Genomic DNA, 248,253 nt, shown 5'->3' with positions numbered 1-248,253 from the left:
ACAATTTTGAGCAACTGAAATCTAAGAGTTTTTATCCAAAATTCTACATTAGTCTGCATAAGATTACATGCCATGTTAAGCTAAATCACATTTTATAACCTAGTGTTATACATAAATAATATCATTAATAGAATACTACTCTATTAGGGTGTGGACTGAATTTCTGAAAGATCTCCTAAGAAAAACTGTGAACATCCCTAAGGTAGGATTATTGTATCTTGCAGCTAATATATTCTGGCTGCAATTTGATTAGTTTTCTGTATATTCTGATTGGTATCTAGTGGTCACCTGGATTTTTACATCTAAGATATAATAGCAGTATCATAAATTATAATTGGTCCTCAAAGGTGTGAGAATTTAAATTGACTCTGTATATATTGCTTTATATAATACTGTTATCAAGAATAAAATATTTAGACCAACAGAAAAATATAGACCTGCTTTGTAGACTCGGGAATATAGGTAGTAGTTTTGTTTGCTCAATTTACTTCTCCATAGTGAAATATTGTTTATCTGAATTATTTTTTTCTAGATCTGCATAATGCAGACTGAACCATAATCACACAGAGTTTAGCCTAGCATGCTGGACTAAAGTGTGTCTTGCTATATTTGTTGTTCAGAGTATTGTGTGAAGGCAACAGAGAAGAAGGAAAGAAAGTTGAGCAGTAAGATCCTATGGATGCACAGTGATGCAAACAGTCTTCACCAAGAAGGTTTTCTTGCCTGAGTCATTGACTCCAAATTCTAATATAGGACCATGTGATATCCAATTTACTATACTTCATTAGCTGAGGAAATGAAGGGGGACGTACAATAAAGGTTAATAATTTTTCATATTTATTGTTACATTCTCTGTATAGTAAGTTGGGAACCACAATCTGTGATCTCCCAATTACAACTGTTTTGCCAACAGCCATTTAGCCAGTTACTAGGAGCTACCACAATATATGAGTATGAAGCCCACAGGTTACCCATCTCTGCCATAAAGGCACCCTTCGTGTTTCCTTCACTTCAGCATTGAAAGGCAAAAATTAGAATTGCTCTTGCCCAAATCAGCAAAGGATAAACTAATGTCCCCTTCTAACATCTGACTCCATTTACAAAATTTGACAGGACTCATAGTTGATCTGATTTTAGTACCAGCTTTAGAAGAATGACACATCACCAGGTTCACATATCACACTATCTCACAGTAGCTGGGTTTGCATTTTGTTCAGCCAGAATCGATCAAGTCACATTATATTGGTGGAATCACTTCCAGGTAATATGTTTGGATCAGAGAATATGTGCTAATCTTCTGCCAGCCATTTTTCTTCAGAATCTGAATGTGGAAGCAAATGTCATGTCTTTCTGCACTACCTGTGTTAAGTGAAGAAGAATGGTCACAACCAATGTTCCCTCTAATTTTTTTTCAGTGTGAGCAGAAAAGTATAGTGTGTGAGCTGCACAGTTTCATGCCTGAGCACCTAAGAGAGCCACAGTTTGAACTGCTGTCGCGTCTGCTGGACATTTGCGCAACCTTCCAAGCGTCAAGCGCCAATTGCGAGCGAGGTTTCAGCCCGATGAATGCCAGACATGAAAAGTGCCACTCAAACACTATACTTTTCTGCTCACCCTGAAAAAAAAAAGGCTCTCTGCTCAGCTTTTAGATTGTTAGACTGGCTAGAGAGAGACATGGCACCAACAGCCTGGGTCCTGGCATTTTGCAGGCAACCTGTCCTCTCACATTCCTTTGGAATGCAACCCATCACATGTGAATTAGATTTTGCCAATTATCCTAAGATAACGCTATTATTCTAAAATATGACTAACTCAATATTAAAAACTGTAAATATGTAATGCTGATAAATAATAGCAGTAATTGTTATTTAGTATGATTAAAATCAGTATTGATATATCAATATAATATCTATCGAAATTGACAATATACACTAAAATAACAATACAAATATATAATGTGGAATATAAATGTAATAAATATAATATATAAATGCAACATAAAAAACTCTCCCCCTTTAAAGTAGTAAGATCAATTAAATAGTCTAGCAAGTTTGGACAATATGCTATATGTTATGTTACTTAAGAATATATATACCTCAGAATCAGATACAACATCCACATCATTTCCAACTGAGTCAATAAAATCATATGCCATGCCAAAACTATTTTAAATAAAGATATGAAATTAATCAAGTCTTGCATTTATTTTTCAAAATGAATGTACAATTTTTTTATTATTTAAGTTTTATACCCTATCTTTTCTAACTAACGTTAACTTTAAAAAGATGTTACATCAGACTACAATACAAGTAATTAAATGAAGACTAAAATAAGTGTTTTGGCATATTGAGCTTTTTATATTTCTTTCTTATATTTCTTCCTTAGTTGAGAACTTGCTCCTCAGCTTACTTACGCATTAACTGTTTGTTGCTTTTATGGTTTATTCATTCACTGCTCCATCTTCAGTTTTTTTCACAGAGGGCAGGGCTTCCTTCCTCCCTTCCCTCCCTCCCTCCACTCCTTTGGCCATCAATTTTGATCCAATTCTCTCTCTCTCTCACACACACACACACACACACACACACACACACACACACAAACGTTCTTTGGGGGGGTTGAATTACTCCGCCTCACTGCGCAAAGTTGGCTCAGCATGTGTTCGGCCCCCACTTACGCCGAATCAAATCCGCGGCCGGCGGGACCAGGGGGTTGCATTTCAAAGCCGCCAGTCCTCTTGCTTCTTCTCTTTCACCAGCAAAGCTCCCGCTGGCGTCCCCGCCCATGGCAGCGGCGCCTCTCTCTCCACGCGGAGCACCTGAGCTGGCCCCCGCGTTATCCCTCCCCCTTCCTCCTCTGCCGTGCTTTTGAGGCCGCGGGAGCTAGTAGGAAAGCGGCGGAGGTGGAGGCGGCGGCAGGGATAACCCAGAGCCCAGCTGACTCTGCTCGGAGCACCTCAGCTCAGCTGGGCTCTGGGTTATCCCTGCCGCCGCCTCCACCTCCGCCGCTTTCCTACTAGCTCCCGCGGCCTCAAAAGCACGGCAGAGGAGGAAGGGGGAGGGATAACGCGGGGGCCAGCTCAGGTGCTCCGCGTGGAGGGAGAGGCACCACTGCGGGAGCTTTGCTGGTGAAGGAGAAGAAGCAAGAGGACTGGCGGCTCATCAAAACAAGTCTGGGGAGGTCCTTTGCAGGCGGCCAGTTCTAGGCGCCTGCAAAGAACTTCCCCACGTTTGCTTTACAGAAAACTCTGCGCGGCAGATAGAATCTGCTGCGCGGGCTTTTCTTGCGAGGTGCGCGGCCGCGCAGGCGCGCACCTTAGAGGGAACAGTGGTCACAACTAGTCATTAACCACTGGGTAGATGACAGTCAATATTGCTCTTTCTAAATAATGGCAGTTAGTAATTGGCTATGGGCATTTCTTCCCATTGAAGGCAAGCAATGGAATATAAGGATGCAACATCTATTGCAGAATTCACTCTCAAATCTGCTATGAAGAAATCAAAACAGAAGCATTGTGAGCGCACGGGCGAACCAGTAGTAAAAAAAAATGGAAACCCACCACTGAGTCAGAACCATGGCAAGTAGAACATCAACCTGCATTTGTTGTCTAATGAAACATTATGCAGAAATCATTTCATTGATGAATACCCACAGTAAATACAGACACGTTATGAAATTCCATTATACCTTTATGTAACATCTGAATGCAGTCCTTGCATTTAAAGACAGGAAGTTAGCCAAGGCATCAAAGAACTTTTATCATTCTGCACTTCTCAATGTCTGCCACCTGAGATAATTGTCTACTCTGCCTTATGGAATCAGCTATTGAAATGGTTTTACTAAACTAAATATGTATGAATGGTAGATAGATGATGATTCATCTTGGCACTTGCCCCATTTACCTTCCTCTCAGAAAAAGGAAGGCTAGAATCTTGAATCCATTTGTTCTGGGAGTAAATTTCATTTGCACCTGAGTAAATATGTATTAGCCTCCAAGCTACCAATGGTTCTAGCACACTGACTATGACGGATATATTCCAATATTTTTCACTGGCAGTAGAAATAACTTTTTAAAAATCAAGAAATCAAATATGTTATACCTGACTGACTCAAACCAAGCTGAAACAGCTGGAGGTGCTTGAAAAAAATCATTTATCAGAAGAGGCCCATTATCATTAGTCACACTAATGACCATTGCACCATTAACTTAAGCAAACCTCATGAGCAACATATGCTCTAGTTTCTTTTCACTGGTGATTATTGCAGCCAAATGCACTTGGTAAATTAGAGAAGGAAGAGGGTGTTGTCTGTTCCTGGGAAAACCAGATAAACAGGATACAAAATATGTTTTGCATCTTTTCGGTTGTGTCTTTTCCATGTACGGCAAATGTGAAATTTAAAAAAAAAATCTGTTAGCCAGAATGTACACGTGGAAACCACATTCTGTGACTCTATAATCTCAGTAAAGAAGTTTGTTTGGTTTTGCTTTCATGCTTTGGCAGAATGTAGCCATTGTGATTTATAACCATGATTTATGGATTGGAGTACAAATCCCATCCAAGTGCCTTAATTAATGAACCATGTATAGCTCATTCATGCATGCAGCCAGTGGAATATTTATTCAAATAGTGGGAGCTAATGGAAAATGTGGTCTTAGGGCAATATCTGAGGTATCTTTTAGACTATTTACTCCCAATTGTTCCACCATGTCTCTTTTCTGTGGCAACAGACCTTTACAATCCCTATCCTTGCCCCCAAGTCAGGGGTGGCCTTCAAAAGAGGATATATAATGTATTAATACAGATGGATTCGGAAACAGAATTAGTTAAAGATTGTATGATAAAATGGGCTCAAAATATTGAAGAACCAATAATGTTGGAGACATGGGAAAGAATCTGGGTAAGAAATGTGAAATTTACACAAGCTCAAAATCTGAGAGAAAATTTTTACAAGATGTTCTATAGATGGCATTTAGATCCTAAAAAGTTGGCTTCTATGTATCCGAATGTACAGCCTAAATGTTGGAGGTGTGGTTCTCTCGGTGCTACATATTATCATATATGGTGGACCTGCCAAAAGGTTAAGGCATTCTGGATAAAAATATGGTGGGTTATGCAAAATATCTTTAAAAGAAGGATAAAGTTTACTCCTCAGTTATTTTTACTAGGTATATGTACTGATTTTACAGTGGTAGAGACTAACTTGATTCTGCACCTAATAACGGCAGCAAGACTGTTGGTGGCGCAATACTGGAAGAAGGAAGACTTGCCTACAATCCAAGAATGGACATTGAAAGTCACAAACTTAGCCGAGATGGCTAAAATATCGGCATATCTTAAAGATCACTCAAATGAGAGATATAAACGAGACTGGAAAAAATGGATTGACTATATACAAAATAAATACGGGACCAAGAAATTCCAGTTAGCCTATGCTTAAGATCAGAAATGATTTAAATTGTTTAAAGTTAGTTCAGCAAGAAGAAGCTAAGGTCAATGTAGAATGTCATTAATTTCTTTATTTCTTTTTTCTCAATAGATTTTAGACTGTGTTTGTTAAAAATCCATACCGTGTACGGGTTCTGGGAAGTCGGGGGGGGAGGAGGAGGGGTTGGGGGGTGGAGGGAGGGAAAAAAATTGTACTTCAATGTTTTAATGATTGACGAATGATGAAATATTTGTGTTTTAAAAGAAATAAAACCTTTGGAAAAACTTTAGCAAGGGGTTCTTTGCCCTGTTTCTGGGTGGGTGTGGCCTAGTCAGACTCCTGCACCATAGCGGGGGGGAGGGGGGCTTTTTTGCCCTCTCCGGGCTCCGGAGGCTTTTCTTGAGCCTCCAGGAGGGCAAAAGTGATCTCCCCAGGTTCTGGAGGCCGTCGGAAATGGGCCCGTTTCTGACCTTTCTGAATTTCCGGTGGCCCGCTTTTCATCCTCCCCAAGCCTCCATGTGCACCCTTCACTTCCTTCATACAAAATGAGCCACATGGCTCATCAGATGGGATGGGTAGATGGAACCAGCCAAGAGTGGGATTTGGGGATTCTCTGAACTGCACAGAATCTTAGCTACCAAACCTCTACGAACCCCCAGCAGCCCATCCCTGCCCCAAGTGGCAAAATTCCTTCAGAAATTTGAATTTCCTTAATGCTATTGGGATTTAGGAAAAACCTTTCAACCAACCCATGCGGGAGAAACTATGATAATGTTCCTCTTGCAGTGTAGTTTTTGTGCCTCTGATGATACTATATTTTCAGATAATTTAATAATGGTATTTTATATGTATCATATTGTAATTATTGTAATTAGAGTTATGATTTTAAATTAGGTTTACAGTTAGAATATATACACTTCAGGGATTATAGTGATTGCAGCACCTTATAAGCTAAGAAAATAAATAGTGGCTTTGACTCACCAAGTTTATCATCCTTTCCAGTAAGATTCCTTCCCCTGATCAAAGCCCTCTTCTTTAAAACCTTCTCCCCTTTTACCATCCAAAATGTTGTTTCAGATAAATCCTCCCTCACAAAAGTGGTCCCAGCACCTTGAACTAACTCCTCCTTAGTCTTGATCAATAGTTTGCTTTTTCCACCAGGAAAAATGTAGAGAAAGCATCATATAATCTTGGGAATCTGGGTCCCCGCTTGCTTTCTCCAAGAGGAAAAACAGCAGAAAGAAGGCCAGCTAATGCAACGACACAATGTTCACACTACACAGCTTTCTTCCAGTGCCGCTTATGTAACTTTCTGTATTTTCCAAGCCAAAACAATTGATTATTTATTTACTGGTTGGTTGGTTGTTTATGGATTTCATAAATTAGTTTCTATGGCCTCCCAACTCATTGTTCCTCACAATACTTTTTATATTATCTCCTGCTTCTTTTCTTTTGATTGATGGTAGGTTTGCATGAAACAGTGGTATGTTGTCAACCTCATAGGGAGCCCAGAAAACTTCTAAAATCCATATTAATTCATATTTAATAGTTATATACAAACATCCTGGACAAAGTAATAAGAAAAATAATTTCTAGCCTTTCTTCCTCCCTCTGAGATTTCATTGCCAACAATAAAGTCTTTCACATTCGTAAAAAATCAAGGCACAGCACCACACAATGGTGCTGGAAAATAAATTGACCATAATTAAAAGAAAATTAACTTTAATATATCTACTGAAATGAACATTAAATACAGGAAACAAATACTGCATTGATTTCTTTCTGAATTCTAACAAGTCATGTCAGTTCTGTAAGATTATAACAGACTCAGGCAAAATATTCTCAATGTCCTCTTATATTGGAATATGTGGAACATGAAGCAGAATGTTAGTAGAATCTAAACCAGATCATATAGCAATCATGTTAAGTCACTTGTGTGTTTCCCCCCCTGATCTTAAACATGATTACGGTATTTTTTGGAGTATAAGACACACCTTTTTCTCTCAAAAAAAGGGGTGAAAATCTGGGTGTGTCTTATACACTAAATACAGTATTTTTGGCATCCCAAAACCCCACCCCCTTCACCAAAATGGCTGTGCATAGCCTTTAGAAGACTTCCAGAGTGCTGCTGAGGGCTGGGCAGGGCAGAAATGAGCAAAAACTGGCTGTTTTTTGCTCAGTTTTGCTCCCCTAGCCCCGAGAAGCACTCTATAAGCCTCCTAAAGGCTATGCATGCCCTTAAAATGGGCCCATTTTCGTGAAAAACAGGCTGTTTTTTGCTCCCCATCTCCCAGGAGCACTCCACAATCCCGCTAAAGGCTATTCATGCCCTTTTTTTTGGACAAAAATGAGCCATTTTTGGTAATTCTACAGAGTGCAAAAACCTTTTTTTAAAATTTGTTTCTTCAAAATCTTGGTGCTTCTTACACTCGTATGTCTTATACTGGTGTGTCTTATACTCCGAAAAATATGGTATATGTTCATCATTTTTTTATATGCCTTTGAGTCAATCTTGACTCCTGGAGATTGCCTGGACTAGTCCCTGTCATTGCTTTGGCAAGATTTTAGAAGCGACTTTCCATTGCCTCTTTTCTAGGACTGAGAGAGAGTGACTGATCCAGGGTTACCAAGCTGACTTTAGGCCTAAAATGGAATTAGAACACACCACCTCCCAGTTTGTAGCCTGATACCCCACTCTGACTCTACGTTCATCCAAATTTATTTTAAATCAGCATAACACAGCCATAATCCAGCTATCATTTGAACTGAGATACCAAGTTAACCATTGTTTTACTCTCCAGAATAAAATCTGTTACTTCTTTCCACATTTACAAAATTCCCCACATGGAGGGAAGATGGTGCAATCATAAACACATCTAGTCAGAAGAAAATTGAACTGACTTGGCTCATTCATTTCATTCATCTATTTAAAGATTAAAAATAAGCCACAGTGAGCTAAAATAGTATTAAAAACATGATCCATCATGTTTTATCACAGTATAATGAGGGCTGTTTTTTGCCTTAGTATCTCTCTGGCTTTTCATGTAGCTACAGTATGTAGTTACCCCAACAAAATAAAAGGAGAGAGGGAAGCACATGCTTCATGAGCCATTGTTATCTTATATTTTATTTTCTACAAAGTTGTCTTATGATAGATAAGCTATATAGAAGATAAAAGATGGGGCATAACACAGAAAAAACAATTAGTGGAAAGAAGTCATTTCATGCAACAAACAAATAATTGGTTACAGTATAGCCCATCTATCATCCAAAAATTTGAAGTTGTTATATTCCATAATCACAACTTCTATTTTACAAACTTTATGAAAATAAAGACACATAAACATTGTCTTTGATTCTTAGTCTAGCTATTAAGTTATCATTACATATATCATAGTGTTGTGACTCGGCAGAAACCTCTTGTGAGTTGTTTCGGGATGCACGCAGGAGTAGGGCTGACCGACTCACAGAGAGGATAACGAGCAGCAGTGGCTCGTTAGGATCTCCTGCGGATAAAAGACGGATGGTGCCACGCCCTCCATTCCATTCCATTTCTGTTCTAGTCAAGCTCTCCGTTTGTGTGCAACCATCAGAAAAAGCACTTGGATAAGTGACTTGATTTATATAATCCTGTTTTGTATTAGTTTAGGAGTGAGGACTTTTGCCAGAGCATTATCTGTGTTTATTTTGGGCTCGCAGCCAGCAAGAGCCGGGACTGATAAAAATATTCCTTTGAAGTTCTGTTTGGCTTTCGTTTTTGAATGGACAAGGTGGGGGGGAGTCAGAACATCATAGTGTATAGAAAAATCATATAATTATAATTTTGCTCAATTTCAAACATTCAGCTATGCTCCTAAGAGGAAATTTAAAGGTTCCTGTCTGCTAATAAAAGCACCATATGTATTGTTAAATAGTGAGAAATTAAATCACATTATAGCTTATTATACTCTCAGCTGCACTATGAATTGTGAGTAGTCTTCCATGAATTTGTCTAAATGCTTTTAAAGCCATTCAAGTTGGTGACCACTGCTGCAATTCTAACTATATATTCTCCCATAAAATGATTTGTTCAGCTTTGTTTAAGCATGTTGGATTAACCAAAATATTCTACTATGTAAAACCATTTATGTTATTGCCTTAGTATGTTGTTAAATCCCAGCCAATTGCAATTGTTTCAAAAATCATAAACAAAAAAAAATAGGTTATTGTAACCCAACCTTATGCTAATGCATCCAAAGTCCAGGAATGGCATTGCACAAAGAATTGTTTCCCAGTATCTGTTCAGAAACTCGGGCCATTTAACTTTGTGTTGTATACGCATATACATATGCATATAGTCTTTGACTTACAACTATTCATTTAGTGATCATTCAATGTTACAATGGTACTGAAAAAGTGACTTACAACCTTATAACTATCACAGTATCCCCACAATTATGTGATCATAATTTGGGCAATTGGCAACCAGATGTATTTACAACAGCTGCAGCATCCCGAAGTCATGTGGTCCCCATTCGTAACCTTTCCAGTTGGCTTTCAACAAGCAAAGTCAATGGAGGAAACCAGATTCACTTAATAACTGCAGTGATATGCTTAATAACTATGATAAAAGGGTTGCAAATTTGGGCATGACTCACTTAACAACCAACTGCCTTGTTTAGCAATAAAATTCTTGTCCAAATTGTGGTGGTAAGTCAAGGACTATCTATACTGGATTTCAGCTACAAATTTCCCTATTGTCTATTTTCTAGTCAGGCGGAAGCTGCAGGGATCCTGTATTTCTCTCCCATCATTCTGGAAAATGTCATGCTATGTGCATCGCATATACCAACTTTTCTTAGTCCGTGCTGGAAATGAAGGTTCAGTGGTCTTGACTCTTTAGCGCCTCATGCTATATAAAGGGACAGTGGGGTAGAGCGAGCGAGAGATGTAATGATTTACTGTGTATACTATCACTCTGCCTGCTTTTTGTCTATGAGCTTGCTACTCTTTTGTTTTTCTTCCCAGGTATGCATGCACAGAAAATATGGTCTCTGACTCTTCCCCGTGTGGAATTTAGCTAATTTATGATAGCCTTTGCCTATCTTTATAATAGATATTTTGCAAATAAATTTATGTTATATAACCTGCTTCACTAATCATTACACATGCCAAATTTCCACTCTCGGTGTTGTTTTCTCTCATCCAGAACTCATCCATTTGCAACACCTTATGCCCAGATAGATAATCTCTTTCAGGACATCTAGAGATTGACCAGCTTTTTTTGCCATCTAGAAATAAAACTAGCTTTTAATAAGGGCAGGATTTTTTTCCAGTGAAAAACACTTCTAAATCTAACATTCTCTCTATCTGATAGTTTAGGAGAAAGGTTTATACCCAATCCACTTATAATTCACCAGCAATATACAATAAACTGTAGTTGAAGGTGCTATAAAACTTCTTTATGAGCACTCAGAGGGCAAAAAAAAAAGTTTTATTTTAAATTGTATACAAGAAGTGGCACTTTATAAGCTCATAATCTGATTGTATGTTGCCCTGCAGCTTGTTAGCCTCAACTGATATGTACAGGAGGTAAATGAGACAATATGAAATGGAATGGTGGCTATTTCTCCCACACTATCTGTATGGCATCTGTATAGAGACCCTACAGCTGAAAAGGCTGATCTGAACAGACATCTTTTCTCCATGAATCACTAGACAATAATCCTGCTACTAAATTCAAATATTTAATGTGTAAATCATATAACTCCATTTTATTAAAATGAAATGGTTTACAGGAAAGAGAAAAGCCTATGTTTTTAAAAATTGATTACATGTCTCTCTGATGAAGGGGAAACACCAGTCATCTTTTGAGTAAATCACACAGCAAATCACACAGAGTATGATTATATGCAGGTTCAGGGCCTGCTGAACATCCAGCAAAGGGGCGCTGTTAAAAGAACAGGTTAGAACAGGGGTGTCTAACTAATGTTGTCACATCATCACATTGTTGTCACGTGATGTATCGTGACTTTCCTCCCCTTTGCTAAACTGGGGTGGGGGTGGGGTGGGCATGGCCAGCGCATGACTCATCTTGCCCATGGACCATGAGTTTGACACCCCTGGGTTAGAGAGAAGTTTGATGGTAGGTACTTGAGGTCAATAAAAGAAGAACCTGCAGAAAAAAAGATTACCTTTATCAGGCCTATACAAACTTTCTGCACTTCCGGGCCTTGACTCAACTATTGCCCAAGCAAAGAAGAGAGTTGGATCCTCAAGTGATCCTCAGGAGGGAAGGCAAAGACTACACAAGTAAGGAGTTACCTATACAACCATGGCTGAGGTTGGAAGTTTTATTGAGGCTGTTGGTGACCAAGTTACAACTTGCTACTATACTGCCAGAAGAACTTATTCTTTGATGGTTTTTTTAAAATAGATATGCAATCATATTGTTTTCAACTCTCAACAACTGCATAGATTTTCTCATGATAATCTATTCCTAACCTGGTCTTTTAGGTGTTCCAACAGTGCACTCATCTCAATTGTTGGTAACTGAGTTATGCCATCTTGCTGCTAGCCATTCTCTAAGCTTTTTTTCCAACTTTCTTTTCCAGAATCACACTTTTTCCAAGGAGCTATGGTAGGTGTTTGTGTAATACAGTCTATCAAAAAAAAAAGAGGATAATTTCAACCCATCCATTTGTGAAAACCCTGATTTGATTTGTTTGGTAATCATTTTTTTTTTACTTACTTGGAGGTTCAAGGTATTCTCAGGAGTCTTCTCCAATACCAAAATTCAAAAGTATCAATATTCTACCTATCCTGCTTCTTCGAAGTCCTACTTTTGCTTCCATTGTGTGGACAGCAAGTATCATGCTTTCAGGATTCTGTTCTTTGTAGGTATCGCAATATCTTTTCCAAGGCGTTCATTCCTAATTTGTAAAGCACTAGTCTGTGGTGTAATTATTGATGTCTGTTCCTTTGCTATTGGGTGTCCTTGGTTAGGCATTTTATTTTGAATGTTATTGTGAATTCTTAGTTTTGAATTCTTGGGCTCCATATAATGGCTGTTGTTGCTGTTTTTGTTTTCAAAACTTGTCCTCAAGTGATTGGGGAGGATAAATTCAGGAGTCCATGTTTCTTGCTACTTGCTAATAAGCTACACACATCTTTGTCTACAAGGGTCTTTGAGATCAACATAAAAGCATATTGCAGCTATAAGTAGAAGGCCCTTTGCATGACTACATCCTATATGTCAGTCATGCCTTTTCTGGATCACTGTCACTCATGCTTGGATTACTTCCCTTTTAGATGACTATACATGGGACTGCTTTTGAAGATCATCTGGAAACTCCATGAGAACTATAAAGTAGGCAATTTACTTGTATACTTCTACTATGAGAAATGTACTACTAATTCATATGTTTCTGGACATAAATCAAAGTTTGTGTTCTTTCAAAGATCTTCATGGTTCAGGACTTTGGTGTCTACGGGACTGATTTCTCCCAGTTGCCTCTCTTTGGCCTTTAAGAACACTGACAGAGATATCTGTTCCCTTTCTCTGGAACAACATTCTTCCAGATGGGCCTTGATTCTTGGCTTTTCATAAAATAATTAAGATCTGGTTGTTTCAGAAGTTTGGGATCTGAGATATTGTATTTGTTATTTTTATTATTATATTTATTTAAAACAATGTTGTGGCTGTTCCTCAGCATCTTGGTAATTTAAGTTCTTCTTTCCTATATATTGTTTTTTAATCCTCTTACTATGCAGAATCTGTAAGCTGTTCAAAATGGGATATGATTGCAACAGCATCTCAGCAAAGCAGATAAATGGGTAAAAATGCATTAAAATTTGAAATATTGAAGATATAGATGGAATTCTATTTATTCTCAGAAAATAGCTTCTTACATTGAACAAAAGTAATATAATCTCAAAGAGTATGCAATTTTTCTAAACATTTGCTATGAATAAAAACACTTTGAAAAAGTTCAGATCAAACTTACACACAATGTGTTTTGATTTTGTGTTTACCACATACCATGAAGTAGAGCCAAGTGCATTCATTGTACTTCTTAAACCCTGCTCATTGAACAAGTCCGAATTTGTCCTGCTTGTTCTGATGTTGAATTCACAAAGTTTTCGGCTCTTTGCATGTATCAAATCCACTTGATTCTGAGGATAAATGAAACCATCAAAATGCTATCCGAAAATACTTTTGATTCATGAGTTTGTACTATATCTACCAAAGCGATGGCAATTCTCAACAACAGACTAAGCTGCTTCTCTTCAATGCTGTTCCTGATTCTTTGTGAAGCTGATTTTAAAAATTTGAATCTGAACCACAATAATTTGGCAAGGTGGCCAAGGTACTCAATCCAGACAGTTCCCAGAACTCCTGATTACTTGTTCCCCTGCTCCTTGCCCTTCCCATCCATGCACAGAAAGGAAGATTCATTGATCGGTGCCTGCATGGAATATCTTTTAGATATCTGTTTTCTCCTCATTAGTTCCTGTACTTTTCTTTGACTTCCCCAGATGTTTGCACAGATGAATAGATGGATAAATGGACAGGATTCCTTCCCATGTTCTATCCTTTTTGACATTAATACTTACCCTTCCTTCCTTCCTTCCTTCCTTCCTTCCTTCCTTCCTTCCTTCCTGTTATCTTATCATTTCTACTCTAAACATACAGTGATCAAAGAAAAGAGAACAGGTGGTTCTTTCATTTTAATATTCTACCATAGGTACATAGAAATGAGTAGCAAAAAATAATTCAGCTTTACAGAGGCAATATAGCATTTATTGAAACTTCATAGCTTCATTGTGATATGCCTACATTGTAAGTAATGATTAAACCATTTAATCATAATTTCATTATTAAAGGGTTTAATAACATTTTTTTTTAAAAAGGGGGGAAATGGGAAAACTTTGCAGTACTGAAGACAGATAGCGTTAGAAAAGGAAGAGGAGTTGATTCACCAACTTGAATAGAAAGTGAAAGGATCCTTACTTGGATATATATAACATTGATTAGAGGAGTGTGTTTCTAAAGGTGGTGAAATAAGAGAAGTTAATTGACATACAAGATCATGTGAATCAATTGCAAGATAGTGAAACACTGGAATCTGCTAACCAGTAGAAAAGCAGTAGTGACCCAACATTGCAGGACAAAATGGCTGGCCAGGGCAGTAATCAGTTGCTGGAAGAAGGGGAGAAGCCACAGGTGGTTTATATATCAAAGTTGGACTGTTACTCAGATCGTAAACAACTGTTAAGAATAACATAATAGACAGCAAGAAGAAAACAGCAGTTTTGAAGCAGCGCTTTTAAAAATATGTAGGACCAGTGCATTTGCAGTAGGTTGGGACTGGATAGAGATGATATCATCCATTTCTGCAGTGAAGAAGCAATCAGTCTATACTGGTGATTGGGCAGATTTGCTGTTAATTATAGCATTATATGAACTATTGAGCAAGAAACGGATATTACATGGAATCAAGCTGGGGTAATGATTGATTTGTCTTCTTTTTAGTTTCCAAAGAAAAGTCTCAAAATGCAAACTTCCGCATTAGGAAAGAGGTAATGGAATTAAATGTAATGATTACATTAATTAAAATATTTTGGAGTGCTTGAAAATAGTATTGAGGAAACTGTAAATCATACCAATGCACTAGGTAAAGGTTCCCCTTGCACATATATGCTAGTTGTTCCCGACTCTAGGGGGCAATGCTCATCTTCGTTTCAAAGCCAAAGAGCCAGTGCTGTCCGAAGATGTCTCCATTATCATGTGGCCAGCATGACTAAAAGCCGAAGATGCACAGAATGCTGTTATCTTCCCACCAAAGGCGGTTTCTATTTTTCTACTTGATTTTTACATGCTTTCGAACTGCTCGGTTGGCAAAAGCTCGGACAAGTAACAGGAGCTCATTAGGTTATGCAGCGCTAGGGATTCAAACCACTGAACTGCTGACCTTTCTGATCGGCATGCTCAGCATCTTAGCCACTGAGCCACCACATCCCCATGTACTGTAGGCCTAGTCAAATTAATGCTTTGCTTCTATTGTCTGCATCAATCTCAGAGTGTTTACACTTTCACACTATTGTCATCCAAATATGGGCTGGTATTTTATACACAGCACAGTCAATTACTGTTTAATTGATATTAACTTATAGCTGAGCACATATAGAACCATCACTGAGTTATCTCCTTCCCCAGAGATTAAAACATGAAATAATTTTATGAATTATTTTATGGTTTAAAAAAATCAGCATGAAACACTTCCTCCCAAACAGGGGTAACAAATTGCAAGCAAATATATTTTCTCCATTGATACTAATACTTTGCACCTCATTTTCTGTGCTTTATATGTAGAGTAGTAGTAGAAACATTCACTTTGATTGGCTGCAACAGTGGGAGCCAGGTGGAAGGAGCTTTAAACAGATAATGTATTTGTGATAAATGAATGAATTAATGAATGAATGTATTTATTTATAAAAACCCAGTGAGAACTTAAAACAAGCTTTTGATCATGGCACCAAATCAGACTTGCTGGGGGACTGTGCTTTCCATAGTGATAGTTTTTTCACATTTTCCCCATATTGGTAAATCTCCCCAATAGACAGAAACACAATTGGGAAGCCGTTGTTGTGGCGAGGTATGGCCATCTGTGCAGCGAAAGAACTCATGCCCACAGCTGCCGCCTGGCAACATTGTCTTCTGCAAAAAGGAGAAAAGAAAGTTATATTATAAGCATGAAAAATCTTCTGGGTTTCAGGAAGTTTGTGACAGATGAACAAGTATTGGGCAATAATAGCTGTGAGTGAATCCTTCAGGACAGTTAAAATATTCTCCACGCATGATAGGCCTCAACATCGCAGCTAAAAACGAAGCATGTGGAAAAAATGTGAAACTGAAATTTGGAGACTTGGCAGATCTTACTTCTGAGAGTTTTATTTCTGTTTTGAAAACCTCTGAAACTGAACCTTTGTGAATGCTTTCTCTGGCAACAGCAACAGAAGCCATTTACAAACACTTAAAGTTAGATTTGCTTTTCACTTCCCAGACGCTAAACAGCACCGCAGAGTCATTAAGAAGGCTCATGAATCAGACCATCACCACAGAATCTTAAATTAGAATGGAGAAACTTTGTGGCTCATTATTCAGATTATGGGGAAACCTTTATTAAATCCACTTTCATTCCCTCTGTTTTCAGAGAGTGTTCTTTGGACACTTCAAAGAAAACATTCATTTTAAAAGGTGGACATGCATTATTAAGCAGTTATGTAAGACTGAATAGATACCGTTTGTTTATCTACTGACTGATGTAACATTCGGTGAAGCAAGGCAGTGTTTAATAGAGATGGAAGTGATATGCTATTATTTATGTGATATTATATGGCCTTAATTGCAAGATATGATCTGGATGTAAAGCAGGATAATAATCTGATTTTAATTAGAAATGAAAACTAGGTTAAATGCAGTGATGCTGACAGTATGTATTTAAGCGAACAGTGTGATGTAATAGAAAAGACTGTGAAGACATTTTGAATAAGTCTTAACTTTCTGCAGGTGTTCAGATTTCATTGCAGAGAATATCGTGGGAGAAAGCTCATTTGAACATCCTGTTGTCATCTGCTATTGCCTCTCTGTCCTTCTTTTCTGACCACTATTCTTGTATTCCCAGAATGAAGAGGATAATTACAAAGTAACTTTTCTGGAGAGACTTTTGCTTTCCAATCCAAGGAAAATGTCCCATTTCCAACATCCTGAGTCTTTGTCAGTAGATAGAAATTCTCTAGTCTAGTGGCTCAACGTATCTTCCTAATAACCTTAGTGAAATCTCAAAGGGATGGTCTTATTTCATTTGGTGTGCAATTGTATAAATGAATTAGTATTTTGCAGTAAAATGAATTAGTATTTTGCAGTAAACAAAAACTAAATTCCATTTATTCAGATGTTTCAATATGAGATTAGTTTATCAGACATGTTAGAGAACATTATTGTGCCAAACTACAAGCTTCTTATAAAAAATAAATAGGGAGAAAAAGATTTGGATCGAAATGTAGTTATCCTTATAGCAAACAAGGATTGACTGATTTTGTCTGTGCCACTGTTATCTACTTTTTAGTTTTATAGTTCACAAGTTAAGTTTGTCTTCATTGTTGTACCAGTTTGTGTTTTTGGATAAAAATTGTTAGCAAAAGTATTCAAAAATAGTTCCATGTGTGTATCTACCAATGTATGCATATCAGTGGTGAGTTCCTAACTGGTTTACTACCGGTTCGCTGAATGTGCGCATGTGCAATTGAACACAAATTATTCAGAAAAAAGGAAAAAAGCTGAGGAACAGCAATTTAAGCTTCTGCCCGGGATCAGCTGGGCTTTGGAAGCTGGAATAAAGGTAAGTAGAACCGAGGTGGGGGAAGACAGATGGGCGGGCCCACAGAAAACCGGTTCAATGTATGTTTGAAGGCAGCACTACCAGTCAGGAGAACCGGTCTGAACCGGTAGGAACCTGCCACTGGTACTAAACTATATGGTACTAAATTCCCAGGGGGTTTGCAAACAGTTTTTTCCATAGTAATTGTGGGGCTTTGTGCAAAGACCAGATCAGAACAGAAACACCGGTCATATGAATTTCTAACAGAACAAATTTCTTTCTTCATACAATTTGACTGGTCCACAGTCTTAATATCAACATTAAAATTAAGTATCATTGATATCAATGGCCTGGTTATATGTTATTCTAAGATGCATTATAATTAGTTTGATTAAGGATAATGTATTAACTACCTATAATGTGGTAACATTGTAACAGGCCTGTATGTCTTATACATTAAGTTTTGACTTAAAATATCCTTTGTTGACATCAAAGTTAGATCCAATCCATATTACAATATGATTACTAAGATATAGTACTGCTGCACTTTAATTTTCTGTGTAGCACCTACTAGGACAGTATATGTTTAAATTTCTAGACAAGAAAATTTCTTCCTTCAACTATGAGATGCAAATTGCTCTTTCCTCTAATGAAATTTAGGATTTGCAAAAGCAACCAGAGTGTGATTATATGGTAGCATATTGCACCATTTTGTAAAGTTTGATGCCTGCATCTTGCAGAAACTATTAGTGTGTGTGTATGTGTATCTGTGTGTGTGTATGTATGTATATATGTATATGTATATGTGTTGTGACTCAGCAGACGTCTTCTGTGAGTCTTTTCAGGATGCAAGATTAATTATGCAGCTGGGGCTCGTTAGGGGATATTCTGGGGATAAAAGGACTAGGTGCCATGCCCTAGTTGCAGGAGTCAACGTTCCTTGGTTCGTTCAACATTGATGGATCATCAATCGTGGTTTATGTAAGATACACTTGGAAAAGTGCTTTATTTTCTGTAACCCTGATTCAAGAAGATACACTTGGAGAAGTGCTTTGATTTCTGTAACCCTGATTCTTAGATACTTTGGAAGAAGTGCTTTGCTTTTGTTTTGTTCAACTTGTGCTGCCATAAGAAAGATTTGTTTTTCATTCCGTTATCTCGTTAGAGACTTTATTTATGTTATTTTTGGCTCGCAGCCAGTCTGAGCCGAGAACTGATAAAGAAAGTTCCTTTTAAGTTTGTTTGCCTGTCGTCTGTTTAACGAGCGGAGAAGGGGGGACAGAACGTATATGTATATGTATATGTATATGTATATGTATATGTATATGTATATGTATATGTATATGTATATGTATATGTATATGTATATGTATATGTATATGTATATGTATATGTATATGTATATGTATATGTATATGTATATGTATATGATATATATGATGTATATGTGTGTGTATATATGTATATATGTATGTATGTATATATGTATGTATATATGTATGTATGTATATATGTATGTATATATGTATGTATGTATGTATGTATATATGTATATATGTATGTATATATGTATGTATATATGTATATATGTATTTATATATGTATGTATATATGTATATATGTTATATGTATGTATGTATACACACACATACACATACATATACATACATACATACATATCTACATATACACATATACGCATACACATACACACACACACATATATTCCATTTGTTTTTCTGGCTTTTTTTTTTCAGTTGGGTCTCCCTGTTATATATTCTAAAAATCACTGAATGTTTATAACAGCATTTGGTTCCTTTCATTAATTTGTTGATATATTGCTGTTTTTTCTGCACTAATGCTTTATTTTGTAGCTTTTTCATATTTCTGACCTTGAAGGCTAAGATTTCAGAAAATCTCTTATTCTACCTCCCTGTATAATAAATTGGCAAAATAGAAACTTCTAAATGTCTTAACATTGTTTCCATTCCCATTCTTACACGCACAGTTTATGATTAAAAAAATTCCTTTATTCAACTTTGTGGAACTGTAGCATGTCCATAAACTCTGTAATATTTGTTTATTTTTGCTCTTATTTTGCTTTATAGGGATTGTGTAAGACAACAGAGATCCTGGCAACTAACAGTATTTATGTCTCAAATTCCTTGGATCTGAATATTGGGTGTAACCCAGGTGTGGGTTCCTGCCAGTTGTAACCTCTTCTATAGAAGAGGTTCCACAAATCTACAGTGCCGTTTAGAACTGGTTCCAGCTCCCTCTCCCCACCCGTCTGCACATTATCAAGATGAAGAGCGAGAAGAGGAATTCTGGGAGTTGAAGTCCACAAGTCTTAAAGCTGTCAAGTTTGAACATCCTTGGTTTTTTTTTCTAAAGAGTTAGAGGTGCAAGGTCTTGTAACTTGACAGCTTTAAGACTTGTACACTTCAATGCCAGAGTTCCTGAGCCAACATGACTGGAAGAGGAATTCTGGGAGTTAAAGACCACAAGTCTTAAAGCTGTCAAGTTTGAATACCCTTAGGGTTTTTTTTCTATAGGGTTAGGGTGCAAGGGTCTTGTAACTTGACAGATTTAAGACTTACACACTTCAATGCTAGAGTTCCTGAGCCAACCTTTTGGTTGCTAACCAAGAGCGTTGTTAAGTGAGTTTCACTACATTTTACAAGTTAGCCACACCCACCCAGCCACATAGCCGGCAAGCCATTCCCACAAAGCAGGCCACACTTACAGAAGAGGTTCTAAAAAATATTGCAACCCACCACTTGTGTAACCTGATACCAACACCATCTCTTGTAATTAACTATGTCTATGGGTCATCCAAGTCATGGTTGTCTCACATGGTTGAACTTTGTCTTTCCTTGAAGACATTTCACTTCTCATCCAAGAAGCTTCCTTTTTTCATAACCATGCTTTGGCACAGATCTTTCTTGAGGCACATAGATTATCTGATCTAATTATTAGACTTCTTATTTCTTCCTCATCCTATTTTTTATTTAAATCTTACTTGATTAAGTGTTCTAAAGCAGTGGTCTCCAACCTTTGCAGCTTGGCGGCCTAGCTAGGGGAGGGGGAGGGGTACCAGTCCATGTAGTCCACCCCACTCCTTTCGCTGGCGTTAGTCCGTTGCACCAAGGGGGCATGTAAGAGGGAGGAGAAAAAACAAGAGGAGATACGGCCACAGCTAAGCACGCAGCAACCTCGACGTCTAAGTGAGCGAGTCCACAGCATGCGCGCCCGCACGTCTGAGACAGGGCATAAAAAGGCAGGGAGGAGACGACTGGACCCAGCTCTGTTTGGGGCGCCAGCTTGCACGCAAGCAAGTCCCCCAGCGCAGGGTGGGGAAAGGCTTTGTTGAAAGATCCGAAGCGCAGAGAATCAGGAAGTGCCACCCAGGTGCAGTTGCATAATAAATCTCACCAATTCTGCCCAAACTTTTTAAAAAAATGTTGTCAAGACTCCTGTTTAGCTGGAGGGGGTTTCGTTCATGATTCCACAGTCATTCTGCAGAGTACAGAGACTGCAGTCCGTGTCCAGCAAACGACACTGCACGGCAGTGGGAAACTGCTGCGCAATCTTTACTTGCCATGTGCGCGGCTTAGAAGTATTTCTAAGGCTTTGCATTATTTAAACTGTGTTGGGATGGAAGTGTCCTACAGAAAGCAGCAAATAGCAATACAAAAACAGGAAGCAGCTTATCATCATTTCACTTTAGTCACCATTGCTTTTTGGCACCTTTTATTAGAGGAAATAATATTTGAACAAATACTTCCAGTAAGCATGTAGCAAATAGAGGCGACTGTAAGATATGTTAGAGTGACCAGACGTCCGCATTTGGTGGGACAGGCATGCCTTTTCATGATTTTTCCCACGTCCCGGGCCATTCCTAAAAAAACACACTTCATTTTGGTGCTCACAGCTCCCTCGCTCCCCTGCCCATCAGCTGCTAGCAGCTAGTTCACTGGCTCGTTCTGTTCTATCCTACACAAAAATCTAAGCCAGCCTAGCCTGCCGCTCACTGATTGGCCTGGACTCCGCTTAGCTTAGCACGCCTGCGCAAGTCTCCATTTCATTTCATCTTTTGTTTTGGTTGCAGCTGCTTAGGCTTAGCTTAACTGGTGAGTAATGGATGGTATCGGTGGGAATCGGCAGGTGCTGGGGGGAGGAGACAGCCCTCCTCTCCTCCTTCTCCCCCTTTGCGTTTCACCTCACGTCACAGGCCCCTGTGCTGCACCGCCACAGGCGGCAGAAGCTCCGGAACCAAGTGGAAGTTCTCTGCGCGAGTGAAACAGCCGCCTCCGCTTGCGCAGAGAACTTCCACTCATCATGGAGCTTCTGCTGGCGTGGCGGGGCCTTTGCTGCGGTTCCCATCGACCACGCCACGAGTCCGCGAGGTGTGGTTGCTTCCCGCCGCCCTCCCCTGCGCAGTTAACTAACTTCCACTCGACACGGAGCTTCTGCCGGCGTGGCGGCCCCTATAATCTCAAAATAGCAATATTCTCTAATACTAGAGATCTTTGAGTTTTAAAAATCTGCCATGAAAGATTGTCTCCTCTAATTAAAAAAAAAGTTTTGACTCTGATGTTGAGAAGTGGTAGAAACTTACCTGTGTAAGTAAACTTAGAGGCTGTGGCAGAGGTTTATTCTAATAAAAGTAATTATTTTACTGAAGTTACAGCTTTGTATATATGCTATAGAACAATTAAGAAAATAGTGTGCAAATCATCTGACTTTCTGTTTCCTAAGATCTTAATCAATGTTTAGTCAGAGATGTTCCAAAAGTTGATTTTAAAGATGTTAGAACAATGTGACCACTGTCTGTGATTCCTTTGTTCCATCCAACTATATACCAATTATCCCATATCCAATAAAATTCTGATTCTTCTTTTCCCTGTATTTCTTTCGTTAATTTATCCATTTCGGCACAGTCCATAATTTTTCTTATTATTTCTTCTTCATTTAGGTTTAGTTTATTTTTCCACTTCTGGGCAAAAGCTATCCTTGCTGCTGTAAGTATACGTAATATTAGATATTGTATTTCTTTTTTGTATTTTGTCGGTATAATTCCTAATAGAAAGAGTTCAGGTTTCCAATCTAACTTAACCTTTGTTATTTCTTCCAACCAATTTTTGATCCTTTTCCAGAATTTTTTTGCCTCTTCACAAGTCCACCATAAATGATAATATGTGCCATGATGTATTGAATCACATTTCCAGCAATTTAGCGAGGTATTTGTTGAAATTTTGGCCAACCTTGACGGTGCCAGATGCCATCTATAATAAAGCATTTTGTACAGGTTTTCCTTGTATGGGATTGATAGTGTCATTCTTAAATTTATTCCCCAAAATTTTTCCCATTTGTCTAGTTCAATGTTATAGGCAAAGTTCTGTGCCCATTTTATCATTGGTTCTTTTACAATTTCCTCTTCCATTTGATACCTCAAGAGGAATTTGTATATTTTCCCTATCATCTTTCTGTCCAGACTTTGAATAATTTTATCCAATTCGTGTGATTCTGTTTCAATACCATATATTTTAGTGTCTTTATTGTATTTAGTTTTAATTTGGAGGTAGGTTAGCCAATCACCTTTTATATTCTGATCTGCCAATTCTTCAATTGTTTTTAAATTTCCCTGTCTGTCAATTAGATCTCTGTATCTTAGAATTTTGTTCCAATCTGTAAAATTTGTCGTTCTTTCTGTTGGTGATAGCCAATTTGGGGTTTTCACATAGTGGATTTTTTTGATTTTGACCCATTGTTGCAATAAAGTTCTCCTAATTAAATGATTTTGAAAGTATTTGTGCATTTTATGTTTGTCATTCCATAAGAAATTATGCCAGCCTGCCTGCAGGTCATGGCCTTCTAAGATCAGAATTCTTTTATTCTTTAACTCAATCCAATCCTTCATCATTGTCATTGTTACTGCAGTTGCGTGTATAGGCTCCCTGTGTGCTTCCATCCATCGCTGCGAAGATCTGCTGACTCTGCCTGCCTGCTGGTAAGTGAGCCGGGTTTTTTTCTTTTATTTTTCTAATGTATTTTAAAATAATATTTTATTTATTGTGAATATGATTTTTTAAAATAGTGTTATTCTGTGTTGATTCTTTTTTTAAATTGTCTTAGACTATTTAAAAAAAGATTCTATCCAAAATGAATTGAAACAAGCCATTTTTAAAATTTCTATGCACAATACTTTGAAATGGACTCAGGAGTCATGATTGACACTGAGTGAATTTGCTCTTTTAATAATCAGGAAGATACAATGGCATTGAAAAAAGTGACTGATGACCATTTTTCACACTTAGCGACCATCAGAAATACGAATCTGTTGCCAAAGATCAACATTTGATCGCGTGACCATGAGGATGCCACAACGGTTTCTAAGTGTGAAAATGGTCGCTAAGTGTGAAAATGGTCATCAGTCACTTTTTTCAATGCCAATGTATTTTCCTGATTGTTACCTGATTGTTACCAGGAACTAATGCTGCGACTGAACACATTTTTTCTACGGTAAATAAAGTGTGGACATCAGAAAAATCACAATTGCTTCCTGGGGGCGGAGCCTGTCGCCGAAGGAGCTCAACGGAGCCCCTCTCAGAGTTCTGGTCTGTATATCTAATTAAGATCAATAGATATCACCCCTTTCTGGCAGAAAGGGGCAGGCAGAAGCTCAGGTGCTAGGATTTATTCGTAGTTCACAGCCCCCTTCCTTTTTTGGGGGGGCTGCGAACGGAGACGAGATCCAGCGTAACTGAGCTCTTATCTCCAGCCAGTTCCTCGCAGCTGCCTTTTTGCAGCCCTAGACAGGCGATCCCCCCCCTCAGGACAATGATAAATTGCTTAAAGCAACTTAAGGCTAACACGAGCGGGTCTTATTCCTGTGATGTTCCTTTTTTTATAACTATCTAAACACCAGCCTTGTTTTTCCTTTGAAACTTCTTTGTTCAACCGTGCTACAAAATGGCGTTTTTACTGTGTTGGTGATTGATGACGTAATTAACCGGCTTTATCTCCCCGGAGACTGCTACTCATTAACAAGCAAATCTACAAATAATTTATTGAGAACTGACTAGGTGAAGACACTGTTTATCTGTTTATTCTCAGCTTTTATCTATAATGCCTCCCAGGTCTAAGCAGGCAAAAAAATCCCCCCCGCATGTGCTTAAAGAACTTGTTAGTAAATCGCTGCCTTTGCCTCCTACACCCCCTACTGGAGATTCCTTGACACAGGAGCTTTTTTTTCAAATACTCAATGATTTTAAACAAGAAATCAAAGAATTTGTGCTGGATTTATGCGACAAAATACAGACTAAAATTGCCCAAATAAAGGTGGATATGTTTGAAGTTATGTCTACTTTGACAGATTATATCGAAGAAATGGAGACTAAACTGGAAACTTTGGAGGAGGCTAATTCTAATTTGACTTCCAACATCCAAGCATTACAACAAGAGATTAGAGATACTCAAACACAACTTATAATGATAAATTATAACAGAAAGGCGTTTGCAATAAGAGTCAGAGGACTGCCCGAAAAGAAAGGAGAGAACTTGAAACAGACGTTTGTAGAAGCTTTCAGCCAAGTGGTGGGAGGTCCGGGACTCAATTTTGATTGGAATATTCGAAAAATCTATCGCCAGAATTCGTGTGTAGCAGAACAACGACAGCTTCCAAGAGACATAATCATATACTTTTTCACAAGAGAATCCAGAAATGCGATCATCCAAAAGTTTTACAACAACAGGCTCCGAATCGATGGCCATGATTTGTTTGTCTTTAAAGAAATCCCGCTCCAGATGCTGCAAGCAAGGAGAGGCTATACTTTTTTAACCCAAGAACTTAGAAATCGTCAAATACAGTATAAATGGGAAGCTCCAGTTGGAATCACAGTTACACTCGAAAATCAAAGATTTCGTATTAATTCTGTTTCGGAAGCTCGGGACTTTTATTATAAAACTCTGAAGGCGGGGCTTCTCGACTCACTCGGAAATGCGGAAGGACAAGGTGAAGGAAAGACAAGCAGCAATTCACTTGGTTACAAGATGGAGGGAGTTGTTCTCCCCCTACTGGAGAGGCAGAAGAGCGGAAACTGAGGATTTAGCCATATTTTCAAAGCAGCGGGACACGTGGTTATAAGGCAGAGGGTTGCCTTCTCTTTCCGGAAGGGCAGAAGAGTAAAGAATATAGATCCAGCGATGTCTTTAAAATACTTTCTAAGCTCTTGGACTGATTAAAATTTTAGGATTTCTGTTTGGTATGAAATGGCAAAGCTGTGTACTGATGAGGAATGGAAAGAAGCATTGCTTATTTTGGACAGATATTGTACGGGACTTTTATAGGACTTATTTGAATTTCAATCCAAACTGCGCATGAATTGTTTTCTGTGAGGAAAGCGGGGACTAAGATTTATTTGAATTGCGGTTTGGGATGAATGGAGTCGGGAGGAGTGGGGCAGAAGGGAAGGTGGAGCGGGATATCGATGAAGGGATCTTGGGATTGAATGAAGTGGTATGGATTTTGGGCACACATTTTACGGATTTACATGCTTGAAGTATAATATAAAAAGCTCAGGATTTTAAAGTGAAGAGCGAGATCCTAATGTTATGGAATTTGGGCTTGGGAGGAATGGAGATGAGAAACGAAGGGTAGGAAGATGAGTAGCGAAAGTATGATTAGACTGCTCTGTATTTGAAGATAAATTGATTTTTGTATAAACTAATATTTGAATATAAGGTTAAGAAAGGCTATCTGGAGAGTCTACAGGAAGATGGGGGTAAATATCAAAGAAGTAAGGGACGAGGACAAAATATAAATGGAATGATTTATACTGTTTAAATTTTAAGAATGATGGGAGGCTGAGCATAATGCAAAAGATTTTTATATTTTTTTTATTTATCTTTTTCTTTTTTTTCTTTTTCGGAGTGTTCTTTTTATTTTATTTTCATTATTTTTGTTAATAAGATATTTTAGAAGGTGAATGGTACTGAACTGTGCCGGGTGTGGGACCTGGGAAGTCGGAGGGGATTAGGGAGGGGGGTTCATTGGGGGTGGGTGGGTGGGTGGAGATATAGTTTCAATATATAGAATAAGAAGAATACACTTGTATACTGTTGATCCTTATCTTTTCTTTTTATTTTTCTCTTTTTTTTCTTTTTATTTTTTTTTCCTTCTTTTTTCTTTTTAGCGTAATTTTTAGTAACTGAATAGATTAAGGAATAGAGAAATGCACCAAGTGAGAAGTAGAGGAAAGGAAGAGGGAGAAGTAAGGAGGGAGGAAGAGGGGAATGTAAGGAGGATGAGAGGGGAAGGAGGGTGAGGAAGGCGAGAAAGGAAGATAGGAGGGGAAAGGGAAGTAAGAGGGGTGATCGTTGGAGGGAGAAAGGAAAGTTGGAGGGGGAGAAGAAGGGGTGTATGAAAGCGATAGGTTGGGTTTATGATGAGTTGTGTTTAGGTTGGGGTTTTTCTTTTTTTATTATTATATTATTATTACTGCAAATATTCAGTATATAAGTGAATGTACAAAATTGAAAATGAAAATGAATAAAACATTTAAACACAGAAAAATCACAATTAAGTGTTGAGACTTTGAAAGCCATTTTATGTGTGAAATATAATTTAACAAATTTGTGTGAAAAATTTCATGACCTTTTAAACAATGACAGCAATCTACTAAAAAAAAATCACTCAAGTGAAAAATATGCCAGAGTAAAATTATACTGTACATAATTTTTGTCAATAAATATAAATGTAAATAAACGTATTATATTTGTACTGTACGTAATATTTGTCAATATATTTAATAAATATAAATGTAAATAAACATATTATATTTGTAAATTGTAGTTATGTTGAAATAAAAAAATATTACAATACTATTTTTGCGTTGTATGAAAATTTTTGTTGCTCCGTATAAAAATTTTAATCACCCCACCCCCCCCGCGGTCAAAGGTGTCCCTCTTTACCAATCTGAAAATCTGGTCACCTTAAGATATGTGTATGCACAATAGGCAAGGAAAACACAATTTTTGTCTAAGAAATTCTATTTTGCTTCCTACCAATTATAGATTTTGTAATCAGAAAGAAAAGCTAACACAATTTAGAAGCATATTTTCCAGCAAAATATCTACATTCTATGGATCCAGTTGGTCTAGCGGTTAAGGCACCAGGCTAGAATCCAGAGGTGACCATGAGTTCTAGTCTCACCTTATGCTGACATCCAGCTGGGTGACTTTGGGCCAGTCACTCTCTCTTAGTCCAACTCACTTCATAGGGCTGTTGTTGTAGGGAAAATTTAAAGAGGAAAGTGTATTAGGTATGTTTGATCCCTTGAGTTATTTATACATATAAATGGGAAAATGGGACATGGTGGCTCATTGGCTAAGACACTGAGTTTGTCGATCAGAGGCCGGCGGTTTGGTGGTTTGAATCCCTAGAGCCATGTAACGGAGTGAGTTTCCGTTACTTGTCCCAGCTTCTGCAACCTAGTAGTTCAAAAGCATGTAAAAATACAAGTAGAAAAATAGGAACCATCTTTGGTGGGAAGGTACAGTGCTCCGTGCACCTTTGGTGTTTAGTCATGCTGGTCACATGACCACAGAGATGTCTTTGGACAGCACTGGCCCTTTGGCTTTGAATGCACCGCCCCATAGATTCAGGAATGACCAGCACATATATGCAAGGGGACCCTTTACCTTTACTGTTAAAATAGAAATAATAAAAAATACATGATATCTAATGAATATGAGAAAAGAAAAGCAAGGAGAATTTTGCTCCCCTATACAATTCTCTATGCCATACACCCCAAAATTCCATTTGAAATCATGGAGGAAATGTATATTGATTTCTTATCTTTCCTATATTGATTGCTTTCCTCCTTTCCTCCTCTTCTCCCTGCAGCCCCTCAAATCTTGAGTGGTCCTTCCAACTTTTTGGAGAAGAGTTGGAAAGTACAGACAGGGCAAGAGAAAAACTGTTGGATGACTTTGCCCTCCATTTATACAATTGGTAATACTGTATCTTCTGATGCTTTGGGAAAATATACCTCACAAAAAACATCACAAAAAACACATTATATTTTTTTAGAGGAAGGAAACTATTTAAGCATATTTGCAATCAAGTCATAGGAAACAATAATGAAAAGTGAAGGTTAGAGAAAACCTGAGTTAAATGTACTAAATTCAACAATCCTTACTGAATAAGCCCAGTAGAATCCTCTTTTATTAGTCAAATTAATACAAACATAGAATTACAAATTGAGGACAATATATAGCAGATTTAGCAAATTGGCTGAGAAGAGAACAACAGTTATTCACTGTAAATGTCTGTGACTATATAAATGTGTCTTGGCAAATATGCATAAATACAATACAATAATAATACAATACAATAGCAGAGTTGGAAGAGACCTTGGAGGTCTTCTAGTCCAACCCCTAGGCAGGAAACCCTATACCGTTTCAGACAGATGGCTATCCAACATCTTCTTAAAGAATTCCAGTGTTGGGGCATTCACAACTTCTGGAGGCAAGCTGTTCCACTGATTAATTGTTCTAACTGTCAGGAAATTTCTCCTCGGTTCTAAGTTGCTTCTCTCCTTGATTAGTTTCCACCCATTGCTTCTTGTTCAACACTCAGGTGCCTTGGAGAATAGTTTGACCCCCTCTTCTTTGTGGCGACCCCTGAGATATTGAAACACTGCTATCATGTCTCCCCTAGTCCTTCTTTCTATTAAACTAGACATACCCAAACTGCAACCATTCTTCATATGTTTTAGTCTCCAGTCCCCTAATCACCTTTGTTGCTCTTCTCTGCACTCTTTCTAGAGTCTCCACATCTTTTCTACATCATAGTGACCAAAACTGAATGCAGTATTCCAAGTGTGGCCTTACCAAGGCATTATAAAGTGGTATTAACACTTCACGTGATCTTGATTCTATCCCTCTGTTTATGCAGCCTAGAACTGTATTGGCTTTTTTGGCAGCTGCTGCACACTGCTGGCTCATATTTAAATGGTTGTGCACTAGGACTCCGAGATCCCTCTCACAGTTACTACTGTTGAGTAAGGTACCACCTATATTGTACCTGTGCATTTCGTTTTTGTTGCCTAAATGTAGAACCTTACTCTTTTCACCTTTGAATTTCATTTTATTAGATAGTGCCCAATGTTCAAGTTTGTCAAGATCCTTCTGTATCTTTAGCCTATCTTCTGGAATGTTGGTTTTTCCTGCCAGCTTGGTGTCATCTGCAAATTTGATGAATTCCCCATTTATTCCCTCATCCAAATCATTGATGAAGATGTTGAAGAGTACTGGGCCCAAAACAAAGCCTTGGGGTACTCCACTGCATACTTCCCTCCATGAAGATGCAGTTCCATTGAGTACATACATTCCATTAAGTACACACATTGAGTACACACATACACACATACATGCAGCATGCTTATGAACACACAGACTGATTCTCCTCATATTTTGGTTAACAATGCCTATAAGCCCCAGTGATATGAGGAGACAAGAAATATATTTCAAAGTATTCGGAAAATATTATGTTTACGTTCCTGATATAACATCCCTGTACTTCTACTTGGTCTCTGAAATAACATCCAAATTTTATTCTGGGTGCTCTTTCTAACACTTAAAGCAACATATTGTGTAGACATGCTTGGTTGCTACATAAATCCTGCACCCTCCTGTAACATGGAATTAGAAGACAAAGAGAGTGTGATATGACATCTGCTTTTAACTATAGGTTTCTAGGCAATATGGGCACAGATACGAGTCAATAGTGTCTTCAAACATCTCTAGTATGAGGAATTGAACCAGAAAACCTAATTGTCACTAAAGCGTTAAAAGTAGAAGAACATTAGCACTTAAATAGATGTGTGAGAAGACTAGTATTGTGATGTAAATTATCACTGACATTAATGGAGAAAGTAGACTGAAGTAAAACTATATTGATTAAAAGTGAAAATAAGTCTTTATTGCCACAAGGATGGTGATAATTTTCTGCCTGTACTATAAAGTTAACCACTGAATCCTTTCAGCAGTTTTGGAAAGATAAAGGAAAATAGTAGCATTAAATTACCAGTGCTTAGAATTGTTACCTTTATTTTTTTTTAACTGATTCAATTGTTCTGCATTTTATAGCTGGACACAGAGGACAAAAATGAATTGTTTGTCATCATTGAGATTAACATAGCCTCATGCAATTGCATTCTTCCCATATACTTACACTATTGGGGTAGAATAACAAGTAGTTTCTTTGTGAAAGGTTGTTGGTCAATTATAGTGCCCAATTTTTACGGGCAAAAGAATCCAAATCTTGGCACCCAAGCAGGTCTGAAAAACACTGAAAAACATGGGCCACGATCACACAACACCAATGTAATATACAGTTGAAGTTACTGGGCTTGGATTGGGGTGACATTGGCAATGATGATAATTGGGGAGGAAAAGACCAGAATTATAGAATAGTTCTTTCCTTTTTTAACCTTTCTGTACCTCATGGTATAGAACAGGAGATGGTTATAATTCTCCAGTCAACTGAAAAAGGTTAGTTTATCCCCCACACACACATATCTTAAAACAAACCTATTTTCTCAGATTTCCTTGTGCAGAAGCACAAAAGACAAAGTACCATAATAATAATAATCATGGACACTTAGTCCTAAGACAACAAGAATTAATATTAGTACAAGGATATATTTAATATTTAGAGCACTTTTTGACATCAACTCAAAAATAACTTCCAATGAAATAAGCATGCATAGAGTTGGGGTTTTACAGTCTGATTGATATACCAGGTAAGTGTAATTCTACCTGTGCCCAATTCAAGGTAAATGAACAACAGATTGAAAGAATGTTATTTATCCAGCAAAGCATTAAACAATTATACAGTATATACTGTTAGTTTATCCTGTTATTTGTAGCTGTCTGCTGTTCTGTTGTTCACAAGTCTTTTTTTTTTCTAGTCAAGATTTTTCTCATCTTTCAGCCATATCTACTGCACTGTTTAATCCATTGTCAGATAATATTATTTTGATCTTCTCAGAGACAATTTTAACTATCATTTACCTGGCAGAAAACGCCACCACAAAGTGGTGAACTCTGTCTCAATTCAGAACATGTGTATGGTATTTTTTTTTTCATACAGAAGATAGAACTGTATAATATTCTCATTTCCTGGAGTAGCAGACAGAACACCGTTGTTATTGATGGCCTCCTCAATTATTTAAGTAGTAACCTATTTTTCTCAAATTTCTCTGGTTTTTTTCTAAATGGAGGGGGGGGGAAGTCACCCTTCTTGTTAGTTCCAAATCACTGTATACTATGAGTGATTTTTCCCATGAGGCACAAAAAGGGGGAGGGGAAGAACAGAAATAACTATTCCATAATTCTGGTCTTTTTCCCCAATTATAATCATTGCCAATGTTACCTGCAAAAGGATGTCGCTTCATGTGCAAGAGATGAATTGTAGAGCCTACCAATTACATTCATAACCCAAGGATTCGTTGGAATGAATCATGTAAAATGACTGTGAAAATATCCTGCTTTCACTCACACATTTGCTAATAGAATGTGTGGGTCATTAAGTGCACTTCAGGTATCTCAGGGTGAAAAGGGTTGGGGGAGGCTAGTGATGGAATAAGCCACCTGCTTAAAACCACCCAAGGGCTCCCCTGAACCACTGGAATACTTCATGCTCCCCATAATTGCTCCCGCCAATCCTGCTTCACTGGGTCACTTACCTTGTGTGAAGATCTAGTGAGCTATCTGCTCTCCAGCCTCTCTGCCGCGCAAGATCATAGCTGCCAGAAACTTCCAGTCAGTGCACAAAATGTTTGTACCCCAATGAGAGGCTATGGTACAGCGAAATCCCGCTGCCTCAAAGCATTCCATAGGCATGCAATTATTGGTGTATGGAACATCCCATGGTCCCATACACCAATAATTAAATTGAAATAAAGTCAACATCACTAATACAGATCTTGTATTTGCATTAAAATATACTTACAACAATTTGTATTGTATTTTTATATGACTGATAACAGCATGCCATGGAATATATTATTTTAAATATTTTAGACTTTCTGCTTTAATACAACATTTACCAATGTGTATAGCAAGCTCTGGTGTCTTGACTTCAAATGTTCTTTAAGACTTTAGTACCTAAACTACAATTGAACTTCAGCTGTAGATTTGTGTCCTGTGTAATAACTGTTTAGCCACCTGTCTAATAAATCACAACTATACTGGGCCTATGTTTGCTTTGTGTTTCTGTTGACATCTTTAGAAGAAAAACTGGTACATCTGTATAATCTTTTTGTGTAATAAAAATAAGTTTCACAATGTTCGGCTTAGCTTTTTCACTCTGAATCACAAAATGTAGTTCTTGAGTAAGAACAAGGATAAATAACCTGTTTTTGTGGCATACCCGCTACAGTAGGCAAATATTACAGGATCTGGGAAATAATTTTATTTTTCCCACACTAAAAGATTCATGATAGTCAGTCCAAATCTTGTAGAAGTCAAAATTTGAGCACAAACTTCCCATCAGACATGCTAACTATTCTTTATATCTTTTTCTTCCACTTCTACATGTGATGTAACTTTACTACTAACCACCTGGATTTAGAGATGCCATTCATACATCCATATATTTATTAAAAATAATTCATTCTTCAATATTAAAGATTAAATTTGTCCTAAGACATGCATGTGTGAAATTCAGATTTGGCCTTCAACCATGCCAGGAGGCTTGAATAGCACCAAAAGCAAGGGAAGGAAACTAAAGGTAATGCTAGATCATGTTCAAATCTCTAATCCCTTAAAAGAAACTAAGAGTAGTATTTAGAACAATGTGGAAACCAGCTTTTAAAACAACTATTGTTCCAATATATACAGACTACTACATCATATACAGGTAAAACTCAAAAAATTAGAATATTGTGCAAAAGTTCATTTATTTCAGTAATTCAACTTAAAAGGTGAAACTAATTTATGAGATAAGACTCATTACATGCAAAGCAAGATAGTTCAAGCCGTGATTTGTCATAATTGTGATTATTATGGCATACAGCTCATGAAAACCCCAAATCCACCATCTCAAAAAATTTGAATATTACATGCAATCAATAAAACAAGGATTGTACATAGAACAATATCGGACCTCTGAAAAGTATAAGCATGCATATGAACTCAGTACTTGGTTTGGGCCCCTTTTGCAGCAATTACTGTCTCAATGAGGCGTGGCATGGAAGCTATCTGCCTGTGGCACTGCTGAGGTGTTATGGAAGACCAGGATGCTTCAATAGCGGCTTTCTGTATTGTGCAAAGGGAAGGAAAAAGAATTAAGGGTATTTGTATTCCAAATACAGTTTTTTTTCCTAAATAGAATTTTGGCAAATATCTATCATAATATTCATGTGTTTTTATGGTTACCATCTGAAATACAACTATACCTTAGAACTCTATATTTTAAGATCAGTATGCTGAGTGTTATTCACATAGAAAGCCAGAAAAAGAGTAATATGCATTTGGGGTTTTTTCAACTTCTTTTTTTTTAAGTCTATTACATTTGAGGAAACAATTATGCAAAGTAAATCCAATTCACATCTATTCTGAGAAGATAGGTATGTGAGCAAATGACAAAATGAACTTGCATCCTAAGCTTTCATGACTTAAAATTCAATTCAGATGTTTATGAAACAGGCTCAATTTATATGAATTGATCAAATTTTCAGTTACAAATAGGAGAGGAGATACATTTTTTTATATTAAAACAAGGAGCTAATTTTTAACCTCTTGCCAGACTTACATTCCAGCTTTCATTTCTTATTCCAAGTTATGCAGAGTACCCAGAATAGTTTATGTCACACATAAACTACTGGTTTCTAGCCCTTTCTGTCCATGTAAACAATCATAGTACTGTTTTATCCAATTATTAAACTTGGGGTATAAATTGATTTGTAGCTCTGCAAGTTTCTGTCAAGACTGAGGATGGTGGAGGAGCTAGAGACCTGAAGTAATGGAATGATGCTGAATGAGAGAAGGGTATGATGTAACCAAACTTTTGGTCTTTCTTATTGCAAGTCCAATGCCTGTAACAAAGGAGTGGCTGAGAAAAAAAAGAATAGTTGGTATCTGCTGCATCTATTTTGAAGCTTCTATTCCCACTTCTTATTGCTTTTAATGGCTTTGAAATGACTTAATGTGACTCACTCTTGACATGAACTTATCACTAGTGGCTAAAATCCTATTTAAGTCTTCAGTCTTCTAGATATGTGGTGGGTTTCAAAAAATTTTAGAACCTCTTCTGTGGTTGTGGCCTGCTTTGTGGGAGTGGCTTGCCAGCCATGTGACTGAGTGGGAGTGGCTTGGCAGTAGTGTGACCAACTTGTAAAATGTTGTGAAACTCACTTAAGAACGCTCTTGCTTAGCAACCAAAATGTTGGCTCAGAAACTCTGGCTTTGAAGTGTGCAAGTCTTGAAGCTGTCAAGTTACAAGACACTTGCACCCCTAACCCTTTACAAAAGAAAAAGAAAACCCAGGGATGTTCAAACTTGACAGCTTTAAGACTTGTGGACTTCAACTCCCAGAATTCCTCATCTAGTCATGTTGGCTCAGGAACTCTGGCATTGAAGTGTGCAAGTCTTAAAGCTGTCAAGTTACAAGACCCATGCACTCTTAACCCTTTAGAAAAAAACCCCAGGGATGTTCAAACTTGACAGCTTTAAGACTTTAAGGTTTAGATAGGACTCTTAGAGGCGGGCGAGGCAGTTGGTGAGCCAGTAAATCAGTGAGCAGCGGGTGGGACAAGCGTGGTGCGGACGGGCGGGGGGAGCTGGAACTGGTTCTAAATGGCACGGTAGATTTGTGGAACCTCTTCTATAGAAGAGGTTAGGACTGGCAGGAACCCACCCCTGATATGTACCCTTTCCCTTCCCATTATGCTAATTCAAAACTGACAAGTGTCTAAGACCATATATTTTAAGAATGTTTATAGTATTATTTTTATGTAGTTAATCTCACACTTAATTATTTAATTCTCAGGCTACCTCCAAATAGTTGCACTCATATTTTGACAGTGTTGTTACCTGTAATTATATATCAAATTTTGAGTTGTTGCATTTATTTTCAATCAGCCTATATGCTGTTAGCCTTTTGGGACACAACCTTGTGAAAAAAGCAGCATTCAAATAAATGGTTGATGATGTGCATTAGCAAGTCTGACTTGAAGGTCAGCCATAACCAGCAGATTTACTTTGCCATGACATGGGCTGCTATCCTTACAGCCCATTGTTGATCTGCCTTGTTTGCTTCCCATGTGTTCTACGTTATCCACACCAGAGATACATGTATTTTGAGGTGGATAAAAAGGCTACGCTTGGCCTTTGAGTAGTAGGCTGCATCTTCCAAAGTGAGCAGGGCAGGGTAAAGAAGTAAATAAAGGAAGAACAAAAATACATTTGATGTGATGAATGTGTTTACAATTAAAATGCACTTAAATATAGTTAAGATGCTTAGGTTTTGGGTGTGGAACATTTCTAACTGACCTATCCAGCCACAATCTATCACTTGATAATGGTCTACTGATCTGATCCCAGATGAACATCTTAATTCAGAATCTGCTACCTAGTTAAGTCCTGCTTATTTGTACAAAGGATATTTCATATGGCTGTTCAAATCTTTGCTTCAAAGCTTCCAGTGAAATTGCTCCACAAAACAATATCTCCCTGTCTAACGCCAAAGCAAAGGGACCATATTGCTTCCCACTGCTTTGGTATCCAGATTCTCTGAAACCTCTTCTTACAGAACTTGCATTAAGAGCAGCTTTCTCTTTCAACAATTCTGAATTACATGTTTATAGACTGTGCAGATCTGGCAGAAATTTTAGGGGTCTCTTTAACATGCATTGAAGATAATCCAGCTAGGGTGTTTCTGTTTACTTATATGCTGTCTCACGGAATCTAAGAAGCTTCCCAGTTTTTGCATTATACACCAAATATCTTACAGCTGGACAACTATGTTGTGTGCTGAAGGTGAGAAGAGTTGCCCAGTTTTGAAGACCTTTAGTCTACCCTGGAAGTTTTTTCCATAACAGAAACCCAAAGTAGTTCAAAACAAGGTGAATTGCTTCCGCAGAGTATATTGTATTACCTTTTCAAGTTGATAAAAGGAATGATATTGCCTCCATGGCACAAATCTCTTAAGTGAAGCAAATCTAAATTGCTTTTCAGAGGCCTAGTAATAAAGAGATAAGTTAATAATAGCTCAAAGTAATGCTGCATCATTTAGAACTGCTATAGTTGTAGAATGATCTATGCTGACAGAGAAAGAATGCAAAGTTTCCTTCAAAGGTTGACATTTAGATGCTGAACAAAATCAGGACTTTACACATTGCATTATAAAAAAGTATGTGTAGTACCCCAATGACTTTGAAATACAACAGTTTTGTCATGGGAAAAATGTTCAGAGGGCATAAATTGTTTTGTTTTGTTTTGTTTGAAAATCTGATACATGATTCATGATATACTGTACAGGCTTAAGAGATACTGAAAGAAGAATTGCGATTATGCATCTTTTCATTTTGCTGCATGTTTATTCACACTGTCTTGATGATAAAGCTCCAAAAGACAATAAATCATTGATTATAACTTGCTTTTATTATGGCACAGCCAGATATCCACAAAGGGAATTAAATCTAAGTAAGATGTTTAGCCTTTTTTCTACATCCTACAAGATTCCACATGTGTAAGTTACATTTCCTTTGCAACAAAACTATAATTAAACACTAAATTTCAGTGAGAAATACTTTTCTAAGATATGTACAGAACAGTATAATGGTCATTTCTGCCCTCTCATTTATTTTGAATGTGGTAATTAAGGAATTAAGAATTGATTAAGAAAACACTTGAGGTTTTTTCCCCTGTTTTCTAAATCGGTGCAGTGTATCTGTTAGGATTCAAGGTTGGAGTAAGGTATAATTCCAGCACTAAAGAAAATAGAGACAAGATGAAAAGGTTAATTGTATCACTAATACATTACAGAGTAATATTAAATGGGGTCAGCCCATGACAGACAATTATATCTGTAGCTAGGATAGGTTTTTGACCTATGAGTTGACTTGCCCTAGTGTGACTATAGGCCATTGACATTTCCTTTGGGGCAGAACAGTGATTTCATTCATTCCCGTCTCCCATGCACTGTGAAGGTAGTCTGCTACATACCAGAAGTAATGTTTTCTGATCTGTGTTGGTTCAAGAGGTATTCTAGTTCACCTGGACTGCTTCTTTGCATTGCAGGTAAATGCTTCCAATCCTTTGGTTCTGGTGCATCTTCAGGGAGTCCCTGTCCTTTGTTGTCTTTGCTTCTGCCTTCCAGGGGCATTTTATAAAAGTACTGAACTTCTTATAGCAAATAAGAGGTTTTTGTGTCACGCTAATCCCTTTTCAACAAAAAAAGCACCAACTGCAGCATACCTGTACTCTTCTCTGCTCTCTACTTATTTCTCATGAGCAGGTCTTTGTTGGATGTGGTGATTATTCTGTGTTTCGATGTCAAGTAAATATTGGAAGCAGTGTTCAGTTCAGTAGTGGGATTCACAAATTTTTATTACTGGTTCTGTGGGCGTGACTTGGTGGGCGTGGCATGGCTTGGTGGGCATGGCTTGGTGGGCATGGCTTGGTGGGCATGGCAGGGGAAGGATACTGTATAATCTCCATTCCCTCCCCACTCCAAAGGAAGGTTACTGCAAAATCCCCATTTCCACCTGATCAGTTGGACTCGGGAGGCAGAGAATAGATGAGGGTGGAACCAATCAGAGGTGGTATTTACCAGTTCACCGAACTATTCAAAATTTCCACTACCGGTTCTCCAGAACTGCTCGGAACCTGCTGAATACCACCTCTGGTTCAGTTGATATTTTTGAACTTAAAAGATGCAGCAATTGACTATTATTTAACCTGCTTCAAGACACGTCTTTCAATTTGAGACACCATTTATGTTTTTAAAATTGTTATCAAAGTAACAATACAGAACTGGAGTTACTTTATAAGTCCATGTAAAATACAAACTCCTCAAACATTAGATGCCTGATATAACAGAAGAACAGGAGGCCACTGAATTTTTAGAACTAGAGTTTTCCAGAGTTGCAGACAGGAGGTCTTCCAGCACAATGTAGCAATGTCAGGATTATAGCTATGACTTTCTGTATCAAATAATGGACTGCACAATTGAAACATGGCTTTTCTTGTGAAAAACTGAACATGTGCGGTCATATAAGACACAAAGAAGTATTCCAATATCTCAGGGGTTGCCACAAAGAATAGGGAGTCAAGCTATTCTCCAAAGCACCTGAGAGCAGGGCAAGACGCAATGGATAGAAACTAATCAAGGAGAAAAGCAACCTAGAACTAAGGAGAAATTTAATGACAGTTAGAACAATTAATCAGTGGCACAACAACCCTCCAGAAGTTGTCAATGCTCAAACACCAGAAGTTTTTAATAAGAAACTGGACAACCATTTGTCTGAAATGGTATAGGATATCATACATGAGACAGGAGGATGGACTAGAAGACCTCCAAGGTCCCTTCCAATTCTGTTGTTCTGTTCTGTTCTGTTCCATTCTGTTCTGTTCTATTGAAATTCCTCAGGAGGGGGGAAGCTGACACAAGTATATAATTATCAAGTAATCTAAACCTAAAGTGTTGTGTAAAGGGTCCCTTGGAAACTATAGTATAAATATGGGCAAGATGCAGCATTTTAAGTACTCCAGAGACATTGAGTGCAAACGTAGCAACTGCATCTTGTCTTGAGATTATACAGTAGCTATAGAAAACACATCTACTGCAGAGCTATCCTTATGATAGGGAAAATTGGTTATTAACTAGGTTCTTTTGTATGCTAGTTGAACAATGTAGTTTACTGATTGTACATTCACTTATTGATTTTAGTCATATTGATTTTGCAGTTCTTAAACTACAGAGTCCATTCTTTTGATTTAATTTGTTTTGAGACAGCAGAAAAAGAAAACTCTACAGGTTGGAACAGAACTCCTATAGGCAAACAATATGTAGTCCTAAGAATGGTTTCTAACTTAACATCTTTGTCTATACTGTGGTTATTTTCAGTATTTTAGACTATAGGAGCTATGAAAATAAAAATTCAACAAATATGTCATACTATTCAAAATAGCAGTTTGACTTAAAAAAAAACCTGGCCTAAATAATTAACAAGATGTAAGAAATTGGTAGCTGAGACATTATTAAATAAGACCATTTTCCCCAATTTGGTGCTAAGTTATACTGACTAAGGTTCTTACTTAGAATGGCCAATATAGTCCCCTCAGGGAGAAGGGCGGCCTATAAATCCTAATAAATACTAAATACTAATATACTGGAATTCTGAACATTGAAATGTTAATGCATTTGGAAGGTACCAAGTTGGGGAGGCAGACTGAACTTAAAGAAAGCAAGATTTATATTATAAGGAATCAGGAAATAAACAAGGAATCAGGTGGAAAAAAGACGTATATAGAGAAACAGCCTACAAATATATTAATAGTAAAGGGATAGACACTATTTTGGCAAAGAAGTCAATGAGCCAAAGATCACTCTGAATGTGTAAAATAGGACTACAACCCACGTCAAAGCAAATAATCTGTATTTTTCTCCCAATAAACAAAGTAATGCTTCAAAAAGATGTTAATATATCCAGCATAAATGCAAGTTAAATAATTTTTGATTAGTTGTGGAATAGATTGTCAGCAAAGTTTTGTTTCTGGCCAGTAATTATTTCCACAATGTTTGACCGCTAAGGGTAATGTAAAAGGAGCTTTGCGATGTAGAAAAGAAGGTTAGTCCTCTTTTCTAACCTAAAACCCAAGGGCCAAATTGTTAGGAGCCCCTTGGTCTCCAGTTGTTGTTGGTAAATTACAATTCTCCAGGATGTGGTTGGTAAGCATGCAGACCTGGAATATATTACTGAGGCTTGGGTGAATAGCAATAGGAACATTGTCCTATTGTAAATATGCCCATAAAGGCTTCATTTCCCTGCAACAAGCATGATGCCAAGAAACGAAGTGTGCTGTGATTGTTAATAAGAGTAGAAATTAGAGAGTAGAGATGACTGGATGAGAATGCCTATGCATCAAATTGGGCTACTGTGACCAGCTACAGCTTCTGTTGATATACTAATTGCTCCAGGATCTTTATCTCAGGTTGAGTGTTGGAAATTCCCCAATTGAGTTATTGGAGTGGAAGCAACCAAAGGGTTGAGAGGACCAGAAGAAAAAAAGGTATGCTATATAAGAATGTTCAGATGAGGATTTTAGGTTAGAAATTATTTTTTTAAGTCCACATTGGAATTGATCCTATAAGAAACGTAATTGTAAATAATGTTATTAGTTTTAAACAAATAAGTTTAATGAAGATAAATCTATTTTCCCATGTGGTATTAGGTTTATGAGATCGTATGTTTACAAGAAAAATGACAGGGATTTTTCATTTTATGGTTACATTTCTCTAATCCAAATTGTCATTATTTGTGATACACCACCACAGATGCGTTTTTTTTAAAATTGAAATAACAATGTTGAAACCAGTTGTAGTTGGTTGGCTGCATGTACTGCCTTTAATTAACTCATAACCAGGTTTTTGAGGAAAATAGGATAAACTACTAGAACATATATTATTTGCTGTAACATTTACTCAGAAAAAAAATCTTACAAAGGCTTAATGTCATTTGTTTACTAAACAATCACATATCAAAATAAATGTTAGATGTTTTCCTTCCAAATGCCGGTATTTAATAGAAAACTTCAATTTTCCAGAACAGAATAAGAGATATGTAATATCATAATGAAAACTATGATTTGAAATTGGCCCTCTAGCTGCTTGCTGTTCTTGATAATTTGAGATTATTTTTTATCCCAAGGAAGAGAGAAATCAAGGTAAGTACAAATATAGGCTAATCAAAAGTAATCCAGAATGTCTCAACTCCTTTTATTGCTGTGCTATGAAATCTGGTTTTAACTTAAACTAGGCAAGCATGCAAGCATGCTGGAGAATAGAAATTGAGTGGACCTTTGGAGAACTGAAATGATAAAAAGGAAATAGAACAAATCCAGTCCAGTTGGCATAACACATATTACTTAATCTATGGGTGGAAAGCAGGGGTGGGTTCTGCCTGGTTTTACTGCCAGTTTGCTCATGCATGCGATTTGCACGTGTGCTGGATGTGCGTTGCACACGTAGGCGCAATTCAATTGAAATTGTTGTGCGCATGCGCAGAACTAAAAACAAGTTGGTGGCGACAAGAGAACCAGCTTGGGGGTGTGGTAGGTCTGGGTCGCTGCCGGTTCCAGCAATCCAGACCGCCGTACCACTACTGGTTTGGCTGAACCGGGCTGAACCGGTAGGAACCCACCACTGGTGGAAAGGTATACTATGGAATTAATGACTGATAATTCATCCATCCAATTCTCATGTTTGCAAAGTTATGGCATCTACTACCATTTATGAGAAACACAACTTGTTCTAAAACCCAAGGAGACAACCTTTGTTTGATCCATCTGTAATTTCAGTGTTTATACTAAATGTCAACAATGGTTAAAATCAACAAAAACAACAAAACACACACCAAGGTTCTTGTTGTGGAGAAATTAGGAGGCATGAGTATTAGGTTTTTTGCCACCTTGACCTATATATAAGAAAAGTGAGCTAAAAGTCTAATTATCTCCTCCTCCTCATCATCATCGCCATGCAAAATTAAACTCATTTTTGCAATGAAAATGTAATGACACCATGTTTTAAATTTCCTGCAACTTCATTAAAAAGCTGATATTGTTGCAACTGTATGGCCCTAAATGGACAAATGTGATAGATTGAAATAATTTTTCAATAAAGCATAATTTTCCCAATTTCTTGAGAGACCCTTCTCAAATTTTCCCAGACTGAAGAAGAACAGATTTTGTAGTAATCATGACTACCTTTTGTACCTAAACTCCCATGTCTGCAACAATGTTTTAGCAATTTTTCTTAAAGAGTTTGGCAATTTATTCTGTTTACTCATTACAAAACAATTGTTACTAATGCCTTTTCTGATAAACCATTGAATTCAGTAAAGTACTGGTGTAGCAAACAATGAATTGCTCATTAAGTTCCAGAAGATTATTGTCTCTGTCTGTCTGTCTGTCTGTCTGCCTGCCTGCCTGCCTGCCTGCCTGCCTGCCTATCTATCTACCTGTCTATCATCTAATATTATATATTATATCATACACATACATTCACATATACACAAAAAAACTGTGTATGTGTGTATGCATGTATGTATGTACCAGTATGTATGTATACACCCAAACATACACACATTTAAATTTACATATATATTGCACTTCAGTCTCAGTACCCCTCATTAATGATCCTTATGATCTTGATGGTAATTTGGCAATATCAGGAAGATTATGTAGACTTCCCATGGTTAAATCAAACAGCTATAGAAAAAGAAACAATATGATTCTTTCTCCCACATGTCTTTTTGGTTTACAGAAATATAATGCTGAAAATATAATTATTTCCCAGTGACATATTATTGCGTATTACCACTTTACACTGTCTGTTCTAAATTAATTTATGCAAATCTGATTTCAAATTTTATTTATTCAATCTTCAATATTATATAGAGAAGAAAGTTTGAATTATTTTATGTATATATTGTTAATTTACTTTCTAATGATAATTTGTAGGTGCTTTTGAAAAATTATTTAGCATTTCTGTATCTGTATATGAATTTCTAAACTTTCAGATTTTAGAGTTGAACAATTTATAGATAATCGGTTCATGTAACAGGGAAAATCTGCACTTTTCAATGAGAAATAATTAATAATAGTTCTCAAAGATTATTGAGAGATGACATTGAAGTTTTATGTATTCTTGAAGCAAAATATTCTCATCCCAACAAATGTTCAGGTGATGAATTAAAATGTTTCTATCCCATTGGGAAAATTCCTGATGCTTAAAAGGACAATGGCTCAGTCTTCAAGACTAACTCTGTTAGGTGAAATTGTTCTCCTTTGTATGCTTAATACAAGTATCTGACTTGGTTGCACTTTGATTCATTTACCTTTGTCAAATTAAATGAGTCATTTAGCTAAGTCATTCTCCCCAGGGATCTTTCCAAAACTAAATCTGTGAACCTATGATTGCATTAATCCTCCTGAGAGTGAAGGAATGCAGGCACTATCATGAAAAAAAAACCATGCTTGCTTCTAATTAGTCAAATGAAGAAGCTAAAAAGAATCCATACTGAATCCCAGCCAATGAGAGCAACAGTAGAATAATCATTATTAATTAGGTTAAAAATGGGGCAAATAAATATTGCAGTAGTTAATTCAATGAAATGAAACAAAAAAAAATGAAGATGTAATGTAGGATCAAATATCTCCTACACCGGGCATCCTTAATTTGGTGGTCTTTATTTAATTTCTAACATGAAGAATGTTACTAGTAGGAGTGGTAATACATTCTGTATATTAATATAGGTCCATTTTACATGCCAAGAAAAAGAAGATATTCCAGACCTATCTGTTTCATTATGATTGAATTAACAAAGGGACCTGCAGAGTTGAAGAGAAAGCAGAGATGGTAGTAATGAAGAGGGATAAAGCATCAACCTTGATCAAACTTTACAGCTTTTGAAATACTTTCCAAAAGGTAAAGAGGCAAGCTGTTATTTTCTAAACTTTTGATAATGAGAAACATTTATGAGAAATAAGCTTATTTGAATAACTTCATAGTCCAGTTTTCTAGCAACTCATTTTCTTGATTGAACTTATGTTATAAATTTCACAGTAAGGAGCACCTGGAAACAACTACTAACTTCAAGATCATTTAAGTAAGAGCCAGTATCATGACTCTTCATAGAACTCATGCAAATTCATGAAGATCTGCACTTTAGATCTATGCATTTATCTTAGAATGTACTCAAGTTGACTTTTTGACTATTGCTACTTGTATGTTGTGAGAGATGCTTTTTAATTTGAAGATGCTTTCATGAAGATGTAAGATAAAAATAGTATGAAACAAAAAGATGAATAGTGCTGTCCAAAATGATTGGATATATATTAGGGTTAAATATGATACAATCTGTCATAACACTTTTGTTCAGTCACTGGACTATATTAACAAATAACAAGAATAACAACAATTTTCTTTTTGTATTGACTTACAACTTGTGTAATGGGATGCATACATAACCTTGAAGAATAATACAAAGAAATACTCCAAGGGCTTAACAGTCAGAGAAAGAAACTTAGGAAGGACCTGCTCTAATTGATCAGACAATCAAAAATGGTGGTGGAACTTCAGACAGGCAAAGATTCTGGTAACATAGACTTATAATAAAGTAGAATTAGCTCATCTAGTCTTCTTTCCTGTCTGGTTTACCTGAGATAGCTAATAATCTCATTGTTTCCTATACAACATCTCTTCCACTCATTCCCCCAAGATTATACACATATATTACCCAATATATAAAAGATATTACCCAATCTGTGACCTGTTTGATCATTGTTTCAGACATATTTCTTTAGCTAAATGGAGAAACAGAACGAACACAGGCAGGCACAAAGGCAGTGGGAGAGGAAGCAACTTCCAACATCCTTTCATTACCCCATGGACTTTCCCTATAGGAAGCTGGGAGAGAGCATTGGAAATGGCTATCCCATGACAATGCCATACAATGATGAAGCAACCAGAACTTTGCCCAATATCAAAATCCCATGGGAATCATGGATCCTGGGCACATTCTATATATCAGCTCATTTCAGATAAATTAATTCAAAAATTGTTGCCCTATGATGCACTGTTTTGCCCAATTGAAGATTACAAATAATGAAATAGAGTCAAGAGATTTAGTGGCGCAGAGACATTTCATGAGTTTACAGGAAGTCAGAGAAGCAGTTACTACTTGATATGTTGATCGTGAGTAGCCAGAAGCCCTGTGATAAACAATGCATATCTATAATGAATAATAAAACTGACTATTGATATCAGAAGCCTCGTCAACTGTACAGGCACAGGTTGGGAAGACTGTGATGGTAACCGCCACTTCTTCTTGTAGGCATTACATCTTTTTTGAGGCAAAAGTGAGGTTTGAGTCCCATTTGTTTTCATTTTCTATCCAATGGTATCATCTTAACCTGGATATTGTACAATATTGTATTTTATCATTAAACAGTATAGGTCCTTTCCCTACCAGTTTTGTACAGTAGTTAAGGTACTGGCTTCGCAAGATATAAATTCTAGTTCTGCCTTAGGCATGAAAGTTAGTTGGTGATATGGACCAGTCAACCAGTCTCTCAGCCAATTCCCTGCAGGATTGTTATGGGGAAAATAGGAGGGCAAAAGAGTATTAGACATGTTTGCTGCCTTGAATTTCTTTAAAGTAATACATGTAGAATAAAAATGTATTAAAAACAATTTTAGCAAATTAATTGTTGCTATTAAGCTAAATAAATGTCCCAAAAGGAGCATCAAAGTCCCAAGTATTCCATTGGCACTAAGATCATTTTTAAAGTATATGTATACGTATAATCTTTATTGTCATTGTACTTACAAAGAGATCTACTGTCTTCTTGAGTTTGGAAGTATGAACACTGTGTATACTATACATTTGGAAGGAAACATTTACCTGTTGAGAAAGAAAAGCCACTGCATATTGCTTATGACAATAAGTTGATCCTGTTCACACACAACATCCAAAATGTTTATTGTGATTTATTGAAAACACAGGTGTGTAGAGCCGAGGTGGCGCAGTGGTTAGAGTGCAGTACTGCAGGCTACTTCAGCTGACTGCTAGTTCGGCTGTTCGGCTGTTCAAATCTCACCAGCTCAGGGTTGACTCAGCCTTCCATCCTTCCGAGGTGGGTAAAATGAGGACCCGGATTGTTGGGAGCAATATGCTGACTCTGTAAACCGCTTAGAGAGGGCTGAAAGCGCTATGAAGCGGTATATAAGTCTAACTGCTATTGCTATTGCTAACTACAAAGTCCGACTGAAGTATCCATGTGATATGATAAAAATATTTCCTCCTCTTCTACAATGTGCTTCAATTGGTTATTTAAGTAGAGTAGTACACATTTTGTAGAAATCACACTCTTTCTATTGTTTTGGCTTGACAGCTGTATTTTAGATCAATATGGGGTCAAAATGTTCAAGCAACATTCAAAATTGAACGTTTGTTTTGTTTTCCTTTCTTTGCAGCTTTGAGACAGCAAGATGAAATCTACACTTTGCTCATTGCCTCGATATTTCTTTCCAAAGTTATGCTAAGGAACACCTGTGATTTCACATTTAATGCAGTTGTGACTTTCAATTTCTTTGTGGAAATTTCGTTATTTCCCTAAAACCAGACAAATAGTAGGACTGTAAGAAAATAAGGACATATTTCTTGTTATTCTCTTACCAGGTGAGTATATTTTGTTCTAAGGAAGTGTCTATACGGAGTGCATAGCAAAGGCTTGTATACCACCCTAGCCTGCATAGGATACTCTTTGGTTTGCCGTAAGCAAATACGGTAGGAAATAAATGGGACGCGCGCTAATTTCTTTAAATCTTTTTCTTTAAATGTTCACGGTAGTTCAATCCGGTGGAGAATAACTCTCAGAAAGCTTGTCTCCTGGAAAGCGCTGCTCCTTTAGTGGATCGCTTTAGTTTAGTTCCCAGTAGAACAATCACTTGTTTTCACTGGCTCATAGCTGCGGTTGGCTTAGTAGTTAAACGCGAGTTGAGTTCAATATATTAGTTTGGGGCTCAGCTTTCCGCCGGAGACTCGCAGCAATCTCTCACGGTCTTTCGGGGTACCCTTTTGCCTTCTTCGGATCCTTCGTCCTTTAACTCTCAGGCACCCACTTCGCAATTGGGCGGACGCGCTGCTTCCAAGACGCCCCCCCTCCCACCGCCGTTCACTTTCCTCCAGTGTTGGGCGAGCCGTCGGAAGAAGCCCCTCCCTCTAGCCACGCCTCGGGTGGACTGTCTCGTCGCTCCTTCCGCGCCTCCTCTCAACAATAGCCCCCCTTTCGCGCAGCCTATCCGCCTCCCGGGGCACCGGGACGCGTCTCTACTTTTGTCGCTGAAAGCGAAGGCGCCCTAAACCCACCGCCCCTTTACTTTTCGCTTTTCCCACGGGAACACCTGCCGGCTCTTCGCAGTCCGGTTCCCGGCCGAAGGTCCCTGCAGAAGCATTCACGTTTCCTTTCTTCGGCCATTGACAATTCCGAAATCCCGCCCTCCCGCTCGCCGGTTTCACCATTCACAAGTCTCATTCATAGGTTCGCCTGACACCACACCGAGACACACGCGCGCACTCCCCACCCACCCGCTCCCCCCTCTAGCCACACGCCCACCCTCAGCCTCCCCCTCTAACTGAGGGGCACTAGCAAGCGCTGGATGTCTCGCTCCGCTGCCAAGCTGTTCTGATCTCCTTCCCCGGGGCCGAGGCGAAGGAGAGTCCCCCTCCCCGCTTCTAAACAAAGGGATTTAACCGACGCACGAGGCGAGAGCAGCGGGGAAGGGAGAGGTGGGGGGCGTCTATTCGGATGTGGTGAGAGCTGTGCCTGGCTAGGACTCGGAGGGAACTGCAGAAACGGGGGAAACGGCGCCCCCGGCTCCGGCGAGCTTTTACCATGGGATGCTGCACTGGGCGCTGCACGTTGATCTTCCTTTGCACGCTGCAGCTGGTGAGTAGCAATGCTGCCCTTCGCCGAGGCGTCGCTGGCTTGGGATCTTTTCCCTTCCCGTCAGCTGGGAGCGTTGCGGAAAGAAACCTCTCGGTTCTGTTCTCTCCCCCCCCCCCCCGGTTGTGGAGTTAATTCAAGCCGGTCCTTCTTTGGGGGTGGACTTGCCCAGGCGTAATGCAGCGGAAGGGCTAATCCACCTGACGCTCCCTGGGCGTTGCAAACTCTTCACCGGGGTCTCCTCTGCCACTGGCGAGGCAGCGGGCAAGTCCGGTGTGCTCCACCCTCCCTTCTACCTTTTGATAGCATCTTCTTTTGGCAACCTATTTACCGGCAACAGCAGGAACCGGTTCCAAGCTTCAGCTAAACTGCTGCTCAACTGCAGAGATACTCCAGCCAGCTCAAGAGGAGCAAAGGCTCAAGTGTTCTGCTGGTCTCAGGATTGCTTGCCTTGGAAGGGGAGGGAGATGTTTGTTGAGCGGCTGCCATTGTCAAATAGATATGCCCAATTGCTTCCCTCTTCCACCCCCCCCCCCTTTGGGTTGGATGTGTCAACCTTCTCTGTGTGTGTGTTATTAAGTGGAGGAAAAGCTTATTTATGGAAATGCATCTCCCACAAAAAGCACTGCAAATAGCCCAGGAAAGCAAGTTGATCCTTTTCAGATTGAAGACATGTTCAAATGCTCATGGTGATCCATTGGAAAATATGTATTCATATAATGCAAGGTATATTTTTGTTCTTTGATGATGCTGACCTCCAGTTGGAAGACAGAGTCCTGGGTAATTTCCTCCCCCCCCCATCTCTTGAGTATCACTGAATATGTCTATAGCTGCCAGTTCTCTGGATTTTGATTTTTATCCTAATTTAATTTGAAGGCAGCTAAAGTATTGATGTGAAGAAGATGTTTCTTTCCCCTTTCAGAATCACTTATTTAAATATTGTACATTTCTATAGGAATTTCACTCATTTTATTGTTTCAATCTTACAGCTGAGTTTTAGAGGTATTTTTTGATCAATATGAAGTCAAGATGTTCAAACAGTAATCCAGGATCAGATAATGAGTGAAAGGACTCTCCTTTTCTTTTTTTAAAAAAGTCCCTTTGAGACTTCAAAGTGAAACCTCAACTCTGCTGGTGCTTGAGATATTGAGTTGTGTATTGTACTGTCAGGAACAAAAGTGTGATTACAACATATCTGTTGTAGTGATAGTTTATTTTCCAATTATTTAAGTGTTTTGAGGAGTCTTTGTTTTATTCACATTTAGAAAAGCAATAAAACCAAAGAAAATGAATGACATAGTCCCTGTTACTTCATTAATAATAGTGGAGGGATAGTTTTGTTCTGAGGAAACTAACTACATAGCTTTAGTTATAAAGTTGTTTAATTTCCTCTGAATAAATGGGGAAAGGGCTTATATAGCAAATTTGCTCATATAAATTAGTGGATTTTCATTGCTTATTTCAAGTGATATAAAAATTAGTAAAAAAAAAACAATTCCTGTCATATCAAAAAGCTCTAGTTTTAAGTTGCTTGCTTGCTTTTAATGTTTTTAGAATACTGCTGACATTTCTACTGATTCATAGTTTATGAACATTTTACGGATTGCTTATTAGTTGTACACCAAAGAATACAATCTTGAAATATTAAGGTTAGGCTGTATGCATTTGGAATTAATTTGGAAAATAAAGAAGCAGGATATTGCAGGAAGCTTTCCTATGGGGATCTTCTTCTAAACTAATATTTTCTCATCTACATCTCTGGAGAGTACCTTGGTTGGAAAAGACCTTAGGGGAATTTTGGCAACATGCAAGGAACTGGAAGTGGACTTTGCACTGATTGCCCATGTCCTCTCTTGACTGATCTTTACACATCAGTATACAATTAAGTGGGACGCGGTGGCTCATTGGGTAAGACAGTGAGTTTGTTGATCAGAAAGGTCAGCAATTTGGTGGTTCGAATCCCTAAGCACCACGTAATGGAGTGAACTCCTGTTACTTGTCCCAGCTTCTGCCAACCTAGCAGTTTGAAAGCACGTAAAAATGCAAGTAGAAAAATAGGGACCATCTTCGGTGGGAAGGTAACAGCATTCTGTGCATCTTCAGTGTTTAGCCACTTGACCACAGAGACATTTGTGGACAGCACTGGCTCTTTTGCTTTGGAACTGAGATGAGCACCGCCCCCCCTTAGAATCAGCAACAACTAGCACATATGTGTGAGGGGAACTTTACCTGTACCTTATACAATTAAGCAGGTGCTGAAATTTCTTCAAGAGTAATAGAGATCACCACAATCACATTAAACAATGAGTATTGTTCCTTAGCCACAGTTTATTGAAAAAGTCAGAAACAATTCCTAATCTTGAAGGAAGTTATCATTCTCTTTTTGCCCCTTCCCATGTTAACATTTTTTTCTTCACACACGTGTGGAGAACCAGGCAACCTATAAATACATATCTGATCCTCAGGCTAACTTCTTGTAGTCCTGAGTCTCATTTCTAAACTTTGTTAAAAGGCATCACATTGCTAATAAGACCTATTTATCTATTCCCTGTGTCCTGCAACTTGTAAGACAGAAAAGAAGAGAAAACTAAAGTGAGAAGCTAATTTGATTGTTTCTGTTTCCACACTACTCATATACCCCAAATTCCTGAGTAATTTAATCTAAGGCACAAAAAGGGTACCCATCTCTGGGTAAAAATAACCAGGAAGAAATCAGGAAAACCCTATGCCTTACACCACTATTTACAAATCTCACTAAACCACAACATGTTGTGTTCCATTTAATAAGTTAACTTGGTCCTGCTATTTTAGCAGAGAGTTTATGGGGTTAGTGAATAAACTATAATTTGTTAGAGCAGCAGAAGGCCAGTCAAAAACAAACAAACCACATTATTGTGTTGTGATGTAATATAAGGTTACTGCAAGTGTCAGCTCAGATAAAGGGCAAGTAATAATTATTTCAATCATGGCATAAATACAAAGAGTTCATTAATACTTGCAATATTATCTTCTGAATGTTTGTTTGGAAATAAATATTTTATTTAGTGCAGCCTAGGTTGTAATTCTTTGCATAGTACAATGGCATCTCAGTGTGCAATAATATACTATATAAGTTACTGAATGTACTGAGCCTTATTTCCAAGAGAAGCTTTCTCAGACAGCTATTAATTTCCATGCAGAAAAAGAGCAATGCAATACACTATTCTAATTACAGTTAAGAATATTTCATGGGAGAGTATCAAAACTCTGAGAATATGATAGGAAAACTGCACAGAAAAAAAATTAACTTTTCCTATGTTTAGCAGCTAACTGAGAAAAAAAAGTGGAGAAACGGTGTTCCTTTCCTTTTTGTGGTAGTGTCAATGGGAATAAAAATAACTGCATCAACTCTAGGGCTGATAATGTTTTTCCTTTTCACTTTGGAATTACTTTAATTAATTGATTGCTAATTAATTGGATCCCAGTACTTTCAAAATACCATTGAGATGAAAAAATCCTATGAAGCAGATGGAACCTATTAATGCATTTTTAGAAGTTCTGTTCCCCCACATGGCAAATATGACCCATCTCAAAGTGGTACATCTTACAGAACAGCCTGTGTGGGATGGCTCCTTATCCAACGTTTTTTCTTTGTAATCATCTGAGTTACTACTAATGAGCCAATCATCATGAGAACATGAGTTGCTGACAGGCAATGTTGATTGATTGATTGATTGATTCACTTTTTATGCCGCCCTATTCCCGAGAGACTCAGGGCGGCTAACAATCAAAAAGGGAGGGGGATACAGAATAAAAATAAAAAGACAAACACATTTAAAAAACCACAACAGTCATAACCTCGGATAGGGCTGGAAAATTCAACAACCCTAGGCCTGCCGGAACAGCCAGGTCTTAAGTGCTTTGCGGAAAGCCGGAAGGGTGGTGAGGGTCCGGATATCAATGGGGAGATCGTTCCAGAGGGCCGGAGCAGCCACAGAGAAGGCCCTCCCCTGGGGAGTTGCCAGTCGACACTGGCCGGCAGATGGAATTTGGAGGAGGCCTACCGTATTTTCACCCATATAACCCGCGGGTTATATGCGGTTTTTACATGCACAGCGCCCCCCTGCGGGTTATATGCGTGGGCGGGGTATACGGAAAATATTTTACACGATCGGAGGCTTGCACAGGCTTCTTTCTCCGTTTCTTCCCCCACCCGGATCTCAGCTGTTTCCTTCTCCTCCGTTCCTTTCCTCTTCCCCAGCTTGCGCAGGCTTGTTTCTCCGTTTCTTCCCCCACCCCGATCTCAGCTGTTTCCTTCTCCTCCGTTCCTTTCCTCTTCCCCAGCTTGCGCAGGCTTGTTTCTCCGTTTCTTCCCCCCCATCTCAGCTGTTTCCCTTCTCTCTTACTCGTCGTGGGTTATATGCGTGGGCGGGGTATACGGAAAATATTTTACACGATCCGGAAAACCCGCGGGTTATTTGCGTGGGCGGGTTATTTGCGTGGGCGGGTTATATGGGTGAAAATACGGTAGTCTGTGGGATCTAATAGGTCTTTGGGAGGTAATTGGCAGGAGGCAGTCTCTCAAGTACCCAGGTCCGATACCATGTAGGGCTTTAAAAGTAATGACTAGCACCTTGAAGCGTGTTCGGAGACCAATGGGCAGCCAGTGCAGCTCGCAGAGGATAGGTGTGACATGGGTGTACCGAGGTGCACCCACAATTGCTCGCGCGGCTGCATTCTGGACAAGCTGAAGTCTCCGAATACTCTTCAAGGGCAGCCCCATGTAGAGCACGTTACAGTAGTCCAGTCTTGAGGTGACGAGGGCATGAGTGACTATTCAAAGGGCCTCCCGGTCCAGATAGGATTGCAATTGGTGCACCAGGCGAACCTGGGCAAAGGCCCCCCTGGTCACAGCCGACAAATGGTGTTCTAAAGTCAGCTGCAGGTCCAGGACGACTCCCAAATTGCGAACCCTTTCTGAGGGGCGTATAATTTCAACCCCCAGGCTGAGAGATGGAATAGCTGGACCATCCCTCAGAGGGAGCATCAATAGCCACTCGGTCTTGTCGGGATTGAGCACAAGCTTGTTCGTTCCCATCCAGACCCTGACAGCCTCCAGGCACTGGCACATCACTTCAACCGCTTCACTGAGTTGGCACGGGGCGGACAGATACAATTGTGTATCGTCTGCGTATTGGTAGTATTTGATCCCGTGTCGTCGTATGATCTCACCCAGTGTCTTCATGTAGATGTTAAATAGGAGGGGGGACAGGACATCTATGTTGGGTAGCATAGATGGCATAATAGTTTGAGATGCTCCACCACTATATTCCTATTAATCACAAGAGGTTATATTCCTATGAGGTGTCAGAAACTGCAGTGAAATCAGTTGTGTTTGGTGTTGCGTGCATGGGTGGCAGAAGTAGTTATTTGGCTACTACTCTAAATGGAAGCTTCAAGTAGAGGTCCCTAAGTATGTTTTCTTTTTCTTTTGTTTTTAACAGATCATTCTTATAATAAAGCTAGTACACTTATGTGTTGAAAGGAGGCTGGAAGAATATATGGTTGGTTTGCAAAGGGTCCCTAACCTAAGAAAGAAATGGGGTATCCTCAGAGACCTTTATATGATTCCTACTAGCTGGTAATGTTGGAGGGGGTGGAGGGAATGATCCAAGGCTGACTTTCCAAAACAGCTATGTGACTTACGCAAACATTCTCTGCCAACTGTATCCTATCTGCATAATTGACTGCTGAATCCTGATAAAATACTGACGGGATATAGTAGGAAAACATCTGCATAGGCAATGCTTCCAAACCATTAATTCTTGGGCAGTTCTTTCTGTCACTCAAATGAAGAAGCCAGATCTGTCTGGGAGCTATTAACTCTTCTGTTCTCCTTTGTTCAAACCAAGAGGATAGGTTCTTATGACCTCCGCCTTTGAAATGTTCATTATAATTCAGGAGTTACTCTAAATGTAACTGCCAAAATAGTAAACAATTGAATATGGCAAGTTTGGTACTGTTCTCTCTGTTAGGTACTGATGTAAATCAGTTCAGTGTTACTTCTGTTTGCTTTGAGAATTTTGTCTGTCATCTGAAAGAGATTTTATAATCAGTTTGAATGTTTTTATTTTATGAATAAGTAATTAAGAATATTAAAAAGCATTCTAAAAGGTTTGATTGTAAAATTAGAAAGCAGAAGTAGCAAGGTAGTTTGTAATGAAACACTAGTTTATAAACAATGCCACATTTCATCAGCCTTTCGTCTAAGGTGATAAAACCGTGACCCGTCAAAAGCGCGGACGACAAAAGCGCGATCGACAAAATCGCGCCTTTGACGTCATCACAGCGCGACGAAAAAGATCGAAAAATTCAAATAAAAATTAATAAAAATTAAATTAAAGCAAGCCGATTCACATAAAGGTAAGGGTTAGGTTTAGGGTTAGGGTTAGGGTTAGGTTAAGGGTTAGGGTTAGCTTTAGAGCGTTAGCGTTAGCGTTAGGGTTAGGTTAAGGGTTAGCGTTAGGTTTTTCGTTACTTTAACGGTTAGGTTTAGGGTTAGGTTTAGGGTTAGGTTAAGAGTTAGGTTTAGGGTTAGGTTTAGGGTTAGGTTTGGGGGGGTTAGGGGAAGGTTTTAGCTTTATTTTTACATTTTTTCGAACTTTTTCGTCGCGCTGTGATGACGTCACAGCGCGCTTTTGTCGAGCGCGATTTTGTCCTACGCGCTTTTGTGGTGGAACCGATAAAACTGCTACTGCTTGCCTTTCTCAGTGACAGAAATGGTGATATGAAGCCCTGATTTTTAATCCATAGATTATTTTTCTTTTACATTACTTCAGGTTCTAATTGATTCACACATGCAAAATATTAAAAACAACCATCAAACAATACTTTGATTGAACTTTATACTACTTTTCCATTATTTTATATAAAGTGTGACTTCTGTTTATGAGATGTATCGATGCTGCATATCAGTATAGTGTTTTGTGTCTTTCTTTTGCTTAGATTATGAAAACACCACTGGAAGAAAGCAATAATTTGCTGCTTCTAGCATTTTTATTCTGATAAAAATATTATCTACTGACTTTGAATTGTTTCCTGAAATGCTCAGTATCTCTAGTATGATATTGGCAGGCTGTCAGGAATTTGTTAGTAGAACCATGAAAACACAGTATTGTTACAACTAGATTTCTTCTAACAGGGTATGGATAAAACTTGATACAAAAGAGAAATTGCAATATGTTGCTAATATTCAAAACAAAATGAGATGCTAAATAATATCCATAGTAAAACTAGTTCATACCTCTGAATGAATAAATTCCATTTCCTTTAATTTATATTGTGACTTTCACCTAGTTTTTAAAATTGTTTTAAATAGCAATCATAGGCTAAACATAACAATACAGATAGTCGTCATTAGTGCAACTGCAACTCTTTGCAATTACAATGGTAATGAAAAAGTAGCTGCAACCAGTCATCACATTTATGACCTTTGCACATCTTTAAAGCAAATGAAAGCTGAAGTAAGATCATAAGCACATTTGTGGTTTCACTTAGCAACCTCTTCACTTAACAGTCAAGTTGCCAGTCCCAACTGTGGTCACTACACGAGAACTACCTATAGTATTCAAACCATATGGGCACTGCAATGAAATGCCTGCTGCTGAATAGTATACTGGAAATCCTGGGATATGTGTTACCATCTTCATTCAATATGAATTTCAATTTTCATATTCATACTGACCGAAAATTTTAAGATTTTTCCATGGATTCTAACTCAATTAGCATTTATAACTGATTTTTTGGCAGAGGAAACTGCAATCTGGACATTTCTTCTCCTGATGAAGAAATTGGGCAACTGTAGCAATCTAGTAATATTCCTAAGAGATGAATTCAAAAAGTTGACCTGCAAATGGAAAATATGTCATCTTCAACAGATAAGCATTTATTGTAGAGCAGGAGTGTCAAACTCACGTCACGACGGCATCTTATGACATATTGGGATTCCCCCCCCCTTCACAAAATTGGGCATGGGAATGGCCAGCATGTGACACATCCGGCCTGCAGACTGGGAGTTTGACAGCCCTCTCGTAGGGGTTCATTGTTGAATTTCATTTGTTATCTCAGCATATATTTTGACTGGAAGCATCCAGAAAGAGGGCCTTCTTTGCTCTCACCTCCATCCTTTGAAACATTCTCCCTTCAGAAGTGAGATAGGCCCCTATTTCCCTGAAGACCTGGTTTTGCCAATTCACTTGGGGTTCATAGAAGAGTACAGGGGTTGGTTAGTACATTAAAAGTCCTCTTCCTGCCTTTTTAATTGTATTTTATTCTTGTTTTTAACTTACTCCTAACAAAATGTAATATTTATATGATTTTTGTGTTTTAACTGTATATCTCCTAGTGTTGCTCTGTGAGCGAGTTGGGCAATCTCCAAATTTGATAATGAATAAATAAAGGCTGGAATGCAAATAGCTTAATTTTCCACTTTAAACAGGATTATGCCCTAATAAATGTCTTTTCCTTTAAATAGTTGTGTGTAAAATTAAATTAACTTGAAAACAAATTAATCACGTTAAATGGTTCTATGATCAAACCTGGCATAAAATTGTGAATTTGAGACAAACAGTTAAAGTCTGCCTTTCCCAATGATCTTCCACTGAGCTTAGAACATGTTTGGCTTTTATTACAGTGAGTTGAAATTCCTTAACACAATACCACTAGAGGCAAAAGTTTTTAGTATGAACTTGTTCCCCCCTCTGCTGTTTATAGTCAAATGTTTGTGGTTCTCTTAAGAATCTGTACCATATAGCATTGCCAAATCTTTCTGAAAAGCACCATAAAAATCTCTGCTATCCAGTATGAACTACAATCTCTGCATAATTTTTAAATTCATGAATATATTTAATTGCCAGCAGCAGAGATACAAATCTAGCAAAAGAGTATGCTTTAGGAAACATTTTGAAGAAACCGAGAGAGATGACTAAATTTACTCAGTCTCTATTAATTTTTGGATTTGATTGTAGAAAGAAAATTCAATCTCTTATTTTGTAGATAAATAAGAAATTATAGGCTCTTTTTGTTTTTGCTTACATTTGGTTTTATTACGTTCCTTAAAAGTACTCTTTTGTGGTGTTGACTAAACTAAATGATATTATTTCAAAAATACCTTTCAAACCTTTTAAGATGTTGCAACAGTTCATTGATTTTATATTTCAGCATTAGAGAGAGGCTTATTGTAAAATATAAAATCATTCTTCTGAGAATGCTGTTACCATTGATCATACATATCATCCCATATTACAAGTAGTCCTCAACTTACGACCACAATTGAGTCCAAAATTTCTGATGCTAAGTGAGAAAGTTGTCAAGTAAATTTTGCTCCATTTTATGATCTTTCTTGCCATAGTTGTTAAGTGAATCACTACAGTCGTAAGTTAGTAATACAGTTTTTAAGTGAATCTTAAAAGACGGTCACAAAAAGGACACTGCAACTATCAACCTCACTCAAGCGACCACACTCAAATCACCCTACCTCAGATACATTATACAAAGATCTCACTCTTTGGAGAAGGCTGTGATGAAAGTTTGAAGGAAAACTTGAAGGAAAAGAAAAGAGGACAATCCGCATCAATTGGATAGATTTTGTTACGGTTGCCATGAGTGCTCCATTAGATTAGGGATAGATACTCATGGAAAAATATATCAATATGGTTGCTAGGAGTTGAAAACTTAATGGCACATAAATCAATCAATCAATCAATCAATCAATCACAAAGTCTCACAGTTAAATTTAACTCCTGCTGATTTTATGAACAGTCAGGTTACTTGATCAAATGACAGAAGTAGTTTTCTAATCTATTTTACAGTAATGATATTTCCTTATAATCTTCATTCTAACAACCAGACCCAACTCTGCTTAACTTGTAAGGATCAAGATTGATTAGGTGCTGCCACCTAACTGAATTTATTTATTATCTATTAAAATATATTTATAAGACCATTCTTATTATATGTAAAATGGTTTGCCAATGATGCATTTTATTATATTTTGCAAAGTTTATTATGGGTTAGACTAACATGAGCTTTACAACTCAGTGGTGTGAATCAATATATATGAGGCAATGCATTATGCACTGATATTAAAGTTGCATTTTATATATGCCCACTAAAAATAAATTACTGAACTGAATTATATTTATTTCAAATGGATATGCACAATACTGAACTGTAATCTTCTCAAACTAGAGAATAATATTGAGTAGGAAATTAAACTGAATCTTAATTGGGTTTGCTGCATTTTTCCCCCTCTTGTCCCTCTTTTGCTTTGATTTTGATCAGACAAGTAGGTTAAGTATTCCCAAACTAACTGGTTTATTCAGATAAATCTAGCATAAAGATATATCACAGGGGAATGTTATAGCAGGACTTTTCAAATACTTTGTTGAAGCTAAGAATTCAGACTGAAGCAGACCGTTTTCTCAACAATTGGACAACTTTGGATAATATGCACATTATTTCTTGAGTATGGTGGGAATATATTTAGGTATTTAAAGCACAAATCAAGAGTTCCTGTCTAATCCCTGTCTAACAACTCAATGCTTTCTGATACATTTCAGCTCTTCACTTGAAAAAAAGGAGGGACATATTAAGTGCTTGAGCTTTCCAGGGTGAGGCTTTAACTGCTGCAACCATGCTGTTGGTTGGGTTGTATTAAGTGCAGATACTGTTAGCTATTAGGTGAAGTCACTGAACCACTAGGAGGCCAGGCGGAAAACAGTGCTTTGTCTAATCTAAAAATGTTGCAGTTAAGCATTGCACACAAAGAGAGAATCAACCTTGGGGGAAGACTTCTTTCACACATATTGAGCCTGCCACCATTTACTATCTAGTTTTTCACTGCTATGAGGGTTTCATTTTGTAGTGTTTCACAGATATTGATGCTATGCTGAGTATGTCAGGTCATCTATTATTAAACCATCAGCAATTTTGCCTGACTAAAAATGTGTTTTTATTATTCATACTTCTTTTAACCCTCTTGTCAGCTCACAAGTCTCCAGGTGCTTTATTGATATGCTTGTCCAGCACAATAATGTTAAATACTCAAGATTTTTTTTTACTATGCATACAAGTTTATTGGTTTTATGACTGGATCCCACATTCTAATCTCATCCAATTATATAATTCCAAATGCTTTTTGGATGAAATTGTACTCTGCATGTCTAATAGAAAAACAAGTTGAGAAGGGGTTTTTTTTGGTCATCCCAAACAGGTAATGTATCTTGTCACCTCACACAAAGTCAATGTATTTATTAAATGGCAAATTCATATGTCATAACCCTAAAAGCCGCTTCATACAGCAGTTGTAATGTGAAAAATGCTATCTTGCTAACTCTTAAAATAGCCATAGTTGCAGCCAGAATATATAGCACTGAAAGGGACAATCTACTTGTGAATGTATTTGTTAGATCTGAGACCAAAATAACAGCTATGGAAATATATTTCTGATGATTACTTCCTACTACTGATGATTACTTCCTACTGCTAAGGAATGGTGTTTATGTTCTCCTTTTTTACAAAGATGTTCAAATGGACTTTGCTAAAATTATATGTACATAAAGCTTTTTTCTAACATTTCAGAAAAAGCCACATTAAAGTTTACTTGAAAAACTCTTGATATGACTTATCAAAAGTCATTGCTGAACCATTGTCTTTTTTCATTCTTAATGGTGTTTAAGGCTCAATGGCTAATACAAAGAAGCAATAGAAAAAATGGAATGGTTATAAATGAAAATTATATTAACTGGACTTGTTTTTTACATTATAAAATTCAAGGGAATAATGCCAGGTGGGTTTGTCATAAAAGTCCAAATTGTTTTTATTTTGTATTTATTACAAAATTACATTGTATTTATTATTAAATAAGCTATTTGTACCATTTGTTAGACATAGAGATATTTCTGGAACAGCATGTTGTGGTCCGCTGGCAGCCTGTGGAGCTGGCAGCAGAGTCGGACAGTGAGGAGGTTGGGGAGGAACATGGGCCAATCTCTCTCCCAGTCTCAGTTCTCAAAAGAGTAAGTGACCAGTGTCTTTTGGTGTAAGTTTGATCGCCTTCATTTATTGTAATGTGAAGAGATATAAACCTTTTCTGGTTTTTCAGAATATAACATAAACGGACTGGTCAGATCAAGAGATATATTCAAAGAGACATTTATATTTTTAAAAGTAACATGCTTAAGAGAAGACTCTACCCCAGGGTGTCAAACCTGTGTTGTCATGGCATCATCACATGACATATCGGGACATTTTCCCCCTTCGCTAAACCAGACTGGGCCATCATGCAACGCATCTGGCCTGCGGGCCACAAGTTTGACACCCCTGCTCTGCCCTAATGTTAGAAGATTTGTAGAGTCTAGAGCAGTGATGTCAACCTTTTTGGCTCCGAGTGCCTAAAAGATCATGTGGAAATGCACCACATTGCGGGCGTGCTTTGGAAAACTTCTGGATTCTAGCACTCACGCGCACCCGACAATTAGCTGGCAGGTGTGCATGCACAGGCTGGTTTTCAGCACTGCCATGTGTGTGAAGGGATCACGCTCTGGAAAAGCCAAACTTCTGGGTTTTGGCATGCAGGCGCACTCAACAATCAGCTGGCTGGCATGCATGCACATGCCGGTTTTTGGCACTGCTGCATGCGCAAAGGACAGCTGATCATCATGTGTGCATGCATGCCAGAAACCTGGGAGACAAACAGGCAAGTTCACAAGTGCCGGGTAACATGGCTTCTCCTGCCACTTTGGGCATGTATGCCATAGGTTCGCCATCACAGGTCTAGAGTCATTGTCCACTCTTAAAAGAAATCAAACTCTTAGCATTTATAGTTTAAACATTCATACTTGTACTATTCCCCCCTTATTTAACAGAATGCACTCAGTGATGAAACTTTTACACCTATGTCAGCAAACCAAAGAGATGTCTTTTATTTAATATTCATTTTTTAATATTGATCCTCATTTCTACCATAGAGCATTGTAATTTGAAAAGTTAGTTTCTCTTCTGGCCTCATCTCCAGAAGGTACTGTATGAATTCTGGGGAGCAGTTCTCTCTCCATTCACAAATTTGAGTTGGGAAGAGATTGATGGAATCAATCAATTAAACCATGTGGATTTCAATTAATAGTAATACCACCATACATTGTGCCTCAACTGTACAGCTTTCACATTTGGAATTCAGACCTATGTGAAAAGATGCAGAAGAACTGTGAGGGGAGTGGCAGCAGTGCAGTTAAAAAAATACACTCCACCAACAGTATCACACAACAGAGTAAAGTTTTGCACTTGGGGAACCCTTAAGAGAAGGAGATTTTTGTTTTAAAAAATGCCATCTTTTCTATCATTTCAGATTGCAAGAGATATGACTAGGTATTACAGCAATTGCCTGCTGAACATTTATCACATGGAGCCCTGCTGAAAGGGCATGGAAGGTGCTCTTGAAATACCATGGCAATATCATACTGCATTCAGCTTTGGGCTGTCCAGTATTCCAGAGGTTGCTAGTGAACACCTGGCTTGGTTAATTATTTTATATTTATTTCCATTAATGTGTTAATTTAATTATGGAACTAATTATGGAACTTGAGAGACCGCCTCCTGCCAATTGCCTCCCATAGACCCATCAGATCCCACAGATTAGGCCTCCTCCGAATTCCATCTGCCGGCCAATGCCGGCTGTCGACCACCCGGAGGAGGGCCTTCTCTGTGGCTGCTCCGGCCCTTTGGAACGAGCTCCCCATGGAGATTCGGACTCTCACCACCCTTCAGGCCTTCCGGACAGCCGTTAAGACCTGGCTGTCCCAGCAAGCCTGGGGTTGAGTCCCCCCCCCTACTCGAACTGTTGTGCTCGTTGTGTTTTTTAAATTGTTGTATCACTGTCTTGTTTGTCTTACTTTTCTGTATTTGTTCCCCTTCCCTTGGTTTTTTGTTCACCTGCCCTGAGTCCCTTCGGGGAATAGGGCGGCCTACAAATCGAATAAATACCAAATACCAAATACCTAATGCAATTGAAACAATTGTTCAATATGTGTGAGAAAATGGACTGTATTCTGTTGTGGCCTGGCAGGAGCTGTTGACCACCAGGTGGCGGCGGAGCATTGGATCAGAGGGAGCGTTCAGGGAAACACTTGGGAGTTGCTGCAGGATGCACCCCGTCGGAGGGTTACTCGACGGAAGGAACAACTGAGTACTTACAGGAGATGATTGCAAGCAGCTGTTGCTCATCCTCTCCTGAGTATAAAGAGACTGCTGGTGCCATTCCCTGGTTGCAGAAATCAACGTTCCGTTCCTGTTCTAGTGATTGTTCTTGTTAGCGTTCACAAACCGAGAGAAGCCAACTTGGATAAGTAGGTTTGGTGGAAGAAGCCTCTTTGCAGTGTGTGTTTGTTTATAGGACTTTTATCTCTTTGTTTATTTGGGCTTGCAGCCAACAAGAGCTTGGACTGATTAAAAGAAACCTTTTTAGTTACATGGCTTTTGGCTTTCATTCTTGGACGGAGAAGGGGGGTCAGAACAGATTGACATCTGCCAAGACAAACCTCCATTCTGTTTACAATGGAGCAGCTCCGTGCTGAGAATGCCCAGCTGATTCAGCAGATTGCAGTATTGGCTGGTCAAGTTTCTCAGCTGCAGAGACCTGCAAACCTCACCCCCCCCCCCAAAGCCACAGAGGAAGTGCCCAGTGGCTATGCCGGATAAGTTTGATGGAAATCAAGCCATGTTTGCAGCGTTTCTGGGACAATGCCAGCTGTTCCTGAGTTTGAGAGCGGAGGACTTTCCCATTGATTGGACGAAGGTGGGATTTATTATTAGTTTGCTCTCAGGCACAGCTGCCCGTTGGGCTACACCCTTGTTAACCCAGCCTAGCCCTTTGTTGGATGACTTCCAGGGTTTTTGTCAGTATTTTAGGCTGATGTTTGAGGATCCCATTGAGGGGAAAACAGCAACCAGACGTCTTAAGTCACTGCAGCAGGGGAGTGGTTCATTACAAGATTATGTGAATGAATTCTGGCTGCGTAGCCAGGATTCAGCATGGAATGAACCAGCTCTTATGGACACTTTTCAAGACTGCCTGTCTGATGACTTACAGAATGAATTGGCGAGGGTGGACAGGCCACCGACATTCAATGCCTTGGTTCACTTGTGCCTCTGGATAGATGCCCGGCTGCAGAGGCGGAGGCCTCGCCGTGCATCCCAGGAGGCCACTAGCATGCCGGTTCATCAAGAGACTGCAGTTGAATGGGAGGAGCCCATGGAGTTGGGTGCTGCCAGACCCCGAGCGTCAAGCACGAAGATGGACAGATGACATGCTGAGGGGTTGTGTTTTTACTGTGGGGATCTTGGACATCTGGCTGGGAGTTGTCCCAAGAAGAGTAGGAGGGTTGCGTGGCCTGCGGCCTTCCCTCAGCAACGAACTATCGTGTTTTAGTTACGTGGCTTTTGGCTTTCATTCTTGGACGGAGAAGGGGGGGTAAGAACAGTATTCTATATACAGTAGCATGACCTCATACACATTCACAGTCCCATTTCTACCAGTCTCTTTCACTTAATCAATAAAGAGAAGTAGAAGATAACAGGAATTGGGGGGAGAGGGAGAGAGAAGCAGTTTGTTTTAATTTATGAGACTAGGGAAAATTAAAGGGAAGGGAAATGATACAAAATAATAAGGGGAGTGAAATAAGCAAGATTAGGTAAACACAAAGACATGCAGGAAGATTAAGTCAGAAATAAATAGGGTGGTATTAAAATGGATTTGGGAAAATGTACTGTAGATTCATATGCAAGAAGAAAATTAACTAGCAAGGTCTAAAACAAAAAGAATAATCTCTCTTCTCTCTCTTCAAGCAGAATAAGCTGCAGAGCAATCAAATCCTAATAGACATAGTTAAAAAAAAATAAGACACTGATAAGCAAAAGAATATTCCACCGTAAATTTAATGAGATGGTAAAACTTTAATTTTCAACAGTCCATCATACTACTCAAGCTCTCCTTTTAGTATGTCAGAAAGAAAGAAAAAATAGGTCTAGTGATCATATCTAAGAGAACATAATCCATAAACAGAGCAAAAAGAAATCTTTGTGATACTTTTTAAAGCTTATGTATATGCCCAAAGGAGAACCAGTCTGATCTAGTGGTTAAGGCATCAAGCTAGAAACCTGGTGACCATGAGTGGTCAGTGGTGAAATTCATTTTTTTAGTACTGGTTCTGTGGGCCTGGCTTGGTGGGTGTGGTGTGGTTTGTTGGGCATGGCAGGGGAAGAATACTGCAAAATCCCCATTCCCACCCCATTCTTAGGCCAGCCAGAGAACTGGCCTTTTATGGTTCTCCGAACTACTCAAAATTTCCGCTACCGAGTCTCCAGAACCTGTCAGAACCTGATGGATTTCACTCCTGGTCCTAGTCCTGTTAAGGCACAAGGCCTTTTAGCTAGCCACTTTCTTTCATCCGAGGAAGGAAGAAATGATAAACTGCTTCTGAAAAACCTTACCAAGAAAACTGTAGGGCTTGCCCATCCAGGCAGTCTCCAAGAATCAGATGATTGAATGGAAGAAAAAAATATATTCCCAAAGACATTTGTTGATATTTTAAAGGTTTTCACTTTCTAGCTGATATTTGGCTATAAAGGAAAGTCGGATATTTGAAAACTTTCAACCTTTAGTCTTTTTTAAGATTAAGAACTGAAATGGCAGGGATTATTTTTAACAAAGTAACGTATTAGGGATATAATTTACTGTGTCCCCAGATTTTCCTATTGCTCATTTTTGACAGGGCTGTTACTGTTTTCCCCTGGTGTCATCTCATGTTATTGAAGTGGATGAAAGATCCACATTAAAAAAAAATCTAAGCAGCTACCCTGAGATTCTGTTAGGGGATTATGTTATATAAAGGGAGTTGTAAGAAGTCCAGTTTCAAATGTCTAAATGTCCATTTAGTATTTTTATCCTGCAGCGTATAAGCTTATAGTTGTCTAAATTAATTTTTTAAACACTTTGCACAGATGTATCAGCTGTTGTATGCTTTAAAAAATAGAAAGGAAACAGAAAGTAAGAATACTCTAAGCAAATCTGTCACTAAGATGCAATGAAAACAGCCCTTATGGACTTATTGTAAAAACCTCCTATTCTTTCAAAGTTAGAACTGCCTCCAAGTTCCCTTATATGACATCATCATCATCTCTTTCCTTCTAATTTTTCCTCAAAGCCCTTACTTTCCAAGAATGTATAGGAATAGCCCTTAATTTTCACAATTAACAGTTACTAAAATGACTATGGGCAATTGTTCTGACCCCCCCTTGACGGCTCGTTAACAAACGCAGACAATTAAACTTAAAAGGACTTTTCTTTATCAGTTTTCAGTTCAAACTGGCTTTGAGCCCAGAAATAACATAAACATTACTCTCCGATAAGAATTCAAAACAAAAGCTCTTACAAACGCAGCCCTTCTTCCACCGTCTCCACGGATCAGATTTACATGAAAACACCAAAGCATTTATCCAAATGTAACAGGTATAATCACGAGTAATAAGCAAGCAATATTGTACCAGACACGGAACACACGAAGGAACGAAGGAACGTATGTTGACTCCAGCAACTGGGGCGTGGCAGCATCTGTCCTTTTATCTCCAAACTTGCTTCTAACCACTCCCAGCTGCCTAATGGATCTTGATCCTGAAAAAGCTCTCAGCAGAACTGCTGAATCCCCACACTGAATTTTGTATCCTGAAAAATCTCTCAGCATAACTGCTGAGTCACAACAGGCAATTGAAGCAATTGCACTTTTTTCAATCCATATTTATTTATTTATTTATTTATTTATTTATTTATTTATTTATTTATTTATTACATTATTTGCCATATATCTTGATGTGGAACTACTCTTGGTGGCTTAGAACAGTAAAATGAAAAAATGATAAAAATGTAAACATAACAATATCTTGTTTCCCCGAAAATAAGACATGGACTTATTTTCTTTTGACCCTTGAAATAAGCACTTGGCCTTATTTTCGGTGAGGTTCTTCCATTAGCTAACTTATAGAGGTGCAAGAGGCGGCGAACATGGTCACTTCCTGGCTGCTGCTGTGCTACAATATTTTTGGGTAGGGCTCATTATCTGGGGAAGTCTTATTTTCTGGAAAACAGGGCAGTAAAGCAATATAAGAATAAAAATAAACAATGATTGATGGCTGTTGAGAGGTCAAGGAGAGCCAGGTGGATGACTACTATCCCGCTCTCACTAGAGGTCATCCACAGGTCAAACAAGGCAGTCTTTGTCCCATAGCCAGACTCGAAACATGACTGAAAATGGTAAAAAAAAATCTGTCCTCATCTTCCTGTGTTATATCACTTTTATCAAGTTTTAGATTATAAAATTTCAAAGCAGGGTTTGTTTTCATATATACTGTAAAATGTAATGATATTTAATTGAGCAGTAATTAAGTTGTAATTACCAATAGGAAAAATATTTTGTTTATTTTGTCTGTATTTTACTGGGACACTTCAGGAATTTACCTCTGTGCTCTGAAGATGATGGGAAAAGATAAAATTGCATATGTTTAACAGATGTCCTTATCATTAGTATATTACTGACTTTCTAGGTTTTTCTTTTAGTAAAAAATGTTGCATTGAAAAGTAAATCTAATTTGCCCTTTGTATTTTATCTGCAAATGGTCCTATCTTTACCTCAGAACCCAGAATTTAAACAAATCTCATTCATATTTGCAGTAACAAAGTGAATAGCCCTGACATAATGTCATCCGATAAAATCAAGTATACAGGATTTATTTTGCATATGGTTACTTTATATATGATAGAAATGCAAATTTCATGGAATCTGTCTCTACAAAAAAAAGTAAGTACTTAGCAAGATGAATAGGAGCTGGGTGTTAAAATCAGCAAGATAGCAGTTAGAATATTCCAATGCAGGCTCTACCTGTTTTAAACGTGGATGTGACCCACATATAAAACAGATGAGGTGGCCATCACGATGCTGCATCAGCCACCTTGCTAATTTTGACACAGTCCCTTATGGATGCTGTTATATTACTGAAAAAAGTTCCATTAGCTAACTTATAGAGTTCAGACAGTTCCAGAATTTTTTGTGATTTAACATGTAAGTGACATTCTTTGTCCTTTAAATTGCCTGCATGGTTTTTAACTGCACCCCAAATTGTTATACGTACGATCTTAATTAAATAAAGGAGGAAAATAAATGCAAGGCATGCATTTTTTTTTGCTGAAATACCTCAATTATAGATTTTAATGAATATATCATGCTTTATATTTGCTGATCTTTTGCAAAGAAATATACATGTCTGGATGGACAAATGAAAAGGGATGGAACAATATTCTGAGGTCAGGAAAATATGAAGATGCTTATAAGCTTTGCTGCCAAGAAAAAAATAAATTCAAGGAAACACCATTAACAACAATAAAACCCTCTTATTCAAGTTGTGTAAAGTGCAAGGAGATTTAGTTTACTGAGTTTACTTTAGGGTTTTAGAAATGCCACCTCTTGCAGTGATCCTTTTGGTCACTAACTGATAATAATTGGATAAGCTAGCCATATACTAAGTTCTTTCATTGAAAATTTGCAGATAGCCATTCTATCAAGTAATTTCTTTGTTTTTATTATCTTTTTAAATGTGCATCTTCTCTCTTTGTCTTGATGTCTAGTTTGTTTCAATTTAAAAAAATAAAATCTGGTAATATATTGTTTCACAGTGGAAAAAAGACTTCTGGTTTATTCAACAAAGAATAGTTTAAAGCAAAATGAGCATTTCAGTATAAACTTTTCAGCTGACTATAAGTCAGCTGTTTTGATTTGGTAATATAAAATCCTGATATTAATTAATTGGGATTCAAATTTTATCCAAGAGAGCACTGAATTACACAAATTACAGGTTGTATGCTCTATATCAGAGGTGTCAAACTCAAGGCCCGGAGCCCCCAGATCCAGCCTATGGAGTACTTAGATCTGGTGCATGGGGCCACCTTGGAAACAGTGAAAGACCGGCCCACAGTGCTTCTGGCAGAAAAAACAGGCTTCCAAGTTCTGTTTCTGGCTAGCACTGCCTCCTGCAACTCTCTTCCAGGGAAAACGGAGTTACCATACAGCCGTCCCAAGCTCTGTCTTCACTGACAGTGGGTTTCAGGAGTTCGGGAGCCTGTTTTTGCTGGCAGAGTGCTCGGGCCACTATAGGTGCCACTGACAGGAACTGGTCACACAAACTTTGGCCATACCCACCCTGATCCCCAGAGGTCAAACATAACCTGATGCAGCTGTCAATGAAATTGAGTTTGACACCCCTGCTCTATGATTACTAAACATAAGAAAAGCATATTATTGTAATCATTGCAAGTATGCCCGGTTGGTATGTGTATTTTACATTTCAGCATCACAGGCTTCTTTTTTCATTTCATAAAGTTTAGGCTTCATTATTTATAATGTACAATATTTTTTGGTCCAAAAGACACACTTTTTTTCTCCCAAAAGTGGATGGAACTTTCTCTACACCTTATGGACTAAATATGGGTGACAGGCATTAGCGGCAAATGGCTGAAGTGATCCCCGCTGCCTGGAATAGCTGGATCAGCAGTATTCCAGGAGGCCAATCCAACCTTCGAGCAGCTGCTTGGAGGAGAAGGTTTCAGCGTTCCCCGATGGAGGCAGCAGATACAGAGCAGGCAGGCTGATTGCTGCAAGGATGCTAGCCAGATGAATACCGGATGGACGCTGGGAGTCAGAGGCATTTTTTTTTCTTCCTCCTCTATACCTAGGTGCATCTTATGATCAGGAGCATCATAGATTTGATGATCTGAAATGTCCCTTGTATATGAAAATAACTCTACCAGGCATTAAAGTATTATCAGGATTTTTATTTTTTATTTTTGCACTACAAAGTTAGTGAAGAATGAATAGAAAACATAGGTGATGTATTACATTGTTAACTCTCACATTTAATGAGACTAAAGCCTACAATCAGTAGAAAACTGCAAATGATTGATAAGAGAGAACATTGGCAACTGAAGGGCCTCAAATAACAAATTTATATTAAAAAATTGTAAATATTATTTTTCTGCAACATCATATTGGTATAATTTTGCATTTATACAATTGCTTTATAAATATTTAATCTGTTTAATATTCTCTGTTTATTAGGAAAGTAAATACACCTATTGTCTGTTTGTAAATGAAGGAAGTACATGTCTAATGCCTGTTTTGGCACAAATCTTCCACTCGTTTTTGTTATCTCGTAGCAACACTTTTATTTTGTAACATTTATTTTTGTTTTATGTTTATTTTATGTTTGAGTGGACTGGAAATACAGCCAGGTGCCTCTTCCACTGCAGAAGTGGTAGGGGGCCCTGGTCTACCTCCCGTCCTAGAATGACTGATATAGATAGCCTGCCGGGGAGAGCGAAGGCTGCGGGAGGGGAAATGGGGTCTACGGGTGCGGGGGTGGGCTGGAGCATTATGGGCATGACAGGGAGGGGCAGGTATGGCGGGAACTTTAGGGCTAGCCATTACCGGGAAAGGAGGGTTCGCTACATCACAGCGATCCTTCCTTCCGGCCCTACTAGTTCCACTCCAGGACCAGATGGCGAGAGTTGTCAGGGCCCTGGTCTCAGGCTGTTGTTGCTAAATGCCAGGTCTGTGGTTCACAAAGCTCCCCTCGTCTGGGACCTAATATTAGACGAGGGGGCAGACCTGGCATGTATTGCTGAAACCTGGCTGGGCCCGGAGGGAGGAGTCCCCCTCGTAGAGATGTGCCCAGAGGGTTTTCAGGTGCTTCATTAGCCACGACCCCAGAGAAGGGGTGGGGGAGTGGCTGTCATCATCCGAGGGTCATTAGTTCCTCATAGGATCCCTGCTCCGGAGCTTGTCGGGTGTGAGTCCTTGTTGGTGAAGTTGGACCTTGAGGGTCAAGTGAGCTTGTTGCTAACGTACCTTCCTCCCAACAGTGTTGCAACAGCCCTCCCCTCGCTCCTCGAGTCAGTAGCCGAGCTGGCAGTAGAGTTCCCCAGGCTTATGGTGCTGGGGGATTTCAACCTGCCTTCGCTCGGTGGACACTCTGATGGGGCGCAGGAGTTCATGGCTTCCATGATAGCCATGGACTTGACCCAAGTAATCCAGGGTCCGACTCACTCAGCGGGGCACACACTTGACCTCATATTCCTCTTGGAGCAGTGGAGACGTGATCTATATTTGAGGGGCATTAAGATCTTGCCCTTGTCATGGTTTGATCACTTCCTACTGAGGCTTGACTTTCGGAGACCAATCCCCCACTGTAGGGAGGAGGAACCGATTAGGTGGTTCCACCCCAGGCGCCTGATGGACCCTATGGGATTTCAGATGGTGCTTGGAGAAATACCTGACACTCTCGTCCACAATCCGGTGGAGTCCTTAGTCGCTGCTTGGAATACAGCGGCGGTGGGGGCCCTAAACTGGATTGCACCTTTACGGCCTCTCCGAGGTAGTGGATCCAGGAGAGCTCTTTGGAGATGAAGCGCCAAAAGAGATGCCTAGAGCGCCGCTGGAGGTCCAGTAACTCCGAGTCAGACCGAGCACTGATGAGAGCCTTTATCAGAACCTATCTCATGGCAATACGGGTGGTGAAATGTGCGCATTTTGCCGCTCTTATTGCATCCGCTGAATTGCGCCCAGCCGCCTTGTTTAGAATAGCCCACTCCTTCTTGAAAGGGAGGGATGCGGATGACCCTTTACAGGGTAGAGCTGAGGAATTTGTTCAGTTTCTAATGGATAAAGTCGCTCGGATTTGGACAGATCTGGACTCCAATTGCATGGTACCAGCCGAGGTACCGGGGGAAGGTCTTGAGCAAATTTTATGCAGTAAGTTTCAACTTGTTGCTCCTGAGGAAGTGGACAAGGCCATGGGAGTGGTGAGTGCCTCCACCTGTATACTGGACCCATGTCCCTCCTGGCTGGTCTCGACCAGCAGGGAGGTGACATGTGGCTGGATCCAGACGATAGTTAACACCTCTCTCCAGGAGGGGTCCTTCCCGCACCTCCTAAAGGATGTGGTGGTGAGACCCCTCCTTAAGAAACCTTCTCTGGATGCAGCCATTTTGAGTAACTATTGTCCAGTCTCCAACTTCTCCTTTGTAGGGAAGGTTGTTGAGAAAGTGGTGGCCTTTCACCTCCGACGGTCCTTGGATGAAACCAATTATCTGGATTCCTTTCAGTCCGGTTTCAGGCCTGGTTACAGCATGGAAACTGCTTTGGTCACGCTGATCGATGATCTCTGGTGAGCCAGGGATAGGGGTCACTCCTCTATCCTAGTGCTTCTTGACAAGACCGAGTGGCTATTGATGCTCCCTCCCAAGGATGCTCCAGCTATTCCATCTCTCAGCCTGGGGGGTGAAAACTTACACCCCTCAGAGAGGGCTCGCAATTTGGGGGTCCTTCTGGATCCACAGCTGACTCTAGAACATCATCTGTCGGCTGTGACCAGGGGGACCTTTGCCCAGGTTTGCCTGGTGCATCAATTGCGACCCTTTCTGGACCGGAAGGCCCTTCGGATAGTCACTCATGCCCTCGTCACCTCAAGACTGGATTACTGTAACGCGGTCTACATGGGGCTGTCCTTGAAGAGTGTTCGAAGACCTCAGCTAGTCCAGAATGCAGCCACGCAAGCGATTGTGGGTGCACCTAGGTACACCCACGTTACACCTATCCTCCGTGAGCTGCACTGGCTTCCCATCGGTCTCCGGACACACTTCAAGGTGCTAGTGGTTACTTTTAAAGCCCTACATGGTATCGGACCTGGTTACCTGAGAGACTGCCTCCTGCCAGTCACCTCCCAAAGACCTATTAGATCCCACAAACTAGGCCTCCTCCGGATTCCATCTGCCGGCCAATGTCAGCTGGCGACCCCCTGGGGGGAGGGCCTTCTCTGTAGCTGCTTCGGCCCTATGGAACGATCTCCCCGTTGAGATCCAGGCCCTTACTACCCTTCCGGCCTTCCGCAAAGCAACTAATACCTGGCTGTTCCGGCATGCCTGGGGCTGTTGAATTATCCAGCCCCATCCTATGTTATGACTGTTGCTGAATTTTTAATTGTTGTTTTTATTTTTGTACCCCCCTTCCCTTCTTATTGTTAGCCGCCCTGAGTCTTCCGGGAGTAGGGCGGCATACAAGCTAAATAAAACTCAAACTCAAACTCAAATTTTTGTCTTGGAATATGATGTGATGAAAATTTCATTGATAATAGCTTCTTCTATAAGTAAACTTCTTACTAAATTTCAGGCACATATAATGAGGGAGGTGTTATTCAATTAAAAAAAATGGTGTTAAGGAATGATGGTGGCTTATTTAGAATGAATGGAATTATTGTCAGTTGTGTTAGAAGTGAAAGACATGAATTTACTGGTTAATTGCTGCTAGACTAGATCAAGTTAATATTACTCAGATAATTGCCTGGATAAGGAAGATGAAGTTGTACAATAAACACATTTTGTTTGCAGCCAAGATCTGCCAGATTTCATGACTTGAACTACCAAATTGCCCAGATTAAACTCTCTTGGTGTTGCTGGTACCTAAGTGGTTTCAATGTTATTTATCTCATAGGATGTTCTCCATTCATTCCATTTCCTGATTACTTTGATTAACAGACGTTTCTTAGAGCTTATTATTGGTTTTCTTATTTTCTTTAAACACAGTACTACCTCAATTTTTCCTTCCCAGTTCAATTTTATTTATCAGTCCCTGCTGTAAATAATATGGGTTGGCATCTTTTTCCAACTATTTTTTAAAAAATTGATTGAATGTGGTCTTATAGCGAACAAGAGTGTATTTTATCCTGATATTCTCATTCCTTCTATTCTTATTTATTCTTTTAGTTTTCAAGGAAGCCAGTTCTGGATTCCCCTATTGTGAGGTATCTGAGAATCAAAACTAATGATAGAATCTCTTTAAAACCTTTCATTAGGAACAGTTACAACCTATAACTTTCTTTTAATGAATGTTTGCAGTCTCCATCCATTCCTTACTACTGTGATAGCTAAGCAATTAGTTGATTATTGGGTTGTGTCACACTTGGATTATTGCAGCAGTCTGTTATATTTTCCAAGTCTTTACTTTTTGATTCAAAAATAGAATGCTGCTGTTTGTATGAATGTTTGTTTTCCTTGTTTATCTTTCCCTTTTTATCACCAGTCATTATATTGGATGAGTTTTTGTGAAAGATACATATGTAAATTGCTGGTGCTTTGGATATAGACACACATAACTATTTAAAAGACCTACTGGTGGGCCAAGAACCTGCAAATTTGATCCAAATAATTAATAAGTTTTGACTATACAGTACATTTTATTTTATCTATACCCAGAATTTTATTGCCTAAATAATTTCATTTATTTTACCCAGCCCATACAACTTTATATCCTGCCCCTCTTCAAAACTAAACATAAATATGAAATATACATATTATTTTCTAAGAACATATTTTTCAATATACCATATCTATGTTTGCTATTCTTATACTGCTTCTCATCTGTTTCCTCTCCAGAAATATTTTAAGGATTGTTCCACTATAGCTCAATTTAAGTAGAGGTAGTTCTTGGTTAATAACAACAATTGGGATCGGAATAGTTGTTGTTAAACAACATGGTTGCAAAATGCAGTTTCACATGACTACATCACTTAGTGGTATCCATTTGCCATCACCAAACGAGGACCTCGTGTCATTGTTATTTCTGATTTCCTAGTAGCTTTCCTACCAACTTTACTTGTAGGAAGCTGACAAGAAACATCATAAATCACAATCACATGACCATGGTGACATTCTGGAATTCCAAGATCTAGTCACTTATGTTCAGTGTTATAAGTCAAGCAATATCTGTTGCTTTTACAACCAGGGTTCAAAGTTATGATAATCACCTCAACCCCATCCCATGGTCACATGACTGCATTTTGGGCACACAGCAACCAACCTGCATTAATGGCTGTTTGCAGTGTCCCATGGCCATATGACCACAACTTATATAACTTTCTTGCCAGAAACCAGTGTTAGCTTCCATTTTCCACACAAAGATGCCTGATAGCGAACTATGTGTTTGCTTAATGATTGTGGTGTTTGCTTAATGATCATGGTTCTTGCTTTACAACCACCTGCTTTCCTTAATAACCACCACAAAAAGGCTGTAAAAATTGGGCTTGATGATGTGGTAATCCATTTAACTACCATCATGATTTACAACCATAATTGTGGGCTCAATTATGGTCTTAAGTCAAGGACTACTTGGAAAATGTGATGGCTTATACAATGCCTCAAGGTTTACAAGAAATTTGCTAGTGCTTTGCCAAGTATTTTTTTAAAAAAATAATGTATTGGCCTCTTGAATACAGTGTGTTAAATATAAAGAAAATTGCCAATTGTGATCTCAGAAGACATGTCATAGTGAATAATAACTACTCACTGTTTGTTAGTCTTTTAACACTGTGTGTGATGCTTAGAGATTAGCAGTGCTTATAATAAATGGAAGAAAGAAAGAGAGGCTTCTGATTTCATCACTGTAGGGGACAATTTCATAGCTAAGAGGACAAGAGCCAAACAATGAAAATAAAACCATCAGTAGAATGATAAAATATAAATTATGTGGCATTGCCCATTCTATAGCTTCCATTGTACTATTTGTTTCTTCCTAATTTGTTTCATTTCTTTTTTTAAAAAAATCTATTATTTTGATATGTTTGTTGTTCGGTATACAATATTGTTGGGTGTTATAAAATGTTATTTCCCTCTCCCCCTTCATGCGAATAAATTTACCTCATAAGATTTGTGTCATACATGACAATAAATAATTTTTAAATAATAGAAAAGGAGAGTCTTTAGAAAATATTTAGAAAAGCATCTTGGCAACACAGGAAAAGAACTGGAAAGGGAATAACTGGTCCTTTCACTTACAGTCATTGCAGTATCCCTGCAGTAACATGATCAGAATTGGAAACAAACATGGGTTTATTATGCTTGCTGTGTCCTGAGGTTATGTGATCATCATTGGTGACTTTCCCAGCTAGCTACCAGCAAGCAAAGTCAGTGGGGGAAGCCTGTTTCACTTAAGGACTGCATGATTTATAAGGTGACCAGATTTTCCAACCAACCCCCCCCCTCCCTTCCATCGCTACTCTTTTTGTTTCCGTGTATTATCACTGCTGTGGAATGACTGTTGAAATCCCAGCTTTTTGACAATCATGGCCGGCCTCTCGGCTCCTGTTGCTGTTACCGCTGCTATCCATGGTTACTTTAGGAGTCCCCCTTTCAGACGCCTGACTGTCTTCGCCTTCCGACCGTCCCCGCCCCTGCCTTCGTCCTCAGGACCAACATTCTGGAGTGAGCTGGGATACTTGAATCCACCTCCGGCCTCGCTGAGAGTCCCATATACTATCCCGCATACTATTCTGCACCTCAACCTTTGCAGAAAGAGAAAGCAGGGGACGAACAGGACATGGGCAGGGAGCCTGCTCAGCACCTCCCCCCAACCAACATTAACCCTCCAGCCACTTCAAACTTTTGGACCTTGCCCTTTTTGCTGGACTCCGCAGAGGAGAAGATTAAGAACAGTAAGACTTCCTCTCTCGCGCAGTGCGCAAATTTTTTTAGGAATGCGGTGTGAATGGTATGTCTGATTGATGACTGTACCCACTTTTTTAACTTTATTACTGTTGTATTTTTTGTGTTTTAATTGACTTATGTGGGGAATGCATGGATGAGTGGCTGTATTTGTGTGAGAGGATGACTGATTCAAAGGGCCTGTCGGGAAACGCGGGGGCTATAGGGGTGGGTGGAGGGACTACTGACACAGGAGCAGGCCGGAGCATTACGGTCTTAACAGGGAGGGGCAGATATGGCAGGGACTTTAGGGCTGGCCATTACCAGGGAAGGAGGGCTCGCTACGTTACAGAGATCCCTCCTTCCGGCCCTATGAGTCCCACTCCAAGGCCAGATGGCGTGAGTAATCAGGACCCTGGTCTCAGGCTGCTGTCGCTAAATGCCAGGTCTGTAGTTCACAAGGCTCCCCTCATCCGGGACCTAATCTTAGAAGAGAGGGCAGACCTGGCATGTATTACTGAAACCTGGCTGGGCCCGGAGGGAGGAGTCCCCCTCGTAGAGATGTGCCCAGAGGGTTTTCAGGTGCTTCATCAGCCGCGATCCCAGAGAAGGGGTGGGGGTGTGGCTATTGTTATCCGAGAGTCTCTAGTACCTCGTAGGATCCCTGCTCCGGAGCTTGTCGGGTGTGAGTCCTTGCTGGTGAAGTTGGACCTCAAGGGTCAAGTGGGCTTGCTGTTAACGTACCTGCCTCCCAACAGTGTTGCAGCAGCCCTCCCCTCGCTCCTCGAGTCAGTAGCTGAGCTGGCAATTGAGTTTCCCAGGCTTATGGTTCTGGGGGATTTCAATTTGCCTTCGCTCGGTGAACACTCTGATGGAGCGCAGGAGTTCATGGCTTCCATGACAGCCATGGGCTTGACCCAAGTAATTGGAGGCCCAACTCACTCGGCGGGTCACATGCTCGACCTCGTATTCCTCTCGGAGCAGTGGAGTTGTGATCTTGGTTTGAGGGGTAGCGAGATCTTACCCCTGTCATGGTTGGACCACTACCTACTGAGGCTTGACTTTCGGAGACCAAACCCCCACTGTAGGGAGAAGGAACTGATTAGGTGGTTCCACCCCAGGCGACTTATGGACCCTTTGGGCTTTCAGACAGAGCTTGGTGTTGTTCCTGATACCCTCGCCCGCAGTCCGGCGGAGACTCTGGTTGCTGCTTGGAATTCAGCAGCGGCAGGGGCTCTTAACCGGATTGCGCCTTTACGGCCGATCCGAGGCAGTGGATCCAAGAGGGCTCCTTGGTTTACTGAGGAACTCCGGGAGATGAAGCACCGAAAGAGACGCCTAGAGCAACGATGGCGATCCAGTAAGTCTGAGTCAGACCGAGCGCTTTTAACATCCAGCATCAGAGCCTACCTTCGGGCAATTAGGATGACCAAAAGAACACACATTGCCTCTCTGATTGCTTCCGCTGAGTCGTGCCCAGCCGCCTTGTTCAGGATAACCCGTTCCCTCCTAAATAGGAGGGATACGAGCGATCCTTTGCAGGGCAGAGCTGAGGATTACGTCCAATTCCTCGTGCATAAAGTTGCTCGGCTTCGGACGGACCTGGACTCCAATTGCGCAGAGCCAGCCGAGGCACCAGGGGAGAATCTGGAAGGACATCACTGGATTGATTTTCAAGCTGTTACCTCTGAGGACGTGGACAAGGCCATGGGAGCTGTAAGTGCCTCCACATGTGTACTGGACCCGTGCCCCTCCTGGCTGGTCGCTAACAGCAGGGAGGTGATATGGGGCTGGATCCAGGCGGTTGTTACCGCCACCCTTCGGGAGGGGTTATTTTCCCCCGCTCTAAAGGCGGCGGTGGTGAGACCCCTTCTGAAGAAGCCATCTTTGGATCCAGCCATCTTAAACAACTATTGTGCAGCTCCAACCTCCCCTTTGTGGGGAAGGTTGTTGAGAAAGTGGTAGCCTTTCAGCTCCAGCGGTTCTTGGAGGAAACCGATTATCTAGATCCCTTCCAGTCGGGATTTAGGCCTGGCTACAGCACGAAACCGCTTTGGTCGCTTTGATTGATGATCTCTGGAGAGCCAGGGATGGAGGTTATGCCTCCGTCCTAGTGCTCCTTGACCTCTCAGCGGCCTTCGATACCATCGACCATGGTATCCTTCTGCAACGACTGCGGGAGGTGGGGGTGGGAGGCACTGTCCTACGGTGGTTCTCCTCTTACCTCTCGGACAGGTCGCAGTCGGTGTTGGTCGGAGGGCAGAGATCGACCCCTAGGCCCCTGAATTATGGGGTGCCGCAGGGTTCGGTCCTGTCCCCCCTCCTGTTTAATATCTACATGAAGCTGCTGGGTGAGATCATTCGACGGCACGGGATAAAATACCACCAGTATGCGGATGATACGCAACTGTATCTGTCCGCCTCGTGCCAACTCAGTGAAGCGGTTGATGTGATGTGCCAGTGCCTCGAGGCTGTTAGGGACTGGATGGGGGTTAACAAGCTTGTACTCAATCCAGATAAGACCGAGTGGCTGGTGTGTTTCCCTCCTACTAATTGGCCAAGTGTTCCATCTCTCAGGCTGGGGGGTCAAACAGTATGCCCCTCAGACAGGGTTCATAATTTGGGAGTCCTGGACCCACAGCTGACTTTTGAACACCACTTGTCGGCTGTGACCAGGGGGGCATTTGCCCAGGTTCGCCTGGTGCACCAGTTGCGTCCCTACCTGAACTGGGAGGCCCTCACTACAGTCACTCGTGCCCTTGTGACCTCTAGACTGGACTACTGCAACGTGCTCTACATGGGGCAGCCCTTGAAGAGCATTCGGAGACTTCAGCTTGTCCAGAATGCAGCCGCACGAGCGATCGTGGGTGTACCTCGGTTCACCCACGTAACACCTATCCTCCGCGAGCTGTACTGGCTGCCTATTGGTTTCCGGATGCGCTTCAAGGCACTAGTCATCACTTATAAAACCCTTCATGGTATTGGACCTGGGTACTTGAGAGACCGCCTGCTGCCAATTACCTCCACTAGACCGATTAGATCCCACAGATTAGGCGGCCTCCGAATTCCATCCGCCGGCCAGTGTCGACTGGCGACTACCCGGAAGAGAGCCTTCTCTGTGGCTGCTCCGACCCTCTGGAACGAACTCCCCGTGGAGATTCGAACCCTCACCACCCTCCAGGCCTTCCGCAAAGCCCTTAAAACCTGGCTGTTCCGACAGGCCTGGGGCTAAAGAGTTGTTGCCCCCGTCTCAAATGGTATGACTGTTGTGTGTTTTAAATTATGCATTGTTATGCTTTGTTTTTTAATTTTTTGTCTGTATCCCCCTTCCCTGGTTTGAGTTGTGAGCCGCCCTGAGTCCCCTTCGGGGGAAAAGGACAGCATATAAATATAATAAACTGAACTGAACTGAACTGAATTTTCAGATTGGTAAAGAGGGACACCTTTGACCAGGGAGGGGGGGCGCTTGATTAAAAATTTTATACGGAGCAAAAAAAAATTCATATAATGCAAAAATAGTATTGTAATATTTTTTTTATTTCAACATAACTACAATTTGCATATATAAATTGTAACTGTTGCCAAACATCAAAATTTTGATCATATGACCATGAGGATGCTGCAATGGTCGCTAAGTGTGCAAATGGTCTCTAAGTGTGAAAAATGGTCATCAGTCACTTTTTTCAATGCCATTGTAACTTTGATCACTAAACCCATTATACCACCTTTCTTGCCACAGTTCTTAAGTGAATAACTGCAGCTGATAAGTTAGTAACATAAGTGAATCTGGTTTCCCCATTTGACTTTGTTAAAAGGCAATTAAAATGACCCCAGGACACTGAAACCATCATAAATACGAATCTGTTGCCAAACATCAAAATTTTGATCTCGTGACCATGAGGATGCTGCAACAGTCGCTAAGTGTGAAAATGGTCGCTAAGTGTGAAAAATGGTCATCAGTCACTTTTTTCAATGCATTGTAACTTTGGTCACTATACCACCTTTCTTGCCACAGTTCTTAAGTGAATAACTGCAGCTTGTATTTTGTATTTTGGATGGAATCTTTTTTTAAACAGTCTAAGACAATTTAAAAAAAGAATCCACACAGAATAAATTGAAGTAAAACATTTCAAACTATTCCACCCATAATAAATTGAAGTAAATTTATTTTTAAAAATTCTATGCACAATATATTTCAAAGTATTGTGCATAGAATTTTTAAAAATGCTTTCACTTCAATTTATTTTTGATAGAATCTTTTTTAAAATAGTCTAAGACAACTTAAAAAAAGAATCCACACAGAATAAAGCTATTAAAAAAAAACCTAGGCACAATAAATAAAATATTATTTTAAAATACATTAAAAAATAAAAGAAGAAAACCCAGCTCTTACCAGCAGGCACAAGTGAGCACTCCAAGTCAATCCAGAATGATATAGATGTTAATACAAAGAACTGAGCAAATTAAAATGGTGAAATTAGTCAGGGAAATATTTTTCAAAGAAACTTTGCCACCATTTTTTCCACACGAGCCGACCTCCAACCTCCATGCCCCTCCCTTCCGGAAAATCCAGGAAGTAACACACGCGGCTTCTCTAGCCAAGTATTTCCTGCAGCTCTATAGTACTTGGTCATTTTTTCTTATAAAATGAGATAAAAGGGGCGTGGGGGGAGTCCGTTTTGTTGCTTTAACGTTTTAATATCTTCAATGAAAGTACTGAGACAGAGAGAGGGATTAGACAGGGTGTCTTTTGTCTTGCCCCGGTTAGGATTTCTTAAGCAAATCCACTGGGCTTTCAACATGAAGCCAAAAAATCGGGACTTTTTAAAAACGCCCCGGGACACAGGACAAATTGTTATAAATAGTGACTGTCCCGCTGAAATCGGGACGTTTGGTCACCATAATGATTTACTTAACTGCAGTTATTCACTCATGGCAAAAAGTGTAAAATTAGATATGATTCCTCTAGCAACCATCTTGTTTAGCAATGTTAATTCGTGTCTCAAATGTACTTCTAAGTCAAGGACTACATTTATAGGCAATTAGTGACTTGAAAAACAAAGTAAAAACTCAGAAATCAGACATATATTTAGAATTCTAGGATTCCTGTTTTATATAGTTTATTGGCATCTTTGTGTTCTAGAACTATTTTTGGAGCACACCAGGCCTTTTCCCATTCACGAAAATACCATTCTCTAAAATATGTTTATTTCCAGATATTGGAAAGGCTCACATTTAAGTGTTTGATTTATAAATTGCAATCTTAACCTCCACCCCACCCTTAAAAATTAAAAATACAAATATTACTTAGCTTTATTAATGAATATCCTGCAGGGCTTGGAGAGTGTGTCAGGAAACCTCTCTACTTGTAAATTGATTCTTGATGACTGGCTCCTACATTGTTATTTTTTGCAAATAAGTAAGCCTTTTTTGGCAGAGAAACTTTCAAAATGTCCCTTAATCCAAAGGATTGGTTGCCTGGTTTTCTATTTTAAAAGCAGGGAAGGTAATAAAGTAGTAACAGCTTAAATTTTACAAGAGCAGGTTTTAGTGCTGTAATATGGTGGCAAATAATATTTAACAGTGTATCTTATTTTATCAGTTACACTCTGATTCTCTTCTCTCACGAAGCACAAGAATTATTCCAAATTATCTTCACTATGGTCCTAGGAAGTTGGTTCTATTCTCCAATAGTATGCTTGGAAGAGTTTATATTAAGATAAAACGGCTGTTTGAGAAGCATTTAAACTACCTGCAGGTCTTGTAAACATTTAGCAGCCCCAAGGACAGAAGAGGGAGTGGTTGCCTTGGGTAAGCAGTGAGGTGACAGCGATAAGAAGTCTGAGAGACCGCCTTCTGCCAATTACCTCCCTTCGTCCCATCAGATCGCATAGAGTAGGCCTCCTCCGAATTCCATCCGCCAGTCAGTGCCGACTGGCGACTACGCGGAGGAGAGCCTTCTCAGTTGCAGCTCTGACGCTTTGAACGATCTCCCCGTGGAGATTTGTACCCTCACCACCGTCCAGACCTTCCGCACAGCCCTCAAGATCTGGCTATCCCATCAGGCCTGGGGATAAGACCCGAACCTCGCCCCACCCGAATGCTGAATGAATGTTGTGTTTTATCGGTTTATTTTTTTATTCACATTTTTTTTCTTTCTTGTGTTTTGTCTTACACTCCCTTCCCATTAATTGTAAGCCGCCCTGAGTCCCCTCAGGGAAAAGGGCGGCCTATAAATGTCAAATAAATGACTAAAAAAAAAAAAAAGTCTGACAGGCAGACCAATGGAAAAATGCATTGGCTATTATATGCAAATTTTGAAAAAAGCAAAATGCCAGGCCAGTTTTGTGTAGATAAAGAAGATGACTTTGACAGAGATAGGGCAGCTCCATTACCAAACCAGTGAGAGAGAGAAAGATTTGAAAGAGTCTGTCATTATAGACAATCTGAATTAAAAGTAGCCTTAACTTTCCTATGGAGGAATTCATGAGGCTGACAAGTTGTTCTGCTGGTATTTCACACAGCAACATACAGGGCGGGGCATAACCTTTTCCTAGGGGGTCACAGCAACACTTGTAATAACAACACAAATAATTCATACACCATTCGAAAGCCCATCAAAAACTGAGTTTATTGACACGATTTAATAGTCAGTATGACCACCATTAGCCCTTCGAACAGCATTCAAACGAGGTGGATAAGAACACAACAAATCTTCAAACAGTTCCGTTCGATTTTCCAGATTTTTCAACACAGTTTCCAAATTCATTCTCAAAGTTTCAACCGAATATCGATTTTGACCTTGCTCCTGAATCATCAGAGCTTCCACTTCATCCTTAATTATGGCCCCAATGTTCTCTGCCGGATTGAGATCTGGCGAATTTCCCGGCCAGACGTCATTGCCCCAAAATTCGACATTGTTTTCCTTTAACAATTGCTGAGTCGCATTTGCACGCATGCAAGGAGCTTTGTCATGAAGAAAGACAGCCTCACCAACCACCAAGACATTGTCTGGATCACTGAGAAATGGAATGACATTCTCCAATAAAATTTTCTCACGGAAATAACTGCCATCCCAGGATTCCCCTTTATCCTTCAAAACCCAATGCAGTTTCTTGGCTGTGAAAATGACGAAAATCCCGATGCAAGTCGGATTGCGAACGATTTGTCGATATCGTTCATGTTTGGCGATGTCGTCGACGTCTTTAGCCCAAATTCGATCGTTCTGGAAATTCGGTTTTCGAATGGCATAAACGAAGAATTCGTCAGATGGCGCCAAATGAAGAAAATCTTCCTCGGTCCATTCAGACAACCAATCGCACAACCAAAGCCGATCTTGAACGTGTGTTTGAGTTTTCAATGGTTTGCAAATGACGTGGAATGGCTTCAAACCTTCTCGTTCTCGATATCGGCCGATTGTCCTTTGATCAACTCGTTTTCCACGAATTTGAAGGATTTCTTGGGCCACTTTTCGGTTTCCTTTTCGTTGTTTGCGACTGCCAGTTGCAATGATGGCTTTGCTTTCTTGGGACAGTTGCAGAGGACGCCCTTCTCCAAATTTTGTGAAACATTCTTGGGCTGTTTTGTTCCAATTATCAGTAACCCAATCCGGATGACGTTTCAATTTGTTTGCAATCCATTTTCGATTGATAAACGTCGCTCCAGCATCGCGAGCCTCTCGAAAGGCAATGCATTTTATTCTGTCAATGATCCTTTGTTCTTCCGAATCGAATTTTCCAGCCATTCTTAAAGCAAATTTAACATTTAATAGCTCATTCAATTCAGTTTTTTATGGGCTTTAAAATGAGGTGTCGCGGAAGTTGTAAACTGCTGTCGATCTTGCTGTGACCCCCTAGGAAAAGGTTATGCCCCGCCCTGTAGATATTATTTTAAGACACATCTGAAGATAAATGGACCTTAATGTTGAATAACTGGAACAAGGCTTTCCAAAAGTGATTAGGCCAAAATGTAAAAATCTTAATTTTCCAAAGTGAGTTTGCAGGATGGTCCAGAAATGGTATTATCACAGCCAATTGGCCTCAAGACTGGGTTGAAGCTGAAGCCACGCCTCTGGGCTCCTCTCCTCTGACTCTAGTTTCAGTCCAGTCTGGCCAAAGAGAGGTTGTAAATTCTTGACTCCTGATCTGATTCAATTTTCCTGGACCATCCTCGACTCAACTTGCTTCCTTCTCACAAGGAGGCCCTTCCTTCACGTCCCAGTAAGTCCCTGCTATTAGGTGCGGTTTTTCAGCTACTTGGAGGTTAAAAGCTAAGGCTTGGAGGCTCCGGTGGCTGGGTCACTGTTCCGGTGGTCATTTTGGCCGGCGACCACGTGGGGCCTCGAGAGGGCAGATTAGCGCTGGTGGGGGCTAAAGGGCTCGGGTTTCCAGCCCGATAGCCCAGAAGCCTAAAAGAGAGCGTGCCTCACTGCAGCAGCAATAAAAGAGGGTGCAGAAGAGCACATGGGCCGAGCAAAGGCCGTGGAAGCCCCAGGAGCGGCAGAGGCATCTGGGAAGCAGCGCGGCAGCAACAGACTCCCTGAGAAGCCACAGCAACCCCGAAACATGCCCCAGCGGTGTTTCAAAATTTGGGGCGTACGACGAAAGGAGTGAGGACCTTGCCATTCTAGCTGTGGAGGTGGGGGTGAGGAGCGAATCGCAGGAAGCATGAGGAGTGGTCGTAAGTAGTTGCATGATGGTGGGTAAATCCTCCATGTCTCCTGCGGAAGGGAGTTCCACCAGGCAGTGTCCCACTGCTTCTTCCAGGAGGCTTAAAGCCTCGGCTGACACTCACCCTTCCCATGCCAGCCAAAGAAATGACGTTGGTGGCACAGGGCCTTGGTAAGAACTTTCTCCAGGGCAGAGAGGTTGAGGGCTCTGCAGGGCAGAATCAGTCCCTCCCCCTCCAGTTCCAGGTCACCCCTAGGGGCACTTACAGGCAGGATTCTCCCCCTAGGTCACCAGATTCCTTGAGGGAGTGCAGTGGGGGGGTTGCCCATTCCCCTCCCCTTTCCATGGAGGATTTTGGCCAGGCAGATAACCAGTCTGGGTTTCTATCCCTAGAGACTCAGCTGGTAGGTAGAGATCCGTCCAGGCTAACCCTGCCACCTATCCCCAGCCATAGCCAAGTGCCTGGGGCATCCAGCTGGGACTCCTTGGATATGGAGGACCTGCCTGTGGGTCTTCAGAACCTCATTGAGAGAGCCATTGCATTTGGTGTGGCTGCAAGCATGCAGTGCCAGGGGCCTCGCTCTGCCTCTCAGGGCGAGGTCACGGTCCCCAGCTCTTCATCAGCCCAGCCACAGGGCTCTTCCCAACCAGTCTGCCCCCCTGGGTCCCCCTCCTTGGCAAGTGAGGGGTCTGTCCTGGGGATAAGACGCAGTGTGACCCAGATCACTCTGAGGATGAGGAGAAACTGGAGCCTGAACCTCCAGCCTTCACGGGATTGTTCCCTCCTAACTTGTTCCGGTCCCTCCTATGCAAGGTGCATGCCACTGCTCAGCTGGGGCGGGCGAGGGGGCAAAGGAAGGTGAAGCCCCAGGGCACGGTCTATTCCAAGCCCAAAGCAGTTAAGGAGGAGATTCCTGCTCCCAACCTATTCCTGGAAGTCATTAATAGACAGTAGGAGACCCCTGGGGCCTTCCCCACCCCAGGCAGCAATGACAGACGGTTCTATAACATCGAACCAGATTTCTCCCAAGCATTGCAAATGCCCTCGGTAGATCTGCCAGTGGTGGCCTTGGCTGCCCCAGCATCGCTGGTACCCAAGGATGTGGCAGACAACCTGAAGGCAGAGGACAGGAAGGAGGAGATGATCCTCAGGAAGACCTTCCAGTCGTTGGCTTGGGCTATTAAGGCTGCGGCTTCCGCCTCATTTTTCAACCATACGGCCACTCTTTGGATGGAGCAGATTCAGGTGTGCATTCCACCGGAGGACGTACGTCTACACCAGGACATCAACAAGTTAGTGGCGGTTGCTCAGTTCTCAGCTGACACTACCTTAAACACCATGAAGTTTGCTTCCAAGGCTATGGCATCATCCATTGCATCGCATCCTGTGGCTCTGTGGCTCTGTGGCTGGCAGACAGACAACAAAGTGAAGTGGCAACTAGCGACAGGGGGTTCCCTCTTCGGGACTTCCCTTGACACCATCCTGGTTGAGGATAAGGACAAGAAGAAAGCGCTTCCAACATCGACTAAGAAGGTGGAGCAGATGCCTTATTATCACAGGTCAGCACAGCGACCACAGGAACAGGACACCCACTAGAGCAGGTACCTGGGGGGCACAGCAGATAAGCCATCCGAGAGGGGATTCAACATGGACAGACCCCGCTTCCAGCCTCAGGGCAAATGGCCCTTTTAAGGAGGGGGTGGTCGTCCCTTCCACCAGGGCAAGTAGGTTGCCTGCGACCCCACCCATGGGCAGCCACCTAGTTCTGTTTGCAGATGCCTGGGCAGAGATATCCACTGATGCTTGGGTCCTTAGTACGGTGACCCATGGTATCCGCCTGGAATTCTGCCTGGAATTGTTTCTGGGTGCTCCCCCTGGCCAAGAATGTTGACAAGTGCCAGCAGATGCAGCAGGCCATCCAGCATCTGCTTGACATTGCAGCCATAGAGAGAGTCCCTGAGGACCAGGCAGGCAAGGGTTTTATTCAAACCTGTTCTTAGTGCCAAAATCATTGGGGGGATGGAGAGCCATTTTAGATCTAAAGCTCCTAAACCAATTCTTAGTGTATAGATATTTTAAGATGACTTCCCTCAAGTCCATTCTGGCAGGGATCCGGGAGGGGGACTACATGGCATCCATTGATGTCACAGAGGCCTACCTGCACATCCCCATCCTCCCCGAGCATAGGTGTTTTCTCTGTTTCTCCTTCTTAGGGCTTCACTACCAGTACAGGGCTCCACTGTTTGGGTTGGCTTCATCCCCAAGACCTTTACCAAGGTGTTAGTGGTAGCGGCCACCCATTTGAGGGAGATTCCCATCAGGCTTTTCTGCTACCTGGATGACATCCTTGTCCAGGGGGCGTCTCCTGCTCAGATTAGGTCAGACCTTCAGCAGGTCATTGACACCCTCCAGGGCTTAGGGTTCTCGATTAATTTCGAGAAGAGTACTCTCTCTCCATCCACCTGAATCTTATACCTTGGGGCAGTGATTGATTTCTGGTTGGGTCGAGTGTTTCTTTCCCCGGATCACTAGTCCAGCTTGTTGAAGTTAATTAACCAGATCTGGAAGGATCATTGTGTTCTCGTAGCCCTTCTTTCCAGCTTGCTGGGAAAGTTCATCTCATGTATCGAAGTGGTCCCGTGGGTGCGATTACATGCCAGGACGCTCCAATGGAGGCTGCTGCCATATCAGAGGGCCAATTCCAGCAATTTGATGCTCAAGGTACCAGCGACGCTGCAGGTGCTGATGTCTCTCAAGTGGTGGATGTCTCCAGCTTTACTCAAGGGCTGTGAATTCAGGGAACAAGAGCGCCTCATACTGACAACGGATGCCAGCCTGTTCGGTTGGGAGGCGACCCTAGCCTCCCAGCTGGCACAGGGCTGGTGGTCAAAAAACAACCTTCAACACAACATAAATTGGCTGGAGTTTTGGGCAGTCCATCTTGCCCTACGACGGTTCCAAACATCAGTCGAAGGTCATCACATTCTCATCTTAACAGACAATGTTGCACATCAATCGACAGGGGGGCACATGATCCAGAGCTTTGCACATTGAGGCAATGTCGCTGGGATACTGGGTGGAGAAACACCTGTGCTTCATCCGAGCAGAACACATCACCGGCATCGACAACCATCAGGCGGACCGGCTGAGCCAGGAGACTGTAGACAATGGAGAGTGGAGTCTGTCTAAGGAGCTCTACCAGAGGATCTGCCAGAGGTTCAGGAGTCCAGTGGGGGACCTGTTCGCCACTCTGTCTAATGCTCAGCTGCCGCAGTTCTTCTCTCGGTTCCCTGCTTGGGGAATGGAGGGGGTCAACGCCCTTTGCTCCAAGTGGCCGGTCGGGCTGCTGTACGCTTCCCCCCTACCTCTTCTTCCCGGTGACATCCAGAAGATAGTCAGAGAGCAGGCCAAAGTATCCTAGTGGTCCCCTACTGGCCCAGGAGGGCTTGGTTCATGGACCTGCTGAGTCAGTCAGCAGGGAGATTGTGGAGGATTCCCTGGGGGGAGGTGAGATTGCTACAGGGGAAGTTGGTCCATCCAGATCCACAGTGGCGGCAACTGGCTGTGTGGAGATTGAGCGGGAGCGCCTGAGAGGTGCCCTCCTGTCCCCAAGGGTGATCAGAACTATTGAGGCCTCCCGCAGACAGTCAACCAACAGGATTTACAATTTCACTTGGGAGACATTTGTCTCCTTGTGCCAGGCCGCCCACGTGACCCCCTCCAGGGCCATGGTCCCTCAAGTCCTGGATTTCCTCCAGAAGGGTCTGGACAAGGGCCTGTCCCTAGCCATGGTTAGGAGAGAGATGGCGGCACTGGCCATGGTGCTACCTGGGCAGGGGCCCACTGTGCTACTTCGTTTGCCCTTAGTTAAGAGGTTCCTCAAGGGGGCGGCCCACCTTCATCCATCCACAGGTTTCCTATGTGGCACCTTTCCACAGTGTTATGGGCCCTTAAGGTTGAGCCTTTTGAACCACTCTGGACGGTTAGCCGGAAGCTCCTCACTGGTAAGGTTGTGTTCCTGGTGGCTATCACCTCGGCTAAGCGAGTCTCGGAGATGGAGGCTCTCTCCTCCAGGGAGGATCTATGCATGTTTCACAATAACAGGGTAGTGCTACGCCTGGACCCAGCTTTCCTGCCAAAGGTAAACACGGTCTTCCACCAGGCGCAGGAGGTGGTTCTTCCAAACCCAGATCTGACCAGGGAGCGGGAGCACAGTTGGCATCGTTTAGATGTAAGAAGGACCTTACAGATTTACCTAAGGCGGACAGTGGAGTTTAGTAGGTCTGAGGCTCTGTTTGTATCCTTCCAACCCTCATCACTAGGGAAGAGGATCTCCCCGTCCACCATTAGCCGGTGGATCCGTCTGGCCATTGACCTCGCCTACGAGGCACAGAACTTGTCAGTTCCGGCCGGCATCACGGCTCCTCCACTAGGAGTGCGGCCACCTCAGTGGCCTGGGTCTCCGAGGCCCCTGTAGAAGACATCTGCAGGGTAGCAACATGGGCATCCCCATCGCCCTTCATCTGGCACTATAGGCTGGATGCCTTCGCATATTCCGACGTGATGTTCGGCTGCAGGGACGTGCAACAGGTCATGTCGGATCAATGAGAACCCACTCTTGGGACGAAACTTGGGTATGTCTCATCTCTGGACCATCCTGCAAATTCACTCTGGAAAATGACAGTTGGTCTTACCTGAACTGTTATTTTAAGAGGTGTTTGCAGGATGAGCCAGTTTCCACCCTAGGTTAGATAGACAGTATTGGGGGGTGGAGGTGTCTCCTTTGTGACTTGTTTTCAGGATCTCGGGAGCGCATATTGCATTGAAACTGGAGTCAGAGGAGAGGAGCCCAGAGGCATGGCTTCAGCTTCAACCCAGTCTCGAGGCTAATTGGTTGTGATAATACCATCTCTAGCCCATCCTGCAAACACCTCTTAAAATAACAGTTCAGGTAAGACCAACTGTCATTTTCAACATTAAATATGAACAGATTCATAGAGGAGTTAGAAGTAGGACAAATCATGAAAACATTTCATGATATTATGACACTAGCTTTTGCACATGTAATATTGCACACACAAACATGAATGTATTGAGTTTGTGTCACAATGGCACAATGCTGTTTTCATCATTTTGACAAAAGCCTCCAATCCTGCAAACACTTCCGGATCTGGATGTTCAAGTATCCTAGTGAAAGAGGTGATTCACTGCAAAATAATCTTATTAATAAAATTAGCTATTTCTCTTGAAGTCACTAAATCAGAAGGTTGTCTACCAAAGCCAGCTTGATATATTGGTTCTTGACATTGCATGTCTGTGTTCCCCTTAGTTGCTTAATGGTTGCCTCTTAAGATCTCAAAAGGGAGGTCTCCTTCATTTCTCCAACTACCACATCTGAGACAAATGAGACATTTCTAGCAATATGATTTTGATTCTACAAGTAAGATAGTTCATATCTGATTGATGACAAGAAAGCTTAGTAGAATGATTGTCTATGGCCGTGATGGTGAACCTATGGCACATGTTCCAGGAGTGGCATGCAGAGCCCTCTCTGTGGGCACATGCACTGTAACCCCAGCTGAGCCAGCTGGTCATCAAGTTTCCAAGGCACACATGCACTGGCCAGCTGGTTGTTGGGTTTCTGAGGCACGCATGTGCGCTGGCCAATTAGTTGTCAGGTTTCTGGTGTTTTGAAGCATGCAGGCCTTCTGGTTTGTGCACTCAATGCCTAAAAGTTTTGCCATCACTAGTCTATGGAGCTTCTCCATCACTGGTCTATGGAGATTTAATAGAGTGAGCTTCAGTGGTGGGTTACGTCCGGTACGCCCAGGTACGGGCATACCGGTGCCTGCTGGGAGCACCAGGTACCATTCCTGTATGGTGCTCCAGAGGGCCCACCCACCCGCTCACTCTCCTTACCTCTATTTGAGCCGACTGGGGCATTTGCGCACACGCACAGAGCATATGGCCCTGCGTAACGCTCTGAGCAGCTGGAGCATTGCACATGGTGGATACAGATGCATATGCTGCGTGCATGCAAGTGGTGGGTGCCTGGCCCTGTTGCAGCATACCGGTTGCAACGGGATCCAGAACCCACCACTGGTGAGCTTGTTTAAAATGTTTTGAATTGTTACAATAAAAAGATAAATCATGTTTTTTTTAAGAGCAATAGCAGTAGACTTATATACCGCTTCATAGGCCTTTCAGGCCTCTCTAAGTGGTTTACAGAGAGTCAGCATATTGCCCCCAACAATCTGGGTCCTCATTTTACCCACCTCGGAAGGATGGAAGGCTGAGTCAACCCTGAGCCGGTGAGATTTGAACCGCTGACCTGCTGATCTAGCAGTAGCCTGCAGTGCTGCATTTAACCACTGCGCCACCTTGGCTCTTATTGTTGCATCTCCATTTGCTTTTAATTGTTCAGGTTTAATTCCAGAAATATCCAAAGAGTCAGAGGAGAAAAGGGAAATAGGAGTATCAAAGATTTGATATTTCTATCTTTTCTTTTGCAAGGGTAGATCAGCTTTTATAGCTTTCCTTCTGTAAACACAAGCTGTCAGAGCAACTCCAGTAAGATTTCTGTTCAGGGGAACTGAGTTAATCTTGCAATTTATTAGACAAGCCTGCATTAAATTGAGAATGTCCTATATATACCATTATACTGCATTTACTTTTGTACAATATACACTTTTTAATTAGCTATAGCTCTTCTGGTACATTATCAAAAAATTGACCTTAATCACAGGATAAATGTTGTCCCTTTTAGCAGTCCTATTTGTCAAGTGTCCAAAGATAAGTGTTTGGCAGAAAACTCAATTAGTCTCAAAGAAATGTGTAGTGATGATGAAGTTTCATATTTGGCAAAGGATCCATTGTACTTGTCTAATAATGAACCAGAGAATAAAATAATATGGTCAGAAGAGCAGAAATGACAAGAGATACAATTATGGTGGCCACAGTTAGTTCTGTGCTTGATATAATCATTGAATCCTTTGAGTAAAATCATAACCAATCAGCAGGCTCCTAAAGAGTTAGTTGTCTTACTCTTGGTCAAGAATATGAAATATGGTAGCATGCTTTTTAAGATAAATAGAAAAGTTGATCTCAGATTCTTTATTTAAAATAAGATTCTTATCAAGTTATGAACATATGGTAAGACAACAAAACATTATTTTTGAAAAAAGTCCTGAGTAATTTCTATATATACTTTCCATTATTTTCTTTATAACATTTTATGTAATTTCTTTCACAATCAAAAGATTAGAAGATTATATGACCCTTTTTCATATAAAGGACTATGATCATCTATTTGAAGATGGAAATGAGAGGGAAAATAATATCCCTTGGAACAAATATAAATTCCAGATTATTATTTTTTAATTCAAATGAAATGAATATACAGTATATAATTCTCACAATACAAATATGAGACAAATAACCAAGAACTATTTTGCACACTTGCTCTATGAGAAAATAGTCTGTTTCTGTTGTTCAGTATTTTTAGCTAAATAAATCAATTCACAGTAGTGAATAATTTATGTCTGTAGAATAAACTTTTTGGTTCATTTCTAAAGTCATATGAAAATGGGGTTTGCATTGTGTAAAACTGATTCTTAGTGCTGAGAAAGAGTTCAGAAATGCAGTTTGTTATGCCAATCAACAAACCCAGCTGTCCCAAAACAAAAGTTAGTAGCAAAAACAGATGTTCATACTCTTCAATTTATTTAGTTTTAAAATATGGTAATTGCTTTTTTTCTCCTTAGTTTTTTCTCATATTTTACAGACTGAACCGGTAAAGAAATCTCAAATTAAGTTTTGATGTCTATATGAAACAACCTTTCCGTGTTTTTTTTTTTTGACAATCCTACAAACAAGATGTATTGCTGTCATTTTCCAAAATTTTCAACTTCCAGTCTATCCTGCAATGCTGGGATATCCTGATGTACTATGAATCCCAACCTTGTTCAGGATCAGAGCTCAAATAAAATCAGCCAAGTATTGTCATAGGAGACTTTTGTAATGGATGTACTAAAGTTTAGGAGAAAAAAATCATTAGAAAAGAGATCAGGGAGCTTGAGCGAAGCTTAACTGGAATTTTCCAGCTCTTTAACTCGAGTCCATATTTAACTAACCATACATGTGTCAGTACAGTCAAGTTCATTGTGTTTCTAAAGACAAATGTCACACAATATTTATTAATGGAAGCATGCACCTCTGATGTTTTTTGTTGTGAGGATAAATAAAAAAGGTACCATATTCTTGTTTCAGGCAACAGCAACATAAGTTGCCTGTCTTCCAACTAGTAAGAAACAGAGCAGAATAAAAAGGGAAAAACAATATAGTTTTCAAAAGAAAATCCTTTAAAAAAATAATTTTTATTAAACATATTTAAACATTAAAAAATAAAGCACAAACTTCCACTCATTACAGAATTTCTGTGTCGGTATCATTAATATCATTCATATTTACATAAGCTCTATTTCTATAGTTCATTAATCTATATTATATCATCATTTAGATTGTAATAATATTTACAAATATATACAGTATTATCATATTATTGTAGATATTACATAATTCTTATACAGTAGTTTTACATCTACCCAATAGCCATTTATACCATCTACTCCACACTTTATAATACTCTGATTCTTCTCTGTCTTTCAGTTCCATGGTCAACCTATCCATCTCTGCAAACTCAAGTACCCTTCTTATTATCATTGCATCTGAAGGGATATTATTCTGATTCAAATTTTGAGCAAAGATGATTCTAGTTGCAATTAGTATATGTAATATTTTATACTGAAATTCTTTTACACATATTTCCACCTAATATGCCCAATAAGAATAGCTCCCATTTCAGTTTGATCTTTTGTTCTGTAATTTGTTCAAAACATTCCTTTATTTTAAGCCAATACTTCCTGGCTTTGGCGCAGGACCACCACATATGGTAGACAGGTTCCCTGTTTATAGCTGCATCTCCAGGAGTCAGACAAGCAGTTTGAAAACATTCAAAAGAAAATCCTTATAAACATGGGAGCAGAGTGGACAGGTCACAATATTTTAAGGGGTGTTATTTAAGGAATTGTAATAAGAGATTTCAAAATTAAGAGTGCAGAGTTTTAACAGCAACAGGGAGAAAATTGAACAGCAAGTATATTCACTGAGTAACTTCGGAGGATAGACTTGGTTTTCTAACAATCTTTCTAAAGATCTTTAGTAATGATACCAAATTCCTGCTAAAATCTGTCCCTGCATCTAATAGAAGTGATACAGCTTGTCTATGAATTCAGGGATAGACATAGACATTCATGGATATAAATCTTATTATGAACAACAACATGAGTGGGATCATTGCATGGAGTCAAACGATTTAGTTATTAGAAGATGTGGAATCTAAATTGCGACCTAGAGCACCTTAGAGCAGGAATTTCTAGAATCTTGGCAAACAACTACTTTTTAGCCTAGAGCATGGGAGAAGCAGATTATAGTTTATATTAAGCATGAAAAGGATGGGAAGAAAAGACGCCAGAAATAAACCCCAAGTTTTAACTACTGGTATCAGAATAATCAGCTGGAAATGATTTCGGTACTGCTGCTACAGTAAAGATTTATTCCTAGGTGAAATGTAAGAATGATTCAGGGAACATTCTTAAACTAGTCAAGGAATGGCAAGCAGATGGTTTTGAAACTCACATATATGTTAGCAGAATATACTTACCTACTGTAAACTTAACCCTTAACTTTACCCATTTTTTTTTTGGAGTTTACATAACAATCATAAGCTAACCACATAAGCTGGGTTCACACTAGCCAGAGTCTGGCTATTAGGTTTTTTTTGTAAAATGTTGATACAAAGCTTGGAATTGAAAGAGTACTACTGCTTCTAACAGTTTGGCACATGTTGAAGTTCTGTATGCTTAGGTTGCTTTGATACAAGCAACTTTCATAACTGAAACAAGATAAACAGAAGTGTGTGTGTGTGTGTGTGTGTGTGTGTGTGTTTAAAAACATCTGCTTAGAAATGTTTAGTTGAAAGCAACTGAGTTGTGAAGCCCTTTTAAAAACTCACAATACCATAACCAAAAGTTATGATCTCTCTGGAAGCTGCTTTAATGCACTCATTTTTAATACAAACTTGAAAAAATCGTTGGAAACAGAGTTTTTTTTTAAAGTAATACTAACAACTTTGTTAATGAATTCTAATGTTATTTGAACATATTTATTCCAGTTTAGCAAATGTTATTTTTCCCATTTTCAAATTAAATCTGATAATCATTCTCTTGAAATTTTAATAGGACAAAATGTTATCAGTACATTATGAATAAACTATTAACCCAAAATATCACTTTGTATTAGGAATAATTTGATAATAATTAAGATAACAATTTTTCATGTTGTTTCCTTTGCTAGCACACTTACTACTTGTTATGTTTTCACACAAATATTGATTGATCTTATTATAGTCACAATAGTTTGTTCTTCAGTGAGGAAAATGCTTAGGAATTGTACCCATGAGCCTGAATTTATCGTAACAGTTAAATGGCATTTAATACATTGTATCTAAGAAGCAGTGCCAGCAGACAAACCTATTATTATACTAATGGAGTTCTTGAATTGCACTGCATTAAGCTCAGCACTATCTTCTAAAGAAAAAAAAAAGATAATTTCTAAATCCTTCAACAGTTAAATATCCCCTGAATTTCTGATTTGTTGACTAAATAGGGACACAGATTCAGACAATTTTTCTTTCATTTTCAACTCAGCATAAATGCTTTAAAATGGTCATATACAAAACCAGTTACATGCAGTACTGGTTTTGTAAGGAAATCCTGTTAAAATCTGGACAGAACACCTGTCTTTTGCCAATGTTTGTGTACATGTGAATTTTCAAAGATCTTGGGAATCAGTAATATATATATATTTAAAAATAAGCTGTAAACAATTCTGAAAAATATTTCTAATATTATGTTTATCAAATTTTGGACTTTGAAATAATCAATTTGGTTTTCAAAACTTCTGGGTGAAATCTATTTTTCAAAAATAGGGCCTTAAAAAACACAGAGATAATGGTAAGTTTTCTTTTGCATGACTCTTGGGTGCAGCATCATTTGTCATTGGTTCATTTCACATGTAATAAGTTTGTAGTAATAACTTTCCAGAGCATCACGCTGAATGGTATTAGCTGATTTAGAGAAACCATATGCCGATAATTGTGCACAGAAGGATTCTGTGTATAAACTTTAATTAGAATCCTCATATGCTGTTAAGAATGGGTTCAGGTATCATACTGAACCATGGCTTCTTCCATAAACACAGTTGGTAAGCTTCAAACAATACTTTATGCTATAAAAATGGGGGGAGGAAACAAGAATGTCCAGTTGCCTTTTGGAATAGCATCTTTGGGACAACTTTGTCTTGGATAATTGAGAACCTCCATAGACAGTTGTGCCATAAACTACAATGATTGGTTCACATATTGCATGAAACTGTAATGTATTCTTTTGGCTTTGACTTTGTATTTGTATTGTGGCTTATAAACTCTGTTTTCTCCAAGACATAATTAAATAAACCATGACAATGTGCAGTATATGACCCCAATCTAGTTGTGGGTTTCAATTTTTTTAGAACCTATTCTGTAGGTGTGGCCTGCTTTGTGGGAGTTGCTTATTGGCCATGTGACTGAGTGGGAGTGGCTTGCTGGCCATGTGACCGGGAGGAAGTGGCTTGCCAGCTATGTGACTGAGTGGAAGTGGCTTGGCAGTTGTGACTGGGTGGGCGTGGGCAACTTGTAAAATGTGGTGAAACTCACTTAACAACGCTCTTGCTTAGCAACCAAAATGTTGGCTCAGAAACTCTGGCATTTGAAGCACGCAAGTCTTGAAGCTGTCAAGTTACAAGACCCTTGCACCCCTAAGCCTTTAGGAAAAAAAAAACCAGGGGTGTTCAAACTTGACAGCTTTAAGACTTGTGGACTTCAGCTCCCAGAATTCCTCCTCCAGTCATGTTGGCTCAGGAACTCTGGCACTGAAGTGTGGAAGTCTTAAAGCCTGTCAAGTTACAAGATCCTTGTACCCCTAATCATTTAGAAAACCCCCCCAGGGGTGTCCAAACTTGACAGCTTTAAGACTTGTGGACTTCAACTCCCAGAATTCCTCCTCTCGCTCTTCATCTTGATAATGTGTAGATGGGCGGGGGGGGGGGCTGGAACCGGTTCTAAACGGCACTGTAGATTTGTGGAACCTCTTCTATAGAAGAGGTTAGAACTGGCAGGAAGCCACCCCTGCCCACTCATAATAGACATGAGTGTTCTACTCTCCACTTAACAGTCTATAAAACCAAGAAGCTGTTGTAGAACAGAGAAAAGAGAGGATGCATAGGTTTCTGTTTAAGCAAATGTTGCTGCTGCTTCCACCACCACTGTAAAAATAGTTTAGCAAATAAGATAGTAGATGTTTCTGATATGTTATTTCTAATTTGCTGTTAAATATAACACAACTAGATAAAGACAAAAGAATTCAGATAATGTTAACCTGTATACAAATCCAGAAGTCTCAGTGATAAAAATGCCCATGCCCATCCCCTCATCTGCATTTCGGGTAAGCACTTTCCATTTTGGGTAATTTATGTGGAAGGTGAAACAAATAAGTCTTAATTTAGCTTATTCTATATAGCAGACTTTACATGCAATGAACCAATTTTCTGCCTAGTCATTCCTTCTGAAATAGAGTACAAATCCATTGTATCCGAAGTAGTTTGGACAAGACACATAAATAGATAATTGAATTTACATTATCTGAGTAAATTTACATGATATCCACAATGCACAGAAAGTGTAAATGGAAGGTATGTTTCCACTATTGCTTTTAATGCTGAAATTTTATTTACTATATATCTTCTGCTAATTCTGGATTGATCATCTATCTAATTGGGTCAGCTTTCTTATAGCTTTTCTCTAACAGAAATGAAAATAGTTAGAACCAGGATCTATTCACACTCCTATTTAACTCTTTAACTGTTGAACTGAATGTGGGACTACAATTTTCTCCCTTCACTGCATTTCCATTTCCATTTTCTTTTGTTTACATATCAACCTTTGACTGCTGAGTGACTTCACACTGGCAGGAAGAAATTCATTTTGTTGTTCCAGAAAAATAATGCAGCTTAATTGGGGAGAATGTTGGAAACAGATAGTGTAGAATTCAACTGCCGAGGTGGCGCAGTGGTTAGAGTGCAGTACTGGAGGCCACTTTAGCTGACTGCTATCTGCAGTTCGGCGGTTCAAATCTCACCGGCTCAAGGTTGACTCAGCCTTCCATCCTTCCGAGGTGGGTGAAATGAGGACTCTGACTGTGGGGGCAATATGCTGACTCTGTAAACCCACTTAGAGAGGGCTGAAAGCCCTATGAAGCGGTATATAAGTCTAACTGCTATTGCTATTTAATTGTTCTATAGTTTTTATCCCTTATTTCTAGGGCTCAAAGGGAAATGGGTTTTTGAAATTAGAAAGCAGGAAGAATGTGTAATTTATTTGCTAGGTTTCAGTATCCGCCTGTGAACCCAAAGAATATGGTTACCCCTTCCAAACTCAGTTGAATTATTATCTTCTTAATTTAGGTACTGAGGGTTATTACAAAATGTTACATCTAAAAATGACTTCACACCTGATGTAACAATGATAATGACTGTGATGCATTTAGGATGATATCCCCCTCCCCAAATCTATAAAATAGGACTTAGCTAAGTTACTGCAGGTAAAAATGGAAGCAGGGATTTTCATTACATATTTGTTCAGAAGCGTGTAGATATAGTCCTTGTTTTGCATTAGGTTTTAGAAACTTTGGAATATATATAAAGTACATGTAATGGAAAATGTTTTCTGCCATCAAAAAATGGTGGAACAGGATGTACAAATAAATTGTGATTTCTTTAATGGCTTACATTAAAAAAAATGATTGTGTGATAGCCTATGCTTGGGATGTAGCTTGTCAAAGCTACATCCCAAATGTATAGCCTATGCTTGGGATGAAGCTTGTCAAAGAAAGTGAGCACATGTTCTTCAGCAATTATTGGGAAAATTTCTAACAAGTGCTGGTAGATAAAGTCAAGTAATTCATCCTTAAACAAATGTGCTTCCCAAACCTTGAGATAAGCCCTATCAAAGACAGCTGAGCAGCACTGCTCACCAAATCTTGGCTAATGTTGTAATGAATGAAGCAGTCCCCAGGCTAGAGAGTTTGTAAAGAAAGATCATGTACCTTTCAAGCAGTGGTAGGTTCCTATTGGTTCGGCCCAGTTTGGCTGAACTGGTAGTGGTTTGGCGGCCTGGAACTGGCAATGACCCAGTTCTGCCATTCCCCGGAACCAGTTCTCGGGGCTACCATCTTGTTTTTCAGTTCTGTGCATGTGCAGAACAATTTTAATTGTACTGTGCATGCACATGCATCAAGCACAGAATCATGCACACCCATGAGCGAACCGGCAGTAATGCCTGCCAGAACCCACCCCTGCTTTCAAGGTTATCCAAAAAATTCATTGATGTGGAAAAACGGAAGGAAAAACCATTTAAACCTTTGGAGTATAGAGTTAAAGAAAGACTTTAACTTTATATACTTCAACAAACAACATTTTATTGGGCAACTTGTTTGCATTTAGGAAACTGTTCTGTTCCCCCCTCCTTCACTTGTTAACAGACAACAGGCAATGAAAGGGAAGGGAATTCTCTTTATCAGTTCTCAGTTTCAAAATGGCTGCGAGTCAAGCTAAACTAATTAACGTCTCTGCCAAAAGATAAACAGTCTCAAATCGAAAGTTCTCTTACGGTAAATACAAGAAGAGTCTCACGGAGCAAAGCCCTTCTTCCCAGAGTTTCTCCGAATCAGGTTTACAGAAGTCCAGACCCTTTTTGAAGCGTACAGCAAAGAAAGCACAATCCCGGATCAAGGAATGTATGTTGACTCCAGCAACTGGGGCGTGGCAGCATCCGTCCTTTTATCTCCAAACTTGCTTCTAACCACTCCCAGCTGCCTAATGAATCTTGATCCCAAAAGAACTCTCAGCAAAACTGCTTAGTCACAACAGGAAACTAATTTTTTGAGTTGTGTCTGTGAGCTCTCTCATGAATAAACCTACTCCCAAAAGTTGAAGTGTTTGGAGTGCAGAGGTTTACAAGTCACGTTTGCTTAAAGTGACCAGACATCCTGATTTCAGTGGGACAGTCACGATTTCTAACAATTTGTCCCATGTCCCGGGGCGTTTTAAAAAAGTCCCGATTTTCTGGCTTCATGTTGAAAGCCCAGTGGATTTGCTTAAGAAATCCTAACCGGGGCAAGACAAAAGACACCCTGTCTAATCCCTCTCTCTGTCTCAGTACTTTCATTGAAGATATTAAAACGTTAAAGCAACAAAACGGACTCCCCCCACGCCCCTTTTATCTCATTTTATAAGAAAAAATGACCAAGTACTATAGAGCTGCAGGAAATACTTGGCTAGAGAAGCCGCGTGTGTTACTTCCTGGATTTTCCGGAAGGGAGGGGCATGGAGGTTGGAGGTCGGCTCGTGTGGAAAAAATGGTGGCAAAGTTTCTTTGAAAAATATTTCCCTGACTAATTTCACCATTTTAATTTGCTCAGTTCTTTGTATTAACATCTATATCATTCTGGATTGACTTGGAGTGCTCACTTGTGCCTGCTGGTAAGAGCTGGGTTTTCTTCTTTTATTTTTTAATGTATTTTAAAATAATATTTTATTTATTGTGCCTAGGTTTTTTTTTAATAGCTTTATTCTGTGTGGATTCTTTTTTTAAGTTGTCTTAGACTATTTTAAAAAAGATTCTATCAAAAATAAATTGAAGTGAAAGCATTTTTAAAAATTCTATGCACAATACTTTGAAATATATTGTGCATAGAATTTTTAAAAATAAATTTACTTCAATTTATTATGGGTGGAATAGTTTGAAATGTTTTACTTCAATTTATTCTGTGTGGATTCTTTTTTTAAATTGTCTTAGACTGTTTAAAAAAAGATTCCATCCAAAATACAAAATACAAGCTGCAGTTATTCACTTAAGAACTGTGGCAAGAAAGGTGGTATAGTGACCAAAGTTACAATGCATTGAAAAAAGTGACTGATGACCATTTTTCACACTTAGCGACCATTTTCACACTTAGCGACTGTTGCAGCATCCTCATGGTCACGAGATCAAAATTTTGATGTTTGGCAACAGATTCGTATTTATGATGGTTTCAGTGTCCTGGGGTCATTTTAATTGCCTTTTAACAAAGTCAAATGGGGAAACCAGATTCACTTATGTTACTAACTTATCAGCTGCAGTTATTCACTTAAGAACTGTGGCAAGAAAGGTGGTATAATGGGTTTAGTGATCAAAGTTACAATGGCATTGAAAAAAGTGACTGATCACCATTTTTCACACTTAGCGACCATTTTCACACTTAGCAACCATTGCAGCATCCTCATGGTCACGTGATCAAAATTTTGATTTTTGGCAAGAGTTACAATTTATATTTGTAAATTGTAGTTATGTTGAAATAAAAAAAATTACAATACTATTTTTGCGTTATATGAAAATTTTTGTTGCTCCATATAAAATTTTTAATCAACCCCCCCCTCCCGCCCCGGTCAAAGGTGTCCCTCTTTACCAATCTGAAAATCTGGTCACCTTACGTTTGGTGCAAAGATAAAAAGGCTGTCCTGAAGGGGCCTGTCAAGCAGAGAAAAGAGCATCAGCATAGTAATTTCATTTCCGTCTTAAAATTGAAGAGGAGATATTGTTTCATGAATCAGCTTTGAGAGGGTGTTTTATTCAAATTTAATTGAAGCAAAGGGTCCCTCCAAAGATTTTCAAATGCCTATTTTATGGAACTGGTTGCCGTTAAGACCTTCATTTTATTTTATCAAGTATGGCATTTTATATTTCCACTTTTTATTTTTCACATCTCAGACCCACAAGCATTTTACAATCAAATGGATTATATGGCATGCTTAGAAAGTTTGTTGCTTATGCAGGTACAACAATATGGTGCTCTTATACATTCTGTTCCCACTAAGTGATTAGTACATTTATTAATGAGAAGAATAAATGAATTAGTATACGAAAAGTCATTTGGCAAGATAAAATTTGCCGTATTGAGGATAAGAACATTTTTTTTTTAATGGCAGAAAATAAAATATGGCAAGTTATTTCCAGAATGTAGGCAACAGAATTTAGACAGAACTTGCACCTGTAAGGATCTTATATGCACATAATAACCTTATTTTGAGAAATTGTCCTTTCTTTTTTTATTGTCTATGTCTTTTCCGTTTTTTTAGTCACACTTTTCCTTGGTTCCCAATAATTTCAATAAAGGTGGCTGCTTTTTTGGGTTGGCAGAAATTGATGTAAATGATGGATAGAATATTTATTTGAATGCAGAAGTTTCCAAGTTGAATCCCAGCATCTTCAGGCAATACTGGGAAATCTACATGTCATTGATAATCAATATTAACAGATGGTTCCCTGGTTTAAATTAGGTTAAAGCAGCCTTTCATATTATTAAGACTGAAGCTATGTTGTCAGAGTGATGTGTTCTCTTCCATTTCTTTGGCATTATCCTAAACATTTGGTAGTTTCTTACTAGTATGAAGTTGAAGGAAAAAGATAGTGGTATCATATTTAACAAAACTGAAGCAACTCAGAGCAATTGTTAGTCTAGCTTTTCACTTTCTAACAAAATCTCAGTTGCAATTGGCTGTCTTCAATGTATTAATATTTTACTTAACAGCCAAATGATTTTTTTATTCATAAAAATGTTGAAATTTTGGTTTTAATTATGTTATCTGTTCTCCTACAAGCTCTACTTGTTATTAAAATTTATATAAATCTAATTATTATACTTATTTAATTATATATCTCTATTTTTAGCCCTAATTCTTCTTATTTAAGCTCTATCACCTAGATAAATTTTTGTTTCACTTTCTTGCTATGAATCTGTAAAGGTAATCTTTGGTGAATACAGTAGGAAATGAGGCATATTATTCATCATATTTTTCAAGGCACTAGTCTTTCCTAGATAATTTTATCTGCCATTCTTGATTGAATGGGTTACCATATTCAGTAACTCAGGGAGTCAATTTGTCATGCTAATATTTTTGCAAAATGCATGGAAATTGAGCTAATAACCTTGATGTTTCAGTAATCTGTTTATTATTAAGCTGCATACAAAGATAGTATGCAGAGTATTAATTCTAAAGAGATGATTAAAAAGAAACACCACTAGTATGGTAAATATATTATGTATGCAAGGCCCACTTATAATTTAAATGAGAGTTCCTAGAAATGTATTTCCTCTCAAATGTGGATTGATTTAATATAACTGATAACATTAGTTATTGTACAACTGTTTTTAACTGTAACGTAAGGAAGCAAAATAGACCCAGTATCCTCTTCTATTCCTCCAGATAGGACAGCATTCTAATGGAGTGAATACCATTGTTTTCGGGTTACTTAGGTGACATCTCCCATTTTAAAATAAAGGATTTATTGTTTAACCTCAGAAGATTATTCTAGTACTCTACAAAATACTGCACTATGTCATTTGTTCTTTCTAGTTAGATTTGAAGAAACTTGGGGCTAATGGAAATTTTATCCCAATACAAAAAGTACCATATTTTTGGATGAGAGCAAACAAACTGGTGCTCAACCCAGACAAGACCGAGTGGCTGTTGTGTTTTCCTCCCAATAATTTGACCACCGTACCATCAATCAGGCTGGGGGGACAAAACTTATACCCCTCAGATAGGGTCCGCAACTTGGGAGTCCTCCTGGATCCACAGCTGAGTTTTGATCACCATCTATCAGCTGTGACCAGGGGGGCATTTGCCCAGGTTCGCCTGGTGCGCCAGTTGCGGCCCTACCTGAATCGGGAGGCTCTCACGACAGTCACTCGAGCCCTTGTGATCTCTAAGCTGGAATACTGCAATGTGCTCTACATGGGGCTGCCCTTGAAGAGCACCCGGAGACTTCAGCTAGTACAGAACGCGGCCGCGCGAGTGATTGTGGGCGAACCTCGGTTCGCCCACATAACACCTATCCTCCGCGAGCTGCGCTGGCTGCCTGTAGATCTCCGGGTGCAATTCAAGGTCTTACTTACCACCCATAAAGCGCTCTATGGTAGTGGATCTGACTATCTGAGAGACCGCCTCCTGCCAATAACCTCCCTGCATCCCATCAGATCGCATAGAGCGGGCCTCCTCCGTATTCCATCCGCCAGTCAGTGCCGACTGGCGACCACCCGGAGGAGAGCCTTCTCAGTTGCTGCTCCGACGCTATGGAACAATCTCCCCGTGGAGATTCGTACCCTGACCACAGTCCAGGCCTTCCGCACAGCCCTCAAGATCTGGCTAGCCCGTCAGGCCTGGGGATAAATTTTCTTGCCCCTCCCGAATGCTGAGTGAATGTTGTGTTTTAGTACCTTTTAGTTATCTCACTTTTTTTTTCCCCCCCTGTATTTTGTCTTTCACTCCCCTTCCCTTACTATTGTAAGCCGCCCTGAGTCCCCTCAGGGAAAAGGGTGGCCTATAAATGCTAAATAAAATCTAAAAAAAAAAAATCTAAATATTTTTGGGAGTATAAGACACACATTTTTCCCTCAAAAAAGAGGCTGAAAATCTGGGTGTGTCTTATACACTGAATACAGCATTTTTGGCCTCCTGAAGCCCCACCCCCTTCACCAAAATGGCCATGCATAGCCTTTAGGAGGCTTATAGAGTGCTCCTGGGGGCTGGGGAGGGCAGAAATGAGTGAAAAATGGGCCATTTTTTGCTCAATTTTAACCCCCAACTCCCAGGAGCACTCCATAAGCCTCCTAAAGGCTATTCATACCCTTTTTAAAAAAAAAAGTGGGCCTGTTTTTGTAAGGTCTGCAGAGTGCAAAAACTTTTTTAAAAAATTTGCCTCTTCAAAATCTTGATGCATCTTATACTCCGGTGCATCTTATACTCCGAAAAATACAATAGCTTTTGAAGAATTAATACCATCAGACTTACAAAAGGGGAGGAGAGTATAAAATTCCACCTTTTTGCCTGCTGCAGTCTGATAATTATCAAATGTCCCAATAGTATTTGCAGATAAATAATAATGTACTTATTGCATGCATATATATTCTAAAAGCATGTTTTAGTTTTCTCTAGTAATTTTTCATAATTTAATTGATAAATCTTTATGATTAGCTAACAAATAAGGACAAACTGATAATCAACGAACCACCACCCATCTTCATCACTAAGAAAGTATAATTTTTTTCCGATTACTTTTGTTTTCTAAACAAGTTTAGAAGTGTTTAAACAGCAAGAAAAAATATATTATTCTTTACAGACTGTTATTTAGAGAAATTCTTCTGAAATCCAATGTCAATCGGATGTGCTAAGGCTAAACCTCCCAAGAATTTTCAATACTGAAGGAGAAAGTGGTAAATTGTAATCCCAACACATCTGGAGAGAATCTGGTTGGGAAAGCTACTATAATGTAATCCAAAGTCAACATTGCTAACATTGCTAATCTTTTTGACACGCTGGTCAAGTAAAGATTATTGTTATTCATCTATTAATGATTAGAGAATCTATAAGATATATCTAGGGTATTGTATGTGAAGACCCATATCCCTTAAGAAATCCATAATGTTGTGAAAACTGGAAGGACCCAGAAGAGGGTCAGCAGCAGCAAGAGGGATCAACATATTTGCAACTGTAGTAAATAAATTATTGAAACACCTAAAAGGCCATGCTGAGCAAAGATCATCTTGAGAAAAATATGTAGCTCTAAGTATCAACATTGACTTGACAGCACTCAATGAAAGTAATAGTTCTACCAGGAAATGGTGAAAAACAAGACATTCAAGATTGAAGACAGAGAATGGTAAAATTATGATGAAGGAATATCTATCCTTTAAATGATTTAAGGCCAAGGACAGATAAACTGCATTCTGTAATACTGAGAAAACATGCTCATGATCTGGCTGAAATTTTATCTCTTTGAGAAATTCTGAAGAACTGATAAAATAACAGATGTCTGAAGAAGAAGAAATGTTTTCACTATCTTCAAAATGGGAAAATTTAAAATACAGACAACTACTAACCATTGAAGTTGACACCCATTCTTATGGATCTCTAGACAGATCATGATAAGATTGGACCAGGGGTGAAATCCAGCAGGTTCTGACAGGTTCTGGAGAACTAGTAGCAGAAATTTTGAGTAGGTCAGAGAACTGGCAAATGCCACATCTGGCTGGCCCTAGAGTGGGATGGGAATGGAGACTTTGCAGTATCCTTCCGCTGGAGTGGGGTGGGAATGTAGATTTTGCAATATCCTTCCCCTGCCACATCCACCAAGCCATGCCCACAGAACCACTAGTAGTAAAAAAAAAATGAATTTCACCATTGGATTGGACTGTAGGCACTTTGGTTCACGCTTACCATGAGTATTATGTCTAATGCTAGGCAGCACATAATCAGGGGATTAGAACCTAAATTCTAGTATTATACATTGGAAGAACTGAGGATGTTTAGCCTTGAGATATAGTAGCTGTAAGTGGATGTGGTGGCAGTCTTAAAATGTCTAAAATGATGTCCACAAGAATTTTTTCATTTCAGAATGCAAGACATGGACTAAAGGATTTAAGTTTTATAAAAAAAACCAAATTCAAATATTAAAGTAAAAAATAATATTCTAACATGAAGAACAATGGAACCATTTATACAGAAAGGTGGCAAGGCTGATCCACCATTAGTAGGGGCTTGTACTTCACTGAAAAATGTTCTTCCCTCAAAACATTTTTTTCCATCTCCTGAATTAAATTGTGAGAGAAGTTGGAGGCCTCTTTGATTGACCAGAGTCTACTTTACTTAATATGTATGCTAATTAAGATAAGGTTTCTCCAGAAGGGATTAATCTGGCATAATGTCATGTCTCCTTCCCTTAGCTATCCTTGAAAATAATTGGAAAGGTCTTTATTTGGAGCAACAATTTTCTTTTGACTCTGGACACATAGAAACAACAAAGAACATTAATGTTAGGTTTAGTTTTGATTTACTAAACAAATAGAATAAATTGGTTTTAAAAACATTGCATGCATTTCATCATTACTCATACTCCACACACATATTAGTCTCATTCTTTCATTGCTATATAAATATGCCTGGTGTGTGGGCAATATTACACCTCCTTGTTGCTTTCAGTCATTAACCCTGCTTCAACATACAAGTTCTATGCAACAGTGCTCAAAATTAATGAGAGATGAGTCCTGGCTTCTGATTGGGACCCAACATTATAAAATAAACTCTATCTCAATCAAGAGATAGGTGACAGACAGACAGACAGGACTGTCCCCTGCCCCTAATGCTTGCCTATGATCAAAATAAAGGTTGATCTAATTTGATTACAGATCAGTGGTATAGTTTAAGCAATGGCTACACAGCATCTCCCTGGAATACTTTAATTTGAAATCCTGATTTGAACAAGGAACTAGAAATCAATTTTATAAAAAAGCCAACTTATTCTTTTTGTTTAGTAGAAGATTGAAGCTAAACCTAACATTAATTTCCGTTGTTTACCTTCCACTTTCTTTGAGTATCTCTTCTTGCATGAAAGCAATTGAGAAGTATGTAAAATCAGTAGATGAATGATGTGGGATATTCTTCTACTGATTATAGAATTTTATGGTTTAATGTAGAAAATATGCTAATATCATGACACTTTTCTATCTTTCAATTATTCCATTATTTCATTCTATACATCATATAAAATTTAACATGTTAAATAATCCACAGGATACTTCAGGAAGGTGAGGCAGATCTAATTCTGAATCAAACAACTCTCCACTGATTAGGTTATATAATGTCCAAACACCATAATTTACAATATTGCAGTCTTGAATTTTCTATTTCAAATAGAATAGGTTTCTTCAAAAGTGAATGCATTTCTTTTTTGATAGACAATTCTATTCTGTGATTAGAGAAGATGCCTGATTAGTCTTTCTTCTATCCCAACAAAATCCTGCCATGTTCACATAACTAATAAATAACTAATACTCTCTATAGCCTTCTGTCCTCAGAGGGAGAACAGCTGCAAGACGGTATGCTTTGTTTGCTTTCACTGCATGTGGTTTCCCAAAGAGAGGAAGCAGCCATTATTAAAGCATTGCATGACTCTCTTAAAAGTGGTGCTGCTAAAAGTGAATCATACAGGATGACAGTGATTCCTGATTTGCCTTTTTCCTGGAACTTAAGCAAGCATAAGTCTGTTTTGCTAATTTTCCTGATAGTTTCCCTGATGGTTTTTCCTTTTTTTAAAAAAAATCAGTGAGAATGATCCTTCCTACACCCCCACCCTGCAAAGAGCAATGTTATGTATCACCATTATTACCAAGGAAATATGCAATATAATATATTGATTTCATATTCACAGGGTAAGAAAATTGAAGTATTAGTTCCAAAGGAATGAAAATTTAGCCAGTCATATGAATAAAGATGGCAGATGTCTTTGTTGTGGAGAATAGCGATGGAAAGTAGAGTTTTCCTACAAGTGCAGTAATGTGAATTTTCATTCATTTAAATTTAAAATTAAAGAATGGTAAGAATGGTAAGAGCAGCAATTTTGATCTTACCATTATAAGATCAATTTGTAGTATGTTATCTTGCCATTTTTGGCAATATTATTCATTTCATAAAGACATAGCTGGCTTACAAATTTTCTAGATTGCTAATTAATGTGCCATTTAAAAATAATTTAGGCAATATAAATATATTTGAATGATCCTCAGACAATAATTACTTCATTCCTGGTGTAAGAATTTTCATGATACACAAGAGACTTGTGGCCTAGATTTACATTTCTTTATATTAATGACTATATCACTGAGATTAGCCCACAGTTAAATGTCAGTAATATTGATATATTGGACCATGATGCAAATAAATTATTCATATAAGAATAAATGTATCAATTAGGTGGTAGCTTTATGTGCACAAGAGAATGGAATAATATGCCTGCATTACAGGATATGATAATATTAGCAAGATTAAAAGAACCTCATGAAACCTTATTACCAACTACCATAATTATCAGATAAATCCCCAAAATGAAATTGTTATACTTCATTCAGTGATAGGATTTAGTCAAGTTTCTACTACCATAATATTCACTTCTAATTTATAATAGTTATGTACAAATATTCTCCTTTAGTTAGAGTAAATACCTGCTTAATTAATACAGTTAGTTAAGATGAAGTATCTGGTAGCTTGAATTGTGTGGAATTAGAATTACCTTGTTTTAACTTGTGGCATAAATTTATTTAGCAATCTTAAAATAATTATTTCCTTTCTAATTTTTATTTCCTTAAAGGATTATTAACTTTAGAATAAAGACACTAGAATATGAATAGAGAAAAAAATCCCACTTCTTATTAGCACTTATGATGTTACCTAATTTGGATAATGAAACGTCTTCAAGAAAAAAACCAAGCTCAGAGAGCACCAAGGACCCTTCAAAAGGATCCATCAACAAGAACTTTGTATGATATCCTCTCCAAGTAGTTCATTTTCCAAGCCTGACAGACAGAAAAAAACAGGCAAAAGATATTTATCCATGTCCTTAAATTCACATTCTTAGAATATATTTGTAGAGAAATTTAATATACTAAAGATATAATTTGGTCCTGTAGGAAATCTGGCAGCTAGTGTTATACACTCATGCTTAACTTATGACTTATGTCCCATGAGAAAATATTAGCTTATCTGCTGTCTGATTTTAATGAACTGTCATTGTCATTAGATCCAGATTAGAAATTCCAGTTAGTTAAGCTATAGACCAATGATAGCTAACCTTTCTGTACAGGTGTGCCAAAATTGTGCATGTGCATGCTATCACACACGTGCGCATGCCCACACCCACAATTCAATGCACCCAGCATATGCACATGTATCCCCTGCCCCATGCATGCGCATGCAACACCCACCTATGGCACAAGCCAGCTGATTTTTGGCTTCCGGAGGGCTGGGGGCAGGGGTGGGTTCCTGCCAGGAGATTTGTGGGTTCCACAAATCTACAGTGCCGTTTAGAACCAGTTCCAGCTCCCTCCCCTCGCCCGTCCGTACATCAAGATGAAGAGCAAGAGGAGGAACTCTGGGAGTTGAAGTCCACAAGTCTTAAAGCTGTCAAGTTTGAACACCCCTGGGGTTTTTTTTCTAAAGGGTTAGGGGTGCAAGGGTCATGTAACTTGACAGCTTTAAGACTTGCGTGCTTCAAATGCCAGAGTTTCTGAGCCAACATTTTGGTTGCTAAGCAAGAGTGTTGTTAAGTGAGTTTCACCACATTTTACAAGTTGGTCATGCTCACCAAGTCACATGGCTGGCAAGCCACTCTCACCCGGTCACAAGGCCAGCAAGCCATTCCCACAAAGCAGGCTACACCTACAGAAGAGATTCTAAAATTTTTTGAAACCAACCACTGGCTGGGAGGTGCCATTTTCGCCTTCCCCAGGCTTAAGGAAAGCCTCTGGAGCCTGGGGAAGGTAAAAAACAGGCTTAACAGATCTACTGGAAGTTCGTTCCCAAACTTCTGGTTGCTAGGTGGGCCTCTTTTTCACCCTCCCCAGGCTTCCGGAAAGCTTCCGGAGCCTGGGGAGGGAGAAAAATAGACCCAATGGGTAAGGTGACCAGATTTTCAGATTGGTAAAGAGGGACACCATTGACCGGGGGGGGGGGGGGGGGCTTGATTAAAAATTTTATATTTTGTCAAAAGGTCACAAAAGATGATTACATGACACCAGGACACTGAAACCATCATAAATATGAATCTGTTGCCAAACATCAAAATTTTGATCACGTGACCATGAGGATGCTGCAATGGTCGCTAAGTGTGAAAAATGGTCGCTAAGTATGAAAAATGGTCATCAGTTACTTTTTTCAATGCCATTGTAACTTTGGTCACTAAATGAACTGTTTGAAAGCTAAGGCTAGCTTGCATTATAATGCCTTATGCTAGCTTACATTTTCAAGAGAAGAAGCTAAACTCCTAAACACACAAGGAATTTGTCTTTGGTGAATATGCTCTCAGTGTACATAAAGAAAAATAAAATAGAATACATTCATCAAGAATCATAGTGATAGTCACTAAAGCCTGGAGGATTGTTCCTTCTGTGCTTCTTTAAAATAGTATATGTTAGAATAGAATAACAGAGTTGGAAGGCACCTTGGAGATCTTCTAGTCTAACCCCCTCCTTAGGAAGGAAACCCTACACCATTTCAGACAAATGATTATCCAACATCTTTTAAAAATCTTCCAGTGTTGGAACATTCACAACTTCTCTCCTTGATTAGTTTCCACCCATTGCTTCTTTTTCTACCCTCACGTGCCTTGGAGAATAGTTTGACTCCCTCTTCTTTGTGGCAACCCCTGAGATACTGGAACACTACTATCATGTCTCTCCTAGTCCTGTTCATTAAACTAGACATACCTAGTTCCAGAAACAGTTCCTCATATGTTTTGGCCTCCAGTCCCCTAATCATCTTTGTTGCTCTTCTGACTTGTGACTGTTTTTCTCCTTTATGACCACTGCACCATCCTCATGACCACATGATCAAAATTTGCTTGGCACCTGGCATGTGTTCATGATGGTTGCAGTATCCAGGATTATGCGATCACCATTTGTCACTTTCCCAGCTGGTTTCCAACAAGCAAAGTGACCGGGAAAAGCCAAACTTGCTTAATGACTGCATGGTTCACTTAACAACTGCAGTGACTCACTTAACAACTGTGGAAAGAATGGTCATGAAATGAGGAACCATCTTGCTTTGCAATGGAAATTTTAGGGTCAATTGTGGTTGTAAATCGAGGTCTAGCTGTACAGTATATGGAAATAATCCCAGTCCCTTAAAATTGAAGTGTGCTTGCCTTGCATTCTAAGCAACAAAATATCCAACCATTTTTTTCTTAAATATTTTAAGCAAATGTTGTACAAAATCTCCCAATGCAATAAGTTTAACACTATATCCTGAAGTGTTGGAATATAAAAACTGTCTCATTCACATAGTATGTGAAAATAGCAATGAATTTAAATGTATGACTTTAAAACTAAGTTTGGAGCTATTGTTTATTAGCCAGTATTGCACTCTATTTTATACAAATGCTTCCGTATCAGAAAACACCCATGTTCTTCTATTCCAGACACCTGTAATGACCCCAAAGGACAGCTATTTGTCTATGACCTTCTATAACAAATTCATGGCTTTATACAGAGATACAGTAATATCAACACCCAACTCTGCTCGCTGGGTAGTTTCAGATAACTGCTATTTGAGGAGAGGTTTTAGAAGTTACTTGCAATCTTGTGGCGAGTTTGCTGTTTAATCTGCTAGTTTTGCAAAAGGAGAAACTACACAGCCATAAAAATAATTCCTGTTGCTCAATGCAGCTATGCTGAGCTGCTTTCCTGGCATGATTTGGAAGATATTTGGTCACAGTAGATTAAATATGGATAAGAGAGCCAGTTTGCCTAGTAGTGGTTCAGGTACCAGACAAGAAATCAGGAGTTTCTAGTCCCATTTTAGGCATGAAAACCTGCTTGGATGAAATGAAGCCAGTCACTCTTTTTTTCCCTTCTTTCCTTCCTTCCCCCTTTCCTTCTTCCTTTTCCTTCCTTCCTTCTTTCCTTCCCTCTTTCTTTCTTTTCCTTCCTTCCTCCTTTCCTTCTTCCTTTTCCTTCCTTTCTTCTTTCCTTCCCTCTTTCTTTCCTTTCCTTCCTTCCCTAACTTTCTTCCCCCCTCCCTTTCTCTGTTGTGGGGAGTCGGAAGGAGCATTAGATCTGCTCACTGCCTTAAAAGTGGGATTTTTTGAAAATGGCTTTAAAATGGCTTTCGTTGCTTGAAATGGGGTGCTCTGTTTGGGAGGGGGATGCAAGAGGTCCAAATAAGAGGCGGGCTCAGCCTCTGCTGGGATGGAGCAAGCAGAAGGAAAGGCAAGAGCGGGGGGGATGGGACTTCACTGGCAGTTGCAAAGCAGCCTTCCCCTGATTGCCTTCCCCCAATGCCCCCCAACCCTTTCAAAAGCCACCCCATTGCCAGCCTCTCCCAACCGGATCCCCACCTGCCTCCTCGCTGCGCTGCTGCCTTTCTCCCTGCAGAAAAATGGCCTTCGTCAGCACACGCACGGGCAGGAGAGGAGGGAGGGAAACCACTGCCCTCTAAAGGCCACATTGGGAACGACACTTCAGAGAAATAAAAACATTTTTTTTACGGCGTCCTTTTTAAAATTGATTTCCTTTCTTTTGGAAAATCAGGATTTTTTGAACACGCTGCAGGACACGGGACAAATTATTAAAAATCGTGACTGTCCCGCCAAAATCGGGACGTCTGGTCACCTTACCAATGGGCCAACTGGAAGTTTGTAAACCTAAGCAGGAATTTGTACCATAAGTTTTATAACCTATTAATTTTTTAAAAGGAAGAACCTTTGTAAAACTAAGCATTTTTACTATATTTTTCTTTTTTAAAAATTGAACAGAAAAAAATCATTCCATATTGTGTTCTTCACTGAGAAAAACTGTTTGGGACTGACATTTTTAGTCAAGTGCCACATACCATTGATTATAATTATACATGTCCTAAAGTTATGATAATTTTTGCTAGAAGTAAGGGAAGTAAGTATCAAAGCCCATCCTCCCTGCTTGTTTCAAAGAAATAGTTTTGAATATGACATTTGGACAAGAAAGGCATTTTAGCTTCTCTGCTCCCCCTATATTAAAAAAATCAAATTCTACTGTGTTTACCTATTTTACTTGACTCAATGAAGGTATCAATTTAAAACCTTACATTTTTAAAATATGGGTAAACTCTCCAGTTGTTAATTAATGAAGTGTAAAAAAAAGCTTTCAAGCTATTCCCACCAATTAAAACTAATTTCAAATTTCAAACTGAATTCTTCAGATGGCATGCATTTAAATAAAAAGCTTTTGACATATAAGGAAGTTTCCTGATGGTACATTTTTAACTGCTGGTTCATTATTCTTTTTTTAACTCAAATTAACATCTCCAAGGTAATTCATAGGGTGTTTTTTTTAAAAAAAAGGTTTTCACTTTGTGCAGTTGTCATCATAGTTAATTATCTCCTAGCATGCCTGAATATTTAAAGAGATTGCAGAAATGATTTGTAATTATTCACTGAAATACAGATATTTAAAAATATTAAAAAGGTATTCAGTTATTCGAGAAGGGTATTTTAATCCAATTTATATTTAATATTTCTCTAGATAGCAGTTATTGGAGAGATAGCAGGTGTACCTTACCTGCAGTTTTTCCATTGATCTCTGTAACAAAGGAATACTAGACTAGCTGACAAAAGCATCCAATATAAGCTATCTGCGTAACTTCATATATGCAACTGCTTATTAAGCATCTTTATACTCTTCCAAAACAATTATGATTCCAGTTATTCTGTAAACATAAGCTTTTGTGGCTATTTTGTGAAGAAGTGCAAACTAATGTATTCACTTATGAACCTCAAGGCATAGGGCTGATTCAAAATGTGCTGCCTTAGGAAAAGAACATTATAATTTTTCTTTCATTAGTAAAGCCTGACAATTCACTATTTCCTCAATGCTAGGAATAGAAGATCCTCCTCATCCACAGAAAACTTACTGGAAGTTGTTTGCAGGCCATTTGGCACTCAACATTACCTCATAACCATGTGTCACTATCTCCCAACAGATGGAAAAAGGCTTTCCCGTTTTTTTTAGTGCAGCTTATAATGTCTTTCAAAATATTTTGATATTAATTTGAGAGTATTTTTTTATCTTTCTCTGATTCAGCAGCTTCATTGGATGTCACTGATTTGTCATACTCCTATATAGAAAAGTTCTCATGACAATTTTCCTTTGGGACACTTTATTATTTCAAGCATAGGAAGCTTCAGGCTGCTGAAGAGATGGCGGACTCTCTGATGATAATGATAATGAAGTTTCTTTCCAGACAAAAATCTGTACACTAGATAGCAGTGCTTTAGGTAGACAAATAATACATAATTATTACAGGATTTTATTCTGGGTCTTTCTGGGGGCAAGGATGTTATCCTGTTTCCTTCATATATGTGATAAGAAGGTGGTGCAGCAAATGTATGTATAGGTTACAACCAACACCTTTGAACTGGGCCTGGAACTCTATCTGCAGCCAAAGCAGCTCTTGCCAAATGGAAAGCATTTTGCCCATCCAGCTGGCACACATTACTGGGTCATCTTCAAGCTTTTTGTAGTCTAGCTGAGAATGACAACTTATTTATATACTGTTATTCTCTAGTGCAATATCTGATTTGCCGTCATTGCGCTTACATTTTGATGCTGAGTTTGAATCAAATAAATTAAGATTAAATTAGATTAAATTAATTAAATTTCTATTTAGGGATTTTTTAAATTTGCAAACTGCAAGCTAAAATAAATTTCATTTACTGTAACAATGTCATTTGGTAAGCAATTCATTGCATTGTAATATTTGTCCCAATGTAATATTGTATAAATAAGGTGACCAGACGTCCCGATTTCAGCAGGACAGTCACGATTTATAACAATTTGTCCCGTGTCCCGGGGCGTTTTTAAAAAGTCCCGATTTTCTGGCTTCATGTTGAAAGCCCAGTGGATTTGCTTAAGAAATCCTAACCGGGACAAGACAAAAGACACTCTGTCTAACTAACCTCTCTCTCTGTCTCAGTACTTTTATTGAAGATATTAAAACATTAAAGCAACAAAACGGACCCCCCCGCCCCTTTTACCTCATTTTATAAGAAAAAATGACCAAGTACCATAGAGCTGCAGGAAATACTTGGTTAGAGAAGCCGCAAGTGTTACTTCCTAGATTTTCCAGAGGCGAGGGGCACGGAGGTTGGAGGTCGGCTCGTGTGGAAAAAAATGGTGGCAAAGTTTCTTTGAAAAATATTTCCCTGACTAATTTCACCATTTTAATTTGCTCAGTTCTTTGTATTAACATCTATATCATTCTGGATTGACTTGGAGTGCTCACTTGTGCCTGCTGGTAAGAGCTGGGTTTTCTTCTTTTATTTTTTAATGTATTTTAAAATAATATTTTATTTATTGTGCCTAGGATTTTTTTAATAGCTTTATTCTGTGTGGATTCTTTTTTTAAATTGTCTTAGACTATTTTAAAAAAGATTCTATCCAAAATAAATTGAAGTGAAAGCGTTTTTAAAAATTCTATGCACAATACTTTGAAATGTTTTACTTCAATTTATTCTGTGTGGATTCTTTTTTTTTAATTGTCTTAGACTATTTAAAAAAAGATTCTATCCAAAATACAAAATACCAGCTGCAGTTATTCACTTAAGAACTGTGGCAAGAAAGGTGGTATAGTGACCAAAGTTACAATGGCATTGAAAAAAGTGACTGATGACCATTTTTCACACTTAGTGACCATTTTCACACTTAACGACTGTTGCAGCATCCTCATGGTCATGCGATCAAAATTTTGATGTTTGGCAACAGATTCGTATTTATGATGGTTTCAGTGTCCTGGGGTCATTTTAATTGCCTTTTGACAAAGGCAATTTGGGAAACCAGATTCACTTATGTTACTAACTTATCAGCTGCAGTTATTCACTTAAGAACTGTGGCAAGAAAGGTGGTATAGTGACCAAAGTTACAATGGCATTGAAAAAAGTGACTGATGACCATTTTTCACAGCGACCATTTTCACACTTAGCGGCCGTTGCAGCATCCTCATGGTCACGTGATCAAAATGTTGATGTTTGGCAAGAGTTACAATTTATATTTGTAAATTGTAGTTATGTTGAAATAAATAAAAAATACAATACTATTTTTGCGTTATATGAAAATTTTTGTTGCTCCGTATAAAATTTTTAATCAAGCCCCCCCCCCCGCCCTGGTCAAAGGTGTCCCCCTTTACCAATCTGAAAATCTGGTCACCTTATGTATAAACCTTAGTAAAATGGTTATTTACAGCCCCAAACCTTCATTCCCTAAAATATTGTCCACAAAGCCCACTATTTGGTTAGAATGCTCAAACTGTCTCTGATCAGAGATCTGTGTTTCATAAAATATTGGTAGGCCCTTCTGCCAGTAAGAAAGTGTGTCTTTGGGAGAGTATAAATGTTGCAGGAGGCAGGAATGCCAAAATCTTGTGAATTAATACAAGAGTTGTTACAACTATTTTTTAAAAAGCAAATGTAAATTAATTTTATTGAATTTTATATTGAATGTTATACAGATGCCATTGGAAATAACATATGATGCCCTCAGAGACTATAGTGCCGTAATGGTGAACCTATGGCACGCATTCCACCTGAGCCATTTGTCAGGGCACACAAGGCATTACTCCTTCAGCTGGCCAGCGCACATGTGTGCGCTGGCCAGCTGACTTCGGCCTTCTTTTGGAGCCATTTTTCGTCCTCCGGAAACCAAAAACTGGCCCTATGGGGAACCTGGAAGTTCACGAATGGACTTCTGGTTTGGCTGTAGGGCCATTTTTGCCCTTCAGGAGTTTTCAGGAGCTTCCCTGAAGGCTCCGGAGGGCGAAAAACGGCCCTACAGACAAACTGGAAGTCACAATTCCCAAACTTCTGGATTCCCTGTAGGTCCATTTTTCACCCTCCGAAGCCTTCAAGGACCTTCAAGAGGCTTCCCTGAAGGCTCCAAAAGGCAAAAACTGGCCCTACGAGTAAACCGAAAGTGACTTCCTGTTTGTCCGTAGGTCCATTTTTCACCCTCCAGAGCCTTTAGGAGGCTTCCCTGAAGATTCTAGAGGGCAAAAACCAACCCTATGAGCAAACCAGGTGACTTCTGGTTTGTCTGTAGGTCCGTTTTTCGCCCTCCAGAACCTTCAGGGAAGCCTGAAGGAGAAGCCTATGGACAAACCAGAAATTATCATCCCCAAACTTCCAGGTTCTCCGTAGGTCCATTTTTCACCCTTCGGAGGCTAGCCGGCATGCATGCATGCTGGGGGATCACACGCATAGTATTATGGGTGTGCCATGCCCACGCACAACCCTCCTGCACTCTCCTCGCTTTTGGCATGGGAGCCAAAAAAAGTTTGCCATCACTGCTATAGTGCTATCCATGGCTTATGTAGTTTATGGTTCTCAAAGCAATGTTCTAAATATTATTTTTCTGACTATGTTTTCTGTTTGCTTGTGCTTTCTTCTCAATGTATCTAACTATTTTAACAAATAATCAAAAAGTATTTTAAATTTGAAATGACTGCTTTAATAACAATGTGCTATCCATTGCAATAATAATTGTAAATATTAAGACTGATTTTCATAATTCCATATACTTCTCAGAATATCAATGTATTGTATTCTGTCAACAAATATTTTTTTCAATTAACTCATTATTAACTCATATTGGAGGGAGAGCATATATATTGTATAAACAAATTTTGTTTCTAAATGCACAACCAAGTGAAAATTACATAACTTCATCAATATTGTTTGCTAGTTTAGATTTTCTAATATTGCATTAAGATTGTATTAAGATCATACTTTGCTTACAGTTTAGTAGTTTTTTTACATGTAATTATACTTAAAATTATACTGTATAAAGAATACACAATATAGTTCACTGCTCTGCACAAAGCGTAGTTCTTGCACATAAATTGAAAAAAATCATTTTGTTAACCACATGAAACTTTTGCAATTATTTAGTCTTGAGATTAAAGTAGCACAATTTATATGTTGACATTCTTAGAATTACAGAACAGGCAGAAGCCATTTATGCCATCAAGTGCTATTCTCTGCTTTGGAATGACCTCCATTTATATTTTAAATCAATATTAAAGAGCATGAAATTGTCACTCGAGCTAGTGAAGATTGGTATGCTTTATAAATCACACATCAGCGATGATCCCAATTCGCATTTGGTGAAAAACCAATATGAGAGCTTGTGCATGAACTTATTGTCATTTGATAGAGCGAAAACAGTTTTGTTCAGGCATTTATTTATTTAGTCAATTGTCAATATGTGCAAATCATTGCCATTCAGTACAGGTGTGAAGAAGCATGTCATATGTGAGATTCTGTTTACTGTAAGAAATATGAAAATTAGACATACTGTCAGTGGTTTAAGCCATACTGTAGTTCTTCTGTTGTGTACTAAAGTCAAGTAATAATACATGCACAGTAGTATGCATTTTGTGACTGATTATTGATTTTAGTGGCTCTCTTGCTGTGGCCTCACATTTGGCTTCACATGATTTAAAGGACTGCTGATTTGCACTATAGGATTATGTGACACAAATTTGCAGATGCAAAGAGGAGAGGAGCAAGAGTGGATATCTGCTGGCATGATTTTAGATATGACCCATATTTATTTTGCTGCTACTATTAGTAACAATCTGATTTATTTATGCAATAAAAATAAAGGATCAAGAAATGGATATCGGTCCTTTTCAAAAGAATCAGTCTTTGTCAATAATGCCTTATAATGTCAACAATGTCAATAATTCCTTCCTATGAAGGAAAACGTGCTTTAATTCTGCTATATTCATTTATTCATTTGGCTTGTTTTAATTACAGCTAGCTGCACTGGAGAGACAAATCTTTGACTTTCTGGGATTCCAGTGGGCTCCCATCCTTGGCAATTTCCTGCATATAATAGCTGTTATTTTGGGTTTGTTTGGAACCATCCAATACAGACCTCGGTATATAGTTCTGGTAAGTTATCTTTCTCTTTCTAAGTACATTCACAATTTTTCCCCAATTGTTTTCTACATATTAAGTATAACTTGTAAACATTTGCTTAATGTTCAGCTTTTTATTATGTTTGTGGTTTTTTTCATATCATGGCTGTTCTGATTGTTTTGTGATTAGTACTAAGATGTTCTATGAGCAATTGGAGATGTGTGTTTTTGAGTATGAGTATGAAAACGTATATGGGCTTCAATATAGGGGCAAGTGATTCTTGAAGTTTTCTTTTAAAAGCTTCCCAGCAACTTTATAAAAAACTAGCTCATAACCTGGCATTGCCCCGGTATTCATTTATAGGGGGAAAATGTCCGGACCAAATGTAATTTCTAATGTTGGATTTTCCCCCTTATGAGAGGGAGCTCCCTTGTGGAGTACTGTGAAGCCATTACCATGGCAACTAAACTGTACTGTATAGTAGAAGCCATTTTACGGTAATATAGTAGAAGCTATTTTAAGGCACAACAGGCTGTATCTTAACAGAACACACATCCGGAGAGGTGTTAGGGGTGTCTTACCCCCACAGTGTTTTTTTTCCAGAGAGTAAATCATCTAGGAAGCAAGTTTGGTTGAAATTGCTTGAGGCATTCCAGAGTTATAAGATATGGTGGTGTATTGCTGAAAAACAAAACCTTGAAGTATAATCTTTGCTTTGCCATATTTTATTTCTTTCATATTATTTAATACATTTTACATCCAATTTGCCCATGCAGTTCACACTCATGTAACCCCCATGTGTTTATGGGAACCATCAGAGACTTGTTTGAATTGATGCAGACTAGTAACTGACCCTGAAAACAATTGTAGATAGTGATTTTAAGAATAAATAACTGTAAGATGCCAAAGGGATTTACTTCAGCTATCTGAAATAACATAATTACAGGCATAGTCTTTGTATAAGAACTATAAACACACTGGGGATCTCTGCAACTTAACATTACAGGAATAAGGAATACTAAAACCATGTAAAAACCTCTTTCTTCACATTTTGCTGAGCCTTAGCTATCTGGAAAGGTTGAATATTTATGGCTTCTCCCTCTGGAAATGTCAGCATTTGGGAACTCTGTAATTTTATAAGTGATGGATTTTGAGGTGTAAAGACAATCTCTTCTATTTTATTTTGTTAGGAAATTCGGTTAAAGGGTTTTATAAAAACTGCTATTAAAGTTTACATTGGTATTGATGTAAGCCTTTCATCTTTTTTCTCATCTTTCATTTGATCTCAAATTATTATGGCATCTTGAGAATAATAGTATTTTTTATATTTATATTTTATATTGAAGTCCACAAGTCTTAAAGTTGACAAGTTTGAAGACCTCTGGTCTAGCACTTCCTGACATAATCTGTTCTATTGATAAACAAGTCTTATCTTTACAATTTTTTTCCTGCTGTCATACCAATTGCTCTTTGTCCTTCTTATGGAATAGAACCCTGGTTTAGCTCATAATTTGCCAAAGTGTAAGGAGACTTTGTTTAATGCTTTGCTGAAGTCAAAGTACATTATATCCACCTCATTTATTCTCTTTAACTAAAATAGTGAATTTATTAAATAAAAAGATGAAACTGCCATGGCGTGATTTATTTTTTATAAACCCCTGCTTGGTTCCTGACAAGACACACTTTTCTAAATGCTCAAAGATCAAATGCTTAATAATCTGTTCTGAAGTTTTGCTTAGAATGAATTTGAAGCTAATTAGTGCATAATTACCTATGTTTGCTTTTCTCCTGCTTTCTGATGATTGGACATTTGCACTTTAATCTTTTTTCATTACATAAAACAAACATACCTTAACTTAATTTAAGTTAATACTCATCAGTCAGATTATCATTCATTATTGGGTTTATAAATGGTCCAACACTTTTCTATATTCTTTCATCTCATCCCCACTCATCAATTGATCAATCTTTTTATGTACACTGAGAGCATATGCACGAAAGACAAATTCCTTGTGTGTCCAATCACACTTGGCCAATAAAGAATTTTATTCTATAGTATTTAACAAATTATTTTTTTCACTTAATGACACTCATTCAAAATGTTACACAAATTTCCTCAAAATTCATCCTACAGTTCTTCTATTATTTCTGTTTGCTGGAATAACATGCAACTATTACTATTCTAATTATTTCTTTTATATTCACCCAAAATCATGCCAGACCATACTTTTCAATATATAGTTATCCTTTTCATTCACAATGAAACCTGCAGTTTTAATCTCCTACATGTATTGGGGGTGGGAGAGGGTGCTACTCCATTTCACAAGATCAAATCAATTTCATTCAGATTTGTATAGAATTGTTATTGCAAGATGCATAAATGATTTCCAAGCTAGACAGGTCTATTATTTAAACATGGAACGATACTATCTAATGTTCAAATAAAATAAAAAAGTATGCCCAAAATTTGGGCAAAGAAAAGAAAAAGACCTTGGATTTAAAATCTGGGCCAGCCAGTGGTGGGTGTGTGGGTGTGGGTGTATGGGGGTGAGTGTGGGTGTTTGTATTGATTCCAATGTTCTATTGTAAACAAATCTTTTTCATGTGTATCCTTTTTTCCCTGGTTTGGTGCAGAATACAGGATGAGTCACTGGACCCATGAAGACATTAATTGCTATACTAGGATGAAATTTAACAATCTGTTATAATCTTCTGACAGTTTACATAATATATCTATTGTGTGTTTATGTGTGTGCATGTATTTGCACATAAATTCATGTGTATGTATGTGTGTGTATACACACACTGATGTATTGTATAGCAATTAAAATTGCTGGGTGTTATCTTTAAGGCCCTACATGTCTTGGGACCAGGTTATCTGAAGGACCATCTCTTCCTGGTAACATCCACCAACTCATTAGATGGAGAGGTAGCGAATGTTGTGGGTCCTAAAGACATACATCTGGTGGGACCCAGAAAAAGGGCCTTCTCCATGGTGGCTTCTCCCTTTGGAACATAATTCCCACAGAGATTAGACTGGCTCTCACTTTCTCACTCTTTTGCCAGACCATAAAGACCTGGTTTTGCAAGCAGAAAATCCATAGTAGGATAGAGCCCTTCAAGTGGCTTATTTGATTGTTTGTTGTTGCCAGGAGGGTGGGGGTCACTGTTTTTATTCCTTTTACATTGGATTTTTAATTTTTTTGTAAATTGCTTAAGGTCACTGAGAGTATGTGTGTGGTCATATAAATATTTTAAATAAATAAAATAGACATGTATACATAAGGTGACCAGACGTCTCGCTTTTGGCGAGACAGTCATGCTTTTGAACAATTTGTTCCGCGTCCCGCAGCATTTTTAAAAAGTCCTAATTTTTAGATGGGCTTTACAATACTTGCAATGAGGGTTTTTACCCAGGGGCGCATCCGGCTTTTCCAAACACCCTGGAGGCAACCGGCTGTTTCACCCGCAGCGGCCGGGCTGTGGCTGCTCCATCCCTGGAGGGGGACACAGATGGGGGGTGGGCTAAGTGCTCTTGGCCCTGGTGCGATGCCCCTCCCAGCTCGGCCCCGTGCTTTAAACGTATGTGCCTGGAGCGGAGGTCCCAGCGGAAGGTAGGGCATTGCAGCCCACCACGGCAATTGTAACAAGCCTGCTGGCTTCCCCGAGCAGCATGGCCACCCTGCTCCTCGCTGCCCTGCTTGAAACAGCTTTGATCAGGGTGGCTCTGCCTCACCTTCTGACAAAGAGGCAGCCAGCGCCTGTGAGCTTTGCTTCGGAAGGAAGCGGGTCCAGCAGAGCCGGTGGGCTGTGCCCGGGGAAGGAGCCGAGCCCGGGGTTGCAGCCTGAGGGGCTTTTACAAGATGAGGACAATAAAAGGTGCCATTCTCTTCCCTTCCTCCCTTTCCCCTTCCTCCCTTTTGCCTCCCTCCCCTCTTTCCTTCCCTCCCATCTTTCCTTTCTTTCTTCCTTTCTTTTTCTCCCTCCCTTCCTCCTTCCTTCCTTCCTTCCTTCCTTCTCCAAGAGTATTCGGCGACTTCAGCTAGTCCAGAATGCGGCCGCGTGAGCAATTGTGGGTGCACCTCGCTTTACCCACATAACACCTATCCTCCACGAGCTGCACTGGCTACCTGTCGATCTCCGGGTACGCTTCAAGGTGCTACTCGTCACCCATAAAGCCCTTCATGGTAGTGGATCTGGGTACTTGAGAGACCGCCTACTGCCAATCACCTCCATTCGACCAATTAGATCTCACCGATTTGGCCTCCTCCGAGTTCCATCCGCCGGTCAATGTCGACTGGCAACCACGCGGAGGAGAGCCTTCTCAGTGGCAGCTCCGACCCTATGGAACGATCTCCCCGTGGAGATTCATACCCTCACCACCCTCCAGACCTTCCGCACAGCCCTTAAAAACTGGCTATCCCGTCAGGCCTGGGGCTAAAGATTGCAACCCGCCCGAATGGTATGAATGTTGTGTTTTAATGATGTATTGTTCTATATGTTAAAAGTTTGTTTCCCCCCCCCTTTTTTAAATTGTAAGCCGCCCTGAGTCCCCCCAGGGAAAAGGGCGGCATATAAATAAACTTAAATACAAATACAAATACAAATCCTCTCCTCCCTCCAGCCCAGAGGAGAAGCAGCTGCTTCTGGAACTTCTTGAGAAGTTTCCTTGCCTGCTTTTCTCCTTCTCAAATGCCTTCTGATGACTGGCCAAGCGCTCCTCCTTGGAGTCTCTTTCTTCTGCTTGGGAATGGAATGGGGGGGGGGGTATTATTGATTAAAACTTTTGCCACCCAGTGCTGTGGCTGAGGTGAAGCCGCCAAGCTCCCGCTGACACCCCTGCCCGTGGCAGTGGCACCTCCCCCTCCGCTCGGAGCACCTGAGCTGGGCACCACATTACCCCTGCCCCCTCCTCCTCAGCCATGCTTTTGAGGAGCCATGAGGCTGTGGGAGCCAGTAGGAAGGCGGCGGAGGGGGCAGGAGCAGGAAACAAAGGCCCTATGGCTTCTCAAAAGCACGGCAGAGGAGGAGGAGGAGGCGGCAGGGGTAATGCAGTGCCAGCTCAGGTGCTCTGAGCGGAGGGGGAGGGAGATGGCCCCACCGCTGCCACTGGTGGGGGCGCCAGCGGGAGCTTTGGCAGTTTCACCTCAGCCGCAGCACCAGGTGGCAAAATTTTTAATTAAGAACACCCCCCCCCCAACAATGGTGTCCTGCTTAACCAATTTTAAAATCTGGTCACTTTATGTATACATATTACCCTAAAATCAGTTGAAAGATATTTTATATTTAGACACACCTGGAAACTGAATGGCCTTTCATCTTTGTGAGTTCATAATGCGGTTCTATATAGGGAAACCTTGTTTTCACAGTTCTTTAAAAATGTAGAGGGGAGGGATGGCCTGTATTAGTTGTAAGCCATTTCAGAGGTGATTGGCCACCACTCAGAATATTTGTCTACCAATTCCCTATAAATGGCTTTCCCTCAAATTTGGGATTTTCAGCAAACCCCTAAGGCAGGGGTGTCCGAACCTGGGAACTTTAAGACTTGTGGACTTCAACTCCCAGAATTCTCCAGCCAGTATGATTGAATGTTGAAGTCCACAAGTCTTAAAGTTCCCAAGTTTGGATACCCCTTCATTGGCAAGCAGGCTGAATTCAGAGAAGATTGTCTTGTATGTAAGGCTTTAAAGGTGATAATCAGCACCTTGAATTGTATCGGTAAACTCGCAGGTAACCAATTAGCTGATGTATTTTTAGGTCAGGAACAAGACTTTATTATTTAATCAAACAGAATTTCTAAATGTAGTGGTACATAAAGTTTATGTAATATTGATTTGTTTTCTTTTTATGGTATTTTTTACCTGTATTAACACCCATTAACTGTGTGTTAATGTGGAGATACAATTTTTCTTGCTCCTAAGAGAGAATGAATGGATTTAATGTTTGCATTTATAATTATAAACAACTAACAAGCTTCTTTTTTTAACATTGAAATGTGTATAATAGTAAAAACCTGTAGAGATAGATGATGGTTCATGGGGATAGAAAATAAATCTTTAAAAGTTACAAAACACAGGACCCAGAAAATGTAAAACTAGATTATTTGGAGTTAAGCCAATCTACATATGAAGAAACAATAAAGAAGTGGACTTCATCTGACCTTAAAAAATACTGTAGAATGTTTGATAAGGTAGGCTATCTCTTTGAGAAATGATTTTGATAAATTTGGAACCAATCACTTTCATTTTCTGTCCTGTTGCATTGGTCCCTTGTCCGCCACAAATTTAACTGAACTAGATAAGAATAATTTTGAACATGTTGCTATATTTCTGCAGCTATGGCTGGCATTCTTAATGCATAACTGACGTTAACAATACGTTGTACAACTGAAATGATGGTGCAGATGAAAATGTTTTTTTAATCAATGTTCAGTCACTACAGCCCTTTCTTCCATATGGAACTACAGTCCTTTCTTCTATGGAACAGCAACTTTAAGCATCAAGCATGATTTTTTAAACGTATTTTCCAGAAATGACTTTTTTCTTTCCAACAAATTTGACAATAACACACAAGGACTGATATTTATGTACATCAATCAATCAGAATAGAGCTGGAAAAAACCTTGGTGGTCTTGTAGTCCAAGCTCATGTTCAATGTTGTTATGAATTATTTACTTGTGGCATGAAAGCAGTTAATAAAAGGAAAGATTTTGAATGAAGTACTACTGGAAGGGAAGGAATTTCGTCTTCATCATTTTCTCTTTAAAATTTATAGTCAATTGAGATTAAGGTTTGGTTTATTTATTTATTTATTGGAATTTTTGAAACAAAAACGAGAACAAGATTAAAAGAATAAAAATACAATTGCTGGTACGATAGGCATGTTAGTGCACTTACTGTATGCAAAACCCCTCTAACTAGTTCATGCTACTTGTTAAGACATGGTTTATATCATTGTGATTTTTGAATAAATCACAGTTCAGTTCATGTAATATTCTAAACCCATTAAGATAAAATTAAACAAAACATATTACGGCTTGTCACAATATGCAAAATCTTTCCTAATTTAATTTTTAAAACTCAAAAAAGACTTCTTTCGTCAAATGATGCATAAATACTATGTGTGCAGATACGAATCTAATCTGAATAGGGACGTGCAGTCACTAGAGGCAGGGGAGGCGGGGCCTCACCAGTCTCCTCAGGAAAAGGAAAGCATTTTAAAGAATTTTTTAAAAATAATTGCTACCAGATTCCAAGTCACAGTGGCTTGGTGTCTGCTTAGTGTTAACTATAGGAAGAGGCAAGAGAACTCGGGGCCTCCTTTGCATAAGGAATTTTTTACCTTTTAAAAGTTAAGAAAGAGTTAAAAAGCAAAAAATGTTGTATGCAAAGGAGGCACTTATTCTCCCGCCTCCTGATCTGGGAGCAGCGAATCATGCCTGTGCAAGGGCATTTGAGCAACTGCGCAATCTAGCAGTTTCCATCGAGGGTGATTCTGGAGAGGTTGCTCTGGGCCGCCAGCCACTGTTTCTTCAGCAGCAATTTCTTCTCTGCCCGACATTTTCTACTGGGTGGCTTGGCGCCTTTGCTGCAGACCCGGGTCTTGGCGGCTCCCGCGATGCAAAGCGCCCCGCCGGGCACTTTGCATCGCGGGAGCCACCAAGCACCGACATTCCCACTGCCCCGGTCTGCAGCCAGCCCAGCACCGAGTGGGGAGGAGGAGGAGGAGGAGGAGAGCGGTGAGTCCTTGTGCCGGCTGGCCAGCCAGGCAGGGAGCAGGTCAGGCGGGGGGTGGGTGGGCTGGCTGGCTGGCTGGCTGGGGAGGGGGGATCATGGCAACTCAGGTGGCCCCCGCCACTGCCGACAGCAGCTTGGGTGTCCCAGCACTGTCCGAGCTGAAGAAAGCAGAGAATTGTTCGTCGGAGGAGGCGGGGGGGCAAGACGGTGGAGCGCAACAGCGGCGAGAAGCAGCTTGGATGGAGCCGGGACACCCAAGCTGCTGTTGATAGCGGCGGGGGCCACCTGAGCAGCCATGATCCCCCCTCCCCAGCCAGCCAGCCCACCCACCCCCCACCTGACCTGCTCTCCGCCTGGCCAGCTGGCTGGCACAAGGACTCACCGCTCTCTTCCTCCTCGTCGTCTTCCCCGCTTGGTGCTGGGCTGGCTGCAGGCGGGGGCAGCCAGGATTGTTCGTCGGGGGAGGTGTGGGACAAGGTGGTGGAGCATGACAGCAGTGAGAAGCAGCTTGGACAGAGCCGGGACACCCAAGCTGCTGGCGGTGGGGGCCACCTGAGCGGCAATGATCCCGACTCTGCTGCTCCTCGGCGGCGCCCAGGGCCAGCTTCGAGGTTAGCGCTCCATTCCGACGAGGCTATGGGGAATCCCGAAGGGTTGAACCCCGGGCCTCTGCCCAACTGCCGTGGCCAGAGTGGCGACAGTCGAGCCCTTTGCCCTGGTCACCTAATCTGTGACTATGTGTCCGTGTCTTGAGGACCACAGTCCGGGAATTCCTCTCCTCGATCCCCCCTCCCGGGCCCTTAAGTCGGAGACCCGCATGCCTGGTTCATCCGGATGTGCAAGGTGAGGGCACGGGGAAACTGAGCTAAAGAGGAGGGAAGTCAACACGTCCGGGTCAGCGGGGCATGATGCTCCGGTGGCGGAGGAGAAACACCTTCAATTTCTTCGCGTGGTTTTTTCCCCCAGCTCAGTTGGGGAAGGTGGAAAAGCTCCCCAGAGTCCTTGCTACCCCTCACCTCGATTCGCTTTTCCCCGCCCCAATTTTTCCCACCCATGAACTGGAGTGATCCCGCTCTCCTAAATACATTTGTCGGGTTGCAATTGTGGATTTCCACACACCTTTCTCCATAGAAAGTCAGACACTGACTTTCAGTGGCCCAAGTCTTTTGGAATGTCCTTTTGGAATGTCAGCAGGGATGGAGGAGGTGGGGGGCGAGGCGGCAGAGCGCAGCAGTGGTGAGAAGCAACATCCCTGCCGCTGTGTCCGACAAGCATCTTGCGTTTATGTCCGCCATAAATGCAAGATGCCTGTCGGACACAGCACCGGGGATGTTGCTTCTCTCAGCTGCTGCGTCTTGCCTCACCAACGGTAACCCTCACCACACGTCACTGAATCTGAATGTGCAGTTTGATTTGATTTTGCAGTACAATTTGTAGAAGTGAATTTGTATGAACATGCATGGAATCCTACTGAACCCTCAATCATTTTGAAAGCATTAGATTCAGTTTAACACACTGAATTCATGGAGAAAATCTATCTATGCAATAACTAAAAGTCAGCACTGACTTGATGTCACATAATCAACACATTGAATCAATTATTTCATTCAGCATAGTATTTGGATTGAAGCACCTTTGAATCAAAGTTTCACATTTAAGGGCAAATCTTAATGAGATTAAAGAAATCATAATTCCATACTATGAATTTTATAAATGTAGACATGAAAAAAAAGTTCTATAGAAGAGGTTCCACAAATCTACAGTGCCATTTAGAACCAGTTCCAGCTCCCTCCCCAGCCTGCCCGCACATCATCAAGATGAAGAGCGAGAGGAGGAATTGAGTTGAAGTCCACAAGTCTTAAAGCTGTCAAGTTTGAACACCCCTGGGGTTTTTCCCCCTAAAGGGTTAGGAGTGCAAGGGTCTTGTAACTTGACAGCTTTAAGACTTGCATGCTTCAAATACCAAAGTTTCTGATCCAACATTTTGGTTGCTAAGCAAGAGCGTTGTTAAGTGAGTTTCACCACATTTTACAAGTTGGCCACACCCACTCAGTCACATGGCTGGCAAGCCACTCCCACCCAGTCACATGGCTGGCAAGCCACTCCCACCTGATCACATGGCTGGTAAGCCACTCCCACAAAGCAGGCCACACCTACAGAAGAGGTTCTAGAAGAATTTGAAGCCCACCACTGGACGAAAAGGAAGAAAAGTAACATTGTGTGCATCATAACATTATTCTATAAAAATGTGAATTTTTTATCCTAAATTACTATAATGAATACATGCAATGTCATTTCACTGGTCTCATCAATTTACCTAGATAGCGATGATTTTCCGACAATGTATTTTGTTCCTATTACTTTCTTTCTTTTATATGTTGATTCTTACATACATGTCTTGTATATGTTCTAGCTAGATAGAGGGAAAAATTGAAGGTTTTTATGCCATCATTTGATAATCTGGAGAAATTTAATTTACAACTTTATTAATCACAGGCTTATTTATTTATTTGAATTATCAGATTTGTTGGCTTTTGGTCATTTCTTAGAGACTTTGCAAAATAAGGCTGTGATATAATTGCTTCCACACCTTGCAGAAATATATCATGAAAATTAAATGCACAGTTAGGTCAATGTGTCAGAATTTATTGGTATCAATAGATTAATATAGCATCATAAATAATTAATCTAATTTTCTTGTGTGTAGTCAGTGAAAGAAAGAATATTGGATTTTCAGTTGGCTGCAGTTCTACAGATTTCGGAATAGAGGATTCTTTCTGGAAACTCCCTGCTGGATGGTTCCCAGAAGTGTACTTATATGTTTAATTTACAGCATCCATGTGTATAATATTTTTTATCATAATCTTTTATCTTTCTTTACTTAGTACTCCATTTGGACTGCTCTCTGGGTCACATGGAATGTTTTTATTATCTGCTTTTACTTGGAAGTCGGTGGTCTAACTAAGGTAGGTTCCATATTTTGACTGAATGGAATGTAACAATGATTCTTAATTAAAAGAATTACAGACTGGCTATTTTTAAAATATATTGTATTTCATAGATTTTTCTTTTTTTACAAAACAATGAATATGGATCAATTGTGGATCTTTTGAATTTCTGTTTCTACAAATGCTGTAGCATTATTATATGTTTTGGGGAATCAAGTGACACAACAAGATACATCATTACATAAATCTTTATATGGTAGCTAGATAAACCCTATGAGCCATGGTGGCGCAGTGGTTAGAGTGGCTGGAGTACAGTACTGCAGGCTACCTCTGCTGACTACTGACTGCTGATTGCCAGCAGTTTTTCAGTTCAAGTCCTGGTTCAAGGTTGACTCAGCCTTCCATCCTTCCGACGTCCGTAAAATGAGGACCCAGATTGTTGAGGAAAATATGCTGACTCTGTAAACTGCTTAGAGAGGGCTGTAAAAGCACTGTGAAGTGGTATGTAAGTCTAACTGCTATTGCTACTTGTTCCATGTCTGCACACCTTCAAATAATTATTTTTTTGATTAGTTTCTTCTAACTTGTCACGATTCAAACATTTTTTTAGCAATAACATGGAATTCTTCCAAGCATACTGTATATACTCAAGTATAAGCCTAGTTTTTCAGCCCACTTTTTGGGCTGAAAAAAGCCGCCTCGGCTTATACTCGAGTCAGTGAAAAATTTGCCCGAAATGGAGGAGAAAAAGGGGCGGGGCCATGCCGCTGGGTGACGCTCGTGAATGGCCCAGCGCCCCTGTGAGTTTCCCCTCCCTCTGTGTCAGTTTGCCGCGCAGTGTGCACTGCACCATCCCCCCTCCTCACGTTCTAATGTAATACAGGGCTATCTTACGATTCCCCTTCCTCCCCCTCCTGCCGCTCTGCAACGATGTCCCACCTCCTCCTTGTTATGGCAAGCAGCCACATAGCGATGTCCCACCTCCTCTGGTACAGTGATCCAATGATAGGAATCACTGTACCGTGTGTCATAGGAGGCGGGACATCATCATCACAGCGGGACATCAGCATCATGAGGTGAGTGAAGTATTTCATTGAATACACCGGTATTGTGTGATAATAATTTGTTATGCAGAGCAAATTTTTTACAATGGCTACTGTATATTTAATGGGCACAGGCAGGCTGTATATGTTATTCAATGGGCAATGGCATTATTGGTATCTATTTTTATTTTTGAAATTTATCGGTAGCTGCTGCATTTCCCACCCTAGGCTTATACTCGAGTCAATAACTTTTCCAGTTTTTTGTGGTAAAATTAGGTGTCTCGGCTTATATTCGGGTCGGCCTATACTCGAGTATATATGGTATATTTGCTTGTATTTTCATATTATTTTGTTTGGTTTTCTGCTTTGCAAAAACTTTAATCACTCATTTTGGAACTGATTGAGGCTATATTGTTGTTATTGTTTTATACTCTACTTTCCTAAAGTCATTTGAGTTTGTTAATTGTTCTGTCATTTTATCTATTCTGCAGCCAAAAGTAGCTCACAGTATGAACCACCAGCTTGTAGAGCAGAAGATTCTTGACAACCATCTTTTTCATAAATTCCTAGTATTTAAGAACAGCATAGCCTTAATACAAATATTGAAGCAAAGTTCTCTTCTGTAGCCTTTCCCACCTATTTTTTCTTAAACTGGTTTAGAGTCAAGCGAATGGGAACATGGGATCGGGGCAGGCAAGCTGGTAAATGAAGATACATTGTTTATGAGACCAATAGAAGAGAATATACGGTTGAACTGTGGAGTCCTTGGTGCTATCTCTGCTTGGTTGTTTGTGCAGACATTTTGTTACCAGACTAGGTAACATCTTCAGTGCTAGAAGGGAATAGGGCAGCGATGGCGAACCTTTTTTGGCTCGCGTGCCATAAGTTGGGGGGGAGTGCACGGGGGTCGTGCGTGGGCGGGCGTGATCCCCCCAGTGTGCATGCACACACTACAGACGTTTCCCCCCATTTTTTGCACGCTTTTTTCACCGCCCCAGGCTCCAGAGGCTTTATAGGAACCTGGGAAGGGTGAAACAATCCTCCCCTGCCCCCTCCTGGACACCCTCCGGAGGCTTCAGGGACCTTCAGAAAAGTCAAAACGTCCCTCCAAGCAAACTGGAAATGACTTCCAGTTAGCTCAGATGGTCATTTTGAGCACTCCGAAGGCTTCAGGGACCTTCAGGAGGATTTCCTGAAGCCTTCGGAGCAGTCAAAACGACCCTCCGAGCAAACCGGAAGTCCGTTCCTGAACTTACGGTTTGCCCATAGGGCCAGTTTTTTTGCACTCTGGAGGCTTCACAGAAGTTCATGAAGCCTCCTGAGGGCCTCCAGGAGGGGCAGGGAGGCTCTTTTCGCCCTCCCCAGGCTCCTATAAATCTACTGGAGCCTAGGAAGGGCGAAAATGGCTTTAAAAGGGTGAATTCAGCTGGCCAGCGTGCATGTTGCACTGGCCAGCTGACAGGGCAGCACCTCGCATGCCCTGACAAATGGCTCCGCGTGCCACCTGTGGCACGTGTGCCATAGGTTCACCATCACTGGAATAGGTATGATCTCTGTTTATGTATAGAAGCTTGCTCTGACAGAGTTGACAGGAGTATTATTTTTTCCTTAATAGTTCATTGATTGTCTTGTTGTTAATCCTTGTTGAGCTGGCTGATGATTGCTGGCAAGGAAGTTTCTTTTTAGCATTTTGGTTTCCCTTTTAAATTGTGTGTAAATGCCATTGTTTATTTCTATGTGCTAGTTGTTAAAGGTGGAGGGCAAGGGAACCTAGTTCCATAAATAGAGCTATTCTGTCTATCTGAAAAAGTACTGACCAGATACCCAACTACCATAAAGTTGTTAATTAAATTTAGAAATAAGCAATGATGCTGATATTGGCTTAAACAAAATTTGGAAAGGGAAATTAAGTATTAATGTTGATGTATTACATTAGATAATATTTAAAAAATAAATGCACAAATACATACATACCTTTTAAAAATATCCTCTTGCTTCAGTTTAAAATTATGACACATTTATGAGAGCGCATATGAAAATTTATAAAATAAGTGGGTTTCTGATCTAATTTTCATAATGTATTATTTTGTATCATGTTTACTTTTTTTCTAATCTTAAGTAGTACGAAAGGACTCCAAGAATAAAGTGAAGATCTCTGTCTATAATCTGTTGGGAAATTTGTGTGTATTTTTCAGTTTACCTTATTCTCAGCACACTGATATAGTCAATCCCTGTATCCAGATCAGGGCAAGTATTCATGTCAGTTAGCAAAAGATATAGCTTGAGGTTTCTACAATAAATGTCAATAAAAGTTAACTAGCAACAGGGAACAACAGGAGAAAGGAAAAGAGAGATATGGATGAGCAAGCAAGAAATAAAAGTTAAAGAAGCAGAAGACTTCATATCAAACACATCTGCATCTATATATTGAAAGGGCAGAACATTTCAGGACCACTGAAAATAGTATTGAGAATGTTTGGCATGGACAGTCTTAAATGGCTGTTCAGCTTTAATCATTTTTCTAGTCATAGCTTCAGTAGACGTCCTCTGTTCTGCAACATAAAGGGAAAAAATGGTGGACAGGAATGGAAGTCAACAGAAGTGATAGTAATACATGCATTTCACTGACAGAAAATGTGGAAGCTGTGTAGCTACAGATTGTGGAATATAAAGGCATAATTTACATATGTTAAGTCCAAATGGAAGTGAAATTAGGTCAAGAGTAAATGCTGCTGAGCATGGTATTTCTATGATGTGCTTTGTTAACACATAGTAATTTTATTGATTATGATGCTGTAGCTAAATGCAGTGCAAGCATAAAATAAAAATGATACAGGAATACAATATGATCAGTATTATAAAATATATGAAATATATTTAAATAAAATGTATGTATTTAAATTATGGGACGTGGTGGCTCAGTGGCTAAGAACTTGTCGATCAGAAAGGTCAGCAATTTGGCGGTTCGAATCCCTAGCGCTGCATAACCGAATGAGTTCCTGTTACTTGTCCCAACTAGCAGTTCAAAAGCATGTAAAAATGCAAGTAGAAAAATAGGAACCACCTTTGGTGGGAAGGTAACAGCGTTCTGTGTACCTTTGGCATTTAGTCATGCCGGCCACATGACCATGGAGATGTCTTCAAACAGCGCTGGCTCTTCTGCTTTGAAACAGAGATGACCACCACCCCCTAGAGATAGAAACCACTAGCACATATGTGTGAGAGGAACCTTTACCTTTATTTAAATTAAAATATAAAAAATAAAGGGCTCTGAATTAAACTGTCAGTGATACAGTAACCACTATATTTATTTACTAAAAACAACTTCAGAAGGGTTTACAAAAAAGAATTGTAGTGAGAGGGGTGTGAGGTATTTTTCAGTTCTTGTTTTAACTTCAAATAGTCTGATTCTAAGCATGCTTGACTATATTCCAAGAGAAGAATGAAAAAAGGCCATTTATAGAAAGTGCTCTTGCTATGATGAGAGTAAATTCAATCAAGGACTAATGTTTTGTTCTTATTACTTTGCTCATCCCTAAGTACCTTTTAAATTTTTATAAATATATTTTGTCATAATAGGATTCAGTAATTGCAACTTCAAATATTCTCAATTGATTCCATGGTATCAAAATTAAAGTCATTTCTTAGGGACCACATAGATAATGCTTATGTGAATACATTTAAATGCTTTGAAATACTGCAACTTTTGGCTCTTTTTAACTCACCTGTATCAATTAATAATTTGTTTTATTTCATTCCTAATGATTTTTTCTCCTTTGTAACTTCAATTTCAATAAAAATCCAGTATAGGATGTTCTAAAAAGTGTCAGTATGATGGCATGGTGAAAAATCAGTAGAATTAGTGATCTTTGAAACAGTTAAAGATATTTTTTTCATTGGCTATCATGTTAATTTGATCTTTATAAAGAGGACAAAAAGAAATTTTAGTCTAGTGTGAAAGGAATTCTCTGGATTTCAGAAATCAATGATTCTGCTAATTGCCTAGGTGTTGAATGCTAGGCATGAATAATGTAAGACAGTTTTGTGTAAATGTGCAAAAGTCAAGTCAAACTATCCTTGTAGTGTGTCACATTGTCAATTGCAAGCAATTTCCGATGTTTTCAAAAACCACCACCAGCAATTTACAGGAAAGATGATGAGAGATGTTACCATACAGTATCTGACATTTTCTTGATTTAAACTATCATTATGAAAAGCTACTAACTCAGATATGGAGTTTTAGTGAAAATATAAAATTTAGTGGAATACTTTTTAAAACTGGGCTTCATCTGTATGTTGGGATTGTTAAAAGTTCAGCATAAACATTGATGTATGCGTGCATAAAGATTTCCATTTTCAAGTAGTATTATACACAATTGTGTTTGATATTTGCACAATATGGTGATGTATGCTGTCATTTTATACCACATTAATATATTATTTAAATATCACCACCCAGAAAGACATGCCAAACGTTTGATGGTAAATGTTTCTGGCAGCTTGTAAGAAAATAATACATTGATAATTTATTTTATTATCCTTCTAGAGCTAATGTTCACAGTTTATTTAGAAATTTAGAGGGAAATGTTCAATTAAACACCTTATATTAAGTTCTTTTTATGTCTAGTTAAACTTAAGGTGCCAGTAACAATTACTATAAATAAATGGAACCACATAGGGACAATTTTCCCTTTGAATTGCTTTATGAGAAATTATCTGCAAACAGAAAAATAGATTTTCCATAGAAGAATCTGTCTTTAATTTGGTACAGGGTTTCCAGTGGTACATCCATCACTGTTATAATTGATTTAATCCACATTGCTCTTCCACATCTTCTTCTCTTTCTTTCTATGTCCCAACATTATAGAAGAAGTTAGATCTTAATACTGTGTCAACAAATATGATCATTTAAGTCTGCTCATTTATTATGAGACCTTGAGGTTGATTTGTTCAACATTTCATTTATTTACTTTTGTCTAACAATGGAATACTCAGGAGTTTTCTCCAATATCAGCATTCAAAAGCCACCAGAACTCTTTCTGTCCTGCTTCTTCAAAGTCCAAGGAACATTCATTCGGTCAAAAGCAAGGAACAGAGATGTATATAAACTTCCGCAAAGAAACTATCATTGCTGTCATGTAAAATGAGATGTACTTAGATACTTATTTTGTGTCTTAAAAGGACTATATTTAAATGACATTTTGAGGCTCATTTCCTATTGACTTGGCAATGGCTTTGCTATTTTGATAACTGAGAACTCTACTTTCTTGAAGGAGATTATGTTATAGCAGCAATAACTTTTGTTCTAGAAACATATTCTCTTCAGTGCAGCAGCATATAGTAGATATGAAAAAAACTCCCATTTCATTTTGGAGCTCAGTGGAGTCCTTACAGGTCACCTCTTCTCTTAGAAAGAGTTCAGTTCAAGTTTTAGAGAAGCATTTTTCAAGCATCTTGTCTCTTAATCATAGTCCTTGGCCATGAAGTTGGTCTTCTTAAAATTGAAACTTCTGCCTGGATTTACATCTTGTCCTACTGGTTTAAGCTTTCCTTTTTGATGATGTAGGTCATCAAAGTAAGTCAAAGTAGTTCACTTACATCTATAATAGTTGACCTACATATATATCTGAGTTAAAATCAGAATTAAAATAAAGATCTAAATATATCAGTATTTGGACTTATCTGTAGTCACTGGCCAACATTCTAAACCATTACTCAACAGTGTTTAAAAGAAATGGTTGTCCAAGAATGCTGAAAAGAAACTCATCAACATGATTGTTCGTATCTTTATGCAATTATGATTTATGAGTAATTATATAAATATGGCAAAAGTCTAACAAAACATTTGTATACTTTTTTTTATAATTGGATATATCAAACTTTTTTATAGTTCTCTCCTTCCATGCGTCTCTGCCATTAGCACATTTTGAAAAATGGCAAGACATGGATCATTTTGGCTGTAAAGAACATTTATCATCGGGAGCTGATAAAGAATGGTATTTTATAGACTTTCTGCCAGAAAATGGGAAGGCGCTTTTGTTAATAAAGTTAATCCTCAACAGAATTAGAAACTAGGCTTTCCCGTGACCCGTCAAAAGCGCGAACGTCATAAGCGCGCCGACAACACCGCGGCGCTAAAACCGCGATTTCAAAAGCGCGCCGACAACAGCACACCGACAACAGCGTGCTGACTGAAGCGCGATTTCATTTAAGGTAAGATTTACAGTTAGGTTTAGGGTTAGGTTTAGGGTTAGGTTTAGGGTTAGGTTTAGGGTTAGGTTGAGGGTTAGGTTGAGGGTTAGGTTGAGGGTTAGGTTGAGGGTTACCTTACAGCGCGTTTCTGTCGGCGCGCTTTTGTCGGCGCGCTTTAGGGCTAATTAGTCGCTAATTCGTCGCGCGGTTTTGTCACCGCGCTTTAGACATCGCGCTTTAGTCAGGCGCGCTTTTGTTGTGCGCGCATTTGTGGTGGAACTGGCTTTCCTAGCCATAGATGCCATCTTCAATTTACAATCTGTTTGGTGGAGTATGAGAACAAGTCATGATCACACTTGTTATTATATTGCACAGAACCTCCTATATGGCACACTCCATAGCCAGAATTATAAACATAGCTAATATTTGAAGCATGTGTTCTATCTATAGAATTGAGTTAAATGAACTTTTAATGACTTTAAGTAGCACACACCCCATTTTTTTCAAGGCAGACACCCTAACATTTAGACAGATGGCACAGTTAAGAAAACCAGATTGGTTTAGTTTAGTTTTTACTTCCAAAACGTTGTTCACATAGGAAACTGCATTATTGTTTATCAGATCACTGTTTCATCAAGCTCAGTGATGTCAATAGCTAGCAAGGATTTTCCAAGATTTCAGTCAGAACACTTTGCCACTAACCTGGGAGTTTGGCATACAAAGCATGTTCTGTGCTACTTAGGATCTTTTCCAAAAGCAGCCATCTCTTGGTATCTTAAAGACTATAAATTATGCTGGCATATTTTTTCCTCTCCATTACTTAGTTGAATTCTTGAATAAAAATAAAATATCAATTGTCTCCCTTTTATATCTAAATAAGTAGCAAGAAACATAGGTCCTTTGATACAGCTGCTAGATTTACACACATACATACACAGGAGGGGGGAGGGAGAGAAGTACTTTCATGCAGTCCTATGATTGTTTTCCCTGTTATAGTCCTCAGAATGTTAAGGTCTTCCCCTCATAAGCTAACAGTACATTTAACAGACCAACCACCCAGAGCCACATATTTGTATGGTGGTGGTGAAGTAGGACACAAGAAGAAAGGTCAGCCAGCTGCTTAGGTTATGAAGTCCAATTAAATGATGAAAAGATAGCCCAGTGTCTTGTTCCTGCAGCACCAGCATTCATACTATAAAATTGTCTTCACAGAGATAAAGCTTGGGCCGAATTAATTAAACTGAGCTAATGAAAGTTAATTGGCTTCGATTGTACAGAATGATATTGATCTCTGTTGATGCTATAGAAAGCTATAGTATAGGCATTATGTTGATCAGTGCAAACTTGTACAAAACTCTTTGCAGATTGCTTGAATATATTGTGACATTATACTCATTATTTTTTATGTTGAATAGGACTTGTATTTTGACTGCATATTGTCAGATTGCATGCTCTCAAAACCTTCATTCAAGATTTGGAGAAAAGAAAATGAATAAAGTGGCATATATTGTTTATCATTGTGATCATGATTATCTTTTTTGTAATCTGTTTCCCAAGCAAACTGAGATACAAAAACAAAGTTGATGACAACTCTGACTGATTGCATATGTATTAAAACATTGTAAATATTAACAAATGTTAGCTACTGTGAAAATACATGGAAACAATGAGAAAATATGTAAATAATATTCTAATTAATTTTCAAGGGAATTAGTTGTTAATATGTTTGGTTTTTTAGCTGTATATATAGAATGCCCAAACACACAAAATAATAGAGGGTCTCTTAAACTAAAATCAAATGCAAGCATGAAATATAAAATGAAATTAAACCATCAACCATCAGTGGAATAGAAACAAAAAGCATTCAAGTAAGTTAAAATTTAAAAATTTTGGAAAAAGAAATGAAATAGCCTTTAAAATGCCCAAAGTAATCTCAAAATAAGTTCAAGGTAAGCTTTACAATGAAATCTCCAAAATATGCTGGCTTTTAATAATTAAAACACTAAACCTATTCAACAGAAGAAAGTCTCAAAAGACTTTCAAAAGTCTCGCTCCCCCACCCGTCCACACTAAGCCCAGTCTGCCGCTCACTGATTGGCTGGAGTCCAGCCAATCAGTGAGCAGGCTGGAGGCGAAGCGAAGCTTTTTTCGCGCTTGACCTGATTTGAAAATTCCCTTCGGCCTTGCAAAAGCTGCGGGGTCGCGTACACTATCTTTCGCAAGGGAAGCCCCCCGCTCCCCCCCCTCCAGCCTCGCCTGGCTGGCTAAGCCTGCCAGGTGGCCTGCTTAGTGACCCTAGCCTTGTCTGAGGGTCCAGTGTCTTACCTGTTCCTGCTGCCTGCCTGCTCCCTGTTGCTTCCATCCACCACGATGAGGATCCATCCATCGCATCGGAGTGCTGCTGATTCGGCCTGTTGGTAAGTGACCCGTATTTTTTTCCTTTTATTTTTTTTAATGTATTTTAAAATAAGTTTGTAAGTTTAAGTTTGTAAGTTTAATTTTATTTATAGGCCGCCCGATCCCGAAGGACTCCGGGCGGCTTACAGAAGGGAAGAGAAAAAAATAAATAAAAGAAAGTAAAAATAAAATAAGACAAGTTAAAACGACACAGATACATTCATTTCAGTCGGGGCTGGACCTCAACAATGAGGTCAACAGCCCCAGGCCTGCCGGAAAAGCCAGGTCTTGACAGCTTTTCTGAAGGCCATGAGAGTGGGTGAGGTCCGGATTTCTGGGGTAGTTTGTTCCAAAGGGTCGGGGCAGCCACAGAGAAGGCTCTCCTCTGGTGAGCCACCAGCTGACATTGTCTGGCTGACGGCATCCGAAGGAGGCCAACCCTGTGGGATCTTACTGGCCGCTGGGAGGAATGTGGCAGTAGGCGGTCTCTCAGGTATACTGGTCCTAAGCCATGTAGGGCTTTAAAGGTAATAACCAATACCTTGAATTGCGTCTGGAAGCCAATGGGTAGCCAGTGCAGCTCGCGGAGGATAGGTGTAACGTGGGTGTACCTAGGTACACCCAATATCGCTCACACCGCTGCATTCTGGACTAGTTGCAGTCTCCGAATGCTTTTCAAGGGTATCCCCATGTAGAGTGCGTTGCAGTAATCCAGGCTTGAGGTGACTAGGGCATGAGTGACAGTTTGGAGTGCCGCCCGATCCAAGTAGGGCCGCAATTGGTGCACCAGGCTCTCCTGGGCAAAGGCTCTCCTGGTCACAGCCGACAGATGATGTTCCAGTGTCAGCTGTGAATCCAGGAGGACCCCCAAATTGCGTGCCCTCTCTGATGGGTGTAAGTTTTCGCCGCCCAAGATCAAGGATGGACTATCTGGGCTGTCCTTTGGGGAGAACATCCATAGCCACTCAGTCTTGTCGGGATTGAGCACGAGTTTGTTTACCCCCATCCAGATCCTAACAGCCTCCAGGCACCCGCACATCATGTCCACCGCTACACTGAGCTGGCACGGGGCAGAGAGATATAATTGTGTATCATCAGCGTACTGATGATACTTAACCCTGTGCTGTCGAATGATCTCACCCAGCGGCTTCATGTAGATGTTAAATAGGAGGGGGGACAAGATCAAACCCTGTGGCACCCCACATTTAAGAGGTCAACCTTTGTTGCCCGACCAACACCGACTGTGACCTGTCAGAGAGGTAAGAGGAGAACCACCGTAGAACGGTGCCTCCCACCCCCACCTCCTCTAACCATCGCAGAAGGATACCATGGTCAATGGTATTGAAAGCCGCTGAGAGGTCAAGAAGCACCAGGATAGAGGAATGTCCTCTATCCCTGGCCCTCCAGAGATCATCGGTCAGTGCGACCAAAGCAGTTTCTATGCTGTATCCAGGCCTGAAGCCAGACTGAAAGGAGTCTAGATAATCTGCTTCATTCAAGGTCCGTCGGAGTTGAAGCGCTACCATCTTCTCAACAACCTTTCCCAAAAAAGGAAGGTTGGAGACAGGATGATAGTTCTTAAGAATAGCTGGGTCCAGAGAAGGCTTCTTAAGGAGGGGTCTCACCACCGCTTCCTTAAGTGGCTGCGGGAAAGTCCCCTCCTGTAAAGAAGCGTTCGTAATCCTCTGGAGCCAGCCTTGTGTTACCTCCCTGCTGGTCGAAACCAGCCAGGAGGGGCACGGGTCCAATAAACAGGTGGAGGAACTCATCGCTCCCATGGCCTTGTCCACTTCCTCAGGGGTGACAAACTCGAACTCGTCCCAGCAAATCTGACTAAGACCCTCCCTCGGCATCTCAGCTGGTGCTGCCCAAGTAGAGTCCAGGTCCACCCGAATCTGAGTGATTTTATCCGACAGATACTGAACAAACTCCTCAGCTCTTCCCTGCAAGGGTTCCCTCGCTTCCTCACCTTTTAGGAGGGAGCGGGTCACCCTAAACAGGGTGGCTGGGCAAGATTCCACGGATGCAATAAGAGCGGAAAAATATGTGCATTTTGCTGCCCGTATCGCCACTAATAAGTCCTAATAAAGGCTCTTAACAGTGTTCGGTCAGATTCGGAGTTACTAGCCCTGCAGCATCGCTCTAGGCATCTCTTTTGGCGCTTCATCTCCCAGAGTTCCTCGCTGAACCAAGGTGCCCTCCTGGATCCACTGCTGCGGAGAGGCCGCGGAGAGGCCGCAAAGGTGCAATCCGATCCAGAGCCTCAGCCGCTGCAACTAAGGCCTCTGTCGGGTTGTGGGCAAGGGAGTCAGGTATCCCTCCAAGCTCCTTCTGGAATCCTTCCGGATCCATCAGGTGCCTGGGGCGGAACCACTTAATCGGCTCCACTTCCCTGCGATGGGGGAGTAGCATCCCAAAGTCAAGCCTCATCAGGAAGTGATCTGACCATGACAAGGGTGAGATCTCTATTCCCCTTAATTCAAGATCACATCTCCACTGCCCTGAGAGAAATGCAAGGTCGAGTGTGTGTCCCGCTCTATGAGTCGAACCCTGAATTACTTGGGTCAAGTCCATGGTTGTCATGGAAGCCATGAGCTCAATCAGAGTGTTCGCCCAGGGATGGCAGGTTAAAGTCCCCCAGTACCATCAGTCTGGGGAACTCCACCGCCAACCCGGCTACCGCCTCTAGGAGTGCAGGCAGGGCTGTTGTGACATAGCTGGGAGGTAGGTTCGTCAAAAACAAGCCCACTTGAACCCCTAGGTCCAACTTCAGGAGAAGGGACTCACACCCCATGATCTCTGGGACAGGGATCCTGCGAGGAGCTAATGACCCTCAGATAATAACTGCCACTCCCCCACCCCTTCTATGGTGTCATGGCTGGTGTAGCACCTGGAACCCTTCTGGGCACATTTCCGAAAGGTGGACTCCTCCCTCATGGCCCAGCCAGGTTTCAGTTATACATGCCAGGTCTGCCTCCTTGTCTAAAATTTAATCCCGGACGAGGAGAGCTTTATTTACTACAGACCTGGCATTTAGCAACAGCAACCTGAGACCGGGGCCCTTCTTTCCTCTAACACCAGGCCCTTGAGTTGAGCCAGTAGGGCCGGAACAAGGAATCGCTGTAAGGTAGCAAATCCTTCTTCCCCGGTAATGGCCAGCCCTAAATCTCCCATCATATCTGCCCCTCCCAGTCATGACCGAAATGCCCCTCCCCTCCCCCATCATCGTAGACCCCCGCCCTCCTCCCATGGCCCCCATTCTTCCCGACAGGCCACACTCATCATTCATACCAGGATGGGGGGCATCTGCACTCAGTGGAGGGGGCCACAGGTCACCCACCTGATCCCCTCATGCACAACAGACAGCCACTCTCCTCATACACCCCCCACAACAATAGTTAAAAATACAGAGTAATAATATAAAATTAATCAAATTTAAAAATTAAAAGTGGGGACACACTCTCACCCATTCATACAAACATTCCCTCAACACACAAAATAAGCGCAATTTTTTGCCCCACAAAAGCGGTTGGCACGAGTTTAAAAAAGGTGAAGTTGGTAAAAAGTTTAAATTTAAGAGAGGGGGGTTCCACGCTATTAGTCTTCTCCCCTGCGGAGTCCAGAAAGTATATGCAGTCTTAGAGTCTGAAATGGCTGAATAGATCGACGCCAGTTGGGGAGGGGGGGCTGGCTGTCTGATCACGTTCTCTTCATCTCCCCGTCCACTCCTTCTACGAGGCTGTACAGCATGGGATCTAATGCAAAACTGTCAGCGTGGCCAGAGGTCTCCATGGCTGCAGCAACAGTTAATTAAGATGGTAAGTTAGGATGATAAGAAGAAAAATCCCTGAGGAGGAGGGCGGGGGCGGCCAGAGGGCGAGGGCGACTGGAGAAGCGCGCCACCAAAAGGCAAGCCCACGTTGCCCCAAAAAAGGCAGGCCCAAGAAGATAGCGGGTGGCAGCGACAGATAGCAGCGGGAAGGCAGCTTGATGTTTTAAGAAGCCAGGATCACAGCAGCCTGAGTATGGATGAAGCAAAAGTCCGCAGCGGTGGTGGTAAAGAGACAGAGGGCTGCGATGGAGAAAGAGGGGGGGAGGACATCAGCGGCGGCAGTAAAGAGACCAACCGCTCAGTCCCAACTCACCAACCCCTCCGTGGATATGGAATTCAGTGTGTGAAAACCGCGTCCCAATGCAGCTCAGCAGTGCCCTGTATTAAGGAGCCGAGGCCGCGGCAGTTTGAAATCGGCACTGGAGTTGTCATCAGCTGGAATGCCGCCTGCAAGAAACTGCGTCGCCTGAGGGCCCTTCTAAGCCGATCGGAGCCACTCGAAGCCGCTCCAAGTTGTTTGGAGCAGCGTTCTTTTAAGTAAGCGGCTTTTTGGGACCTCTTGGCTCTCTCTCCCACAGCCTTCATTTTTAGTAAGTCTGGTGTCGGCAGAGGATTCAAATTTTGTTTGTTTCTTCCCTCTCCGAGCCTGAGCGGCAAGCTCAGGCAGCCATCTTCCCTAGCGCCTTATCGCCAAATAAATAAAATAATATTTTATTTAATGCACAGAATTTTTTAAAATAGTTTTACTTAAAAGTATTGAGTGTAGAATATTTTAAATATTTTAAAATGGTTTTATTCAATTTATTGTGTGTGGATTCTTTTTTTAAATTGTCTTAGACTATTTAAAAAAAGATTCTATCCAAAATAAATTAAAATAAACCATTTTAAAAAATTCTATACTCAATACTTTGAAATGTATTGTGCATAGAATTTTTTTAAATAGTTTTATTTAAAAGTATTGAGTGTAGAATATTTTAAAATGGTTTACTTCAATTTATTGTGTGTGGATTATTTTTTTAAATTGTCTTAGACAATTGCTTAGACAAAATTGCTGGTGGATTGAACCAATGGTTACAGTATACTATGGCTGGTACAATAACTTGTAAGAGCCAAGGTGGCGCAGTGGTTAAATGCAGCACTGCAGGCTACTGCTAGATCAGCAGGTCAGCGGTTCAAATCTCACCGGCTCAGGGTTGACTCAGCCTTCCATCCTTCCGAGGTGGGTAAAATGAGGACCCAGATTGTTGGGGGCAATATGCTGACTCTCTGTAAACCGCTTAGAGAGGCCTGAAAGGCCTATGAAGCGGTATATAAGTCTACTGCTATTGCTATTGCTATTGCTATAACTTAAAATTGTTACAGTGGAAATTATTGCTGATGTAATACTTAACATCATTAGTTCCTCGTAGGATCCCTGCTCCGGAGCTTATTGGGTGTGAGTCCTAGTTGGTGAAGTTGGACCTTGAGGGTCAAATGGGCTTGTTGTTAACGTACCTTCCTCCCAACAGCATTGCAACAGCCCTCCCCTTGCTCCTCGAGTCAGTAGTTGAGCTGGCGGTAGAGTTCCCCAGGCTTATGGTGCTGGGGGATTTCAACCTGCCTTCGTTCGGTGAACACTCTGACGGGGTGCAGGAGTTCATGGCTTCCATGACAGCCATGGACTTGACCCAAATAATTCGGGGTTCGACTCACTCAGCGGGTCACACACTTGACCACGTATTCCTCTTGGAGCAGTGGAGACGTGATCTAGATTTGCGGGGTATTAAGATCTTACCCTTGTCATGGTCTGATCACTTCCTACTGAGGCTTGACTTTCGGAAACCAATCCCCCACTGTAGGGAGGAGGAACCGATTAGGTGGTTCTGCCCCAGGCGCCTGATGGACCCTATGGATTTCAGACAGCGCTTGGAGAAATACCTGACACTCTCATACACAGTCCGGTGGAGTCCTTAGTCGCTGCTTGGAATATAGCGGCGGCGGGGGCTCTAAACCGGATTGCACCTTTGCGGCCTCTCTGAGGTAGCGGATCCAGGAGGGCCCCTTGGTTCACCGAGGAACTCCGGGAGATGAAGCGCCAAAAGAGACGCCTAGAGCGCCGCTGGAGGGCCAGTAACTCTGAATCAGACCGAGCACTGATGAGAGCCTATATCAGGACCTATCTCGTGGCAATACGGGCGGTGAAATGTGCGCATTTTGCCACTATTATTGCATCCACTGAATTGCGCCCAGCCGCCTTGTTTAGAATAACCCGCTCCCTCTTGAAAGGGAGGGATGCGGATGACCCTTACAGGGTAGAGCTGAGGAATTTGTTCAGTTTCTAATGGATTCAGACACATCTGGACTCTAATTGCATGGTACCAGCCGAGGTACCGGGGGAAGGTCTTGAGCGGATTTTATGGAGCGAGTTTCAACTTGTCGCTCCTGAGGAAGTGGACAAGGCCATGGGAGTGGTGAGTGCCTCCACTTGTATACTGGACCCGTGCCCCTCCTGGCTGGTTTCGACCAGCAGGGAAGTGACACGTGGTTGGATCCAGACGATAGTTAACACCTCTCTCCGGGAGGGATCCTTCCCGCTCCTCCTAAAGGATGCGGTGGTGAGACCCATCCTGAAGAAGCCTTCTCTGGATTCAGCCATTTTGAGTAACTATTGTCCAGTCTCCAACCTCCCCTTTGTAGGAAAGGTTGTTGAGAAAGTGGGGGCCTTTCAACTCCGACGGTCCTTGGATGAAACCGATTATCTGGATTCCTTTCAGTCCGGTTTCAGGCCTGGTTACAGCACGGAAACTGCTTTGGTCGCGCTGATCGATGATCTCTGGAGGGCCAGGGATAGAGGACATTCCTCTATCCTGGTGCTCCTTGACCTCTCAGCGGCCTTCAATACCATTGACTATGGTATCCTTCTGCGACGGTTGCGAGGGGTGGGAGTGGGAGGCACTGTTCTTCGGTGGTTCTCCTCCTACCTCTCGGATAGGTCGCAGTCGGTTTTGGTGGGAGGGCAGAAGTCGACCCCTAGGCCCCTTAATTATGGGGTGCCACAGGGTTCGGTCCTGTCGCCCCTCCTATTTAACATCTACATTAAGCCGCTGGGTGAGATCATACACCGGCACGGGATTAAATACCATCAATAAGCGGATGATACACAATTGTATCTGTCTGCCCCGTGCCAACTCAGTGAAGCGGTAGACGTGATGTGCCAGTGCCTGGAGGCTGTCAGGGTCTGGATGGGAATGAACAAGCTTGCACTCAATCCCGACAAGACTGAGTGGCTATTGATGCTCCCTCCCAAAGATGGTCCAGCTATTCCATCTCTCACCCTGGGGGATGAAATTATACACCCCTCAGAGAGGGCTTGAAATTATATGCCCCTCAGAGAGGGCTCGCAATTTGGGAGTCCTCCTGGATCCACAGCTGACTTTAGAACAGCTGTGTCGGCTGTGACCAGGGGGGCCTTTGCCCAGGTTCGCCTGGTGCACCAATTGCGACCCTATCTGGACTGGGAGGCCCTTTGGATAGTCACTCATGCCCTCGTGTGAGTGGAGACTGGATTACTGTAACACGCTCTACATGGGGCTGCCCTTGAAGAGTGTTCGAAGACTTCAGTTAGTCCAGAATGCAGCCGCGCGAGCGATTGTGGGCGCACCTAGGTACACCCACGTTACACCTATCCTCCATGAGCTGCAGTGGCTTCCTATTGGTCTCTGAACACGTTTCAAAGTGCTAGTCGTTACTTTTAAAGCCCTATATGGCATCGGACCTGGTTACCTGAGAGACCACCTCCTGCCAATTAGCTTCCACAGACTGATTAGATAGCACAGACTAGGCCTCCTCTGGATTCCATCGTCCGGTCAGTGTTGACTGGCGATCCCCCGGGGGATGGCCTTCTCTGTTGCTGCTCCGGCCCTCTGGAATGATCTCCCCGTTGAGATCCGGACCCTTACTACCCTTCCAGCCTTCCGTAAAGTGATGAAGACCTGGCTGTTCCGGCAGGCCTGGGGCTGTTGAATTGTCCAGCCCCATTCCAAGTTGTGGATGTTGTTGCAATTTTAAACTGTTTATTTATTGTTTTTATATCCCCCCTCCCTTTTTATTGTAAGCCGCCCGGAGTCTTCCAAGAGTGGGCGGCATACAAAACTAATAAATAATAATAAAAATAATAACAACAATGGTTTTTAAGGATTTCTTTTATTTATAGAATATCTTTTTAAATTATTTTTGGGGGGATTTTATTTTTTAATTGTTTATAAAATATATTTACTACAAGAAATGTTATTCCTTTTTGCAAATGTTTTCTTTGTGATGCAATATGTTGCTTTTAAGTGTTCAGACCAGGTTTATATGTCTCAAAGTGGCTGCTTTTCTATGGGCAGGCCAAGTTTCTTGCAAGGCAGCTTTGCCAGATTTAGTGTGTTTCACCCTCGTTGTTTAGGTAATTCTGAGGTGGTTGATGGTTCTGTGAGCGCCTGTCCTTTATAATTTTCTACATTGCCTTGATGGTTTTTATTCCAGTGAGTTTGTCTTTCCTGTCCTTAGGCTTAGGAAAAAAAATCTGGAATTTACTGAGCTCCTGAGAGTGACCCATTCTTTCACAAATGTTTGTACAAACAGTCTGCATGCCTTGATTTTATGCACCTGTGGCCATGGAAGTGATTGGAACACCTGATTCTGATTATTTGAATGGGTGAGCGAATACTTTTGGCAATATAGTGTATATATTAGTATATAGTATGGAGGAGGAGATGGGTATTCCAGAGCAATATAATATGAGCACTTCTGTGTGACTATATTCTAAAATTTGTACATGAATAATAATATTACTTAGACAATTCAACAATCACAAATAAAAGTAACATTTTGAAACGTCCAGGTTTCTACGCCAAATATTACAGAATGCAGTTAGGGATGAAGCACTTAATGTTCATATTTTAAAGTGTATGTCCTGGAATCTCCTCTTAGGGGAATGTGGGAAGTTCTAATAAGCACTAGAGTAGGTTCAAGAAGCACTTAAAACTGCTAGAGGAAAGTATCATTGATTTCTTATTTTGAAAACATAATATTCAATTGTTTTACTTTTTTTTCATCCTTAGGCACAAAATAAAAGCAGGTGTTTACTAGACAAAAAATAAGAGCTTGAATGGTTTACATTAATTGAACTGCAAGTAGTTTTAGCTTGTAAAATATTTGGGAAAATAAGTTGAGAATTCAGTTAACTAAATTCATTAATTAGAGAGGGATTATGTATGTACGTATGTATGTATGTATGGGCTAGAACTCATATGCTGTCCCAAACCTTGACTTTAGGGAGCTTACATTATAGCATCATGCAGTATAATATAATGAAAGAACATTAAAATAGAAGACCCCAAAAGGGAAAAATCATCAGATATGTAATCATCTTACATATCACTGCCATAGTGATATGAAAATGTTTATGTGGCATAAAATCTTCCTCCGGCATAATACCTTACTGTTGAATGGTTAAATTTCATACACACTGGTCATGCAAAAATGTTGTTCAATCCATAATAACACAAATTCTGAAATTTGTATAAGGGCAATATTTTTATTCAAAGTCATTCAACTGTAAATATTTGAGAGCTCCACCTCTCTTGATCAGGAAAAATATTACAGTGTATATCATGGCAATGGGAAGGAGATGAAAGGAAGTCAGAAAGATCCGGTGTATTGGAAAGTAATTATCAATGCAAATAGGCAGTTTTATGAAGAAGACTCTGACTTGACAACAGCAACTTCCTGTGCTCAAAGCTGAAGCCAGCTTTCTGTTTTCCTATAATTCTAAGAGAACATTTAATAATAGTGAATTTAATTTTTCCATGTGAGTTTAAATATGTGTTTCTTAACTTTGGCAATTTTAAGATGCATATATTCTAACACCCAGTGTTCCTCAGCCAGCATGCTGATTGGGAAATTCTCAGAGTTGAAGTCCACTTATTTTAAATTTGCTAAGTTTGAGAAACACTGGTTTAAATACCCATGAGTTCTTTAATATTTTTCAGGTTGAAAATAAGTAACCAACTGTACTCTAAAATGGAAATAGCTGTTGTGGCCTGCCAGCAGAGCTGGCAGCAGAGTTGGACAGTGATGAGGTTGGGGAGGAACATGGGCCAGAGGCTAGAGAAGGCTCGGACAAGGACACTGCATCAGAGGCAAAGATTGGGCCAAGGCCATCTGGCAGTTCTCAGCTGCCTTTGGAGCTAGACAGCAATGAGGCAGAGGAACAGCTGGAGCCTTTTCCCAATGTGCGCATGTGCAGAGCTCCCAGAATAAAAGAACAGCTCATAAATCAGGGTTGACTTGGGAGTAAAGCCACAGGTGGACAGTGAATGGGCCCTCCCATAAAAAAAATAAAAGAGGGGTGAAAGGGCAGTGGGCTTTTGCAGGAAACAATTTGTTCGTTCATTCCTTCATTCATTTCAGGGGTGTAAAGATCTATCTGTGAATATTAGAGACTCTGTGCCAAGTGTTTCCTTGCACTGTACTGCATTTGGAAAATATTTACATGGCAGCTTTCCAAGCTAGATAAGATCTGGGGTCATAAATTCACCTTTGAAAGACTGTTTACCAGGCCTTTCATGAAGGTGAATGGGAGGAATTCACATTTGTTTAATAAAAGGGGTTTTTTCCAGGACCAGGAATCTGCTTCATGCTTTTTGGGGAAGCCTAGGTCCGAACAGCAACAATTCACAATCTACCGTATTTTTTGGAGTGTAAGACACACCTTTTTCTCCCCTAAAAGAGGGTGAAAATTTGGGTGTGTCTTATACACTGAATGTAGCCCCATCCAGCCACCAGCCACCACCCTTTGGCCTCTGCTCCCAGCAATTTACCTCTTTGCAGCAAAGGGCAGGGGGGGGGCTTGCGGAGGCTTCAGTAAGCTATAGCAATCCCTGCAGCCTCTAACAGCTGATGACCGGGAGAAATTGAAAATGAAACTTGCTGTTTGCTTAAGGTAACCAGATGTCCCGATTTTGGCGGGACAGTCACGATTTATAACAATTTGTCCCATGTACCGGGGCGTTTTTAAAAAGTCCTGATTTTCTGGCTTCATGTTGAAAGCCCAGTGGATTTGCTTAAGAAATCCTATCCGGGGCAAGACAAAAGACACTCTGCCTAACCTCTCTCTATGTCTCAGTACTTTCATTGAAGATAAAATGTTAAAGCAAGAAAATGGACCCCCCCCCACACCCATTTTACTTACTTTTATAAGAAAAGATGACCCAGTACCATAGAGCTCCAGGAAATACTTGGCTAGAGAAGTAGCGAGTGTTCCTTCCTGGATTTCTCGGAGGGGAGGGGCACTGAGGTTGGAGGTCGGCTCGTGTGGGAAAAATGGTGAAATATTTTTCTTTGAAAAATATTTCCCTGGGAAATATAATTTCACCATTTTAATTTGCTCAGTTCTTTGTATTAACATCTACACCATTCTGGATTGACTTGGAGTACCTGCCTGCTGGTACGTGAGCTGGGTTTTTTTCTTTTAATTTTTTAATGTATTTTAAAATAATATTTTATTTATTGTGCATAGGACTTTTTAAAATAGTTTTATTCTGTGTGGATTCTTTTTTTAAATTGTCTTAGACTATTTAAAAAAAGATTCTATCCAAAATAAAAAATACCAGCTGCAGTTATTCACTTAAGAACTGTGGCAAGAAAGGTGGTATACTGACCAAAGTTACAATGGCATTGAAAAAAGTGACTGATGACCATTTTTCACACTTAGTGACCATTTTCACACTTAGCGACCGTTGCAGCATCCTCATGGTCATGCAATCAAAATTTTGATGTTTGGCAACAGATTCATATTTATGATGGTTTCAGTGTCCTGGGATCATGTAATTGCCTTTTGTGACCTTTTGACAAACTCAAATGGGGAAACCAGATTCACTTATGTTACTAACTTATCAGCTGCAGTTATTCACTTAAGAACTGTGGCAAGAAAGGTGGTATAGTGACCAAAGTTACAATGGCATTGAAAAAAAGTGACTGATGACCATTTTTCACACTTAGAGACCGTTGCAGCATCCTCATGGTCACATGATCAAAATTTTGAGGTTTGGCAACAGTTACAATTTATATTTGTAAATTGTAGTTATGTTGAAATAAAAAAATATTCCAATACTATTTTTGCGTTGTATGAAAATTTTTGTTGCTCCGTATAAAATTTTTAATCAAGCCCCCCCCCCCCCCCCCGGTCAAAGGTGTTCCTCTTTACCAATCTGAAAATCTGGTCACCTTATGTTTGCTCCACATGGCAAATTGCTGGGAGGCAGATATTTTTTTTCTTGTGCTAATCGAGATATTTGCTGCAAGGAGGTAAGTCAACAACTATAAATGCCTATAGCATGCTTAAATTGTTAGACTTATTTTTTTAAAGACTGCTTTATTATTGTTCTAGACAAGGTAACAAAATGAAGAAGCTTTTTAAAATAAATGCTTGATCTGAAGAGGCCCAGTGCTATTGTTTTAAAAAGTGCTATTCTTTTAAATAGAGAATAACTATACTTCCAGAAAGCACATTTTAACAGCATCTGTACAAGTATAGTCTGAAATGTAACACTACAAAAAGTGTATATTGTATGTACTGTTTGTTGCAAGGAGGCAAATTGCTGGGAGGCAGAGGCAGATATTTTTGCCTTGTTTTCCTCCCCCAAATCTAGTTGTGTCTTATACTCCAGAGTGTCATATAGTCCGAAAAATACGATAATTCATTTAAAAAATGATAGGGAAATCATCCAGACAATTTTTCATTGTCATCTCATTGGAGAATTTAGCCTTAGTTACCTTTATGTCACCAAAGAAATAGTTGAGAAAGTAACCAGGAACCTGACCATCATAGAAACTATAAAGTAAATTTTAAAAGCTCCAATGATCTGTACCACAGTATTAAATTTAAAGTTATAGGAACAAGGATGTCATCTGAGAAATCATTTATAAGAGCTCTTGTGTAAAATGTCAAAACCGATTACTGGAACTGTCTGCTCTGCCCTTCCATGTTAATATAGTAGAAACATTATTACCATGTTAATAGATAAGAAATATCATTGGGTTTGTCGAATTTGCATTAACTGAGTTTATAGGATATAGTAATGAGAGACAAAAGAGATCATTAACCTGACTACAGAATAGAACAAAAATAACTTTAGAAGTCTATCAGGCATTGTTCTTTACATCATCAGTCTCTGAGTAAGTCTAAGTGCGAATGGTGTTTGCGGCAGGAATTAGAAAACTGTTGTTCATGCAGATTTATATCAAAATCAAAATGAAAACAATTAGAAAAACTGAACTAAGAATAGGTTAGGAGAATTGAACCTGCTCTTCTGTATTCCATAGATACGTTGCTATACAGCATTCTGTATTTAACACATGAGAAAGACAAATGCTTTATTTGACATAAAACAATTGTAAGATGCAAACGTGGACTGATTGAGAAATAAGCTCAGAAAAATGTAACTTTCTTGGTATTATTATAAAGCGCACACTGTGTGGTTAAAATGCCTACACACATTGCCTCTGTAATTTACACACACACTTATATTTAATATCCTCAAGTTCAGGACCTAAAACCTACCCAGAGTATCTTCTCTTTTCTGAACACAATGACGGTGAAACTGAAATAACAGTTTCCTTCAAAGCCCCCCCTGGGATACTACCTTCTATTCTTTCCTTCCTACCATCAAAGACTTTTGTTAATTATTTAGTAATGGAATGTTTTGAGAAATTGACATTTATGTAGTAATAGTCTGTTTAATCAACTTTAAGATTTACTCATTGGTATCAATTATCATGATTTCTACTCTTAAAAATAATATGTTCATATCTTGGCTTTAAAATAAAGAAAACAGCTGTGATTGCAAGGCATCTATAATACTTTCAAGTACTGCTTCAGAAAATATTTAATCTTTTTCTTAAATGGGTATCAGGTCTTCACTTGCTGCAAATCCTTGAAATAAACACGTCTTCTCTTAAATTGTGCTAAAGCATAAATTATAGAAGCCAGGAGGTAGCTGCTTTAAAAAGTTTCAGGCATAAGGTTTGTGAATAATGTGAAACCCAAGCATAGTAATTAAACCTCTATAGGAACCACAGGTTATGAATCAGCTCTTCTACTATGAAATATGTTAAAAATCTCATTTGTCTGGTTTTTGGAGTTTATACAAAAATCTAAGAGACCCTTTGCAGTTCTTTACATTTCCATTCCAGAAGATACACTGGAATTAAATGATCTTCAGGAGACAACAAGTTTTTCCAACTTCTATTTTTTTTAACAGTAGTGATAAAAACCTCTTCTGATTAACCTTCCTTATGCAGAAATCAAGAAATCATTTAGGAGATGATAAGGAATCTTAAGCGTCAAAGGATTTTCCCCCACAAGTCAAAGAATAGGCACTTAAAGATACATTTTTGAGCATTTTTCACCGTTTTTCTACCTTTTTGAGCAGATACAATTTTGTATCCAAATTTCATCCTGATAAAATAGAAAATAAGTTTCATTAGCTCAATCTCATGTCTAGAAGATTCGCAAGGCAAGGTTGATATCAAATACAAACATGCAGAGAAGTAATACAGTATATGTTGAAGTTTCCCTGAACATTTTTAAAGGTTTATTTTAAGTATGTTTGTTTTATGGACCCATGTTACAATTGTTTTTTCTGATGCAACTGGGAAGCTGCACAAACCTTAAGCATACTAAAGAACAAAGTATTACTGGCGCTGTTTGGCTTTGCACTTATTGTGAAGCCTGCCTAGTGTGGTATAAGGTATTAGCCTTGCTCTAGTCACATTCATGTAAATACCTATATGAATATATAATTTACATGATGTTGACTCATTCAGTATGAAAACAGACAATATTAGGTTTAGTAAAATAATAAATATGTAAAATATGCATATAATTTAACATTCTCCCACATGGGGATATATTTATAATCAGCTTCCACAGATTGACATATATTGGTCATCACACAGAAACATCTTACATAGTGCTGTAATAAGGGACTTTGTGACGAATAAAATGAGAATGTTCACAATATGCAGTTAGTCATGTGTGGATTGTTTTAATTTTGTACATGACTATAGATCTCTAGAACCGGTAAGTCCTAGATGAGATCAACCCGGAATGCTCTTTAGGAGGCCAGATCCTGAAGATAAAACTCAAGTACTTTGGCCACCTAATGAGAAGGAAGGACTAACTGGAGAAGAGCCTAATGCTGGGAAAGATTGAGGGCAAAAGAAGAAGGGATGACAGAGAATGAGGTGGCTAGATCACACCGAAGTAGTAGGTCTGAGCTTAAATGAACTTCCTGTAGACCACAGGAAGGCCTGGAGGAAAGTTGTCCATGAGGTTGCAATGGTTGGACACCGGGGTTGCGATAGTTAGACTTCGTAACTAACAACATAGAACTGTTTGGTGTGTGCCATTAAAATTTTTAAAAATACATTTATAATGTTTAGTTGAATTCTACAGTTATAATATCCCTTATAAATGAGCCAAGGTGGTGCAGTGGTTAGAGTACAGTGCTGCAGAATACTTTTGCTGACTGCAATTTGGCGGCCAGGCTCAAGTTTGACTAAGCCTTCCATCCAGGGGTGGGATCCTACCGGTTTAACAGCTGGTTCGCTGTGCATCTGTGCACAGTTCAGAGAATATTGCTTCTGTGTTTGCTGCTTGGGAAGGAAAATAGCTGAGGCATGGCAATCCACTCTGCTGCGCGACTCAGCTGAGAAGATAAAAATAGGTAAAGCGCAGGGGTGGGCAGGCACTTTTTCGTGAGAGTGAACCAGTTCGTTCCCAGCTGATCTTTGGAGCTACAGGTTTGCCCGAACCAGTCCAAACCAGTAGAATCCCGCCCCCCTGGCTTCCATTCTTCCGAGATGAGTAAAATGAGGATCCAGATTGTTGGGGACAATGTGCTGACTCTGTAAATCGCTTAGAGAGGGCTGTAAAGCACTGTGAAATGATATATAAATCTATGTGTTATTGCTATAAAACAAGTGTTACAGTATAAGGGTGAACTTAGGGGAAATATAACTGATAATTAGAGTAGATCCTATTTTTTTCTTAGGGATTGAAAAATATGAAAGGAAACCTTATTCCATTCCCATTCCTATTCTCTGACAAATTTACTAAAATAGAATAGTATATAATATTCTGGATGCCAATATGTTGAGTTGCTTTAGGGTTCCCTGGGCAATATCAACCCCCAAAGTTGATAGTGTTAGAATGCCCAAATGTCCAAAGAACAATTTTGTTGTTATTTTTATTATTATTATGGTTGGTTAAATAGTCAGCTAGATGTTTAGATTGGAATTGGCATTTTAATCCACTAATCAAATCATTCTCAAGGAACTAGGATTATTATTACATTAATATTCCAAAGTTATTCTAGAATTCTTAGCTCTATGTCATCTGCAGACATAGAAAAGGAAATACAATATTTAATAGGCAATAATGTAGTGAAAAGAATAATGAATGGTTTAAATGGGAAAACACTTTTCAGTTAATATACTTTGATAGTCAAACTAAACAAAATATTACAACTGCATTTGTAAAAGAAACACGCAGCAGTAACAACAATAATATTTAGATCACAATAAAGAAAGTAATAAATGTAAAGTTTAAATATTCAAAAACCAAATAAATTTTAAAAAGGAATTTGTATCAATGCCTATATTAACAAATGCAATGCATTGGGTGAGACCTAGCAATTTTTATAGCTATTTAGTTGAGTAATAGCATTTCAGTATTTCATGCATGTGTGAAATATGGCTAAGATCCAAGGAATATACACTTATTTCACAAAACATGAAATGGTCCATATTCTATTTTAACACTGCTTCTATTTTTTACAAATTTACATTTTATTGGCATTACACTACTTCAGGATCAGTAATGACAAAAGATGGTGAAATGTAGAATGTGACTCTAAATTAGTATAATTTTGTCATTATGTAGCATATAATTAAGTCCCCTGCAGATGACCAAAATCAAGAAACAAGTAATATTAGATTATTGAGGTATTTATAATGCTAGTTCGAATAAACACAGAATCCTGGAAACTATGAAAGGAATTCCTCTTCTTCATTAATAGTAAGTTAATAAAGGTATCATCTCTTTGAAAGTTTTGAAGCATTCTTCTCAGGCTTCTTTCCACCTGGTATAAATTGCTACTTGTGAAACGTTAATTTACTGATTTTCAAACATGGCAACTTATAGATTTTTATATACTTCTCAATAAATTTGGACACTTGATGTTATTATGCTCTATTACATTATTGATTTGAGAATGAAGGCTCTCAATAAGAAAACAGGCAAGGTGATTTTTTTAAAAAACAGATATTACAAAATGAAGACTTAGTTGGTTCTCCTAAAACGGTGATGGTGAATTTATGGCACAGATGCTTCCCTGAAGTCTCCAGAGGGCGAAAAACAACACAATGTGCAAACTGGAAGGTCTGGAATGGATTTCCAGTTTGCGTGTTGGGCCTTTTTTCTGGAGGGAGAAAAACGGCCCTACAGGCAACCTATATGTCCATTCCCAAACTTCCGGTTTGTGCATTGGGCTGTTTTTCACTTTCCAGAGGCTTCAGGAGGCTTCCCGGAAGCCTCAGTAGGGTAAAAAATGGCCCAACACGAAACCTAGAATTTGGAAAATGGGCCATTTCTGGTCAAATGCGCATGCATAGAGCCCACAGCGCAGGAGGGGCATAGGTTATAATGGTGGTGCATGCTCTTGTGCATTTAGCATCTGAGCCGAAAAAGGTTTGCCATCATTTTCCTATAACATTCAGGCTGTATGCAGTATTGCATTCATTAAATTAATCATCCTCATTTTGTTCCTATTAAATAACCTGTTTCTTTGTTTCTTTGCAATATTTTAAGTGAGTCTTTGAAATGATTTTAAGACCATCCAATAGCTATAATCTCAATAAGATTTTTTAATTGAATCTGCATTTGAATACCTTTTTTTTTACTTCCCACACAGCACCTGCCAAAAAAAAATGAAAAAGAGAATATATTTGCAATTTAATTTCCCTGGAGGGAAATGGGTTTTTCAGAGCAACTTTGATATATTTTTCTTTTCTTTCTTTTTTGCGGGGGAGGAGGGGCAAGAAGGAAGGTTAATCAGTAGTTTAATTCCTCTTGCCATTCTGTGATCCTATTTGCATGATAAAAGAATATCACATCTTTTTGAAAGTCCAATTTTGAAGCCCAATTTTTTTTAAAAAAATCCAGGGAGCAAACTAGGAATATTTTTTTTAAAAAAAATTAAAAAAATAAATTAACATAATCTTTTAAGACATCATTTTAAGGTATCCTATTATTACCTTTTGAAAATACAGGAATAATCTGGCTTGAATGTTTTCACATGCATTGTTTCAGTGTGGTTCTGTAATTTCTTTCTTAATGGAATTACTTCAAGTGCTGAACTTTTAGTGTATAAATCTGGTATTACCTATGACACCTATAATCACTGTGTGGCTTAAGCAGTGGAGAATTTTTTTGATTAAACTAAGACTATTGAAATGTAAAATAAAGTGCATATTATTTTGCCTTTCCTCTGGTACTGTGTATGTATTACAACAGATAAGTGTTTCTTACTTGTCTCTCTACTTCAGCAACATTCATTAAGCCAGTCTTAGCAACTTTAAGATTTATGAACTTGATTTCAAAATGGTCATTTTCAGTATCAATTTCCTTCACTTTATTTACAAGAAAAAATGAATGTTTACATGAGATTGTCTCTTGTGTGCTGCTTATCCTTGCCCATTTTATTATTACTTTTAACAACTAACTGTGATTTGAACTTTTTTTCTAATCAGCTGTTTTATTTCAACTGTTAGTGGCAGGGATAAACAATTCACAAAGATGCAACTGAGTTGGCAATGACAGTGAGTTTTCCTGCTAGTTTTCTAATGATAGAAATAGCCTGGGCCAATGGTTCTTATCCACAGAAAATCCGCTACATACTCTTGGTGTCTGGATGTAATACAGGGTCTATTCTGCTGTTTTGTATCTCTATGGTGCCTACTGGTGTGGTACTACCACTAAGTACAGGTAAGGTCACTGTCACTGCCAAGCCAGATGCATTGTGTGAATCCTTCATCCAGATAGAGAATCCATAAACAAAAGCTGCAAGCATGCAGCCAGGGACACTTCTACTTATCAAGATTGATGCACTGTTTCAGCTATCTTACCTTACAAGTGTATTCTTCCTTTTTTATAGCTGTGTGTTTATAATGATGCATTCTTACCTACATAAAAAACCTCTGTAGGAGGTTTTTTTAATTATACTTTTTAAAACAAATTCACAAAAGAATAACAATTTCAATGTGTGAACAGAGGAAAATGTTACAAAGAGCAGTTTGGAAAGGCTATTTCATATGCTCTCACCAAACTGTCTCCAAAATGACAGGTTGAAAGAGTAATCATTTTAGGAAAGTTTTTTCAAATAGGAAGATGGACAGGTTCGTGGACATGTGACCAGAAATAGCCAAGAAATATAACATATTTTAGCAGTTAGACTTATATACCGCTTCATAGGGCTTTTAGCCCTCTCTAAGCGGTTTACAGAGTCAGCGTATTGTCCCCAACAATCCGGGTCCTCATTTTACCCACCTCGGAAGGATGGAAGGCTGAGTCAACCTTGAGCTGGTGAGATTTGAACAGCCGAACTGCTGAACTGCAGTCAGCTGAAGTAGCCTGCAGTGCTGCACCCTAACCACTGCGCCACCTCGGCTCATCTCATATGTGTAGATGGTGAAGCAAAGTATTACATTTATATAGGTTGCAGTGACAGCAGAGAGAAGTAATCATTTTCACTTGAGTGCAGATAATTGTCAAGAACAATAGGAACATATGTTAATTTATTTTTTGTTTTAAAGGAAAAAAGAAATAATGGCTCCCTCCCATTCCTCCTCCCATTATAAGCACAACAGTGTAGTTGTCTCAACTCAAAGGTTTTGGGCCACACAAATGCATCACACCAATAGTGATTTGGAGATCAGCTCAAAGCTACCTGAAAAAAGCAAGAGGTTCTGTTTTGCTTTAAGTTCTAAATAATTAAAAATCTTAGACTTAAATATAATTTCACTTCTAGCAGAACCATCCAAAACTGAAAAGAGCATTGATTCCCAGGTCTACTTCTCACTTACTTTGTTCCAAAGTTTTCCTGAAAGGTAAGGTGACCAGATTTTCAGATTGGTAAAGAGGGACACCTTTGACCGGGGGGGAGGGAGTTGATTACAAATTTTATACGGAGCAACAAAAATGTTCAGACAACGCAAAAATAGTATTGTAATATTTTTTTTTATTTCAACATAACTACAATTTACAAATATAAATTGTAACTGTTGCCAAACATCAAAATTTTGATCACGTGACCATGAGGATGCTGAACGGTCGCTAAGTGTGAAAATGGTCGCTGTGTGAAAAATGGTCATCAGTCACTTTTTTCAATGCCATTGTAACTTTGGTCACTATACCACCTTTCTTGCCATAGTTCTTAAGTGAATAACTGCAGCTGATAAGTTAGTAACATAAGTGAATCTGGTTTCCCCATTTGAGTTTGTCAAAAGGTGATTATATGACCCCAGGACACTGAAACCATCATAAATACGAATCTGTTGCCAAACATCAAAATTTTGATCGCGTGACCATGAGGATGCTACAACGGTCGCTAAGTGTGAAAACGGTCGTTAAGTGTGAAAAATGGTCCTCAGTCACTTTTTTCAATGCCATTGTAACTTTGGCCACTAAGCCCATTATACCACCTTTCTTCCCACAGTTCTTAAGTGAATAGCTGCAGCTGGTATTTTGTATTTTGGATAGAATCTTTTTTTAAATAGTCTAAGACAATTTAAAAAAAAGAATCCACACAGAATAAATTGAAGTAAAACATTTCAAACTATTCCACACAGAATAAATTGAAGTAAAAGTATTTTAGAAAATTCTATGCACAATATATTTCAAAGTATTGTGCATAGAATTTTTAAAAATGGTTTATTTCTAAGACAATTTAAAAAAAGAATCCACACAGAATAAAACTATTTTAAAAAATCCTATGCACAATTATTAAAATATTTTAAAATACATAAAAAAATAAAAGAAAAAAACCCAGCTCACTTACCAGCAGGCAGTAACTCCAAGTCAATCCAGAATGATGTAGATGTTAATACAAAGAACTGAGCAAATTAAAATGGTGAAATTAGTCAGGGAAATATTTTTCAAAGAAACTTTGCCACCATTTTTTCCACACGAGCCGACCTCCAACTTCCATGCCCCTCCGTCCAGAAAATCCAAGAAGGAACACTTGCGACTTCTCTAGCCAAGTATTTCCTGTAGCTCTATGGTATTGGGTCATCTTTTCTTATAAAATGAGGTAAAAGGGGCATGGGGGGGTCCATTTTCTTGCTTTAACATTTTATCTTCAATGAAAGTACTGAGACAGAGAGAGGGTTTAGACAGATGTCTTTTGTCTTGCCCCGGTTAGGATTTCTTAAGCAAATCCACTGGGCTTTCAACATGAAGCCAGAAAATCGGGACTTTTTTAAAATGCCACGGGGCACGGGACAAATTGCTATAAATCGTGACTGTCCTGCCGAAATTGGGACGTCTGGTCACCTTACTGAAAGGAGTTGTCTTGAAAGCAGAGTGCTTAAGGACTTCCTGTTATTTGAACAGCTGAAGTAGAAAATTCCCATGGTGTCCTTTACCAATAAGACATAAAATAATTAACTATTTACCATTCCTCGTGATACCCAAAGTGTACTGTTTAAGGCAGACTCCTCAGTCTGCATCAATAATTCAAATTGAAATATTCAGGCATGTTATGTCTTCAACTAATTTTTGACTATAATTTCTTGAAGCATAAATTGCTAGCCTGAAGCCAAATGTTATAGTATGGAGCTTTATTGTTTTATGTTACACAATTTACTTTCAGTCACTTGAGTTCTTTCTTTTGACACAAGAAATATGTCTCAGCTATAAGGTTTATAATATTATTGAAACTTAGTTTGGTTATATTCTTTCTTATTTCTTCTAATGTAAAGAGAAGATATATTAAGCTTAGCTACAAAGCTGATTCAGTCTAACAAAAATACTTACGTTCCACAGACAAACTATTGAATAAAAAACATACATACATATCTTTTATGAATTCCCTTTCACTGTAACAAGCAGATGAAAGTAATTAGAATAGAATAGAATAACAGAGTTGGAAAGGACCTTGGAGGACTTTTAGTCCAACACCCTGCTTAGGCAGGAAACCCTACATCACTTCAGAAAAATAGTTATACAACTTCTAAAAAATATCCAGTGTTGGAGCATTTAAAACTTCTGCAGGCAAGTTGGCCCACTGATTAATTGTTCTAACTATCAGGAAATTTCTCCTTAATTCTAAGTTGCTTCTCTCCTTGATTAGTTTCTGCCCATTGCTTCTTGTTTTACCTTTAGGTGCTTTGTAGAACAGTTTGACTCCCTCTTCTTTGTGGCAACCCCTGAGATATCGGAAATTGCCACAAAGAAGAGGGAGTCAAACTATTATCCAAAGTAATTAGACACTGTTTAGGATCATGTCCAATCCTCCAAATGCGACAAAGAAACCCTTTGATCCCTTTGCCATGTTTCTATATCAAAGTTTCAGTACAAGAAAAAACCGATTTTAAGAACTTTTGCAGACGTCAGAAGAATATTTCCCAAAGAAATAAAGCTGAAAAACCAGCATTACCGCCTAAAATTCATGTTTGAATTTTTTTTTTCAGATTTATCAAGAGTATTATATACATCATACTGTATTGGTAAGGTATTTTTTACTGAACAAACTGCAGCAAATTCAGTTTAATTTTACTGGAACAAGTAAGAGAGATACTGCTACCAGAATAAATATAGTATACAAATATTGTAATATTACAATTATTCTTTAAAAGGTGGTTAGCAAAAAAATAGCATGTTATTGACTGAAGTATTAGTCAATATTTAAAACTTTTAAAATTAATGTAATAGTCCAGGTTAAAGATTCAAAATCCATTGTTGTGTAGTACTGTAGTAGGATCAACTGAAATAGCGTAGGTTTATGAAATATTGAGTTCTCCACAATATTTCATCAACCAGTGTCACCATGTAAACATTTGTAGAGAAAATAATATAAATGTGATAAATGGTTCTTGAATTATCATGACAATACTTGAAATTGATGGAATTGTATATGATGATACTTTAGATATTGCATCATTTGACTACTTTAAAAGCACAGAAGTGTATCTGGGGATGTTTGAGTATAAACATTTTTTCATCTGTGTTTAAAATAACCAAATACTTTATTTTATTTTCCTTAAACCTCTGTTGTGGAATCCATAAACACTGTAATGCTATCATTTTTTTATTTCTCCAATTTAGGAAAACAGTATCATCATAATTTTGACTCTTCAGTTGTAATGTACAGATAGATAAAACAATACTTTTGTATATACAGTAGATAATTGACTTTTACTCTCAATTTTCTCAACATCAACATGATAATTAAAAATTCAAGTTAGACTTTTGACAAATTTTATTGAAACAGAATTCACAGCAAGAGACTAAAATAAAAACTTGAAATTTAATTAGGCCATGTTTCTATTTAGGAAACTTAAATATAAAGTTTTAAATAAAACACCACCTAACTTTATGCAAAAAAGGCAAGCTAGCAATGTTACTTTTGATGTTTTTGACAGCAAGATTTCTATCGTGTGTCCCGAAAATACGACATGTCCTGATAATAAGGCCATGGCACATTTTTCTGGTGGACAAAAATATAAGCCCTCCCCTGCAAATAAGACCCCTGGACAACCCCCCCCCACCTCCGACCAGGCAGAGCGCCACTCACCAACCTAGCAGTATCCCGAAGGTGCCAAGCTGCGGGAAACAGGGGGCGGGCAAAGGTGATTGCATTGCTTGGTGCCTTTGGGATACCACTAGGTTGGTGAGTGGCGCTGTGCCCAGCTGAAGAGGGGGGTTGCTGGGCAGCTGCTCTCTTGCGAGAGGGCTCCCAAATAGCTGGGAACAGCAGCCACCTGGCAAACCCCCTTTCCAGCCGTGCAGAGCACCATTCACTGACCTAGGGGTATCGCCAAGCCGCGTGAAGTTCTGTTCGCTGCCGCCCAGCTCTTGCAGCTTGGCGCCTTTGAAATGCCAGTGAATGGCGCTCTGCACGACTGGAGAAGGGGGTTGTGTGAGTGGCTGTCCTGCTCTCGCTCATGTGCCTCCCAGCCTCATGATGCCCTGGCCCAGCTCTCCCTGCAGAGCGAGGGCACCTCCACTGCTGTCACCACCATCCCAGAATGACTTTTTCAGCAGCTTCCAAACTGAGTCTTCCTGCAGTGGCCGCTCTGGGTGTATGCTCTATGGTTGTGGGATGGCTGTCGGCAGTGTGTACAACCATAGAGCATACGCCCAGAGCGGCCACTGCCAGAAGACTTGATTTGGAAGCCGCCCAAAAAAGCCATGCTGAGATGGCGGTGGCAGTGGTGGCGGCAGTGTAGCTGCCCTGGCTCTGCAGGGAGAGCTGGGCCAGGGCATCGTGAGGCTAGGAGGTGCGAGAGCAAGAGCGGAACAGCTGCTCGTGCAAAATTCCTCTCCAGCCGTGCAGAGCACCATTCACTGGCAATTTGAAGGCGCCAAGCCAGGCAAGAGCTGGGCAGTGGTGAACAGGTGCTCATGCAGCTTGGTGATACCCCTAGGTCAGTGAATGGCACTCTGCATGTGTGGAAAGGGGGTTTGCCAGGTGGCTGCTCATGAGCATGGCTATTGTGTTGCGCTGCTGCGACAGCAACACAGCCATTCGCTCATGAGGCTGTACCCAGCTCTTTGGGAGCCCAATCGCAAGAGAGCAGCCACCCGGCAACCCCAAAACAATAAACCCTCCTATCATAATAACACCTAAGCCATATTTTGTGTGTAAAAAGAAAATAAGACCCTGTCTTATTTTTGGGAAAACATGGTATCATGTAAACCTGGGCTGCATCTCAACCTTTTTTTTATTTGCAAACAATTGTTAGCAATAATATGAATCTTTATTGTTATTTTATTAATTATTTCTTAACTGGAAATCTTTCTTAAATTTTCACCCCAAATGTGGGATCAACTCCTCTTCTAATTTTATAATTCTAAGGCCCTAATGAACCTCATTGCAAAGTAGATATTGGTTAGCTCGATGTTACCCAAATATATTTACAGATACCAGCTAGCATCTACTGTCATGCTGAAAATACAAATCTGTCCTTGTAGTCCAGTTAGACAATGATAATAAGTTTACATCAGAAAGATCTTTTTCTTAGCTGTACTGCACAAGCAGTTTTCAGCAAAGGTATTGATGCTGTATCCCTGTAGATTTAGACTGAATTTATATATATAACATCCTCTAATAATTTTATGCAAAAATAAAGGATAGGGTCAGACCTACATCATTATAATTCAAGCTACTATATGAATTATAGATCCCAAGGATCTTTTCCATGAGATGAATGCAAAGTGAGATACCGGTTAAAAGGCCATTCCAAAAATAGAGATGGCCTCAAGCTACTGACTGCTTTATGAAGAAAGTTAATGTCATGGTTTATAGTTTTTTGAACTACAGAGCCTTGTCATCAATCAATCATTGCACATGAACTGCTGTATCATTATTTATTTGCATGATCTATTTTCTTTTAAAGATTTTCTTCAGATATATAAATGTTTAAATTCTTCATCTATCAGATATTCTTCTTCACTATTAAATTAACCTAATGGTTAATTATTGGTTCTTAAGCAAAAAGATTAAATATCACAAATGTATGAAGGAAGCATTCAGTGCGATATCCCAAGGTTCTGTCTTAGACTCTTCATCATCTTCATAAGTGATTTAGATGAGAAAATAGAAGGAGAAATCAAATTTGGAGAAAATACCAATACCCATTACTCAGTGCTGACACTTGTATGCTGGACCTGTGTTCCTCTTGGTTAGTCTCGGCTTCCCGGGAGGTGACACGAGGCTGGCTCCAGGCAATTACCAACACTTCGTTGAGAGAGGGGTTCTTTCCCACTGCCTTGAAGGAGGTGGTGGTGAGGCCCCTCCTTAAGAAGCCTTCCCTGGACCCAGCTTCTTTAGCCAACTATCGTCCGGTCTCCAACCTTTGCTTTGTAGCGAAGGTTGTCAAGAGTGTGGTAGCATGTCAGCTTCCCCAGTACCTGGATGAAGCTGTCTACCTGGATCCATTTCAGTCGGGTTTCAGTCCCGGATACAGCACGGAAACAGCATTGGTTGCGTTGGTCGATGATCTCTGGTGGGCCTGGGACAGGGGCTGCTCCTCTGTCCTTGTCCTATTAGACCTCTCGGAGGCTTTCAATAACATCACCCATGGTATCCTACTGAGATGACTCGGGGGGTTGGCAGTGGAGGGCACCGTTTTACGGTGGTTCCCCTCCTACCTGTCGGAACGATCACAGTTTGTGTTGACTGGAGGGCAGGGATCGGCCCCGAGGCACATCACTTGTGGGGTGCCCCAGGGGTCGGTTCTCTCACCCCTCCTGTTCAACATATATATGAAAACGCTGGGTGAGATCAGCCATGGTTTTGGGGTACGGTATCATTACTATGCTGATGATACCCAACTTTTCATCTCTACCCCAAACCACCCAAAGGATGCCCTCGACGTGATGTCCTGATGCCTGGAGGCTGGATCTGGATGGGGAGGAACAGGCTCAAGCTCAATCCCTCCAAGACTGAGTGGCTGTGGTTTCCATCATCCTGATTTGTGCATCTTGTTCCATCTTTGATGATAGGGGGAGAAATTTTAGCCCCATCAGAGAGGGGCCACAATCTGGGAGCCCTCCTGAAAATGCGGCTTAGTTTAGAAGAACACCTGACAGCCGTGACCAGGGGGGACCTTTTACCAGGTTCGCCTGGTACGTCAGTTGCGCCCCTTCCTGGATCGGGATGCTCTGTACACAGGTACTCATGCCCTCGTCCTTTCTCACCTGGACTACTGTAGCGCTCTCTACATGTGGCTGCCCTTGAAGAGCACCTGGAGGCTTCAACTGGTCCAGAATGCGGCTGCGCAGGTTATCATGGGGGTACCTAGATGCTCCCATGTTGCACCCCTTTTAGGCGGCCTGCACTGGTTGCCGGTTGTCTTCCGGGTGCGATTCAAGGTACTAATTATGACCTTTAAAGCGCTCCATGGCTTAGGCCCAGGGTACCTGCGAGACCACCTACTGCCACCGGTAGCCTCCCACCGTCCAGTGCGATCCCACAGAGTTGGCCTCCGCAGGGTGCCGTCAGCCAGACAGTGTCAGCTAGCAACCCCCAGGGGGAGAGCCTTTCTGTGGGAGCGCCTTCCCTCTGGAATGAGCTGCCCCCGGAGCTTCGTATAATCCCTGACCTACGGTCCTTCCAACGCGCCCTAAAAAGTTGGCTTTTCCAGCAAGCCAGCCTGGCCTGAACAAAATAAAATAAATGATTGATTATTGTTAATTTTAATCTAATTTTTTAAATGTTATTGTTAATCTTAATTGGGTTTGTTTTTTGGATATTCTATCTAATTTTTTTAAACTTTTGTAATATGTTTTTTTAATGTTGTACGCCACCCTGAGTCCTTTGGGAGAAGGGCGGTATATAAATCCAACAAGCAAACAAACAAACAAACCATTTCCATGGAGGAAATAGCCATTGATTTGGAAGATAGGCTCAGATTCAGAAAGATCTTGACCTACCTAACAAAATGCATTTCATTGGTGAGAAAAGTAAAATCCTTTATTTAGTCAAGAAAAACCAAATGAACAAGTATAGAAAAAAATGGCATTTGACTCAACAGCAGCAACTGTGAAAGAGATCCAGGTGTCCTAGTGAACAGCCATTTAAGTATGAGTCAACAGCATGCTGCATTTATGAAAAAAGCCAATGCAGTTCTAGGCTGCATCAATAGACAGATAATATGAAGATTATGTGCCACTGTACATTGCACTGGTAAGACCACTCTTGGAATACTGCATCCAGTTTTGGTCACCACAACACAAAAAGATGTTGAGACTCTAAAAAGAGTGCAAAGAAGAGCAGCAAAGGTGATTGGGGGACTGAGGGTTAAAGTGTATGATGAACAGTTGTGGAAACTGGCTATGTCTAGTCTTAACAAAAGGACTAGGGCTGATATGATAGCAATTTTCCAATATTTGAGGGACTGTCACACAGATTTATCTAGTCCTCAAAGCACTTAAGGGCAGGACAAGAAGTAATCAATGGAAGTTTATTGAAGAGAGATCCAATCTAGAATTAAGGACAAATACCTGTAGGGAGAACAATTAATCGGTGGAAGAGCTTACCCACAGAAGCTGTGGGTGCTCCTTCACTAGAGATTTTCTAAGAAGAGATTGGAAAGCCATTTATCCAAAATGGTATAGTGTCTCCTACTTGAACAGGGGATTGGACTAGAGGATTCCAAGGTCTCTTCCACTTCTGTTTTTCTGTTATCATGGATGTGCTCAATTTACCTCAGAAGACCTGAGGGAGTGGGTTAAGAATAGATTATTTTGTAAATCGGCTTATGTAGTTCCTAAGAATAAATTCTAAGTTGTTTGCACATAATTGGTTTAATCAAAATGATATTTTATTTCCATATTCTCATTTCCTTTGTCTGTTCCTAAGACTATTTTGTCTACAAATCTGGATAATTTCATTGCCAAGAATTCACATGTGTTCCTCACTTTTAAAAAGTGCAAGTCTCCATTACTTTAAAAGTAATGGTTTTAAGAATAGAATAGTTATCTACTAACCTTTTACATTCCAAACTTTTGTTACCCTTTGGGAATCATGGAGATGTATCTGATGTAATTGGTAAAAAGGTAATTGGATGATCTGAATTTTTCCTGCATGTTTAAAAATAAATTCAAACATCATTTGAAAATTGTCATTAATCATTTTATTCTAGAGTTAAGTGTCCACTTTAATGAAGGTTAACCTTTTACATAAGTCACAAGGTGTTTTAAAAATAGTATAATCCTTAATTTCCACTTTTTAACTGGAATAATTATTTTGTGCTGCAAATCTTTCTGATTTGAAGAATAAGAGATAAATTCTCATTCTCCCTTGTAGATTCTCTGTGACAAACTATCTTTATTTGTCCATAAATGTCAAATAATCCTGATCTGTCAACTGATAGATTTATTTCCATTTATTTGCTGTGCAAATGTACAGACATTTTATTTTATGTGAAATAGATTTCATCTATTCAAGAGCCATGGTGGTGCAGTGGTTAGAATACTGTACTGCAGGCTAACTCATTGCTTACTCCAGGAGTTTGATTCTGAAAGGCTCAGGGTTGACTCAGCCTTCCACCTTTCTGGGATCAGTAAAATGAGGACCCAGATTGTTGGGGGCAATATGATGACTGTGTAAACTACTTAGGGAGGGCTGAAAAGCACTGTGAAGTGACTATAAGCCTAAATGCTATTGCTGTCTTATGTGTGGCTATTTCAATGTTCTCTTCTTTCACTGTGCTTAAATATAATGTATACCTTACATTGAAACATTTATAGAATGTGAGAATAGAAACCATTTCCCATATGAATCTTCTATATTGACCAAATGTCTGCACTAAGTTTGTGTTCTGCCTTATTGTACAGAAAATATTGATTGATTTATTGGTTTATATAACGCCACAACTCACAAAAATGTAATTGTGGGTGGCTTTCAACATTAAAAAACAAAATTATAGAATCCCTAGGCAAAAAAACAACTAACAATCAGCCACATTGTAGACTTCAAATTGGAGATAGTGAGTTAAGTTAGCACAGTTTCAGGGAAGCTCAGAATAAATAAAGCCCATGTGGTTTTTCATTTCATGGAAGCACCTGAAAGGTAATAGAAATGTTTGAATAATTTCTTGGTCCTTGAAAAGCATCTCCAATTTATTTTCAGGTGCAAGTGACTAGAGTATTTTTAAATTTGATCTGAAACTGACTACATGGTCAATCTTAGAAGCTGAAATACAATTTATATATGATGCATCATGTATATTCTTTGTCAAGTTCTAAAGAAGTCTCATGAGTATATGGAATAAGTATGATATGTTTTTAAAAACATCTATTCCTGCTTAGGGTGGTTAATCCTAATATCTATTGAGCATTAATAAAGAAACAAAAATGCCAGAACATTTTCAATCCTATTAATTCCTTTGTGGTTACTACATTATAACTATACTTTTACATAAGTAACTAAAATTATGTTGCAATCAGTAGGAACCACAGAGCCTATTTCCTGGGCTTTTACAAGAAAAACAACTTGACCATTGTAATTCACTGACATAAATGAATTCAACAAATTTGTTAGTAAAAATAATCATTATAAGCAGGAATAGATGAGCTATGTTTTGCATATTAAATATCAACAATATATATTTTTCTTGAATGAGTATTTTCCACATTGTTAGATACAGATGACTGCATCTGTAAATTACTGTCCCATCAATAATGAGAATTAAGAATAGTTTAATACCAGTCTTATCTAAGCAAATGTTACTCTTATAAGGTGGGAGGACGAGATATTGTTAATGGCATTACCATGCAGTGTTAAATGATGAGTATCTAATGACTCAATCTATCATTCTAATGAGGCCATCTGATCTCAACATTAATTCTGAAAGACTCATTGGGCTTTATTCCAGCAGATCATCATATTCTATCCTTTGTATAACATTTATGGAACATTGAATATTGCAACATGTAAAAGCAATTCAAACAGCCAGCTCGTAAGGGTGAGGGAATAAAAATAGAGAGCAAACAATAATGAACATGCAAAGCTTAATATCCACAATAGGTGGCAAAGAAAAATAAAAACCATGGGGATGGTGAATAGTGACCAAATTTATGAAAAAAAGGCAAAGGCTGGATAGCAGCAATTGAACAAAAAGAGCTTTTTCCTTCTCCTTATGGAGTATCTAAAATCAAAGGAACCAGGTCCAATTTACAGGCCTTGTAAGATTTAGTTAGTGTTGTTAGTTGCAAAGTCATGTCCGATCCATCGTGACCCCATGAACAATGTTCCTCCAGGCCTTCCTGTCCTCTACCATTCCCCGGAGTCCATTTAAGCTCACACCGACTGCTTCAGTGACTCCATCCAGCCACCTCATTCTCTGTCGTCTCTTTCTTCTTTTGCCCTCAACCTTTCCCAGTGTAAGGCCTAGATTATAGCATTATATCAGTATGTAATGTCTCAGGTTCTTTTAACTGACTGGACAGATACTGTATATTTTTCCCTGTCCCTTTGGTTTCCTGCTTTAATTAGGGTATGATATGCTATCTCTGCGCTGAAATTAATCCTAAACAAAATGAGCTGTACGTTAGAATTGGAAGCCATGAAATAATATATTTGTTATTTTTCTTAACGCTAAACATTCTTGATTTGTAGACAAAAGTGTTCAGATAGTAAGAAATAATTGGAATTCTTTAGATGCTTTTAGTAATTCATGGGAAAAGAACATTGTACATTTCCTCTCAGAATTATCTTGAATTTCTGTATATTGTCTACATATTTGCTAAATGTTGGTAAAGCTCACTATGTTTCAAGAAGGAGATGAAATATTTTGTCTTTGCTCATTTTATAGTTCAGTTAATACTTTATTGCCATGTTTGGAAATAGAGACTGAAATATCTGTCTAGGTTGTAAGAACATGTGACATTTCCAAAAGAAGACTGATGATATTCTTTTTACAGGCAATTTTCACTTCCATTGTTTTAAACTACTGTGGTAGTATGCATTTCCTTTGGAATATATTTTTCATATTACATTATTAAAATTATGTTTTGAAAATGCTTTATTTTGTTTTGTTTACTAGGAAACAGATCTCATGACCTTTAACATCTCAATGCATCGATCTTGGTGGCGAGAACATGGGCCAGGCTGCATACGAAGAGTAGTGCGCCCTTCAGCTCCTGGGATCATAGATGATATTTCCTATGTCTCTGTGACAGGTTGCATAATTGACTTTCAGTACCTAGAGGTCATTCATAGTGCCATCCAAATTCTACTCTCTGTAAGTCCATATTTACCTTTATGGATATTTTTATTTTTACATATTTTTTTCCATACTGCCACTGCTGCTTTTTTGTGTGTGCCACTTTCAGTTATTCAGCCACTTTAAAAAAAAATTTTAAAAACAAGAATTTAAAAAGTGTTTTGCATATATATTTTGATATGAAATGTGCTTTAAATTTTGGTGCTTTTTGTTCAAAATTCAGAAAATATCTTCACAAGTTCTTTTTGTTTGTGTCTACACACACACAGACACACACAATATATATGTGTGTGTGTATATGTGTATGTGTATGTATATGTATGTATGTATGTGTGTGTGTGTGTGTGTATATATATATATATAATATCTGGCCCTTTAGCTGTCCCTGTCCAGTCTGCATGAAGTCAATTGGAAATTACAAATCATATGTAAGTAAGTGTACACCATGCACACAATACAATTGCATTGTTTTTATTTTGAAGGTAACTTTTTAAAAATTTACTTATGTACATCCATGTGTGCCTACCCCCCCTTCATAACTGTATTGGTTCAGCCCTCCAAAACAATCACAGTTTCTAATATGGCCTCTAGGGAAAATTAATTGCCCACCCCTGATATATAGTTATAAAAAAAAGACTATTTTTTAAGATTATTTTTTAATGCCAAAGGTGCTCATAGAAGAAACTTATTAATGTAAAAGCTTCTTAGTTTTTGTTTCATATGTAAAGAAAAGATATTAAACTTATTAGGAAATTTATTTTCCCTAGACACTGAATTTTTATATAATTTCATCAGTAGAACCATTACAGAATTTCATATTGTACACATGTATCTGGTTGTCCAGCGATATAAAAATCCATTGTTTCATGCATCTACAGAATAATCTGTACAATGCATTCTATTAAATTTGCGTCATGTACATATTGTCTATGCTGAGCTGTTTCAGGAATACAAGACTAATATCTAATACCACCTGCAGATAAATTTTCTATGGAAGGTCTATGGAAGTTCAACAAAGTTGTACTCATGACAGTAGATAAAAGCTGCATTAAAAGCAGCACTCTTATAGATGTTCTACAGGTGCAAGAAATCATGATTTGGCTTACAATCTGAATATTTGGTACCTTCCCATGGTAGCAACCTTTGACTGCATTAAATAAGATTCATAGCAATGCAGAGAATATTATTTTAAACATGTTCATACTTTACATGATTTAAACTGTTAATCTAAATTTAGACAGATTAATATTTGTGTTTTCATGTGATTCTCTGATCCTTCTTTATTTATTCAGATTTGATATAATCTTTATTCGTTAATGAATTCCTCTCACTTGCAAGAAAGGAGAAAATACTATTATAAGTAGTGTAGTAATTAAGAAAACATTATTAAAAGAGTCATTTGGAACATGTAGCGTAGTTTATGCAATATGGCAATCCATGTTACTTTATCATGCAAATTAAAATAAAGCTTTATGTTGATTTGCAAATCAAATTAGAAAAATAAATGAAAGAGAAGACTTAATGAACTTCTCTAATTATCTAGGAGCAGTTTATATGCCTAGGATAAGCTTCAAAATATTAAGGACAGCTATTTTTTTGCTAACATAACATAGATTTGTCAATTACTTGTAATTAACCATTAAGATGAGAAATTTATTCACTGCATTAGTAAAATGGTCCCATTGTTATCTTTGTTCTTTTGAATCCAGAAAAACTCATTCACTTTTCCTTTCTTTTCTTATAAACCCCATCGCTGCAATGGAATATGTAAATGTTATACAGAAAGTTATGAATTAGGCTCTCTGATATGTTCTGTACATTGTGAACTATTGACTTCAAACATATTGGACTCATACCTGATAGTTTTGTACACTCTGGTTTGCAAGTCCTTTGTTCCAAGATTTTCAGTATGGTACATAGCTATTATTAATCACTGCAATGATAGGATGGTCTCTCATCACTACAATGGTAGATGAGAGAAGGATGGTAAAATATTGTCTTTTCTGAAATGGGTGATTTTTCTTATTGACGCAATGGTGAAAATGATGTTTATAATTAAAATGATGTCATTACACATTCTCATTGTACAAGAATAGAAATATAACTTCTGTTATGTATAGAAATTATAAGGTAGTCACTATTCTCATACTATTAGACTACTTCAAAGAAACAAATCACTCAAAACTATCAGATGAAAGGCATTTAATCCTATTTAATCTACCACTACTATGTAAAATGCTCTTATAGTTCAGTATATTTCAAGCTCTGTACATTTAATCTGCTAATATTTCTATAAATTTTTGCTTAGTTTCAGGTGGTATGGTATCAGTATATCTTCATGTTTGGTATGGGAAGTCCATTATTGAGTACTTCCTGAAAAATTATTATGCCTACTAGGTAAAGAAAGGATTAGATTTCTTTTACATATATTTAAATTTAGGGATCATATTGTCCATGTATTCATTGAAGGCCACATGTTTGACCTCAGGAGGATGGGGTGGGCATGTCTAGAGTGGGTGTGGCTAGCTCAATGTCACTCCTGTCGGAGGCGCCTGTGGTGGCCTGAGTGCTCTGCAGCGAAAATGGGCTCCTGAACTTCGTTTTCGACTGCCACAGCTCCTGCAACCCTCTGCCAGTGAAAATGGACCCCAAGCTCCATTTTGCAAGTGGCAGTGGCAGCTGATAACAGAGTTCAGGAGCCCGTTTTCTCTGGCAGAAGCACCACAGGTCAGTCCTTCACTGTTTTCAGGGCAGTCCCAACGGCCAGATCTAAGTACCTGGTGGGTCACATCCAGCCCCTGGGCCTTGAGTTTGACACGCCTGCTCTACATTTACTGGGATGGAAGAGATGTTTCTATTTGAGGAAGAGAGTTCAGAATTTAGATTATTAAGTGCAATATTGCTAACTCCCAGGGAAATATGGGAGGTAATGTCTAAGGAAAGTTTTTGAACTTATAATATGGTATTAAAAAGGAAAATTCATCTTTATTCGTTTTTAAAACAGCATCTAAAAAAATCCTAGCTAAATCTCACATGTAAATCTTAAGAAAAAAAATCATTATTTCATTGCCTCCTAAAAAAAATTCAGAAAAATATCTGAAATAACACATCTGCATTATTTTTAAAAATAACAAAATATTTCTCCAGTATCATAATATAATTGACTGTACTCCTCTACATTCCCAGGTACTAATTTGTCCCAATATAGGGTACATCTTTGTGTGGAATTTTAATATGAATATGTCCCCATCGATCCATTCCTCCTTAGCTACTATATCATTATTAATCTCTTTACAGTGTCCTTGATTTAATTGATGGTTTAAGTCTCACTATTTTCAACATATCTCTCAGCTACTGATTATTTAATTTGAGGATGAACCATTACATTTTTGTGATTTTAAATACTACTTTATCAAAGGGAAAAAATAATTTTAAGTAGCAGCCATTTAATTAGCAGTCTTCAGTGGAGCAGCTATTAAAATGAGGAACATGCCAATTAATATAAAATGAAATATTTCCTCTGTGCTCAGGAGACCTTTAGTGCTTTTCCAAATACATATTTTCAAGAAAAATGTAGATTGCATGTTCACTCTCCCATATTTTACTGTATATTTTGTTACTGGGATTTTTAAAAGCCCATAGCAAATATAGCAAGAATCAAAGTTAAGAAAATAATTTCATTAATGTCTCAGACATCTCTTGGTTGATATCCAAGATTAAGAGATGATGAGATAAATATGTTAGGAACACAGAGCTCCATATCCCTGATATATTTATGCCATTTTGAAAAAATACTTACTTTTAATACTTCTTTGGTCTCTTGAAGTTAAAGTGACTATCTTACTATATGTCTTAAGCAGCGAAAATAGGCAAAACCCTTTAGCAAAATAAGCAAATAGTGATATTTTATACTCACAATTTCTTTGTAAAAATGGAATTCATTGAAAAACAAATTGTTACTCTTAAAAGTATAATATTCTAAAACTGAAGTATACTGCCAAATACTTGGCAAATACTCTGTGAGTTATAATTTTTTTTTGCAGGTATGTAAATATAGCCACAAGTAAAGGATTGTATATACTTGACATTAGATAGTAGCAAAATTCTATGTGACACATTGTTGAATGCCACCTAAATAATACAAAGGTTGGACTTGGTGCTTTTTCTCCTACTAGCCAGCCTTCTTTCATAACAAAGATATCTATTATGGCAGCAACTGGTAGTCTCCGGTTTCAGAGTGTAAAGAACAAGGCAAGAAATCCTTTAAATAGTGGGAAACATCAGAATGAAATTGCAGCATATTATCTCATCCCAAAGATACTTTTTCAAGAGGCAACTGGGCTTTCTAATTTTTCTTTGAAGGTGTTTCTCTCTGAAGAACTAAAGAAGCTTCTTGAATGAGAAGCGAAGCGTCTTCAAAGAAAAACTATAAAGTCCAGTTGCCTCTTGAAAAAACACCTTTGGGACTGAGAATCTCTATAGACATTCAGCCTATTGTCTGTTTTAGTGTCTTCATCTTAGTCTACAAGCCCAGCGTTCTAACTTAATGAACCAATGCACTCCCCTCGGATGGTGATGAAAAGTATGGACAGGACAGCAAGTGCCCTAGAACGAGTACTACTAAGAGCCAAATAATGTTTGTTTGGCCATATAGCATTTACTAACAGCAAATATGTGATAGATTGAATTTTACTACAAGGGAAAGGAGCTGCATTTCGAAGCTGATGTGGAAGCAATGCTGCTTTCCTGCCACTGCTATGCTGCTGTATGATTCTGAACAGTTACTCATGTTTTATACATGGACAGCAATGAGAATACACTCACATCAGTGGTGGGATTCACTTACCTTCCCTACCAGTTTGCAGATCTGAGCGTGCACGCTTGCTTCATTTGCATGGGCCGCTTCTGCGCATGTGCACTGCCTTTTCCAATGGTGCAGTGCTCGAGCATTATGTCGGGGTGGGTGGGCAGAGCCTCTCGCAGCAGCTGCTACTGGTTTGCCTGAACCGGAGAGAACCGACTGAATACCACCTCTGACTCACATGTCACTCTTAAGAATTATGGAAAGGAATATGAAACAATGAAATGAGCTCCATTGGTCTTTTGTTCATAGCTACATTTACCTGGAGAAGTTTATACGCTAGCATAATTATGCACATTAAAATAAAAAAAATAATAATGCTGCTGACCTTTAATTCTGGAAACCAGTCCCAAAGTGCATTATTTATAAAATACTTGGTGAGTGCCTTATATTTATGCATAAACACATACTAAAATATTTTTAGGTCAGCTGGCATTTGTGCTATTGCTAACTGCAGAAATAATTTCAGTTTTATGTGAGGTGGCTTATTCGGGTTGAGCAAAAATGAGATGTGCAAAAAAACCCAGACCTGTTGTGCAGTGATGCAGAAGATAAGAATCTGTCATACTGAAGAGTTAAAAACAGAAAGGACCCTCCATTTTTATGAGACCAAGTAATTAGGATCCTATATAGTAGAATGTAATAAAAAATGCTGTATTATGTCATACACAAATGTACTAAAATTTGAAACAAAGGTGGTTAAGCCAGCAATGGAAAAAAAGTATGATAATGGAAAGAAGAAGAAAAAATGCTCCAGATAAAGCATGCACAATAAGAATGCACAACAATGAGAATATGAACAGTAACAGATTGCTATATCAGTCAAAACAAAAGCTAAACAATAAGATATATTAGCTATTAATTACAAATTGAATTGATATCATGTATTGCAGTCATATAAGAAATTATTCAATATCAAAACTGACACTGAACATAAAACATTAACACTACAGCACGGAAACTGCTTTGGTCGCGCTGATCGATGATCTCTGGCGGGCCAGGGATAGGGGGTCACCCCTCTATCCTTGTGCTCCTTGACCTCTCAGCGGCCTTCGATACCATCGACCATGGTATCCTTCTGCGACGGTTACGAGAGGTGGGAGTGGGAGGCACCGTCCTTCGGTGGTTCTCCTCCTACCTCTCGGACAGGTTGGTGTTGGTCGGAGGGCAGAGATCGACCCAAGGCCCCTCAACTACGGGGTGCCGCAGGGTTCGGTCCTGTCCCCCTTCCTATTTAACATCTACATGAAGCCGCTGGGTGAGATCATACGCCGGCACGGGATTAAGTACCACCAATACGCAGACGATACGCAGTTGTATCTGTCCGCCCCGTGCCAACTCAGCGAAGCAGTAGAAGGGATGTGCCAGTGCCTGGAGGCTGTTAGGGTCTGGATGGCAGCAAACAAGTTGGCACTCAATCCAGACAAGACCGAGTGGCTTCTGATGTTCCGTCCCAAAGATTGGCCAATTATTCCATCTCTCAGGCTGGGGGGTGAAATTATACACCCCTCAGAGAGGGTTTGCAATTTGGGAGTCCTCCTGGATCCCCAGCTGACTTTAGAACACCATTTGTCCGCTGTGACCAGGGGGACCTTTGCCCAGGTTCGCCTGGTGCACCAATTGCGACCCTACCTGGATCGGGAGGCCCTTCAGACAGTCACTCACGCCCTTGTGACCTCAAGACTGGATTATTGTAATGCACTCTACATGGGGCTGCCCTTGAAGAGTGTTCGAAGACTTCAGTTAGTCCAGAACGCAGCCACGCGAGCGATTGTGGGTGCACCCAGGTACACCCATGTCACACCTATCCTCCGCGAGCTGCACTGGCTACCCATTAGTCTCCAAATCCACTTCAAGGTGCTGGTCGCTACCTATAAAGCCCTACATGGCATCGGACCTGGGTACCTGAGAGACCGCCTCCTGCCGATTACCTCCCATAGACTGATTAGATCTCACAGGTTAGGTCTCCTGCGGATTCCATCCGCCAGCCAATGTCGGCTGGCGACCCCCCGGGGGAGAGCCTTCTCTGTTGCAGCTCCAGCCCTCTGGAATGATCTCCCTGTTGAGATCCGGACCCTTACTACCCTCCCGGCCTTCCGCAAAGCCACCAAGTCCTGGCTGCTCCAGCAGGCGGGGGGGGCTGTGAAACATCCAGCCCCACGGAAATTGTGAATGTTGCGGTTTTTGTTTTTAAAGTGTTGTCTTTGTCTAGTTTTCCCCCTTCCCTTGTCTATTGTGAGCCGCCCGGAGTCCTTCGGGAGTGGGCGGCATACAAGACAAATAAATACAATACAAATACAATACAATAGTATACAGTATTTGTCTATATTACAGCCAGTTTGGTGCAGTGCAGAGCCAGTTTGGCATCAGGCTGGAAACCGGGAGACCGAGAGTTCTAGTTCCACCTTGGGAACAAAGCCAACTCAGTTGGTTTGGGGGGAGTGATTCCCTTTGAATCCAATCTCACACAAGTGTTGTTTTGGGGAAAATAAGACAAGGAACGAATATTAGGTATTCAAGGTTATTGCCTTGAGTTAATGTTTATTAATATTTGTTCATATTTTTATAAAATTATAAAAATAATAAAGGTAAGATAAAAATAAATACATAAATAAATTGCTTATTGGTTGTTATTATTATTATTACTATTATTAATCATAATGCAGTCAGCCAGATGTTCAGACTGGATTTGGCATTTTTGTCTAGCAATAGAGTCCTTACTAATAGGATAGGTAGATCTGGATGTTTGATGGTGTTACAGATATCATCGCAGAATTTCCAGTATGCCACTTTTTACAATTGACTTATGGCAAATGTATCAATGTCAGTGGTGGTGTACAAGTGGTGGTCCAGTTGCTTTGGGATTGTACCTGAGGTGCCTGTTACTAGTGGTACTATCTTTGTTTGTCTTCACCACAGTTGTTCTATTTCTATTTGTAGGTCTTTGTGTTTTGTTATCTTCTCCAGTTCTTTCTCTTCTATTCTGCTGTCTCCAGACATGGCCACATCCACTACCCAGACTTTTTTTGTCTTATCAACAATTGTTAAGTCCAGAATGGGAAGAGATCTGATGTCGCAACGACACCATGGGTGATCTTGGAGCTCCGAGATCGCAGTCGATACTTTTGCCGCTGGACAGTCCTTTTGGATCTAAACCATCCCGAAGAGACGGTGACAGGGAAGAGTATGACTTTTTTTGTCTTATCAACAATTGTTAAGTCCAGAATGGGAAGAGATCTGATGTCGCAGTGACACGACAGGTAATCTCAGAGCTCTGAGATCGCAATCGATACTTTTGCCGCTGGACAGTCCTTTTGGACCTAAACTGTCCTGAAGAGATGGTGACAGGAAAGAGTACGTCTTGCTGATCTCAGGGACATTGCAAAGTTCCTGATTGATCCAAGAGAATCTCTTCTTGCCAGCGACAGAAGCGCAGCCACAGGTGCTGAAGTTGGGACAGCTCCGCAATGGTAGGAAAGTGGAAAGAGAAGTGTGTCCATCTGGTGAGGAAATTTTATTGTTATAAAAGAGATTCCCCCCAAAAAATCAAAGCTAAATTAAACTTGCAAAGAAAAGAAAAATAAGCGGCAAAATTAAGCTATATTGAACAGTGTATTATCCTTTTTTTATGGATGGAAGTTTTGCAAGTATTTCCTACTTTTTAAAGTGAAAGTATTGGTTTTTCTTCTTCTATTTTTGTTTTTACCTATGGATTAAATCTTTTTCTTTATTTTTGTAATATTGGTTTGGAATGGTTTTTTCTCTTTATTTTGCTCCATTTAAGAATTTTGTTTCTTTTAAGCCTGGAATATAAAGAAGATATAAAAGGAATATAAAGAGGGTAGTAACATCAGAGGGAAAAGAAGTTACACTGCCACTTGGAGGTTAGAGGCTGAGTCCTGGAAATATTATTTTCTCTTTTTTTCCTCTTTGATCATTTTGACTTTGCACTTCAAAGGCTTCAGCTTGTTTACTGAAGAGATAAGGAGAAGAGCATGGATTGTTTACACAGGTACTCTTTGGATGCTTCTTTGGTAGTTGGAGAGAAGTGAAAACAAAATCTTATTTTGAAACTAGAGTGGCAGTGTTTATTAGTTGGAAGTATGGCACAACACCAAACAGAAACCATAACATTACAACAGATTATGTTTGAAATTCAAAAATTATTAGAAACAACAGAGAGAATTGAGAAGAGATTGGAAAATATAGATTGTAATGTAGTAAAATTTGATGGAAAAATTGAAGATATCCAGCAAATCGAAAAAGTGGAGGTTAGATCCTAAAAACCCAAGGGAACAAAGAGGCAAGATAATTGTGGATATTGAGTGTGGTTGGAGATGGAAAGAGTGGAAAATGGAAAGGGAAGATAGATGGAAAGGAGTTCTACCCCAGATTTCAAGGTTTAGAAGAAGAAAAAGAGAAGAATTGATGGATTCAAGGAGAGAAACTTTGACAAAAGCACTACCGATAACCAAAGATAAGCTGATTAAAGAAGCGGACGGAGGATCTTGAGATTTTACAAGATATGCAAAAAGCAACAAGTTGCGAAGAGAAGTCCACACAAATTTGATTCAGGAAATAACCAGAAGACTAATTCCACAAATGACAAAAGACATAAGACTGCACTATTAGTGGAAAGACAGATTGAGATATGAAAACTAATAACAAAATATTAATCAAATTTAGTTAAAATTAGAGCATTATGTTAAAAATGAAGTGATAATGGATATAGTTAGGGTTAGGGTTAGGGTTGTTGCTACTTTCCCAGACCACTGCTTGTAGTCAGTCTGGGTGATCTTACAGCAGCTTACTAGGTGGTCCACTGTTTCTTCAACTTCTTTGCATAGGTGGCACTTACTGTCTGTTGCTGCCTCCTGGTGTACTAACGTCAGTGCATCTTCTTCATTGACTTTCAGATATTCTTCCAAAGCTATGGTTTCTTCTTCAAACGTCTGATGTACTTTCCAGACCCATCTATTTGCCTTGGTAGATATAGTCTGTCAATGTCACTGTAAGGTTAAAGTGCATAATTCATTGTCATAATTTTTCTTCCTATCCATTGCTTTGAATTCTGCTTGAGTCCAGTCCATTATTCCAGCTGTTCTCCTCCTACCTCTCGGACAGGTCGCAGTCGGTGTTGGTCGGGGGGGAAAGGTCGACCCCTAGGCCCCTGAAATATGGAGTCCCTCAGGGTTCGGTCCTTTCCCCCTCCTGTTTAACATCTACATGAAGCCACTGGGTGAGATCATTCGACGGCACGGGATAAAATACCACCAATACGCGGACGATACCCAGTTGTATCTGTCCGCCCCATGCCAACTCAGTGAAGCGGTTGACGTGATGTGCCAATGCCTGGAGGCTGTCAGGGTCTGGATAGGGGTTAACAAGCTTGTGCTCAATCCAGACAAGATCGAGTGGCTGTTGTGTTTCCCTCCCAAAAATTTGGTTAGCATTCCATCACTCAGGCTGGGGGGTGAAATTTTATGCCCCTCAGACAGGGCTCGCAACTTGTGAGTCCTCCTGGACCCACAGCTGACCTTAGAACATCATTTGTTGGCTGTGGCCAGGGGGGCATTTGCCCAGGTTCGCCTGGTGCACCAGTTGTGTCTCTACCTGAACCGGGAGGCACTCGCAACAGTCACTCATGCCCTCGTGACCTCAAGACTGGACTACTGCAATGCACTCTACATGGGGCAGCCCTTGAAGAGCATTCGGAGACTTCAACTCGTCCAGAATGCAGCCACGCGAGCGATCGTGGGTGCACCTCGGTATACCCACGTTACACCTATCCTCCACGAGCTGCACTGGATACCGATCGGTCTCCGGATACGCTTCAAGGTGCTAGTCGTCACTTATAAAGCCCTTCATGGTATTGGACCTGGGTACTTGAGAGACCGCCTGCTGCCAGTTACCTCCCAAAGACCCATTAGATCACACAGGGTTGGCCAGGTTCCGTCCACCAGCCAATGCCATCTGGCTACTACCCGGGGGAGGGCCTTCTCTGTGGCAGCTCCGGCCCTTTGGAACGAACTCCCCACAGAGATTCGGACCCTCACCTCTCTCCAGGCCTTCCAAAAAGCCGTTAAAACCTGGCTGTGTCGGCAGGCCTGGGGTTGATGAGTTCCCTTCCCCTCTTGACCTGTGAGGCTGTGTGGCTGTTGGCTATTTTAAATGCTTGTATTGTACTTTTGTGTTCCCTTCCCCCTTGAGTTGTTCGCCATCCTGAGTCCCTCTGGGAATAGGGCGGCATATAAATAAAACAAATCTCATATCTAACGGCTGGAATTTCCCAGGAGTTGATTGCCTTGATGGTATTTCCTCCATTGAGTTTGGATTTTAAGATTTTCTTCACTCTCTTAAGTTTCTGATGTTTCTACTGACTCCTGTTATTTCTAGGCACGTGATTATCCAGTTATGTGGCAGATAATCAAATGCATTTTTCTAGACAATCCATGCTACATTCAGGTTGGTCTTCCTTCTCTTGCAGTTTTCTAAAATGATTTTGTTAATTAGGAGTTGATCATTTGTCCCTTTGATATTGGGGTGGTTTCCTTTCTGCTTTGGTGGAAAGAGATTGTTTTCAACTAGATGCTGTTGGACAGTTACCATATCAGTTAGCAATTTGAAAGTTGTTGGTAAGCAAGTAATTGGCCTGTAATTGCCTGGTGATGTCCCCTTTGCTGCATCTTTCATTATCAGATAGTTTTTTCCGTGTGTTAGCCACTATTCAATTTAATCTCCTTCTAGTATGTTTCTTTTTTTCCCCATAATTTCTTTTTTTATTTTCCATTTTCATAGCATATAATCACATGTATACTATTACATAGTCAATATCATGTTGTATGTAAGTAATTACATCAATTCATCTTGCCATCAACTACCAACACCCCCCCCCCCAGTTATTGGCTCTTCTGCTCTCCATACACCATATTTATACCTTATCCGACACTTTCTTTCCCCTCTCTCCTCCCACTCTCTACATCCTTTCTTCCCTCCATCATCCTTTTCTACTCTACTTCCCCTTCCTTTCTCCTTCTCCTCTCTTCTCTTACCACTCCTCCTTATACACTTCATCTACCCCCCCCCTCACCCTCTCTCCTGTCCCTCTCTTCCTATCTTTTTTCTCTCCTCTGCTTCCCACTCTTCCTCTAATTCACTGGGTGTATTTCAGCTTCTGAGCAAACTCCCTTTTGTGTTGATGGTATTTATAATTCCATTTCAATATACATAAAAAAGAAAAAATAGCAATATACATATACAATCATATTACCTTAAAATCCAACACCCCTCTTCCAACCTAGTATACTCCCCTCCCTCCCACCCTCCCCTCCCTCCCACCCTCCCCTCCAACCCCCCCAACCTTCCCCTCCCTGACTTCCCAGAACCAATACAAGGTATAAATCTTTAACAAGAACAGTTTAAAATATACTTAAAGAGAAAGTAGAAAATTAATAACGTCTTTAAATTGAGCTTAGTTCCTCCTTGTTAGGCTAACTATAAACAATTTGTATCATTTCTGATCTTAATCATAAGCTATCTGAAATTTCCTAGACCCATATTTATTTTGAATATAGTCAATCCATTTTTTCCAGTCTCGTTTGTATCTCTCATTTGAAAAGTCCTTAAGATATGCAGATATTTTAGCCATCTCTGCTAAGTTTGTGACTTTCAATGTCCATTCTTGGATAGTAGGCAAATCTTCCTTCTTCCAGTATTGTGCCTGTACAGCTGTACAGTCAGTAATTATACCTAACAAAAATAGCTGGGGGTGTGTGTAAATTTTAACCTTTTTTAAAGAACATTTTGCATAATCCGCCATATTTTTATCCAGAATGCCTTAACCTTTTTGCAAGTCCACCATATATGAAAATATGTAGCGTCTATACAATCACATCTCCAGCATTTAGGTTGTAAATTCAAATACATAAAAGCCATTTTTTGGGGATCTAGGTGCCATCTGTAAAACATCTTATAAAAATTTTCTCTCAAGTTTTGGGCCTGTGTAAATTTTACATTTCTCACCCATATCTTTTCCCATGTATCCAACATTATTGGTTCTTCAACATTTTGAGCCCATTTAATCATACAATCTTTAACTAGCTCTGTTTTGGAGTCAATTTCTAATAATGCATTATATAATCTTTTTATATGCATTGGACTTTGGTCTCTAATTTGTTTAAGTAAATTATCCTCGACTTGCATAAAGCCAATTTTTGATCTATTTTCCATCTAGCCTGTAACTGCCCGTACTGAAACCATGTTTGAATTACCTTTTCCTTTTTTAATACATCCAAAGATTTCAGTTGTGGTACACCTCTTTCTGCAGTAAGAAGCTGCCTGTAAGTAATTATATCCTGTTTTTGTACTATATTCATATTTTCTATTGCATGTCTAGGGATAGCCCACATAGGTAACTTATCATTTAGTGTATATTGATATTTTTTCCAAACCCGCAGTAAAGCATTCCTTAAAATATGACTTAAAATTCTTATCCACCTTTTTGTTATATAGCAAATAACCATGCCAACCATATACCAAATCATACCCTTCAATATTAAGTATTCTATCATCTGTTAAGTTGATCCAATCACTAATTATAGACAGAAGTACTGCATCATAATATAGTTTTAAATTGGGTAATTTCAAGCCTCCTCTTTCACGCACATCCTGCATTATTTTAAGTTTTACTCTCGGCTTCTTACCTACCTGCCCTTTCCCCGGGTTCCAATGGTCGGGATGTGGTCGGAATGACGTGTCCCCAAGATGACCCGCACTCATTTCCCTTGGTGCCTTTTCATGAATCCCAAACCTCTGGAGGCATAGCCCCCTTGAATTGGCACTCCTTAGGTATCCGGTGGCCACCATGTTTCCTTCTGCCCTTCATGGTGTCGACACCCCGTCCAGGGTCATCCACCCTCTGCAAGGTCGACCCACCAGCCCCCCTACCATTGGAGGTTGATGGCAGCTTTACCAGCTTCGGCCGAGCCTTAACACCCTCTCCAGGGTCCTCCACCCTCTGCAAGGCCGACCCACCAGCTCCCCTACCGTCGGAGGTTGATGGCGCCTCTACCAGTTTTGGCCGAGCCTTAACACCCTGTCCAGGGTCCTCCACCATCTGCACGGCCGACCCACCAACCCCCCTTCCATCGGAGGTTAACGGCAGCTCCACCGACTCCTGCCGAGCCATCACGCAATCCCCTCCCACAGACCCCTTCCCCCGGTTTCGATGATTGGGGTGCGGCCCAGAAGGGTTGGTGACGGCCTCCCCAGAACACAGTCCAAGACCCTGGTACCCCACTGTGAATCTAGAGACAAAGTCCAGTGCTGCAGGGACCGGAGTCGACAAAGGCTGGAATCTCGGTGGAGTTCTCCTTGTAGACCTGGCCCAATGACACTGGGCACATGACCTCACGCACCTCCGAACGTCATTTTTCAGATGGGGCCACCAAAATTGATGGGAGGCCAGGCGCAACGTCCGAACAAACTCCCAATGTCTTGACGCAGACGCGCAATGAATCTGCACAAGCACCCGTCGACGGATGTGCCCTGCGGGAACATAGAGCCAACCCCAACACTTCAAAAGATCCCCTTCCAAAGTCCATGGGGACGCCGGCCCCACTTCCGCCTTTCGTCGCTCCACCCAGTCATCATCCCGCTGCGCATCCCACATCAGAGACTGCTTGCTCAAACAGCAGCGCAGGATGCAACGGGTAGAACAGTCCGAGGTGGAAGCGAGTTCACAGGGTCAGAGTTCTCTACTTTACTCGGTAGGGCATCCGCCCTGGGACTCCACACCTCCCGAACGCACACTATCTTGTGCGAACGGGGTATCACGGCCGCACCAACATGCTGGTTTTCCAACATGATAGTGCGTTGCTGAGGGATGGCTGCAGTCCACGCAATCCTTCTGTTCTTCTTGGGGCAGCTCCCTGCCAGGTGTCCAAGATCCCCACAGTAGAAGCACAATCCCTCAGCATGTCATCTGTCCATCTCTGTCCATGACACTCGAGGTCTGACAGCACCCAACTCCATGGGCTCCTCCCAGTCCACTGCAGTCCCTTGCTGAACCGGCATGCTGGTGGTCTCCTGGAATGCACGGTGAGACCTTCGCCTCTGCAGCCGGGCGTCTATCCGGAGGCACATGTGGACCAACGCATCGAATGTCGGTGGCCTGTCCACCCTCGCCAGTTCATCCTGCAAGACCTCAGACAATCCATCCTGGAAGGTGTCCATAAGCACTGGTTCATTCCATGCTGAGTCCTGACTCAGCAGCTGGAATTCGCTTACGTACTCCTGCAAAGATCCACCCTGCCTTAATGCCTTCAGTCGCCTAGTTGCTGTTTCCCCCTTGATGGGATCCTCAAACATCATCCGAAAATGTTGACAGAAACCTTGGAAGTCATCCAACAAGGGGCTAGACTGACTGAGCAAAGTGTGGCCCACCGGGCAGCTGTGCCTGACAGCAAACTGATAATGAATCCCACCTTCATCCGGTTAGTGGGAAAGTCCTCCACTCTCAAACTCAGGAACAGCTGGCATTGTCCCAGAAACGCGGCAAACATGGCCAGACTCCCATCATATTTATCTGGCATGGCTACTGGGCACTTCCTCCTTGGCTGGGGGGAGGAGGGTTGCAACTCTCTGCAACTGTTGAATTTGATCTGACAACATTGCGATTTGTTGTGCCATTAGTCTATTTTCAGCCATTAATTGTTCCATAATTACGGAAATGAAGGCTTGTCGGGCAGGAATCAATCTGTTCTGTCCCCCCTTCTCCGCTCGTTAACAGACGGCAGGCAGACAAACTTAAAAGGAAGTTTCTTTATCAGTTCTCGGCTCAGACTGGCTTTGAGCCCAAAAATAACATTAGAGACTTTGGGAGAAGTGCATTGCTTGTAAGAGTTTTGTTTTGTATTCTGTTATCTAGTCAGAGACTGTATTTATGTTATTTTTATAACATAAAATAATACAGTCTCTGACTAGATAACAGAATACACAACAAAACTCTTACAAGCAATGCACTTCTCCCAAAGTCTCTACGAATCAGGGTTACAGAAAACAAAGCACTTATCCAAGTGTATCTTACATAAGCCACGACTGATCATCAATCAATGTTGAACGAACCAAGGAACGCACAAAGGAACGTTGACTCCTGCAACTAGGGCATGGCAGCATCCATCCTTTTATCTCCAAAACCCCACTAACGAGCCCCAGCTGCATCGTTAAACTTGCATTCCGAAAAGACTCACAGAAGACTGCTACTGAGTCACAACACTTACCCATACAAATTTATTAATACCCTTCTGCCATTGTAACAAATTTACATCATTTTTAAGTATTGGTAACGTTTAAAAAAGAAATAAAAATTTAGGTAGAATATTCATTTTCACTTCTGCTATTCTTCCCAGCAGAGATAACTGTAATTTCTCCCATTTTTTCATCTCTGTCTGTATACTATATCACAGTGGTTCATAATTGTGCTTATATAACTTCCCGTTTGAGGTTGAAATATAAACTCCCAAGTACTTGACCTTTCTAACTATTTCACATCCTGTCATTCCTTCTAGTTCTTCCCTTTGTTTGGTATTCATATTTATAGGTAATATCTTTGTTTTCCCTAGGTTTATTTTAAATCCCGACACTTGGCCATATTGATTAATCATATTCATTAAGACCTTACCAGATTCCTGTGGTTGGGTTAATGTCATAACCAAATCATCCGCAAAGGCCCGTACTCTGTATTCTTGCTGCCTAATCCTGATTCCCTGTAGGTCCCCTGAACCCTGTATTTTATTCAATAGTTCCAAAGTTATAATAAACAATAGTGGGGATAAGGGACACCCCTACCTTGTGCCTCTCTCGATTTTAAATGAATCTGTTAAGCTTCCATTAACTATGATTTGGGCTGTTTGTTCCTGATATATTGCTTTAATTGATTGTAAAAAGTGCTCCCCTATTTGCATTTTTGTCAATATTTTCAGCAGGAATTGCCAATTCACTCGATCAAAGGCTTTTTCAGCATCTAAAAATATAAGCACAGCAGGGATTTGGTTGTTTTTCCCCAGGTATTCTAATGTGTTAAGGATTAATCTTACGTTAGTTCTCATAAGTCTCCCTTGAATAAAACCTGTTTGATCGTTATGAATCAATTGTTGAATAACCAACATTAACCTGTTCGCTAGTATTTTAGTGAAGATTTTATAACCTATGTTAAGTAATGATATGGGTCTATATTTTTTTGGTTGAGTAGGGTCTTGATCTTCTTTGGGTATCAAAGATATAAAGGCTGTCTTCCAAGATGGGAGTACCTTCCCTTCCACTTGGATCTTATTAAATAATTCCTTAAGCGGTTCTACTATTTCTAACTGCAAATTTTTAGTAGTATGTTGTTAGACTTGGCAATGAGTGAGTATAGACCAGTTAGATGTTTCAACAAAAAATCATGCAGTTCAGCTTCATCTGGTGTTGATCAATTCATGATCTTCCTTGGTCTTTTCTCTACCATTTTTGCTGTTATTACTAGTTTTTTCATTTCAACTTCTTTTTTTATTCTTATCCATCTCTTTTAACCAAGCTGCATCTTTGTTGTATTTCTTTGCATTATCCCGTATCCACATCCAGAACTGCACTGTTTTTACCTTGTCAGGTACTGATTGATTCTCTGCAGTTTCTCCATTGAAGGATTGATAAAAGCATTTCAGAATGGATTGAAATTGAAGGTTCTGCCTATAATTTGCAATTTGAGCTTCATATCTTCTGCTGATCTTGGCTATAGATGTTATTTGCTGATTTATTTCCAGTGTTTCCTTGATCTTCCTTGTTTCTAAGTTCCTTGCATCAGGTAACAGAATTTAATAGCTGCCAGCTGATGTAAGGTTGCAATCAGCAAGATGATGCAATGAGGATGATTCAACAATGTATGGTATCGTCTCTTTAAGACTCTGGTGGGGTTCACACAAGGAAGGAGAATGGAGAAATTCCTTTAAGATGTGTCTATATATAGGTGGCCATTAGAAGGCATCGCTCTCTATCGTCGTGTATTTCATTTCTCTCCTTGTGTCTGAGCTGAGTGGTAAGGGATTTATCTCCATGTGTTTGTCTGCATATATTTCTATATATAAACCACTATTAATTGTATGAAAGCTCTGTGTGCTGTGTGCTCTGTTTTGCTCCTGGGTTTATCCTGGGTTTATCTCATAATATTAGTCACATTGCCAAAACTCTGACATGGTATTTCCTGATTAGGTATTCTTTGGTCTTCTTGTTTTCAGCTTCTTGTCTTTCAACTGTTCTAGCTTGTTTGTATCTGATCTCAACTTGTAAATCTTATTTTCAACTCTAATCTTACATTTTTGTAGAGCAGTGTTATTTTCTTTGTTGATTTTGTATCCCAGGTATTCAGTTAAACTGCAGCTGTGGTGTACATTAATTAGTTATTATTAGGCTGATGCAGGACCAGAACAGAACTGGAAACAAAATCTGGAAGGAGAGAAAGTTTAAAGCTCATGACATGCTAACTATAATTATCCCAATGTTAATTACTCTTTGAACTTACTGTTCTCCAAAATAGGAAACTGCTATTGATAGCTGAATAGCTTTTGGGACTTTGCAAAAAAAAAGGAAAAAATGTCCATGAATGCACATATTTAGCATGTTATGCAGCGTGTCCCTTTGTCAAACAGCTTTTATGAGACTGCTCCTTTGAAGCCACTTTCCACCTATCATAGAGTATTCATGTAATAAAAAATTTCTTGACTTGGGACTAATGTAATCACATATTAGCAGACTAATAATTAGAACCTGCAAATGTGCAAGGTGTATATTGTCAAATGAGTAAAGATGAGGAGAATAAAAGCAGATGGCTCTTCATTTTATCTGTAAAGTTAAAGTAAAAAAGAATCACCTTTTTAAAATATCTCCTTGGGCACTGGAAATCATCAACACAAAAAAGAAAGGCACTTTAAGACTCATATATAGAAACATGGTGGTACATTAGCAATAGATGTGGGAATTAGTGCTCAGTCATGAATATCATCAAGGTATCATGGGTAAAGCAAGTTTCCCAAATCTAAATTTTAATCAATAGTCATTGAGCATCAATTGGCAATGGGATGAGTAGAAGAGACATTTAATTTTCTCTTTGCTCCATATCACCATCTTTGAAACTTGTATTTTTCTCAAAAGAAAGCTATCATTAACTTCATCATGTTGCCTTGAACTCCATGGGAAAAAATACAAATGGGTACAGTAAATGTTACAAGTAGCATCGATATAACAACTTTGCTCCAATTAGGGGAATTTAAGCAGCTGACAAAATTTATTCTGCACTGGTAAAAATGGTAAAAATGGAAGCCTGTTAAATATAATAAAGCTATAGGAACTATAACTTCTATGTAAAGAGTGATGATTTAATTCAGAAATTGTCACACTTATGAAAGACCCAAACTAGAGGGAAAATTCTAGCTTGACCATGAAACAGTTCTGAATGTACTGCAAAGAAGGCTGATCTTTAATAAGCTGTTCTTTTACTTTAAAGGTTGTCTTCTGTTGCCTTCTTCAGCTGTATATCACTGATGGTAGACAAAAGATCTTGGAAGTTGATCAAAGTCCTTAACCATATAGGAAGAAATGGTTCTTGACACTAACCCTAAACTGCTTAGGCTGTGAAACTTAGAAAATTGTACTGAGCCTAGAGACAAATTGGTAGTCTAAAGCAAAAATAAAACTGACTATGTTGTGGTCTGTTGTGCTAAGCCCAATAAAATTCTTTCTATAGCTCTTTAAACCATCACTGGCTACCTTCAAACATTAAAAAAAGTTAAATTTGCTTGCTTACTCACTTATAAGCCTCCATACAATTGTACACATGAAGACTTTTTCCTGCAGACTTTTTCCTTAATGCTGGAGGAGATGAGAAACATTGGTGACCAGCCATGATAATTGGGAGAACTTGAATAAGGATTACTCCTAACTTTTGAATGCCCAAATAAAGGTTATAAGGGACACATATCTCTTAGGCCTACTTTGCCCTGATAGATTTCAAATTTTATTCCAAAATGTGCACTCCACTTCTTAAAAATATAAAGAGCAATGTGTTTTTCTAAAAAAATACATATTCATTACATTTTCATATCTGACATACAATGTCACATATTTGCTAAGTACCTTCTCCCCATCTATTCTGAACATTTTTTAATTATGCCTGACATTTCTGAAATAATACCAGAATATTAATAACCACTGTCATTTTTCACATGAACAAAAAGATGTAACTAATGAAGAGTTTTCATTAAGAGATTGCTCAGGCCTCTTGATTTATCCGTCCTATACCCATTGGGAGTTCTTTCACAGCTCCTACTTTAGATATTCTGCTTCTCCTTTTTTGAAAAATAAAAGTTAATATAGAATTCTTGATCATTAGCCAAGTAATGCAAAGCCAATTATTATTTTTCTCTTAAACTTTGTTTAACTGTTACTATTTTTCAGTTTGTGAATTTCTAACATGTGAGTCTCAGTTTAGGTTCAAATAAGTCGACCATAGTCACATAATGCATTAGGTCATATGTAATTATGTAATAATTTGCTTCTTTGTTCTTGGCTTAGTGTGATGTAGCTATTATTTCCTTAATGCTATATGTGAATCTGGCAACTATAGCATCAACAAACTGGTTTAAAATCCTGTCTTTGTTCACTGTATACATATTATTATAATGTAGCAGATTCTGACAGTAAGAAAATAACCAATCAATTATTAGGAGGATTTGCCCTGCCCTTTTACTATTTAGAATTAGCCTGAATATTGAAATTTCTGTTACCATATTTTTTGCAGTATAAGATGCACCGGAGTATAAGATGCACCAAGGTTTTGAAGAGGCAAATTTTAAAAATATGTTTTTGTACTCTGCAAATCTCCCAAAACGGCCCGGTTTTGTTTTGTTTTTTTCAAAAAAGGGCATGGATAGGCTTGTAGAGTGCTCTGGGGGGCGGGCAAAACCAAACAAAAAATGGCCCATCTTTGTGAAAATGGGCTCATTTTTTCTCAAAAAGGGGCATGGATAGCCTTTAGGAAGCTTATAAATGCTCAGGTTTATAAATAGGGACTGGGGGGAGTTCTCTGAAAGCCTCCTAAAAGCTATGCACAGCCATTTTGGTGAAGGGGGCAGGGTTTCGGGAGGCAAAAAATGCTTTTTTCAGTGTATAAGATGCACCCAGATTTTCAGCCTCTTTTTTTGAGGAAAAAAGGTGTGTCTTATACTGCAAAAAATATGGTAAGTATTACAGAAGAAACTTTCTATATCAGTTTGTTGATATATTTAAATTCTCTGCGGAGCAGGCCAGTGCTGGCATTTTCTTACCTTCCCTACTAGTTCACCAATGTGAGAGTGTACATGTGTCTGTGTCTGTGCGTGTGCTTTGCCTTCTGCACATGTGCAGCACTCATACCAGAGGTGGGTTCCTACCAGTTTGCACCAGTTCGGTAGAACCGGTTCATCAAATCTACCGAACCGGTTAGAAGAGGTTCCACCAGAAAGCAGGCCACACCTACAGAAGAGGTTCCAAAAAATTTTGAAACCCACTACTGACACACACACACACACACACACAAACACACACACACACACAGAGAGAGAGAGAGAGAGAGAGAGAGAGAGAGAGAGACTCACACAGAGAGAGAAAGAGAAAGAAATAAAGAAAAAAAGAAAAAAAGAAAAAGTGAGAGAGATGAAAGAAAAAAAAGGAAAAAGGGACAGAGAGACAAAAGGAAGGAAGGAGAGACAGAGAGAGAGAAAAAAAACACATGGCCAGCAAGCCACTCCCACCAGGTCACATGGCTGGCAAGCCACTCCCACAAAGGAGGCCACACCCACAGATTAGGTTTGAAAAGTTTTTGAAACCCACCACTGGCTCACACATTACGTTGGCGCAGAGGGGCAGAGCCTCCCGCAGCTTCTGCTAGCAGTTCGCCTGAACCGGAGAGAACAGGCTGAATTCCAGCTCTGGAGCATGCTAATTATGAAGGATCTTGCCAAATAATGATTTCATGCGAAGAACATTCTTGATTGGCCTTGCAAATGATTATGGAACTTAAAGTATTATATAGGTTTTTTTAGAAGAACCCATGGAAACAGCTTCCCTTTGTACCACTCTAACATTTAAAATAGACAGGGCTTCCGGTTTGAGGTTGCTTGCTGGTGGGAGCTGGTTGTTACAGCTCCAGAATCCTGGTCGCATTTAACTGCCAGATGAGCAATCCATCAGCCATCTGACAGCTTGTTTACCTTTTCTTCAGGCCAAGGAGATAAGGTGAGCTGATTGTGCCGAGCAACGTGCCAACTAACTCTTGCAGATTGTCTCTGGGAGGCGGGTGGAGGCCAGCCGATTGCAGAATCATCTCCGTACCAGGAATTCCTGCTGCATTAGCAGCACAAAGCAAACCTCAAATCCTCAGAACAAAATGTGATTTATTGAATCCAATACGAGCGGATCCTGTACATGTGAACTTTTAATTGTTTGTATTAATCCTTAGCTTTTTTTTTACAAGAACTCCTTCTGATATGTTACTTGCTAAAGAGATATTCAAAATGGCGCCGAGCAGCTTCGTAACACTGTTCGAGCTTTGAATTTCTACGGAGTTCAAAACTTCAAAGGGAAGGAGTGATTTAATATTAAATTAATCAGTAACAGCTGCACAATCGCCCAGCACAGACTTATTCATTGGTTGAAGAAGATTAAAACTTGGAATGGCTTTTAAGCAAAACCCTATTCAAAAGGTCCCCCCACCGGCTCCAAAAAGTTCGCAGTCATTACTTCCTCCCCCCACAGGGGAGCCATTAACTAAAGAAATTTTTCAGAAGGAATTGGCTGAAGCATTTAAAAATCATGTAGTTACGATGGAAACAAAACTTAAGGAGGAGATATTTGTTGTGCATAAAGAACTATCTGATAAACTTGAGACTCGGGTTCAGAAGATCAGGGATGATATGTTGGGGGTTGTTAATTTGTTAACAGAATATGTCTTGGAAATTGAAGACAGATTAGAAGATCTTAATGATGCCAATACTAATTTGGTATCGAAAATCGACGTGGTACAACAAAAAGTTGGAAATGCTGAAAAAGAAATTATTTTGTTACAGTATAGACAAATGGAGTCTGCACTAAGAATAAGAGGTTTGTGTGAAAACAATCAGGAGAATTTGAAACAGATTTTTTCAGAAGCTTTCGATTGTTGGGAAGGCCAGGAGGAAATTTTGATTGTCAAATTGATAAGGTTTATCGTGCTAACTCCCTGCTGTCGAAACAGAAGCAGCTTCCATGGGACATTGTGATTTACTTTACTACAAGAGACATGAGGAATATAGCAGTAGACTTATATACCGCTTCATAGGCCTTTCAGGCCTCTCTAAGCGGTTTACAGAGAGTCAGCATATTGCCCCCAACAATCTGGGTCCTCATTTTACCCACCTCGGAAGGATGGAAGGCTGAGTCAACCCTGAGCCGGTGAGATTTGAACCGCTGACCTGCTGATCTAGCAGTAGCCTGCAGTGCTGCATTTAACCACTGCGCCACCTTGGCTCTTATGATATTGCAAGAGGCCTATAAAACTAAGCTTCAAATTGGGGGTCAGGAAATGACTGTTCTGAAAGAGATACCACCTCAAATGCTAAGATCCAGGAAAGACTATGCTTTTTTAGTTGAAAAGCTTAAAAATCGTCAGCTACAGTTCAGATGGGAGGCACCAGTTGGGCTAACATTCATCTTTGAGGGGCAAAGATACTGTCTTAAATCAGTAAGGGAAGCTCGAGACTTTTACCATAATATCTTGAAGCCGGACATCCCGCCCCACTTGGACCTAGAGAAAGAGAACAAGAAGGACAAGACAGCAAACTACACAACTATCAACAAGGATGGATCATCTTTCTCCCTGAGAAGTACAAGGAGCCAAGGAACAAAGACAAAACCGCGTGATTACCAGACGAATGGATCAACAATTAAAAAAAAAACAATCTACTAATTACCAATGATTTGTTTTCTATGGTGAAGAAGATAAAGATATCTGCCAGAGTTTTATCAGATCATAATCTAGTTTGGATGGAGTTGGGAGGGGTGACGCAAGCAAGGAGGTCTTGGAGATTAAATGAAAATTTATTTAGACATGAGAAATATACTAACGAATGTAAAAGATTGTTAGCAGAATACTTTGTTTTCAATATGAATAAGGGTACATCTATGGAAATTGTATGGGATGCAAGTAAAATAGATAGACAGGCTACAAACTAGGTCTCAAAAGCTGCTTGAAATTCTTGATAATGAATCACTGAACAATAACAATGCAGTTTCCTTTCAGTTCCTAGAAAGGCATTATTAACTTCTCCTGTAACTTTAACAAAAAGTTGATGTGATGGAATGTACATTTCCAGCAGTAGCAGTGGGGGGCAGAGAGAGATTTCCTAGAGAGAGGCCCAAATTAAAATACAGCACAGTTAAAAGCTGAAGGAGAAAGAGGGAAGAGATTAGGGTAGCCACATCCTAAAATCTTTCAAGATAGATCTGGTGGCCAGAATATTATAGCTTTAGCTTGGCAAGATTCTGTTTATTGGGTAAAAGCAGAAAAATTATCAGCCTTGATTGCATTTTACTGTCTTGTCTTTGGGCTTGGGCTTGATAGTTATTTATTTTAATTTAACTTTACTTCGAGTCAAACCAACTCAGTCATATATATTTTTTTGTTATTAGGAATATATTAATAATCAGTTTAATAATCATCATTTTGGAATAATAGAAAAATCCTATTGCAAGAAAATTATTTAAATACTAAGATTAAAAAAATACAGCAAAAGGCAGCACACTTGGCAATGATTTCATTGTATCTGCTTAAACAAGCAATTACAATGATGTGACATTTAAAGCTCTTGGCAATTAAAATTAGTTTCATTCAAAAATTGAGGAATTGCTTAGTGGCTTCTTGAGCAATCAAGCCAATGTGTCATTATTACACTGAACTAATGAATGTCTTATGGGTACCTACCACCAACTTGTTCAATGTCAACTTCCTATGTACAACCATGTTTCTCTAATGATTCCATAGTGACTATAGTGTAGGGAATTGCCTTAAAGACATTGTTACTAAAAATTAGCTGATGATTATGTATGTGTCACTTAAAATTAAAAGTTCACCTAAAAGTCAACCTAAATTCCATTCCTGGGAGAAGGAAATAGCTAATATTATCGTAACTGGAAACAAACTATTTAAATTTCCAGTACCATTAAAAATATGTTTAATGGGTAATATTGTCTTCTAAATAATTACTGAATATAAGACATTTTGTTGTTGCATAAACCTTTGTATAATTAATGTATAAAATTCTATTTCAGTGTATGGGACATAGTAAAATGCTCTACCCAAAAAAGTCCTCATCACAAGATAACTTATAATAAAAGTGCTTTGTTTCCTTTAATTTAAGTGTGAGTAATATTGGAAACTCTATTCATAGTAGTTGAGGAATACTGGGAGTTGAATTCCACACACCTTCAAGTTGCCAACATTGAGAAACACTGTTCTAATTTCTCTTTTAAGTGCACATCAGAGACAGAAAGCTATTCAGGACCCATTCTATGCAATTAATAGCTTAACCAGGCGTAAGGTGTCAAACTGGCAGCCCATGGAAATGTGTAACAGTAAAGATGTGTCCCACCCAGGCCACACCCACCCAGCTCCATGAAGGGAAAAAACATTGCGGAATATCACATGACGGCAACGTGAAGCCGTGAGTTTGACACCCGTGCCTTACACCCATTGAGGCTACATTTTCTATCAAGCTTCTTTTTCTTAGATTAATACAGGGACTAATACATGAGAATGTATAAAATGAGAATGGGAAATCACTTTGCAATGATATTGTCATATATTTTTTGCATACATATTCAGTGCAAATATTTTGACTGGTCTGCTCTCTTACCTGATTCAGGATATATATTAGGGAATTACTGAATGAAAGTATAATATTAAAAGTAGTGTGTAATGTGATGGGTATAACTTGAAAGCATACATCTATCCTTGATGAATTGTCATAAGAAGACCTCCAAAGCGTGTCAAGTTTACATCATGGCTGACCTGACAGGAGATCATATAATGGTGTTGTTTCAATCTATTTATTCAGTGCTATGTCAGCTCCAGCTGAGGTAGTTCACAAAGCAGATTGCAACAACATGCCTAAGGGAGGTACTAATCTCAAACAAAGAAGTATATAACTTGGTCCTTTAAAAAACCACTGTCAATAGCTTTGTGGGATAAAGGGCCTCATTTTTTACACCTTAAAAAAAAACAACGACAGTATATCATAATGAGCGAGCTGCAATTTGTTCCTTTATATTCTTCTGGGCACAGGAAGTTCCTTGCTTTATTGAGACTCAGAATCCCAGTGCTCCTTGTGAAAGATTGAATGAAGAAGTGAAGAATGAAAGGATGAGAATGTTATGAATGTGGGACACCCCATGATTTGCTGATTCAAAGTGTAGATCTTGTAAAAAGTGGACAAGGAATAAAAAGAAACAAACTGGAATGAAAATAAGTTGACTACAGGAAGAGAACATATGGGTCGAATTAAAAAAAATCAGAAAATAATTTGTCAACAAAGCAAATGAAAATGCAATTTAAGGAAGTAGCATAGAAACTTCTTGGAAAAGAGTAAAAAGAATTATGTTACTGATTGCCAAAGAAGTGGGTGGAGTTAAGCTAAAAGGGAATATGAAAAAATATTTGCGGAAATGCTGTCATTAGGAGTAATTGGAATAAATCCTACGAACCAACTTGATTTTAAAAAGTAGCACTTAGAAAGTAATTTTCTCTTTTACAGAGTTAATTATTAACACCTTTTAAGTATTCTCACTTTAAGATGTTATCTGTGTTAAAAATAGCTGACATTTCCATTTCCTTTTGCTTCTCCTTTAGCTGATTATATTACCAAAGCTGTCAAATATACAATCAGACTATTTTTCAAATCTCATCTTAGATCTTGTCCTGTTTGGAAGTGGATAGCCTCTGAATCTATGAAAATCAAACCAGTCTATTTTTTTTTTTTAATAATTCGGCCATTGCCTGATATCACACTTGCTTGACTAAATAATGGGTGAGGTATTTCCCCCCTGAAAGCCTTGCCAACCTTCTTCCTGGTGGAAATGTGATAAAAGAGAATTTATGCTTATAATTTGGAAATCTTTCAAGAATAATCTCTCTGCTGAGTGTCACCTGTGAACTACAGTTTATACCTACAGAAAGATTTAAGTTTAAGGTTACTAAGTTCCTGTTAGAATTGTTGCAAATTTTAAAACTATTTTAATTACCAATATTTTTAACTCAATCTATAGACTCAGAGGTGGTATTCAGTAGGTTCTGGAGAACTGATAGTGGAAATTTTGAGTAGTTCGGAGAACCGGTAAATATCTGACTGGCCCTGCCCCCAACTATTTTCTGCCTCCAGAGTCCCAGCTAATTGGGAGAAAATGGGGATTTTGCAGTAACTTTCCCTGGAATGTGGTGGAAATGGAGATTTTACAGTATCCTTCTACTGCCACTCCCATCAAGCCAAGTAAAAAAATTTGAATCCCACCACTGTGTAGATTCTTACATTTCTAGAACATCATTATTGAAATATATTAGGAGATAGGGTACAAGTGGTGTACTGAGCATATCAAATATAATCTACCTTGAAATATTCCTTAAGATCAGAAAGCGATCCAATCCTAAAGAAACTGGAAAACAATGGTAATGTGTGTCCTATGACAGAAGTAATTAGTCCTTTTAATCATAATTAACAAGATAATACTACTGCTTCAGTGATAAAATATACACTGTGAGGCTAGAGATGTTCTAGAATAGTGCTATTTAGAGAAAATAGAAAAATTCAAGGAAAGCAAATATTTATATAATGAAAACAATGGATTTCCACCCCTTCCCCCTTGCTCTCTGAATAAAAGGAGTCTTTTTCTAATCTGAGACTGTAATAAATTTTACTTGCATTCACATTCAGTGATTATCTTATATCTAAATAAAGGTGACTCAGAAAACCACTGCTGCTTCTTTCCAATGAACAAGGACTTTGAACAGCCCCAATGGGAGTTACTGTCCCATTTCCCTAAAGCAGACTATGCAATAAATATGTATTGGGTATTCTTGGTTGAAGTTTTCATCGGCTATAGAGAGCAAGCGATTTGGAAAGCTTTCTTTCTTTTTGTTCTTGGTTTTGTTTGTCACTATTTTTGTTTGTCACTATTTGTCATTTTGGTGTTTTGTCTTTGGTCCTAACTTATATGCTTATACATTCTTATAACAATCCAGTCAAACAGGTCATTTTGTGCTGATTCACTCAAAGTGATGATTATTTCATAATTTGTAGGTATTGTGCACTAATTTGGGTCCATAAAGAAAATTCATATACACTACAGATGGAGTCCAGATAATTACTATATACATATTGTAATTCACAAAAAAAACACTTCTTACACCAATCCTATTAAAATAAATGGAATAATCACAACTTTCATCTTTTCCATCAGAGAATGTACCCTCTGGGGATATGATACATTGAGGGCCGCATCAGGGTGGGGTTTGGCCTTGAGGGGCAAGGAAGGGTGTGGCCAGGGTGGGCTTGGCTAGCTTGACATCACTTGTGTCGGGGGCTCCTTTGGTGGCCCAAGCACTCTGCCAGCAAAAACAGGCACCCGAGTTCCGTTTTTGGTTGGGACAGCCTCATGGAACCGACTACCAATGAAAATGGACCTCGGGAGAGCTGCATGCGGCTCTCTCTCGCTCCATTTTCACTGGCAGAGGCACCGCAGGCCAGTCCTTTTTCCTGTTTCCAGGTCAGCCCCATTGGTTAGATCTAAGCACCTCGTGGGCCAGTTCTAAGCACCCTGTGGGCCAGATCTGGTCCCCGGGCCTTGAGTTTGACACCTCTGTGATATACCATTTAAATCAGGAAAGAAATACATTTATGATTGATTACATATATAATGGTAAAATTCCTAATCTCCATGGCATGTTTCGAATATAAGACATCAAAAGTTAAAAACACTAGAGAATTTTCAATCCAGATAAATTCTACCATAAATTAGAGTCATATAATGGTCTATTGTAGAGAAAATGTATTGTTAAAGAAAATATAAATGAAAATAATTTTCCATCATATATCTAGGACAGTGAAAATATTTTTTATGGTAAGCTGGATGAGTAAATACTTAACAAATAGGCTTGAAGCAGCATTCAGTGGCATTTTGGCAGAAAATTCAAGGCAACTGGATAGCAGAAGAAACACATAAGCCATTTGTTTTTCTTCAAAATGGTTGGCTGGCATAGGTAGGCAGGTAGGCAGGCAGGCAGGCAGGCAGATAATAATCACATAAATGTAGCTATAAGCTTAGGATATAATTCTGCAGGGTCTCATCTGAAGCATCACTTTATCGCCATGTTACCACCTAGGGCCTTCTTGGACACATTCTATTTTGATGTATTTGAATATTTTGTACATATTCAACTTCTTTTTATTTTGTGTATATATAGCTTCAAATTGATCTTATATTTGTTATTATCTGCAGGCTTGTCACCATGTTAACCATGTAACCATTTAAATAGATCTTTGAGGAATTGGAATGTGTGTCTCTTTGAAAAATAAATACAATTATATCTACACAAAGGGATGCGGTGGCTCAGTGACTAAGATACCGAGCTTGTCAGTCAGAAAGGTTGGCAGTTTTGCAGTTTGAATCCCTATCGTTGCGTAATGGAGTGAGCTCCCATTACTTGTCCCAGCTTCTGCCAATCTAGCAGTTTGAAAGCACATAAAAAATGCAAGTAGAAAACTAGGGAACACTTTGGTGGGAAGGTAACAATGCTCTGTGCACTTATGGCATTTAGTCTCCTGGCCACATGACCACAGAGACATCTTTGGACAGCGCTGGCTCTTTGGCTTTGAAACCGAAATGAGTACCACCCTCTAGAGTTGGGAATGACTAGCACAAATGTGCGAGGGGAACCTTTACCTTTATCTACACAAATAAATGGATTGGAAGGCACAGGCTAATATCAGCAGGTTTTCTGAAAAATGATTGCTGTTAATTTATTTATATTGTTGACACTCTGGAGAGGAAATGTACAATTAGCTTTTGGTCAACTATGAAGCAGCAAGCATTGGCACTGCTTGATTGACATTATTTGCAAGCAATGCATTTAAGAAGAATAGACATACAATAATTAGGGATTTTTAAAGATTTGAGCAAAAAGTAGGCACCTTGATTTTATGATATATTGTAAAAGCTTAAGAAATGTACAGCCTTTCTACCAGGATTTTAGGAAGAAGGCAGTTGGTTATATTTCCTGATGCTTATATATTCTGATCTCATGTTTTCTGACTGAGTAATGAGCTCTGCAATAACTGCTAAAACTCTTCTAAAGATGACCAGGTGGGATTTACTGCTGTAGAAGACATCCTAAAATCATAGTAACAGATAGTTTTCTGGTAATGATATAAAACATATGCAACAATTTTAGGCAATAAATTTCTGTCAAAAGGACATTAAATATCATTAGTAATTAGAACTGACTAGAAAAGATCAGAAAAATCTCAAAAATTGTACAGTATCTAGTGATGTTAATAAAAATTTCAAATCAAAATAAGTTATCAATACTGTGTGGTCATTAAATCACTACAACTAATATTTTAATTGGACACAATGTAGATTAGCCTTGGGAAATCAGTAGGAGAGGAAAATATAGCAATAAAATCAGATTCGGATATGGAAGTGAAAGAATATGTCAAAAATTTTCAGTCCTTTATTGTTTTAGAAAACCAGACAAGCCTTGTAAAATAGGCAATATGGTTCTTTTGGATTTTCTTCTGTTACTGCAATAATTAAAGAGAGAGATGTTTCTTTCTTGTTGTTTAATGTTCAGAAAGATGGTTCGTCTGCTCATTAGTAAAGATTGATAATTTAAAAATATAGCATGGATGAGGATGCCACAGCACTTTCATCTTCTAGTGAACTACTGTGGCATTTGGATGTCAGACTTATCCTTGGGCAAAAAGATGCTTTTCCATATTATGTTTTTGTCATGTTTTTATGAGAAATAAGTTAAGTGGTTCTCGAGGCGAGATTGCAGTTATATAAATGCTCAACAGCTACTCAGTTTCAAATACTGAAATTGCTGAATGAAGAATCAATTAATTTGTATGAAGGGCAGGACAAAATAGCTACATATTTGATTAGCTATGGATAACAAAGCGACCTACATAATCGGTTGCTTTATTTGACTTTATTTATGTTTGCAATAAAAATTCTTATTTGGCCAAATTTAAAATCTGTGAATCTTCTGTGAAGAAATCTTCTGTGAAGATAGACAGAAATAGTAGATTAATGGTTTACCATCAAGTCTTAGTCAGGAGACCATAACAATTATTTGTTATGGTCCCCACCTTCTTCAGCCCTTATTGCCACATGGTTGCAACAAATTACTCCAAAATGAATGATCTCAGTTAAAGAAAGGTTATTGTCTAGTGCAATAGACCAGGTCTAACTGTGGAAGTCTAATTGAACTGATTTATTACTAAGCCTATGCACAGCTCTAACCTTCTGGTTAGTACCTGTTTGGAGTTAGGTAAGAATCAATGGAATTCAAGGGGGAGTTTGACCTGTTCCACTTGTGGGTATGTAGGGATTCTAGGCTGAACTCTCTTTTAACTCCGCCCTCAGGTTCTGGTCACATCTTTATTACAGTATTAATCTTTCTGGTTTTTACATACAGGCAGAAATAAACACCATATCAGTTGAAGCCGCAACTTGCCAGCCTTGTGTCCTAAATCTTTGTTGTTGTGTACTCCTGTTTCTGGTGCCTTAATCCTGCAGTTGCTCCCTGGCACATTTCACTGACATTCCACAGGTCAGGGTTGCTGTATTTGATCAGAAGCAGCTTTTGAGATAACTGATTTTTTCTTCCTGCAATCACTTTGTGTTGTTCTTTTCTGCTATCACCCCTTTATTCCTTTCCTTGACACAGTGATGTCCTCTAGCTTAACTGACGACTATTGAATATTTCAAAAGCAGGTTCTTTAACTAGCTAGAGAATTAAGGCATTTAGATTCTATTCTTCTTTCCTGTAAGGAAGCACTCAATTATATTGTACTCCCTCTGCTGGCTAATAACATATTTAAGTTGTCGATTAAGAAAAAAAACAGAATTTCCTTTATGGCCTTTCCATTGCCTGGCATATCAAAGTTTCACTTCATTATATTTTTCCAGCTCATATTCCACTAGAGTGTTCACTGAGGTTTTACTGGTACAGTAAATACTTGTACATAATCATGGGATAACACAATTTTACTTATTTCATTTTTCCACTTCCATGTTTTACTTCGATATTCTAGGCTGTGAACATTTCTTGTACTGGTCATGAACATAATTTGTTCCATAACTTTGGTCGCAAACCGATTTGATCGTGACCCTAATCTAATTTTGGAAATTTGACACTTATGAAAAAAATGGCGCAGAAGGGGAAATCAGCCATGAAAAAGAAAAAATAATGTGATTTTTTGGAGGGGGTCAGAACCCGATTTGGTCATGGTCAGAAGCATTCGTGACCAGAGGTTCTACTGTATATGGATCTCTCATGTACAAGATTAGCCAGTCCTCTAACATTTGTACATTGAAATAGAAAGTGCAGTATTTCATCCAAATTAAAATTACTAAAAAAATAAGAAGAAAATAAAAAGTTTTCCTTCTTCCTGGAAACACCTTTGGTGATCTTTGTTAGTTAATACATAGAAAAATAGAATGTCTTATTGGCAGAAATGCAATAATCTGTCACCTGGCTTTCAGTAAAAAATATAAAAGCCACAAATCATTTATTAACTGTGCTTCTTTCAAGCCATAATTGAAATTTGAAAAGGAATTTAAGATTTCCATTTTCTTAGAACAATTAATTATTTCTATGTGAAGGCAATGTGGATCTTTTAAGTTGCAGAATAACACAGAAAAAGAGCTTTATAGAAGTCTTTGGAGCAATGGAAAGAACTATAATTTCTTCTTATCTTTTTTTCCCTATATACACTTATATAGATACTATTTCTCTCAGAATTTTACAAATATCATAAGGTGACCCGACATCCCGATTTCAGCGTGACAATCACGCTTTATAACAATTTGTCCCGTTTCCCGCCACATTTTTAAAAAGTCCCGATTTTCTGGCTTCATGTTGACAGCCCAGTGGATTTGCTTAAGAAATCCTAACCGGGGCAAGACAAAAGACACCCGGTGTAACTAACCTCTCTCTCTGTCTCAGTACTTTCATTGAAGATATTAAAACGTTAAAGCAACAAAACGGACCTCCCCCCCCGCGCCGCTTTTACCTCATTTTATAAGAAAAAAATGATCTAGTACCATAGAGCTGCAGGTGATGGCTAGAGAGGGAAGCGACTGTTACTTCCTGGATTTTCCGGAGGGGAGGGGCACGGAGTTTGGAGGTTGCTCGTGTGGGAAAAAATGGTGGCTTCTATTTTTCTTTGAAAAATATTTCCCTGGGACTATTTAACCATTTTAATTTGCTTAGTTCTTTGTATTAACATCTACATCATTCTGGATTGACTTGGAGTGTCTGCCTACTGGTAAGTGGTTTTTTTTCTTTTATTTTTTAATGTATTTTAAAATAATATTTTATTTATTGTGCATAGGATTTATTAAAATAGTTTTATTCTGTGTGGATTTAAGTTAAGAACGCCCTGTTATTAAGCTTTCCTCAATTAATCTCTGAGTAGATTCCCACCAACTTCAAGATCCCAAGGGCACATCTTGGAAGCTACACCTTTGCTTAGTTTACAGATGATGCCTTTCCTTAAATATGAAAATAAATACATTTATTGTTCAAATGTGTACATCTCAATAGAAATGACTCTCAGGGGTGACAACAATCCACTAAAATAATAATATAAAACAGTAATTACAAAAACAGGAGCAACTGTTATGAAAATTATTATTAAAAAATAAAGAATAAAAATGGAGTTATTAAGTATATTAATTGCAGCAACCACAATACAATACCTCGGTCCTTCTTTTCATTAAACTAGACATACCCAATTCCAAGGAATGAAAAGACGCTTGCTCCTGGGGAGGAAAGCTATGGCAAATCTAGACAGCATCCTAAAAAGCAAGGTGATCAGATTTTCAGTAAAGAGGGACACCTTTGACTGGGGGTGGGGGCTTGATTAAAAAATTTATACGGAGCAACAAAAATTTTCATACAATGCAAAAATAGTATTGTAATTTTTTTTTAATTTCAACATAACTACAATTTACAAATATAAATTGTAACTGTTGCCAAACATCAAAATTTTGATCATGTGACCATGAGGATGCTGCAACGGTCTCTAAGTGTGAAAATGGTCGCTAAGTGTGAAAAATGGTCATCAGTCACTTTTTTCAATGCCATTGTAACTTTGGTCACTAAGCCCATTATACCACCTTTCTTGCCACAGTTCTTAAGTGAATAACTGCAGCTGATAAGTTAGTAACATAAGTGAATCTGGTTTCCCCATTTGACTTTGTCAAAAGGTGATTATATGACTCCAGGACACTGAAATCATCATAAATATGAATCTGTTGCCAAACATCAAAATTTTGATTGTGTGACCATGAGGATGCTGCAACGGTCTCTAAGTGTGAAAATGGTCGCTAAGTGTGAAAAATGGTCATCAGTCACTTTTTTCAATGCCATTGTAACTTTGGTCACTAAGCCCATTATATCACCTTTCTTGCCACAGTTCTTAAGTGAATAACTGCAGCTGGTATTTTGTATTTTGGATAGAATCTTTTTTTAAATTTGTCTAAGACAATTTAAAAAAAGGATTCTATCCAAAATAAATTGAAGTGAAACCATTTTTAAAAATTCTATGCACAATACTTTGAAATATATTGTGCATAGAATTTTTAAAAATAGTTTTACTTCAATTTATTCTGTGTGGAATAGTTTGAAATGTTTTACTTCAATTTATTCTGTGTGGATTCTTTTTTTAAATTGTCTTAGACTATTTTAAAAAAGATTCTATCCAAAATACAAAATACCAGCTGCAGTTATTCACTTAAGAACTGTGGCAAGAAAGGTGATATAGTGACCAAAGTTACAATGGCATTGAAAAAAGTAACTGATGACCATTTTTCACACTTAGCGACCATTTTCACACTTAGCAACCGTTGCAGCATCCTCATGGTCACGTGATCAAAATTTTGATGTTTGGCAACAGTTACAATTTATATTTGTAAATTGTAGTTATGTTGAAATAAAAAAAATTACAATACTATTTTTGCGTTGTATGAAAAATTTTGTTGCTCCGTATAAAATTTTTAATCAAGCTTCTTCCCCCCCCCCCCGGGTCAAAGGTGTCCCTCTTTACCAATCTGAAAATCTGGTCACCTTAAAATATCAACATTATTTGCCCATTTTGAAGAAATACTATAATCATGTTATAATTAGCTAATCTCTGTATTTGTTTAAATAAGAATACTCATAATTAGCAAGTTGTCGATTGTGAATCTGGGAGGGCTTTGTAAAAGTTGGCCTCGGATACACCAAAATAAAACAACCAACCCTATGACTGAAATTCATACTGAATTTAATGCAGACCAGTATGAAGAATAAGCAACTAAAAACAATGTAGCCTGACTTTTAAAGCAAGCCTGTTGGCCGTGACTAAAAGTGAACAAGAAATACTTTTTTTATTAAATAGTCAATATAAACACCCAGTTGCAAGATAGACCCTGATTCTAACATTAGCCAACATAAGACAACTGATTTTTGATTTTATGAAAAGGAACAAATAATTCAAATATTCACTGATACTGATTTAGATACAGTTTTGTATCACAGCTAGAGTAGATGTTAGAAAGGATTTGATAGGAAATGATTGTATATTTTTATTCTGGCATTGATAGAATACGATCTCCATTTCATAGAACAGTACATAAATAATAATAAAACTTTCCTGTACTTTTGCAAAAATTCAGCTTTTCAGAGCTCACAAGGGGAAAGATTCATGCATATACAATATTATAATATGTACTGTTTTCTATTTTAAAGCATTTTATCATTTTAGTATGATTTTATATATTTGATTCATCAACAAAACCAAAAGACTTACATACTTTATAGAATCCAGTAAGAATGAAATTTAAAAATGTATGTTTGATCTTTTCCTAAAATCTCTCCAGGTAAACTTCAGTGCAGAACTTATTATTAACAAAATCATTTTTCATTTCAGTAGACCCTTATAGCTTTGGTGATTCGTTATAAGAACCTCTGATACAGATCTGAATCACCCTCAGAACTTAAAGCATTTCTCTGAATGATGAAACTAGACAGCAAGGTAGTTCAGCTTTGATTGCAAGAACAAGGAATCCAAAATGCTTGCTGTAAAAACCTAGCACTGAAAATAAAATGATCTCACTAGTTGTAACATTCTAAAGTAGTATAAAAGATCATACTGGTCTACATGTAACCTACAATCGAAGTCTCTGAAATTCATTAGATAGTGCAGTCTGACAGAAAGTGTTGATCCAGTGCTGGTCTTGAGCTTTTCTACCCACTGAAATGTTTACGCTTTAAGTCATCCAATTCACGTTTAAAATGAGAATACGTGTGTGTGTGTGTGTGTGTGTCTGTCTGTCTGTCTGTCTGTCTGTGTGTTTGTAGCCATAGGTGTATTAAAATATTTAGTATTTATAAGGATGAAATGCAATGACCAGAAGAAGAAATAAGATGTTTTGAAATTTACCTATCATCCATCCATCCATCTGTCTATCTATCTCACCTTTATTATTTTTACAAATAATTCAAGATGGTAAACATATATAACACATTTTTCTCCTTTTGTTTTCCCACAACTAATTCTGTGAGGTAAGATGAAACACCATTTTGTCCTCTGAGAAAGTCTCAGGATATTACAACATATACAATATATAAACATAAAATACAAAGTATAAAAAGATACAACAAAACAACTAATGGGTGATGTTGATTAAAAGGACTGAAATATAACCTAAAATTACCTCCAATAGTAAGAAGGTGGGAAGGTAAAAATTCCATGATTTCAAATAATTAAGACTTTCAACTATTTTCATTCTACCCTTAATCACTGTTTGATGACAATCAATATTCAGGGATTTTGTAAGAGATCCAAGCTGTTTTTCTTAAAGAGATTGACCTTTCATTTTCTACTGCTCTGGCCTGAAGGACAACAGAAAAATAATTTCCAGATAATTTTGTAGCTTCTATTTAATAGTGAATTTAAATCACTTTAACATAAAATATCTAACATAGCAGGAAAAAAGCCTTCCAGTATCTTGGGTTAAAACATTCTTTGTTGATGTGATGTTAAAGTGAAACTTTCTGTACAGTTCTATACCTAAGGCATTTATTAGGAACTCTCTAGAATGACGCACTGAATTTTCAATGACTTTCAGTGACTTTAAAAGAGCCAAGGTGGCGCAGTGGTTAAATGCAGCACTGCAGGCTACTTCAGCTGACTGCAGTTCTGCAGTTCGGCTGTTCAAATCTCACCGGCTCAGGGTTGACTCAGCCTTCCATCCTCCCGAGGTGGGTAAAATGAGGACCCGGATTATTGGGGGCAATATGCTGACTCTGTAAACCGCTTAGAGAGGGCTGAAAGCCCTATGAAGCAGTATATATAAGTCTAACTGCTATTTCAGGGCTATACAGATATTTATCTGGTCCTAAGGCTGGTTCAAAAACATTTTGATTTGCTCACATTTCTTGAAAGCTCCATTTGAAGATTTTCCAAGGGTGGGGTGGGGTGAGTAATAAAATCAGCTTGGGAAAACGAGAGAGAAATATTACAGTTTATTATATCATAGAACATTTCTTTAGATGAAGTGCTTGATACTGCTGAGGTTTCCTTTACGAATCCTCTGAAATGTTTTCCTGAGAAGTAGAATTTAGCAACAGACATTATTGAAGTTAACAGACCATTCATTATCTACAGTCCATTATGCATTGCTTGTAAATTAATGTTAGTTGAAATAGCAAAGAATTCTATCAGCTCTTAAAATCAAAAGGACAATTAGACATTTTTTTTAAATTGAGATTGTAAAATAATGCACTCAAAAGAAACTATTAAGGTTATATAGGCATTCCTTGTTTCCTGAAAAACTATTTCTAAAATCAAGTGGTTTCATGGATATAATGGAATTTGAATCTTCCAGGCAACTAAAATGTCAACCAGGTGTAGTCTGCTTTAAATAATGTATTTGGTGTCTTATTCCTTATGGCATTTTATAGTATGTTGTGCATATTATGTAAATTATAAACTTCTAAATATGCTATCACACATTTTGTAACAGATATATTTATCTACTAATCCTCATCTATTTGCATAGATTGCATATCCAATATGTTATTATTTCAGAAAAAACAACACTATGCACAGGGCAGATTATTTTTTAAAAAATAGAAAACAAAAGTAATATGACAGGATGCTGTTCAGTTCAGTTTCTATAAAGTAATTGGTTTTGATTCTCCCTCCTGATTCATGTTAATATACTGATATATACTAATATAATGTAGAATAAATAAATAAATGCTTTAGAATCTTTATCCCTATCCTTGAGGAATTCAGCCTAAGTGTAAACTCTTGGAGCGTGTAGGAAACTTATTTTGACCAAAATAAGATTGCTGCTCCTTTGAAAACATCAGCAAAATTATATACTTTTATATAGAAATAAATTATAGAGGTAAAGGCAATATATGTATATAGTGGATACAGCATCTATCCACCAATGCATCCTTTGGTTGCCTACCAAGTTCCAAGTCTCCTTCCAGTTATTTTTTTTTTCAAAAGCTGACTCAAAATCAAAATGAATATCTAGTCTCAGTATCATCTTTATGTACAAAAATGCACCCTATAGGCCCATAGACATTTTTAGAAGTAGAATATTGAGCAATGTCAGGCTTTGGAAATGTGTCTATCTAACCAGAAAAATAGGTGGTAGAGAAGGTGCTCTGGAACTGAAAGGGATGATGTTAACCAATCTTCCCACTTTTTTTTTTTTTTTTTTTTAAAGTTTATTTGTATGCCGCCCTTTTCCCTGAGGGGACTCAGGGCGGCTCACAACAATCAGGGGAAGATCTTGGGAAGATCTTCTTGGGAACTTGGGAAGATCTTCTTTACCTGGAAGATATTTTGGGGAATAGACATGCCATGTAGCTCTTTTGTGAAAGGCTCCATAGTCTCAGAATTCCAAGGTACCACTTTGTCAAAAAATTTCTTGTCCCTGAACTGCTTGAGTAAATCGGGACAGTTATGAATGTTATCCCAATTTATTTTTCTAGGTAAAGTCATGAAGGTAGTGGAGGTGGGAAGTCTGAAAGTACTTAAGGTTTTGTACCCATGCCTTATTCAGTTTAAATTTCCTTAACATTATCTTCTTGACATGATCTCATATTTATAGCAGACTTGTGATCATAATTTTGAAAGTTGTGGTCTGGATTTTTTATTTTACTTTTATTATGTTTTGATAATGCCAATGATGCAGTTATGGGATTCTATTTTAGAAGAATTGACCCAAAAATAGTATAAAATGAAAATGTTTTTCAGAGCCACACATTTTTGTTTTATTCTTAAAATACAAGTACATGGGGTGTTTTTCCTTGCCACACTCAGGTTCATTCAATTAATTATATTAACATTGCACTCTTAGTTAGAGAAATAAACTTTTCGTGCTAAAAGTCATTGTGTCTTTAAACAATGATTAAAACAACGATGGGTTGAATCAACTACTAGACCATAAATTGTAGCCTGATCTAGTATGATGTCTGTAATTTCTTTTTTATTTTAACTTTTGAAAGGCTTCTATGTTTTCATTCACTAAATAAATAGTCAGGATAAGGAATAGTGTTATCTGGATCACAGGTTGCTATTAGGAGTACCGTGTTTCCCTGAAAATAAGACAGGGTCTCGTTTTCTTTTTACACACAAAATATGGCTTGGGCCTTATTATGAGGGAAGTGTTTATTGTTTTGGGGTTGCTGGGTGGCTGCTCTCTTGTGACTGGGCTTCCAAAAAGCCAGGCACAGCCTCATGGGCAAATGGCTGTGTTGTGCTATCACGGCAGCGCAGCACGGCAGCCATGAAGCAACCACACTCATGTGCAGCCACCCAGTAAACCTCCTTTCCAGCCGGGCACAGCACCATTCACTGATCTAGGAGTATCGCCAAGCAGCGTGAGCACCTGTTCTCCGCCGCCCAGCTCCCGCAGCTTTGCGCCTTCAAAATGGCAGTAAATGGTGCTCTGCAAGGCTGGAGGGGGGAGGTTGCACGAGTGGCTCTTCCGCTCTTGCTCACGCGCCTGCCAGCCTCACAATGCATGGCCCAGATCTCTCCGCAGAGCCAGGGCACCTCCGCCACCGCCGCATGGTTTTTTTTTTGCAGCTTCCAAACCAAGTCTTCTGGCAGTGGCCGCTCTGGGCGTACGCTCTATGGTTGTGGACCAGCTGCCAGCAGAGTGTAATCAGCATGTTGGAAAGGGAAGTGCTATCACCAGAGTTATTCTGAAAAACAAAATTCATGGAATGTATTTGTTAAATATTGGTTAAATATTCATGATGCCAGTAACACCCTCTGGGTCTCTGATTGGCTGAGAGCCCCAGAGGGTGTTGCCGGCGTAACGTTACTGTTAATTGGCCGTGGGACTGACGTCAGCAGTTGCTGTCTCGTCCCCGGCCGGTGATTGGTTTAAAAATAGTATAAATACCTTGGCGCGAGTTTTCGTTCTTTGAATCGCTGTCGACCTGAATAAACCAAGTTGTTGTTGAAACCTGGCTGCGCGTCGTCCCTCCGTCAAAATATAAAACTGGCGACGAGGATGGGATATAGCGATTCCACGCAAGCCTAGGTTTAAGAGAGAGAGAGGTCTTATCAGCTAGCTGTCATAAGTCGCTACTCGCGCCGGCACCGAACGCTGAGGGAAATTTTTCCTGTCACGAATTTCCTGTCACGACCTCCTTCCCTCCGCTCCTAACACTTCAGCCTGCCGAACTTTTAATCAATATGAATTCATTGCCGCCTTTCGCTCCTTTTGGCTCCGCCGGCGAATCCTGGGAAGGATTCATGGAGCGCTTTGAAACTTATTTAATCGCTACCAAAAACCAGGCTCAAACAGATGAGGAGAAGTGCAGCTTCTTTTTATCATGCTGCGAGCCCTCTATGTTCGCCTCAGCCAGAGCTATGGCTGCTCCCAGACCGGCATACAAGTTAGGCTGGGACAACCTGATGGCGAAATTGAAGGGGCACTATGCCCCAACGCCTTCCAAAATTGCCCGCAGTTTCGCGTTCCGGAGAAGAGTACAGAAGCCGGGGGAGTCTATTAGTCAATTTTTAGAAGCACTGCGCACTGTGGCGGCCCAGTGCGATTTTTCAAACCTCGAAGAAAATTTAGTCGAGCAGTTCGTGTGCGGAGTGCGGGATGTACATTTAAGAAGCCGCATGTTCCGTCATCACGACATTACACTACTTCAGGCAGTAGAGATCGCCAGAGCAGCTGAGCTCTCTGAGCAATCAACAGCAGATTTGGAGCGGCTACAGCTGTCTTCTCAAACGCCTGGGCACGTCCCGTTCAATCCACCGGCCTCACAAGTACATGAAATTGACTATGATGATTTTACACCTTCTGAGGACCTGGAGCCCGACAACGTCGGCCAAGTCCGTGCCCAACCGCGGCGGAAGCAACCTGCACCTTCAGCAGCCACACCGCAAAACTCCAAGGTGTCTTGCCTTAGTTGCGGAGGCCGCCACGACCGCCAAACCTGTCAATTCAGAAACGCAATCTGCCGCCGCTGTCAGAGGCAGGGGCACATCGCCCAAGTCTGCCGAGCCTCTTTGCCGGCCCCTGCCTTCTTCCAAGCTAATGAGAGAACCAAGTCGCAGCAGCGCCGCCAGCAGCCACCGAAACCAACTCGCAGAGGAGACGACTGCCACAATGTGTCCGAACCGCAGGAAGTGGAAAGTTCCATCAATCAGGCCTCCTCGGGATCCCGCAAAATTACAGCCAATGTTCACCTGGCAGGTCAGCCTTGCCAAATGGAGGTGGACTCTGGCTCCTCCCGATCATTATTGTCATGGGACATGTTCTCCCACCTCTGCCCTACAGTCTCCCAAATTAAGTTAGCCCCATCCCGGGTACTCTTAAGGGACTACCAGGGAAAGTTGATCCCTGTTCTGGGATCCTATCCTATTCCTGTTAAGTATGGCAAATTTGAGGGGGAGCTGCCAATCATCATTGTAAGGAATGACTAGTTCTGGATCTGCTCCACAAGGACCACCCGGGCATAGCACGAATGAAGGCATTAGCCCGTAGCTATGTATGGTGGCCCTTGCTGGACACAGAGATAGCGGCCCATGTGGGCCGCTGCACGACCTGTCAATTATCCAGGCCCAACCCCCCTGCCGGGCCTGCTCGTGAGTGGGAGGCTCCGAGAGGCCCGTGGTCTCGCCTCCACATCGATTTCGCTGGTCCCTTCCACGGCCAGAACTTCCTGGTTGTGGTGGATGCCTACTCTCGGTGGGTGGAGCTAGTCCTCATGGGCTCTACCACAGCCGAGAGTACGGTCAGGGCTCTACGGAAACTGTTCGCAACCCATGGGTTGCCGGACGTGATGGTCTCGGACAATGGGCCCCAGTTCACATCCACCACCTTCCAGGAGTTCTTGGCCGAGCAAGGGATCCGGCATGCGCCCATAGCCCCGTACCACCCGGCCAGCAATGGCCGGGCAGAGCGGGCGGTCCGCTCAGCAAAGGAGGCGCTGAGCCGCATGGACCGGGGCGACTGGCAGGCGAGGGTGGCGGCTTACCTGCTAAGCCAACATTCCACCCCCTGCCCAGCTACCAACAAAAGCCCCGCGGAGCTCTTGATGGGCCGGCGCCTGCGGACTTCCCTGGATAGGCTTCACCCGCTCTATTCAGGGGATCAGCCGAGCAATCTGGGGGTTCTCCCTCCCCGGTCCTTTAAGTTAGGGGATTCCGTGTGGGCTCGGTCCTTTGCGGGGGAACCAAGATGGGTGCCTGGTTCTATCGTTGCCCTGACAGGCCCATGTTCTTTTAGGATCCAATTGGCTGATGGATCCCAATGGAGACGCCACCTGGATCAGCTAAGGAGGCGTCTCCCTTCGCAGGCTGGTGGCCGCGAAACCCCGAGAGACAACACCGCAGTACCGGGGTTGCAATGTGAAGCCTTCGCCACTCCAGGCCTCAACCTGCTGTGTCAACCACAAAGTCCTCAAGCCGAGAGACCGCAACTCAGGGCCTTCGCCACACCAGGCCCCCTCCTGTATCAACCACAACGTTCTCAAACCGGGAGACCGCAAACGACGGCCTTCGCCACACCAGGCCCTGCCTACCCAGGCGCCAGCTACAAGGACGCCAGCCCAACAGCTCAATCCGAGAACACTACCCAGAGGGTCCCTCCTACGACCAGTGACACGCCCCCACGGCCAAACCTACCTTTACAGTTGAGCCCGCCTTCTGGGCCTTTCCGAAATGGCGTGCCTCGGAGCTGCACTCCCTTCGGGGAGGAGCTACCACGAGGAGGTCCTCCTCCGCCGACGACTTCCCCTGAAATTAGAAGATCTGGGCGGGTCCGGCGCCGCCCAGCGTACCTTAAGGACTACGCATGCTCCGTTTCGGGCATGCGCAGAACTGGGGGAAAGGGGTGTTAAATATTGGTTAAATATTCATGATGCCAGTAACACCCTCTGGGTCTCTGATTGGCTGAGAGCCCCAGAGGGTGTTGCCGGCGTAACGTTACTGTTAATTGGCCGTGGGACTGACGTCAGCAGTTGCTGTCTCGTCCCCGGCCGGTGATTGGTTTAAAAATAGTATAAATACCTTGGCGCGAGTTTTCGTTCTTTGAATCGCTGTCGACCTGAATAAACCAAGTTGTTGTTGAAACCTGGCTGCGCGTCGTCCCTCCGTCAAAATATAAAAGTATTCATATAAAACTTTTTGCAAAAAAGGAATGATACAGGAATTGACAGTTCTGTCATCAAATCAACATGACCATTTTAAACAGTTGCTCAAATCATAGTCTTTTGCAATTGTGTCTTGACAGAGAAATCACACTTCATTGTTGCTCAGATTTTTGTTTTTGACTGTGTGTGTGTGTGTGTGTTGATGTTCTCACCTTCAAGTGGCCAATTTGCTAATTTCCATTTGTTGGATTATTCATATTTCAATTCCTATCCTATCCTTACTCTCTATATGATTTTATATTCTGCTTAAAGAAAACACATATTAAGTTTATTTAGCTGTCATCTCTTATTACATAATAAGTGAATGTTTGGGGAAAAAATTGTTGTGGAAGGTGGGGATAAAGAGCCTTTCCCACTCATTTACAGAAATAAATAGCTGGAGGTGCAGAAATTGGCCTATTAGGTATTTTTAAACAAGAAAAATAATAAATGCACTTATAATTAATCTTACTTAAATTGTGAAAACATACGCTAAATAATTTTGGATTCACTGCTAATGTATATGTAAGAGACATGGGAAAAGGAGTACCATTTTTATTTTTATTTATTTATAATAAATATTAATTATACTTTTATAAAGTAAATTATATAATAACATTTATTATTATAAAATCAATTATATTTGGCATGTGAAGAAGAGGCTTCTTAGGGTTTTTTTAACAGAGTTTTTAAAATCAAATTTTAAGGGGTGGGTGGGAAGGTTGATTCGGATGGCTCAGACAGAATTGGGGGGAGTCTGCCAGGACACAGGCCAGAGCTAACTAATGGGAATCCTCCCCCGGAAAGGTTGGAATTTCTATCCAACCCTTGTCATGGTCGGATCATTTCCTTCTTAGGCTTGACTTCCATACTGCCACCCCTTGCCGCAGGGAGGCGGAACCAAGGTGGCGCAGTGGTTAAATGCAGCACTGCAGGCTACTGCTAGATCAGCAGGTCAGCGGTTCAAATCTCACCGGCTCAGGGTTGACTCAGCCTTCCATCCTTCCGAGGTGGGTAAAATGAGGACCCAGATTGTTGGGGGGCAATATGCTGACTCTCTGTAAACCGCTTAGAGAGGCCTAAAAGGCCTATGAAGCGGTATATAAGTCTACTGCTAAGTCTAAGTTCCACTCCAGGCGCCTGATGGACCCTGAAAGGTTCCTGATGGAGCTTGGGACTTTTCCTGAATCCCTTGCTCACAGTTCAACCTAAGCCCTAGCGGAGGCCTGGGATAGGGCGGCCACTGGGGCCTTGGACCGTGTTATGCCTTTGCGGCCTCTGACCCAGTACCGATGCCAGGTAGCTCCCCACTTTACCGAGGAGCTCCGGGAGATGAAATGCCAGAAAAGACGCCTAGAGAGTGATTGGAGAGCCAGCCAGTCCGAATCCGACTGAACACTAGAAAGAATTCATATTAAATCCTATTTAGTGGTGATAAAAGCGGCAAAACAGCAACATTTTTCTGCTCTTATCGCATCCACGGATAACTGTCCAGCTGCCTTGTTTAGGGTGACCCGCTCCTTACTTAATCAAGAAACTGGAAAAGACCCCTTGCAGAGTAGGGCTGAGGGATTTGTTCAGTATCTGCAGGAAAAATTGCTCAGATTCGGACAGGCTTGGACTCTGACTGGGTAGATTCGGGCGAGTCGACAGGGATGTATCTTGTGAAAACTATCTGGGATGAGTTTAACCCTGTGACTCCCGAGGGCATGGTCAGGACTATGGGGATACTCAGTGCTGCCACTTGTGCGTTGGACCGTGTCCCTCTTGGTTAGTTTCGGCTTCCTGGGGGGGTGATACGAGGCTGGCTCCAGGCGATTACCAACGCTTCATTGAGAGAGGGGTTCTTTTCCACCACCTTGAAGGAGGCAGTGGTGAGGCCTCTCCTTAAGGAGCCTTCCCTGGACCCAGCCGCTTTAGCCAACTATTGTCCAGTCTCCAACCTTTGCTTTGTAGCGAAGGTTGTCGAGAGTGTGGTAGCACGTCAGCTTCCCCAGTACCTGGATGAAGCTGTCTACCTGGATCCGTTTCGTCAGGTTTCAGGCCCGGATACAGCATAGAAACGGCATTGGTCACATTGGTCGATGATCTCTCGCGGGCCCAGGACAGGGGCTGCTCCTCTGTCGTGGTCCTATTAGACCTCTTGGTGGCTTTTGATACCATCGACCTTGGTATCCTACTGCGACGACTCGGGGGGTTGGGAGTGGGGGGCACTGTTTTACGGTGGTTCTCCTCCTACCTGTCGGATCGATCACAGTTCATGTTGACTGGAGGGCAGGGATAGACCCCGAGGCATGTCACTTGTGGGATGCCCCAGGGGTCGGTTCTTTCACCCTTTCTGTTCAACATATACATGAAACCACTGGGCAAGATCAGTCATGGTTTTAGGGTACGGTATCATCAATATGCTGATGATACCCAACTTTTCATCTCTACCCCAAACCACCCAAATGATGCCCTCGACATGATGTGCTGATGCCTGGAGACTGTACAGATCTGGATGGGGACGAACAGCCTCAAGCTCAATCCCTCCAAGACTGAGTGGCTGTGGTTCCCATCATCCCGATTTGTGCATCTTGTACCATCTTTGATGATAGGGGGAGAAATTTTAGCCCCTTCAGAGAGGGCCTGCAATCTGGGAGTCCTTCTGGATATGCGGCTTAGTTTAGAAGAATACCTGATGGCCGTGACCAGGGGGCCTATTACCAGGTTCGCCTGGTAGGTCAGTTGTGCCCCTTCCTGGATCAGGAAGGGGAACAACTGTGCACAGTCACTCGTCCTTTCTCACCTGGACTACTGTAACGCTCTCTACAAGGGGCAGCCCTTGAAGAGCACCTGGAGGCTTCAGCTGGTCCACAATGTGGCCGCGTGGATTGTCATGGGGGTACCTTGGTGCTCCCATGTTACACCCCTTTTAGGCAGCCTGCACTGGTTGCCAGTTGTCTTCTGGGTTTCAAGTTTAATTTTATTTATAGGCCACCCAATCCTGGAGGACTCTGGGCAGCTTACAGAGAGGGGAAAGAAAAAAAACAATAAAAGAAAATAAAAATAAAATAGACAAGTTAAAAACAACACAGATACATTCATTTCATTCGGGGCTGGACCTCAACAATGAGGTCAACAGCCCCAGGCCTGCCAGAATAGCCAGGTCTTGACAGCTTTTCTGAAGGCCATGAGGGTGGGGGGGTCCGGATTTCTGGGGGTAGTTCATTCCAAAGGGTTGGAGCAGCCACAGAGAAGGCTCTCCTCTGGGGAGCCGCCAGCCAACATTGTCTGGCTGATGGCATCTGAAGGAGGCCCACCCTGTGGGATCTTACCGGCCGTTGGGAGGAGTGTGGCAGTAGGCGGTCTCGCAGGTATGCTGATCCTAAGCCATGCAGGGCTTTAAAGGTAATAACCAACACCTTGAATTGCATCCGGAGACCAATAGGTAGCCAGTGCAGCTCGCGGAGGATAGGTGTAACATGGGTGTACCTAGGTACACCCAGTATCGCTCACGTGGCTGCATTCTGGACTAGTTGCAGTCTCCGAACGCTTTTCAAGGGTAGCCTCATGTAGAGCGCGTTGCAGTAATCCAGCCTTGAGGTGACTAGGGCGTGAGTGACGGTCTGGAGTGCCTCCCGATCCAAGTAGGGCCGCAATTGATGCACCAGGCGAACCTGGGCAAAGCCCCCCCCTGGTCACAGCTGACAGATGGTGTTCCAGTGTCAGCTGTGAATCCAAGAGTACCCTCAAATTGCATGCCCTCTCTGAGGGGTGTAAGTTTTCACCCCCCAGGATCAACGATGGACTATCTGGGCTATCCTTCGGGGGGAACATCCATAGCCACTCAGTCTTGTTGGGATTGAGCACGAGTTTGTTTACCTCCATCCAGATCCTAACAGCCTCCAGGCACTGGCACATCACGTCCGCCACTACACTGAGCTGGCATGGGGCAGAAAGATATAATTGTGTATTATCAGCATACTGATGATACTTAACCCCGTGCTGTCGAATGATCTCACCCAGCGGCTTCATGTAGATGTTAAATAGGAGTGGGGACAAGACCGAACCCTGCGGCACCCCACATTTAAGGGGCCTAGGGGTCGACCTCTGTCGCCCGACCAACACCGACTGCAACCTGTCAGAGAGGTAAGAGGAGAACCACTGTAGAACAGTGCCTCCCACTCCCACCTCCTCTAACCGTCGCAGAAAGATACCATGGTCGATGGTATCGAAAGCCGCTGAGAGGTCAAGCAGCACCAGGATAGAGGAATGTCCTCTATCCCTGGCTCGCCAGAGATCATCGGTCAGTGCGACCAAAGCGGTTTCTGTGCTGTATCCAGGCCTGAAGCCAGACTGAAAGGAGTCTAGATAATCTGCTTCATTCAAGGTCCGTCGGAGTTGAAGTGCCACCACCTTCTCAACAACCTTTCCCAGAAAAGGAAGGTTGGAGACAGGACGATAGTTCTTAAGAATAGCTGGGTCCAGAGAAGGCTTCTTAAAGAGGGGCCTTACCACCGCTTCCTTAAGTGGCTGCGGGAAAGACCCCTCCTGTAAAGATGCGTTCGTAATCATCTGGAGCCAGCCTTGTGTTACCTCCCTGCTGGTCAAGACCAGCCAGGAGGAGCACGGGTCCAATAAACAGGTGGAGGCACTCATCGCTTCCATGGCCTTGTCCACTTCCTTGGGGGTGACAAACTCGAACTCATCCCAGAAAATCTGACTAAGAGCCTCCCTTGGTGCAATTCAAGGTACTAATTATGACCTTTAAAGTGCTCCATGGCTTAGGCCCAGGGTACTTGTGAGACCACCTGCTGCCACCGGTAGCCTCCCACCATCCAGTACGATCCCACAGAGTTGGCCTCCTCATGGTGTCATCGGCCAGGCACTGTCAGCTGGCGACCCCCAGGGGGAGAGCCTTTTCTGTAGGAGCGCCCTTGCTTTGGAATGAGCTGCCCTCAGAGCTTCACATAATTCCCGACCTCCGGTCCTTCCGACGCACCCTAAAAAGTTGGCTTTTCCAGCAAGCCGGCCTGGCCTGAATAAAATAAATTATTAATTTTAATTTTTAATTTTTAATTTAATTTCTAAATCTCATTGTAAATGTCTATTGTTTTTTTTGGATATTCTATTTAATCTTTCTCTTAACTTTTGTAATATGTGTTTTTATGTTGTACGTCCTTTGGGAGAAGGGCAGCATATAAGTCCAATAAACCTAAACCTAAACCATATTTATTTTTCGTTCAAGGCAGCAAACATCCAACACATCTTCCTCCTCCTATTTTGCTCACAACAACAACCCTGTGAAGTGAGAGAGAGTAAATGGCCCATGATCACCAGTTGGCTTCCATGGCTAATGCACGACTTGAACTCACGGTCTCTCAACTTTCAGAGAAGTTGCCTGTTTAAATAAGGCATGGTTTCTTATTTATAGAACAATCAATATTCACCTTCCTGTATTAATCTTATACCCAAATTAAAACATAAATCTCCATGCTACATTTTTAAAAATCATGCAAAGCATCCCTGCAGTTATCGCAGATTCTCCATAAGGTTATTTACTGTGTACTTTCTTGAGTCTTAAAATAGCCCAAGGATTTTTTTTTCTGAGCTGCAGATTATAGAAATTCAACATTTAGATATCACTATTAATAAAAGGGAATCTATATGGATCTTCTGGGAGATATTTTTTCTCTAGGGATTTGCACTGTGCCCTATAAATTCTGAAACACTTTATTTGAGAAGCAGAATAAATTCAGCTTACTAAAGCAAAGACAAGATAAATTCTTGCTCCCAGTTTGAATTATGAGATGACAGCATAGATGACTAATGCACACTGTATTTCAGATATGATCACCTGCAATCTCTAAATTACTTTTCTTGCATTTGTTAGAGCCCATAATCCTATACCATGTAATGACAGAAATTTGGAGCCCAATTTCCAGCCATTTCATACTGGGAACATAGAATATCTGAAAGGAAATCTAAAAGATTTAACATATATCTCAATTTGAAGGTAAAGGTTTTCCCTGTCCAATCATATCCAACTCTAGGAAGAAGTGCTCATCCATGTCTCTTATCTGAGGAAGCCGTTGTTGCCTTTTGCTGGCCATAAGACCCTTTCCATGATCATGTGGCCAGCATGAATGAGATGCACAGAGCGCTGTATCTTCCCACCAAAGTGGGACCAAAAAGTACCTATTTATCTATTCACATTTGCTTGCTTTCAAACAGAGTAAACCTAAAAGATTGAACATATCTCTCAATTATTCACTTTACCTACTTCCCTATTTCTAAGGCTCTATCTCCAAACCAACATTTTATTAATTATCAGCTTCAATAGGAAGCATTGAATTGCATAGAAAAAGAGATAGGATAGTGTGAAATATCAAAGACTTTAATATTTATCTCTAAAGTAGGGAACCAAGTCAGTGAGAAATATTAGAAGCAGTGTTTCAGCCATATCCGGAGGACCACAGAATTCTATTCTTTTTAAAAAATAATATACATCAATATTAATACATGAAGAGTGGGGCATCTGGGTATCATTCATTTGAATACAAGTAGTAATGATAGTATTAATATCGCTTGTTATTTAAATCATATTTATGTAATTATAATAATATTCTTATACATATTTGTATTAAAATATAAGCCTTCATTATTTAATTGTTCAACATTTTAGTCCCCCATTCTGATAACAATATTATTAGAACATACATAGTATCATCATCTTTCAACCTCTAATCTTTATGTCTAGCTACTTTTAATATATCATATAAAATATGCATAATAATATTCCTCCTATTTCTTATATCTGCCTCATTATAACTCTTAGTAAAGCCAATCTTGTGGTACACAACATTTCCTCTATCCATCATCTCTTGCCCATTTTAATATTTCAACTCATTTTTTGACTTGCCTCCCAAATTCCTCCCTTGGGTCTTCTTCTCTGTCTACATCTTTCCTGTTTAATTTAAGTATTTCTTCCCTTTCTACTATATTTTGTCCAGAGGATCTGCGAAACTCTCCATTTTCTTTTCAAAGATATCTTTCTGTTTATCTAGTATTATTTTGGGTCTTTTAGCATGTATTTTCCCTGAATTGTTTCATAAGTTTGTTTACCTTCTTTCTCTTATCTTCTTGTTTTGTTTGTTCATTTAGTTCTGTCTTTTCCCCTGGTTCTCCATTGTCTCTTCTATTTACTGGGATTTTTGGTCATTATTCATTATCCCTTGTGGAGCACTCCCTAACTTCACATGGGGCCCTCCAACAAAGGAATTAAGTGTAAGTTCGTGGAGCCCTGCTTTTTGCATCCGATAGCACCGTGACATCAACCTTTGAAGTCCACAAAATTCCATTCTTGATCTATGTCAGTGATGGCAAACCTTTTTTTGCTGCTGTGCCAAAAGCGGGGGGAGCACAGGGGGGGTCGTGCATTGGCGTGCCACACCCATAATGCTATGCACGCACCCTCCAGTGTGCGCTCATGTGCACAATCAGAGATCCCCCCACCCCACTTTTGGCGCAGTTTTTTCACTTTCCGCAGGCTCCAGAGGCTTTCTAAGAGCCTGGGGAGGGCGAAAACAGCCCCCCCACCCCCTGGACGCTCTCCGGAGGCCTCAGGGGTTTCCCTGAAGCCTCCAGAGGGCAAAAAATGGACCTATGGGAAACACGGAAGTTCGGGAATGGTGACTTATGGTTTGTCCATAGGGACGGTTTTTGCCCTCCAGAGCCTTCAGGGAAGCCTCCTGAAGGCCCCTGAAGGCTCCGGATGTCAAAAATTGGCCCTACAGACCAACGAGAACTCACCATTCCTGAACTTCTGGGTTTCCCACAGGGCCAATTTTTGATTTCCAAAGGCTTCAGGGGCCTTCAGGAGGTTCCCTGAAGGCTCCAGAGGGCAAAAAATGGACCTATGGGAAACACGGAAGTTCGGGAATGGTGACTTATGGTTTGTCCATAGGGACGGTTTTTGCCCTCCAGAGCCTTCAGGGAAGCCTCCTGAAGGCCCCTGAAGGCTCCGGATGTCAAAAATTGGCCCTACAGACCAACGAGAACTCACCATTCCTGAACTTCTGGGTTTCCCACAGGGCCAATTTTTTATTTCCAAAGCCTTCAGGGGCCTTCAGGAGGTTCCCTGAAGGCTCCAGAGGGCAAAAACCAGCCCCACAAGCAAACCGGAAGTGACACGGTTTGTCTGTAGGGCTGAGTTTCGACCTATGGAGCCTTCAGGAAGCTTCCCTGAAAGTTCTGGAGGGAAAAAACGGTCCTACGAGCAAACCGGAAGTCTGTTCCAAATTTCTGGTTTGTCCGTGGTGCCAGTTTTTTGTGCTTTGGAGGCTTTAGGGAAGCCTCCGGAGGGCGTAAAATGGTTTAAAAAGAAGGCTGAAGTCAGCTGGCCAGCATGTGCATGCACACTGGTCAGTTGACAGGGCATTGCTTCGCCTGCCCTGGCAAATGGCTTCCTATGCCACCTGTGGCATGCGTGCCATAGGTTCGCCATACAGATCTATGTGGCTGATACGAAAAATTATGCAATGGTAATTGGCCACACCACATTTTGCTTCCTTATCAATTAATAAAAGTTAACTTGATTCTAGGCAAGTTGCCAACAAATGCTATTTGCATTAAGATATTGGGAAGCCAAGCAATGCAAAGCAACAGTCCCATTGCAGATTAATTATTAACCTAACTGTTAGTTAGCTTTTGTGACTGCAGCCGTATTAATTAAATAACAGTTGAGTTAATCAAGATAGCCAGCCAAATTTGTTGAAATAAATATTTTATTATAATGGCCATCAATCAAGCCAAGAAAATACTGTAATAATTCCCTTGCTGTTAAAAGCTACTATAGTAATCCATTAATAGATATTTAAAGATCACTCCATTTTCAGATTTACATTTGCTATTGAATAGGAAGAATATTGTCAGTCAGTCACCTAATTATTGATAAGGTTTTTTTTATTTAAATTGTCCCAGATATGGACAACAATTCCATCCACCAATTTAACTTTTTTAAATGATTTCTTTTGTGTTTAAAAAAATATGTTTGATTTGAGGAGGAGGAGCCAATGTCCCAACGATATGGTTGTGCAGTCTCGATGCTCTGAGACCGCGGCCAATACTTTTGCTGCTGGGTGGTCCAAACGGACCTAAACTGTCCTAAAGAGATGGTGAACAGGAAGAATACGTCTTGCTGATCTCAGGGATATCACAAAATACCTGAAAGAAGCAAGAGAAGTTCTTCAAGCTGGCGGCAAAAAATACAGCCAAGACTGATGAAGTCGGGGCGGCTCCAAAACGGAAGAATACAGAAAGAGAAAGTGTTTCTAGCTGATGAGGAACTTTTACTGTTTTAAAAAAGAGACTGCCTATAAAAACTTAAAAATTAATTTAAATTGAGGAATAGAAGAGTCAAGTGGCGGAATTAAATTTGGAATGGTTTTGAACAGTGGTTATCTTACTTTTTAAATGCTATCTTCATGGATGGAATTTACGCAAGCCTTTTGAAAAGGATGGATTAAGTTTTCTTCTTCTATCTTTTCTTTATTATTCTCTGTAATCTATAGGCTAAAGTTTTCCTCTTTCATTGCTGTGGGTATTTTTCTAATTCATTTAAAGATTTGACTCCTTTTTCTATCTTGAAATACAAAAAACATACAAAAGGAATCTTTTTAACAGCATTATCACTGCTCGGAGGCTGGGAGGTTTTTGTTCTTTCACGGATTGTTTTTAACTTGGCACCACAAGATTTTACTGCTTGGCTACAAAAAGTGATAAGAAGAGAAGCACACAGATGGCCCTTTGAAGTGGAAACAACATCCTTTGTGAATCTATGCTTTAATCTTATTAACCTTCCAAGCTAGAGCAGCTATGTTTATTAGAATGGCACAACTTCAAAAGAAAATAAAAGTCTCAAATTTGCAAAAGATACTTTCAGAAATACAGAAATTATCAAATATATATGAAAGAATAAAGGAAAAACTGGAATACTTAGAGCACATAACAATTAAATATGATGAAAAAAATGAGGATGCTTATCAAATGCAAGACGGGGTGATTGAAACTCAAAAAACCGAAGTGGAAAATTAATATAAAGAGATTAAACCTGCTGATATTGATGGTAATTGGTTTGTTCCTGAAAATGGAAAGAATTGAACACTGAAAGAGGAAGTAAATGGAGAGGAAATCTATTCCAGAGAGCAGGATATAGAAGAAGAAGAAATTAAAGAATCTATGGACTTAAAGAAAGAAATTCTATTAGCAAAAGTATTGATAACACTGCTGACAATCAAAGACAAGCTGAATAAGGAAACAGAAAGTGGGCATCAAGATTATATAAGAGATCTTACAAGCAAGGAGTTGCTAAGAGAAGTCCATATAAAGTTGATCAAGAAGATGATTAGAGGATTGGCACCACAAATGGCAGAAGATATGAGATTGTTTTGTTATTGGAAAGATACAGGTTAATAGATGGAAGAATATAATTTAAAACTAGTTAAACTTAGTGAAATTTATTGGTAATAGATATAGCTTAAATGAATAACTGATAATGTTACTAATGTATACAATGTGTAGTGTTATGATGAGTATAATTGAATATGAATATTGAATGGTACCCATGTAATTGAATTTATTGCATTTATATGCCGCCCTTTTCCCCAAAGGGGACTCAGGGCGGCTCACAATCCAAGTCAGGGAAGGGGTACAGATAAGGGATAAAAAAGACAAACAGAACAATACACAATTTAAAAGCAAACAACAACCATACCATTCGAGGGGGGGGCAAAAGCTCTTTAGCCCCAGGCCTGTCGGAACAGCCAGGTTTTAAGGGCTTTGCGGAAGGCCTGGAGGGTGGTGAGGGTTCGAATCTCCACGGGGAGCTCGTTCCAGAGGGTCGGAGCAGCCACAGAGAAGGCTCTCCTCCGAGTAGTCACCAGTCGGCATTGGCCAGCAGATGGAATTCGGAGGAGGCCTTATCTGTGGGCTCTGATCGGTCTATTGGAGGTAATTGGCAGCAGGCGGTCTCTCAAGTACCCAGGTCCAATACCATGAAGGGCTTTATAAGTGACGACTAGTGCCTTGAAGCGTATCCAAAGACCAATAGGCAGCCAGTGCAGCTCGCGGAGGATAGGTGTTACGTGGGTGAACCGAGGTGCACACACGATCGCTCGCGCGGCTGCATTCTGGACAAGCTGAAGTCTCCAAATGCTCTTCAAGGGCTGCCCCATGTAGAGCACGTTGCAGTAGTCCAGGAGGGATAAGAATAACAATGCATATATAGATATGGGTATAACATAAGGAAACTGGATGTAAACTTTAAACAGTGATTTGGAAAGGAGGATTAGAAAACTTTGTTATTAAATATTATGGATGTTTAACTAGAACAGGACATAAGGATTTAGTGTGAGTGGAGGATTTTAGAAATAGTAATTGAAAGGCCAGTATGTGGTTATGTACTTAACTTTGGTATATTTTATGATGAAGGACATTTAAACAATTATAGTCAAATGAAAATGGAGATATAATGACGGTGACATGTATAAATATTTGAGTTAAAATACTTAAGTTAATAAGAACTATGTTTGTTGACTGTGGAAGAGATGTGCGAAAGTTCTTTTTTGTAACCAACTGATACACTTTCTATTGCATGTAAAGAAGGATCATGTATTTGTTTTAAATTAAAACAATTATTAAAAATATGTTTGATTTAAAATAATTTCATGATATATGTGTTATTCATATTTGAAGACGTTATATTGGACATATAAAACCAGTTATTTAAAACCTTAATTAATGTTTGACCTTGGCCATATTTAAAGATTATCCTAAATTTCTACATGGTAGACCAAAAAGCTACTATCAATTGTGGGAACTTATTAAAAATTATGTAAACTTAAATTCTGATCACATTACCAACGTCTATTATGCTTCAGTGGTGAAGCAGAGAAGGGTATTTTTGTATGGAAAGTGGGACAGCTGGAATATAATCTGTGGCCATGTAAAATAGCAGAATGCTGATGGCCACTTCTGGATCAAGTTTAAGATATATGTTGTCTGAGTGCCATATTGCCCTTTGGGAGATTATTTGTCTCTAGCTCTGAATTTGATTAGTACTTTTGGTTTTAACAAAATAAGTTATCTGGTGAAAGGAATCTCTGGTAGAAGAGTTCTTTGGGGCCAAGAGATTGTTTTTGCAACCAGAAGGATCTACGTCTCCTTCCCTTCCCTTCCCTTCCCGAACCCTACTCCAAGCACCCATAGATAGCAAAAGAAGTTGGGGGTGGGGAGATAGCAGTTTTCCTTCCAACTTGCTGATTCTTCATTTTAGAACCTAATGAGGCATTTTTGCTCCCATGCCCTGCTTTTCCTGTCACCCATGGATGAAGAGAGCTTTCTTCCCTCTTACTCCCACTACTTCTCTTGATATGGGAGAGAACAGGTCTTATGCTCTCAATTCTCACATCCCATAGGATAACTTCATAGGATCAGAGACCTGGCAAGAAAGGAGCCATTCTTCTTGCATGACTGAAGGGGAGAGAAGAGGTGCCAAATCTCTCAGCATCAAATACTTGTTTTTCTCTCCAGAGTACTGGCTGGAGTGCCATTTACCTCATTTCTTAACTGTCTCTACTTTCACAGCAAGGGACTTCAACTGAACTACAAACACTGCTGCCAAATGCATTTTCAGGCATGAAATTTCATCCATTTGATGAAACTGGCTGTGGATTCACTGTGTCACTGCCAGCTGAAGTAGCTCAGTAACTCACCACTGTAGGACAAAGTTGCATAATTGGAATATAGCTACAGAAAAGGTCTAACTAATTCTATAAGTGGTAGCCCCTATAAAGAGACTTACAATGCAATTGTATATTCTGAATGGATTCATATTGGGGAAAAAATTTTTCAACTACTCCGATCCCAAAATCTTAATTTCATTGGAATTTTATTTTGCATTATCATGAGTTTGTAGCCAAAATTTAATATTTAAATCTGATTATAACTTTTTAAAGTTTCTACAGTTCCAAAAAAAATCAAAGGGCAGACTCAATGGACCACTGGGGTTTTTTTCTGCCATCAGTTTTCTCTTTTTCTACTTAGTTTGCATATATACTTCATCTCTGACCTAAATGTAGTTTGGCATGTACAATTGAACATTTATAGGATGAAGTAACACTTTTTCCATTTTTCTTTTCTCTCACACAGTTGATTGGCTTTGTTTATGCCTGTTATGTGATTAGTGTTTTTATGGAAGAAGAGGACAGCAGTAAATACTGATTTACGCCTCCTGATCTCTGGAACCACAACTTTGGGGTGAGACATTATATTGCTCTCATATAGATTTTTGGAAATAGAAAGATATATTTGGGGGGGGGAGAGAACAAGATTCTTCTGTTGAGCACAAGTAGCTTTATTTTTAATTCTGCCTTTATAATATGGCAAATACACATCAATAAGATTAAGTATTTTCATTGCTTTTATTTGTTGTTCACCTAATTCATGCTATGCTAATATTAATGATTTATTCTATTATTATTTTTTGTAATTTACAGTGTGGTATTACATTTTGTTATTTCCTATAAAAGCTTCCTTAAATGAGTGATATACATTCTAAAAGGTACTTTAGAACCGGGGCCCCGAACCGCCAGTACACAGACTAGTACCACTACATGGACTTTAGGAACCGGCTGCACAGCTGGCGATGAGTGGTAGGCATGCTAGTGATACCAAAACCATCCCCTTCCCCAATCTGTAGAAAAATTGTGTTCCATGAAACCAGTCCCTGGTGCCAAAACATTTGGGGACCACTGATTTAAAATACAATAACATATAAAATGCAATGTAATAATTCACATCAATAATAATCTCTAGTGGATATACTTTACCATTAGTATTAGGCATGGCAGCTTGATGGACAATACTTTTTTACTGCAGCAGCAATTCCTGAAATATAATTTAATCTGCTGTACGTATCAAAGCTATTGTGCACTTGTCCTCTATTTTCTTGTCCAATCTGAAGTGCATTTTATTGGTTCTGAAAAGATGAGGTGTCTGACAGATGATGCCAAGTTCTTTTAAAAGGGGCAAAAACAATTTGGATAGATAATTTCCTTCTTATGGTATCAGTTCCTTCTGTTCTGTTCCGCTTTACTTATTTCACAATTCAGCCTGATTCTTGAAAAATAATATTGTTTTGTTATATTCTTCATACTTTATTAACTTCTACATTGTTATGTCTACAACTGCAAACAAATATTTATGTGTGTTTACATACATATCATACACACAAATACAAACACAAAACTTTGTTTTGGAAAGCATGGAGATATTGCAATTATTGGCCTTTAATATTTCATGAAGAGAAATATATTTGCATAATTTTCAACTTCTTGGACTAATTATGCTAGGAAGGCTTAAAAAATAATAACCATCACTTCTTCTGCAATGCTTAAGAAGATATTGATAAATCAATGAATATATTTCTAAGAACAATAGACGTGTAAAGAAATAGTCTATCAAGCCATTGCTTTCCTGGCTCTGATGTCATGCTGCTATTGAAATAGGAACATACTGCATTTCTCATTTTAGAGGGCTTTCATGTGCACACAATTTTTTTTTGAGAAATAAAATTTTAGTGGAAAAGGCAAGAGATCCTAGTAAAAGACACAGCTGCTTTCATGAATTGCTGAAAGGCACTATGTTTGCATTCCCATGTCACCCTAAATCAGCTTATCAGAATAAAATCCCAAAACTTCAGACTGAAGTTCAAAGTGATTAATTTTATTGTTAAGAAATATACCAAACCCATTGCTTTTCCAAACATCATTTTCTGCCTGTTTGTTTATTGCAGCTGGGCTGTTATCATTTAGTAAATTTATTCAATCTAATAACATTTTGAGAAGTCATTTCTTTCTGTTTCCAGCATGCAAGAATGCTATCTTAACACTGCAGCCTTGTTTTTCATTCAACACACTTGGTCAGATGGTAGTTGCATCATGTCCAGCTATGTATAAAATCAAATAGATTATCAAGTTAATAAATCAGATCCTACACCCTAACCATACATTATCTTAATTATATACTTGGGATTTGCTTTAAATTTCCAACCTCTTTTAAAAAGTCTTTAAAATAATGTGTTTAGGAATCATGCAAATGAAATTAGTTTATTATTCAGAGTATATTAATTTTGTAGTGAAAGAAATATTGCTGGTTAGAACGTTTAAAATTCTAAATGAGAACCCTCTCTTGCTTTATAGAAGAAAGGAAGATATTAGGATATTGTGGTTAAGGTACTAAATTAAGCCTGGGAATATTTTGCTACGAGGTGAGCCTCAGCCATAGAAATTCCCTTGATCATTTGGAACCAACTACTCTGTTTTACAGAGTTATTGTTATTCCCATATAAGCTGTCATATGTTCATAACAAAAAAATAGGTTATAACCAGAGCTGCGCTCGCACGCACGTGCAACACTCCTGTACATGTGCAAAAGCCTCCCGATCCAGGCTGAACCAGCAGCAACCCACCTCTGGTTATAACTAATAATAAATATGAGAAGGGTAGAGAATACAGTTGATTCACAGACAACAAGCTTAGAATTTATCTGTATTATCTTTTCCAGCCATAGAACATTTAGAACTGACAGAAATTAAACTGCCTGAAAAAAAAAAATCTCAATATACATGTCAGGAGAAAAGAAAAGGCTCTATTGTATTTTATTGAGGACATAAAACAATTTTACTTAGAAAATATAACACGAATGTACATGTGTATAAAATAAAAATGGCTCTTTTGTGAAGAATAAAATTAAAATTTCATAACAAGATAGGGGGAAAGAATTTTGTTCTGACCTAGGCTTCCCAGCAGCATGAAATAAAGTCCTTGTCCCGATAAACCCTTTTTATTTAATTTACAGTGAATTCCTATACAGCAAAGTTCCTGCCCACAGTCTTTCAAGATAGTTCACAATTACTGACCTTTATCAACTTAGAGAGTGGCCAGGCTGATATCTTTCAGACACCGCAATACTTGGCAAGAATGCAGAAATGAACTAATTGTCTCCTGCAAACACTTCTCTCCTTTCGCTCATCTTTTATTGCCTATGAGAGGGGCCATTCACTGTCCACCTGTGGCCTTACTCCCAAGTTGACCCTTGTTCCTTAGCTATTCCCTTCATCTGGCAACTCTGCACATGTGCACACTTGGAACAGGCTTCATCTGTTCGTATGCCTCACTGATGTCTGACTCTGAAGGCAGCTGATAACTGTCGGCCTTGGCCCCATCTCTGCCTCTGATGCAGAGCGCTCATCAGAACCTTCCCCAGACTCCAGGACTGGCCCATGTTATTCTTCAACTTCCTCATGTCTGAATCTGGTCCCAGCTCTGCTGGCTGCTGGAGAGCCACAACATTTTTTTTAAAAAAATGGATACAGGTTTTCTAATCTGAAATACCCTTGTTATTGCCTTCATAGTTGAATCTATCTGTAACCCGTTACAGTTTTAAGCATGCTAATTGCTACATTATGGTTCCACTGAAGAAACTATTAGGCACTATATTTTCCTTGGAAATGTAAAAAGCAATAAAATCTAAAAGGAACATGGACATGACCATTAGTTGACCCATTACATCTATTTATTACATTTATTAACCCATTGTTAATAAATAAATGGAAATATTTAGACTAGCCACCATTATTCAAGATGTTAAGAGTTACAAGAAATAGCCAGAAACCCATAGCGTATGCCACCCATTTTTTCTCAGCAATCTCCCTTACAAGAAAGGATCCTATATTAGAACTTTCTGCATTCATCAGCTGATTTTGTTCTTTTTTTAAAAAAAAATTGCCTTTACAACATTTGATAATTGCAGTGTAACAGCAATTTTAAAGGCAATGTACAATAATAAATAGTCACATAAATAGAGAGACATACTAAACAAGCTAATAAAACAGAAGATGCTAAAAACATCAGAGCAGTAAGAAAAGCAATTACAACTTCATGCAATAGCAGAAAATGCAGACGTTAAAAATTAAATTAAATTAAAAAGCCTAAAGAAGGAACAAGAGGATAAAGCTGAAACCCTTTCCAATTATTGTATTTTCCAGATATGGTATCTGTCCCCAATCATTTCTTCACTTTCTTCAGACCATATTCCAGTAGAAACCACAAGATAATGTAACAGCTTCTCTGAATCCCGTAGAACAGAGGTGTCAAACTTGCATAGTCACAGTAGTGTCATGTGATGTATCGGGACTTCCCCCCTTCGCTAAAACAGATATGGGTGTGGCCATCATGTGACACATTCAGTGCATGGCCCGTGAGTTTGACAGCCCTACTGTACAACCACACAGCAGTTGACTAGTAGAAAATACATCAGATTGTGCAGTGAGTAAAGAGTGAAAGGATGCCACATTTCTTGTGGCATAAACTTCAGGAAACTAGATTTAATGCTTGAGACAACTTCTTTGTTAAAAAAAAACTTGGGGAAAAATATGACTTGACCAAGATTCAGATTTTACAGACTGAAAGGGATACAAAACTACTGGAGAAATGGTTTCTAAGAAGACATTAACCTGACCTATAATAAAGCCAAATGGAAGCATATCTTGTCAAAAAAAAGGCAAATAAATTGCAGAAAACTATTATGTAACAGACACCTTCTTAAAATTGCCTTGTGGGAGACTGTAAGCTGCCAAGACAGTTTCTTATGAGTCACATTTTTAATGACAATGTATAATAATAACTAGCTCTTCCTGCTACCATTTTAATTGGGAGCATTTTCTGATGAAAAGCTAGGGGCAGAGTAGGGATATACAGCTTTTGGAGTTGAGGGTTGCAATTGACTTTGAAATAATTTGTTGGGGTCTCGTCCAACAAATTGGTGTGACTTAAATAAAGAAATGATAAGCATCAGGAGAAAAATTGAATGTAAGACTTGAGCATTATATGCATGCCTGAGACCCAATTCTTACCATTTAATCACCTTTCATAATTAAAAAATGAAATATTCTACAAAGGAACTACAAATACTATTTTACGTACACTAAGATTGCAATGTGGTTTCAAATAAGACCACTTCCATACATCAAAAGGTACGTATTTATGCTTTATATTAAAACATCTGTATCCCTTGTTTGTCTAAACAGACTGTATCCTGAACCTATATATTAAATTGATAATATTCTGGATATTTTCCATGTCCACATGGATCCATAACATATTGCTTATGAATTATTTTGTTTCCATTCAATTTGTACTTTACAATTTAATTTCCATAGAGCTAGATATGTATGTTTCAGTTGATAGTTCTCAGCTTTAATTCAATGTATTCTCCTATCCCTGTTGGGACATATTGAATTAAAGCCTAGAAAACTTGTAGGTAAGGTCTGATCACTAGAGCAACATTAATTTTACAACCACAATGAAATTTAACTTGCAACTGGCATTAGATTACTAATGATTTAAGTAGCAATTATACACAAACACAGTTATGAAAATGATTTAAAATGTACTGGTGTGATCACTTTTCTTTAAGAAGACTGTATTTAATCTACCAATGACTGGAAAAACAATCCTGGTTTGTTCAAGCATTTCCATACTGCCCATTGGTATGCAAAATGTAGAAGAATATTTAGCTGTCCTCCATAAAGTAATTCTTAAACAGGTTGATTTCATAGATCAGCTGTTCCAGTTGAGATATGAAGGTCGTTTTGAGTCCATTGACCCTAAAGTAACTTCTAAGTCTTATGCCTTTCTGAAGCATGGTATCTCATATTCTTGACTTAGCCCCCACAGACAGCATGGAATATTCATCATTGGGTGTAATGCACAGAGTGAGGATAAATATTGGGAGTTATTTATCCTTTATGATCATTATTATTTTGAGTGGTCCACCACTGCAGAAAATGTGATAAAGTGGAACAGGGTGTGACTAGCAGTCTATGCTTTTGGAGATCAGATAATATAAACTCTGTGTATGTACTGAAAGGATAACAAAACCTTCACAGTTTTTTTTAATGTGTGCTGTCAAAATCAAAGCGGAATTTATTTCTCAACAGTTGGACCCCAAACTTTGAAACCAAAATTGCTAATAGCTGTAACAAATAAGTTCAAGGGCTCTTTTGTGGTAGGCTTGTATGAAGTGAACATATGCAGTTACTCCACAAAATTGCAGCAACTTGCTCTATCTTGACAATTCAATTGGAAGCAACAAGGCAGGAGTAACTTGCCTCATTCAGTCCCCCTTTTTCAAGAAAATGTGACTCATGCACAAGTGTGAAAGCTGCTTGATTGAAATGGCTCAATCATTTCTGGTGCTTTGGAATTGAGAAAGACATTTTCTTCTCTGCAGTGAGCTTTTCAAAGTTGATCAAAACCATGTCAAAGCTAAATGCTCCTTTGAAGCATCTCGTTTCATAGTTTGTGCCACTAGGTCTACATTGCCCTCTCCTTGTGTTATGTGTTTAGATTTTGAAGGGACAGTTAACATTACAATTCTGGTTATATTCAAAAATTATTTGTACTATCCCTGTATGCTATTTTATTTTGCATTTTAGAGTTTTAATTTGTTTATCAAGAACATATGGCAGCACAATATTAAATCAATATTAAAAATAATTAAACATCGATCATCTAATTCTTTTTAGATATAAGGTTTTTTTTAAAAAAATATCCTTAGTAGAAGCTTTATCTTTATTGAAGTAAAAATGGAACTATTAGACCTTTCTAACAGTTAAACATTTAGATGGTTAGGACTTTCAAACCATCTTTCCCTTGTAAACATCTAGCTAGCTAGCTAACTATCCTTGGAAGCCAGGGGCAGTTTGTCTTGTAGGATGTTAAGGACGATTTGAGAGAGTTGCTGCTTAGGTACAAACCATTTTAGCTTTAATACTTAGTGTTGCCATTCTAAACTGAATGAAGAACAGAAAATATAAAATACCCCTGGCTCACACCCTTCAGCTACTACATTCTTTTCTAGTCAGAAAAAATATATAGGTTTAGATGAAGAAACTGACCTGATTTAAGACCGTCTCCTAGTTGTTTATTATTGCACATTGGAGACATGTATGATACACAAGCAGCTTTTTCTAAGGGACCTAAATCCCCGTGCAGTTCTAGAGTGCTAATGAACTCCAAAGAATTTCAATGATCAAGATTTCAAAAAATCCACCAGTTTCTTGATGCTTATTTGTCTGGTGCGCGGCAGTCTGCCCACTTGGCTTCACAATAAGATAATTGTTATCGGTATTTGATGCAAATGGACCAGGACAGCTGCTTTTTTCAAAAGTAATGGGCTTTTTACTATCTAAATTGTGAAAAGCCCAATGGCTTTGAGCTAAAAGTTAGAAAAGAAAAAGAACTGTGTTTGCTACTTTTCATGGATGCCATGACCTGGCTGAAGTCATATCTTTAGAAACATTTGGCGACAAGCAGGAATCAAAGTGCCCAAAATCTCAGCTGATCTCTGATAGAAAGTATAGCCGACTAAGCCAATCTAGCATTTCTGCAGCCTGTAACTTTCTGACTGTACTTTCCAGAGTGATCTAACTTCTAACTTCCAGATCAGGATCTGAGCCAGATTGAGGAGTCCTTAGAATAGAAAGCTCTAGCAAGATAGGAATTCAATTCACAGTGTTAGCACTTATAAGGTTGGCAATTTATGGAAAATCTATCTCCTGTTTTATCCAGACATATCAGAAGCAGGAGCATGACAACTAAAACCTGAAAGCATCTGTTTATCCTTTATTTTTTCAGCACTTCAGCTGTTGAGTTATTCATTTAGTTTTCAATTACTTCCTATCTTTAAATCCCATGGGAATGTAAAAGTAGAAGGAAAAAATAAACTGTTCTGTTGAAAATGAATTTTGTATGAAATGTAAAGCATGGGGCTATAAGTGAATTCTTTTTCTTCATCATTATAAATTATTTGTCTCTGCACAGTGAGCATGCAAGATTATAATTGCACAAAGCTAAATGTTTGTGCATTGCTTAGATCAGTTGTTGTAAAACCTTTAGGAGATAAACTTTGTTGACTATACTTGTAGAAATCAAGAGCCACATACCTCTTTGGCCCAATGTAAGAAAATATTAAACTAATCATGGAGTACTTCAGACTAACAATATCATTACTTTACTAATCCAAAATAGGCATTAGATTGCTTTCAAAAATTGTCTTATCCTGATACTCCTCTGTTCATGGGAGAAACATATCCCAGCAAAGTTTTAAGGATGTCACATTGTCTTTGTCTCATTTCTACCTCACAGCAGCTTAAAGTTGCCTTCAATTATTCCATTTTTATAGCACTGTTTTCTCTTTTCCTAACACATTTACTGCTATAGATTCAATCAAACATGCTTCATTAACAGTGTATTCAATGAACAGCGAGGGGGCTGAGATCTGCCCAGTTTCTACTGGCTTTTTTAATTAAGTAATTAATTTAATTAATTAATTTAATCAATTAAATTTAAATTTATTTATTTATTTAGTTTGTCAAACATGTAAAAGATAACAAGTATAAGTATAAATATGGACATGAACCAAAGAAATGAATATAAATAAATGGGGACAGTAGGACAGGGACGGTAGGCACACTAGTGCGTTTATGCACGCCCCCTTTACGGACCTCTTAGGAATGGGGTGAGGTCCATCATAGAAGTTGTGAGGGTTTGAGGATGTAGCAATGGAGTAAAGTAGAAAATTCCAGGCATTCCAGACCACTCTATTGCTGAAGTCGTATTTTCTGCAATCAAGTTTCGAGCAGTTAATCTTGAGTTTGTATCTATTGTTTGCCTGTGTAGTATTGAGGTTGAAGCTGAAGTAGTCATTGACAGGTAGGATGTTGTAGAAGACAATATTATGTACTATGCTTAGGTCAGACCATAGGCACATGCTCCTCCCTCCAGACCCCTAGTTCCTCAGAAGACATCTTCCTGCATAATAGGCGAGACGAGGATGAAGCAGTCATAAATAAAGATAAAGCAGATACATAAGCAGAGAGGACAACAGGCCAGGAATCTTTTTGATCCCTTCAGAGAGTAGATAATAAGGAAACAAATAATTAAGGGGACCAGGGAAAAATGTCATCTAAATAGATAAAGGAAGTTGAGCATAAGCACATGGAAACCTCACTCCCAATCCCATTAACAAGGATGAGTCCTTTAACAAGGCAAGAGTAGCCGCCAATGTTATGAATCAACAAAGCAAGGTCTTTGTGGGAGGGCATAAGCATAACTTCCCTCATTCCCCAAAGCCATTCACACATTCCATTTCATTTGCTTTCTGTTTATGTACCCTGCCCGGCTAAAAAAAAACTACTGAAGGTACTTAATAAGTAAATTTTAATTTGATCAGAAAAGTATGCAAACTTTTAAATGTGCCAAATAGAGTTTGAACAAGATAGCTATTCCCTCATCTCCCAGGATTCAAAACTAGCTCTTCATTCTTCACTGCACTTGTCAGCTGCACTTTTCACAAAAGCATCTTCAGTCCAAAATGTCTGCCTTTGGAAATAGGTTAGTGTGGGTTGTATGCAGTTATTTCCTCTGATGCTGAGGATATTCAGGAAGAGTGTCGTTATTTTCTTCTTTGCTTGCAAATTTTATTCCTTTGAAGATGTTGTTGATTGTTTTGTGTCTTCCTTTTTTATTATGACAAAGGTGTCATCTACATACTGGATTCATATTTTTGGTTATATACTGTATGTGGGAGTGCTACAGTTTATGGCTGCTATACTATGGTCTCTGCTATGACTCCTGGGAGTAATGATGGCATGGGTAATCCTTTGATTTTTGCTACGTTTGACCGTCAAATTGAAAGTAGGTATTGTTGCAGTAGTTAATGAGATCCATGATTCTGGATATTATAATGTATTTAGCTAGATCAGCTATTGTGTACCACTGCTCCCACTGATTATTTTACTAGTTTGGATCTATGGACACACTCATAATGTTACCTGGTTGGGTAAGAAAACATTTGCAAGCATACAATCAAATTAATAAAGTATCAAGGATCCACAGTTTCTGAATAGACACAGTCTTGGCACTTTTTCAGAAGAGCATTATACCCATGTTCAGAAGTAGCAATGCTTTCAGAGGTTAGCCAGGTTAACCATCTCTTCTCAGGTAACTTGTATACTTTCATTTCAGGTTGAAAGAAAGACTCAGCACTGATGCTGTATTTATGCATAGCAGTTTTACGAGGAGGAACCAGGCTTTGCAACAAAAGCTCAATTGTGCAAGACTATCTCACTGAAGAAACATGGCTTCATTATGTTCAACTTGGACTATAGATTCCTTTCCTGACATGTGGCTGCCTTTCTCAGTCACCACCTCAGATTCCTTATTAGTGTTGTAAATGAAGCCTTCTTAGATAATCTTGAATTTTTTCTTTACTCACTTTTATGACAACTTGTACATTGTAACTTTTTCCTTTTTGAAGTTTTTAAAAACAAAATATCTAGTGTTTATGGCATGAAAACAGTGGAGCGTGTGAAAGAGTCCTCTTTTTCCAGAATTTTACCATACTTTTGGAGTAAGACAACTGTACTGTATTTGCATGTGCTAGTAATTATTTGCCATACACAGACACCCCCACCCCCCCCACACACACACACTTCCCCAAAAGAAATGAGCAGGAGGGAAGGCAAGAATGATAAAATTGTTACATCCAACTAAATTGAACACTAGCCTTCTCTATAGAATCCCACTTAATTATAGGCATACTGTAGGAATTGATCAGTAAAAGTAGTTTTCCAATTGTTACAATGATCAACATCATTGAGCTCAAGTCTATGTATGATTGCTCCAATGTATGCCTCACTTAGTTCAATTGTGTTTTTTCCCCAGTGACAACTGCATAATATTTGCAAGGTAATTTGCATATGGCTGCTTCTCCCATATGCCTTTCTGATTCCAAGATGCATTCCTTGTAGCTGTTGTAATTGACAGAGAAGTATTTCATTCTTAAGAATTCAGGGCAGATGTGTGTAATTTGCACATTTTTTTAAAAAAAGTCTTCTTAGAAGGAGCCAAACATGAATGTGTACAACACTGGGATCAAGGGGAGGCACCAACTACAGCCTTATAAGCCTCAGAAAATTCATGATAGCCTTAATGTAAAAGCTGAACAGAAGGCATTCATTGTGAAGATATGTACAAAAAATTGTAAATTTATCTGTAAATAACTTTAGAATATGTATTAACGTGGCATTTTGATTTCTTCCAATTATATAAAAAGGGAGACATAATAGTATTTTTTCCCCTGTGGATATTTGGTGCTATATGAATTAGGCCTTTGTTCTTCATCCTTTTCTGGATACTATATGAAAATATCTAGTCTTTATGCTGTACAAAATCGTCCTGTCTCATGGTGCAGTTATTTTGCTTCTCTGGTTCACCTTTGGGATCAGTTTGGAAAGGAATACTAAACTATTCTGATCCTTTTGTGACATTTATGATTTTGTACCCTGTTTCCTCGAAAATAAGATTTCCCCTTATAATATTTTAAAATATTTAAAGGCATGTGCAGCCGGTCCCCTTCATTTCCTCGGGGGAGAAGTGGGAAACATGGCCCGTGCACCCCACATGCACCTGCCATCCACGCGGAATGGCCTCGCAGAAGCAGCTCCTGCAAAACCTAGCTACTGTGACTCTTCTCTTAGTGGCGGCCGCAAAAAGAGCGGCAGGCCCAGCGATGCTAGGGCTGGCAAGAGTGTGCCAGAAACAGAGACAGAACTTCTGGCCCTCCCTGGATCAGCTGATCAGTGGGCTGAGGTTAAGGGACCTCTTGCTCTTCAAAAATAATAAGACCTCCCCCAAAATAAGGCCAAGCGCTTACTTCGAGAGTCAAAAGAAAATAAGACCCTATATTATTTTCAGGGAAACACAATAGTTCTTTACTTTAGAAAGTAGTTAGGATGCAGCATTTCCCATCCACAATATCATTTCTTACATTATCCGTAAAAGGTGGGTGGTCCATGTGGGGATCTCCAGATTTTGCTTAATGGCAATCCTTTTGCCATCTACCACATTTGCTAGAATTGATAAGAATTTGAGACCATACCTGGAGATCTGCATTCATAGGCAGTTGGCACAATGAGGCCATGTGTATCATTATATCATGTAAATGAAGTCAGGATGCAAATGATGTTACTTGCTCTTCCACCCTCATACCCATTGTTTATTAATAAATTCATTATATATGTGCAAAATTGTATTTGAGGACAGAGCCTTCCATAGCATTTGTTTATTATTTTATACAATTTATGTGGTTCTCCCATCTCAAGAAAGTGATTCTGAGGGGCTAATGATTAAAAAAAAATTATAGATTATGGAGCAGATATAATGTTGGCTCCTAAAAGCAGCTTTATAAATTGGATCTACTTACTGAAATAAATACTCAGTTGCTATCTTCTTTTGCTATTTAGATATGAAATCCTTTTTCTTCTTTAATATCCTGTCTATAGCATTGTCAACCATGCTTTATTCCAACCATATATATACTTCTAATCAGAATTTGCAATCAGAATGGAAATGAGATTTCTTAGTCCTTGTTAGTTTGCTTAAAATCATACATAATTTATGTTGTTGCACATGTGGTATAAGGAGTCAATAGAAAATGATAATTTATTTGGAAGAGACGTAAACTGACAGAAAACACATTCTCTTTCTGTACTACTTCATAAGGAGTCAGAATTATATGAATAGGCACTATTTATTGCAAAAGCTATTCTGCTGATAGCAGCTGAACACATTCTGTTGTGTTGGGTTTCTGAATAACATTAAACTAAGACAGAATGCTTTCACATTCTCCTTAACCAAAAAGGTACATTTAGAGAAACTTCACATATTCTCTTTAAAATATATCTGTAACAGATCACACATATATGATGAACCCAAGTAACAATAGGATGTCATTTTACAAATTTATAAATCAAACATATTTACACTGCAAAAGTCATCATGGTTTTCTCAATTCAATTGGGCAGGATTCTTATGATACCTTGAATTATATCCATACTATATCAATTGTTTTCAAACAGCACACTAAGCTTAAAAGCAGTGCCTAGTTTGTGGTCCTTTATGGTGTTCTGTATACTGTTTTCTTAATATGCATATAAAGTATTTCCAGAAAACGTGTGGGGGGGGGGGTTACAAAAGAAGTACTTATGCATTGTCCCAAAGGTGCTTTTTCAAGAGGCAACTGGACTTTCAGGTTTCTCTTTGAAGACATTTTGTTTCTCACCCAAGAAGCTTCTTCAGCAATCTTTGCATTCAGTTTTATGTCCTTTTGTAAAACAGAAGATTCAGATGATCTATTGACAGCTTGATTTCCTGGTAATTTCACATTCTGGAAACTCTTTCACCAATCAATGATGAAGCTCTTTCTTCATTCTGTGTTCACTTACTCTTTAGCAATATTGTTGCCTGTTTGATATAAAGTGCAACTAGCATTGCCAGAAAGAAATTACCAAAAAAGTAAAAATAGTTTTATCTAGTTCCTGAAGGTGTGTGGAAAGTATTACGGTATTAAGTATAAGTTTTAGCAAGAGGTGCTTTGCAGCATGCATTAACATGACCAAAAGATCTTTAACTGCATGCAAAGATGATGTACCCTCAAGGTTCAACACAGCTGCTTCAATGGGTTTCTTGTGACAACTTTTAATGCATGTGTTCACCTACAAGCCATACTTCACTAACAATTTTGTTTTTATAAGTAGAATTGTGAAGCACCACTTCAAATACTTTTAAAACTTCTAGAAAACAGAATTACTAGTGAAAACAGAGTTTGTGACTCTCTTTAACTGAACTGCAGAGTCTTGTGTTTGATTTCCTTCATCAGCACTAACTGGAGTAAGATTCTTGCTTTCTTCAATATATCCTGTATCACGCCAACAAGGAATCCCTAAAGATATGGTAGTATGAATGTTTTTTGTAGTCTCTGGGGCTTTTACTATAACCTCAAGGTTGTAAATCAATGACTAAACATAAAGCCATGGTTCCAGAATAATTATTGAGAGATGGTTGCCTTTTTAAAAATTCATTTGAATTCTTCTTTGATCTCATCTAATGGTTTCTTGGGATTTTGCATTCCATTTATGTCTATCTTAACTGTACACCTTGACATCACAATTTGGAACAGTACTTTCCAGGCTTAAATTTTTTCAGACTGCGACTTTGTCACTAAAATCTCTTCAGTACCACTCTCTAAACTAGAGATAGGATTACTGTATTCTTCATGTGGTTCTGCCTCATTCCCAAATTAAAAGTGAATGTTAAAAATGATCAGAATCTCCTGTAATTTTATATGATATTGGTGTACTCATTAGAAATCTAGTAAAACTTTAGTTGAGCATGTTAAAATCATGGCCAATATTTTGGCCATTTAAAATTATAGTTTGGCACACCCTTTAGGGACTACTTCCATTTCCTTGTGAGTTGTCCATACATCATAGAGAGGAACCATTCTCTAGACTAAGTATGCAGAATGCTGTGGGTCAATGGGTACATCTAAATTTATTTTTGTTTGTTTGTTTAATCCTGCCTTTATTATTTTATAGCTAACTCAAGGTGGCAAACATACCTAATGTTATTTTTCCCTCAACTCTGTGAGGTGGGTTGGACCGAAAGAGAGTGTCTGGTCCAAAATCACCCACTCAGCTTTCATGCCTATGGCATGACTTAAAACTATAATATCTTGGTATCTCACCTAGTGCCTTAACCACCAGACCACAAAATTTCCATAATTTGGAAAGTAAACTACTGGACTATATACAACAAACCATTTTATTTTCTAAAAAAGGTTCTGCAGTCTTATTTGAAATCCAGAATCATTATTGGAAAGGCAATTTGCATTTGCAATTAAGTCCCTATCACTTTTTAAATTGAATGTTTTAAAACAAAAATAAACATGATAGAACATGCTACTGAGACATCATTGTTATTTTGTACAGTATTGAGGACGCAAGATTTAGATTGATGTAATTTTGTTTACTTCATTTGGGATATTGTGTAGTCATTGAAATGGCTACACAATTGCATCTTAGTAAAGGGGATTCAGGATGGCATCAAAAGAACTTCCTATACATTCTCATCTCTATTTTATTCATTTTTTGTTTTCAATAATTATATGGGCAATGTTCTTAAGTAATTCACTCCACTCCAGTATTTAATATCTATTTTCTCTGTGTGAGACATGGGAATAACTGTGATATTATTAAACAGCATAGAGGGAGCGCCATTATCTTCATCTTTAGATAGAATGGAATTATTTAATATTTCAGGTGTACAATTATGAATAGTAATAAGAAAGCTATGACTTGTAATGCATACAAAAATCATGCTGTAGATTTGTGCAGTTGTCCAACTGTGCAATGAATAAGAAAAAGGAAATAGCCTGCAGTCTCTTTGTTTTTAAGTATATATGGCCTGATGGAGAACCTATGGCACTTGTGCCCAAAGTGGCACACGGAGATATGTCTCCTGGCACATGCGGTATCACCCATTCCTCTTCTGGGTTTCTGGTGCTCATGCACACGTGATGATTAGCTGACCTCTGTGCATGCAGCAGTGCTAGAACCTGCCAGCGTATTATTGTGTGCGCATGTGCGGCAGTAACCAGAAGATATGATGACCGGCGCGCATGGGCATGCCAGAAACCGGAAGTTATTTTCCAGCACATGCATGCCCCCTTGGCAGCTCCTCTTTTTGGTCATGGCACAGACAAGGCCCACTCGGTGCCCTGTGCATGTGCTCCCTTTTCGGCACTCAGTGCCAAAAAGGTTTGCCATCACTGATATAGGGGAAGGTGGGAAATAAAAGCAAAGTGCAATAAGTAAAAAAGAATAACACAGATTTTTGTTAGCATCCTTTGCTGCAGCTATTTTCTCCAGGTTTTATTTTATTTTGAGCTGTGGATCAACCTAACCAAGATTAGGTTCAGCACGATTATTGCATGACTGTTTCTGCCTACCCCTTCCCCAATTATCACCATCTTCTAATTTGTTATTGATTTAATTACTGGGTCTTTATTTGTGCATTGTTCTGAGCTGTAGTGCATTGGCAGCCTTACACATGTAAATTATAAATAAAATAAATGATAGAATCCATAGAAAGATATTACATGAGCCAACTGCAAAGTATAAAAATGCTCATCATATAAGCTCCCTGGCATTTAATATTCACAATCTGGAAAATCACATTTGATGAAAAAGCAATTTAAAACTGTTAATCTGTGTGAAATATTATACAACATCACAATATATAAGCCAATTAAATTCTAATGACTAATGGTAAAACTATTCCTCTTACCGCATTTTTGGGTCTATAAGATGCATTTCCCCCCCCCCCCCACACACACACACTCCAAAAGTGGGCAGAAATGCCTGTGTGTCTTACAGAGCAAATGTTGCTGAAGTCCCATCCACCAGCCGGGCCCCACCCACCAGTCTCTGCCTCCCAGCAATTTGCCTCCTTGCAACAAACAGCCTGATCAGCTTCAGCATAGCCTGATTTAGCAAGAGCAGGTGATTGGAGGTTGGATCAGCCTCCTGGAATACTGCTAATCAGCTGCCACCATTGCTGTCCATTGCTTCTGCTGCCTATTTCTGCCCCCACATGCCCCATTTTTGGCCTCCAGGAGCCCCGTTTTCAGCCTTTGTGCATCCTGTTTTTAGCCTCTGCACACCCCATTTTTGGCCTCCATACATCCTGTTTTTGGTCTGTTCCAGGTGACAGCAATAGACATCGGTGATCCCCACTGCCTGGAATGGCCAAAAATGAGACATGTGGAGACTAAAAATGGGAGGCATGGAGGCCAAATATGGTGGGGTTGCAGAGGCAGAAATAGGTGGTGGCAATCCTGCAACCTGGAAAAGTTCTTTGTTTCAGGCAAAATTAGAGCAAGGCAGAAGCCTTAAACTTTATATACAGATGCTCCTCAACTTACAATCATTTATTTAGCAACTAATTTGAAGTTAACAACGGCACTGGGAAAAATTACTTATAATCAGTCCTCACATTTACAACTTTTGAAGCATTCTGTATTATCAAAATTGGGGCAAATGCATGTATTTACAATGGTTGCAGTGTCCTAACCACCATTTGCAATCTTCCTGGCCAGCTTACTACAAGCAAAGTCAATGAAGGAAGCATGATTCACTTATTAACTGCAATAATTTGCTTAACAACTATGTGCAAAAAAATGTAAAATCGGCACAACTCATTTAACAACAGCTTTTCTTGGCAATGGAAATTCTCTCCCAATTGTGGCCGTAAGTCAGGACTATCTGTAGTTGAACCTCTCACTACACTCAGTATAAGAATATTGAAATATCCATCCAGGGACTTAATCCTTCATCTTTCTTTAGTTCTGGCATGCAGAGAAAAAAAAAGTACTTTGTTTCAAGTTTGAAACCAAACACTGCAATCTGAAAGTGCCATCAAACAAAACTTGGAACCAAATGAATCATTCTGTGCTTTATCGAAGCAAATCTCAATTAGCATGTTGGCAATGAAAAACAGCTGTGTCCTATTGAAAATAATATCTGTAGCTCAGGGTTGATGTTGGTGTTTTCTGAGCTTGATTGTTTGCTTACAGATCTTTTCATTAACTTGCTAAGTAATAAATTCCTTGCATCATCAGTGTGAACAAGGAATAAAGTACATCCCCACCAAAAGTTTACTTTCAAATGGGATGAGATGCATTTCTCGTGGAAAACTGCTTAAATAAATAAATCTTAAAATCTGTTAGAATTTCTCCAGAAAAGGGAGTAAATGCATTTTTAAAAAAAAAGAAAATGGGGTGAGCTGGTCATTTTCATATGGTTCCTGAAATATGCTCCCATAAAGTTATGAATCTGATCTAAACATATGTCCTTTCTTTTCCCCATAAAATAGAAATAACATCCATGTTATCACATCAAATACACGCATCCATCTATTTGGGGAGCAATAACCTATTTTGGTGCACACTATCTCTTAAATGCAATTGTGCAAAGTATGCATTCAACATAAATTTTGTGAAGCTGGAGAGAATGAAGTTTTGTGAAGTGTGAAATGTACCTACTGTAACAAGATAGGATTACCTTTGATCTCTTTTTCCCCCAAGTGTCATATTTATAGGGACACTTATAGGGACAACCTATTGCTGTCCAACTGAGATCAGATCCTTTACCATGCTAGCTAACACTGATGAGATTTGAGGTTCAACAGCACCTAGAAGCCCTATTACCTCCTTTCCTCCTCTTCTCTTGCTTTTCCAGGAAAAATTAGATAATGTGTTTCCTCTTTTCTTTTCCTGTGCAAAACACTTTCTTGCTCAATGTATTGAGCAAGAAAGTGTTTTCTGAGCACTTTCTGAATTTAAGATTCAGTTTTGCAACATTCATTTATAAATGGAAAGCTTTGTGGTGGTAATTCTTTTTTTAAAAAAAGCAAACATAAATGAAAGGAAGAATGGCAGCAAATGTCACAGAACTGATTTTGTCAGATGGTTAATGAGGTAGAAGAGATGTTCCAGACCTTAATTGGGTTTTTTTTTAGCAGTGAAATCCAATTTCAAATTCCCTCACTATGAGATTTTAATTTTCCTTTCTCAGATAGATTTTACATCTAGATTATAATTTACCTCAAATGCTTAGTAAAACTAAGAAAAGACAACGGTCCGAACATATTTATTATGGTAATATTGAAATACTACATATGCAGTCACTTACAAAGGTAGTTATGAGTCTACAACCAAAATATTCAAATACTTTGGCCACCTAATGAGAAGGAAGGACTCACTGGAGAAGAGCCTGAGAAAGATTGAGGGCAAAAGAAGGGGACAAGAAGAAAAGAAGAGAATGAGGTAGCTGGATGGAGTCACTGAAACAGTAAGCGTGAGCTTAAATGGACTCCAGAAGGTGGTAGAGGATAGGAAAGACTGGAGGAATGTTGTCCATGGGGTCGTGATGGGTTGGGCATGACTTTGCAACTAACAACAACCAAAAAAGTCAGAGGATCTCATTTTGCAATCAAATGCAATTGGAATACAGAGGTGTCTGTTGTTGGGGCGAGTGTCAAAAGCTGACTGTGACCATGTGATTAAAACTCTACCTCACATGTTAAAAAATGGGCCAGGGCTACAAGCATGTAGGCATGGCCCCCGTCTTGAAGTTTTTGACCACTTCCGCCGATGCTCCTGCGGGACGGTATGTATTATCCCCTGCTACATCAACTCATCCTAGTAGTTCCTCCACATATTTACAGATTTTAGAATTAAGGAAATCACATTATTGCCTATTTTCTTTTCCACCTGGCTTAACTAGTTATAGGTCACCGATGCACCATCATGGTTACTTATTTTAGTAAGGTTGTCCTAATATTTCTGTTGCATGATCCATAATCACGAGATTTGTTAAACAGTATAATTTTTAATGCAGACTTATCCGAGATCAAGTCCCAATAAATTTTGCACCAAATTATTCTGGAGTAAGCATAGAGGGGATTTGGATGCATACCTAACATTTAGATCCAGGTAATTCGCATATCTGCATATCTGTGTTATGCTTTCTTACTTGATCATACAGATTGATTGAGCATCTTGAAGTTTTGTTTCATACAAATCTTGCCTAAAGGCTCCAGGCTTTGGTTGCATATCCAATACAAATACAAATCAAACAAGATGGCAGGCCC

The 248,253-nt window shown here is 39.5% G+C and overlaps 1 protein-coding gene and 1 long non-coding RNA gene across 3 annotated transcripts; one reads left to right on the top strand and one right to left on the bottom strand.

Moving 5' to 3' along the window:
* Window positions 1–48,417: 48,417 nt before the first annotated feature.
* On the top strand, window positions 48,418–228,890 carry NKAIN3 (sodium/potassium transporting ATPase interacting 3). The gene is made up of 5 exons (XM_087707016.1): window positions 48,418–48,533; window positions 119,390–119,527; window positions 130,116–130,196; window positions 171,501–171,698; window positions 228,785–228,890. Exons 1-5 carry the CDS (start codon window positions 48,480–48,482, stop codon window positions 228,854–228,856), a joined length of 543 nt encoding a protein of 180 aa, XP_087563142.1. The 5' UTR covers window positions 48,418–48,479; the 3' UTR covers window positions 228,857–228,890.
* An 870-nt stretch (window positions 228,891–229,760) lies between these two features.
* On the bottom strand, window positions 229,761–241,366 carry LOC148049184 (uncharacterized). 2 transcript variants are annotated; one of them, XR_015695637.1, is made up of 3 exons: window positions 240,965–241,321; window positions 237,204–237,510; window positions 229,761–230,582 (listed from the first exon to the last, which is right to left on the bottom strand). It is a non-coding gene; the product is annotated as an uncharacterized LOC148049184 (long non-coding RNA). The 2 variants fall into 2 exon arrangements; XR_015695636.1 differs by lacking the exon at window positions 229,761–230,582 and having other exon boundaries at window positions 237,039–237,510; window positions 240,965–241,366.
* Between the last annotated feature and the right edge of the window lie 6,887 nt (window positions 241,367–248,253).

Source organism: Thamnophis sirtalis, unplaced genomic scaffold (assembly GCF_051295495.1).
Source record: "Thamnophis sirtalis isolate CommonGarterSnake01/CBP01778 unplaced genomic scaffold, rThaSir2_p1.2 scaffold_2, whole genome shotgun sequence".
Classification (NCBI taxonomy): Eukaryota; Metazoa; Chordata; class Lepidosauria; order Squamata; family Natricidae; genus Thamnophis; species Thamnophis sirtalis.
Note: the sequence above shows the minus strand (reverse complement) of the source record. Positions and strands in the feature narration are given on the sequence as shown.

What these genes read in the sequence shown, in the direction of transcription:
- NKAIN3 (XM_087707016.1), top strand. Translation starts at nt 48,480, where the DNA reads ATGGGATGCTGCACTGGGCGCTGCACGTTGATCTTCCTTTGCACGCTG. An exon ending in TCCTTTGCACGCTGCAGCTG is followed by an intron (nt 48,534 to 119,389) that starts GTGAGTAGCAAT and finishes TTTTAATTACAG; the next exon opens with CTAGCTGCACTGGAGAGACA. An exon ending in GACCTCGGTATATAGTTCTG is followed by an intron (nt 119,528 to 130,115) that starts GTAAGTTATCTT and finishes TTCTTTACTTAG; the next exon opens with TACTCCATTTGGACTGCTCT.